The following is a 279,315-nucleotide window of genomic DNA, read 5'->3' on the forward strand; positions in this document are numbered from 1 at the left end:
TTTACTGTTACTCTAGTAAATGATCAAACTCACTCTGCTTGATTTTCTGGTGAACCTCACAAAAGATAATCTACCCGGTCCCTTGAATACAAACTGTACCTCTCCCCAGGGCATTGGATTAGGGCCTCTTTGACAGGTGTGAATGACATCACCAGTTCAAAATGTGCTGCTTTATTTTCCCTTCCTTTACACAACTAGTTATTGTTTTCACATAATTAGCTCAAATGTTGATGCATTTTCCTAATTATTTCAGAAAATTCCTTCTTTCTTAGGACACCGTGTTCACATCCCCACTTGCAGGTCAAGAAACTGAAGGTAAGGGAGAGTCTCAGCAGGGAAACCATACACCCTGGGTTTGCCCGAGACCAACCTGGTTTGTGGTTCTGGAGAGATGTGTGGAGCATCCCTTCACTCTTAGAAGTCCCCAAGTTTGGATAGTAAATGATATGGTCATTCTAAGCCTATGTGACCAGAACCCACCTGAGTGGTGGCAAGCAAGGGTAGCCCCAGTCCACTGCTTTTTTTTTTTTTTTTAATAAATTTTATTCATTTTTGTTTGCGTTGGGTCTTCATTGCTGCGTGCAGTCTATCTCTAGTTGCGGCGAGCGGGGGCTACTGTTCGTTGCGGTGCGTTGGCTTCTCATTGCGGTGGCTTCTCTTGTTGCGGAGCACGAGCTGTAGGCGCGTCGGCTTCAGTAGTTGTGGTGCACAGGCTTAGTTGCTCCGCGGCATGTGGGATCTTCTTGGACCAGGGATCGAACTCGTGTCCCCTGCATTGGGCAGGCGGATCCTTAACCACTGCGTCAGCAGGGAAGCCCAGTTCACTGCTATTTTTATTACACCCCGATGAAACAGAAACACAGAGGGACAGAGGGAGATAACACACACAAGAAAATGAACTCATGGGAATTCCTTGGTGGTCCAGTGGTTAGGGCTCCACGCTTCCACTGCAGGGGGCCCGGGTTTGATCCCTGGTCAGAGAACTAAGATCCCACAAGCCATGTGGCCAAAAAACAAACAAACAACTGCCCCCCCCCCGGCAAAAAAAAGAATTCCTTTGGGTCTCTGTTCACGGGAATCCTGCCTCAGTCCTTCTGTAAGTAGGAACCCTTCTGTGAAGCAAATAATACTTCCCCGTCTCTCATCAACGATTCCATTTTGTACTGCATAACTTTTACACTACGGTTTAGTTTTAAAACACGATACTCATTTAACTGAGAAAAGCAAGATGCAGAGGAGTGTACATTATGTTTCAAAAGAGGGGGGATTTATACACATCTATGAAAAAAATACTGCCAGAGGATATATAAGAAATTAGTGGTTGTCTCTGGCAAGGAAAATTGGGCAGGGGCAGGGCTGGAGAAAAACTTTTTTTTTTTTTTTTTAACTTTCGGTTTATTTATTTATTTGCTTATTTATTTATGGCTGTGTTGGGTCTTCGTTTCTGTGCGAGGGCTTTCTCCAGTTGCGGCAAGCGGGGGCCACTCTTCATCGCGGTGCGCGGGCCTCTCACTATCGCGGCCTCTCTTGTTGTGGAGCACAGGCTCCAGACGCGCAGGCTCAGCAATTGTGGCTCACGGGCCCAGTCGCTCCGCGGCATGTGGGATCCTCCCAGACCAGGGCTCGAACCCGTGTCCCCTGCACCGGCAGGCAGATTCTCAACCACTGCGCCACCAGGGGAGCCCGAGAAAAACTTTTTTAAAATATGTTTTTTAGGGACTTCCTTGGCAGTCCAGTGGTTAAGACTCCCTGCTTCCACTGCAGGGGGCGCAGGTTTGATCCCTGGTCGGGGAACTAAGATCCCGCATGCTGTGTGGTGTGGCCAAAAATTTTTTTTAATATAAAAATAAATAAAAATACATTTTTAAAAAATCTCTTGATGCCCTTCATACCCCCTCCGCAGCCTACTGATGCAACATCAATGCCTAAATTTTGCCCCAGAAACTCAAATTTTTCTTCCTTCTGGCCACCTGCCTGCAGGCCAGCTCTCCCACTCATCCTCCTCCTGGCTCCAGCTGAAGTCTCAGCCTCTGGACTTCTGTCCCTGCCAAGTAGGCTGCCTTGTGGCTTTCAGTCTTACCAGACAAGCTGTTTTAGCTTCTTTCACTTTGGGAGAAAACTAACTGGACACCGTCATTCTCTCCTTAGGGGCTCTTGACACAGGAGGAGAAAATGATTCCCCACCAGAGCTGTATCCACCCTGAACTTCCTAGAGGTATATCACATGCACATGTAAGCACATAACCTCATCCGGAGACCCAGGGTTCAACCATAAGTTTGATTTATAGGACCAGCACAAACATCAAAGCTGACATGCCCTGTGAGGGAAAACACAGAGGCTGTTTGGGAGGATTGGTCTATACTTTGAAATGGAATGGCACATGAAAAAATACTTGTTAAATGTGAAGCTAATCTTTTTAACTACCTTGGATGCTTATTGCCCTATGATACTATTACTAATTATATACCCATTGGCACCTAACTTCCCTGAACCTTCTCATCTATAAAATAAGGTAGTTACACTAAATCAATGGTTTCCAAATGGTGCCCTGTGGCTCCATGGGGGTACCTCAGGGCCCTCCTAAGCTCCTGCAAAACTCCAAGCCTCCACTCCTTTTTCCAACCAGATCAACACAGCTTTCATCCATTTCCAAATTGGGCTGTTATATGTAAGACTCATGAAGAAAAGCTTCCTTTAAATTGAAGACAAAAGTTTGAAAGCCACTGCACTAGGTAACCACTCAATTCCATCCAGCCAAATTCTATGAAGCCACACTCCCTGCCTGCCTGTTTCTCTAGCAGGAACGCAGCAGAAATTCCTCATGTGGGAATTTTACCTGAATAAAGTCCTTGTGTGAACAAGGAGACAGACAACTAATCTGAAGCTATTCACCGGTAGCTGCTGGGTTCAAAAGACGCCTCCCTTGGCCTCAATCATAGCTCCAAAATAACCTGGGAAAGCATAGGAGGTGCCTGCACTCACATCCATCCACAGGGGCACCGCCCAGGGATGCAGCTCACCTGGAGGTGGCGGAAGTGCAGCTGCTCCTGCTGTTACAACCAATCCTCGATTTGCAGGTAAGGAGGAACTGAACATTAGGTAATCAAAAATACCCATTCTAGGTCATCTCCGGGAATCCAGTGTTTTCTTGAGCACTTACAGTTGAATATGTTACTTCCCAACACCACAGAGATCGAGGCACCCCCATTACTGCCACGTCACCAGTGAGGAAAGTGAAGGTTGAAAAGGCAAGATAACTTTCCCGAGTAAACAACAGAACCAGATTTTTTTTAAGTTGTATTCTTAAATTGTGAAATATAACCTCATGGAATAAATCATAAATGTAGACAACAATGCATAATTATAAAGCAAAGCCCTATGTTTGTCACCCAAGTCAAGAAACAAAACACTGCCAGCACCCCAAAATCCACCCTCCCACCCCCACCTTGGGTCCCTTCTTCGTCCTGCTTCACTCCCTCCCCAGAAGTATCAATAAATGCTGTCCTGACTTTTAAAATCAACTCCTTGCTTTTTGTTATAGTTCTACCACCTATAGATGCATGAAGCCAGGACTACTCAGGTCTGTGAAACTCCAAAGTCTATGCTCTTAACCTTGAGATAATGCTTCCTCTTGTTCTATCAGCTGCTGAAAGATGACTTTAAATCTTCCACCAACTATGGATTTGCTTCTCCTTTTAGATCTGTCAATGTCTGCTTTATGTATTTTGAGGCTGTTATTAGATAACTATAAATTTAGAACTATTTTATCTTTTTTTTTTTGGCCACGCTGTGCAGCTGGCGGGATCTTACTTCCCCCACCAGGGATTGAACCCAGGCCACAGCAGTGAAAGCGCCGAGTCCTAACCACTGGACCGCCAGGGAATTCCTTTTTTTTTTTTTCTGGGGGGGCGGGGCCAATAATGATTCTTAAAGTGTTATAGCCTTAAAGTCTCATTTACCTCATATTAATAATGCCCCCAGCTTTCTCTGGGTTACTCTTGCCTGGTATCTTTTTCCATCCTTTTCCTGCCTCAATAGCAGACTTGGAACATCTTTCTACTACATATTTTTGTGCCCTCTTGACCTATTTACAAAGTCATTGATACCTTTTAATTCTGAAACACAAGACTAGGAAAAGAAATAAGGAAAAAATAAGAGAAAACAAGGAGATGTGAGTCTAAGCCCTAAGCCGAGCCTCTGGCCTGACTCACATCTTAGGCAGCTGCATTTCTACATGAAGAAAGACTGCAGCTGGGTTTAGATAAATTACTACAGTTCATCAACATAACACTCACGGATAGGGTGTGCCTAACAGGAGCTGAATTAGAAAGCTGTTTAAGACTCACAGACATAGAGAACAGACTTGTGGATGCCATAGTAGGGGTGGGGGGTGGGTAGGTAGGGATGGGTTGGGAGTTTGGGATGAGCAGATGCAAACTATTATATATAGAATGGATAAACAACAAGGTCCTACTGTACAGCACAGGGAACTATATTCAATATCTTGTGATAAACCATAATGGAAAAATTATGAAAAAGAATGTATATATATGTATAGCTCAATCACTCTACTGTACAGCAGAAATTAACACAACATTGTATATATCAACTAAACTTCAATAAAATAAATTAAAAAAAATAAAGCTGTTTATTCACAAAGACACTGATCACATAAGCACACTGGAATATACCGTATAAATTCATATCCATCATGTAAATATACATGGTACCACAATCATTTCAAGTCAAACTATTTTATTGTCCAAGAGACTCCTTCTGTGGTCACAGGAGGCCGGCTGTCAACGGACAACCAGGGAGGCACCCGAGCCCTCACTCCTCTGCACTCTGCGTGCTGACGTAGTCCTGGAGAAGCGCCTGCACCTCTGCCCGACGGCTCATCTTGGTGGCCTTGCCCTGAAAGCGGCCTTTCTTCCCCGCTCCCTTGCCTTCCAGCACCTCAGCCACCCTGGGGAGCAGAGAGACAGTCAGGGAGGGGGTCTTTGAGGGAAAAGTCACAGGAAAACCAAGGGCAGCCCTGAGGCTTTCCCCTTGGGCTGGGGGGAGAGAAAAAGTAAATGGCTTCTAGAAATACTTGTACATGTGCACAAAGATATGGGTACCATGTTTATTTAACAGCGAATAACTGGGGGCTTCCCTGGTGGCACACTGATTAAGAATCTGCCTGCCAATGCAGGGGACACAGGTTCGAGCCCTGGTACGGGAAGATCCCACATGCCGCAGAGCAACTAAGCCCGTGCGCCACAACTACTGAGCCTGTGCTCTAGAGCCCACAGGCCACAACTACTGAGCCTGCACGCCTAGAGCCCGTGCTCCACAACAAGAGAAGCCACCGCAATGAGAAGGCTGCGCACCGCAACAAAGAGTAGCCCCGGCTCGCCGCAACTAGAGAAAGCCCACGCGCAGCAACGTAGACCCAACACAGCTAAAAATAAATTAATTAATGATTATTAAAAAAAAAAAAAAGAGTGAATAACTGGAAACAATAGAAGTGTCTAGAAACGGGCTAAATTATGGCAACTTCCAAGGAGCAGGACGAGCGTAATTAGGAGTAAAGAGCTGTAGACACAAAGGCCTGTGGGAACAGCAGGGAAGCAACTGGGGCTGAGCGAGAAAGCTGGGCCTATGGCACTGGCCGGTCCTGTGCTGTCTGAAGAGGCAGCCCCCGCTCACGTCCTCGTAGATACTAACCTGCAGGAACGTGAGTCCAGTGTTGCAAGAGTGTGCCTTTTTTTCTTCCTTTTTTGAGAAAAGCTAGAACTCTCTATTTTTAAGTAAAAATCTCCTAATTTTAAAATGTAGCAACTAATTTTGAAAATTTAAAGTAGTACACAGGCCAAACCAGTCTATAGGCCACAGCTGGCTGCCTGTCAGGAACCTCTGCTCTAAATACTTCTGTTTTCCTTCAGTGTTTTACAATGAACACATATTCATCAGAGCCAATCAGGACTTCAAAAACCCTAAATACCAGAAAGAATATGGGGCACTCCACCTCCATATCTAATTTAAAATAAGAAAATATAAACAATATAAGAGTAAAAAAGTCCAACACAATTCTAATTTTTCTATAATAACTACATCAATACCTTTTTTGATTCAGTTTCAAAACCCTAATTTTTTTCCCCAAGTTTGTCTGTGCCTCTGCTTTGCTGATGGCTTAAGCAGGTGCTTCATCTGCCTAGTGAGAATCCAGCACCTGTGTTCATGTATCACTTATGAATCTCAATCTCTAAAAGAAAACACACAAAGCATGTGAGATTTGGAGCCGAAAGTCCTGGGCTCGAGTCTCAGTTCTGCCACTTTAACCATGAGATCTCAGGCACACAATGTGCTGTCCCTCATCTGTAAAACTGGGAATGATGGTGGTGATCATTATTTCTGCTCAGGCAACATCACATGGCTGTGATGTGAATGAAAATGAGATGCAGGGGCTTCCCTGGTGGCGCAGTAGTTAAGAATCTGCCTGCCAATGCAGGGGACGCGGGTTCGTGCCCCGGTCCAGGAAGATCTCACATGCCGCCGAGTGGCTAGGCCCGTGAGCCACAACTACTGAGCCTGCGCGTCTGGAGCCTGTGCTCCAAGGTCCGCGAACTGCAATGAAGAGTGGCCCCCGCTCGCCGCAACTGGAGAAAGCCCTCGCACAGAAACAAAGACCCAACACAGCCAAAAATAAATAAATAAATAAATAAATTTATTTTTAAAAAAAAGTGAGATGCAGATGTGGTGGCCCTTTGCATCCGACAAGGGTGCTATTAGTAGGTTAGGCTTACAGGTTCTTCCACCCGTGCAAAGCAGTCCACGGAAGATTACCTGGGCGCCAGGGTCTCCACAGCCTCAGCTGGCCCTGCCAGTAAGAAGAGTCCAGCACCTTTCTCTTCGCCCACAGTTAAGAACAGGAGGGTCTCCTAGGATGGAAGACAAGAAGATGAGCCCTGACACTTAAAAGACGTGCAGTCAATCCCCCCTAAACTGCACTCTCTTCAGTCTCAAGAACAGACTTTTATCATATTGCAATATATAAAGATACCAAATCAACAGTGTACACCTTATACAATATTACATACCAATTATATCTCAATTAAAAGAAAAACAGGTTTTCCCTCCTAAACCACAAGTGATGTTCCTGATGAATGTAAGGCAGCCCCTCCACCCTGGGGCCCACTAGGGACAAGAAACTTTGAGAGTGGCTACAGGAACTTAGGTTGAATATTAAGAAGGGGGCAGAAGGCTGCTGACCATGACCAAGCATAAGATGCCTTTCATGATCTGACTCCCGCCAAACTTTGCAGCCTGGTCACCCCACTCCCCCACCGCCCCTTGCACCCTGTGTCTGCTATCCCCGAAACCTCCGTGTTTCCCTCTGCCTGGCCATCTCGGCTCCCCTGTCTGCCGATGACCGATGACCGCTAAGCAGTCTTCTAGGCCCCTCCCCTGAAGCCTCCCCCGCCTTTCAGGGAATGCGCTCCTCTGCCTCTAGCACTGACCACCCTAAATTATAAATGTCGGCATACACGGTTGTCTCCCAGACTCAAGAGTGAGCTCCTTGAGAATCAGTACTCTCTACACAGAAATAAGAAGAGAGATACACACACGCTGCTTGGCCCAGAGCAAATATTCCCAAAAGTGTTTCCAGAGTGAATGCAAAAGAGAGACCTGGAAACCACTAAGCTCTGGTCAGGACCGGGACGGGTGGCTGAAGCCAGAAGCAAAGGAAAACTGAAGGGATGGCCTTTGAAGGAACTAGCCAACCCCCGTATTTCTGAAATCAGCCCTCAGCACATATAAACGTGGGTGGCATGGAAGAGTTCCAGTTCTGATAAAAGGAGCTCTGAAGCTGGTAAATGTCACAGCCCCAGAAACGTCAATACCATTGACCGGGCTTGGCACGTAAAACAGAGCCTGGCTCAGAGTCAGTGCTGAGAAAATAGCGTTGAATGAATTTCTGTTCCCTGTTCTTCATGTGTTCATGCGGAGGGACCTCGGCTAACCTGACGCCCCTCATTAGGTCTCCACCCGGGGCGGGCAGAGAACCTCATGCTCCTCTTACCTCTGACCCAATCTCATTGGCGATGATATTCATGAACTCAGAATCACCCTCCTTCCTAAAACAAAGGGCAAAGACATCAGATCCAAGTTGCAAGGGGAGCTAGGAAACTGCAGGAAGCCCAGCTCCTCCTCGTGAGGCTGGCCACACTGCTGCCTTTTGTGCAAAGTCCCAGAGAAAGAGAGTGCTGAGGGCCAGCCTGGCATCTTGCTAAGCCTCGGCACGTTATAACAAGTTCTGCGTTTGTTTCTGTCTCCCTTAAACAGGATTCACCCGGGTAAGTGGAGACCTGTTAGATGGCAAAGGAGATGAGGGAAGCCTCTAATGAAAGTTATAGTGAAGATGTTTATATCAAACCCAGGAAATCTGCAAGGCAACACACTTCTTCGGGTCTTCTCAGCCTTAAGAACGCCAGGGGCGACCCGCCTCCCACTCTGCACTGCGTACAGGGGAGAGGCTGAGCCCTAAGCCTAGCACCCCTGGCCTCACCTGTGTAATGTGACCACACCTCCCCAGTCTGGGCTGTTCCTGAGGCTGTGGGCAATGTGCACAGCCAGGTCTCTGAGCAGATTCAGGTTGTTCTGAAAAGGATGCCATAACTCAGTTGACAGGTGGGGAAAGGGTAACCAGAGAGAGCACCATCTCTCCACCCCTCCCCTCCCCACTCACTGCCCACTAACATGCTGCACATCCAGTTAGGTGGAGGGGCTGAGTCTGGGGAGCCTATTCCAGGCAGAGCCCACACCCTCGCCACCCTCTCTGGATAAATCACCTTCTGCAGGAGCTTGCTGGAGTTCTGTAGCTTTTTCACTGCTTCCACGTGATCCTCCGCTCCACACCTGCAAGAGAAAGGTTCGTGGATGTCTGCCCAGTTTTCCAACTGCTTTTGGTGTCAGGCATAAATCAATGGCGCCCTTCTTGATGGGACCCAGGGACATTCCAAGGAAGCCTCAGGCTGTTGGGGAAGAGGATGTAAAGGAAGAAACCATTCTGTGTGCATCGGATTGACTATCCAAAGCACTTTAGCATTTATGCCTGCATCCTACCCCTAAAGATAAAGTATTCTGTCTGCCGTACAGGTGGGAAGGCTAAGCTCCGGGCTGCCCAGGCGCTGAGAAAACGAGGCAGTGGAAGGGGGCGTACTTCAGCAGAGTTGTCAGTGCTTTCTCAGTGCTGTGACTCTTCTCCATCCACTTCAGCACCCGGTTCCCAGCCAGAAAGGTCACGTTGGTTTTGTTCTTTTTCCCCTTCTCAGAGCCCAGGATTTTAATGACCTACATGAGGCAAGGAAGTAACACACACACACACACACACACACACACACACGCACACGCACACGCACACGCACACACACACACACACCGCAGCAGGTGTTGGACCCAAGGGCAGGAGAGATCAAGACCTCCCCCCTGGCTCGGAAGCAACACGGAATGATTTCACTCAGGACCCCTCAGGTGTCCCCCTCTACCACTCCCAGCCCTGCTGTGATCCCCGACCTCCGACACCCTCTCTCCCACCCACTCAAGAGCCCTTCCTCACCTACCTGAAGGTCACTGAGATTGCTCACATGGGTCCCACAGCACATGTTGGAATCAACGCTCTTGATGGTAACAACTCGAATAGGCCCAGCATGATCATCCGGCAAACCCCGGCCCCTCACCTGGAACGCAAGGGAGGGAGGAGGGCTCTCTGAATTTTGATGAGGAGCCCTTGGAGGGCCACTCTACAGAAGCCACCCTGCTGGCTCTCCCCTCACCTGCTCCACACCGGGATCATCCAGGCTCAGTTCTCGCACATACACAGGCAGCCGATCTCTGATTTTTTCATTGACACTCTGCTCAATGGCAGCTACTTGCTCCGCAGTCACAGAGGGGCTGTCCAGCTCGATGACACTCCGGAGTCGCCCTAACTCCCTGCAAGAAGTAGTAGAGTGGTCACAGGATGCTGATGGGGACAATTAACAATAGAAAGAAGTTTATCGTTTACAAAGCATGTTCATGTAAATGCTGTTATTTAATCCTCACAAAAATGGCACAAAGTAGGGACTGTCATTTCCACTTTACAGGTGAGGGGTGATAAGGAACATGATCAAGGTCATGCAAGGGATTCACCCCCTAGGTCACTGAGCTCCAAAGTCCATGTTCTTTTTTAAGCAAAGGGAGATGTTTCTCAGGGAAAACACAAAGTCATCCACCACCCCATCTTCGAGGGGAACAGGTGAGCACAATGGATTTTTATCCTCCTACCCCTGACTCACTACTAGGAAAGGAGCCAGCAGTCAGGGACCCATGCCTGACAGTTAGGCTTATGCCTCTTGCTCACCATGATGTTGTCTTCAGCCCAAACAGATGATCAGCAACCGCAGTGATGAGATGCTGCCCTGAGCAGAAAGAGGAGGAGATGGGAGAAGTGAGAAGTGATCATGAGTGACACGATCCCAATGTCAATGTCATCACAGAAATTCTCCTGCTGAAGACTTGCCTGGCACTGGGTAATACTCTTGAGAGATACTTTATTGAAAATCCTCAGAATTCTGCAAGAGGTTTTATGATGCCATTTCTTGAATGAGGAAACCAAGGTCTAGAGAAATCAAATAACTTGCCAAGGCAACAGTAGCTCGTCAGAGGCAGGATTTGAACTCGAGTTCTAATTGTGCCAGATTCATTCACTCAACAAAAATTTATCAAGTGCCTACCACGTGCAAGGCACGGGGCTTGGCACTAGAGATATAGTGCTATCCCTGATCGATGACAGCGAGGAGGAGGAGGAGGAGAAGGAATCAACTGTGAAGGCAAAGGGAACAAGACAGCCAAAGGCCTTGAAGGAGGAAAGAAGCAGGATGTGTTCAAGGAATGGAGAGAAGGCCAGCATGGCCAGGATGCAGAGAGCGGGAGGCAGGAGCACCAGGTGAGGCTGGAGCGGTAGATGAGCGCCAGCCCAGGCAGGCCTTGTGCCCCATGGCGAGACGTTTGGCTTCATCATGAGCTACAGGTAGCCTTTGAAAAGCTTTCAAGCAGGGGAGTGGCCTGATCAGACTTTCATTTTTAAAAAATATTCTGGCTGCTTTGTGGAGAATGGGTTGCAAAGAGACAAGAATGAACATGGGGAGACGAGCCGGGATGCTATTACAGAGGGCTGGGGAGAGACAATGAGAGCTGACTGTGTTGACAGTGGAAGCAGATAGAGAAGTATTTAGAAAATAAACCGACATGACTCAGATTGACTGGCTACCCCTAAAGAAGTGTCTGAACTGACTTCCAGGATTTGAGCAACTGGGTGGATGCCGATGCCATGCACTGAACACAGTGAAGGCGAAGAGGAGACCAGATCTGGGGGAGGGGGTGGCTTTTTAATTCCATTCTGGACATTTTGAGTTTAAGAAGGCTATGAGACATATACAGATATAGATATCAAGTGGGAAGTTAGTAATACTTAAATCCAGCAGTTATTCTAATACTTTTACTTTAACTGCTCATTTTGCTTTTATAACATTTATCACATCTTGCCTGAACTGGAGCTGATTCTGAATATGTCTGTCTCTTCCAAAAGGTTAACTCCTAGAGGACCCAAAGCACGTCTCAAACATCTGTGACATTCCCACACGCAGCAACTGCCCCATCCCACCCCACCTACCTGAATGCTGCTGCATGTGGTCAAACCTCCGTTCCCAGTCCACCCGGACCTGTACCTCAGTCCCAGGGGTCAGAGGTGTCTGGGTGAAATGATCAGCCTGGGCGCCCCGGCGGGTCACTCTCAGCACAGAGATGTCATTGATTGTACCACGGTCGTCAGGCTGGGGAAAGAAGTAAAAATAATCGGTGGTAGCAGGCAGGGCTCACCCTAACTCCTGGATACAAAGACCCTCTAGCAAAAGTTTGGGAGAAACACACCCAGAATTTGAGATTCCCTAAGGGAGAAGAAGCAATGCCAAGTGAGGTGGTCCACTTTGTTCATGAGGGGACTCTATCCTCTTCACTTGGAACACCTTTTGTTCTTCAGAACAAAATAACAAACTGAATACAAAAATTGTAACTACAGCATAAAATAGATAACTAATGAGAACCTACAGTATAGCACATGGAACTCGAAAATAAAAAAATTTGAAAAAAAAAATGTAACTACAGCAACGAAAATTTTAGTAAAACCCAAAGAAACTTAATTCTCACTCTCATTGCCTTGGATTAGATTTTTATCTTTCAATAGTTTCCAAACTGACCTGAATTTTTCTCCCTTCTTCCACTCTAGCTTCTACACTGCTACTAGAATTAAATTCAAAATTATTCATTAAAAATATCAAATATTACAAAATATCAACTGCTTACAAGACACTGTGCCTACGCAAGAATACAATGTAAATAAGACACGGTCCCTCATGGAACTGAAAAGTCTGGAGAAGAACAGAGACATGCTAACATGCAACTGCAATATGATCTACAACATGCCATAGTTCAAAAAAGTACATTGTTTTAGAGGAGCTCAAAGAAAAGGAACCTAACAGTCGTGGGGAATCAGGGAAGACTTCCTGGAAGAGGTGATATATAAAATGAGACCTGCTATGGATACCTGAGGGCACAGGTTTTCCTCCAGCAGATCAGAAAAGCTCCATGCTGGGAAATATTGGAAGTTTCTCACAATCAAGTTTACTGAATATGTTCTCTCACATCATTTCTTTGCCTAAGTACTTCCATGGCTCACCACAGCTTCCTGAATGAAATCCACACACCTTAACACATCCTTCAAGGCCCTCTGAACTGGCCCCCACTTACCTTTCCAAAGCCATCTCCAGCCTGTCATCAACACACACCAGAGACTCCAACTATATGGGACTATTTTGCAGTTAACTAGACTTGTCAGATTCTTACAGGCTTCCCTGCCTTTGTGCTATTCTTTCGGCTGGGAAAGCCTCTCCCACAATGCCCACCTTTGGTGTTATTATTCTCCTTTCCCATGTTCTCATTGGACCTTGCCCCTACCCCATCACAGCACTGATAAATCTGCCCTCTGTTGTGCTCCTTCAGGGGAAACTTTTTCAGTCCATGCCAAACACCCTAATCGAATTCCTACCTCAGGTCCTTTGCACTTATTCTCCCTCCCCGGAATACTCCCCACCCCCCACCAGCACCACTAGATAATGGCAATGGCTTACCCCCTCACCTCACTTAGTTCTCGACTGAAATAACTTGCCCCCTACCTAGGAGGCCATCCCATCACTCTCTTTCCCTCGACCTTTAATTTTCTTTATAGCATTTATCATACCGGCATACTACTTATCTATTCACCATTTTGTCTATTTTCTCCAATAAATATTCTACGCATGCAGAGACACTTTCTTGTTCAGCTTTTATCCTTAGAGCTTGAATTAGTACCTAGCATTTGTTACGGACAGATAACTATTTGTTGATAAATACCTGCTGAATGAACAAATGAACTGAATTGAACTAATTTCCATCTGTATTCATTACAGCTGGGACTGAGGACCAGGAGAGCATTTCCGACCTGCTCAGAAAGAATTAGGGGCTTCCTGGGAAGGGGGAGGAGGAAAGGGGAAGGGACGGGCCTGGTACCTGTCCCCCGCCCTCGGGGAAAAGCAGCGTGTCTTCCAGCACCACGTGGAAACCGCTCAGCACTTCCTTCTTGCCGTTGCTTCCTTCGGTCTGCAGCTCCGCGGGACTGCAGGAGACCACGGTGGTGGTGAACTGGGTAGAGAGGGATGCGAGAGTAAGCCCCGACCCCAACCCTCAGCGCACCGGGACTGAATCCAGCTCGGTGCCCCCTCCACGCGGCGCCCTCTTCCCCGCACCGCCACACCCGCTCGGAGCATCAGGTTTCCCGCCCGCCGGCCGCACCTCCCTGGCGTAGCTGTCCCGCTGACACCGGAACGCCATCGCTGCTCGCCCAGGACGCTGTTAACCTTGCACACTGAAACGCCTGGCGCCGGACGGAGAACGAAGCGGGACAATCTTCATTCCGGGCGCGTCTCTGCGCAGAAGCAAAAGGGCAAAGAACGGGGTGTGGTTTGGGCAAATTTATTGAAAACGCGAAGTGCAGGCGCTCAGGGTTGTTGAGGGACTATTTTAAGACTTTGAAGAAAACCAGAAGACAAGACAGAACAAAACTGCGGCCTGAACTTGTCATAGCACTTTGTTTGGCCCCGTTGGACCCCAGGGATGTACGTAATTCGGCCCCGCGGAAGCCCGCCTGATCGAAGTGGGGATGGTACTGGCTTGGATAGACAGCAACGCCGCCCAATGGAAATGTAATGCAAGCCACATATGTTAATTTTTCTTTAAAGCTCTTTTTTTTTTTTTTAATTAATTATTTATTTGGTTGCACTCGGTCTTAGTTGCGGCAGGCGGCCTCCTTAGCTGTGGCATGCGAACTCTTAGTTGCAGCATGCGTGTGGGATCTAGTTCCCTGACAAGGGATCGAACCCGGCCCCCTGCATTGGGAGCACTAGGATCTTATCCACTGCGCCACCAGGGAAGTCCCTTAATAATGTTTTTATTTAAATCACCATATCCAAAATATTATTTCATCATGTAATGTGTATTTTAAAATAAGTATTTTTCCCCCCCGTACAAGATTTTCGAAACCTGGTATGTATTTTACACTTACAGCACATCTCAGTTCGGACTAGCAACATTTCAAGTACTCAATAATCACGTGTGACCATTGCTACGGGACTGGACAGTGCAAATAAAGAGGTTAACAGAAGTTAACAGAAGTTTAACTGCAATCGGTGCCTTAAAACGTTAAATGGATTAAAAGTTAAGATTAACTTTCTGCTCTTTTAAATCAAGTAATAAAAAGCTTGAAGTTCCCAGATGTTTCAGAATTTAGGGTTTTTCTGATTTTAGGCAGTAATGCAGACCATACCCATGTGTTACGTAATGTGTTCCATTTGGAACTCTGGAGCAACTCCATGTGATCAAACGTATTAATATTTATGCTGAGAAATAAATACGCTAAATGGAATAAACAAAGACTATAAATAGCCTCACATCATTTTAGGTCATGTTTTGCTGCCGGATGAGTTTTGGTGTTAATTTTTTTTTTTTAAGTCAGTTTTTAGAAATTTTCAGTTTTCCGAATTGTGGGCAAGAGGACATATGCTATACAAGTTCAAGTCCCAGCTTTGCCACTTATTGTAACCTGTTTGAGCACCTATTAAGAGAAGACAATTATTTTACAAGGTTGATATGAAGTTCAAAATTTTTAATGAGATGATATTAAAATACTTAGTAAATTGTAAAGCATGATACAAATACAGATTTTCATTATGTTATTTTTTAAGTTTAAGAACTAATGTCAATATCAAAATGGGCAAAAGACATGGACAGAGCACATTAAAGGAAATATTAATCACTAATAAACAATGAGCAATCTCATAATTTAAAGCAAATTAAACCAGGGAATTCCCTGGCGGTCCAGTGGTTAGGATTCTGTACTTTCACTGCTGAGGGCCCAGGTTCAATCCCTGGTCGGGGAACTAAGATCCCTCAAGTCCCTCGTCGTGGCCAGAAAGAAAAAAATGGAGCAAATTAAACCAAGTATAATTTTATCTTGGCAAATATCTAAAAGGTTTTGGAGAATGGAGCACTCTTGGTGGAAGTGAAAATTGGTATGATTTCATCTAAAAGCAACTTGGCAACAGCTTTCAAAATGTTTATCTGCTCTTTGACCTAGCAATTCTACTTCTAGAAATTTACCCTATAGGAATTCCCTGGTGGTCCAGCAGTTAGGACTTGGTGCTTCCACTGCCAGGGCCCAGGTTCAGTCCCTGGTTGGGGAACTAAGATCCTGCAAGCCATGTGGTGTGGCCGGGAGAAAAAAAAAAAGAAATTTACCCTACAGATATTCTTGCCAAATATGTAAGGATCTACTTTTTAAACTGTTCCTTGCAGCCTTGTTTGAAAACTGAAAAAGACTAACAACAACCTAAATATCCCTTGATAAGGAACCAGTTAAATTATGGAAAATATATTCAACTGAATACCATGTAGCCATAAAGAAGAGTCAGATCTATGTATACTGATTTAGAAAGAGCTCCAATACATATTAAGAGAAAAAAAGCAGGGTACAAAATGTATATTAATAGTATGATTCCCATTGTGTACACACGGACACATTGCATTTGCCTATATGTGTTAAATTTTAATATATTGATATATTGTACTGTATATAAACAATATATGATATTGTGTATATTTATGTTCCAGATATGTTGTATGTTTTATATATAACTATATAACATAAATTTTAGGTATTATAGAATTTATAACAGGTATAATATATAGATATAAAGATATAGATATAAATATATAAATTTATTGAAGAAACTGTTAACAGTGGTTACAGCTATTGAGGGAGTGCAAATTCTACTTTAAATTTTACACCCTTCTATACTATTTAATTTTTTAAACTATGTCCATATATTACTGAAATAAACTTTAGATTTTAATTTTTTTTAACAAATCTCAGTACTTTACCATGAATTCAAGGGCAAAGCCTGAGTATTGCATTTTGTTTAAGTCACAGTTTAAGTACACACTGAGCCCTCAGAAAATGTTTGTGGATGAATGGGGTAGCTGATGAATAGAGTAGTAAACAGACATAGGCATTAACTAATGTAACAATTAGCTTTAAAAGTGTAAAGATATTTAAAGGAATGCTCTCCTAGTGCCAATAAATGGCCTAACTGCTTTTTAAGTACAAAAAAAAAAAAAAACATGTAAAGATATTTCTGGAGTATGCAGGAAGCTAAGGTGGGTTTCTGGCTGGTTCTAGAGGTGGCAGTATTAGCTATACAATGAAAGGCTGGTTTCTGCTCTGAAGATCTGGGCATGAGAAAGTTCCCCAGCTTGGTTACAAGTCTGCTCCCAACATGTTTCTTCTTCCAATCTTGACAGTAAGGGCCAGGATCTCTGACACCCACCTCTCCACTGGAGAGGAGCTATAGACAGGAAGAGGCTTGCCTCTAGGAGGAAGAAGTACAAAAAGGAAAGAGACACGGAACAGTTCCTACAGATTTATTATAATCTATATGCTGCTTCTATGGCTTTTGCTCTTACACATACACACACACAGAGGCTCAAATACTCCAGAAAGCCCTGATGAGTGGCCCAAACACAAAGATTACAGCCAACTGGTAGGAAGTCAGAAGCCCCACCTGTCTACTCCTCTCCTATCCTGTCATCTGACGCAGCAACCATAGTCAAGTGCCTAGGAAATAGAAATAAAGCATGAAGGAGGACCCTTAATAAAGAGCTTCTAGGAAAGTTCGGAGATCCCAGAGGACCCTGGCGCACAGCCAAAGAGCTGAGAAAGACCCAGGCCCTAGCTTGTTAGAGTGACTGGAAGATAGCCACAGCTTCCTCCCCAGCTCTGCTGTCACAGAAAGTTAAGTACTTGTTGCGTCCGCACTGTCAGAATCATCCTGGGGGAAAAAAAAAAGACAAAAGCACCTGTAGAGTCTGCAAAGAGTGGACATTTATGTTCACAAATGCTGCTCACTCCCTCCAGCTCTCCAGGTTTTCTTTGGTAATTTTCTGAATCACACAACTTCTTGGGAGCCTAACACGGAAGGATTTAAATTTTGTATGAAAAAATAAGACACTTGTACTCAGTAAACAGCACTGTGCCATGCATCATTTAATGCCAGAATTTCAGCAAATGCTACTGGTCCTGACAGCTATAAAGATAGTCAACAGGGCCAGGTCTGCCCTAGATTGGAGAAGCAGAAGGGGAGATGGAAGGGACAAGGGTCTTACTGGGGTTTCCTAGAGCATGAAGAAGAACATTTGACCTCCTGTGTCAAATTCAGATTTGGCTAACATGCACTGAGAACTACTATGTGCTAGAGACTGGGACAGGAGCTTTCTAGTATCTTATTTTTAAGGGCTAAAAGGAAAGGGAAAGGTTAAGGAGCAGGCTTTACTTACATCCAGGTCGTCCATTGCAGGGGGAGGTCTCTTGGTGCTGACCTTCTCCAAAAGCTGGTGGGAAGAGAAAAGTAGTCACAAGAGAGAAGAGGGGCAAAGGAAGAGCAACCTGCATATCGACAGACCACAGGAAAATGGTCCCAGGCAAACAACTGCCCCAGCTTTAAAGCCCCTAATACATCACTGGAATGAACTGGAGAAAAGTAAATTGATACCCCCCTTTTTAAAAAATTTTATTTTATATTGTAGTACAGTTGATTAACAATGTTGTGTTAGTTTCAGGTGTACAGCAAAGTGATTCAGTTATACCTATGCATGCATCTATTCTTTTTCAAGTTCTTTTCCCATTTAGGTTATTACAGAATATTGAGCAGAGTTCCCTGTGCTATATGGTAGGTCCTTGTTGGTTATCTATTTTAATTATAGCAGTGTGTATATGAAATTGACCCCCTTTTTAAAAGGAAATTTAGACACACACACCTCCTTACTAATCCGGGTTACTATTAGTGTTTTTGCAACTTGAATAAATAGCTGAAATTCAGAAACCAAATATCGTATAGCACGGTGCAATTTACTGGGGACTGGTGATTTATTTTGTGATGTGAATTTTTATACTGCATAGTTTGAGCTTCCCATGAAGCTATCTGGCTCAGGAAAAACACACACACATACACAAAGAAAATAGAAGAGAGAACAAGAATTACAGAAAAGTAGGAAAAGCTTTTGCCAAACTTTTTCGGAACACAGGCTCTACTCTAAACAGTGAATGAATCTATGTATACAATTTCACTAACAGAATATTCACTTCTCTCATCCCTACTAAATAAACATTGCACAAAGCATAAAGACTATCACACCATTGAGCAACCTGCCTGGGGAGATCATATCCCTCTGCCTAGCCCTGACGACAATCCTCCAGAGCAATGTGTGCAGAGAGTCACAGAGAATGATTGAGATAGGCAGAAAACGGCATTACCTCTGCGTAATGGTCCACCTGAGCCAGCTCCACTTCTTCATCCCCTTCCCAGTCTCTCCAGTTATCAAAATCCACACACAACCACACTGGCTGCAGGAGGAAAGCACAGAGAGTCACAGGCCAGGAAGGCAGCAGCAGAAGCGCATAGATGAGTGTGGGTATGTGTATGGGAGCATGCTTGGGGAAAAGAGGGTCAATGGGGGTATCGTCTTCCCAACAGCACCCCTTTAGTTAACCCCCCTCCAGGCTGCCACGTCATCAGCAGCAGCAGCAGCAAAGATTTACCAAGAACTTACAAAGTGCCAAGCACAATGCCAGGCATTGTAGGGGATGGAAAAGCATAGAAACTCTGTCCTCCAGGAGCCAACTGACTAGAAAGATAATACATCTAGAAAGATAACTGTATCATAAAGCATCTTAGGAGTCAACCAAGCAGCATTCCCTGGAATCAGATACAACCCTTTGAGGCCCATATTACAAGTTCCCACATTTAGACAAGGAAAGAAGTTATTTACTCGTTCATTTAACAGGTATTTATTGAACACATACTGTGGTTGGCACTGGGATTTTTAAAATGTTCACTACACAGTCCCAGCCATCAAGAAGCAAGTAGGGGACTTCCCTGGTGGTGCAGTGGTTAAGAATCCGCCTGCCAGTGCAGGGGACACGGGTTCGAGCCCTGGTCCAGGAAGATCCCACATGCCACGGAGCAGCTAAGCCCGAGTGCCACAACTACTGAAGCCCGCGCACCTAGAGCCTGTGCCCTGCAACAAGAGAAGCCACTGCAATGAGAAGCCCGCGCACCACAACGAAGAGTGGCCACCGCTCGCCACAACTAGAGAAAGCCCACGCAGCAATGAAGACCCAATGCAGCCATAAATAAATAAATAAATAAATAAATTTATTTTAAAAAAAAAGAAGCAAGTAGGGAAGGGAAATGTAAATAAATCATTATAATACAGTGTGGAAAGTATGACGGTGGGTTCTGTAGGGGATATTATAGGAAGCCAGCCTTCTTGGAGTAGCAGGACCTTGAAGGATAAGCAGGGGTTAGGTGGGCAAAGGTAGTGGTGATGGAGACTTTCCAGGAAAAAGGCATAGCTTGAGCAAAGGTATTGAGGTGCATAATAGCCTGGTGTGTGGAAGACAGCTGCAAGCAGTTTGCTGTGGCTGGAATGTGACATTTGAGGCAGAGAGTAAAGGGGTGTGAGGCTGCAGAAGGAAAGAACAGCCAAGTCATCAGCTTATATGCCATGCTATACAGGTGCTTAGACTCTAACCCAAATGGCAGAAGCTACAAGTTCAAATGCCTGAGAGTGTCAGGGAGATAACGAAAAGGAGTGAAGTGAAGTGGAATGCATGCCCCATTTCAAGCTCCAACTCTAGGCATTTGGGAATTTAGACCAGTGTGGCCAGAGCCTCCAGTTTCCAAGAGAAGCTGAGAATCTGGATTTTTAGGTGAAATCTCTACGTTATTTTTTTAATTTTTATTTATGTATTTATGTATTTATTTTTACAATCTAGATCTTTTATTTTCTTTATAGCTATCATGCCATGAATTCATAGGGAATGGGTTCCAACAGTTCAGGCTCCTTTCCATTGGTTCTCACGAAGTGTGCTTCTCTGGGTGGAGCAGGCTGGTGCTTCAGCTGGACCCAAGTACCTTTCTCTTTGGCTTCCTTCTTTTTCTGATCATTTTCCTTCACACATTTCAGGAAACTATCTCTGCTCTCAGAGCGCTTAATATGCTCAATATGCACATTAATTCTCTTGGCCATAATCTTGCCCTTAACTTGTTTGTTTACAGCGATGCCAACAGCATGCTGGGTAATGTTGTAGACTTGCAATTTTGCCATGGTAACATTTGTGGGGCATTCCTTTTTGAACAGAGCCCATTTGCTTGATATCTACAATACCATCTTTCTTGTAGATTCGCATGGAAGGAACAACTCCAAGTTTTTTAAAAGGCCTAGAGAACATATAGTGGGTGGCCTCCTCTTTCCCTTTGTGTTGGTCATTTTGGTGAGTTACTGGAAAATGGCGGTTCCAGCTGAAAGGTGAAATCTCCACATTTTTTTAAAGTTAATTAATTAATTAATTAATTAATGGCTGCCTTGGGTCTTTGTTGCTGCGCACAGGCTTTCTCTAGTTGCGGCAAGCGGGGGCTACTCTTCATTGCGGTGCACGGGCTCTAGGCTCCAGTAGTTGTGGCACATGGGCTCCGTAGTTGTGGCTCGCGGTCTCTAGAGCACAGGCTCAGTAGTCATGGCGCACAGGCTTAGTTGCTCCACGGCATGTGGGATCTTCCAGGACCAGGGCTCCAACCTGTGTCCTCTGCATTGGCAGGTGGATTCTTAACCACTGAGCCATCAGGGATGTCTGAAATCTCCACATTTTTAAATGTCAGTAGCCCATCAAAATAATTTTTAACACTTTGAAGACTGCTAAAACAAATTTGAGAGGCAGGTCCAGCCAGCAGGCAGCCAATTTTCAACTTTTAGGGGGAAAAGAAGCCACTGGAGGGTCTTAAAAGGAAAAGTGACAGGGTCAAATGTGTGTTTTAAACAGACCATCCTGCGAGGAATGCAGAGGATGGATTGAGGGTGGTGCTGAAAATATGCAACAAACCTCACCCAGTAATGGATAAGGCCTGAATTAGGAAGAGATTAAATCATGGATTCTATTTAGGAGGTCAAATAGGCAGGACCTGGTGAGTAACTGAATGTTGGTGGGAGAGGAGCCAAGGGTGAGTCCCAGACCTAACTTGCCTACCTGGGTACACAGATAGAGAGCACAGGAGAAAAAGCGGCCACTTCCTGCACACCCACCTTGATATCCTCCTTAGTGAGTCGGGGCCAGGCCACCTTCTCCTTCCATTTCCTCACAAAGCAAGTAATGGAGCGGCCAAAGCGCTTATCCTGGGAGTCCTGCCACATAGAGAGCATCATTCTTAGGGTCTGAGGTTTAGAATGAATCTCCATTTCCCAAGCAGGCTTCCCATCCAGCCCTTACTGCCCCACCCCACCCTTACCTTGCAGTTCACCTTGGCATAGAACTCAATCTCATTATAAAACTCCACTCCATCGGCATTCTTGCAGCTGAGGAGACAATGCAGCTAAGGAGACGAGGAGGCTGAGTGTGGAGTGTGGGGGCATTAGGAGAAGGGAAAGGTTCCCAAGAAGCCAGGCCCTGGCGGTGGGGGAGGGGGAGGGGATTACCTGAACACAATGCGGTGGTCTTCGATGAGCACGTGGACATCGGTGCTGTCCTCAACACAAAACTCCATGAACACATACTTGGGCCTGTCGTACCACAGGGTCCGAGCATGCTGCCTGAAGAGGAGTTGAGGTGGGGCTTCATAGGGGTGCGAGAGGGAAGACTGAGGGCATTTGGGAAAGGTCGAGGAAAATACAGGGACGTTTTATGCTATAGCACGGTCAAAGCGGAGCTAAGTAAGACAGAAGTGGGTGGAAGGGGAAGGACGAGACTGGGGTGTGCGGTGAAGATGAACCTGAGGAGAACCGAAAGTGCGAGAGTAGAGAGGTAGGGAGTTATGGAGAACATTCAGGTCACACTTCCCCTCACCACCCCAAGGGTACAGAGACCTGGGGTCCGGGGTTCCCATGGGACCTCGCAGAACCTGGAGCGCCCAGAAAACGTGGGGAAAGGAATCTCTAGCGAAAGAGGCGGCCAGAAGCACTTACCGTGCCATGGCAGCTCCCGCTGCCCCGAGGCGTTTGGAATCCGAGGCTGGGGCCGCTATCTTTAGATCCTGGGAACGCCCCCAACAGCTGCCTCTCCTTACATGGTTGCGGAAAGGGTTTAGAGGAACGGGGAACGTGGCCTAAGCCAAGGGATCCGCACTCCGAAGAGACTCTGGGAGAGCATAGTCCCTGCAGCCCTTCACGTCTTGGGGTCTCCAGAAATACACACGTTAGGAATAGACGACCCGCCCGCCGGACCAGGGCAAGGATTAGAGGTCGATACACACGGAAGGACTTGTCCCGGCTTCGTTCACCTGTTTCTCCAATGCTTAGTACACTCAGTGCCCGACACACAGCAGGCGCTCAGTAAAAAGAAAAAAACCACTGGCCAGAATTAAATCCCGAGGGAAGGCCGGCCCTGGATGACGTCTGAACTAGGTGACGTCTGGGCCCCGCCCATCCGCTCCTCCGGGTTTCCCAGCCAGCGCGCCGTTGCCATGGCAGCAGGGGGCGTGGCTGACGTGCGGTGGTGCTTCCTGAAACATGGCGGCTCTCGAAGCGGCTGCGGAGCCGGTAACGGGGGTGGCGGCCGTTGGCTCAAAGGCGAAGGACGAAGAGGAGGAGGAAGAGGAGTCGCTTCCGCCGTGCGAGGCAGTGCGCTGGGCGCCGGTGGGGGCGGTGGCAGAGGCCGGGCCCGGGGCGGCGGCGTTCTCGGAAGAGGCGGCGGCCGAGGAGCCCGGAGCGGCCCCGGGCTCCCCGCCGGACTCGCCGGGCCGGACGCTGCGGCGGCTGCGGGCCGAGCGGCGGCGGCTGGACTCGGCGCTGCTCGCGCTGTCCTCGCATTTCGCGCAGGTGCAGTTCCGCCTGCGGCAGGTGGTGCGCGGGGCGCCGGCGGAGCAGCAGCGCCTCCTGAGCGAGCTCGAGGACTTCGCTTTCCGCGGCTGCCCTCACGTCCTGGGTTACGGGAGCCCAGAGGACCCCGCCAGCGATGATGGCGACGGGATGCCGGGGGACCGGCCACGGTTGCGGGGCGAGGACCAGGTGAACGGCTGGGGCCGGGCCCCGAGGGATATGGAAATAGAGGGGTGGGTGGGTGGCGATGCTAACGCGGACGGAGGTAGCACTGGTGAGAAGCCGGCTCGTCTAGGTGGCTATGCGTGTCCCAGAAGAGGAGACCAGACAGGTGTTCGGGGCCTGCTGAAAGACAAGAGGACAGAGAGGCCTGGGAAGCTGATGGTGAGAGGTGTTCACCAAAGGTGTGGGAAGAGATGCAGGTGTGATGGGGTGAGAGGCAGAAGAGGGATGAGCGAGGAGAGTATTCAGAGGGCAACAGAGCAACCGACTGAAACAGTGCTGCTCCCACTCACCTTGCCGTCGCCTCAAGAACCTAAGTCCTCAGCACATTTGCTGATAGAGTCCTTCCGACCCAGGAGATTGAGAAAATTGCTTAGAGAAGAGCAAGTGAATTGAAATCCGTGGAAATTTAGATCTACTCCCTGTCCGTGCTTTCCTAGAATCTAGAGAGTGTCTTTAATCTTCAGACTCTTGTCTGGGTGAGAGCTTTGGTGAACAGCAAGGTCTCTTAGTAATTGTAAGAAACACAAGTCCTAATCATGTGAATTTCCTAATGCTGGTATTTTAAAACTCCTTCCCCATCCTACTTAATAACTAGGTATTCTAAAGGAAGCCCCTTTGGTAACTGTGACAAGATTCATTCAGTTAGTCAACACTAAATGCCGAGAATTTGTATGACAGCCCCAGGGCACGTTTCCTTACAGTCTTTGAACCTCTGGAAGTGCACAGTTGTAGATAGCTTGTTGGAAGAGACTCGCTGTTTTTCCTCCACCTTCTTTTATTGTTCAGGTTACAACCCATATGTGGCTTTCTTCCCACTTAAATTGGTTTTAATCAAGGAGACTTATCAGTAGCAGATATTGACTTGCTTATATTAATCTGAAATGTTTCCAGTGCAGTCCTGTGTTTACTGTTCCACCCTTCTCTCCGTATACCCACAGCTCCTTGCACAAGTCCTCAGATTGTCAGACTTTTAAGGAACAGGTAGGATAGAAAGAATTTCTGTGGTCAGGCCCTGTTCAAGAGTGAGGAGCACCAAAGGTTTGGTGTGGATGTGGTGCTCTTTTGGTTGTCTGTTTTTACTTTTAGAAACAGTGTACAACTTAAAAAACAAAAAACTGTAGCGCTCAAAACACCTAATAAGCAGCTGTAATCTTGTGTGTATATATTGACACATGAACAGGTGGTGCCAAAGTGGAGACATGTTTGAACCAAACGATTTACTACTTATCAGTTCCAGTTTTTTGTTTTTTTAACCAGTATTTTCTCTCGCTTCATACTGGAAATTATTTCTGTTATTTCCTGCCTTGCACCAGAGCTCATTGTTCTCACCTAGTAAACATGTTTGCCCACACTCCCGTAAATCGCATACTCAGTAATTACCATGGCAGGTAACAGCGTTCAGCAGACACACTCATGAAAATGGAATCAGGATCTATGGCTGGTTTCTTTCTTCTTTGGCTTCATAATGTTGGGATGGGATACAATGAAAACAAAAACAAAGTTTCCCTAGTCCTTTCCCTTTGGGCTGGTTAGACAACTTCTTCCATAACAGTTCATTATTTGGAATGTGTCCTTCTGGACCTGATTGCGTTCAGTAACATACAGCAAATGTGTACTGAGAGCTTACCCTGTGCCAGACACAGTGCTAGGCCCTGGGGGTAGTCAGGGCCTTTGCCCTTAAGGAGTTCATAGACTTGGGGAAACAGAATCCTAAACAAATCATTATAATGTGACATGAACTAGAGTAGAAGAGTGTACAAAATACAGAGGAAGTAACTGGTTCTGCCTGGGGAAATCGAGGAAACCTCTTAAAGAATAGCTAGGCCTTCACTAAGTGGGGGAGAAGAACAGGGTTCTAAGAAAAAAACAGGACATTGGGAAAGCTTTGGAGAGGCAGTATCCCCTGAGAAAAGGCTTGTTTTCATATTGAGCAAAGCTAAAGCAAGAGGATTGCTTTTTAAATAGCTAAACAAAAAGTTAATTTGTTGTTTTTCATTTGTTCTTTCTCATACCTTACTTCTGCAGGCCTTGGTAAGTACCATTTTAAGATTAAATTTAATATCCTATAGACATCTAGTTTAAAATGCAGCCTTACACCTGTAAATGATCTCCTAGTTTTGCTTTGTTTTGTTTTTGATACTCAAAAAAGGCAAGGAAGAACCAGTTTTTGAGAATACATTGGCAAGACTTTACCTCTCCGAAGGGTTTTTCATCATTTAAATGCAGAAACTACCTGGTGGCCAACAGGGAGAAAAGGCGTCACTGGTCAGGGAACCTTACCGAACTTTTTTTTTTTTTTTTTTAAACCTAATTACCTTCTCACTCCTGTTACTTGGTTTTGAATTTTTTTCACTGCCCCAGGTACCTGTGTTTGTTTGATTTTACAATACATTGGAGGCGCTTTGGACCTTAAGAAAACTGGTTATGGGTTATAAAGCCTCTCTCTACACCCTTACCTCCAGATTCTCTCGCAAAATTTGGCTGTAGCAAGTATTCAGGACTTGTTCTGTGATAATTGGCTCTGGAGGATGGCATGTTTAATTCCAGGGAGGCTGTCTTGGCTGAGATAAATTGTGTCAATCTTAACTAGACCTGAGGGGGTGGGAAGCAGTCTTAACAAAAGGCCCCATTGTATTCATATCCTATTTCCAATGAAGGACAAATACTTTCTTTTTTTTTTTTTTTTATAAATTTATTTATTTATTTATTTTTGGTTGTGTTGGGTCTTCGTTTCTGTGCGAGGGCTTTCTCTAGTTGCGGCAAGTGGGAGCCACTCTTCATCGCGGTGCGCGGGCCTCTCACTATCGTGGCCTCTCTTGTTGCAGAGCACAGGCTCCAGACGCGCAGGCTCAGTAGTTGTGGCTCACGGGCCTAGTTGCTTCGCGGCATGTGGGATCTTCCCAGACCAGGGCTCGAACCCGTGTCCCCTGCATTGGCAGGCAGCTTCTCAACCACTGCGCCACCAGGGAAGCCCACAAATACTTTCTTAAAGAAAACACGCATTTGATAAATTGCCCCGATGAAATAATTATTCTCATTTTTGAACCTGTCCCATGAATTCTGTATTTCATTCGGGTTACTTGGAAACATTTTATGTTTTACTAGTCATTATTGGCTTAAGAGAATTCATAATGTGTCCTGACTTTTTCTTTTCCTGTGAAATCAACCCAAATCTTTTCCCATCTTAGAGTGAGCAGGAGAAACGGGAACATCTGGAAACCCAAAGGGAGAAGCAGAAGGAACTGATACTGCAGCTCAAAACCCAGCTCGATGACCTGGAGACGTTTGCCTATCAGGAAGGCAGTTACGACTCCCTGCCACAGTCGGTGGTCTTGGAAAGGCAGCGGGTGAGCAGATCCAGAGGCACCTCCTCCACTGCCTCGGGTTACCTTGTCCCTTCCAGCGTTCACAGGACAGCCTTGTCCAGCTTGCTCACCCTCGGCCTCACTGCTGGCCCATATCAAAGGGAAATTTTGCTGCTACCTGGGACCAGTCTTTATTCACACATGGAAACACACGTGCCAAAAGCTTTCTAATATGATGATTGAGCTCTTTTTTTTTTTGGTCGCTATTATTATTAATAATAGTAGTAATATATAATAATAACAGCAATAATTTCTTTCATTTGATGATTGAAACCGTTCTACTTGGGCACTTCATACGATGTAAACTAGTTTTCTCCCCCAGCACCAGTCAATAAATATTCCAGGAATCCTGACTTTAATGCTGTATTTATTAAAGCAACACCTGGGCAGACAGGTAAATCTGCTAGTCAAAACACAATCTCCTTTACACGTTTGTCTCTCCGGAGCTGTGATGTGGCTGTTTTTCTGGCAGGGCTGGAGTTATACATTATCTGGTTTTCAAATTGTTCTTCATATTGTCACTAGGATATTTTGGCTGTAACGTGCCTGGATGTTTCGTAGAGCTTTTCCTTTAGTTGCCTAGCGTAGTAAGGCAAGAAGGGATGAGAAGGGCTAGAAACTAAGGGAAATCAGTATCTATTCTCTTGGAGGCCATGGGGGAAGCTAACTATGGGGCTTTTGGGATCATCAGCCACTTTGGATCGTTCACACTGTTGTTCTCTTGAGTGAAATTTACCTGGCCTGGTAGAAAATTTGCAGTGAGAGGAGCCATTTCTGTCAGAGAGGAACCAGGGGTCCTTGTTTCTATAAGAGAAGTAAAAGGCCTGTGCCCTCACCTTGATCAGCAGTTGCACCATTTTTCTCACAAGTTTGATTTCCATTTAAGGGTAGGAGGGAGGCACACTAGTAAAGATTCTCCTTCTTCCTAACCCTCTCCCTGAAAATTCCAAAGGGTGTGCTCATGGCTTGTAGTCTTGATAGGTGATCATCGATGAGTTAATAAAGAAACTGGACATGAACCTGAATGAGGACCTCAGTTCACTGTCCACCGAGGAGCTTCGGCAGCGTGTGGATGTAGCTGTAGCTCAGATCGTCAACCCAGCCCGAGTGAAAGAACAGCTGGTTGAGCAGCTGAAAACTCAGATCCGAGACCTCGAGATGTTCATCAGCTTCATCCAAGGTCAGAGGAGGGATGGAAAGAGAAGGGTGGCTGGATGTCATCATAATTATATGTATTCTGAGTACTAACATCTAAAGGTGCCAGTCCTTGATGTATATGTAAGAGGTTTGATCACTCGGTAAGGGAGCCAGCATGGTGGAGTAGAAAGGACATGGATTGTAAAACCAGAGAGTTAAAATCTCAGCCCTGCCCCTTACTGGCTTCGTGTCCTTTGTAGACTAATGAGGTTAGGCAGGTTCCTAACCTCTTCAGTCCCGCTCTCCTCCTCCATAAAATGATGATTCATGCTTCCTTCACTCAGCAGATATTTATTGAGCCAGCTAGTATATGCCGGTCACTGTTCCACACGATGAAATACTATTTGTAAAAGTCTTGTCACGTGGTAGGCACTAGTAAATAGTATTTCTCCTTTAAAAATCTGCCAAAAAGAGGCTAAATAAATGTCTCCTCTTTGTAACTTCTGATTGCAGATGAAGTAGGAAGCCCGTTACAGACAGGTAGTGGACACTGTGAGTGCAAGGCCAGTGGGAAGACAGGAAACGGCTCCTGCAGAACTGGCAGCAGCAGACCACCTCCAGGAAACAGCAGAAGTAAGTACAGCTTCCAGAATGTGCAAATCTGTAGAGACGGAAAGTAGATTAGGGGTTGCCTAGGCTGAGGGATCGGGGAGAAGTAGGGAGTGGAAAATGCCAACGGTACACGGTTTCGTTGCGGGATGATGGTTGCCCAACTCTGTGAATATACGAAAAACCACTGAAGTATACACTTTTAATGGGTAAGTTGAGTGTTATGTGAATCATATCTCAAAATAGTTATTACTAACCAAAAAAAGTAAGCCCAGCGACATCCTAGGTGGCTCTTGGCTTCATGTGGGACCCATGCTGTGGCTCAGAAGCAAGACTGGATCTCAGCTTGTGACTTGTTGACTGTCCCTCTGACCACTGTGGCCTCTCACTGATGAGTCGTTGTGTTTTCTACGCAGCGAAGGCAGAAGACATGAAGAGAGTTCGGGAGACAGGGCTGCACCTGATGCGGCGAGTGCTGGCAGTGCTCCAGATCTTTGCTGTCAGCCAGTTCGGTTGCGCCACGGGCCAGATCCCGCAGACCCTGTGGCAGAGGGACCAGGCTGACAGGGACTACTCCCCCTTACTGAAGAGGCTGGAGGTGTCAGTAGACAGGGTGAAGCAGCTGGCCTTGAGGCACCAGGCGCACGACCACTTCATCAGCTCCGCCAGCCTCCAGGACCTCTCTCTGGGAGGCAAGGACGAGCTGACCGCGGCTGTGCGGAAGGAGCTGACTGTGGCCGTGAGGGACCTGCTGGCCCATGGACTGTACGCCTCCTCACCGGGGATGAGCCTCGTCATGGCCCCCATCGCCTGTCTGCTGCCGGCCTTCTCCTCGGCCCCCGAGGCCATGCACCCCTGGGAGCTCTTTGTAAAGTACTACCACGCTAAGAACGGCCGTGCTTACGTGGAATCCCCCGCCCGGAAGCTCTCACAGTCCTTCGCCCTGCCTGTCATGGGAGGCACTGTGGTGACGCCCAAGCAGAGCCTGCTGACAGCCATCCACGTGGTGCTGACGGAGCACGACCCTTTTAAGCGCAGTGCAGACTCGGAGCTGAAGGCCTTGGTGTGCATGGCGCTGAATGAGCAGCGTCTCGTGTCCTGGGTGAACCTCATCTGCAAGTCGGGGTCGCTCATCGAGCCCCACTACCAGCCCTGGAGCTACATGGCACACACAGGCTTTGAGAGCGCCCTCAACCTGCTTAGCCGCCTCAGCAGCCTCAAGTTCAGCCTCCCTGTAGACCTGGCTGTGCGCCAGCTCAAGAACATCAAAGATGCCTTTTGATGAGGATGCCCTGGCCCCAGACCAGCATCTTGCTCAGTAAGGATAGATGGTTAGTCTTCTAGGATAAGAGCAAGAATTAGGAGGAGGGGCTAAAGACATTTTCCCTAGCCAGATGATGCAAAGTCTCTCTCCCCCATCAACTTAGCATCTCAGAAAGATATGCTGAAGACCCTCTTGTTAAAAGGTTCTGCCCTGGCGTGTAACCACGGTGTACATGGGAGCACATATACTTGAGCCTGTTGGAAAGAAGTCAGTCATGGCACGCACTCATCATGTCATGTCTGATTTGTAGAAAATCCGGGTTGCTGTAACCATGCTCCTCACGGTGGTGAGGGACAGCATGAGTGAGTTGTTGGTCCTGGAAGACATTCAGCTTAGGGCTCCTGTCAGTCAAGTTGCGAGCCATCTTCCTTCACTTGAAGCAGGTTTGAGAGAGTCCTAGGTCAGAATTCACATTCCTTTTGTGAATACTGATGCCTCTTTCTTCCTGACCCCAAGGTCAGGGGAGGCCGTGTGTGTTCCATAGCTGCCTCTAAAACCGGGAGTGGGAATATCTGAGAACAGCATTTCTAAGGGTGTTTACCACAGTTGATTTTTTTTTTTTTTTTTTTTTTTGGCTACGCCGAGCAGCTTGCGGGATCTTAGTTCCCCGGCCAAGGATTGAACCCCGGGCCCACAGCAGTGAAAGCGCCGAGTCTTAGCCACTGGACTGCCAGGGAATTCCCCACAGTTGATTTTAATATGAGCCCTTTTTCGTGTAGAGGTAAGAACTGAAATCTGTCCCTGACAACGTGGTCCTTTCCTCACAGCCCAGATGATGGTCTTTCGGCTTTGGAGCTGGTTTATCAGGACAGCCACCATCTGGTACCGTGTCCTCTGGCGAGTAACCTTTCCTCTGCGCACCTCCCAGCTCCTCAGAAGGAAACGTGTCCAAGGTGTGTTCCACGTGTCCTGGAGGCTGGATGGTGGAGGAGGTCTGACCACGTGATCATACTACAGCGGGGGTAGGAACTGTGGCAGATCACTGGTGACAAAGAAGGGGCTCGGCATTTCCTTGTAAAACTGACTCTAGACTGGTCCGATTGGGTCTCTTTTAGCCTTTTTAGTTCATGTTTGCCATTCAGCTTGCATCCTGATCTGGGACTGACCAAAGATGAGCAAAGTGTATCACCTTCCGGAAAGCCAAATGGGTTCCCAACACTACTGATTCAGCATCGTTTCATGTATTAAATTGCCAGCTGCACTTTGTGTCTGCACTATTATGTAGTGCATTTTAACTTAATTTTTTCAGTAAGATATTATTTAAGATATATTCTTGATAATTCATTAGAATTAGTCCTCCTTCATGTGAAACAGGATAAGTGTAAAATGTTGTGAAAAATGGTATCTGTGGTTGCTAATAAAGTCAGTATTTTGTGTAGCTTCTCTGCAAAGACCTTAGAGACTGTTGGCTTTGGTTTATAAGTCTGGGCATTGTCAGCGTATCTGATCCAGATCAGTATTTCCTTGAGCAATGCCTGGCTCCTGGCCTTTCTGCCTCTTCTCTGCCCCCTGCGCTGGATCAACTCAGCTTTGGTGGTGTTTCCCCCCCACCCCCCTTGAACAAATTCATGAGAAAGTGTCGTTGGCATTATCATCCCATCTTTCCCAGGCCTACAGTCCTATCCCCACAACAGATCTCACCACACATGCCACTTTAGGAATTGGCGCTTTTAAATTCACTTGTCTGGATACCATTTAGGGTGGGTGATAAGTGCTATAGTCATATGGCATAGCCCTGGATCACCCCAGTATTATCTTTTTCCAGTCCTCACAAAAACTGGTATTAAGGCTTTTATGCTAACATCATGAGAAGCATTTTGTGTGTGTGCCATCCTAATTTAATTCTCACTACATGTAAGGCAGGACAATATTATCCGCATTTTATAGCTGAGGAAACTGAACTGCAGAGGTTAAATATTTTGTCCACGTTTACATGTTGGAAGAGCTGGGATTTGAACCCAAGTTGCCTGAATCCAAATCCTATGGTCTTTATACTGTTATGTTACCTCACTGTATCATGCTGCTTCTAGATATTTTGTTCCTCTCTCTCCTTTATCCACCCCCTCACTTCACCATCACTTTGTGGATGAACAGGTATTTTCCACATGCCTGCCAGAAATTTCAGCTGCCAAAGGACTAGGCTGCAGGGAGATGGGCAGACAGCCATTGCTCTGCCAAGTTCTTCATGAAACTTAAAGACATGTAGAGACAGAGACAAGCCTGCCAGCAGGCCAGCAATCACATACCTGCTAGTCACTGATAACATCTGCTGTATAACTGAGGACAGAGGTCTGTGCTTGGCTTGGGGTGAGGCAGACAGGATGAAGGAGGAGAGGAGGGACTGTCAGCCGAGGTCTAAGGCTATGCAAGGCTATGCAAGAACAGAATGAAAGAGAGCCGTGGATACGTGTCCAATGAAAGTGCAGGGTCCATTGTATGATCTGCAAGGCATCGTTAAAGATTCCCAAGGTGCTCTGCCTTCATTCATTCACTACTGAGCACCCACCAACTGCTTGGGCCAGGCTAGGTGCTCAGAACTTCTCTCTCCCTGCCTTCAAGGAACACAAGATTTAGCAAAGGAGGTAGCAAGCCAATTGGAGATTTCAGTAGCTTGTTAAAACACAGATTGCTGGGTTCCATCCCCAGAGTTTTTTATTCAGTAGCTCTGAGAATTTGCATTTCTAACACGTTCCCATGCCTGTTATGCTGGTGCTGCTGGTCTGGGGACCACACTTTGACAACCACTGATCCAAACCAACTGAAATATGTTCTATAGTAAAATTAAGTATGGATTGGATTGCTGAGGGAGCACAGAGAAGGAAGAGATGAATTCTGCCTGGGAGAATTCTAGAGTGGCCTTGAAGGATGGATAGGATTTTGCCCAGCTACAGTGGAGGAAAAGAATAACGAAACGTGGAACAGCTTGCATGAAGACCCTGGCGCTCAGAAGGGGTCGGATCTTTGAGTAGTTGAGCTGGCTGGAACCCAGGTGGTATGTGAAGGGTGTGGAGGAGACAGGAACTTATACTGCACGGAACACAGAGAGGAAGGGAGTGAGAGTTCAAACTTTGGTACAGAGAGCCAACGAAGGATTTCAGGTAAGTGACGGACTTAAGAGTTGTGTTTAGAGAACTTTCTAAAAATAAGATCTATAGCTCATGGCTCCACACCAGACCTGAACTGGAATCTCCTCAGTTGGCAATGCATACTTAATAAGCATCCCAAGCAATTTTTGACCCACCCTAAGTTTTGAGGAGGGACTGGAGAAAACAAAGTACTGAAGCTGGATCAGTTAGGGAGCAGGTGTAAAAGGATAGAAAAGATTTAAAAGACATGAGGCAAAATTCACAGGATTTAGTTACTAATTTGATTTGGAGAGTTTTAGTATGTGATAAGAGTTCAAGGCAATGATAAGATTTCAGGGTTTGGTTTCTGTTTTCCAAGAGAGAAACAACAAAAGAGACAGAAGCAGATAAGGAGGCTGAAAGAAGACCATGGAGGTGGAAATGGACAGGGTCGTGTGGTGCCGTGGCAAGAGCACAGGCTTGGGAACGGGGGAACCTTGATCTGCGCCACCAACTCCGTGACTTTGCTGCTCTAGAACTGTCCTCTCATCTTTGAGATGACAGAGTAGACGATCTCTGAGTTCCTTTCCAACTCTACAATGTCATATTACAAATTAAAACAAAACATTTTCATTAAATATAGAAATATAAGTACATAATTAGTGTGATAAACTATTGGAATGAAGTCCTGAGGGCTGCAGGGGAAATTGGTCCCTGGAGAGCCTGAAGAAGAGAAATGATGAAACCCTGATTGTTCCCACGTCTTGCCCAAGACCAACCCTATAGATTCGTCAGTGTTCAAATGAGCAAAAACTATAAGATGGTTTCTCTTTCTCTTGAACTCGGAAGACACCTAAGGAACCATCTAAAAACACTCTTCCAGTAAGTGATGGGAAATAATTCAGTCTGAGAGCCAACTAGACCTGGGTTCAAACCTAGATTTGATGATCAGAGCCTTAGGCTCTCTAAATCTCAATTTCCTCATGTCTAAATGGGAGGAAAATACCCAAGATGCAGATTCCTGAGAATTAAATAGCAGTTGACTTACCTAAAGTGCCTAGCATCTTGCCTGGCACAGAGTGGGTACTCAATTTGGTGACTGGGTAAACAGTATGGGCTCAGGAGGACTGCTTGAATCTGAGTTCCCAGCTTGATCACGTACTAGCTGTGGATTTGGGCCAAATTACTTAACCTCCCCAAACCACAGTATCTTCAACTGTGGAATGGAGATAACATTACTTATCTCTTAGTGTCATTATGAGGATCAAAAGAGATAATACATGTAAATAGATTAACTTGGCCTGACACAGGGTACGCGGCTGCTAGTATCGCCATAATCGTCCTTCATCTCCCTCCTTTATTCTGGTCGGAAATGTCTCTGACATCATTAGACTCTAAATGTTGAGGGCAAGTTCCCTTGTTTGATTGATCTTCGTCTCTTCCTTATGCGTAACTGTACATAGTTGGTACTAATAAATGTCCTATTTTGTTTCTTACTGTTCCAAAGCAAAAAAAGTAAATTTCAAACTGTGCCTCCCCAACTCGCTAGCGCCAGAGAAAGGAACTACAACCAAGGGGGCAGAAGAGCAGCTGCGTCCACGTAAAAGCCTTCCGGGGGAGGCAGAACTCCTTTGCCCTGACTACTGCTGGAGCTGCTCATAAAGTTTGACTTGAATAAAGAAGCTGCCAGGCCTTCCTTTCCCTTCAAGAGCTTCTTCCGCCCTCAACACAGATTCTGAGCGCCACGCAAGAGGCGGGGAGAAGCCCGAGGGGGCGGGACAGGAAGTGAGGTCACCCTCCCCGGGGTGAAAGGTAAGCGGAAATGCCCTTTCTTTCTCTGCTGTAGTCCGGAGAGGTTGCTGCCGGTGAGTAGAGGCTGGAGCAGGTTATTACAATCCGTAGCCATCCGCGGCCTGGGGGTCGAGTTGCGGGGTGGTGCCGGGTGCTTTTCATTCCTCGGTCTCTGACGGCTTCGTAGCGGATCCTGTCCTGCGAGCAGGACCTGCGGGCGGCCTGAGCCGAGACGGCAGTGAACGCCGCTGAAGTTTCGGGCCCACAGCCTGAGCTGGCGGGTTTCTGAGCGGCCCCTTCTCTTTCCTCTGCAGAAATGGGCAAGTTCATGAAACCCGGGAAGGTGGTGCTGGTCCTGGCCGGTCGCTACTCCGGACGCAAAGCGGTCATCGTGAAGGTACCAGCCTCGCGAACCTGTGCCCCTTTGTATCCCGTGAATGGGGCGGGCGGGCAACTTGGAATTCAAGACGTAGTTTGGGGGCATTACCCACTGAGCATTGCGAATGGTGGTGGGGGTGGTGAATGCATGAGAGCTTTTGAGAGAGAAAGACGCAAAATAACAAATGGGAGTTGAATTGGACAGCTAACACCCAACGCGTTCTCTATCAAAGAGGTTTTTTTTTTTTTTTTTTTTTTTTTTTTTTTTTTTTTATTTTTACTTATTTATTTTTGGCTGCGTTGGATCTTTCTTTAGTTGCCGCGAGCAGGGGCTACTCTTCGTTGCGGTGCACGGGCTTCTCATTGTGGTGGCTTCTCCTGTTGGGAGCACGGGCTCTAGGCGCCTGGGCTTCAGTAGTTGTGGCTCACGGGCTCTAGAGCGCAGGCTCAGTAGCTGTGGCGCACGGGCTTAGTCGCTCCGTGGCATGTGGGATCTTCCCGGACCAGGGATCGAACCCACGTCCCCTGCACTGGCAGGCGGATTCTTAACCACTGTGCCACCAGGGAAGCCCGAAAGAGGTTTTAAATAATACTGATGACTGACGTTTATTGAACGCTTGCTTGGTGCCTGGCACTGTCTTATAGGTGTCGTCATGTGCAATCCTTGCGGTAACCATAAGGTTACTTTCTACTGCGAAGGTTTAGAGATGTTAAGTTTCACCTGAGGTCAAACAGGTAGTAAGTGCTGCAGCTGGGACTCCTTAAAAAGAGGAGAAATTGTTTCTAGTTAAAATGGTCACTTAGCATAATCTAGCCGTTCACTGTTTGCCTTTTACCTACGTCTTTAGCCTTTTATGAGATTTTCCTAAGCTCTGGCCACATACACCACTGCTATTGACTGTTGGGGACACCGGGGCACCCTTGGTTCCCTTTCCTCCGTCTCCCTGAGGCTGGTTTTGGAGTTAGGCAGCCAGGTTTGGAATCCTGCCTCTAACCCTTCCTAGCAGTGCAATCCTGGAGGAAGTTAAGAGATGTAAAGTCCTGAGAACTAGTGCTTGGCATATGGCAATCACTTCATAATTGTTAACTGTTGTTACATTTTAAATCTCTTACCTCCCAGGAACCCTTCCGGATTTTTCCTGGTGGGAAGGATACCACCCTTTTCCCTGTTACTCTTTGGGCATCCAGCATAGCACTTAGAATGTCTGCTTTGTGTGGTTTTTATAATAGTGGGTCTCAGAGGCCTAGGGGTTGAGGGTGTTCTTTCTACACACGCCCTACATCTAGCAAAGGGCCTAAACAGCAATAACATGTAATTCTTGCTCATTCAGAACATTGATGATGGCACCTCAGACCGACCCTACAGCCATGCTCTGGTGGCTGGAATTGATCGCTATCCCCGCAAAGTGACAGCTGCCATGGGCAAGAAGAAAATTGCCAAGAGGTCAAAGATCAAGTCTTTCGTGAAAGTTTATAATTATAATCACCTCATGCCCACAAGGTGAGCCTTTCAAGAATGGGAATGAAAGTGACTTTTTCTAACTTTTCCCTCTCTCTGCCCTGCTGAATACGGAGACAACCTTGTAGCCACTCCAGTGGAAGAGACATCATTTTCAATTTGTCATTTGGCCGTGGTTTCCAGTGTTGCCTCTTTAATCCATCTTGGAAGTGTTCACTTTACTGTCATTTTCTGTTGATTTCCCTGACTTGGCAGAGCCGGATTGAAAAATCTCTTCCAAACTTGCTCTCGATCTGTCTCTCTCCTCACCTGAAAATTATTTGAAGTGTTGAGTAAAGGTTGTTCCATTTGTTTCCAGCCACAGTAAACACAGGCATAAAATCTGGCCTGCCTTCTTCCACTCTCAAGGATAATAGTTATTATAGGGTAGGGTAGTTGTGGGAAACTGAGAATGAATTGTGAAGTTTTTCAGTGGCTTGAATCTATGTAAATGAGTTTGTTAAAACTGGGCATTTCCAAAGAATATCATCAGGGCTTTAGCACAGTTTTGATGATAGCTCCTATGGAGTCAGACCTTAACATGCCAGTGTCCCAGGAGTGGGGCGGAGGGGTGAAGGCCCTGGCAGCATGTGGGCTGCTCCTACCTTCCTGCCATTGTCCCCAGGTACTCTGTGGATATCCCCTTGGACAAAACTGTTGTCAACAAGGATGTCTTCAGAGACCCTGCTCTCAAACGCAAGGCCCGACGAGAGGCCAAGGTCAAGTTTGAGGAGAGGTAAGTAGGCTTTGGTAGTCTGGAGTATGGTTTCACTGTTCTCCATGAAGACAGTTTTGTCTTCTGTGATTCCTCCCCTCATTAGTGTCCTTTTTCCCCCCCTCTAGGTATAAGACCGGCAAGAACAAATGGTTCTTTCAGAAGCTGCGGTTTTAGGTCTGTCTTGTTTCAGTCATTAAAAATACAAAAAAAAAAAGAAAAATCCATGTGTCTGCCTGCTTCTTGTTATTAGACTGGGAAAGAACATTCATACGGTGAGAGACACTGGGTGGTGGATGAGGTACTGTGGGAAAATATAAAATAAAAGGTAAATCTGCCTTTGCGAGACATGGTCTACTTCTGTCCATAGCCTCATAATCCTTCAATGGTCTAGCTCAATGGGTAAAATGTGATATTGAACTGTTTCCCCAAAAGAGCTACTCTGGACATTTTTAGGTGTGGAATTGTTTAAGCATCCCTGGCTTCAACCCATTACATACCTAGAGAACTGTTCCCCCACCCCCACCCCCACCCCCGCCCCACTGTGACAACCAAAGGCCCCTCTGAGTGGACACCATCTACTTTGGATTAAGAGTCACTAACTTGAGGTGGTTTGTTAAACCAGAGTGCCAGATTTGGTAGGTCAGAATTCAGCATCTTGTCAAGTGATGGTGCTGCTTGGACGAGGACCACACTGGAGAACTGCTCTAGATGGGGATGGACGCCAACAATGAAGGCCTGAGCCCCAAAGCAGCCGTTCCTAGTGGGACCAAGGAGAGGTCCCCAAATGGTCAGGCTAGCAGAGACAGGCAGGAAAGGGTGTGATTCAAGGGGTTTGGGCTCTGGATTGTCACCACTGTGTTACAGGAAAGGCATTCGGCCCTTCTGTAGCATTTCACCTCTCATTGGATACTTAACTGTGACTGGTGTTACTGATGAAATAGGTTCTCCAGCCAAGCTGGTACTAAGTCACTAAATGGAACTAGGATTCAAATGGCCCTATTTGCCAAGCTTCACACTTGGCACACTTTCAGCTGGGGTGAGGGGTGGGGGCTTGAGAAAGGGGCTCAGTAAGTTACTCTGAGTGGGAAGCCCTGGACTAGGTGAAAATAGAAAACTTATATCCAGCACTGTTCTATGTATATTCATTCGACTCATCTCACCCTTAAGTGTTTTTTGGGTTGTTTTTTTTTTGGCTGCATTGGGTCTTCGTTGCTACGCGCAGGCTTTTCTCTAGTTGCGGCGAGTGGGGGGCTACTCTTCGTTGCAGTGCGCGGACTTCTCCTTGCGGAGCACGGGCTCTAGAGCACAGGCTCAGTAGTTGTGGCACAGGGGCTTAGTTGCTCTGCGGTATGTGGGATCTTCTCGGACCAGGGCTCGGACCTGTGTACCCTGCGTTGGCAGGCGGATTCTTAACCACTGCGCCACCAGGGAAGCCCCTCACCCTTAAGTGTTCGATGTCTCCAATAAGTAGCTTGCCTACTCACAGTCACAAATGGAACTATATTTAAACCCTCCTTTAACTAAAAATTCAAGTTCAAATACTCTTCCAACCAGGTTTGTATACATGCATCACTTCCTAGCAATGTGACTTTGGGCAGGTTTCTACACTTCTGTGCCTCACAAGTTTAGAATCTCATCGGGAAAATGGAACCAACTTCAAGGGGTTGTTTTGAAGGTTGAGTTAATTCATGAAAAGCAGAATTGGTATTGGGCACATAACAGCTCTCAAGTGCTGGCTATTGCTACAGCTTCGTCAACTTGATGGGGCTTTATCTGTCCTGGTTGCATTTCTCATTCAGTTATCAACATCTGCATGTTCTGGGCAACATTCTAAGCTCTTGGGAAATAGCCATTAACAAAGCAGACAAAATACTACCAATAGGCCTGTGCTGGGATTGCTAGGTTGGGAATGAATAGCTGATTGGGGCCAGCATTCAGTTTGTAGTTGCTTGTGGGGTAACTTCCCCTGAGGCCTCACAGCTGGGGGAAGTTCGAAGACCAGGAAGCCACCCAGGGGTGGAGTACGGAAGGGCAGGGACTTCACTGAAATGAAAGTGAAAGCAAAGAGCCTGCATAAGAACCGCAAGAAGTGTCTTTCAAGCTCTGCTGGGGAGACTAAAACTCCTCAAAGTGCAAGCAAGACTTTAGTCGCGTTGGACCCTGCCACTTTGTGCCAGCTCTGAAGCCTCAGCCCTTGCTAACTGGACCTTAGACCATGATGGTGAGAGGAGGGTCTTGGGGGTGGGGAGAATCAGAGGAATGCTCCTCTTGGCCAGGAATCTACAGGTATCCCAGGGCCTGGCAGGCAACCCTCTCCCTGCCTATCTCTTAGACCTGCTACAGGTCTGGGGAGAGACGGCTGGGATGACCTCTCCGCTAGGGAGTTGGTCCCCTATCCATTGCCTGAAAGACAGTTCTATAACCTGCATCTCAGGGGATCATGAATTCCTTGTGTGGATGTGCATTTTTCTGGAGAAAGAATCCATCGTTTTCATTAGATACTCAAAGGGTTCTGTGACCCCAAAAAGTTTAAGAATTGCTCACACCTTTATCTCCTGAGATCTTCCTCAACAAGTTCCTCCCCTCCTTATATTTCCATCTAAATGTCACCTTGGCCTCTCTTCAGGGCGAGGGGAAGAAGTGTTCCTCTTCTGAGACCTAACCTTCCCCCTGTCTGCTGTGGTCCCCCCTTTCCCGACCCCTGATCGCCCCTGCTCGTGCTAGACTAAGCCCTCTGCGGGTTGGTCCTCTGTCTCAGCCTGTTCACCCTTGATCCCCGGTGCCCAGCACAGTGCCTGGCATGCAGTAGGCGCTCAATAAACAGCTGTTGAGTGAATGAATCTCATTTCCCTAGTTTCTTCAGTCTTTCTCCCTGATACTACCCCATCTGTTACAAATATGTAGGTCTCTTGCTTGGAAATTTTTCACTTGCCCCTCAAATGTTGAAGGAAGACAGGCTCTAGAGGCCAGCCTGCCTGGTTCCAAATCCTGGTTCCTCCAATTGTGTGGCCCTGGGTAAGTTATTAGCCTCTCTAAAGTTTACAGTCTAAGCCCCATTTCCTTATCTATTTGGTAGGAATGATAGTAACACTTCCACACAAGAATACCTACCTGCTAGAATTAAACTAAACAATCCCTAAAATACACAGTAAAAACTGAGCACGTTGCTTGGCACATACTAAGTGCTCAATACATGTTCATTATTGTTAATATTGCCAACCTTTTCATATCCCCAGTTACCCAGTTCAGCCACCCCTCACTCCTCCCACTCTGCTAAAACTGCTCTCTTAAAGGGCCTTTACATATTAGAAAGGAAAGAAGGAAGGTGGGTTCAGGAAACTGTATTTTTAAAAAATCACCCTAAATTCATTATTGAGAGACAGTGTCTATTAATGACATTGTGATGTCTATCTTCCCAGAATTTTTATGCATTTTTATGCATTAATAAATATCCTCATGAATTAAAACATTTTAAATCAACAGAATAGGGAATGTATTTATAGGCAGCTTTATATTTTGCTTTTTTTGCTTATTGTGAGCATTTTTTCATGTTAAATGTTCTTTATTACTGTCTTTTAATTGCTAAATATTTTATATTTAGCTGTTTCTTGTTGGACATGTAGATTTTTTTTTTTTCCATTGTTAGCAAGGCTACAATAATCATCCTTGTACATGAACTGACCATCTCCCATTAGGGCCAAAGTTTTTTTGTTTGGTTGGTTTTGTTTTTTGTGGGGTTTTTTTTGTTTTTGGCCACACCACATGTCTTCCAGGATCTCAGTTCCCCGACCACGGATTGAACCCGGGCCACGGCAGTGAAAGCCTGGAATCCTAACCACCAGGCCATCAGGGAACTCCCCCCATTAGTTAACCTTGATGAACCTCAGGTTCCTCAACTATCAAATGGGGATTATTAAAATACAAAACATTTAACATAGCACTCATCATATGCCGGGAACTACTTTTCCAAATAAAATTACAGGTAGAAATTGCTATTCCCACTTTACAGATGAAGAAACCAAGGCACAGAGAGTTAAATAACTTGCGCATTGTCTTGGCAGTAGTAAGAGGAGCTGAATGTAAGCCCCGGAGATTTGGCCCCAGAACTTGTGCTCTTAACTCCTATATTACACTGCCTCCCAGTACTGCTATGATGAACACAGATAGCATGAGATTTTATCTTAGGGGTGGTTAGGTTCTAAACTTGGCAAGTAAGGCAGAAGAATGCATGTAGTCAAATGAACCTCAAATCATTAACTCACCCCTAAGTATCCAGAATTTACAGTCTCTCAATGAGCTCAGTGTAAAACGGATCCTTTTTTTTTTTTTTTCAGTTGAGTACCAGATGGATACTGGCTTGCATTTAGAGACCAAGTTATCATGTTAAGTAAATAAATAGCCTGTATAGTTGAATTCAAGTAAGTGACTACAATCCGCCTGTGTTGTCCTTAAGAAGTCTGTGATAGAGAAGTTTCAGTTGGGAGTTGGAGACAGGAGGCAGTTTTGTGATACTTAAATGGGATGGAGTCCAACTGTGCCAAGCACTTAGCAGGTCCCCAGTAACTACTGGCTCTCTTCCCTTGCCTGCTGGGTCAATGACATTATACCAAATCCTTGGACACCCAAGTCTGCAACCTCGGTGTTGCATCGCCTCTCCAGTCTGTCCCCTCTGTCGCTTTAATACAACATCCGGAGTCTGGCAGCTTTTCCTCTTGAGATGTACTCATCTGTGTGTGCTCCTTGTGCCCGGTGCCAGAGGTTCAGGTCAGCTCCTGTCACGTCTGTGAGAATTAGAGCCACAGGTCTGGGCTTGTTTTCCTCACTCCCCAGTTCCTGCTGCTCCAGTTCATCCTGCCATCACTGCCAGCTCTTTTTTTTTTTTTTTAAGTATAGTTGATTTACAATGTTATGTTAGTTTCAGGTGTACAGCAAAGTGATCCAGTTATACATATATGTATTCTTATTCAGATTCTTTTCCATTATAGGTTATTGCAAGATATTGAATATAGTTCACTGTGCTATATACAGTAGGTCCTTGTTTATCTATTTTCTACATAATAGTGTGCATCTGCTAATCCCAGACTCCTAATTTATCCCTCCTTCACCCCTTTTCCCCTTTGGTAACCATAAGTTTGTTTCCTATGTCTGTGAGTCTGTTTTTGTTTTGTAAATAAATTAATTTGTATCATTTTTTTTAGATTTCACATATAAGTGATATCATATGGTATTTGTCTTTCTCATCTTGACTTACTTCATTTAGTATGGTAATCTCTAGGTCCATCCATGTTGCTGTAAATGGCATTATTTCATTCTTTTTTATGGCTGAGTGATATTCCAGTGTGTGTGTGTGTGTGTGTGTGTATGTGTGTGTGTGTATACACACGCACATATATATATAACATCTTCTTTATTCATCTGTTGATGAACAGTTAACTTGCTTCCATGTCTTGGCTATCGTAAATAGTGCTATGAACATTGGGGTGCATGTGTCTTTTCAAATTAGGGTTTTTGTCTTTTCCGGATATATGCCCAGGAGCAGGATTGCTGGATCATATGGGTAACTCTATTTTTAATTTTTTAAAGAGCCTTTGTACTGTTTTCCATAGTGGCTGCACCAATTTACATTCCCACCAACAGTGTAGGAGGGTTCCCTTTTCTCCACACCCTCTCCAGCCTTTACTATTTATAGACTTTTTGATGATGGCTATTCTGACCCGGTGAGCTGATACTTCATGGTAGTTTTCATTTGCATTTTTCTAATAATTAGCAATGTTGAGTATCTTTTCATGTGCCTGTTGGCCACCTTTATGTCTTCTTCGAAGAAATGTCTATTTAGGTCTTCTGTCCATTTTTTGATGACTGGATTGCGCTCTTTTCAACACTGTGTCCATCACCTCACTCCCTCTTTCAGAAATCTTCACTAGTTCCCCATTTTCCCACTGATAAACTCTCTGGCTTGAATTTGTTTGTTTGTTTGTTTGTTTTTCCTTGTATCCATTCACCGGTGGATGGACGTTTTTGAATGTTTTTTTTAAACTGTACTTATGAAGCTTTTAAAAATAAATTTACTTATTTAAAGCTATTTATTAAATAGCATTGCCAATTACTAGATTTTCAAACAATATGTATAATTAGATCAAGATTTAAAGCAGAAGTAAAAAGCGGATGGATTAAAGACTGAATCCAACTTTTATTTTTCATATTTATTTAAAATCAAGCCATCTTTTTCAAATAAAAATCCAGATTTCTGGTTTCCCTTAGAAATGTGAAGATATAGGATACTGAGACCACATTCCATGTGAAAAAACCTGGCTAGAGCCGAGAAGGGGTTGCCACTTTAGTTGGGACATGCTGTCTGCAGGATGTAAGAGCCCCCGCCTCTCCATATCACACTGCACCTGCTCCCCTGACTCACTGATGTCATGTAACTGACCCTGAAAGTCACTGATTATTTCTCACTACTCATTAACCGGCATTATTTGGTCAAGCCCTAGTTTTCCTCTGCTTAAAATAGAGTGAACTCACACTGAATTATTCAACACCCACTGTAATATGTTCCCATTCTGTCATTCGTTCACTTCATTCATTCACTCACTTCATTCATTCATTCAACACGGGTTTACTGCATGCCTGTTTTGTGCCAGTGACTCTGCTGAACACTTGGGACACAGAGATGGCCAGGACAGAGTCCCGTCCTCCCCAGTGAGCTCACACTTCCCCGAGCTGACCTTATTTATCAGGCTTCCAACCACAGGGTGAGCTCTCCATCCCACAAACAAAGGTGCATTTATTCCCATCCCTGGTGTCACTCCCCTGCCCATTTGTCAGCTCTCTCTGGATCTGTTCCAAATCACACCCAGCCTGAAAGGCTGCTTGGTACAGCAGAAAGGGTGGCAGTCATGGGACAAGCTGGGAGATGTGGGGTAAATTACTCCCCTACTCTGAGTTTGATTTCTTCACCGTAAAGCACAGATTAAGAGTTCGGAGTCAGACTGCCTAGGGCCAAATGACTTCGGGTAAGTCACTTGACCTCTCTGAGCTACTGTTGCCTCATCTGCAAAATAAGAAGAGGGTGTTTATTTCATAAGGTTGTTGCAAGACATGAGTGGTATAATCCATATAAAGGGCTTAGCACATGTTAGCTGATAGTCTTATGACATCTTGCAACTGTAAGCCCCTACTACTCCTTGAGGCCTCCCTAGTTTTGTTAACCCCTTTGGGACAGTCCCTCCTCCAAACTCCCGCTGTCCTCCACCATCAGCCTCTCCTCCACCATCAGTCGTGTGATTGTGCACTGGCTTGAGTACCGTTTGTTTGTCTGTTTGAAATATTTATTTATTTATTTTGGCTGTGCTGGGTCTTAGTTGCGGCACGTGGGATCTTCGTTGCGGCATACGGACTCTTAGTTGTGGCATGCATGCGGGATCTAGTTCCCCGACCAGGGATCGAACCCAGACAGGCTGCATTGGGAGTGCAGTCTTACCCACTGCACCACCAGGGAAGTCCCTTGAGTACCATTTTATACAGGCCTAAGCACTGGACCCTTTTCTTCCACTGCCTGTGTCGTGCCCAGTACCTCATAGCAGGAGCTCAATCAGTGTTTGTTAAACTCTAGGTCTCCAGGAATGACCCAGCCGCGGCTGCTGCAAAGGCTCCTGCCTTTCAGAGCAGCTGAGATGGGGGCAGCCAGGCTGGGCCAGGACGAGCCCAGGGCAGGGTAAAGGGGTTGGGTTGTTCTCAGGCTGAGCATCAACTCTGCTCCTGGAGTGTCCAGAATAGCGGCCCCCTTTCCCTGGCTCATTCGTTCTCTGGAAAGGCAGGTGGATGTCTGGTTGTTCCCCTATGCTCCAATAGGCCCTCCAAGCCCTTCAGGAGGAACAGGCCAAACTAAAGACCAGGCTACAGGAGCTGAAAAGGAAGCTCAGGGACAACCCCCAAGACAAGGTAAGCTGGGAGGGGTATGGCCTGGTAGAAAGAGCTGGGGAGGTCTTGGTTTCACTCCTGGCTCTGCCATTTCCTTGCTGTGTGACCTCGAGTGTGTTACTTGAACTCTCTGAACCTGTCTGCTTCTCTGTAAAGTGGAGCTACCTATCTCACAGGTTTGTGTGAAGACAAACTAAGATTTTGCATGTAAAGTGCCAGTACATGCTTGACCCACATTCATCCACTTAGTTACCCAGCTCTTCTTCTTTCAGTATTCATCCCTGGCACTCAGCATCAGTCGCATGTAATTGGGGGTGCTTTCCTCCTGGGAGTGGGGCACTCTCCCAACCCTGAAATCTGCATCAGCCTCTCCTCCCCCACCTCCAGGTCCCATTCCCAGTGCCTGAGACCCCCCTGGTGTTCCGAGGAAACATTCAGCAGGGCAAGGATACGGTCAAGTCTGTGGTTTCTAACCTGCGGATCTGTTACCCTCTGCCTGGAGGCTCTGCTCTGGTCACCTTTGAGGACCCCAATGGTGAGCTCCGGGAAACCTTGGGAGGGAGGCTGGGAGGCTTCCTAAGTACTGACCCTGCTCCCCGACCCAGTGGCCAAGCAGGTGCTGCAGCAAACGGAGCACACGATCGATGTGGAAGGGTTCCGACTGCGGGTGCAGGTCCAGCCCTTGGAGCTGCCCATGCTGACCACCATCCAGGTGACAGAATGGCAGGGCCCTGGGATCTGCACGGGGCCCCATGCCCCTGGGCACAAGGGGGTGGGGTTGTGCCTGGAATGACTCCCTCCTGCCTCCCCCTAGGTGTCCAGCCAGATGAATGAACAGAGAGTACTGGTCAGTGGGTTTCCTGCCGGGCTTAAGCTAAGTGAGGAGGAGCTGCTGGACAAGTTGGAGATCTTCTTTGGCAAGAGCAAGAACGGGGGTGGCGATGTGGAGACGCGGGAACTGCTGCAAGGCGGTGTCATGCTGGGCTTCGCTAAGGATACAGGTAAGGGCCCTGTCGGCGAGATGAGAGCTGAGGCACCAGGCCACGGGAGGGGAGAGCCCTTGATGCTGAAGGTACCCCGCTCCCTGTCCCTGCAGTGGCCCAGCACCTGTGCCAGATGGGCCAATTCACAGTGCCACTGGGTAAGCAGCAGTTCCCTCTGAGAGTCTCTCCCTACATGAGTGGAAAGATCCAGAAGGCTGAGGTAAGTGGGAAGGTGGAAGATGGAGACTGGACCCTGCCTTGCCCAGGGAAGGATCACAGCCCCGAAACCCCACCGACCTACGCGCTGCCAACCTCTCCAGGCCTCCTGCCCCCTCCCATACTCCCACGGTCACCACCTGCCCCGACCTCTGCCCCCCCGACCCCCCAGCCCAACCTGCACGAGCCCTTGCCCAGCTCCCGGCTCCTTTTCCAGGTCAGGTCCCAGCCAGTGCTCCACTCGGTGCTGGTGCTCAACATTCCTGATGTCCTGGATGGCCCGGAGCTACAAGACGTCCTGGAGATCCACTTCCAGAAGCCCACCCGTGGGGGCGGGGAAGTGGAAGCCGTGACAGTCATGCCCCTGGGACAGCAGGGCCTGGCGGTCTTCACTGCCAAATTGGGCTAGGAGCCTGCCCTGCTCATTACCACCGCCCCTCTGCCAAGGTTCTCAAACCAGGCTGGGCTTGGACGCATATACAGGAGAGAGAGATCATGCTGGTCAACGGCAGGAGGGACTGTGAGTTGTGAAACACTGCCCGAGAACAGTAAAAGCGCCTGCATTGCATGATCTTCTTCCTCATTTTGTTTCAAGAAAGGAAACTTGATTAGGCCATGGAAGAAGGCTGGGGGGAGGGAGAAACCCTAGCCTTCCACTAGCAGCACTGGCCTTCCACAAGCTCCCCTTCCCCTCCACTATCAGAGACAACATCCAGGACCCAGGGTTTGGCTTTTTATTGACACAAACACAAAGGCAGCTTCGGTAACGGGGTGGGTACACAAAAGTGAAAATCGCACTTCACACATTTAGGCCTCGTTCAGATGATGAAGAGGCTGAGCCCCTCCCCCCACCTCCCACTGGCACCGGCTTGGGCAATAACCCGCCCTAATTCCAGATCCAAGGGCAGAGGGACTTGCACCCCTAGCCCCGGGAAGTCCCCACTTTGGTTCCAGTGGCCCAGGTCCTAAACCCCCGCTTTGACCCCCTGTTCCATCTCCCCACCCATGTAAACAAAGTTTGGGGCTGAGTCTGAAAAGCTGCCTCCCTGCTCTGAGGAGACAGTGGGCCTCCGTGACTACATGGGGAACGTGCTTCGATTTTTACTTTGGTCCCAGAACAAGAGACAGATGGCATCGCCTCTCAGAGCTCTGGCTGGTAAGTGCCACACTTAGCTGCAAGGCTGAGAAAGCTTCCCCGCCTCTTTCGCCTCAACCACCATAGAGAGATGACAGCCCCAGAGACAGGACATGGCACGGGCCCCCGGAGGCTAGGGGCTGGCCCCCCACACACCGGCACACACACAGATTTTTGGCAGTGCTATGGGACTGGGGAGCAGTGAAACCCCAGCTCCAGCAGAACAAGGAAGGCACTGGGGAGGACGGGGGGAGGAGGTGTGAGGCAGGGACCCCTACACACACAAGCAAGGTTTCCATTGCTAAGGCACTGAGAACAAATCCAGAGAACTCAGTGAAGGGCGAGGGGGCTCCGTGTCCCTCCCACAGAGTGGTGACCTAGGGGAGCAGGTCTGACTCCCGCCCCTGCTGGAAGAGGCACCCCTGGTGGAGAGTGGCAGAACCCCTGGAGGTGGAGAAGCCCGATTGTGCTCGAGAAATTGGGGACAAGAGGACGAGGCCTTACAACAAGGTGGGCGCTGGCTGGCCCGGGTTGAGGGGACACTAGGGCGACACAGGGACATGCTGGATTCACACAGATTGGCCCCATATCCTGAGCTGGCATTTCGATTCTTTGGGGAGGTGTGGGGCGGGGGCAGGAGGGGAGACGAGGCGGAGGCGGAAGCACAGGGAACAGGACGGGAAGGGATTGGCTAACCTTGGCACAAAAGCAGCACAGCGAGGCCCGGGGAAAGGGTGGGGGCAGGAAGCGGCCGGCCTCCCTCTGACCCTCCCTGTCCCCTTGGCAGGGCCCAGACATCCAAGTGGTCACTTCCCAACCTCTTCAGAGGGCAGGAAGCGGGGAGGGGGAAGCCCTGACTAAAGAGAAAGAACAGGGCAGGGGAGAGGACATCACCGCAGAGACCTTGGGGGAAAAGAGGGCAGCGCATTGTGATAGAGGATGAACCGCGAGGGTCTGGTGGCCAACAGCACGTGGCTTCCCAGCTTGTCTCTTCCCCGGGCCCTGAGGGTCTCCCAGCCCCCTGCCTAGTTCTCCTTCTCCGGCCCAGGCACCAGGAGGACTTTGCCCACGTTCCTCTTCTCCTGCATCTGCCTCATGGCATCCGCCACCTGGAGAGGAAGATAAGACTCTGCTCTCAGCTCCATTCGGCCCGTCCAGGGAGCCAGCCTAAAGGAGTCAGCCCTCCTCCTCCCAGGACTCCTCCCCTAGGGACCCCAGCCTTCACGGGTCCTACCCAGGCCCTCCCTGCAGGGCCATCACACTCACCTTCTCGAAGGGCCACACGGAGTCGATGTGTGGTTTGATGTGGCTCTGGTTGTACAGAGCCACGAGGCGGGTCACCACACTGCTGACCAGCTCCACCTCGCCCTCCAGGTAGCCCAGGTGGAAGCCACACACGGCTCGGTTGGCCGGCAGCAGCTGCAGAGCTGTCACGCTGAACTGATTCCACCATGTGCGTGCCACGGCCATCAGGTTCCGCTTGGGGCCCGTTAGCAAGTTGGCCATTCCTGGGGGACGAGGAGACACAGCCTGTGAATCCAGGTGCCAGGCACATCCCTGTGTGTCTGGATCCAAGCTCATCTGCCCCCTGCGGGCCTCTTACAATTATCCATACCGGCGCCCGGGAGTGACAGGAGAACCTCCCACCTGCTGGCTACCTGGCCCAGATGGACTCTAGCCGACTCAAAGATTGCTCTAATCTTTATATATTTGCTTATTTTTGGTGTGAAGTAGTTTCTTTAAATGGAAACGCAACTTGCCCAAGAAGCCCAGGAGGTAGGACAGAGGAAAGCAGACTGGTTGATATTGCATCAGGAATAATCCCCAAACAAGAACACAGAAAGAACACAGAATTTGCTATGACTCATGAACGAGAAGGACAGTAGCTACACCCAGGAGGGAGCAATCTGAATGCAATATCCAGCACCATCCTAACCGTGATGCTTCCTAAAGAGCACCGGAGTCTCTGTCCCTTCTGCATTCAAAAGCTCCGGGCCCCTATATCCTACCCCTCAGACCCCACCCTGCTTCCCCTAACTCCCCCCTCCAGCCCCGGCCCACTAACTCACCGTAAGTGACTACTTTGCCCATGGGTTTGAGGAGGTTGTAGCCCTTGGCCGTATCTGACCCACCTAGAGGGTCCAGGACGATGTCCACTCCTGTCACAAAGTAGGGGGCCCAGGAACAGCATTAGGATCCACAGATCTGGAGACCCCCCCTCCCTGTCCCATGCCATCCTACCCCTTCCCACTCCCTGACCCCACCTTTGGGAGAGATCTTCTTGATCTCCTCTACGTAGTCAGTCGTGTGGTAGTCGATGGGGTGTGTGACTCCGTTCTCCTTCAGCACCTCATGCTTGCTGGCTGAGGCCGTTCCGAACACTGTCACATTCTCTACTGTACGGCACAGCTGCACGGCAGCCATACCCACACCCCCTAAAGCAAGACACTTTCATAAGGAGGGGATATAGAGTCGTCCAGCCACCACTCTCCATTCTCACCTCTCAAGGATCCAGCCCATCACCTTCATTTTGCCTGGGCTCATCTTGAGGCTTTCTCCCATCATCCCATGTCTAATTTCCAAGATTGAGTATTGGGGGGAGGATGGCTGGCAAGGAGGAGGTGCTGGGCAAGGGCATGTTGCTATGGATAGCACACCAGGCTGGACCTGGTGCCTGAATGTTACCACGGCAACAACACTGCAGAGGCCTCTGGGCACCATAGGCCGAGGCAGCTAGTGTTGCCATGACAACAGTCCAGACAAGCAGCAGGGAAGAGGCCTGGAAGGAGATCTGGGTGGGGTAAGGAAAGGGGATAAATGGAGGGTGCCTGTCACCTGCAGCCATGTGTACCAAGACGCTGTGGCCAGGCCGTAGGTTGCCAAAGTCAAAGAGGACCAGGTAGGCTGTGATATAATTGACCAGCAAGGCAGCAGCTTCTTCAAAGGTCATGGCCTCAGGCATTAGGAAGGTCTGGGCCGAAGGCACAGTCACCTCCTCCTGCCACATGCCTGACCGGATCAACACCATCACCCGGTCCCCTACCTTGAAAAATGGAAAAAGAAACTGAATCACTTTGCTGTACAGCAGAAACTAACACAACATTGTAGATCAACTATACTTTAATTACAAAAAAAAAAAAAGAATGGAAAAAGAGCATCATTCATTCACTCATTCATTCACCCACTGGTAATTTATGACCTTCTACTATGCACAAGGCCCTCTTCCTGGCAATGAACTAATAGTACAAGCAGCAGCAGTACTCGTGGTAATGGTTATTATAATAACAATAGTAATAATAATATCATCAATAACAATTTATCTTTATTGACTGCTTACCAACGGCCAGGCCCTATTGTAAGTGCTCTACATATAAACACTCAATCCTCACGTCAGCCCCCTGAGGAAGATACTATCCTTATCTCCATTTTACAGATCTTACACTTTATTATTGTGTAAGATCCCTGAATGCAAGAAGCTTACAGTTAGGGCAGCATGAAATATTGGTGAAGAGACCAAACTGCTTTGGTTTAAAAAAAAAATGGGCTCCACTGTTTACTGACACTATGACCTTGGGCAAATAAAAATTATCTAACCTTTTTGAGCCCCAGTTTTCCTATCTGTAAAATAGGGCAGTTAATGAGGATTAAGTAGCAAAAAATCATTCAGTGGTTTTTAGCCTAATGTCTGACACATAGTAAGAACTTTGTAGTGTTAGCTAATAATAAGGACAACAATGACGACAATATCAGAAGCAAGGATGGGAGGTCACCAATCCAATAACTGAAGGAAGAGGGCCGTATGCTGTAAGGGCCATACCAAAGTGCAGGTAAAGGTCTCTGAGCAGTTAGGGCTGTTACCTCAGGAGAAGTATCTGAGCCACCACTGGGGGCTCAGAAAGAAGCTTCACCCAGAGACTGGGGGGAGGAGTGATGGCCAAGGAGAGCCACACAATCCCACCTACCAGGAAAAGGCATTCCCCCCTCCCCTTCCCCACACCCTCAGCCACCTGCACAAGAGCCTCCTTGCAGGAGGGAAAGGGAGCAAAGGAAACAGAACCTTCCCCTCCAGTTTAACAACTGGGGTCAAGGGGAGGACAGGGGAAAGGGGGCAGTCTCCGGAGGAAGGCCTCTCATGGTCCTCTGAAGAGCATGGAGAGGGAGGCGTGGGTGCTGTTCCAGGACAATCCGAGTCTGTCTTGGTCCCTGCCAGGAATGATGGGAATTCTGTACATTAACGAGACTTGGGATCCATGCGGCAGGGGGATGGGACTCCCACACATACCCTTTTTCACGTCCACACTCCACTGAGGAGGAGTACTGAGGGCAGAGTAGGATCTTTCTCTGCAAGCACTGGCCTGAGATGAGGTCTGAGGAATGGAAGCATCCCACCCCAGGACTCAGGACTAGCGGACTCAGAAATAACCCAGGAGAGCTGGGGAAAGTGTAGTGGTCAGTCCAGGTGGTGGCCAGTTGCAGATTTGGCCCAGAACAAGGTCCACTTACCCAGGCTAATGCTCACCCCTCAGCCCATTACAGGGCAGGCCCATGACCCTTCCCCAGCCCAGATATCAGGAGGGAGGGAGGGCTCTCCCCTCTGAATCCAGGCTCTTACATCATATTCTTACCCTGGACAGGATATCCTGTATTTACGAAGCGGAAAGTGTGGGGAGAAGAGGTTAGGTGGTTGGCCTTCAGCAGTAACATGAACTATTACTCCCCCCACCAAAAAAAAAAAAAAATTCTTCTTAGCACCTTCTTAAAGTCGGATTATTTAGAAGTCAGTGGAAAGGGTGGGGCCAGAGCTGACTCCACGGAGAAGCCCTTTAAGGAGGAAGGAGACGTCTGCCTGTACAATAAATCCAAAAATTCCAGCTCTGAGATCTGGGACCCGCAGGTCTGGCAAGAAGAAAGTCTGCATTTGATGAGTCTCTCTTGCAGGGGCCAGATTTGAAAACAAACCCCTAAACAAATGACGTGCAAAGGCCTCACCCCAAGTCTCTCAAAAAGTTGGCCATTTGAAACTCTCCGGTGCCTGGGGCTGTCGCCAAGATTAATGATAAATAAAAAGGAGTCACAGACCGGCAGAGCTGGGCCAACCTGCTCACGGTGCCACACCCCCCTCCCCAGTCCAAATGGGCACCGGCCCAGTTTCTGAGTAGAGGGTCCTCTACGAGAAGACAGAGGTGGGTTCCGCCCAAAGTTCCCAAGGGCAGCCCGGGGTCGTGGTCTGCTGGCTGAGTCACCGGAGGAGATAGTGCAGTCACGGGAGACAGAGAGCCCAAGACAAAGATCCAGACACCCAATCTCGCCCCCCACCCCACCCCACCCCGTCCCCACTCCCACCCCCACCCCCCACCCCCATCAGACTGGCAGGATAAGGCCGGTGCGCGGGAGGAGGGGGTGGCAGACTCCCTCTCCTCCATGATGGGCGTGCCTGTCTCTAAGGCCCTGCTCTGGGAGGGGCCGCCTCACACCCCCACAGACCACGGGGCTGCATGTGACTAGGGCTCTGGCACGGCCCTGCGCCCCCGCCCAACCCCGACTACATAGCTCCCTCGCGGGAAAAAGGTACCGACAGTCACTCAGAGTCACAGACCACAATTACCCGCGGAGTGTTTAGTGGGCAAGGGTACAGGATAGGTTTCACGGGTGGTGGGAGGGGGCCGTAAAGGTCATTGTGCGCATGCGCATAGGCTCCTTATTGTTTCCCCACCCACCCAGCACCAGCACCAGCACCGTTTCGGGGCGGCGGCCACAATTAAAGTGTTTGGGGAGCGGGCAATTACTTCATCTCAACCTCCCACCCCCAAATATAAATCCAGTTCTCCAGGAGCCTCAGAATACAGGCTCCTTTCCTACGTCTTCCATGCCCGTCTACCCGGGTTCGTGCCAGTTTCCCCCCGCTCTGCCACACCTATGGCGCCCGCCCACTCGTGCCCCACTGCCCCTTGGCCTGCGCCGCCTCCCCCTGCCCTGCCCTGCCCTGGCCCGCTCACCTTGCGGTCGTTAACTCCCTCTCCCACAGCGATCACCACGCCCGCGCCCTCCATGCCGGGAGTGAGGGGCAGCGACGGCAGCCGGTCGTACAGCCCCTGCCGGGCCATAAGGTCGGCGAAGTTGAGCCCGCAGGCCTTGACGCGCAGCGTCAGCTGGCCGGTCCCGGGGGCCGGGGGAGCGGCCGGACGGGTCTGCAACTTCACCTTGTCGTAGCCACCGAAGCCGGTGAGCACCAGGCAGCGCAGCGGCGGCGGCGAAGGGGCGACAGGCCCCTCGGAGGCCGCGGGTGGCTGGGCGTCGCCGGCTGCCTCCGCCTTCGGGAGCTGCGAAGAGGCATCTTCTCCAGCCCCTGCCTCGGCCGCCGCCACCACGGTGGCCGCCTCGGCTACCTCTCTCTCGGCGGACATGGCTGGGACGCTCGACGTGCGCGCACAGCTGGACCAAGAGTGCACCGCTGGGGAAGGCGGGGCGCGAGTCAGGACTTGCTAAGGCTGCGGACTCGGAGCGGGCGGGGCGGGGCGCCGGGACGGGGGCGGGGCCTCAAGCGCGGACTTAAAGGGCCAGGGCCACCGTGCAGGTGCGGCGCGAGCGCTGTAAATGGAGAGGAGGTGCTTATTGGGTACGGGCCCACGCGAGGTCCTTCTTGGGATCATGAAGACTGCGAGTTAATTTACTTATTTATTCATAATAATTAAGCTAAAAATATATTAAGGGACAGTCTGAAGGACGATCCCAAAACCTGAGCTTACATCAGATGTGGGGAGCCAGCCACCTGTGGAGCGGAACCCAACCGAGTTGTTCCTCAGGCTCTGACACGACCCATATGAGACCCATTCTTTGCTTGCAGTGGCAAACTTGGAGCAGGGTGACCGAGCCATCTGACTTTGTTAAAGCTCTGTGCTTCAATTGTCCTTTCTGTAAAATGGTGATGGTGTTGCTTGCTCTAGTTAATCTTTACAGGGTAAAGATAAAATTAAATCGAGTATCCTCTATTTAAAGAAGCGCTTTTAAACGGTAAAAGATGCCATGCAAATGCAAAACAGAGGTTTGATTATTGTTAGACTCCGAATCAAGCCTGAAATGACTTTAGAGCTTGTCTCTGGCTCCAGCAGGGCTGTCACCCTGGGCAGTTCTATCTTCCTCTTCTTTGTCCCCGTCTCCGTCTCCCCGAAGCATCCACCAGAGGACGCAGCTTCCCCAAAACTTTCCACCCTGCGCTTGGCTGGAGAAACTCAGTCCTTGCTTCCCTGCTCGCCCGGGCCCGCGGTTAAATCACCGCAGCCCCAGGCCAGGCAGTCCGTTGCCATGGGAACGGAAAGCCAGGGAGTCACCATTGTCCGGGTGGGTGTGTTGGAGTCCTTGCCTATACATCCCCAAGACTCCCTGCCGGGACTTTAGAGTGGGGGAGGGAGACCGAACCAAAAAGACGCCCTTTTTCCCCCTACCTTCTCGCGCCCCCTTCTGTTCAGAAAGTGGATGGCTTCCCCCGCGCGTGTCCGCACTAGCACACCGGCGTTCACGTGTGGTACGCAGAAGGCCCAAGCCTCGCGCTTGTGCAGCTCCCACACTACCCCTCAGAACTTTCCCCGAACTCTGCCCCTCCCCCATCCCTAAGGAAGTCAACTCAGTCAAATAACCCGGTTCAGCACATCCCAAACCCGCAGAGGCCCATTAGACCACACCCGCGCGCTAGAACCCTTCTCCTGGGCCCCAGTTCCCCCGGGGCTCCGCCCCGCTCCCTGGGCCCCGCCCCCAGGCAGCGCGGGGCGGGAGGCGGGGCCGGGGGCGCGGCCGCCGGGCTGGGGGCGGGGCGCAGGGGGGGCCGCAGGGGGGGCCGCGGCCCTGGTCGGGGGCTCGGCGCGGGCCCGAGAGATGCCGGTGTCGGCGGCCCGAGCGGCTGCAGCTGCAGCGGCGGGGGAGGCGGCAGCGGAGCCCGGGAGGGGGGCTGCGCAGGGGGCCGGCGCGTAGCCGGGACTATGGAGGGGCAGAGCGGCCGCTGCAAGATCGTGGTGGTGGGGGACGCGGAGTGCGGCAAGACGGCGCTGCTGCAGGTGTTCGCCAAGGACGCCTACCCCGGGGTGAGGAACCGGCGTCCTGGGAGGGGGGCGCTGAGGCCGCGGGGGTGGGTGACTGGGGCCTGGGGGACGGACGGAAATGGGGTAACCAGGGATCAGAGAGAGGGGCTTGGAGGACTGGGGAAAGCGTTGGGGTTTCTGAAGGGACTGCAGAGGTTTGGGGTGGGAGGCATTGGGGAGCAGGGTGAGATGAATGGGGTTTGGGAGAACCGGAGGATCCCGGAGGGGGCGCTAGGGGAATGTCGGGGGTCCTGGGCATTGGAGAGGGGAAGAACTAGGGCCTGAAAGGACCGGGAGGGGGTCCGGGAGCCTAGCAGAGATTCCGTTGAGGCAGCCGCTCCCGGGATCTCCCCTTTGCCCAACACCGGACCAACTTGTGTCCTCGGGCTGGGCTGCACGGGGTGTGGGAATGAGGAGGGCATTTGTCTGGGGTGAGGACTGGAGGATCTCATCTTGAGCCATTCGTGTCTGCAGAGTTATGTCCCCACCGTGTTTGAGAACTACACCGCGAGCTTTGAGATCGACAAGCGCCGCATTGAGCTCAACATGTGGGACACTTCAGGTAGCCAAGTCCCTCGGGGTCACCCTGACTTCCAAGGCCCCCACCCTGCTCCCTCCCCGGGCTAGACCCTTAGGCTCCAGGTCAACCCAGCCCATCCATCCTATTCTAGGAGGAAGGAAAATTAATTTTCTGCTTAAAGCCAGGAAAACTAGGCAGAGCTTTCAGAGACACATAGAAACCTTGTCCTGAAGGAGAAAGCCCAGTATCCCATCCCCTCAGCTGGATTCTGCATACCTGGGAAAGTTGGGAAGGAATGGCTTTTATTTTGGAACATGTTTCTTAGGAGATAGGGCTGGGTTTAGGAAAGACATTTAGAATTTCTTTCGGGGGCAGGAAACTGCTTCTCTAGACTGAACTATAGAAATCTGAGATCAAGCCCCGGGAGGGTGGGAGGGCTCTGCCCCTGCCCCTTCCCCTACAAAAAGGGAGGGGTTTTTTGTTTTGTTTTAAATTTTTACTTGGCTCCCCTGGAGAGCTTTAGAAGATGTCTATCAAAGCCCAGAAAGCACATGCAAAATTTTGTGAGAATGTTGAGATTTCATGAGCTTCTCAAAGACTCAGAAAAGATTAAGAATGATTACTTTTAGAGAACCCCCTAGGGAAGTGGAGAGCTGTTTTCTGCCATCTAACCTCCCCTCTGTCTACTCCCTTCCTTGGAGAAACACAGACTCCTTGATGGGTATTAATACCTGCTCTTTTCCATTCTCTGCTCAGAATCCCTTGACCAGGATTGCTAAGGTCTCCCATTCCCTTCCAGGCCTTCTGCACACTCAGGACCCTCGTCTGTCCCCTCCCTCCCTGTCTTCTCTCAGGTTCCTCTTACTATGATAACGTCCGGCCTCTGGCCTATCCTGATTCGGATGCTGTGCTCATCTGCTTCGACATTAGCCGACCAGAAACACTGGACAGTGTCCTCAAGAAGGTGGGAGCCTAGGGAAGCAGGACAGCTAGACTGAGGGGGACCAGAAAACACATGGGCCAGGAGGAGGGAATTACAGCTGAGCATGGCCGTCAGGGAGAGTGTGTGTGAAGCTTTCACCCTTCCCAATCCCCCCCTGACTTCCTGGAAATCAGTCCTCAGAGCTGGATATGGCATCTGGGGGAGATGGGGGACAACAGGGAGAAGTACTCAAGGGACTTCTCATCCACCCTCCCCATCTCCTTGGGTGTGGGAGCCCCAGATGGAGGGGATAGGAATGCTGCTGCTGGAGATCAGGAAAGCCCTGTGGTCTCCTCTCCAGGCCCCTATCTCCATGAGAAAAGCCCACGGTGAATGGACAGAAGTCGGCTAAGGCAGCCCCAGTTCCCAGTGAGGGGAAGGGAGGGCGGAATTGGTCTGTTCCCAGGAGCAAATTTGGGAAAGGGGGTGGCAGACCCTTCATGGCCACTGAGGTAGAAGCAGGGCCCCACCCCTGCCCTCTCCGCCCTTCCCTTCTCCCACACCCTTCCTGCTTTCAGCCCAAGCCCACCACTCTCACCTCCTTGCTTACATGGGAGAGCCCAGAGAGGTGCGTGGTCTCTGCATGCTATGAGCAAGGATTCACCCTGTGCCGCCTTCTACCCCTGCATAACTCTGTTTTCTTCCTCCAAATAGTGGCAAGGGGAGACTCAGGAGTTTTGCCCCAATGCCAAGGTTGTGCTGGTTGGCTGTAAACTAGACATGCGGACCGACCTGGCCACACTGAGGGAGCTGTCCAAGCAGAGGCTTATCCCTGTTACACATGAACAGGTGGGACCCTTGATCTCTGACCTAGTCCCAGCCTAGACCTCTCACCTCTGCCCCTCTCAGCCTCTGATTTGAAAACACCCTATTTGGCTAATCCCTTGCCCTGGCCTCTGACCTGATCCCTTGACCCCCCCTGCCCTCAGCTTCCCTGCCCCTTGCTGAGCTGCAGGCTACTCCCTGTAACTCTCTCCACTCACTGCATCCTTCCAGGGCACCGTGCTGGCCAAGCAGGTGGGGGCCGTGTCCTACGTGGAGTGCTCCTCCCGGTCCTCTGAGCGCAGCGTCAGAGATGTCTTCCACGTGGCCACAGTGGCCTCCCTCGGCCGGGGCCATAGGCAGCTGCGCCGTACTGACTCACGCCGGGGACTTCAGCGATCTACTCAGCTGGCAGGACGGCCGGACCGGGGGAACGGGAATGGGACCGGAAACGAGGGCGAGATACACAAGGATAGAGCCAAGAGCTGCAACCTCATGTGAAGGGCCCCGTGGGCAGCCTGTGAGGAGGGGAGGTGTAGGCACAGTTGTCCCCCTGCTGGCCCCCAGCCTCCTGACCTCCTGACTCTGGCTGGGACTTTAGGGCGGGCGAGTGAGCAGTTCTCCTGGGCAGGGAAGCTGGAGGCAGAAAGGTGCCCCCATTCCCCACATCCTCATTCAGCTCCTCTCCAAGGCAAGTTGAGGGAACTAGCAGAGCAGGCATCTGGGCTGGGAGCTGGGATGGGGCCAGGGGGTTGGGGAAGCTGGCATCAAGCAGTGACCTTGGTTGAGTCTCAATATATGAAGGGTGCCTTCCCTCCCCACCTTCAGTTCCCATATCCTAGTCCTGGCTTCCTTCCCCAAGGAAAGTTTCCATTCTCTGACCTTCCCTCTTCCTCTCCTCTCACTTCTACAGCTGTTCTCGCTCATCCTAACCTCCAGGCAACATGCACTAAATTAAAAAGCAAGTTGAGAAGCCTCTCCCCCGATTTACCCACCAGCCTTAGCTCCCTCCCTCCCTTCCCCCAAGAGTCCCCAAATAAAGCCCATGTCCATGGAAAACGACTGTGGCTTTAGTTTTGTTGCTTTCTAAAAAACCAATCTGTCTACCAGTCTCTAGCAGCAGGAGGGAAAGTTAGACTTCAGTAAGAACTTCCCTGTCGATGCCCACAGATGGACCAGAGGAAGAAGCTATGGGTTGGATCAGCAGTGTCCTTTTAGGAGCCAGAGGTGGGAGAGAGAGATATCTTGGGAATATTCATGTCAGTTAATGAGCCAGACAATCCTAAAGCTGTTAGGGGGTTTTAAAGTGGACTGATGTGCAATTCATTACTCAGCCCAACTGGGGCCCCCTGCTAATGTGGGAAGGGTCCTGCTGAAGTGGTCCAGGCCCCTTGCTCACCATGTCCAGCCCCAACTTGGAATCTGCCGGTGCCCTGGGAGCTGTGGGTGTAGGGAGGGCATCAAAAGCCTCCACATCAGCGTGACCCTTTACAGAGTGGTTTCCCAAGGGAACAGTAGTTTGATTCTGGGGTCTCCTTGGAGGCTGGGGCAGGGGCTCTCTCCCTCTTTCCATCCTGAGCGCCTTGATGATTTTGGAGGGAGCACAAGATGTGAGTTGAGGGTCACACCTCCCCAACTCCCTACAGAAGGAAAGACGGTGGAGGGGCCAGCCAGAGCACTTGTTGTCAGGAAAGACAGTGCTGGTCTGTTTTCTCCGGAGTCTGGTTTCACATTGTCCTGTATTCCCTCCCTGGCTCTGATCCCACTGGCCTCTTTTCGGTGACATTCTCCCCCAGGAACCATCCATGGCTCTCCCCTCCCCCAGCCCCAGCCAGTTCTTCAGACACACTCTGGGAGAGAGCACAGACCTTACCCTCCCATCTGCTGGGATCCCCACCTAATTCACAGCCCATCTTTCCCTCATTCATTCAGCAAATGTATACTGAGCACCAACTGTGTGCCAGACACTGTCTTGGGATTCTGAAAGGACCAGTCTCTGTGCTCTGGAGGCCAGCCCGGTGGGGAAGAGAGGTACCCCAGGTGTGATGGTTCCTTGGTTGTGGAAGCTCCTTACAGCCTCAGAAGCCCATCCTCTGAACCAGGTCCTTGAGGGTTGAAGAGGAGTTTGCCAGGCAGGGCAGGGGTAGGAAAGGCACTCTGAGCAGAGGGTACAGCATGTGCAAACACGTGGAGATGAGGAAGAGCATGGCACGACTGGGGCTGCCACGGCAGGGAGAGCGGAAGACAAGGCTAGGAAGGTACAGGGGGGCCACTGCAGGGCCCACAAAGGAACCAGGGCTTCATTCTGAGGATGTGAGGCAGCATGAGGGATTTCAAGCAGAGAATGAAGGGACCAGATTTGGTTTTTGGATAGATGGTTATCTGGATGAGGTGATGGGGGGCTGGGGTGGGGGTGGGGTGGGGGGCGTAGGGAGGGCGTCTAGGGGGTTTGGCTCTGTGATGTCTCATTTAAAATAGCTTCTCCCTCGGGACTTCCCTGGCGGTTCAGTGGTTAAGACTCTGCGCTTCCACTGCAGGGGGCACGGGTTCAGTCCCTGGTCAGGTAACTAAGATCCTGCATGCCAGGCAGTGTGGCCAAAAAATAAATAAACAAATAAAATAGCTTCTCTCTTCCCTATGCCAGGGCCCAGTCTTGAGAGGAAAGGAAATCCCCACCTGCTCCTGGCTCATCAAACACTCCTTACCCTCCCTCTTCCTCCAAGACCCTGTCCTGGTCCATCTCAGCCAATCTCCTCAAGGATTCTGGGACAGCTTCAAGGGCACCGGGCACCCTATCCTTTTAAACTGAGACCTGGTTAGGGGCTGACTCCAAGATCCTCTGCAAGGATACTGAGTCCTGGATTGAGGGTGCTGGAGAGCGCTGGGGCTCAGCTAGGTGGATCTCAGTCTGGTCCCAGAGGCCTGACCCTTCCCCCACAGGGACCTGACATACCACTGTCTTGGGATTTTTGTTTGTGGCTTCTCATCTCCACTTTGGACTTTGGTATAAACCAGGCTCAAAGTACGGAGTGTTTGCACCCCTTCTCTTCTCCCAACCTCCCTCTCCTGCCATGCTCAGGGAATGCAAACACATTTAAATATTTGCCTAAAACAAACATAATTAGGAAGATAAATCAGCTGGAGGAACCCCCAAAGTTTAATACATTTCCAGTACCACTGGGAACAGATTTTGGTCCCCTCTGCAGGTCTGGGTTTGCCAGACATTTTATTTCCACAGAGCGGGCTGTGCCTCTGGGCTGAGGAGCCCAAAGGGTGAGAGGAGGGAATGGGGCTGTTCCTAGATCTTCAAAGGCCCCTGCAGGCTGGAAGGAGGGGACCTTCCGCCACCCCATCTCAGATGCAGGAGTCAGACCCAGCTTCCTCCTCTGCAGCTGTTTCCCCCACAAATTGGACACCCCTTTGGGAAACAATGTAGCCTCGTTAATCATTTAATGAAATAAACAACTAATCACATTGTGATGCTGCCAGTGTTTCTTAACCTCAGCAATCAGCCTGCCCTGGAGGGAGGAGGGGGAAGGAAGGAATGGGTTAGGGGTGGGGTCTTGGTCTAACAAACACCTGAAATGCTTCAGCTGACAGAGGGTCGTCCCCTTATGACTCCAGCCTTTCCAGGAGGGACAGTCATGAAAAGCGCTTGATATTTGGAGGCAGAGGTCCGAGGGCCTGGGTCCTAGCTCTGCTACTTCCTCCCTGGGGAGCCTTTAGTGAGGCCCTGCAGGCGTCTGAACCTCAGTTTTCACACTTGGAAAAGGGAGCTGATTGCCACATCTGCCTCACTGTGTTGCTGAGGAGGATTCAGAGAGGAGAAAGGATGTAGAAAAGTTGTTTGACCCTTTAAAGGGGGCTGAACTGATATTGACCTTTATTCTTTACAACGTGCACATCCAGGCTCGAGTGCCTCTGAACTAGGCCTGATGGAATAAGGAAAGGCTTCTTGGAGAGGGCCTCTTGTGCTGGGATTCAGACTGGAGGAAGGCCAGAAGACAGGAAGGGGCAGGTCAGGTGTCTCGTCCCCATACCTATCCTGAGGGCTAGAGAGAGAGGTCTAGCGACTCCTCCAAAGGATGTCCTTTGGTCCCCATTTTTCTGAACTCCCCGCATTACCTTTTCTGAAGACTGGGTGAGGGCACCAGGTTGCCATAGTGACCCCAGTCCAGATACACGAAGACTGGTCCTGCAGGCTGAGGGAGGTGGGGGGAAGGGGTCATGTCCCGCAGGTTCCCGGTGGACACCAGGACCCTGGCAGGCAGTCCTGGTACAGCCGTCCCCTACACTATCTCTTCCCCAGGAAAGGGGTTCAGCTCTTCTGAGTATCCCCCCCTCCCTCTCTGCCAACAAAGGAGTTTCTTCTACACAGTGCAGCCCCTCTCCCCCCTTTCCCCCTTTCAGCTGGGTTCCCAGGTCTCTCTCCATTTCTAGCCAATCCCCTACTCCCTCTCCTCAAGGCTGGGGGTGAGGGTCAGAGAGAGGGGAGGCTCCAGGTCCAGGCATGTGGGGTGATTCCCAAGCAGCTACCCCCGCCAGCAGCCAAAGAGACAAGAGGGACACGTACATAAGTGCCCCTCCCCCCAAGAAAATGCCTCTGCTGTTGACTCCTAAATAACAGATGTCTGTCTGCATATTAATGAGATTGGACGAATAATTGGTGAGTTTTTCATTCAGTGTCAGAATGAACCCAGAGGCCTTATGTTCATGCACACAGACACCCACTCACTGACTCTCCCCTTCCCCCAGAGCACAATGAGACAGAGGCAGTTGCTGGCAAGCTTGAACCACAAAGGGGAGGGGCAGACAGGGAAGTGGGAGGGGGCGTCAGCAGGAGGGAGACTGCCACCGTCTGGGTCTGTCAGGTTTCTCCCTCTTGACTGCTATCTCCCCAGTCCCCCACTCCCACCAGGGGCAAAAGCTTGCATTTGTGAGATTTCACCACCATGCAGAAGGGGCCCAGAGGAAGGTGGGAGCCTGAAGGTAGGGAGGGGGGAGGCAGGTGCTGCTCAGAGAGGAGCAACAAAGCAGTGGCCTCCTTCAGCAAGGTTGTTACCTCCCATGAGCCTGGAATCAGGGGGCCCTTACCCTGCTTAGCCCCTGTGCCTGGGTGTGAGGTGGAGATTTTTGAGTCAGATAGCTGCCATCTGCCAGCTGGGTGCTCTTGTGCAAATTACCCAACCTCTCTGAGCTTCTCATTTTCCCGTCTCCAAGACCACCACCTTGCAAGACTGAAAGGAAGAAATGAGATAAAATGTGTCATGTGTCTGTCTTAGTGCCTGGTTTACAATAGGCCCCCACACATATTTGTTTTCTCCCCACCTATCCCCAAAACACACCAAGACAGTTTCAAAATTTCTGCCTCTCCTGCCAGACACACGCTCGTTAGGGCAGGGGCGAATTAGAAGTTTAGTAATTATCCTGGCTGCCTAGAAACCTGGGGGTAGAAATACAGAGAGGAGCAGGAACAGAGAGAGATTAGATAGACACAGGAGAGAGAAGTGATGGAACCCAAGGCCTGGAACAGAAGGAGAGACCACAGAGATACAGAGCCGCAAGCTGGGAAAGGAGAAGGTACTGCAAGCCAGTGGAGTGAGCCCTGGAATGAGAGTCTAGAATCTACACTGTAGATTCCAGAAGCCCTGGCTCTGCCATGCTCGCTGTTTGACCTTAGCAAGTCTCATCCCCTCTTAGCATCTTAGTCTCATCTGTAAAATGAGGGGTTGATTTGCTCTCTGGGTCCCTTCTCACTGTGTGAGAACAGGAGTCCCAGTGGCAGCGGGCTGGTGGGGGGAGCAGGGGAGAGGAGGCAGGATCGCCCCCGCCACCCCCCCCCCAGCAACTTACTATGGCCCATCAGTCACTCTTGCTCTGTGTCCTCCCTCCCTTGGTAAATAGATCTGCTGCGCCAGCAAACAACTGTCCATTGTGTCCTAATGAGGGACGAGCAGGGAAAACCAATCACTTATGATGCAAATGAGCGGCGGCTGCTGCCTCCTCGCTTTCACTGAGTGCCTCTCTTCAGCGCTGCCCCAGTTGGGCCTTTCTCCTCAGCCCCAGTTCCCATCTGGTCCTGGAGGAGGAGGGGGCAGGCCCAGACTGCCCTTCCCATTGTCGTTCATTGCCACTCCCGGCAAGGGAGCTCTACCCTCACAGCTTCCTTGAGGCCCAGCTTCTCTCCCCAACCACAAAGAGCTCCCAGGGCAGCTCAGTTTTTGTTTTTTTTGTTTGTTTTGCTTTTTTTAAATAAATTTATTTATTTATTCATTTATTTAATTTTTGGCTGCATTGGGTCTTCGCTGCTGCACGCGGGCTTTCTCTAGTTGCAGTGAGTGGGGGCTACTCTTTGTTGCGGGGCGCAGGCTTCTCATTGTGGTGGCTTCTCTTGTTGCAGAGCACAGGCTCTAGGCGCGCGGGCTTCAGTAGCTGTGGCACATGGGCTTCAGTAGTTGTGGCGCATGGGCTTAGTTGCTTCGCAGCATGTCGGATCTTCCCGGACCAGGGCTCGAACCCGTGTCCCCTGCATTGGCAGGCGGATTCTTAACCACTGCACCACCAGGGAAGCCCCCTCAATTTTTGTTTTTAATTAAGGTGAAATTCACATAACATAAAATTAACCATTTTAAGGTGTACAATTCTGTGGCATTTAGTGCATCCACACTGTTGTGCAACCACCACCCCTTTGGGCGTGGGCATCATGCCCCTCTGCCCATCTCCACACCCTACAAGCTCCAGTGGCACAGGGAAGCTGCAGAGGCCTCAGCAAAGGGTCGAGGAGTAATGGAGGTTGGTGTTGGGCTAAAGGCTGAGAAAAGCCCAGAGCTGGCCTGTGAAGAGGGCAAGGCCTGCTCTTTAGGATGGAGCCCAGGGAGAAAGCTCGGGCTTTGGTGGGAAGGGAAAGATCATCACTGCTTTCCCCAGCACAGCCCTGGGGCCACATCTTTAGGAAATGGCCTCTTGAATTGCTGTGGAGATTTTTTTTCCTTAATTTTTCTGCCATTTGGTTGGAAACCAGAGGAGGTTCCAGCACAAATCTTGGCTTCCATGGCTTTCAGAGTCTCTGTGCACTTAGGGATGGCCCCACCAGCAGGCGTCTCACCTTGGCGGCTGTGGAGCGCCATGAGACAGCCCCCAAAGCCCTTTGCCTCCAGGAGAGACCTCTCCTCACCAAGCCCCAGGCTTCACCAAGGGAAGATTTTCTACCCACTTGGCACTAGTTTATTGCAGAAGTCCTATAGCCTAACAACTGGGAAGACCCACATAAGTTGTAATTTGAGTTTCTCTTGCCATTTGGCTTTAGATTGTTTTCAAAAGATGGCAAACATCTGCCTACCTGTGTGTCTGTGTTACCTTTGGATTCACCTCTTTTTCCCTCCTCCCTAATTTGGGACATGTAGTAATGCTTTAAACAAACAAACAAAAAAACCCACAAAAACTCTTCTGGAATTAACCAGTGCCAACTGCTGCAGCATAGCAGAGAAAAAACTTTACAGGGTCACAAACTTTCTTTTATCTTCTCTGACCCCTACCCCCACTCAACTGGAGTCCACACTCCCTCTCTCAGACAAGACACAGCCCAGACACCATAATGAGAGCATTTTCATCTGTGTTCTAATGAATAGGGAGTCCTGGGCTAGTCAGCTCCAGGTCTGCCATCAATTCACTGGGTGACCTTTGACCAGGTCCTGGACCTCAGTTTTGTTTTTGCTTTTGTTTTTTTTGCTGTGCGGCTCGGCTCACGGGATCTTAGTTCCCCAAACAGGAACTGGACCCAGGCCGTCGGCAGTGGAAAGCATGCCAAGTCCCAACAACTGGACCGCCAGGGAATTCCCGTGGACCTCAGTTTTATTACCTATAAAGTGGGGATAACAATCTCTACCCTAGTGACCTCCTAGGGAACAAGCAAGGAGAGAGAAATAATGGTTGTGCTAGGGCTTTGAACTTGCAAAGAGATTATCATGAGCATCCTAATTATTTCTCCAGTGATGGCAACATAGCAGTTTATCTATCTTGAGTATCTAGCCTGGAGGAGGCCCTGCTGGAGGACACATGGAGAGGGGAAACACCTTCTCTGTCTGCGTGGGTGTTGGTTTGATTCATCACAAAGCAGTAGGCTTCATGATAGGCAAAATAGAATCAAGGAGGAAATCTGTAGGTGTGGGCTTAGAAGAGGAAGAGTGATTCTTGGACGTTTAGATCTCTCGTACTGGTTTTGGAGTAAATTTGGGTACTAGAAAAACGGGTGGGAGGGATTGAAAGGAATTAGCACTCTCAGTGGCAGAACGTGGCTTGTTTTCCAGGACTAAAGTTCTTGAGGGTGGGGCTAGCAGCTGCATAAGGCCTTTACTCAACGAGTCCATTCATTCATTCTTTAACTCTTGAATTCAGCAAATATTCATTGAGTACCCAACAAGGTGTCTGCCAGGAACAGAGCTGGGTTATAACAAAGATAAAATGATACTAATCCTACCCATAAGGACCTTCTAGTCAAATAGAGACAATAGAGTATGTATGAAATAACTTACTGAGGGAAGAAAGTATCATAAATAAAGCAAAGCTTCTGGGATGCTCAGAGTGGGGAGATTCTGGCCTGGAAGTGGGGAGGGCTCTGTGGAGGAGGTGGGGTGGGCAGTATTGGGGCCTGCAGAGATGGCAGAGCAGGACTCACTGAGGACAAGACAGAGTGTGAGCAAAATCTGTGGGTCCCCATATTTGGTGGCCAGGGTGCCTGAAAGGAAACAGCAGGTGAGGCACTGGTGAGGATGGATTTTGGCTTAGAAGGGACAGCCTGAGGAGACTGGGTGGGTCAGAGAAATAGATCCTTAGAAGATTCTCCCAAATCTTCTTCTGGATCCTCCCCCTAATTCTGCTAGTTGGGGGCACTTAACTGGGACTTCTGGAATCTCCTGGCTTTTCACCTGGCCAAATCCTACCCAAGAGCCAGCTTGAGAGGCTTTGCCCCTTATACTAAGCCAGTGGTTCTCAAACTTGAGCTTGTTTCAGAATCACAGATTGCTGGCCCCATGTCCGGTTTCTGATTCAGTAGGTCTGAAGTGAGGCCCTGGAATTCGCTAACAAGTTCCTAGACTACATCGTTAGCCCCCACTCCCATTCCCCATCAGGGGACCATGCTTTGAGAATCACTGCATTAAGCTGCATGTCAAACTGCCTTAGCATTCTGGGTACCGACACTAAGTCTCAAAGCTCTTGTTTGTTGGCCCCCACGTGGAGGCGTGAGGTGCCTCCACAGCAGGCAGAGCCCACCACACAGCCCACAAGGGGCTTCTGAACCAGAAGACACAATTCTGCAAGGGTTATCGGTGGCCTCCTTGCTCCACCCATTGAATAGCAAGCACCTCCTCCCTCCCTTCCACAACCCTAGCATACACAGAGTCCACTACGAAACTGGGCACGTAGTCGCCCCCTCAGTCATTAACCTTGTTGTTATCACCTCCTAGGACTGGTTCCCAGCACAGTTGAGCCTCACACAAATCTTTGTTTGCATCAAAGTTTTGCCACCTCCTTTTGTGGTGTGATCGTGGGCAAGTTGCTTGACCTCTCAAAGTGCCATTTTCCTCATTGGTAAGTTGGGAATAGCGCCTGGCACTTAGGAGTGTGGCACATGACAGTCGCTTATTATTATTGTTGTTGCTCCTGAGAGCTGGCAAGATCGATGGTCCACAGACCCCATTTCTCTTCCTTTTTAATTGAGTCATCTCCCACATGCCTCCTGTTTTGCCCTCCTTGGGCCTTTCCTGTCATCACTCTGTGTCTCCCTGCTTTTCTCCCTCCAGGCCAGCTTTCTCTTCTCCCCTCACAGGGCCCGCCGGGTGGCCGACTCTCGCTGGGTAAGGATTGTCTGTACCTTGATCTCCATCAGTCAATAAAGGTAAATTACAAAATCATTTGTTTTACTTGTTCTCATTACCTGGAGGGCTGTCTGAAATTGCCTTTCTTTGGAAAGCCACATTTGCATATCTCTATGCTGGAGTCAAAAGCTGCAGCTGTGGTTTCACTGCAATTTAAATATTAATAAAACCTCCTAAACCTCTAGCTGTTGTTTTAAGCAGTCTGGCTCTTCTGCTCCTAGGTTGCTAATATAATTTAGTCTTTGTCCTTTGCTTTGTATTGTTTAAAGAGCCATTCTGGAGTCAACTGGAGCTAGCTGCTACAACTTTGTAGATAAGAACCACTCACCAGCATGGGAACCTTAGTTTTCCTTAACAGGCCCAAGATCTTCCTAGAGACAAAAGAATAGACCGTAGGTAACATTTTATACCAATTAGCAGCCCCTTACACTAAGCCAGTGGTTCTCAAACCTGAGCTTGCTTCAGAATCACAGACTGATGGGCTCTTCCTCTAGTTGTGATTCAGTATGTCTGGAGTGAGGCCCTGGAATCTGCATATCTAACAGGTTTTGCCTGCCCCCCCCACCCCCCACCCCATTCCCCATCAGGGGACCATGGTTTGAGAATCACTGTCCTAACCTGCACGTTAAACTGCCTTATTCTGGGTCCCTGAAACTAGGTCTCCAGAGCTCTTGTTTGCTGGCCCCCATAATGTGCAGGGAGTTTCTCCTGTTTTTCCATTTCTTCCAGCCCCTCAAACCATTACTTAGATTTTCCTGATCGTTGAGACTCATTTCAGGATCTGCTTCCTCCTGCACCTCCCCAGTCCCTGCTCTCCACAGTTCTCCTTAATTTTCTATTTGCCCAGATCCATTTCTTTAATTTTCTCCTTGGTATGGGCAGATTTAAAGCCTGTTGGAGGGAGCTAGGCATCCCTGAAATATGGTACAGTGGCCTCTGGCTCAGCCATTTTACAGCCCTTGATAAGCAAGCTCCCACAGTCCCTGGCCAGTGAGCCCCATTCTCTCTCAGGTTCTGCGGGTAGATCTGCAGTTCCCCCTCACCCTGCCCTGCTCTCCTCACTGCCTGCCTCTGGGGCTGCCCTTATCTGCTCCTCGCAGCCTTCACAGGATACACTCTGGGCAGCCTGGCTCCTTCCGCTCCAACCCCCCAACACTGATTCCTTTCTTCTTCCCCTGCATGTTTCTGAGCCGATACTTTGTGGATGATCCTGGTTGCATTTTTTGGGAGGGCGATAATCTATGAGCTCTTCTCTAGGCCCCCCTCCCTGCGCCTGCATGATAATCCCTCCTCTTCTCCTTCTTTCCAGCTTCTTTGCAGAAGTTCATTTTGTGAAATGAGATAAAGGCAGTACAGGAACTAGTTCCCAAAATGCAGCTGTGCCCAGAATGTGCTGAAGACTGTGGGATGGAAAAGTGGGAGGATATCTTAAAGCCAGAGGTCAAAAAAGCAGGTAGCTTTACTCCATCTTCAGATAAGGCTCTTAAGCTCTGCCAAGCATCCTGAGGCCAGGGTCAGAAGCTGACTTCCGGGAGAGGTTATGCAGAGCTGGAAAAACAGACTGGGTGGACATTTGTTGGGAGACCTTGAGAGACAATTACAGAAAACTTCTAAATGTGTCTTAGTTGTCTCTGCTTTCACCCAGGATTCCTAGGAAGGCAGGATGTACTACATAGATGTTGCTTTTTCTATTAACCCATCAGTGATGGGGGCAGCAGGATGAGGCCTAGCTTACCCCCAGGGTCCAGTGAGCCATGGCTTGTTACTGGAAATGAGACATTTTTGACCGAAGACTGGGAAGCACTTGCTTCTTGCCTGCCTTTATGGACTCCCTGCCAGGTGGACAGGAAGCTGGCATGGGCCCGAGAGAGGTCACCCCGAGAGAGGTCACCCCGTGGGCAAGGCTGAACTGGCACGTCCTGACAGCTGAAAGATAAGAAACCTTAAGCTGGGAAGCTGGATGGGAGTGGACAAAACAAGTAGCCGTGGTCCAAGCCTGTAAATCCCCTTGCCCAGGGCTGCTTTCCCAGGGAGAGCTGCCGCTTGGAGGCAGGAACTTTCCACCGCCTCCCACCACAGGCCACAAAGCCAGAGAGTGCTAGTTCCCCTCCCAGTCCGCTCCTCTCCCCAAATTCCCTTGAGGCTTGAACCAGTGCCTTCTGACCTGGGGTCAGTGACTGATGCAGGTGGAAAGCTGAATGATGGGATGGAAAGGGCATGGGTTTGGATCTTCGCGTTGTCATTTATTAGCTGTGCAAACTCTGAGCAAAATCCTATATTTCCAGTTCCTATTCTTCAAATGAGGTGACAAATACCCACTTCACAGAGCTGTGATGAAGACTAAATGAGATAAAAATGTAATAATGGCAGTTAGTTCCATTTTCTCTACTTCTCCCCTCACCTACCCACCACCCTCCTTACAAATAAGGCAGTATTGAATTGTGCAAGGATTTCATCCTCTTTGCCTCAAAGAGAATTCCAATCTCTGAACAGAGTAAAGACCAACAAAAGATGATACAGACTGTTATCAGTGGATTAAGCATGTTAAACAGGAGTGGTTGTCAGAATTCCAAAGATGTCCTCCCTAGATTTCTGGCCCCGGCGTTATTCAATCAAACACTAAGCTAGGTAATGCTGTGAAGGGACTTTGCAACTGTAATTATGGTCCTGGACCTTATGATAGGGAGATCACCCTGGATTACCTGGTGGGCACAATCTCACCACTTGAGCCCTTAAAAACAGAAATTTCTTTGGCAGGAGTTAGAGAGATGAGGCAGAAGGGGAAGTCAGAGAGATTCCAAAAGTGAGACGGATTTGATCAGCCATTGCTGGCCTTGAAGATGGAGGTATGGGGTCATGAGTCCAGAATGTGGGTGGCCTCTAGAAGCTAAGGATGACCTCTGGCCGACAGCCAGCAAGGAAACAGAGAGCTTAGTCCGAGGAGTGCAAGGAACAATTCGGACAATGTGAAATGAGCTTGGAAACAGATTCATCCCCAGGGCCTCCAAGAAGGAACACAGCCCTGCCCTGCTGGCACCTTGATTTTGGTCTTATGAGACCCGAAACAAAGAAACCAGTTGAGTCAACTTGGACTTCTGACCTACAGAACTGTGAGATAATAAATGGGTGTAGTTTTAAGCCACTAGATATGTGACAATTTGTTATGGCAGCAATAGAAAACAAATATAATAAGGTTTTGAAGTCCCCTTGATAACCCTAGGAGGTAGGTACTATTATTATCCCCGTTTTACAGATGAGGAGATGAAAGTACAGTGAGAAAAGGCTCTTAGAAAGTCTGCAGGTGTGAGCCTTCAGAACAGTCATACTTGGTGGAAGTGTTTGCTACCAAGTTTATTTGCAGGTGAAAAGCGCATTTACAAAACATATTTTGTACAATCAAGTCTTTACTGCCCGCACACACTGGGGGGCTAAGGAAGACCTAGTCCTTCCAACAGCTATAAACAGTCCTGGATAATGAGTTTATGAAAAACACTTTCTCTTCCTTCAGCAAACAAAATTATTTATGAATCTGTACAGTTCAGCAATAGGGAGCAAAGGGAAAAAAATTACCTCAAGGAAAGCAAACAGCTTCTTTCCTGGTGGGATCCATCATCTTACAGACATGAAATATTCATATCAGAGATCTTATATTTCAAGAGGAATGGGTTATATATCAGAGCTACAACAATAAACATTTTATTTGTCACTAATGGGGAATCAGAAGATTCCCTTTGGACACCAGAGTTCTTGAAAAGATTCTGCTGTTTCAGAGCACATCAGTGCTAAGAAATTCTTTAGAAACCCAGCAACTATAGCCCAGACTTTTGGAGATCAGGGTCAGCAAGACTCCCCTCTCATCTAATTAACCTTCAAATTTCATATTATATCCATTACCGCCTCTGGATTTCCTCCCCAATGCTCCACTCCAACACTTGAGAGCTGTCCAAGGACTGTTCTGATTTTAAGTCACGGCACAGATCCCCAAGTACTCACCTTCCATTGAAGGATCTGACTCCTGGACTTTAAGAACACAAGGGTTTTGAGAAACAAATTTAGGGAAACCAGCTATTCTCCTGAGACCAACTACTCTGTGCCTCCAGCTCGAAGCCGACAGCCCCAGGACGAGGAATAAGGCTGATAAATAATGAATCAGCATCTTGCTCAATTGGTGGGGATTAAATGGTTTTAAATTCTTTTCAGGTGAAAAATTACCACAATTTTGTGCTCATGGCAGATTTCAAAGGGAGACTTGAAGCAGAAAATCTTTAAGGGACCCTTGCAGAGCCAGAAGTTCTTTTCAGGCTGATGTACATAAAATATTTAGGAATCGGGGCTGTGGAAGGACTGAAGAGGCCTTTCCCTGGGCCTGGAAAAAGGTCATTTCTTAAGCTCATTCCTGAGGTCCTGCAGAGACAGGCCCTATCCCCTATATACATGGCTGGCTGGAATCAGCAGCAGCTCTGGGGGACCTGGGGTATCAGGTAGGTGTCCAGCTCCTGGCACTGGTAGAGGGCTACGCTGTCCAATACCCACTCTCGGGTCACCACAGGTGCTTCACACATCTGCCCGATGACTGGGGACAGAGAACACAGGCAGAGATTAGTGTCAATTCACATTTCCCCAGACCAGACTCTAGTCAATCTACTCGGGGCAACTGGTTGGATGAGTTCTTAAGAGTGACTTAGGCAGGAGCAATATCTCTGATCTTCAGCAGTGCTTCAGGACATAGAACCTTACTCAAAAGCCTGAGGACTGACTGCTGGTGAAAGCCTACAGCCTCTGGCAACTTTATTAACATGAGCTCCAATCTGTTAAAGGAAAAGTCACCAGAGAGAGCAAAACAGCATTGCAATTTAATGACGTGGAAACATGTTTGCCATATCTTAAGTGAAAAAGCAAAACAGTATGATGAGCATGATCACATTTGTATAAAATATATGTGTGTACATACGTACACAGCCAGGCCTGGAAGAATTTTCTGGTGATCATCTCCAAGTGGTGGGATTGCTGGGATTATTTTGTTGTGTTTGTGCTCATTTATATTTTATGTGATGAATTTTCATATTTAAGCACCCCCCCACCCCCGTGGAAACAGTTCATGCACTACTTTTATAATGCAAAATAAACAAACAACAAAAAAGTTTTAAAAGGACATTTTAGCCATTCATTCGTTCATTCAACAAGTATTTATTGAGCACCTAGAATGTGCTGAGAACTATGTTAATCAAGCACTGGGTGACCTGTGTTGAATCAAACTCTTCCCACCCCATATGATGCAGGTACATGCCTATGGCCTTCCGGAGCCCCACACAGGTGCACCATCCACTCCAGTTGATCTAAACAGGACATTTAGACCTAAAATCACCACAGTAATCTGCACACTTAACCTGGGCCCTCTACCCCATACTCCTCTGGATGAAGGCTTACAGCAAGACTCACCATGGAAGCCACCGCCCTCTGTCCAGGCATCCGGCTGCACGACCACAATTGGTTGAGTACCCTGCACCCCCAGAAAGGAAACAGCATTGAGGGTATCAGAGCAGGACTTTTGTGACAGTCACTTCACCATTTCTTGATAGTTTGCTGAAGCAGACTACTCTGGGGGCAACCACACAAAGGAGGGGGAAGGGCACATGTCAAAAAGGAAGGGTCAGAGGGAAAGAGCCTTCCCTGGGTCTGTTTAATACTTGTAGCTCTCAAGTCCTTACTTATCCCTTACAGATGGAGTCTTCTGGCACAGGTACGTGGTCAGAGAAGGGTCAGGGTGAAGTGAGGCTTCTAAGGCTACACTGGGGGTTTCATAGGGACTGAAAGGTGCTGCCTTGCTTAACCTCAGGACAGAATATTGTGTCCTCCCCCGACAGGGCACCAAACACTTACCTGGCTGAGGGTGAATGATGAGGGCTCCTTCACCACAGAAGCCCCACACAGATGTACCATCCACTCTAGTTGATCTAAATAAGACATTTAGACCTAAAATCACCACAGTGATCTACATATTTAACTGGGCTCCCTACCCCACACTCCTCTGGATGAAGGCTTACAGCAAGACTTCTCAGTGGGACAGTCCCTGTTTCTCTGCTCCAAAGGGACGGAAAGGCCTTAAACTACAAATTCTAAGTCAATTTGCTACGGATATGCTACCTACTTTGGTTATCAGTCCCCATAAGGCCACTTGGTAGATAAGGTCTGAAAGTCAAAGGAAACACTTGGAAAGAAAGAAAAAAAAAAATCAAGGATCTCATTTCCATTAATTTGCTGAACTGCTGGCTAAGACACTCTGAAAAAATACCTACCCGCCATCCCTCCTTCCTTGCCTAATTCTGTGTTGGTAATTGATAATCACAGCCACTGACAGCACCATACTTGGTGGTAATTACTGTAAATGTCAAGAGATGGGAAGATAATTGATTCAGTCAAGAAAAAATACAAGTCATCCTGGACAGAGACTCAGCCCATCAGTGGGGAAAGGCTATATGCTGAGCTGGAATCAAATCACTTGAAAAAATCAGAAGAGATCTTAGAGATGTTCCACTTGGACCTGGAAAAGCAGAACTGACCACTGGGTGGCTCTTGGTCACCTCTGGGTTCTCTTTACCATCAGCCCATTTCTGAGGATTGCTGAGGTGCTCCTGTTTGGCTGAGTGAACCGAGGTCAGTTAACTCACCTCCAAAATGATAGCTGCTAGAGACCCTCGTTTTCATTATACCAAAGTACAAAAACCCTGAGAAAGCTTTGAGTGGCACTTGGAAATTTCATGAACACCCAATCAATAACCAATAAAGAAGACAGAAGCAAAATTACTTTGCCAGGTTCTCTTGCTGCCACTCATCTGTCCCTGACCAGACTTCGGGGGAGTAAGAGGACCTGATCCTGGGGGCAGAAGTGGGTACAGAGGCAAAGGTGGGTAGCCTTTGTTTGGAAAAGAACGAACCAAATCTAGACACACCCCAGGGCCTCAGCGCCTCACAACTTCCGAGCTGAGCCACATAGCACTCCTCAACATAACATCACATTCAGTGTCAAATTTAATTAGAAAATGTTCATCAAGAGTCTTCCTCTGCTCTGGGCCTATGTGGGGCCCCAGGCCTACAGGGCTTATGCAGCTGTTGTGCTTTTCATCTCTGTATCAAATGAAGATGGTTTAGGAGAAGCAGAATTCTTTCTTGACATTTACAAACCCAAAAGGTATCTTCTAACTTATTATTTCCCCCCTTTCTTAGACCAAAGGGCAGTAAGAGCAGCTCTATCCCACTGAGCACAGAACATATTGTGTCCTAGATCCTAACTCTTCACTGCCTTCTAGCTCTTGAGAAGGGGCACAGGGCTAGTTTTTTTGCCATGGGCTAATATTTTGGTGCAGTTTTGTCTGATGAGTGGTAGAGAAATAGAATAACCTCTGGAATATCTCACCCATATGAGGGAACCCCCATTAAGATGATGACGTAGGGGAAAGGCTGGTGCTGGATTCGGCAGTTCTCCCAGTCTCTTACCTGTGGGCATATTGGTAAAGGGTCCATAGCAACAGATTTCTAAGCCCTTGAAGATCTGGGAGAAGAGAGGGACAGAGGGGTGGAGAAAAAGAAACATTAGTTATAAAAGATATGGGTTTTTATAAAAAGCAATATAGAGACTCAAAAATGAAGAACTTTCCTTTTTTTAAAAAAATTTTAAAATTTTTATTGGAGTAGAGTTGATTTACAGTGTTGTGTTAGTTTCAGGTGTACAGCAAAGCAAATCAGTTATACATTTACATATATCCACTCTTTTTTAAGATTCTTTTCCCATATAGGCCATTACAGAGTATTGAGTAGAGTTCCCTGGGCTATACAGCAGGTTCTTATCAGTTGTCTATTTTATATATAGTAGTGTGTATATGTCAGTCCCAATTTCCCAATTTATCCTTCCCCCGACTTACCCCCTGGTAACCATAAGTTTGTTTTCTACATCTGTGACTACTTCTGTTTTGTAAATAAGTTCATTTGTACTCCCCCCCCCCTTTTTTTACAATTCTACATATAAGCGATATCATAAGAACTTTCCTTTTCTTTACCACCTGATAATTTCTGCTGCTACTTCCCAGAGACAATCTGCCCAATGTCCAAAACACTGATGGATTTTAGACTTTTTTTCATGTGTGTATGTATCTGATCTACTCTGTAGTCATTCTTTGTCATTCAAGGGCTGGGCATCCCACCTTGCCACCAATCAGGTCCAGGCTCTTCCCTGATGACCTCTGCAGGTAATTTTACTTCTCGTTAGAGACAAGAAGAAAAAAATTGGTCCTCCTTTATGTTTAATAAAAGGCTTGGATGGCAAGAGATTCAAACTATCAGCTGAAGTTTGATGTTTATCCAGATTTGATATATACATCAATACTAACCCTGACCCTAACTGGCAGAGAGGTCTATGTTTATTTTATGTGTACCTGCTCCTTTTCTCCTGGTCCCAGAACATCTGTTCCTGCCTTCACACTGCTCTACGAATGGCCCTTGTTCCTTCAGCAACCTAAGTCGTTTTTAGTCTAGAAGGGAAGCCTGGTTCTGCCTCTCCTCACTGAGCTTACTGCCTAATTTCCAGGAGACACAGATCACACTGCACCTTGCAGGTACCTCTTCCACTTACAGTGCTCAACAGACTGTCCAAAAGAACTTTCTGTTTTGGTGGAAATATTCTATATTTGCTTTAATAAGGTGGCCATGAGTCACATGTGGCTAATGAGCACTTAAAATGTGGTTAGGGTGAGTGAGGAACTAAACTTCCTGTTTTATTTAATTTTAGTTAATTACAATGTAAACAGCTTTGTGGCTGGTGGCTACTCTGTTGGACAGGCAAATTCTTACACATGCTTTGGCACAAATTCTTAGGGAAGGACTTGGCTATCATTTCAAAGAACAAATCTAAATTTGTGTCAGTTGGCTGGATACATACCATTTAGGTAACCTTTGTTCTCTTGGCCCTCTTTCTTTCTCCCCATTCCACTAAAATGAAAATTGTCTAGGCCTAGAACTCACCTCCCTTCAAATAAGAGAGACTGGGATAGAGAAAAATCAGGAAGCTAAAAACACATGATGGCCTTTTAGGAAATGCCCACTCCCCCCCCACCACCCCATTTCAATCTCAGTCAGAGGAACAAGGACAGACAGCAGGACAAGTCTGTTTCTGTTGTAAGTGACAGCCTCCATCTGAGCCATTCTCACTATCTGTATGAATAAACTGCATCTCCAACCTGTTGGCAGGACCTAGATGCTCATAATGCTAAAAGTTCTCCCCAGGTGGCCAGCTGGAGCCAAATGTTGACACAAAAAGTACAAAACATTAGGAATTTTTAAAAAAATTTATTTATTTATTTGGCTGCGTTCAGTCTTCGTTGCTGCAGGCGGGCTTTCTCTGGTTGCAGAGAGCGGGGGCTACTCTTCGTTGTGGTGCGCGGGCTTCTCATTGCGGTGGCTTCTCTTGTTGCAGGGCATGGGCTCTAGGCATGCGGGCTACCGTAGTTGTGGCAGGTGGGCTCAGTAGTCGTGGCTTGTAGACTCTAGAGCTCAGGCTCAGTAGTTGTGGCGCACGGGCTTAGTTGCTCCACAGCATGTGGGATCTTCCCGGACCAGGGCTTGAACCCATGTCCCCTGCACTGGCAAGCAGATTCTTAACCACTGTGCCACCAGGGAAGCCCAAGATTAGGAATTTTTACATCCAGGCTGACACTCACTGATGAGGATGTCTAGTTATGAGATTAGAAATTTGAAGTTTCACCTCTACAAATACATTTCTCTTCCACAAGAAAACACTATAGTGACACGTGGTGTCTTCAGAATGACACTACTTTGACCAGGCACGTTCCACAGTTGCCACCCCAAATGCAGGGCAAAACTCCAAATGCTGGAATTTCCTTTTAAGGAGGGAAGAATCTGGTGCTGATTCTGCCTTATATCCAGTGGAATAAAACATATGACTGGCTCACACAGAGCTCCCCTAGATGCAGGCAGAAGGAGAAACAGGGCCAGCAGCTTTTCTTAGCATCTGGAAGTTACTTGATAGGCTCAGAGGGTGAGGGTGGGCTGACCCCAAGGGTTCAGAGCTCCAGGGCTTGATTTGTAATCATCTCCCAAAGCAGTTTTCCTTAGAAAATCACCTCTGTTGGTCCTCTCTCAAGTTCTATAAAGGAACAGGAGGTGCTCCGTATGTGGATGTTCTGACATGCCCTTACCACGACGTACACACTTGAAAAAGGAAGAAATGCAGACCAGGAGCGTAAGCACTCAGTCAGTGACCCAAGAGCAGCCAGCTCAGGCCTGACAGGCTGGTGTGAAATCTTGCCTGGATTTCTCCTTGAGAGAACGACATAATTTTGGCTACATCATCTGCTACAGTATGATCTGGGAAGAAAGTCACTGAATCTTCCTGGGCCTCTAGTCTTTCATTTGTAAAGTTGTTAGAATAATCAATTTTTCTCCTGTGTGAAAACTTCTATAATGTGCCAGGAAACTATGGTATTGTCATTAAGAGCGCAGATTCTGGAGGCAGACTAGTTCTAGTTGGGTTCAGCTTCTAGTTGGGTTCACAACTAGCTGTGTGAGCTCGGGCAATTTACTCAACCTCTTTGAGCCTTAATTTTCTCATCTATAAAATAGGCATAATTATAGTACACGCTTCCCAGGGTTGCTGTAAAATTGTTAATTAGTTAAGATAGGGTCGAGTGTTTGGAGCAGTCCCTGGATATAGTGAATATTACACAGATGTCAGCTATTGATTATCAATCACTTTCTCTTCTGTGCTTCCACAGACAGCCTGGGTACATCACCTCACAGCACTTACAACACTGCTGTAGAGAAAGACACCACCGTGAAGTAGAAAGAGCAAAGGTTTTAGATTCACATCTGTCTCAAATCCCAGCTCTGCCATTTATCAGCTAAGATTTGCACCCTAGAATGAAACCCAAATTATATAACTTCTCTAAACCTCTAAGCTCCCTCATTCATAAATCAGATAATAGAGTTGGCCCACTGGCCTATTGTATCCAACAAGTTCCGCATCCGCAGATTCAACTAAACTGCCAGTGGAAAATATTTGGAAAAAAAAAACTGCCAATGGAAAATATTTGAAAAAAAAAATTTTCTGCCAGAAAGTTCCAAAAAGCAAAACTTGAATCTGCTTTTTGGCAACTATTTACATAGCATTTATACTGTACTAGGTCTTAGAAGTAATCTAGAGTTGATTTAAAGTATATGGGAGGATGTTACATTCAAATGCTATACCATTTTATAAAAGGGACCTAAGCATCCTTGGAGTTTGGTATCTGCAGGGGGTCCTGGTACCAATCCCCCAAGGGTACTGAGGAATGACTGTACTTATTTACTTTGTTGGGCTGGAAAAACTAAAAAAACCTATATGAACGCACCTACTTGGTATTCTAGCAGTGTAAGAGGCCATCTTGTAAGGCCCCTTACAAGATGAGTGAGACCATCTCCACGAAGTGGGCAGGAATGCAGAGGGGTGGGTAGGTTTTTTGCCAACATGGGGGAGGAGGGCTTTACCTTCCTGTCCTGGGATTCTCTTGCTCGCTTTGGGCCTTGATGGTTTCTTCCATTGACAACATCGCCTCTGACTTCAAAATCATGCTGAAAGAAACCAAGCCCAAACCACAGGGGTCAGAGAAAGAGAAGCCTCCTTCAGTGGAAATCGAGGAGATATGTCATATTTAAGGAATCAAATATTGCCAGGCAATTTGAACCCTACCTCCCCCAAAATCATCTTTTCTGGTGGACTGCATGAAATGACCAGCATCTCAGCTGCTGAAATCAATTCACTGAAGCAAATCTTTGCGGGCAGAAACTAACAATTGGCTTTTCACCTCACTGGGACTTAATGTATTTTAATTTTCAACATCTATCTCCTCTCAGAACATTCACTTAGTATTTAAACTGCTAATACTGTGCTGTTATAAAGATAACTGGAGAATTCCTGATCTCTTAAATCAATGTGTATTACAATCTAAAGAAATAAGGGCTTCTCAGATTTCCATTGAGAGATTTACAGTTAATGAAACCAATATAATAAAATATACATTTAATACACTGAAGAAAGTAAGAGGCTTTTCATAATCACTATTTGGACTGGTCAAGGCTGGGAGAATAAAGAATAATAGGATTAGGGAGGTAAGAGGTTTGGGGAGAATTCTGGGGAAGAATGCTTAGAAACAATTCTTACTGAAACTCAGATTGCAGGGGAGACCACATCTGTTGCCAAGAGAATTATGAAGAATAATAAAGTCATGGGTATAACCACAGGTTGTTATTAGGTGAAAGAGCTCTTAATATTTCCTAGTCACGTAAGTGAGAAGAGTCTAGTGATAAACATGTCATCTATTTGAAGATGACCCTCAAATTTATAGTCCTGATTGTACCCCTGTGCCTACTAACCTCTCTACCCGGAGGTCTCATATAAATCCCTAAATCCATGCATCTAAAACAGAGCTCTTGATTCTACTCCTGCCTCCTGCTCCCCAGCCTCCCAGGATGCTCCTCCCCCATGTCTTCCTTATCTAATTAACATCACTAACATCCACTTCATTGTTCAGGCCAAAAATCTAAGCGTTACCCCAATTCCTGTCTTTAACTCATCTTCCAATTTAACCTATTAGTAAGTCCTATCTTCCAAACATCTCAAACCAAACTCTTCTTACCATCTCCAGGTCTCATTACCCTATGAATAAAATTCAAATTCCTTACCACGACTCACACCAAATCCTACCTGATCTGGCCCTTGTCTATGACCTTCTCCAACCCCTTGTCTAACCTCTGCTGCCTACATATGATTCACCAATTACAACTCTCCAGTTATACTGGCCTGTTTTTCTTTAATAAACCAAGCTCATTCCCATCTTAAGACCTTTATGCTTGCTATTCTGCCTATAACATTTGTTCCCTACATTTTCCAAGGCCGATTCTTTCTTGTCTTTTAGGTCCCAGCTCAAGCTTTTCAGAAAGCCTTCTTGGGTCTCCTTACCTAAATAGTCAACCTCTGTCCCCAGTCAACCGCCAGTCTGTTGTTCTGTATATTTCTTCATAGTGTTTACTGGTATTTTAAACACATCTTTATTTATTATGCATCTCCCCTCCACAGAACATGAATCCCACCACAGCAGGGACCTATCAGTCTTATTTACTGCCGTATCCCTGGTGCCCAGCACATAGTAGGCTCCCAATAATATAAGTCACTGAATGAAAGTTAAAACCAACAGAAACATCAATTAATTAATTATGAATATGCTGAATAGTGCATAATAGTTTAAAACTGCTTTCGCTAATTTTATTTTGCCTGATCCCTGATCTGTTGTCACCAGCAGCTCTAAGATGGCTGTTCTAAAATTATTCCTCCTCCTACGCTCTATCTTATTTACCTCTCACTGTTCTCAGTATCAAAGAGTAAAATCTCTTTGAAGGAATCGGATTTCTAAACAGATACATTTGCATATTAATATGAAGGATTCTTTTCAACTGTGAAAGAGTTTACTACAAAGGTGTATGCATGTAAGATTTAGGTGGGCCTGTTTCTCTCTAGTTGTGGCGCTCAGGCTCACTAGTTGCGGCACACAGGCTTAGTTGCCCCACCGCATGTGGGATCTTAGTTCCCCAATGAGGGATCAAACCTGCGTCCCCTGCACTGGAAGGCAGATTCTTAACCACTGGACCACCCGGGAAGTCCCTGCTCGCATAACTCTTGATGATCCACATCATCAAGGAAAATCTTCAGAAAGTAGTGCAAGGCAGGAAGCAGATAAATTTTCGTGACTCAGTATGACTCAATGGCACCAAGTCTTTCCGATTAGTTTGTAAAACAGAGTACCTACCTCATCCAGCATCCTTCTTTCTTTAATAGACTGGGTCACCCCTAAAGAGATCACAGAAAAGACAGGTCACACAAGAGCAGAAGACCTCCTTTCATGGAGGTAGATGGTGAAGTGATTCACATAAGAGTGTGGGAGAAGTCACACTGAATAGAGGTCCTCTCTCTATAAAGCCACAGCTCCTTAATAGATTTCCTTCTGGAGACACCGTTGATGCTTAATTTAAACATTATAGAAGTGCCTGCTGCACATGGATTTCTGCCTACAATTAAATAAATCCCTAGTTCATATGCTAACATTACCAGGAGCAGATTAGGTCCTATTAGTTATAAAAAGAAATACATTTTTCCCCACATCACCAGCTATCTGAACAAAGAGCTATGCATTAAAGATAAAGCTAATTTAGTGTTACCACAAAAGACCTTTTCGTAATTCAGATTCAGCATCAGCAAAAATCTTAGGTGTTAAAATGTTAGGTGTCAAAATGCAATTCTGAGGTGTTAAAGGGAGGAGGGGAGAAATTATATGGTACTTACAAAAATAGCTAACTACCCATCTTCCTCCTGCAATTCCCAGAAAATATTTCAGTGTCCGTTCACACACAAACTCAGTATCTGCAGAATGGAAAACATCCAAAGGATTAGAAGTTGAAAACAGAATCAGGAAGGGTTGCCATAAGAAGCTAAAGCGCCCCAGCTCCTTATGCTACTTGAGATCAATCTGGATTGATGATTCCAACACCCCTGGTGATAGACTCAGAGGCTGGAAGCACCCTTAATTCTAACCAGCAGGTGTGGATCTTAGGAAGTCTGGAGAAGGCTGATATGAAGTTAAGACCACAGGAAATGCCTGCCCTATCTTCTAGATGCCAAGGCCAGCTAAAGATGTCTGTCATTGTGCTCAAGGAATTACCCATGTTGGTAGTATTGATACACGTGGACGGGGAAGATCTACCTTACTGGATGACGATATGTGAAAGGAAAAGAAAACAGTATTGTTGAAATCCTAAATTTGCAATGTCAATGCAAGTGATGAATTTTCACCCCCAGAACTTCTACTTGGGGAATCCTAACCCCCAATTCTTAATTCCCCTGCAAGGCAGAAAAATATAGTATTTTCATAGTTTTTCTCTTTTCAACGTATTTCAGAAAGCAGTAGCTGAAGAATCACTTCTGCTTATTTTTTAGTGTTTTAAACTCAGGAAAGAAGACTTAGTTTTAAACAGGAGAAATGTGTTTAACTATATCCTAAACACAGTAGGCCATCTGCCAGTAGTAGCAACAGCCATTCTCCCTAACCGAATTCTTCACAAATTTAAAAAAATCTTTTCTCTTTCTTCACAATTTTTAAAGCTTTTTGTTTAACTGTCGTGAAGGTTGACTTAATAATATGCTTTAAACTCAGAAATCTTAGCTCATTTTTAGTTTAAAAGTAGCAAATGTATTGCCTTTGAGTTTAAACACTGAACTACTTTAGATTTAATTTGCATTTTAAAGTTTTCTTTTCACCTATCAGCAGCCTTGATCCAAACCCATAGCTTAAGATATATTCAAGTTTAATGACATTCATCTCTAAAACAGTTTAGTTCATGGTATCTCGTTTTGGCCTCGGATTCCTGTGAGCATTATCCTCTGACCCTGTAGTATGACCTTTACACAGTAGAAACCTAAGCTCTTAGAGGTTCTAAGGCAGCATGTCCCTGCCAAGGAGTCTGGACCCTATGCTCAAGAACCTTCAGCTGTATGAACAGAAACACCCTGGAGAGGACCAGAGAGTCCATTTTGTTAGGAAGGTTTTAAGAGTTGAGCTTCAATCTACATCTTCTGTGTGCCATAGGCACCAGTCTTTGCTTTCTGGAGCCCATGAGCGAGCCTAACTCCTCCAGATAACAACTCTTCAGATATTTCAAGACACTTGTCTTGTTCCCTTAAGTCTTCCCATTCCTTCATTTGTCCTTCAAATGACATTGCTTTGAATTCCTTTTCCCCATTTCCTTCATCTACCTCTAGATAAACATTCTCCAGTTGTCAGGGACCAGCATGAAAAGAAATCATGGTGCTCAAAACAGAGCACACACCTTCCAGGTGTTCGCTCCAGTGGGGGTGGGGTGGGGTGTCGGGATCGTCACCTCACTTGCTCTGGACATTAGGCTTGTATCAATAAGGCCCAATTTCAAATGAGCTTTGTTAGCAGTCCTGAAATGTTTACTCAGATTTAGCTTACAGTCAACTAAAAGCCTCCGAGGTCTCCCTTGTCATCACGTAAGTCATACTTAAGATTTAAAAAGGGGAAGGTGTAGGACAAATGAATTTTTCCCTTCACTTTTTTCTTTTTCATACGCTAGGCTATCTCAGAGCTGATAACTGGACTCGTTTCCTGTAAAACTCTCAACCACACTCAAACTAGGTGTTGGAGTGGAGTGAGGACATGGAGCTAGGGTTTCCAACCACCCAGATTTTGAGTGAAGACTCACTTCTTCTGCTCATTCCCCTCTTTGCCCCATTTGTTCCTCCAGGACTCGGGCTCTGCCTTCCCAGGAAGCCCTCACACAGTGTAGTCCAGACAGGGTGGACTAGGAGAAGTGATTCATCGTTCTGGCTCACCACTCTCCAATCTTAACCCAAAATAAAAGGGGGTCAGGAAATAGCAAAACTATTATTTTTCTTTCATCAAGCAGTAACTGATTGACTATTGGAAGACGGTCACCCACGCTACGCTTAACAAACACGCCCATTTCTTCATGTAGTTTTATGCAACAGATGCAGCATATTCTGTAAAGGCTCTTGGTGTACCTGTTTTCATAATGACATGAGTAGTCTCTTCAGTAATTAGATTAGTTAAAGTGATGTGATGTTTTCTGGCAAACTTGTGCACAAGCACCTGAAATCAAATCAAATATTACATTATAATAAATTACATCTAGAAAACAGCTTGAGTATTAGTTATCCCAGCTTTGAACCTCCATTTTTCTCACAAAAGGTACATTCTTTTTATTCTAATATGAAGTTTCAAAATAAATAGTAATTTAATAAAAATTATGTACAAATCAGAGGAAGAAACTCTAAAATAGTCTGTGCTAACAGACATGGAATTATAACCAAGGATTCAAAATAATATTAATTTTCCTTTTAATAACAGATATCATTTGATTTCCTAAGACAGTTTCTTTCCTACTATACTATAGTTTAGATTTATCAGCCTACACTTTATAAGCTGAGAGGTAACTTGCCTATACAGAAAGTTATGCTCAGATATGTGGCTTAAGAACTAGATTCAACCTGCTGACAGTTTCAAAACGTTCAAGTCAAGATGCTTCTAAAGGTCAGTACAAAAACTATCAATTCCTCTGAAGGAGAAAGATTGGAAGAGACTCATATTCTTCACAAAAGAAATCTAGAGCCTTCTAGCAATTATCTATCAACCAAATAAAAAATCAATAGGCAGTAAAAGAAATTAACCAGATCCATTATAGACACATTTGACATAATCAGCAGCTACTGCTTGGTAAATAACTTTGTTTACCAAGGGCCATCACTTACTAGCCATCACCACCCACGCCAGTGTTTATGTGCCGCACAAGACTGCAGTGGAGGGTGGGCTGTCTTTCTTTCATGCTGCCTCACTCCATACTGCCACAGGGCACTGAAAAAGGCAAGCTGGAGAAGCTAATGACATCCTCCCGCTTCTGCCACTGCCCTTTGCCAGGATCATTAGCAATTCTGAACTGATTAATTGCTGAAATCCCAGCCTTGAAACAGCGTTCAGTTAGAAGAGCAACTGCTGAAAAGATCATCTTAATATGGTCTTCGGAATTAATCATGTGTAATACAGTCAGCAGCTTTCATAATAAATTTACCACACTTCGGCAAGTCTGAATAGAGCTGAAAAGTTTTCTTCTTTGCTTGTTTAAAGACAATATGTACCCAAGCCACTTAGAGTCTCATTTGCAGTTCAGGATTGCCCATGGCAAGAAAGATTAGATCATTTTAGCCTTCTCAGAAAAGCTGATCTCACAAAACAAAGGAATAAGGAATGCTAATTTTCAGTGAATAAATGGGAATTTTAGATGTGTTGGCAAAAGATCAAGAGCAATATAAACAGACATAGGTATGAATTTTTAGAGCAAATAGCTGTTCTGGGCACATGGTTGTGAGATGAGAATTCTGGCATTATTGATGAGAAGTTATTTATTCATTGTATCTACTAGGGCAGACACAGCTTACTTTGCCTTTCTAGTAGTGGGACACATCTGGTCACAGAGGTCATGCTGAGCTGCTAACCTACAGAGAAGCCAGGACGAGAAATGGTTCCTATTCCAGGAAGGATATATTAAGAAAGATACTTAAGAATGACTGAATCATTTCTCAGTGTGCAATAAATAGCATCCACTATTGAATCTTTTTGATACTCTGGTGTGTTATCATGGTTTTAAAGAAATCTTCACTCAATTAATGATTAATTAATGGTGATTAATTAAGGGGAGATAAATTTCCTATGATGTCTGAAGTCTATGCTCAATCCAAGTAGAAACAAAGTTTCAGTGGTCTTAATATTTTAATGGGTATTTTCCCACAGTACAAAACAATTCCTGTTTCTAGCAGGAGATGTCAAAATCCTAACAGGGATGGGTTATTGTAGGGTAGAACTGACAGGGCAAGCTATTGGATAACAGTGTTACAAGCCAGGATAAAGATAAATAAACACTGGAGAAATGCCACTATTTGGCCATGTACTTGGAACCAGTTTAAATTTAATCATGCTGGTAAGCTCACTCAGATGTGAACAAAGGTGGGTAAAAGATGCCTTCTGGGGAGTAGAGTTATACCTCCTTGCTTTTTTAGATAGAAAGAAAATTAAAATAAAAAAGCTCTGTATTATACTCAAAACCATAACCTTTCTGCTAATATTTAATAATTATTTCCTTTACTAAATACACACAAAATAATCCATGCTATAGCTTTATCTAGGTATAAGTTTTCAGAAATTAGTAATGGAAATTAAATTACATAGTAATGAGCTTGTTTGCCAGGTTTCTTCCTATAGGTTATTCACAGCTAGTACCCATTTAAAGCCATTGCGGTATGTTAATGAAGGCTCAGTCATTAGGGAAATACATATGGATACACTCACAAATTCTTGTGGGGTCAAGCCTGATGCCACCATAGAAATTCTTTTGTTGCCTCTTTGTGTTGAAGATATCAACTCTGGCTTCTCTCTGCTCACACTTTCTTCCCTCACATTATACCCTGCAGTGTTAGTAGTATGAGCAGCAGCTGGACTCCTGGCAGATTCTTCTACTTGAAATTGGGGTAATTTCAGTGCAGAGGCTGAGGGTGGCATGCTGCAAACATGAGCTGGCTCTGGGGCTCTGTCTTCAGAGCGATCAGACTCAGGGTCATCAGAGAAGAGGCTGATTCCAGATTCTAGGTAAGGGGTTCCCTCTGAAAGGAATGAGGAAAGAAATTTAATCTATATGACAGTGAGTTTTGAATTATAACATCTAGTCTCTGCTAAGAACTAAAAAGACAGATTAAGTTAGGTTAAGAGAAAAATGGGTACATTAATAATAACACTGTTGGTAGATGTGCAAAGCAGCTTAACTTTTCTAAAGGAAATCTGGCATTATGTAGCAACAGCCTTGTGTGTTTATACTTGCAGTCAACAATTCTAGTTTTAGAAATGTATCCTAAGGACATAAAAGAGGTCTGTAAAAGTGTAGTCATAGGAATGTTCACTGCAACATTGTTTATAACAGTAAGGTTTTAGAAACAAACTAAATGTACAATGAGATTAAATAAATTATGCCACATCCATTCTAATGAACTACTCTTCACCTATTACATTTAATTACAATAAAATGGTGAAATGCACACACTCATGTTTGTTGTAGCATTATTCACAATAGCCAAGAGGTGGAAGCAACCCAAATGTCTATCATTGGATAAATGGATGAAGAAAATGTGAGATATGTATATATCTATATCTATCTACACACACAGTGGTTTTAAAAAAGCTACAAACATGGATGAACCTTGAGGACAGTATGCTATATGAAAAAAGTCAGTCACAAAAGGACAAATACTGCATGATTCCACTCACATGAGTTATCTAGAGTATCTAAACTCTTAGAAAGTAGAATGCTGACTCCCAGGGGATAGGGGGAGGGGGAAATGGGGAGTTGCTATTTAATGGGTACAGAATTTCAGTTTTACAGGATGAACAAATTTTAGAGATCTACTGCACAATAATGGGAGTATACTTAACATTACTGAGCTCTTAAAAATGGCTGAGGTAAATTTTATGTTTTTTTACCACAATTAAAAATAAAATTAAAAAAAGGTACCATTGATTTTTAAGATGCTACCCTATTTCAGTTTTAACATGAAATATGTTTGCATCTTAGATATTAAATGCAATATTATAAGAAAGCCTGCTTTCTATAATTTCTGTCATTTATCAGTTTAGTTCTTAGGGGATGGTTTTGACTCAAATGTATACTTCTTTAAAACATTTTTATTTTATATTGGAGTATAGTTGATTTACAATGTTGTGTTAGTTTCAGGTGAACAGCAAAGTGATTCAGTTATACTCAAATGTATACTTTAATCTTTGGGCTGCTTGTGAATATTTTGGCACTTCCTATATCACTGAAACTTTAAAAAAGAATACCAAATACAAATAGTTGACTAAATACAATCAAAATGATTTTTGTTTCTTCATCCATGATGATATCATTGACTTTTTCACTTAATAAATCATCAGATATCATTACCAAATTAAAAACAGACCATCCCTGAAACATTTCAGAAAATGTCACTCCATCAGCAAGTAAGCACATCTAAGTAGAATGTATGAGATTCCTAAAATGACCCTAGTGAACATGGCCAAAAACATTTAGATGTCTAAGAGCACCTTTTATGATAATGTGTTTTTCAGGATTAATTTAAAACTTTCTTTACTGATTAAAGCCTTGATTTACAAGCCATAAAACACACCATTCAGTTACAGTGATTTATAAGGTATAAAATATATAGCAATTTATATTCATTAATTCATAAAACAAGAGCTTACTTTAGAGATCTGACTCATTTTTCAATAAAGGACAAGCCTAAAACTTTACCCTAGGGCCCTAGAACTCTTATCTAACAGTTGAAGTAAAATATTTAGAGAGCACCAAGACTCTCCCATCCTCAAAACTGTTAGAGTTAAACCAATATAGACTGATTAACAGCGGCAATAATGTTCAACTTGGATTAACATTCAAGCTATTTTTCTAATGGGTTTAAGTATAACAGATGCATTCATGATAGACTACCACATTTGAAAGCTGATTCATCAGAATATCTTTAGGTTAAGACTCGGAGTAAAATAAAAGTGTTTTTTCCATCAGAGCAGATGAAATATTACCTAGATCTTGTCTTGGCAAATAAGACTGCTCCGTTAAATCTTGGGCCTCAGATTCAGTCAGCTGTTGCTCCTCCACATCAACAACCTCAAGCTCCTTTTGAGGTGGGCAGTTTCTGTTCTGAAGACTTCTTGAGTGGCTGTGCATATACGACCTATTATCTGACAACTGTGATTTAGAAGGGGAAGACCTAGAAAAAAGGATGAAAGGAGAAAACCATCACTGTAGCTTGTGAAAGGACTAATCATACTTCTCAGGCAGCCAAGGCATAAGTGAAAGCGCTCACTGTCAGAGATCGGGAATGACTAGCAAGAGGGAACACGAGAGATGGCTAGGAGTCTGGATTCACGATGTCTGCCACATGTCAGGGCTGACATATAACATCTCTCCTTAGGGTCTGGTCTGAGGCAGTATATCTCCTAGCTGTTTAAAAGCATGTCAGCAAATTTCACCAAATTATCCACTGCCACTCACTCAAATTCTATACACTATTTCAAATGAATGTATGAGAATCAGCTCTCTCATGAAAATAAGTTGATTAATTTTGACATTGCTACATTCTTTCTACCCAATTTTAGCAGAATTCATACAATCATCCCTACCTCCTACCTTTTCAATGTCCAAAGTCATTCTAAAAATAAAAGCCAGCTATAATATATTGTTAGAAAAGCATATGCACACAGTAATTCCTCTACTCTTTCAGGTGTTTAGAACTTTGCTGAATGAGATACTTATCAACAGATTTAAAGGACCTCAGAGATCAGATAACTGATTCAAACAATTATTGGGTATTTAGTATGAGTCAGGCACTAAAGCTAGGCTCCATGGATTAAAGATGAGCAAGACCTGAACTGTTCCTCAAGCAGTCTAGTAGAGGAAGTTCAATCAATGTGTAGGTTTTTTAATAGAAGTCTCTATAGGGTATAATGGGGTGGGGGAGGAGGAAGAGGAATATTTCATCTGAATATTAAACAGGTGGTTAGCTCAACTGGTTAAAGCACAGCAATGAGGTCATTACCTCTAATCATGGGTTTAGGACCTATGGAGGTCAAATCTTTCCATTCTCTATCACAGCCACCAGGCCATTATCGCAGCCTCAAAAATATATCCCCAGTCCAATCCAAGACGCTTGGAAAAGATGGTGTGATTAGATTATTGACAACTTGTCACTATTCCCAGAGAGATAAGTGAAAATATACATACACTTGGTAGAAACTCAATACATATGAATTCCTTTTCCTTTCTAGAGTCATGAGATGTGTGACTCTATCAGTTCTGAGACTCTATCCTGAACTATCAATTTGGAATAATAGTCCAGAACTTGTCCTTTTACTTTCACTGTGTTTTTATAAAGATCAAATGAAGAAGTAGATAAAGTATTTTTAAAACTATGAAGTGTTGCATAGTCTTATATCAATAGTGATGTGAACAACATCCCTGGAAGATATTCTGAATATTTACTGGGGTAAATCAATAGCTAAACTTTTTCTAGGAAGGCAAAAACTTCAATTAGGGCAAGGGCGGCCTTGGAGAAGTCTACCATCAGCCTCCAGGCCTGTTGAGGTTTTAGTTCTGTATTTTATTCTGACCTTGAAAAGGGACAGATCTACTGTGCATTTCTCATGTTGTAGCTCATGCCTTGTACAGGTCCAAAGAGCCTACATACAATTAAACAAAAGAAGTGTCCTAGGGCAATGAGAGGTTAGATATGTCTGTGTGCCAAAAACTAGGGAAAGTATGGTGAAAAAAAAATTAACACTAAAAGTTTAATGTAAGTACAGGTGTTACTTAGCTACCAAACTTGACATTTATTACTTCTTACCTTTCCATTCCTGGTTCTTTATTTTTACTGGTGGAACAATCCGGAGATACTTGAAACTTGTCAGCAGAAGGGCTTTCTGGATTCTGGCTTATAGGATATTCACTACTTTTCTCTGAAGTTAATACTGCTTTAAATGGAATGAGAAAACAAAGAAATCTACTTTACTGCTTTGTCCTGATGGTGATAATTTAGGTGAGAATATCAATTTTTTTCAAAAGCAGCAATCTTTTGACAATCAAATTGGTTTTTTTAAAAATTAATTAATTTATTTATTTTTGGCTGAGTTGGGTCTTTGTTGCTGTGCATGGGCTTTCTCTAGTTGCGGCACAGGCTGAGTAGCTGTGGCACCCGGGCTTAGTTGCTCCACGGAATGTGGGATCTTCCCAGACCAGGGCTTGAACCCGTGTCCCTTGCATTGGCAGGCGAATTCTTAACCACTGCACCACCAGGGAAGTCCCAATCAGATTGGTTTTTAAACAGGTATATCAGACAGAATTCTATAAACACAAGTGATACAGCACCAAATGGAACTCAATGACTAAAAAATAATAACAATAAAAGGAACACTTTAAAACTGGGTAAATAAAGATACCCAGCTGAGACAAGGCTGAAAAAATAATATATTTATACTTTTTGGCCCTGAATGATAAGGACATAAGAATAGGAAATGAATTTTTATCTCTGCAGCAAACTAAATTATACTCAAATCACCTCAGACAATAGGGAAGAGAAAGTACTGGAAAGCACAAAGCACACTCCCTTTTCCATCCATATTGCCTCCACATCAAAGACTGTATAAGGCTTTATAGCAAGATGAGCGGCCGCCTCCCAGCTGCTGCTGCAGCCAGCACCTCGGTGAAGCCCATTTTCAATCGGGACATGAACGAGGCTAAGCAAAGGCTGCGTGAGCTCCACCGCGCCTGGTATCGGGAGATGCCGAACACTGTGCATTTATTCCAGCTAGACATCTTTGTGAAACAGGGACAGGATAAAGTCCGAGAAATGTTTATGAAGAATGCCCACGTCATAGACCCCAGGGTGGCTGATCTTCTGGTCATTAAAGGAAAGATGGAACTGGAAGAAACAAAGTGTGGAAGCAGCAGACACAGGTCATGTGGTTTTTCCATGAAACAGAAGCACCAAGGCCAAAGGATTTCCTGTCCAAGTTCTATGTTGGGCACAACCCGTGAAATCACTCAATGGAAAGGTGCATGTTGATATTTAAATATTTTAGAGCACAAATAAACTCAATATATGATTAAAAAAAAGAAGACTGTATAGGATGGGGGTTTGAGTTTTTGCATGTGTGTGGAAACGAGGGAGGGGTCAGATGAGAAAGAAAAAAGAAGTGACATTTTGCTTCACATTTTCAATTACTAAGAAAATAATAAACCAAAAAAATAATACAAACAAAAAAACAAGGTGCCGACTGATAAGGAACCTGGAAGTAATACGTGGAACTAATGATGAACTGGCACAAGAAAGGAAAAAACACAGAACAGACCCAAGGCAGAGTTCTGGCACGTTAGTACATCCTTTTTATTTACTAATTCCTCCAAATGTATTAGTGTGCCACTGCTTTCTAGGAAGTGGCTTAAAGGCAGAAATATTTAAAAAGCAAAAGCAAATACTTAAAAATTACAAATGTCTTCTATCCATTACAAAGTCACTGATGACTATAATTTATTTTGAGCTTTTATTAGAAAAGCCAAAATCCATAAATAAAGGCAGAAAAATTTAAACAAAGGGCTGTGTTAATTAAACTATTTTTTTAAGACACTGGGTAGCCTGGGGGGAAATAATCATTGATTTCCTGAGTTAATCCTCAAATACATTATTTATAGTTTCCTTTATAGTCTTCTTTTCTGGACCTGTGAGTTTCTAGGAACACAAGAACCCTGCCTGGAGCTACTGTAAGGTGCTGAAACAAAGAAGGGTCTAACCATGAACCAGCAGGTTTTTCTTTCAACTGGAATGTAAAGTTTTTAGTATAGGCATCATTTCCCCCCTAAATACAAAGTGATCACTGATAAAAGGTAATGTGCAATGTCTAAGGAATCACACCAAACAGAATTAATTATTTTTTTTAATTAAAAAAAACCTATTGAAGTATAGTTGATTTACAATGTTGTGTTAGTTTCTGGTGTACAGCAAAGTGACAGAATGAACTACTGGAGAGGGCTGTTTTTTTTTTTGGAGAGGGCTTTTTTATTTTTTATTTTTTTAAGTGAAAGGGTGGGGAGGGAAAGGCCTCAGACACAAAAACAGACATTAAAAAGTCGTTCCATCACCTGGACATTTAACATACAAGTTCCTCTTTTCACTACAATGGGGCCCAAGCTACAAAGAAAATAAGCTAACCTGAGTTAGGATTCAATAACTCAACAGTACCTAAAAAATACAGGGAAAAACTTTTCTGCTCTTCTTTTTCCTTAATCCTTATTTCATAGATGCAGTGATCCAGAGCCCAAGTACTGGAACAGTACTGTAGTCCCCCCTGAAATCATTCCTTCATCTGTGGGTCTTAATATGTTATATTCCTCATGGGTAGGGAATATGGGCCAGACCAAACATTTAATAAATTTACTGACTGCCTATTAGGTGCTAATAAGCATTGTTGAAAAGTATTGGGAAGAATCAAAGAGAAAGACATTGAAAAGGTGGAAAGAGATATTGAGAAATGATAAACTATAAGCTTTCAGGAATGAACGTACTGTAGGGCAGAAAAGCTCAGATGTGTCTGAAAATCATTTCAGCTGTAATGGACTACGATGTTACAAATGCTAATGTTTGCTTTATGAATGACAGGTAATTCAGGAGGAAAAAAACAAAACAAAAATAAAAACAAAGTGCCTGATATGAAATAGCTTTACCTGCAGAGGGAGGTACACATCATTCATAATGGGTAAGAATACACGTTTGCACAAAAAGATTATGCAGGCTTGGGAATGACCCTTAGGTAAACAGTAGGGCAGATCTAGGCTGAGGGCAGGACATTTGATGTAAAGATCCTGGAAAAGGAGCTGTCATCATCATTAAGAATACGGATACTTAAAAAATAAAAACTGGTGAAATCTGATTAAGTCTAGAGTTTCGCTCATTACTAGTAATGTGCCAATGTTGGTTTCTTCGTTCTGACAAAAGTACCATGGTAATGTAAGATGACAACATTAGGGGAAACTGAAACTAGGTAAGGGGTAGAGTTCCTGTAGGAACTCTCTGTACTATCATTGCTGCTTTTCTGTAAATCTAAAGTTATTCAAAAATAAAACATTTATTTAAAGAATAAGTCACTTTAGTACAGCTGAAGGTAAACAAAACTCCTTTTCCCAGGATTAAGAAGTTTGCTTGAATTTCAGTTAGACACACCAATTTAAGAGGGAAAAAGGCACAAAACTTGAGCTGCTATTAAGTTGATGCTCAAAATGTTTCAGAAATAAAGCCACAAAATTCCAGAATCCATACCCAGAAATTTTCTTTCAGTAACTCTAGAGTGGGCTTCAGAGTTTTAATCATGTGAATTAAAATATTTATTGAGTGCCTACTGTGTTCCAGGCTCAGGTGTAAGGGTTCTCTGCCCACATGGAGCCTACATTCTAGTGGGAGGTAAGGAGGAACTCTAAACAACATGCAAAACAAATTAGATATTGTTAAAAGTTAAGGGCCTTCCCTGGTGGCGCAGTGGTTAAGAATCCGCCTGCCAATGCAGGGGACACAGGTTCAAGCCCTGGTCCGGGAAGATCCCACAAGCTGCGGAGCAACTAAGCCCATGTGCCACAACTACTGAGCCAGCGTTCTAGAGCCCTCGAGCCGCAACTGCTGAAGCCTGTGCGCCTACAGCCTGTGCTCTGCAACAAGAGAAGCCATCACAATGTGCAGCCTGCACCCCAATGAAGAGTAGCCCCCGCTCACCGCAATTAGAGAAGGCCGGAGCGCAGCAATGAAGACCCAATGCAGCCAAAAATAAATTAAAAAAAAAAAAAGGTTAATAAGGGCTATGAAAAAACATAACAGTATAACAGGGTAAAGTGGGGCCGGAAAAGTCAGAAACTTAAAAATTACAATAAAATATACCGTGGTTATAGGTGATCTCCTTGAGAAGTAGCATTTGAGCAATTTGAACAACATATTTAAGTTGTACAAATATAACTGGCCATGGCAGACACTCTCTGTGGAGTTGGGAGAGGGGACACTTTTTTTTAAATGGAGAAATTCTCATAAGCCTCTCCTCCCTCCTCTCAACATTTACCCACCTACCTCAAAACTCTGAGGATGTTACAATTTCATGAGAAAGTAGACCAATGAATAAGTTTACCACAAAGGATAGAGTAAAAGCTCTTTTGTAAAAAAAAACGTTTTATATAGAAATTCAGAAGAAATTTTCAGAGTTTTTCAAATCCATAGTAAATAGAATATATAAAAGTATAGCACTTAGGAAAAAAAAAAGCCACAAAGAAACATTTTGTAGTGTCCATCATCGGATGAATGGATAAAGAAGATATGGCACATATATACAATGGAATATTACTCAGCCATAAAAAGAAACGAAATGGAGTTATTTGTAGTGAGGTGGATGGAGTTAGAGTCTGTCATACGGAGTGAAGTAAGTCAGAAAGAGAAAAACAAATACAGTATGCTAACACATATATATGGAATCTAAGGGAAAAAAAAAAGGTCATGAAGAACTTAGTGGCAAGATGGGAATAAAGACACAGACCTACTAGAGAATGGACTTGAGGATATGGGGAGGGGGAAGGGTAAGATGTGACAAAGAGAGAGAGTCGCATGGACATATATACACTAACAAACGTAAAATAGATAGCTAGTGGGAAGCAACCGCATAGCACAGGGAGATCAGCTCTGTGCTTTGTGACCACCTAGAGGTGTAGGATAGGGAGGGCGGGAGGGAGGGAGATGCAAGAGGGAAGAGATATGGGAACATATGTATATGTATAACTGATTCACTTTGTTATAAAGCAGAAACTAACACACCATTGTAAAACAATTATACTCCAATAAAGATGTTAAAAAAAAAATAAAAAGAAACATTTTGTGTACAGATCTTCAGGAAAAAATAAACTCCCCCCCCAAAACAAAAACGAGATAGTAGATTCACACACATATTCAAAGCCAGACAATAACATTTTATATCTGATGCATTAAAATTGGAAGTCTAGTCTGTTTTTAGATTGAAGGTGGTGAAAGCACCAACGAGAACTGTGATGGTGAGGAGACTTGGGGCTACATTATCTGGGAGATGAACTAAATGAAGATAGTTACAAAGAATGCATTTAAGGAAATACATTTTGAACCACTGCCATAGCAACAGAGTTCCTAGCTTCTCATGCATGAGCTACTTACTGTTTCTCTCTGAACATAAAAACACTACAAGACACACTCTGGGACCAATGCCACTCTCCTGAGTGATTAAGAGTAGAGTTCCTAGAAAGACTCAAAGGAAGGCCCTTTGGCCCCCTGTAGGCCTGAGGAAGGGAGAACGAAGAAGGGACTTTTAACACTAAGTTAGCTGGGTAGCTAGCACTCTGGGAGTGCTAGTTCCTAAGCACCAGCTCCCTCCTGGAACCCAGGCCTATGCCTAGCCTCTCACTGCGTGTCTGTGTATTTGCCCCTGTTTAAAACCCTGCCTGATGTGTTGTTTTTCACAGGCTTTTTCCAGTTAAAACTCAAATTTTCATCTCACTTTCCTTCCTTTATGCCAGGTTATTTCTCAGCTCGGTGCTCACTTCTTATAGGGAGTCTAGCTCAGAGCAGCTCCATCTGCCCAGTTACTCCAAATGCCTCGTCTTGTTGATAACAATCATATTGTTATAAAGCACCTGTCTCTGCCACATAATTGGGCTTTCTGTGGATCAAGGTGCAGTTCCTGAAGTATATATAGACGTCTCTCTCTATAAACCAGAAAGTAGATTAAATAGGACTTTGTGATCTGACACCAGTGCTATAAGAAACATGTCTGAGTGGTTTTTTTATAAGCTTTCTAAAATGATGGGGTTACCTATTTCCAATCTGCCCCATGACACTCGGCTTCCTGTGGGCGCCCCATAGCCTTTCCTTACTGTGGGTACTCAGATGACGATGCTTACTGACTGTCCTGGGCCCTCTGAATGGTAAATTAGTTGTAAGCAGGGACTAGAAGCAAGGCTCTAAGATTTCCCACGGAGTGACTCAGCAAATATCTGCTGAGCAAAGATCATCAAATGTTGGAGCTGGGTCCATACTTTTCAGAAAGAGATAAAGGCTTAGGGAGGGAAGAATTTTGCTTAAGGTAACAGTTGGGCCAATATTACAAACCTCTTTCTGATGTGTTTCGTTCCAGATTTAGCAGGTCCTCAGGGGCACAAGAATCGGCTATGAGGGAAGGGGAGCTGTGAGAAGGCTGGCTCCCGTGCTGCTCTAACACAGCTTCCAGTTCGGCCATTTCCTGCTGGATCTTCAGCAGGTTATCTTGCATGGTATCCCTCTGCTGCAGACACGAGAAACGACACCAAGAAAGTTACACTCTTTTAGAAACTTGCCAGAAAACAAGAATATGTTACACCAATTAATTTCAGCATGGGACTTGAAATCACCTGGTATGGAATTACGAGTTCTGGCTGAGCACCTTTTTAAAAATTTATTTATTTATTTATCTATTTATCTATGGCTGCGTTGGGTCTTCACTGCTGCGCGTGGTCTTTCTTTAGTTGTGTTGAGCGGGGGTACTCTTCCTTGTGGAGAGCGGGCTTCTCATTGTGGCAGCTTCTCTTGTTGCAGAGCACGGGCTCTAAGCGCGCAGGCTTCAGTAGTTGTGGCACGCGGGCTCTGGAGAGCAGGCTCAGTCGTGGTGCATGCGCTTAGTTGCTCCGTGGCACGTGGGATCTTCCTAGACCAGGGCTTAAACCCGTGTCCCCTGCATTGGCAGGCGGATTCTTAACCACTGCGCCACCAGGGAAGCCCTGAGCACCTTTTAATCGGACCATATTCATGCAATTAATGCCCATGAAATTATTTCAGAAAGATGTTAGAGGGGGAGAAAATATTCCTCAAACTCTCCCAAATAGGCTTGTTTTATTGTGATGTCCTTTGAAGTTGGTTATTTTCTTTTAAAGCTAGGGAGTGAAAAAATACGGTACTTAAAACACTTTTGGTATTTAAAATTAGCCTGATTCTGTTAACATCTTCCACAGGCTGCATTTCAAAAATTTGGTATTGTGGCACTCATAAGAGATTTGGGTTAGTCCATATAAAAATGTCTAATCTCTGGCTTGTGAGGTCTCTTCCTTTTCTGGGATTCTTTGAACATTTAGTTTCTAACAGAACAAGCAAAGAGCTAATTCATTAATTTATCTATTTATTCATTCATCAACTATTTGTTGACCACCTATTATGTGTTAGGCACTGGGGATACAGCCCTAGAATAGTGCTGCCATTCTAGATGGGGACAGGGTACCTAGAGATCGCTGCAGAGAAGAACCGGCTACATGGAAGGACCCAGCAGAAAGAGCCCTCAGAAAGCCTGTAAGGCCAGTTTTTGTTTTCAATTCAAGATAATGGGCTCCTCTTGCTTATGAGGCTCCTGATGTTTATTTCTCCATATGAAGAAGAAATCTGCTAAGTCTAAGGTTTTTGATAAGCGAAGTATTTGGTAAGCAAGAAGCTCTCCAAAATATACATTTCTTCATTACTTTTAGAAGGAGCATGTATGGTTGCCAGCAAACCCTGGGGAAACAGATTGTTTCACCCTGTTTCTTCTGATCCTCACAAATGACTTTGCCCTCTACTAAAAACAAGCCATCTACTTTCTCCTGCTACACTGAGTTCACAGTTTTTAGGAGGTTTTTATGACTGGGAAATGCATTCCCTGCTCCACAAAGGCTTCCACTGCTACACTGAGACTGCTTTGCTGCCAATGTCCACAGCAGCACCATTGCCACCACGTGGTGTCTTGTGAGTAGTTCCATCACTGATCAAATCCTAGCCAAGGGCTCACCTCAGTAAATCTGGAATGAAACCAGGATACCTGATAAGCTTCAAGGAGCTCCATCAGGCACTACTGCCACAACCATCACATCTAACTTCTGTGGCCATTAAATAGGTTAGAAAATCAGAAAAGTAATGGGAGAATTATAGGTAGATAACTTTCCTTTGGGTTTTCCCAAAGCAGTTACTTTATAACTTGGACAAATTGCCCTGCAGGCAATTGGCCTGATACATCTGGGAGACTAAACCCAAATTGGTTACCCAGTTTTCTTGATTCTAATTCTTGTGTTTCTTGAATTAGTCCTACTTTTCTTTTCTATTCCCACTGTGCTACTCTGATATCTACTTTTAATACAGCTAAAGTTCCCTAAAAGCCATGTTTATCATGTCTCTTTTTTCCATTTGGAGCTTAGTTGTATACAACTGCTCATATAAAAAGTTAACACTTTCTGAATACTGTATAATTATTACTCGTTATTGCTCTCATGATAAATTCCAAATTCCTAAGCACAGCATTCAAAAAGGCCTTCACGGGCTTCCCTGGTGGCGCAGTGGTTAAGAATCCGCCTGCCAATGCAAGGGACACGGGTTCGAGCCCTGGTCCGGGAAGATCCCACATGCCGCGGAGCAACTAAGCCCGTGTGCCACAACTACTGAGCCTGCACTCTACAGCCCATGAGCCACAACTACTGAAGCCCGCGTGCCAGAACTACTGAAGCCTGTGCACCTAGAGCCTGTGCTCTGCAATAAAAGAAGCCACTGCAATGAGAAGCCCAGGCACCACAACGAAGAGTAGCCCCCACTCGCCTCAACTAGAGAAAGCCCGCGCGCAGCAATGAAGACCCAACTCAGCCCAAAATCAATCAATCAGTCGATCAAAAGGGCCTCCACACTCTGATCTTATCTCTTGTTTCTTCCCAAAAACACCACGTATGCCCTGTTTTCCAGTCACATGGGACAACTTTGTGTTTCCTGGTCATGATTTCATGCCTCTGTGCCTTTGCCTTGATTTCCACCTGGAAAAAATTCTTCTCATCTTTTAAGGTCCAGCTTGAATATCTCCTACAGAAGTCCCCACCAATAATACATCTCCTGTCAGGAACAGATGACCCCTCAGTGCTTCATTTATACTGCTAGTGCACATGTATACCGAAGTGGAATACCTGTTCCTCCTAGATGGATGGAATCCTTCCTTAATCATTTTTGTATCCCCAACACCCAGCAGGCAGTAAGCATTTAGTAAATGTTTAATGCAGAAATGAATAAATATTTAATGAATAAATATAGTTAATCAGTCTTTGATAAAGAACAGATACTAATGATACGAAATTAGGATTTATCTCCTATATATGTCTCCCCAGTTCTGTATAAACAGACCTTGGGAAAAGATCCCACTTCAATCATTTTGCTTGTTGGAGCTACTCTAGATTTAAGTTAGCCCTGAAATCTGACTTTGGCTCTGTTTTGGGTAGATGCTTGATAAAAACAGGTTATAAAATGAATCTTGAACAAATAGACATATATCTCTGGGAACAAGATCAGAAATATAGAAGACAAGGAGGTAGTTTATTGAATGTCCCATATTATACAATATGGCTAAGGCAGATGGAACCAGAAACCGAACACTACAACTCTAAAACACAAGGGATAAAAAGGTGAAAGTCATGTTGACAGAGCCCCAAATCCACACCGAGAAAGGATCATAGTAATTGCAAACAAAGAAAAGGCCTCCTAGGGAATTCCCTGGCGGTCTAGTGGTTAGAACTCTGCGCTTCCACCGCAGGAGGAACAGGTTCGATCCCTGGCTGGGGAACTAAGATCCTGCAAGCTGTGCAGCACAGCCAAAAAAGAAAAAAAAAGAAAAGGACTCCAAAATCTTTTCATTAATTTAGTCACCATGGCAATCCTGCAGAAGTGGAGAATACAGGTGACAATTCAGGCACAGAAAAGGCAGTGGTCTCAGAGGTTTCTTCCTGACTCCAGCAGGCTTCAGTCCTAGAGGGATTTGCTCTGTGTTGAAAACAGGCAGTAGAAGACAAACCCTCTATCTATAGGCCTCATAGCAATGCCAAGACTCAGAAGTTTAGAACTGGATACTACCCGGTGTTGGCAAAGGTATAGGAAAATGGGAGCTACCAAGTACCACAGGGGCTGGAAGAGCACAGCTTGGTTCAGTCTTTCTAAACGACAATTTAATAACATGTCTCAAACAGCAAAATTCCAGTCCTAGGAATTTATACTAAGGAAGTCATTGGGGATGTAGGCAAATATTTAGCTATCAAGATAATACTACAGGGACTTCCCTAGTGGCACAGTGAATAAGACTCTGCACTTCCAATGCAGGGGGCCTGGGTTCGATCCCTGGTCAGGGAACTAGATCCCACATGCATGCCGCAAATAAGAGTTTGCACGCCACAACTAAGGAGCCCGTGTGCTGCAACTAAGGAGCCAGTGAGCTGCAACTAAGGAGCCCGCCTGCTGCAACTAAGACCCAGTGCAACCAAATAAATAAATAATTTTTTTAAAAAAGATAATAATACAGTGCTGTACATGATAGCAAACTGTGTCTCTTGCCCTGAAACCCTCATATTCAGCAATAGGTTGAATAAATCATGGTGTACACAAGGAAAGAATACTATATAGTAGTTAAAAATAAATTCATTGGGGGCTTCCCTGGTGGCGCAGTGGTTGAGAATCTGCCTGCTAATGCAGGGGACACGGGTTCGAGCCCTGGTCTGGGAAGATCCCACATGCCGCGGAGCAACTAGGCCCGTGAGCCACAGCTACTGAGCCTGCGCGTCTGGAGCCTGTGCTCCGCAGCAAGAGAGGCCACGATAGTGAGAGGCCCGCGCACCGCGATGAAGAGTGGCCCCGCTTGCCGCAACTAGAGAAAGCCCTCGCACAGAAACGAAGACCCGACACAGCCAAAAATAAATAAATAAATAAATTTTTAAAAAATAAATAAATAAATTCATTGAAGAAAATTTAGTGACATAGTAAAAACAATGTAAGTATGTAGAGTATCATCTAAATGTTTTTTAAAGATAAGGTATACACACACACCCCCCCCGTGTACAATAGGAAGAAGAAAGAATATATACCAATAAGTTAATAGTAATGACTTTTAATGCATAGAATTTAATTTTAAAAATAATTAATACAAGTTCATGGTATAAAATTCAAGGCACAAAAGGATATTCAGAGAAAAGTAAGGCTTCCTCCTTCTCCTTCTCCCAATCATCTATTTCCCCACCTGAAGGCAACAACTATTACCTATCTTTTGTATATCATACCAGAGATAAATGTTAAAATTTACCGAACCAATCTTTTTTTTTCTTTTTTTTAAAAATTTTTGGCTGCGTCGGGTCTTAGTTGGGGCATGCAGGATCTTTCATTATGGCAAGTGGGCTCTCTAGCTGTGGTGCGCAAGCTCAGTAGTAGTGGCGCACAGGCTTAGTTGCCCTGCGGCATGTGGGATCTTAGTTCCTCGACAGGGATGGAACCCGTGCCCCTGCAGTGGAAGGACGGAGTCTTAACCACTGGACAGTCAGGGATGATTTTTATTTATCTGTATTTTCTAAGTTTTTTATGATGCACATATACAATATTATAAGACTATCGGCTTTTCTCAGTTTTATCTAATCTGGCATTTCAGGAAGTTCAGAAAAAAATGTCATTTTTTGCTAGCAGCTGAAGGTGTATTTAAGGTTTAGGTGAGAAAAAGAAGTCATGGCAGGATGATTCAAAGTGGTCCAGATATCACACAGCCTGGTACAGAACTCTCACCAATATTACCACCAGCAACCACTGTGTCCATATTCTAAAAAAATAAGTTGAGGGTCTTCTCTGGTGGTCCAGTGGTTAAGACTCTGTGCTCCCAATGCAGGGGGCCCGGGTTCGATCCCTGGTCAGGGAACTAGATCCCACATGCTGCAACGAAAAAATCCCACATGGCACAACTAAAGACCTGGCGCAGCGGAAGGAAGGAAGGGAGGAAGGGAAGAAGGAAGGAAGGAAGGAAGGTAGGAAGGAAGGAAGGAAGGAAGGAAGGAAGAAAAAAAAGCTGAATGAGCCTGAAGTTTTGAATATGAGAACTTAGAAAATTTTGGTGCCACTCCTACAACATAAAAATTAGGAGACAGAGCCAGGTTCTGTGAGGAATATGATGTTAATTTTTAGATGCTGTGGTAGAGAATGCTTTTTCTAGGAGACTATTCTGCCTGGAGTACTGAAATATTCATGTTACCAAATGTTGTAGATATGACAAAGCTGTTACCCCCCTCACAAGTCACCAAAATATTGGATATTGACCACTAGGAAAAGAAGTAAAATTGTGTACTTTTTTAAAGAAAAAAGATGACTTACAGGCACTGAAGAACAAATAACTATATGACTTAAAAAGAAAAAACAAAAAGAAGTATCCACCGAACAGTCAAAGGCTAGATAGTGTCGAACAGGAAGAGAACTCTGTAGGTGTCAATTTGGTACTGAGAAGAAACACACCCCTCTATTTGATACAGTAGTGCTTTCATATATGTTTCTGCTATAGGGCAAATGGGTTTTGAAGGTTTCACTTATTCATTAAATTCAGTATTTAGTGTTCTGCAGTGAGCATGTTGGTACGTACGTGCGTGTATGTGTGTGTATGAAATAGAAGGTAACGTGTTCCATCTCGGTGCTTACCATCCAGTTTGAGGAGACAAGGTCCCACACACAACTGTTGTACCATTAATTCTAAGAGGTGATATAAGCAAATGTAAGAATGCGGGGTGCACAGCACTGAGAACACCACACACACATCCCCATGTGCTTTTTACCTGAGTGGTTAAGATATCGCTCTGAGAGGACAGCCCCAAACAGTCTTCAGAGAGGCTCGTTTCACTCTCATACTCGGATGCTGCTTCACCTTACATGATAAGGAAAATAGAGATTCAGTTGTAAAAACAGACAGCCAATAAATACTCCAACTTGCAGTACCTGTTTCTTCTCATTGACAGGACAAACTTCACTTTCATGTCACACAAAATGATTATACTCTTTGTTTGGGGACACCGGATTTCCTCTTAGGGATCGTAAGGATGAAAACCAGAAGCAAGTCCACCAATAATTAGGGCATTAAATCTCATTCAAATAGAAAAGATGTTCTAGCTGAGTAAAGGACTTTTGAGGAAAAGCACCTTGGGAAGAACATGTTTAAAGTTTAAGAAGCAGTTACTTTCATTGTACTTGGAAACTCGTAAAATGTGCTCCCCCAAAGGCATAAACATTTAGTTCATTTCTATAAAATAGACGGGGGCAAACACAAAAACCTGGTTCCAATACCTATGTCTGAATCCACACTCTGCTCTTCTTGGCGATTATCCTCTTCCAAGCCAGTTTCCCTTTCGTCATCATCTGAAACCAATTCCTTGTCACTCAGAACTTCCTGGTTTTCAGACTGATGCCACACTTGTTTGGAAAGAGGATCAAACATCAAGAAAGGATCCTGGGTGTTTGTATTAGCGGTCAAGTCTTGCACTGCACTGCACCGTGAAGAAAATAAGCTATTAGAATATCTCGCTTCCTCATGAAGGTGATGTTCCTGGGATGCCTTTGCCGATGTCACCTGGTCACTGCAGTCATTTAAGCTATTCTTCAATGATATTAGGTTCTCCTCTGTTTCCTTAGATAGACCCTCTGTGGCAACAGCATTATGTCTTGTAGATGGAGACAGTGTATTGGTTACTTTACCAAGTAAGTGTTGGAAGCAGGGAAGCTCTTCATCCTCACTAGACACATTCTCTTCTGAGGACTCAGCCCCTCTTTCGTGACCCTGAGCCAAACATGTATGATGGGCTAAAGGGCCAGGGCTCCTTCTGAATTCTCCTTTTTGGACACTTTTGCTAAAAACAGCAGATCTTTCCTTAATGTCACTTTCAGCAAAGTTGCTATTTTCCTTTATTTTGTCATCATTTAACAAGTCATCAGGTGTCTCAGAACAAACCTGAGAAGCATGGCTTCTTCCCATAGGTTGTTCTAGGTTATCTGAAATTAGACGTGGGGAGAAATCTGCATTAACAGCCTGAAGTGTGCCTTCATTTTCTCCTTGCCTTTTTATTTCAGGAAGTTGACAGTTACTTACAGGAAGACTTTGCTTATAGACTTCGGGTTGCATAAGACCTAATCTGAGCAAAGCACTTAATTTAGGTCCTCTGTTTCTATCTAGTTTTGCTTGAATGTTTTCACCACTGGAACCTACTTCATTAATACTAGAGCCTACTTCATTAGTACTGGAACCTACTTCATTAATACTGCTTGAGCTGACTTCTTTAAAAGTGCTTTCTCGAATGTTATTTTGGCTAATTGTGTTCACTGTACTTTGAATGATGCTCTCGTTTTCCATTGCTCTTTCAGGTGACATTACAGGTTCCTCAAACATTTCCTCTGACAGGTTTTTCTTACATATAGTTTTAACAGATGACCTGATGGGAGAAAGTGATGGTATAAGATATGGGTTTTGTGAAATCCCATGTTTATTTGCAATAACGAGCTCAGTTTTGTTGCCTCTGAACTGTGATGACTGACAAAGCCTAGTTACTCTTTTTGGGCTACATTTGGCATGATCGCTCGGCTTCTTATCTTTTTGACCAGCCACAGGGAAGTCCACAGTTGTATTAATTGCCCGCACATGCTTGATTTTAGACTCACTCTTTCCCTGATTTTCTTCTTTTTGTCTGCATTCAAGAGGGACTCTTGGACTTTGTTCCCTTAAGGACCCAGAGTGGGCACAGACTGCTGCACATTCCGTTTCTGGATTTTCTGGATTTGAAAACAGAGCAAACGTCTGACGCTTTGAAACCTTGAACATATTCTGCAAATACTGTGTATCAAGTTCACTCTCTTCCATTTCTATGCTCCCCTCCTGAATGTGGTTAATGTCATGTCCCAGTGGATCCTGAAAGTCCTCTGTGTCGTTTCTAATATCTTTAGAACAACCATGGATAAGTTCCTTGGGGCTTTCAATTGCTGCACACAGACTCACATGTTGATTTGGTGCTGTCTTTGCCTTCCCTAGGGTGTCAGCTTCCAGTAATGAGATACTATCCTGAGTGCCATAATCAGTATCAGGTACCAAGGAAATACCGGTACTCTCTACAGATCTTTCAATTTGCAAACCTTTTCCTCCACTTAATGTCAGATCTTTGGGGTCTTTGGTACTATTCGACACTTGAATTTTTCCTAGGTTCTCCTCTCTTTGAAGGCTAGGATTAACAAACTCTTGAAGTTTATTAGAACTAGAACAGTGAGTTAAAAAACCAGGTATGTTTGTTAAATTTAGTTCTGGATAAGTGTCACTGGCAAGTCTTTTATTTATTTGTTCGTGTGGCTTGTTACTCTTCTGGGCTCCAGTTGTAGGTGCTTTATCTCCCATGAATTGAAGCTTTTTGCCGTGCCTGACTGGCATTTGGCTGGAATGTTTTTTCTTCATCTCTTCACTGCTAGAACAACTATCAATTTGTAGTTCAGTATGATTAGGTGGGCTTGGGTTTCTACTGACTACTAGTTCAAGTGCATGAATCTTCCTGGTAGAGGACTTCCTCCTCAGCCTATTTTTAGGTGCTTTTGAACTATGCATATTCAATTCTAGTTCCATATTGCCTATACTGCTGCTTATAGGTTCAGGCTTAGTTCTGAAAGCAGATTGTTTTTCCAATGACTCTGTTAGGTTAGCATTTTTCTCTTTCTGAACATAATCACCTTTCATTTCAGTCTCAGGACCATTACTAGTAACATGCATCCCATGACCATTCTGCTCTGTTTGGTCAGTTCCCTCAGTTATTTTTTCAGGAGTCTTTGGAATAACTGCCAAATCGACTTTCTTGATAAAATCCTCAGGATGAAGGCCTGATGTACTTCTCCTTTTACGCTTTAGTTTATTTGTGAGGGGGCGCTCTTGTGTTATCTGAGGTTCTACAGTAGATGCTCCTATAATTAGATGTTCAGCTATGTGGCTCAAGTTAGGGAGGCTTGCCTTCCTCCGATAGGTTTTCCCAAATATTTTATCTTCAATATTACTCTCTACTGGTTTGGAGTGGACTCTTTCACTTTCACGTATTAAAGCACCATGAGGATCACTGGCCATTAAGTCTATTTTCTCTGAAGAACCCAAATATCCATCAACTTCCTTTGGAACTTCCACTGCACAAGCTACTTCAGTGTTTGATTCAAATCCCCCATCACGTGAGTCGTTAGAAGTTAATGTTTCATCACTTCTGGAAAACCATTCATTAACTTTCTGTATGCTACTATTCACTGTTATCCAAGGAAACTCTTGGGAATCTCTAGGACTGTCAGAGCATGCAGGTTTCTGCTTATTCAGTTCTTTTCTCCCATATAGGGGATCAGCATTCAGAACTACCTTTTTCTCTGTACTGGGAGTCTGCCTATCATTACATGTGTCCTTACTTTCAGCCCATCTGCTCTGTTGGCTCTTTGCTAAGACAGGCTGTTTGCTTTTATTACAGAATTCAGCCTTTTCTACATTCATTCCGTCTTTAGTGAGTAATAAACTGCTGTTTTCATGTTGTAATGAGCTGGCATGAGTATCTGTGCCACATGGCTCCACATGCAAGTTTGAAACAGAAATACCCTGATACTTTTCTGGATGCTTCTCAGTTTCATGCTTCTCAGTGGTGGTCAAATCTTTATTACTGAATTGATGATGTTCAGCCTTTGTTATGTCCTTCTCAGAAAACTCACAAGCAGCTGGAAAAAACAAAAAACAAAAAAACCAAGGTGCTTAAAAACTGAATTATTATGAAAAAAATATGTACTTAATACAACTTAGTTGAGGGGGAATGAAGGAACTGGCTATTCTTAGAGACACCTCCACTATCAAGTATACTGAAGATGTAGCTCATACTCCTTTGCTTAATTCCTATTTATCTAGATTCTCATTATTTCCACTCAAAATAATTAGAATTTTAATTTCAGAATTCTCCCTACTCATAAACCATACCTCCTATTTTGCTAAACTCTAACAGTGAATTAAAAGCACAGTTTGAGACTCACAGACATGGAGAACAGACGTGGTTGCTAAGGGGGAGGGAAGGTGGAGGAGAGATGAAGGGGGAGTTTGGGGTTAGCAGATGCAAACTAGTATATATAGAATGGATAAATAATAAGATCTTACTGTATAGCACAGGGAACTATATTCAATATCCTGTGATAAACCATAATGGAAAATAATATTACAAAACATGTATATATATATGTAAAACTGAATCACTTTGCTGTACAGCAGAAATTAACACAATATTGTAAATCAACTCTACTTCAATCAAAAAAAAAAAAATGTACAGTTTGGGCATCAGACATATAGTGCTCTGTTCTATCTTCAGACTCATACTCCCTCTATCTAAATACCAGTATGCAAAGTATGAAATAAAAACACAGCAGTTAAAAGTAAAGGCAACAACCAATTACATAGGGTACTATTATAACCATATCAGTCTAGTGCCATTGTCAGGCTGTACCATGACATCTGAGAAAGAACGATATTCTAACTCTGCCAAGAAATGTTGTGAATTATAAACGTCCCAAATGGTTCTTCAGAATAATCTAATTACAGTACCACATCTACCTATTCTTTCTTTAGTGCCTGTTAAGTTGGAAGACTTGCCATTACCCTTTTTTGCAGGATTCAAACTGGCTTCAGCCTTGGCTCCTTGAGGGGTGATTTCTAACAATTCATGGTCTCCTACACTATAGGGAAAAGACAGAAGCCTTAGTGAGAAACAGTAGTTTATATGCGCACATAGTTGTCACATGATCAAGTATTTTAGCTCCTCTAGGTAGGGTTGCAATAAGGGTGATCAATTTGATTTACTTTTTGAAATCTGCACTCTCCTTTGGTAACTTCTATTCAAAATGAAATGGTCAAAGACTGAGAACATACGGTCACAAAAATCACAGCAGTAGTATAGAACATTGCTTTATGAACATACAAATGAGAACTAAAATTTAAATGATGGCCAAATAATAGCTAAAAGATAGTAAAGAGAAAACCAACAAAACTTAAAATATATCTTAATGAGAATACAAGCACAAAGTTATCTAAACAAAGTGAGCACTGGGATGGAACAGACATTCCAATAGAATGCAAAAGCACACCACTTTGCAGCACTGCCTTCTGTGCTTCTTTTCAGGCTAAAAACCATTTTCTCCCAATTGAGAGATCAGGAAAAAGTCATTTGCAAACAAAATCTGATTGGCAGTGACACCATCACAGATCTTAGGGTCAAGCACTAATTCCTAAGGAAAGCAATTTGACAACCCAGTTGGGGGCTGCTTGTAGATTATGGTTTAATTTAGGTAGACAAAGTTTGAGTTACAGACGGAATAAAGGAACAAAGGAAGGAAAGAATTGAAAACTGAGTACTCTAATGTTTTCAACAGCCACAATTATCACTGAGTCAACACTACCATACACGAGGAACTAAGCTAGGGCACAACCACCTGCTGGAAGTAAGTCTGTGCATAGTTCTACTGTTACTTTAAACTCTTTCAAACTCTTTACTAAGAAACCAACCAACGAAGTAAAAAGGGTATTTTCTGGACTTCCCTGGTGGCGCAGTGGTTAAGAATCCGCCTGCCAATGCAGGGGACACGGGTTCGAGTCCTGGTCCGGGAAGATCCCACATGCCGCGGAGCAGCTAAGCCCGTGTGCCACAACTGTTGAGCCTGTGCTCTAGAGCCCGCGAGCCACAACTACTGAAGCCCACGCACCTAGAGCCTGTGCTCTGCAACAAGAGAAGCCACCGCCACGAGAAGCCTGCGCACTGCACTGAAGAGTAGCCCCCGCTCGCCGCAACTAGAGAAAGTCCGCGCGCAGCAACGAAGAACCAACGCAGCCAAAAATAAATAAATAAATAAATAAATAATTTTAAAAAGGATATTTTCTCAGCTATAAAATGAGGAGATTAAAGTAGATGGTCTTTAAGGTCTATTCCTATGCCATGATTCTAACCTAAAGAAATACCAATCCTTAATATTAACTAGATACAAAAATGCCAGCTTCATAGAAGAAGGCTCTCTTTGACTCACCTGCAATAACTGGCCTTATTAACTGTATCTTCAGAAGAATCAGATCCTAAAAAAATTCCCCAAATACCCCCAAATAACAAATCAATAAAAGGATTTTTATTGAAAGGGTTAAACTCAAAAAACACACTTGTTGCAAAACATATCTTCAAGAAGTATTTACTGAGCACCCACTACCTGGCAGGCACAATGATGCATATGTCAGGCAATACAGAGAAGCGGTCGCGAGCACAGGTCTGAATCACAGCTCTGTCACTTACTAGCTTTACGACCTTGGCAAAATTTCTTAGCCTCTCTGCGCCTTAATTCCCTCATCTGTAATATAAGTATAATAGTAGTAATCACCTCAGGTTTGTCATGCATCTTAAATGAGTTACACAAGTAAAACACACCAGTGTGTACAGTACAGTAGGTGCTCCTAAATATTCTCTATTACAATTATTTTGATTATTTTTATGAGGCAATACCTGTTGTCTAGGAACTTATGATCTTAAAAGGGGAAAAGACACAAGAAATTTCGAAAGAATCTGATAAGTGCTATGGCAAACATTAGTGCTTGGGAGCTCAAAGGAGGGCCGTTCTTTCCAATTATAAATACACTCTAAACGATAAGACATAGAGAGACCTGTCTGAACTGAGCTCAGCTGTTCTTAAAAGTCTTTCTAGTCTAGTACAAGTTATCTTAGATCCCTCCAAATGCTGTAGCCCACTCATCACATTCTTTCTTAGCCCTACTCTCCACATTTCCAAAGTATATTTACACATACTTATAACCAGACATCCTTTCTTTTGCTGTCTTTACAAAGTAAGGTTCTTTAAGGTGAGACCTGCATCTTTTACATTATTTATAACACACCATAAGGCTAGTAAAATTATTTTATTTTCACTTCCCAGAGCTCCCTGCCACTGTATAAATTGTGACCAAGGTTTTTGGTAAAACTCTTAGACAAGGAATCCAGCAACTATTATTCTAAACTTACAAAATCTGAGACTCTTACCCAATTCAATGTAGACAGACTTCTTCTGAGGTTGTATCTGCTGCTTTGTCCTCAGAGATCTCACAATTCCAAGGTTAGAGAGCTGGACACTAAGACTGGTTTCCTGCTAAGCAGTAAAGAATGATCAACAAATTGTTGGCCAGTTCTGTGCTTTTTTTTTCTTAACTTAAACTCAAAGCCATGGACAAAACAAATAGACCATTATCAATTAGCTAACATTTATGACACCTCAAAAAAACACTTCGCAAACTACACACAAGAATGTATGAGTTTTGTGTGCTTTGAATACTTTTCCCCTCTCTCTGTTGTTCTAAATTTTTCTAAACTAAATATGTATTATCTGTGTAATATTTTTAAAGATAAGGAAAGCATTTTTTTTCTTTTTGGTTTTTTTTTTCATTGTCTTTCTTTTTTAATTAATTAATTAATTTATTTATTTATTTTTGGCTGCATTGGGTCTTTGCTGTGCGCGGGCTTTCTCTAGCTGTGCTGAGCGGGGGCCACTCTTCGCTGTGGTGCGCTGGCTCTTCATTGCAGTGGCTTCTCTTGTTGCGGAGCACGGGCTCTAGGCTCGCGGGCTCTAGAGCGCAGACTCAGTAGTTGTGGCTCACTGGCTTAGTTGCTCCGCGGCATGTGGGATCTTCCCGGACCAGGGCTCGGATTCATGTCCCCTGCATTAACAGGCAGACTCATACCCACTGCGCCACCAGGGAAACCAGAGAACTATTATTTTTAAGATCTTCATTATTCATTCACATATGAATAACAACAGCGCAAATCTCTGCATTTTCTTTGACAATTACACTTTTAACTTGAAGCAATTTTCAAATGTTAAAAACCGATTTTTTTTTTCCAGGCAACTTTTCAGAGGCAATAAAATAGAAGATAATTCCTTGTCCCTGGAGAACTGCCATAAGATGGTTATTTTAAAAACTAGCAAGCTGACCATCAGTGTCCTTGTGGCTATCTTAGACAGATATGAACCAAAATATGTTCATCAGAATGAACAAAGCACTAAAACCGGGGACCTTCTCTTGTCTCCTTTAACTCTTGTTTGGCCACTTAATTTACCATCTTCCCTTGTTTACTGACTTTTTATGTAAATCCATAAGCATCTAGCACACTCACCAATTCCAAGTGCTCAATAAAGAGATGTTATCAGAATACACAAAAATGGCCTTACCAAGGTAGGATTTTCAGGTGCACTCTGTTGAAGTCTTTTGGCCCGGTTTCGGTAGCCCATACTTTGAATGATAGAAACTTCCTCCTTCAGATGCTCAGGAGAGTTATTTTCCTTTTTTGAAAAGTTATAACTGTTTGCAACTGTGAATTACAAAGGAAAACATTATTTTTGCTGTTAGAAAAAAATGTATTAATTGTAAGCAAAGAACCAAGAGAAAGCCTGTGCATGCTCTTTGTTGTACAATATTAAAACAATGCATTAAAGGTTGCCTATACTTTTTTTAAAAATGAACTTCAGAAGTTCTACTCCTAGGAAATGAACACACAGACCAAAGTTATTTCTAGTCCTTTTTTTCCCACCTTAATACTAACAAATTTGCCTATTAATACCATATTTCACTGAAATTAAGATACCAGTGATATAAAATGCACCATTATTTTCTGTACCACTAAGAAAGAAAACACTAAATTAAACAATGACACACCATTGATGGTAAATTGCTCCCAATTTTGGAGATGTGCAAATAAAAAACGTGCATCTTAGGATGGATAAAATAAGGTGTGAGACCAGTGGGAATGATTTAAAAAATAGATTACAGATAAAGAGCTAAAGTTAACCTAGACCAAAAGGTCTTATCACCTATTCATATAAAATAATTCACTTGAGCATTGGCCCCTGGGGTTATGCAACACTTACTCTGCAATCCTGTGTCAAGCTCAAAAGCATGAATGACCTTCAATAGCTCTTCAACAAGCTGACTAAATCTTGTACTTTCTTGTAGGCTTCTGAAAGTAAATTGTTTGAAAGACACACTTAGCAAGTGATTACCAACTTTTTAAGGACACTAAAATAAGGAAAGACATGTAAACGTAAAAAAAGAAGTAGCAACAGTTAAAAAAAAAAACTATATGAGAAGAACAGAGCTATTAGTGACATTACACTAATCAAAACATCATTGACAGCAGAATAAAACCACATAGCAGTATTGATTGTTTTTATAATTTTTTTTGGCCATTCAAACTTACCAAAAGCCTATAACTATCTAAAATAATAGTACTTTGAATCCACAGTAGATATAAATCCACTGCATAGAGAACTTATTATTCTTAACATCTGAATCCCATCCACCCAAACTGCCACTTCTAGCTCTCAGGGATTTCTGCCAAATGATGATTACATTATTTCAAAATCACAGATAGATAACAATGTCCAAAGAGAGATTTTGGTTTAGGACAGTTGTAGGACAACATAATTTATTTATTCATTTACATATCTGAGTGACTACTATGTGTCAAACATTGGAAAAACAGTGTTGACTGAGACAGACAAAGCCAGTGCCCCAATAGAGCTTACATCCTGGCCAGAGGGACACACAATAAATAAATGCATTGCATATGTGTGTGTGTAAATAAGTAGAAATATACGCAAGGAAGAAAAATAAAAGCAGGATCAGGACAATGGGGGTAGGGAGGTACAGTCCTATATTAGATAAGACTGCAAGTTCTTGCATCATTTAGAAGGATTAGAAAAAGGCGATGAATTGCTAGTACCTGTATAAGGCAGATGTACTGTAAAATTTTCAGAAAAATGACTTTAGAAATAATTTACCCTGTCAGCTAAACACCCTTTTTTATATATTTTTCTACTGATGAGTGGTTTGATAGGAATACCAGCTATGTTATTAAGGAATTTCTACTTTTTCCTGTTGTTGTCACTTCCAATCCCCCAACTACCCAAATTATATACCTTCTGGTTATATCATTCTTACACAAAGGACACTGTGAAGGCCCTTTCTTCTGGTTGAGAAGTTTCAGCATACAAAATCTATAAATTTTAAAGAATGAAAAGAACAACTCAAGTTACATTTTTTTTTTTTGCAGAGAGAATATTCAAAAAGCAAATAGCCATGAAAAGAAAATCTCACAACTGCCCTTAAGAGCCATTTTAAAGGTAATGGCAGGTGAATTACAACCAATGGCCTTTAATTGTTTTTAGATGCTCCATAATCAGAAAACAAACTATATAAGCAAAGATCTATGAAAACTGAACTTACACGCATATGGCTTACTGTTATGATCAAATAAAACTTATTAAAAGTTAATATGGTGTATTTAATGATATACTCATAATTATTTCATGCTGCATAATCAGACAAAAATGGTAAGTAGTTCAAGTAAAATGATTATAATTAGTTTAAAAACTCAGCACCTCAATACAGAAGTTACAGTAATCAAGACAGCATGGTACTAGCATAAGGATAAACATATACATAGATGGAATAGAATGAGAGTACAAACATACATCTATGTTATTGTTGATTTTCAACAATAGCACCAAGACAATTAAATGGAAAAGGAACAATCTTATCAACAAATAGCACTGGGACAGCTAGATATCCACATGCAAAAAAATGAAGATAGACTCCTACCTCACACAATACAGAAAAATTAACTCAAAATGGATCACAGAACTAAATGTAAGAACTAAAACTATAAGTGTTTGTGACCATGGGTTAAGCAATGATTTCATAAATAAATAAATGGCAAAAACACAAGCAACCAAAGAAAAAATGGGTACACTAGACTACATCAAACTTAAAAACTTCGGTGCTACAAATAATACTATGAAGAAGGTGAAGGGACAATCCACAGAATGAGAGAAAATATCTGCTAATCATATATCTGATAAGGGACTTGTATCCAGAATATATGAAGAACTCTTAAAATTCAATAAAAAAAGAAATAACCCAATTAAAAAATGGGCAGAGGATATGAAGAACTATTTTTTCCAAAGGAGATATACAAATGGCCAATAAGCACATGAAAAGATGCTCGATATCATTAGTCATTAGGAAAAAGGAAATCAAAGCCACAATGAGATGCCACTTTATGCCCACTACGATGGCCCTAATTAAAAAGACAGATAATAATAAGTATTGGTGAAGATGTGGAGCAACTGAAATCCTCATTCATTGCTGGTAGAAATATAAAACAACGCAGTCACTTCAGAAAACTGTTTGGCAGTTCCTCAAGATGTTAAACAAAGAGTTACCATAAGACTCTGCAGTTCTACTCCTAGGTTTCTTTCCAGGGGAAATGAAAACATAAGCCCACATAAAACTTGTACACAGGACTTCCCTGGTGGCACAGTGGTTGAGAATCCGCCTGCCAATGCAGGGGACACGGGTTTGAGCCCTGGTCCAGGAAGATCCCGCATGCCACAGAGCAACTAAGCCTGTGCGCCACAACTACTGAGCCTGTGCTCTAGAGCCCGCGAGCCACAACTACTGAGCCTGCATGCCACAACTACTGAAGCCCGTGCACCTAGAGCCCGTGCTCCGCAACGAGAAGCCACTGCAATGAGAAGCCCGTGCACTGTAACGAAGAGTAGCCCCCCGCTCACCACAACTAGAGAAAGCCCGCGCACAGCAATGAAGACCCAACGCAGCCATAAATAAATAAAATAAAAAACAAAACAAAACAAAACAAAAAACCCCTCAAGGCTGGAAGAAATCATGCTCCTTTTTATATTCACAATGCCCAACAGAGTATCTGCCATAATCAAGCTGCTCACTAGACATCTAAGGAATGAAGGAGGCTCACTCAGGGTTTTAGAATGGCTTTGGATAAAGAACAATTTTGTTGTTTGTCTCAGACGCTGAATATGGCTAAGAAGACTTGAAGATCATATGCAACATGTTCAGAGTCAGCTTCCTTTTTCTTTTAATAAAGATTTTAACATTTATTTATTTAGGCTGCGCCGGGTCTTAGCTGCAGCGTGCAGGCTTCTTAGTCGCAGCATGCGGGCTTCTTAGCTGCAGCATGCTGACTCTTAGTTGTGGCATGCGGACTCTTAGTTCTGGAATGCATGAGGGATTCTAGTTCCCCAACCAGGGATCGAACCCCGGCCCCCTGCATTGGGAGCACGGAGTTTTACCCACTGAACCACCAGGGAAGTCCTGAGTCAGCTTCCTTAAGAAAGGAAAATACTGCTCCCATTGGCTGGTGGTGTCCATAAAGATCAACGTTCCCTTAGGAAGAAGACAAAAGAAGACTCAAAAGAGAGGTAGAACGGAAAAAAGTGAAGAGAGCAGAAGTAGCTGTGGTGATGATTATTAAAAGCAGTGATTCACTGATACAACCAATATTTACTACATGTCCAGTATTGTTCTAGATGCAAGAAATTCAGTGGAAAAGGAAAACAAAATCCCTGCTATTATAAAGGACATAATATTATGGCGAGGGAGGTGACTGGGGAAGGGAGTAGAGAGAAGATACCGACATTGAAGAGAGCCAGGAAAGAAGATTTAGGGAGCTGAAAAGGCAGTGGGAATGGTGAGCCAGCAGACACTTAGAGAGCACTTTTTACCCTCCAGGTCCTTTAGCATGCATTGCTCCCTCTCAGTCTACACAACCCTAAAGTATTATCTTCATTTTACAGTAGAGACTTGTCCCAGATCATACAGTAATCAAGTAAGTGGTAAAGGTGATACTGGATCTAGGATTGAACTGTAGCAAAGCCCATGGTTTTTCCACCAGAGAAAGTAAATGTAGGTAGGTTTGGTCAAGGAGACCCAGGGGTCCTTCTTCACTTATATAGTTGCTTGAACTACCACGTTGCACTTGACAACAATTCTATGGTTTAGGGGACAGGGGTATTAAAAAGCTACCTGCTTTGTATATAAAGCCCATTTAAACATTTATTTATTTATTTGGCGATGTTGGGTCTTAGTTGTGGCATGGGGGATCTTCGTTGCCGTGTGCGGGACCTCTGTTGTGGCATGTGGGATCTTTAGTTGCGGCATGCGGGAGGCATGCGGGATCTAGTTCCCTGACCAGGGATCGAACCTGGGCCCCCTGCATTGGGAGTGCAGAGTCCTAACCACTGGACTCAGGGAAGTCCCATAAAGCCCATTTAAAGAGCCACAAAATAGAGGCTACCACTCCTTGAGAAGATGCAAATACTACCTGCACTCTACCATAATGGCTCTAGGAGGCATCAATGCATCACACTGGCAAATGGTACAATTCAACAATTCAGAGTAGAGGTAGGGAGGTAATTCCCTAAACATAGTACTGCAGAATACAGCAGCTAAGATATTGCATGATAAGTCAAGCTATAGATGTTGCAGCCTGTACAATAATTACATAAGTAACACAGGAAAACCAGATACATAGAAATCAACCAAGATATTATGAGTTCCAATCTTTCTTTATGCTAGAAAAAGAACAGACTCATAAAGGTTATTAAACTCAAAAGAGAAAATGAACTTGTACGACTTGAAAAGACTGAGCTAAGGAAAATATTGACAGATCAACAGAACAGTGGCATGTCTTTCAGAGCTCAGAAGAATTTATTAAACTCTGTTTTAGAGCCCTGGGGAATCTATGTGATGCACTAATTAAATGAAAACACATATACAAGTTCTACATAAGGTTCTTAGTGAAAAGGTCTAAGACAAGTTCTGGGATTCTTGGGTTTCTAAAGCCCAATGGTTAAGGAAAGGCAATACATTTTTTTTTTTTTAAAGTATGACCCTATTTCTTTTTTTTTTTTAATTAATTAATTTATTTATTTATTTATGGCTGTGTTGTGTCTTCGTTTCTGTGCGAGGGCTTTCTCTAGTTATGGCAAGCGGGGGCCACTCTTCATCGCGGTGCGCGGGTCTCTCACTATCGCGGCCTCTCTTGTTGCAGAGCACAGGCTGCAGACGCGCAGGCTCAGTAATTGTGGCTCACGGGCCCAGTTGCTCCGTGGCATGTGGGATCTTCCCAGACCAGGGCTCGAACCCGTGTCCCCTGCATTGGCAGGCGGACTCCCACCCACTGCGCCACCAGGGAAGCCCGGTAATACATTTTTAAAGAAAATGCAGTATGTTTTCTAAAGGGCAGCTTCAGCTCTTTAAGAAAACGCTGATGGAGAATAGTAAAATCACACTGCCACAAACAAATCTGGGGGACTTTTCAGAGTACTCATTTTTGAGCACATCTACACCCTGAACAGTTTAACAAGTTATGGAAACTCATCTAATTTTGAGTTGCTTGTCCAAGTCTATCCTGGAAGGAAGCAATGAATTAATAGTTCTAAGTATAGGCAAAATAAAGGCAAGCTAACTTTTGGCTACCTTCAGTTATATTGGGTACCCTGGCTTACTATCAACAGAGCTAAGATAATGGACAAATACGGTCCCTTGTTAAAGGAAATAAAGACCCTGAGAGCTCCACAGCTTAGCGTCTCAGCATCCACTTATGTTGCTGGTCCCACCAAACCTTGTCAGTTTGTATAAATAAGGCTCTGTTTTCTTTTCTTTTTTTTTAAATTTTATTTATTTTTGGCTGTGTTGGGTCTTTGTTGCTGTGCACAGGCTTTCTCTAGTTGTGGCAAGCGGGGGCTACTCTTCGTTGCGGTGCACGGGCTTCTCACTGCGGTGGCTTCTCTTGTTGCGGAGCACGGGCTCTAGGCGCGCGGGCTTCAGTAATTGTGGCAGATGGGCTCAGTAGTTGTGGCGCATGGGCTTAGTTGCTCCATGGCATGTAGGATCTTCCCAGACCAGGGCTCAAACCCATGTCCCCTGCATTGGCAGGCGGATTCTTAACCACTGCGCCACCAGGGAAGTCCAAGGATCTGTTTTCTTTTTTTTTTGGCTGCGTTGGGTCTTTGTTGCTGTGCACGAGCTTTCTCTAGTTGTGGCGAGCGGGGGCTACTCTTTGTTGTGGTGCGTGGGCTTCTCATTGCGGTGGCTTCTCTTGTTGCAGAGCACAGGCTCTAGGCACACGGGCTTCAGTAGTTGTGGCATGCAGGCTCAGTAGTTGTGGCATGCAGGCTCAGTAGCTGTGGCTCACAGGCTCTAGAGCACAGGCTCAGTAGCTGTGGCGCACGGGCTTAGTTGCTCTGCGGCATGTGGGATCTTCCCAGACCAGGGCTCAAACCCGTGTCCCCTGCATTGGCAGGAGGATTCTTAACCACTGCGCCACCAGGGAAGTCCTAAGGCTCTGTTTTTTTGATCAAACCTCTGGTTTGTACTTTAGTTCCAACAATTAAGAAGCTATCTTTTTTTCTTTTTTTTAATTTTTATTGGAGTAGAGTTGACTTACAGTGTTGTGTTAGTTTCAGGTGTACAGTAAAGTGAATCAGTTATACATATACATATATCCACTCTTTTTTATTTTTTTTTTATTTTTTTATTTTTTTTAAAGGTTTTATTTATTTATTTATGGCTGTGTTGGGTCTTCATTTCTGTGTGAGGGCTTTCTCTCATTGCGGCAAGTGGGGGCCACTCTTCATCGCGGTGCGCGGGCCTCTCATTATCGCGGCCTCTCTTGTTGCGGAGCACAGGCTCCAGACGCGCAGGCTCAGCAATTGTGGCTCACGGGCCTAGTCGCTCCGCGGCACGTGGGATCTTCCCAGACCAGGGCTTGAACCCGTGTCCCCTGCATTGGCAGGCAGACTCTCAACCACTGCGCCACCAGGGAAGCCCCTATCCACTCTTTTTTAAAATGTATTTATTTATTTTATTTATGGCTGTGTTGGGTCTTTGTTTCTCTGCGAGGGCCTTCTCCAGTTGAGGGCCTTCTCCAGTTGCGGCAAGCGGGGGCCACTCTTCATCGCGGTGCGCGGGCCTCTCACTATCGCGGCCTCTCTTGCTGCGGAGCACAGGCTCCAGACGCGCGGGCTCAGCAATTGTGGCTCACGGGCCCAGCCGCTCCGTGGCACGTGGGATCTTCCCAGACCAGGGCTCGAACCTGTGTCCCCTGCATTGGCAGGCAGATTCTCAACCACTGCACCACCAGGGAAGCCCTCCACTCTTTTTTAGATTCTTTTCCCATACAGGCCATTACAGAGTATTGAGTAGAGTTCCCTGTGCTATACAGTAGGTCCTTATTAGTTATCTATTTTATATATAGTAGTGTGTATATGTCAAGCCCAATCTTCCAACTTATCCCTCCCCCACCAAGAAGCTATCTTGAGCTCTTCATCTGGGAGATTCTGCCTAGGTTCCTTGCCCAGTATCCCAGTCCCCTGAGTCAAGGCTCTTGTCTCCTAGCGATGAGAATCTACCACTAACCCTCAGCCTCCTATGGCTGGGTCCCTGCTACTTTTCTTCCCTTATAACTACCACCTTGAACTTCTCATTTCTGCTGCTAGACTCCTGAGAGACTATGTTCAATCTACTTGCTAGAGTATCCATCTCTTGCCTATTTCTGGACCTCTGACATACCGACCTATTACTAGATTACAGAATTCCCTGGTGTCATGATCTAATGTATCCAGCCATGAAATGTCCCCGACACTGACTCACCACTTATCTGGATCTCCTCAGTTAACTGACCCCAAGACTTGCCTTACTTGGTCTATCTGGTCTTTAAACCTCAGACTTCCTTGGTCTAGTCCCTTTTAGTATCCTCCATATAAGTGTATAGAAAGGTTATCATTCCAGAGCACTGCTTCTCAAACTTTAATGTGCATAAGAATCTCCTGGGGATCTTGTTAAAATGCAGATTCTGATTCAGCAGGTTTGGGGTAGGGCTGAGATTCTAGGAAGTCCCCATGTGATGTGGTTGCTACAGACCCACGAGTCCCACTTTGAGTAGTTAGTTTCTAGAGCTGTGTTGTCCAATACAGCTGCCACATGTGGCTATTGAGCACTTGAAATATGGCTAGTCCGAACTAAAATGTACTGTAAGTATGGAAAAACACAAGCTTTCAGAGACTTACTACAAAAAAAGAATGTCAAATATATCATTAATATTTTTATATTATATTTTGAAATGATAAAATTTTAGCCATAATTGGGCTAAAAATATATAACTATATTAATTTCACCTTTTAAAAAAACCTTTTGGTAATGTGGCTACTAGAATATTTAAGTTAGATTTATATGGCTCAGATTATATCTCTTTGGACAATGTGGTCTAGATCTTTCAAAAAGTATTACACATTTCATCTGTTGTTTGGAAACTGCAAGCTAATGCATGAATGGCCTAAGTAATATCTTCTAAACTGGTACCATTGTACTTTTTGTATATCTCATGAAAGATTTCAGAACTACAGTCTTACTCCGGTCAATAAAGCTGCGTTATTGTTAGCAATTAGAGTCCACCTTGAGAAAATACAATTAATGCTTGGGGGTATTTTTCTGAGCTTTCTTATCATATAGATCAAGGTGTTATTCAGACTATAAAGGTATTACAGAAGATATTTCATGAAAAAGTTGATCTATCACACAGGCATTATACTAAACCTTTAATTCTAACATATCACTTAAAATATGGCTGGCTATTCTGCTTTTCCTATCCTCCTATTAGAAATTGCAAGCCTTTTTCACTCTCCTCCAGTTGCCAACTTTAACCTTCTCAATCTCAACAGATGTCTTTACCTCCAACTTCACTGAATAACAACTATTTCTCTTTCTAGCATCCATTTTCTAGTTCCAATCCCTCTGCCTTCTCTTGGATCTTTCTCTCTTGCAAATATCATCTCCCCTCTGAGGGCTCCTTCCTTTTGTAATACAACTCCTCTATATATATGAAAAGTTAGTTTCTTTTTCCTGAACATATTCTTTCTTCTCTTCATACCTTTGCTCATATTATTTCCTCTGCCTGTAAAACTGCCTTCTTCCACAAGCTCTCAAAGTAATGAATGTTCATAATTTAATCTCTTCTTTACACACTATAATACCGTATATTCATTATTCAAGGTGACGGGAAAGCATACAGTACATTTCAGAAAGATTCTTGTCAAGAAACAGTGAAAGTCCCGGCATTTAAAAGGTTAGCCTTCAGCTATCTGTAACCTTTTAAATGGTGGGACTTCAAAATTTTGCTTTACAAAGGTATTGATCTACAAAGAAAATGGCCCTATACCACAGACAGTTTGAGAAGCTTCCCTCTAGAGGTCACAAAACTAAAAATTCTTGAAGGAGAGTTAAAGCTGTGCTGCCATGACACCTGACCAGGGAGAAGGGCCTGAAGAATGAGAAGGGAACTGTTGGGAACAGATCTAGGCCAGTGGGGTGACCTGGAAAAGGGGTGAGAGACAGTGGAAATGGGCTCTAGATCCTTGTTGGGACAGACAAATAGCAAGAAGGTAAAATTCAGAGGAAGGAAGGGGCTGGCCAGCTGGCAGACTTGTGTTCCAAAGGGAACAGGTTTCCTCCAGCTTCAGCCAGCCCTCACTATCCTTAATGCAGAAGCTTTTCACGTTTTTTAGGTTACAGAAACGTTCCAAGCTGATAAAAATTATGAACTGTCTTCCCAGAAAACTGCACAGGCCCATAGTTTTTAATACAATTGAACTTAAAATTCAATATAATTCTAGGAAATTCATGAAAACCATTCATGAATCCCAAGTTACAAACACTTGAATCTAAACATTCCTTAGAGGATACATAAGAAATTGATAATTGTGGTTTTTTTCTGGGGAGGGAAGGGAGAGGCAGGGGTTTGAGGTAGGAGGGAAAAATACTTTGCATCATATATGCTAGTAAACTCATTACCATTGACGTGGCTTGTCTTTTCAATTAAAAAAGAAAAAAATGCTTAAAAAGAAATAAGTTGGCATTCAGGGCAAGCTTCAATCATAGCTTAACATCAAGGAAAGGAGAAAACCCCCTGTTCCACAAAATTACCTACCAAACTTTTTCTGAAATTCTTCCATCAAGAAACATATCCATTTCAAAGGGCAAGATCCTTAAAAATGTAAATATAACTTGAATCATTGGTATGAATGAATTTCAGCCTAAATATAAACTGATATCAGGTCCTCTCCTATTTTCACAAGGATTATGAAGCAGGCAAACACTGAACCTTAGAGGGCAGAGAGCAGAAGGACATGCAGAAATGAACAGAAAGGAGAAACTGGGACAGCTGAAACGCAATTTGCTTATTTCGTAACTGCTTGCAATCTGCTTTCACCCATGGACACAAAAAACAAACAGCTGTTCAAAGTGATTTCATATCCCACTAGATAAATATGCCAATATTTTACCACAAACTATGGCTACAAAAACTTATGATTCTTTTTCACATAATTGAAGAAGCTAAAGCTTTAATAAAGCTAGGTGTTTCCTGTGTTATGAAGGATAAGCACAAAAGCTAATAATGGAGCCACATAAAACATTCAAACTTACTTGCAAAATATGTGATCACACTTTGTGGAAACAGGCTCTTTGATCAACTCCAGACTAGAAGGGTAGGGAAAAAAAAGAAAAAGAAAAGAAATGAGGCTCAATAATTCATTTAAAAATAAATGAATTCTTAATAAAGAAGTTCAACTTTAAGCTGCTATAACTGAGTCAAAGTAAGGCTTTAAGTTCATTCAATAAATATTTATTAAATGTCTGCTGTACTAGGAACCAAAAATACAGCAGAGAATATGATCCTTACCCTCACTGAGCTTTCAGACATCAAAACAGAATATATCATTCTTTTTTATATTCTATGTTATCTTTAGCATTCAAAAAATTAGCTGATATTATTTCATATTAGTTTTCACTGATACCTTTTTTGAGCTATCATTGTGGGTGCACATCCTATATGTTAACTAAACTTTAAGCTCCACAAAGACAAAAACTTCTTGTATTTCTTTTGAATTCCCTCATAGCACTTTTTTGGCATGTGATTGCCTTTTTATTTTTTATTTCTTAATATGGAAGGCTTCAAGCATTTACACAAATAAAACAGTAAAATGAACTCCATGTACCATAACCCAATTTCAGCAATTATCAGCTCACAGCCAATCTTATTTCATCCATACCAAAATCCACTCAAAGCCAAGATTATTTTAAAGTAAATCCCAGGGGATTTCCCTGGTGGTCCCGGGGGTAAGACTCCACAATCCCAATGCAGGAGGCCCACGTTCAATCCCTGGTGGGGGAACTAGATCCCACATGCATGCCGCAACTAAGAAGCCTGCATGCCGTGACTAAGAACCTGCATGCCGCAACTAAAAAGATCCCGCATGCCACAACGAAGATCCCACGTGCCGCAACTAAGCCCCGACGCAGCCAAAATAAATAAAATAAATAAATTTTTTTAAAATCCCAGTTGTCATAGCATTTCATCTATATTTCAGAATATATCTTTCAAAGATAAAGACTTTTTTAGTTTAACCATGAAACCATTATTACTCCTAAAAAATAATTTCCCTAGTATCATCTAATATACAACTGATGTTCCAATTTCCCTCACTGTCTCATAAAAACTTAATAATTAAATTCATTTAAATCAGGATCCAAATAAGATCCACACATTGCATTTGGTTGATATATCTCAAGTCTCTTTTACAGATTTCTCCTCTTTTTTTACCTCGTCATTTATTTAAAAAACTAGGTCATTTGACCTCTAGAATTTCCCACATTCTAGATTTTGCTGATTATAACCCTATGATGTGGTTTAACTTGTCCCTCTAACCTCTATTTCCTGTAAACTAGACCTACAGGCTCAATCAAAATTGGGTTCAATTTTTTGGCAAGAACACTTTACAGATGGGTCTGTGTACTTTTATTACATCACTTCAGGAGGTACATGATGTTTGGTTTGTGATTACTTTGTAAGAACAGTGTAATAAGTACTCACTGAAGAAAATTTAGAAAATAATAAACTTAGAAAAATATTAAAATCCCCAGAAAAGAAAATACATCACTCAAAGTCTCATGCCTACCCATCTAACCACAAAATCTCAAGGCCCTCCTGAGATTAATTCATTTACTAATATAACAAGTATTTATTGTGCATCTACTATGTGCAAGCACTGCTCTTGGAGATGCAAATACAGCAGCGAACAAAATAAAGCCTGCCCTCACAGAACTTACATTCTAGTTGTGGTAGACAGTTGATTGAGAAACAAACATATATGGGAATAAGTGCTAAAAAGAAAAATAAAGCAAGGTAAGGGGACAGGGAGTGCAGTGTGTGGGGGGAAGGGTATATACAGGGTGGTCAGGAAAGGCCTCACTGAGAAGGTGACACTGGCAGACAGCTGAGCAATGTGAGGAAACAAGCTGTGCAACAGTTGTGGGAAGAACATTCCAGCAGAGGGAGCAGAAAAGACAGACTGAGCAGGACCATGCCCAGGGTTTTTGAAGGACAGCGAGTAGGCCAGGGTCTAGGATGGATAATCAAGGGGGAGGTACTAGCAGAAGAGGTCAGAGAGGTAGGTGGGAGCCTGAGCATGTAGGAACCTACAGGCTATTTTAAGTCTTCAGTGTTTATTCTAAATGAGAGTTTCAGAAACTGATTCTTGGTAAAGTTCAGGCAAGACATCAAAAAACAGGTAACCTGTGTATGTGATAGGAATGTGGTTCATTAAATGTTTAACTTTTTAGAAAAGGATCACAAGAAAAGCTGGGGGACAATAGCCTCCTTATGAAGGGTTTGGTAACACAACTCTCGCAATCATGGGGTTTCTGACGCAGCACAGGGCAATGAAAAGAAAAATACCAGAGTAAGTCAGAAGACTGGGTTTCTACTACAGTTCTCTTTGTTAGCAGAGTGATCTCAGGCCAACCACTCTACCTGAACCTCAGTTTCCTTCTCGGTCACCCACTCTACCAGTCTCTTGAGGCTATTCTGAGAATAAAATTAAATGCTACTTGGGAAAATGTTTACAACCTGAGATGACTTGTACCAATGTTAGTATTATTATTGGGACTGAAAGTGATTTTAAAAAGAAAAACAAAGAAAACTCTGATTTGTTAGTAAATTACTATTCCTCAGATAGGCTAGATAGCAAAAGAAATTCTCAGTAAAAGAGAAATTGGATTTAGCTGTGATACCAGATGGCTTTCATTCTCACCACTGACTCAATTCTGAGATAATTATATTTCAGTATAGTAATTAAAAACCAAGCTATACAAACATACTGTAAACACAAACTTTGAACAGATGAAAACTCCAATACATAAAAAAGTAATTACTGTTGAAGGAAAAGCTTGAAGAGAGAATGGGAATGAAAAGAAAAAAATTAAAATGTTCTCTTCTAGGTCCTGATGAAAGTAAATGTTTACTATAAAAGTGATTCAGGGACTTCCCTGGTGGTGTAGTGGTTAAGAATCCACCTGCCAATGCAGGGGACATGGGTTCGAGCCCTGGTCCGGGAAGATCCCACACGCTACAGAGCAACTAAGCCTGTGCGCCACAACTACTGAGCTTGTGCTCTAGAGCCCGCGAGCCACAACTACTGAAGCCCGCATGCCTAGAGCCCGTGCTCCGCAACAAGAGAAGCCACCACAATGAGAAGCCGCACACTGCAACGAAGAGTAGTCCACATTCGCTGCAACTAGAGAGAGCCAGCACGCAGCAACGAAGACCCAATGCAACCAAAAATTAATTAATTAATTAATTAAAAAAATAAAAATAGGGCTTCCCTGGTGGCGCAGTGGTTAAGAATCAGCCTGCCAGTGCAGGGGACACAGGTTCGAGCCCTGGTCCGGGAAGATCCCACGTCGTGGAGCAGCTAAGCCCGTGCGCCACAACTACTGAGCCTGAGCTCTAGAGCCTGCGAACCACAACTACTGAAGCCCGCGTGCCACAACTACTGAAGCCTGCGCGCCTAGAGCCCGTGCTCCGCAACAAGAGAAGCCACCACAATGAGAAGCCTGCTCACTGCAACGAAGAGTATCCCACACTCGCCGCAACTAGAGAAAGCCCGTGCACAGCAACAAAGACCCAACTCAGCCAAAAATAAATAAATAAATTTATATTAAAAATAAAGAAAGAAAGAATAAAAATAAAATAAAAGTGACTCAAATATTTTAAACTTTTCAAACCAGGAAATATTTTAGGCCTACTGCATATTTATATTTAGAGCTTCTAACATGGTAAGTGATTGGAGAAAGAAGCTAGGTTAGGTTCAAAAAACAACCACCACCCACTGGGATACACATTTTAGCAAACTCTTCGTAAGTCAAAGAATTTATATATTCATGTGTAAAGTTAGAAAGAACTACCAGTTATCAGAAATAAATGCCAATAATGACTCAGGGGCCAGGAGAAGGAATTTTAGCTTGAGACCTCAAAGAAGCTGGAAACCTACCCTATAGTTACCATAAATAACATTGTTTCCAGTCACAGTCAGGAATCATTTATTAAGACATTAACTGCAAATTGTACTGTTCTAGGCAATGTTAAAAAAAAAAAAATGTGAACTAGGTATGAGTTTAAGGTTTAACAACAACCAGGAAGAACAGTCTTAGTTTAAAAACCCAGATCTATTTCGAATAGAAAACAGATTGAGGACTTCCTTGGTGGCACAGTGGTTGAGAATCCACCTGCCAGTGCAGGGGACATGGGTTTGATCCCTGGTCCGGGAGGATCCCACATGCTGCGGAGCATCTAAGCCCGTGCGTCACAACTACTAAGCCTGTGCTCTAGAGCCCATGAGTCACAACTACGGAGCCCACATGCTACAACTACTGAAGCCTGCACGCTCTAGGGCCTGTGTTCCGCAACAAGAGAAGCCACTGCAATGAGAAGCCCGTGCACCGCAAGGAAGAGCAGCCCCCGCTCACCACAACTAGAGAAAGCCCGCGCACAGCAACCAAGACCCAACGCAGCCAAAAGAAAAAAGAAAACAGATTAAAAAAATAAATAAATAAGGAGCTGGAAAATACACAGTAGTTGACTGAAAATAAAAATTTAACATTAACTTTCATTCTCACATCTTTAATTTTTATGTAGCTGAGTTTTTTATTTGATGGTTTACTTTGCCAGAATGAGAAAGAACGTTACATTATTATGACTGAGTCCCATGGAAATGTAAAATAAATGGACCCAAATGCCATACTATTAAGGACTTTTTGATCACTCTTTGTAATCATCATGAGTAAGTTTTATGCTTTTTCAAAAGCAATTTTTTTTCTAATTGTCATTTCCTGCTTGCCTGGCTCTGATGTTTCGTAAATTAGGCTGTAAAGCTCATTTAGCTCTGGTTCTTGTTTAGCTGAAATGTTGAGAGGCAGGGGAGCAGAAGGTAGGTTACTTATAAATCTTGTTTCTCTCTGAAAACACAACTTGCATTTTCTTTAATCTTATTTACTTGGCTCCAAATATGAAAAACAACTTTCATGAAGCACAAAGGAAAGGTACAACTTTTCAATTTATTTTTTGAATAATACCCACCACTATCACCATGTTAAAAACCACTAAATTATCAAAGAACCAATTTAGTTTATTACTTAATACCTTCAACAAATGTTTACTGAGTGGCTACTATGTCCCAGATACTGTTCTAACTACTGAAGATATGAAGTAAATAAAACAAATAAAAACCTCTGCCCTTGGGAGTTTATATTCTGTGGGGGTTGAGAAAAAGGATAAATAAATTATACAGAATGTCAGATAGTTGTAAGTTATGTAAAAAATAAGCATTATGGAAAAAAAGGGGGATAAGGGATTTGTTGAGGGTGGGAGTGTTACAATTTTAAATTGGGATTGTCTGCCTCTTTGAAAGACGGTATTTCAATCAAGATTTGTGAGCCATGCAATTACCAGGGGAAGAATGTTGCAGGCAGAGGGTGCAGCAAGCATAAAAGCTCAGAGGCAGGAGAATATGTCGCACGTCTGAAGAGCAGTGAAGAGGCCAGAATGACCAGAATTAAGAGAATAGAGGGAAGAGGGTAGTCAGTAATCCTCCTAAATTGCCTTTCTGGCTTTTTACCAAGAAATTCTGAGGTATGGTTTTTAATTTATTTTATAGATTTAAGAGATACCATTGAGGTCAGCGATACCATTGAGGTCAGCTAGTGACTACCTGCGGTTCATAACCTTTGTTGTACCATGGACCCCCTATGGCAGTTGGTAAAGCTCATGAACTCCTTTCTTAGAGCAATGCTTTTAAATATATAAAATACAAAATATAAAATTACATAAGAAACTAATTATATAAGAATACAGTTCTATCTATAGGCTTCCGAGGGTCGTGGAGGGTCAGCAAGTTAAGAGCTCCCGAATCCACACAAGATAACTTTCTGGGGTGATGGAAATGTTCTATATCATTCATTCATTCATTCATTTATGGCTGTGTTGGGTCTTCGTTGCTGTGCGCAGGCTTTCTCTAGTTGCAGCGAGCGGGGGTTACTCTTCGTTGCGGTGCGTGGGCTTCTCATTGCGGTGGCTTCTCTTGTTGCGGAGCACAGGCTCTAGGCACGTGGACTCAGTAGTTGTGGCATGTGGGCTCAGTAGTTGTGGCTTGCGGGCTCTAGAGCTCAGGCTCAGTAGTTATGGCACACGGGCTTAGTTGTCCGCAGCTTGTGGGATCTTCCCGGGCCAGGGCTCGAAGCTGTGTCCCTTGCATTGGTAGGCAGATTCTTAACCACTGTGCCACCAGGGAAGCCCGGAAATGTTCTATATCTGACTGGGTTACTCAGATATATACACACTTGCCCAAACTCACAGACTTGAACACTTAAGCTCTCTGCATTTCACTGTATGTAAATTACAGCTCAATCTAAAAAAACCTTTAATATTCTAGTCCCCTCCTTATTTTGTAGATGAAGGAAACAAAGGCTCATTCAAAAAGTCTAAGAGGGGGGAGGGGCAGTATAGGGGTGGGAGGTAAGAGGTACAAACTATTTATTAGGTGTAAGATAGGCTACAAGGATGCAACATGGGGAATATAGCCAATATTTTGTAATAACTGTGAATGGAGAGTAACCTTTAAAAATTGTATAAAAAATAAAAAATTTTAAATAAATGAATAAATCTGGGGGGTGGGGTCAAAGAAACTTGCTAAAGGCTTTGAGGACTCACAGTATTCTTATTTAAATATAGTACAGGGCTAGTTTCAGCCAAAGGTTCTCCCAAGACCTACCCACTCACTGACACCAAGCATTTGTGATTTTATTTTGCCATTATTAACTATGTCCATTCCAAGTGATCAAGCTGGTTGTAGAGATGGATGAAATGCCCAAATGCCACTTAAGCCAAACCAGATCCTTGCCCCAATGTAGAACCAATCAAGACAGTCTGTGAACATTCAAGACAGGGGGCTGTGTGTGTTGAGGTGACACAGAGGGAAGGTTAGAGTGGAGAAAAAGGAGTAACTCCTTATATTCCTAAAGCTCTTCAGTTAAGAAAAGCAGCAACTTTAATAGCTTAAACTTAATAAACATTATAATTTTTTCTCCTTTCTATCTAAGGTCAATTCTATTCATTTGCATCAGCTATAAGGAAGAATCTCAAATTAATAAACTCTTGACTTACCAGATTGGACACTCTAAGATTTTCTGCATAGCATTAAGGACATTTTGTACTTCTTCAACGTGATCCGCAGAAAAATCCATTTCTTCCTGTTCCCATGAACTTTAACACATGAACTTAAATATATATGTAAATAAATCACGTTAAAAGGTTTAAAAGCTTGCTTTCATTATTAAGTGCCATTTAAGATTGGAATGCTTTAGTATCAGATCAACCATAGAACTAATGACAAAAACCTTATTTTTAAAAAATTCTATACGTTTTTTGTAATTAAGACCATTTAAATTCTCTATTTTTTCACATCTAGCCTCCAATCACTTCCTTTTGGTCTTTTCCTTTCTCCAAAAACGGGAAAGCCACAGTGGGGTGACTGACTGGGTGAGTGGTGGTAGCCACCTATTTCTCCAATCATTCCGGCTGTTTTCTTTTTCTCGCTTCAAATCAAAATCAACACCAACCAATGCTCCCCACCCCTGTCCTTCCCCAGTGTTTCCCACTGGCCTGCACTCATCTCAGGATCCTCCCCAGGCACATCCATGCCAGCAGCGTATGTGCCTAGGGAGGCTCGCCCCTCTACTTCCTTCTTGTCGCTTCTCAGAAACGCATATGAATCCAGTTCTTAACGGCTCTCCCTCCCACAAAATCCTGTTTCCTCCTCTTCCCAGACACATTCCTGCACCCCGTTTTCCCTTTGGGTCTCCATCTCACATATACCAGCCCGTCTTTGTATACCATGATGTCCTCCTCAAGACCCATTCCAGTTTCCACCATCAGGATTCCCCCTCGGACACACCTTGCCCCCTCCCTTATCCTCAGCGCCTCCCCCCAACCCCGTGACCCACAAGTTATCCCCTTCCCCACGATTTCCCCAGACTCAACGTCTTAGGCTTCCCAGGTTCCATCTTCCGCCCGCCCCTTGCCAGATAACACCCATCTTGCTCGCCTTCAGGAGTCACCTCTCCCCTACTGTCTCCACACCTGTTTACTGCCTGTCCCCCGGAGCACCCTGTGGGCCCCTCTCCCTTCCCCAGGGTTCTCTCACCTTTACCCAGAGCAAAGCGCCTGTGGTTCCCGGGCCCACAGGCCAAGTTCTCTGAAAAACCCCCCGGACCGCCCTTGGTCAGGAAAGCTCACACCGCGCAGTCGCAGTTTCAATTAATCTGTAATTCCCGCGCTTTCCTGTTGCCACGGAAACCGGCCGCTGCGCCTAGCGAGAGCCTCTCAGAACGCGAGAACGAAACACGTTACGGAAGGGCGGAACAGAAAGAGCTGAGTTTCTCGGGGTGGTCACCCATTCTTTCCCTGCGTTACGTAATTAGAAAGAGACGGAAGACAACGAATTCTGCTCGAGTTTTCTAACAGGCGCCTGACCCCTTACCTCTACGCTTCCAGTTGCGGCTTATTATGTCAATTATGTCACAGTGATTGCTGTACTAGGGTCGGAATCGCTACCTGAGGCCCGAAGATGAGCGCAAGATAGTGCCTAAAAGAGTCGCAGGAAGAGGCCCCGTTCCCTCACCCTTTCCGTCGCAACGGAAGTCTCCAGTTTTGGTAAATAAAAGGGTTGTGGGGGGAAAACTACGATTTCCAGCATGCATTGCGGATCGAAAGGCCTTGGCCACAGTGTCCCTTGGAAACTGTAGTCTTATGGAGAGGAGCTTCCGACACGGGAAGCGGGCATGAGTCTCACGACAGCCCAGTTGACAAATTGAAGAGCTCCGCCCGCTTATGCACGTCAACAGATATGGATTGGAGTGTTACGTTTTAGTATCTTGAGAGCGGATAATAGGCTAAAGAACCTACAAATCCTAGGACGACTACAATTCCCATCCATCCCCGCGAGTCTCCGGCAAGTCGTCCTCTAAGGTCGGTGACCTAAGGTCGGGCGCAGCTTTTAACCTGGGAAGGGGCAATCGGCCCACGGCTGCGCACGCGTAGTCCCGCCCCTTTGCCCCTGTGTTTGTTGTTGTTGTGAGGTTCGGGCTGCTCCTGCCCCGCCTCCGCCAACTCATCTTCGACCAATCAGTGGGGTGGTAGTTTTGAGGGACAAGTGGTAAGAACCAATCATCTTGTCAGAAACTCAGAGACCCAGGGGACTAGGCCCTGTCTCTCTCCGCCATGTTAGATTCACCCCGCAGGGATAGCCCCAGAGCTGGCTGCGGACGGTTCTTGCACTGGCCTCGGGCAGGCGCCCCCCGGGGGCGGGAAGCTGGTAAGGAAGCAGTTGCGGTTACCTAGGGGTGGTGTCACGTCGCACTGAGAGGGCTTGGGGAAGTTCAAGGGAGGAAGCCTGCAAAGAAGAGGGGCGACTTTTTCCGTGTCTGGGGGCAGCCGATCTTTTCAGTGACCGGATGGGAGAGCCATTCGTGTTCCGAGGGGCCAAGGGGGCCGATACCACCGGAGGGATGGCGGGTCCGTGGCTTAGAACGCCTGGCTTCTGCTGAAGGACGCCGAGACTCCCCAGCACAAAGAGGGCCTAGGCAAAGAAAACGAGAGAGTCTTCAGGGGTTGGTGATACTGTCTTGGGGACATGGAGTGCCAGGAAAAGATAAGTGGAAGACTAGGATGAAGTTTTCAAGGAAAAAAAAAAAAATGACACTACCCACACAGCCTCCTACTCCCCCTCATCCCACTTTTGGGGAACCTCATAAGGAAGTCTCCTTGGTCAGGGACCTCTGGTATTGCAAAGGCACCGTTTTTCCTTTTTATCGAACACGCAGCTTTCAGGTCACACATTTTAACTCCAGGATAGCTTGTACAGGCCTTGGGTGGAGATAGTAATCAAAGCTCAGGTTCCCAGGTCAGATTCATTAAAGGGATTTTTGATATCCTGGAAAAATCGACATAGAGGAAAAGCTGATTTATGCCAAGCAAAGATGAGCCAGTGGCATGAACTTAATATAATGCCAGTTAATGAAAGCTGAAGGCCGAGGCCCCAGCTACCTGACTTTACTAACTACAGGGACAGAGGGTACTAACCATAGCTTTGGTATTTCCACAAGTTCAAGACTAATGCTCTTGCTGAAAGAATTTTCACATATAAGGCAAACAGAAATAGGCAGCTCTTTATGAAGACCTGGATATGGTCCAGCTAAACTAGAATCTCCCACTTCCTGTTTTCTCCTCACCAGCCAACCAATTGGATGAGCTCCAAAGTATCTAAACTAATTTCCAACTGTGTAATTTGAGAAAAGGCAAAGAAGATTAGTTTCCTTTTGGACTTTAAAAAGTGTGGAAGTGTGTTTCTCAGAAACTGAAAAGTGAGAATGTGTTTTAGAATATCCACTTTTGGCTGAGTGAATCAGTCACTTAACCTCCCTGATTTTTTGCCCAAGATTCTGGGGAGTTGCCAAGAGTTCTGTCCAAATTTTAAGGACCCCAAGAACTGCATTCCATATGAATGAAATACTAGATGTCAGCAGGATTGGTGCTAGAAGCTATTTTGGTGGTGAACTTGGCTCTAGGTAGAGACAAAGAATGGAGGATGATTGTCTTTGGATTAAAAAAAAAATCCCTGATCCTCAGAGAGTTCAAGATCCTTTTTAATGACAGTTGTATTGTTTCACAGGGCAGTTCGTTACACTGTGGAAAACAGGACTATTTCAGGCCCTGATTTATTATGATAATAACTTTTATATTTGAGTACCGTTTTCAAAGAAATAGCATACACATTTTTACTTGATCCTTATGATAACATTGTGAGGTTAGCAAAGCAGAGGTCTTAGACCTATTTTACAGATTAAGGAACTGAAGCTCAGAGGTTAAAAGACTTGCTCACACTTATATGGCTAGTAATGTGCCAGAGCTGTGTCTGGAACCCAGCTCTTCTAAACCCCTGTGATCCCTCCCCTCATTACACTGTAAACTCCTGAGACTTAATCTTGTTTCTCTCCAATGTCCTGTGTCTGGAGCAGAACCTGGCTCTTTGTAGATGCTTAGTCAAGATTTATTGATGAATATGTTTTTAAAAAAACATATAAACATATAAAAAAGCTGGCCTTTTTCATTACAACTTACGTTTAGATTTAAACAAACTATTTTTTCATAAAGTCATAAAAAAAACCAATCTAACAACTCACAAGTAATCAATCCTTAAAATTCTTACCTTTTAGAGGTAAATGTTCAATTATTTTATGGATGAAATGAGTTTGGTTAAAACATTAGTTGACTACAGTCAATCCATATTGGGGGGATGGAAGGGTACAGATGAAATGAGGGTAGCTTTGAGTTGATCATTGTAGTTAGGTATTCACTACTGTCCACTTTTATGTATGTTTGAAATTCTCCATAAAAGAAAAAAAGTAGCCTACAAAAAAAAACAAAACAAAACACATGAACTTCGATGAAGGTTGTTGAATGCTACCCTGTATAGTTTCTTGGCGAGTGGTTCAGCCTCTAACTTGTTAAATGGATCTAATAGAGAACCTTGGTTGCTCAATTTAGGAAAGGGCTGCTTTTCCAAGAAAAATATAGACCATCACTTTCAGGCTTTAGGAATGTAAATTCCCCAAGGGTAGAGACCTACACTTACTCATCTTGGTAACCTACTAGTAAATATGTAACAGTAGGTATCTGTTTAATTAAGCAATCATTATAAAGTTCATAAAATCCTAAAGGATTTTACAAATGTTAGATGATTTCTGTGAATGTGGCCAAAATTTACATTCTCTCTGCAAACATATGACAGTGAGATTTGTTTTAAACCACCCACTAGACTGTAAATAGCAGAAGAGCAGGGACATTATCTTCACACCCACTGCTGTGTCCTCCTAGCCTAGCCTGTATTAGGTCCTCACAAGTATTTGTTGAATGAATGTTTATGCAGTTTATAGAACTCTTTCTAATGTGTTTTCTCTCTCTCACCCATCCTGTCTTCTCTAGCCCCACAGCATGGAACCACAGGTTACTCTAAATGTGACTTTTAAAAATGAAACTCAAAGCTTTCTAGTTTCTGATCCAGAAAATACAACATGGGCTGATGTGGAAGCTATGGTGAGTGTTATTTTGTTTTGTTTCTCCATCCTTTAAGCATAAATATTTTTTCCAGAGGTAGCTATCTTTAGCTGTGCTTCCTAGCTGTAAAATCTGTCCTATTTACCATTTCTGGGCCTTTTGGAAAATTATTTTTGACAGGGGCTTGGGATTCGTATAGGAGATGTGCCCTGGTAGAGGAAACAAACAAATTCGTTCTGAGGAGTTTAGAAAGGAAAGGTAAATTTATTTTTTTAAGTGAGATAGGACTTAGAAATCCTGTTTATTTTAGAAGCAGCCTGAGGAATGAATTGGTGTGGACTCCACCCTAACGAGCGAGGCCTGAGGTGAATGTTCTCTTGCTTGAGAGCAGATAGGTTACTGTGGTTTTTGAACCACCAAGGATATAATTTGTGTTTTGCAAGAGCTGATCGATTGCTTTTATTGCTAGGTCAGAGGATGCATATCTCAAAGTTGAGCAGGAAAAACTCGCACGGGTGTTCAGACAGCAGCTCATCTATCACTTTCGTTGTTGTTAGTGCTTTTCCTCTTCTTGGTTTGCCCTTTGTACTCTTCTGTTTTTGTTTGATTTGCAGTAGTGAATGTTTTACTTCCTGTGTAACTGTGTTTGTCTAATGAAACTCTTTGGTAAAAACCTAGTTTTACCTGGTTGGTAAAAACCTACTTTTCTCTGGTTATGTGTTATGGTAACCAAAAAGGAAAAGAAATGGTGGAGAGACCTCAAAAGATGATCTGATCTCATCCTCTGTCTTCCAGGAAATATTTCTTTATACTACCCTGGACAGATGGTTATCCAGAAAGTTGGATCTTGTTTGTCAAATGATCTGAAAATCAAACACAGCTATCTTTTTTTTCCTAGTAGTTAAATGAGCTGACAGCTTGCCTTTTTTCTTTGTTGTAAATTTTAAATTATAAAAGTATGATACATGCCCATTATAAGAAGTGAAACAATCCAAACATATATAAAGAAAACGTTAATATCCCTCCACTCCCCACACCCTCCACCCGCTATTCCAGCCTCTTTGGGGGTAACCAGTGTTAACAGCCCTGTAAGTACTTCCCACATTTTCCATGTTCATACAGTTATCATACCATACTATGAACATTATTCTACAACTTGCTTTTTAAAAAACAAAACAAAACAAAAGAACAGGAGAAAAACAAGTAGTGGTTTACTAACATGCATACCTCCTGTATACATGAGTGATACCCAGGAAAACTGAGTAACTCCACAGCTTGCTTTTTTTTACCCAGCCTGTATTATAGACACAGTTCTCAATGAATAGACAAGGATCCAAGCGCCTGGTGGTGTTATACAACAACTTAACCATCCCTTATTGAAAGATTGTTTCTAGGGTTTTTTGTGTTTTTTTTTTCAATTGCAATATAGTTGACATATAACATTATATTAGTTTCAGGTATACAACGTAATGATTCTATATTTGTGTATATTGCAAAATGATCACCACAGTAAGTCTAGTTAACATTCATTACCACACACAGTTACAATTGTTTTTTTTCTTGGGATGACATCTTTTAAGATCTATTCTCTTAGCAACTTTCAAATATACAATATAGTACATATTATTAACTGTAGTCACTGTGCTGTACATTACATCCCCAGGACTTTATTTTATAACTGGAAGTGTGTACCTTTGACCACCTTTACCCATTTTATCCACCTCCCATTCCCTGCCTCTGGCAACCACCAATGTGTTCTCTGTATCTATGAGTTTATGAGTTGTTTATTTGTCTTTAAGATTCCACATATTAAGTGAGATTATACGGTAGTTCTCTGTCTGATTTATTTCAGTTAGCATAATGCCTCAATTTCCAAAAGATTGGTTTTTTTTTTTCCTTTTACCACTATAAAATAAACTACAGGAGATCCCTCTTGGTATATATAACATATACACTGTTCTATAGGATAAAGTTTCCCAAAGTGAAATTAACGGGTCACCAAGCGTGTGACTTTAAATTTTCATACATACTGCTACATACTTTGCAGAACAGTGGTAGGACCCCACAGAAGCACATGACAGTGCCCTGGATCTTTATCCGCATTGGATGTCTTTGTTTTTGTTTTTGGCCGCAATGCGGGGCTTGCGGGATCTTAGTTCCCCAACCAGGGATTGAACCTGGGCCCTTGGCAGTGAAAGCCCGGAGTCCTAACCACTGGACTGCCAGGGAATTCCCCAACATTGCATGTTACAGCTTTAAAAATTGTCTTGCCATTCTGTTGAGATGACATCTCATTGCTTTAATTTCGGTTGTTCTGACTACCGTTAAGGTTAAACATCTTTTCATGTATTTGTTAGGCATATCTGATTTCTTCTGTGAAATTTCTGTAGATTTTGGCCCACTTTTACCAGTTAAGATCTTATGATTAGCAGTTGCTTTTTGTGTATTGCAGATATTAACCCTTTGTCTCTCGTGATTTGCAAATATTTTTCCCAGTCTATTGTTTGTCTTTTGACTTTGTTTTTTTTTTTAACCATGTAAAATGTTTAATTTTTATGTAGTGAAATATGTCCATCCTTTATTTTATGACTTCTAGGGTTCTATTACAACCTGCCTTTTTGATAACTTGATCATATAGTGTGTACATTTCATTTGCAGGTAAAAGTTTCATTTGATTTGAACACTATTCAAATAAAATACCTGGATGAGGAAAATGAAGAGGTAAAGTATATTATGGTACCCGTGACCAGGTATCCAGAATAGGGATCTTATTTCTCAAGAGGGATGTGGAGCTCAAAAAGTTCAGAATAGTGTTTATCTCATTTGTGTAGGAGTTTAAACATATTTGTTAATTGCATGTTCTAAGCTGATTTGTGCCATCTGAGATGGAGTTGAGAAATAGGGAAGCGACACTGAAGAAGAAAATCTGAGAGATAACTTTTAAAACTATATAGTGATCTTATGTTCAACTATATCACAAGCTGCTACTTAGTTTCTAGTAATAAAAATAATAATGACAAACCCTTATTGAGTGGTTACAATATGTCAGACTAACAACAGTACTGTTATCATCATCTCTGTTTTACCCATGAGAAAACTGAGGCACAGAGAGTTTAAGTAACTTGCCGAAAAGGCACAAAAGCTTACAAGTAGCAGAGTAGGGTACTACTCATACCCTCTGATATACATACTTTATACCCTCTGGCTCCAGAGCCCAGGCTCCTAGCCGCTATATTATGCTGCTTCTTAACTACCTGAAATAAAGGAAGATATAATAGTTAAGCAGTAAAATTACTTAATTATTCACATTTAGTTCAGATACTGGAAAAGCTGAACGCCTGACCTGAGGTTTTGTATCTATCCTGTGAGACTGGATATGCTGAATTGCTCAGTTGATGAGAGGTTTATAATTCACTGTTGCTTTTTTTCCTTTTACAGGTATCCATCAACAGTCAAGGTGAGTCCCTAAGAGAACCTATTCAGCTTTATTTAAAAGCCTTAATCTGGTCATAGGCATTGGCATTTCCATTTCCATTCAAATCTTGTTGCAGTATTTATTTTAGAGTAGAATTTGGTATGCAATAAATGCACTCACTTACCCATAGGCATTAGTTACACAGGAGATCTTTGTTTTATAACAGTTTTTTGTGTATAGGTTGGTGCCTTGATTGGACCCAAAGGACAGCTTTAATGAGAGGTTCTCTTATATTTAAGATGCTAATGTTTTGAAAACATGTTTCCCAATTCAACACATTTAACTTGTTTTCCTGGTATTGCTTCTGTCCTTGACTTGGTATATATATTAAAGTCAAGTTATAAATAAGATGGTTAGTTTTTGAGAGCATGGGGTGCATTTTCCCACAGGAGCAATGTTATATTTGAAGATTAGGTTCCCAGGCTAGCCCCAGAAGCTTATTTTAACCAGCTGAAATGACAGTATTAACACCATCCTTGAACTTCCTTGAGTCCTGAGCTTCACTAAGCCTAGTGTGAGGGAGCTGGATTGAGTTTTTGTAACTGGAAGACTCTAGTAGCAGAGAGAGGGATTTAAGGAGGAGAACTAATCTGCAGGTAGCTTCTATTTATGATGGGATGAGAAAGGAATTTGTCAGCAAAAAGGTAGTAGCTGTTCATGTGTAAGGACTGTAAGCTAAGAATTCTTAAAAGTAAGTATTGTCCGTGCTTAATAGAATCTTTTGGGCTGGTAAAAAAATCACAGTATGTATATTTTTGTCCTTTTAGGAGAATATGAAGAAGCACTTAAGGTAATGATAATTTCATCATATTTTCAAATAATTTTAAAAATGTTTATGGACTAAAACTTGAGCCTGAATTCCATTAGCCATGTGGAGAAACTAATGACTATAAACACAGCAAAACCCATTTTTAGGGAGACTATGATGAGTTCAGCATACCACGCAGCAAAAGGTACCTCCTAATATAAAGATTCTTTCCAGTATCATTGCATCTCATTGCTGGTCTTGATGCCACTGTACTGGCATTTCAAAATTGAAAGAACTCTCTGAAATGATGCTTTCTGGATCACATTTTTTATGTCCTTCCTTCATCTGTTCCCTATCGAATGTTACACTATAATGTGGAAGAATTTAAGGTATAAACCATCCAGTTACAATCTCTTGTATGTCAGTGATGAATTAGAGTATTCCTCAAGGCCACTTATTTAAGGTGTGCTAAGCTGACCTTTCACTGACTATCCTTTTTGAACTTATAATCCAGGCTAAACCATTTTCCATAATCACTTTTTGTCTAGGGAGGGAAAGGCAAGATTTTTTTAAAAATCAGGAGCTGGATTTACCCTTCCTGGTTTTTGGTCAGAATTGCTATTCTGAGTGCCACTTGTTTCAAAAGTTTAGCCAATGTCTTCTTGGTTTTTACTCAGAAATCCTCATTTACCAGCCAGTCTCTTGGTTTTAGGCATTCAGGCCCTTTCCTGGTTTCTCTTAGTTGAAATACCTGTCTGTGTTAGTAATTTTTCATGCTTCGTAATTTCCCTCCGCAGGACTTGGGATGTGTGTGTATATATAAATATATATAATACTGACTTAAAAATCAAATTCCATAACGTACATATTTTTTTAATCTGTGCCAAAAATGTGTTTTCAGAGAAAATCTTATTTTCATACTCAGACTTTGTATTGTCACTCATTTGTATAAGTGTGCTTCGTTACAGCACGGGCCCTGCCCCCACGATTTGGAAGTGTCACACACACATAAAAAGCCTGTACAAAAGACTGGCTTCCCTTCTTCCTGTGACCTTGACCTCTCCCCCAACTTCCTAACACTTATTAATTTATGAAACTTTTTCTCAGTGCAGTTTTGTTTTGTGTGTCCATTGGATTACAAACTTTATTAAAAAATACAGAACAACAACAACAAAAAATTTCCCTCTGCCCCAGTTTTCACGTGGTCTTCCTAGTTCCTCTTTCCTTTTTTTTTTTTTTAATTTATCTATTTTATTTACTTATTTTTGGCTGTGTTGGGTCTTTGTTGCTGCACATGGGGTTTCTCTAGTTGCGGTGAGCGGGGACTACTGTTCGTTGCGGTGCGTGGGCTTCTCATTGCAGTGGCTTCTGAATTCTGAATTCCATTAGCCATGTTGTGGAGCACAGGCTCTAGGCGCTCGGGCTTCAGTAGTTGTTGCTCGCGGGCTCTAGAGTACAGGCTCAGTAGTTGTGGCGCACGGGCTTAGTTGCTCCGCGGCATGTGGGATCTTCCTGAACCAGGGCTTGAACCCGTGTCCCCTGCATTGGCAGGTGGATTCTTAACAACTGCGCCACCAGGGAAGCCCTTCCTCTTTGCTTTTAAGCTATTCTAACATGATGTCTCCCAACACCCCTTTACTCTTCCCCAACTCTTCTGTCATTTCTTTTTACATATTCAGAAGCTACAGTAGTTTCATTAAAAAAGTCTTTTAAAAACTTCAGAATTCTTTTACCTTTCTCACAGCCACTATTAGTTTACCTATTCTGTCAGAAATCTTGGATCTCAGCAGTCTAGAGTTTATATAAGCCTGTCTTGCCCTAGGAAGCAAAACTTTTTCTACATACATTTTTTTCTGTAGTAGCATATAATGCTTAAAATTCCATGTTTATATTTTGACACAGTTCATTGTAGTTGTTTCTTGAGCAATTTTTTCCACAGACTCTACCAAATATTTTAGAAAAAGCTTCTTGGTTTGTGGTCTAGAATAGGAGTTGGCAAACTATAGCTGGCAAGCTGGCCATATATGTATGTGTGTATATATATATATTTAAAATTTTTTGTAAACATTGTATTTCATCTGAATTTAATACGATACAAAAGTATTAAATGCTTGAACCTGTCACTCAAATAGAAGGTTCTTTCAGTTCTCCAGGCCAACCTTCCTTTAGAGGCAAATAAATAAGAAACAAATCACCTCACACCTATCAGAATGGCTATCATCAGAAAGACCACAAATAACAAATGTTGGTGAGGATGTGGAGAAAAAGGAACACTTTTACACTGTTGGTGGGAATGTAAATTGGGGTGGCCACTGTGGAAAACAGTACGGAGGTTCCTCAAGAAACTACAAATAGAACTACCGTATGACCCAGCAATTCCACTCCAGAGTATATATCCAAAGAAAACAAAAACATTAATTTGAGAAGATACTTGTACCCCAATGTTCATAGCAGCATTATTTACAATAACCAAGATATGGAAGCAACCTAAGTGTCCATCAACAGATGAATGGGTAAAGAAGATGTGTACGTACACACACACACACACACACACACACACACACACACACACACACACACACACACACACACACACACGAATACTACTCAGCCATAAAAAATGAAATTTTTCCATTTGCAACAACATGGATGTAACGTAGAGAAATAGGTCAGGGAGAGAGAGACAAGTATTGTATGTTATCACTTATATGTGGAATCTAAAAAGTAAAACAGGGACTTCCCTGGTGGTCCAGTGGCTAAGACTCTGCACTCCCAATGCAGGGGGCCCAGGTTCGATCCCTGGTTAGGGAACAGATCCCACATGGTGCAACTAAGACCCGGCTCAGCCAAATAAATAAACAAATAAACTAGTGAATATAACAAAAAGAAGCAGACTCACAGATACAGAAAAAAAACTAGTGGTTACCAGTGGGGAGGGACAAGAAGGGTAGGGAATTAAGAGGTGCAAACTACTATATATAAAATAAATAAGCTATAAGGATATATTTTACAGCATGGGGAATTTAGCCAATATTTTATAATTAAGAAAGGAAGAGAAATCACATTATGTAGAGTATATATAGATAATTTGCTTTTACAAAAACAAAATATTTGGACATTTTATATTCAGTATAGCTTAGCAATCCAGTTTCTGTTGACAAATTTAGTTAACTGTTAGGAGGTATAGTACATATTCAAGAGAACTTAATAGCCAGCAGATATTTTAACCCTTAAGGATGACATGTCTGATTTAATTTTGTTTTTGTTTTTAAAGAAGATACTGGTGGGAATTCCCTGGTCCAGTGGTTAGGACTCCAAGCTTTCACTGCCGAGGTCATGGGTTCTGTATCTGGTTGGGGAACTAAGATCTCTCAAGCCACGTGGTGCGGCCAAAAAACAAAAAGAAGATAATACTGGCCCTTTTTAGTAGAGCCTTTGAGCTGCTTCTCTCTCTTTTTTCCTCCTAATTCTTGTTCTTTAATAGCATGCTTAGCTTGTACCTGTTCACATTCTTCCTGTGCTGTTTGATTTGATGTTTTCTTTTTATTTTTCTTTGGAATAGCAAGAGAATTTACTCTTATGCTACATTGTTCTTCTGGCTGAGGCTGCTCAAAGCTACAGTATTCTTCAGACAAAGTCTGGTCAATACTATATTGCTCTTCTGGCAAAGGTTGATCTACTTATTCTTCTTACAAAGGCTGGTCAACTTGTTCTTCTGATAAGGACTGGTCAACGTTTCTAGGTGGCTTCCTGAGTCTTTCCTCTACATCTAAGTAGAGGTGTTTCAGATGATCAGGATATAAATCTGTGAATTTCCATTCCTCTGAGGTTTGAGCCTTCACTTCCTGCCGTAACAGTTTCTTATAATTTTTCTGACTTTTTAGTTTTCTTCAAAATGTAAAGCCTTCCCTCACGAACTTTCCCCACGAAGGCCTACAGATGGTTGATGGTTAGGTTGCCACATGCTCTGTTTCACATTCTTATTTCTGAATCCTGCCAATAAAACTCCTTTGTTGCGTGTGCCAAAAATCCCTGTCTGCCACCTTGCTGCCAGCATCACCCTGGCCACATATTTTTATAAATAAAGTTTTATTAGAACACAGTCATGAGCATTCATCATGTATTGTCTGTGGCTACTTTTGTGCCACAATGGCAGAGTTGAGTAGTTGTGACAGAAACTGAATGGCCTGCAAGCCTAAAATATTTATTATGTGGCCCTTTAAGAAAGTTTCCTGGGTACTTTCTTGGTGGTTTGGTGGTTAAGACTTTGCCTTCCAATGGAGGTGGTGTGGGTTTGATCCCTGGTCAGGGAGCTAAGATCCCACATGCCTCACAGCCAAAACACCAAAACATTAAAAAAATAGAAGCAATATTGTAACAAATTCAATAAAGACTTTAAAAAAAAAAAACTAAAAGTTTGCTGAACAGCAAGGAAGTACTGTATAGCACAGGGAACTATATTCAGTGTCTTGTAATAACCTATAATGGACGAGAATCTGAAAAAGAATATGTATATATATAAATAACTAAATCACTTTGCTGTGTACCTGAATCATTGTAAATCAACTATACTTCAATTAAAAAAAGAAAAAAGAAAGTTTGCTGATCCCTGACCTAAGATAATAGCTTTCAGACTTTTTGGACATGGAATGCTGTTTTTAAGTGGAATCTTAAGAAGTCTAATGTGTGAAAATAGATAAAGGAAGAACAAATCTTGTCACTGGGTAACAAGTGGGAGGAACTAGAACCCCACGGACTTGACCCCCTAATCTCTTCTTGGATGCTGGAGTACCTTCATGGAATCTCAAATGCTCCTTGAAGTAGAGTTTTCAAAATAGGATATTTAAGAAGATGCTCTTCAAAAACAGGTGACCACTTAAGCATGCTTTCCAAAATACTATTCTTAGTGGGAAGGTAGACACTTAACTTTGGACATAGCTTTAAGTTTCCTGGGTCTAGAATTGACTTTTGAAAAGTTGAAATTAGAATCCGTAAGTGGAGTCCTACATAAAAACCAGTTAATAGATGGTAACTAGACAGACTGTGGTGATTATTTCACAATGTATACAAATGTCAAATCATTATGTTGTAACCTGAAACTAATATATGTCAATTATACTTAAATTTTAAAAATTAAACAGAAAAGAAGTAACCCAATTAATGAAAACATCTCACCTAATGAAGAGCTACACTAAAACCCTTTTGTTTTTAACAGAACCATTCCTAGTTAACATTCTTGGCAAAGAAACAGCAGACTGTTAACATATTTGTCATTTGATTTAATAAAAGAAGCATGAATCCTGATATTTTCCAGCATATTTTACCACACCTTTTCTGTTTAGATGTCTTTGAAATTTTATTTAGGAAAGGAGAATCACACAATATTGTTTTTAATTTCATAACGTATGCTCTCAGATGGCAGTTAAGCAGGGAAACCAACTGCAGATGCAAGTCCATGAAGGCTATCGTGTTGTCTATGAAGCCCCACCCCCAGTTGGAGCAGAAAAACGACCAGTTGCAAGGACAGGGAAGAAGCCACTTGCACATTATTCTTCACTGGTGAGAGTCTTGGGATCAGACATGAAGACCCCAGAGGAGCCTGCAGCACAGGTACGAAGGGAATGGACCTGTCTCTGTGATTTTTCTAACCTATGTTTCATTGTCTCTAGTCTAAGATTTGAGCTGTTCATCAGAGGTTTGGGAGTTGTTGTGACTGTCTCCGTCTGACTTTTTGAAACTAGTAACAGTGGTTACTTCTGGAGAGGAACATGAATAGGGTGACATAAAGACTTCGGTTTTTCCTATACTCTTTCATGCTCATTTTTTTTGACCATATATTATTTGGCAACAGAAACCTCAAAGTAATACATTTCAGGAGATTTACTTTAAACAGAAAAAGAAAAAAACTATCTCCGATTGTGTTTACTTGCAGCAGTTTCCACCTGCTCCATGTGACGCAGACCAGCCTCAAGACAAGCCCCCAGACTGGTTCACAAGCTACCTAGAGACAGTGAGTGTTCTTTCTGGCTTGGGTTTTAGCGGCAGTGTTGGAACAGGTGGAATGTGGAAGAAACAAAGCGAAATCCAGATGGCTGCTGCCTCTGGTACAGGTGAATGAAGAGTAGTAGCTAATAATATCCCAACTAGAGCAGTTCCAGTCAAGAAAGTTCCTAGCTTTCGCAAAAACGTACTAGAAAAAGGGGGGAGTTTAATTCTGAGGATGTAAGGGAAAGGGACAAATTTCTATGCTTGAGAAGGAAGAGTTAGAAATTTACGCATCAGTGGATTTTTTGGTATTTTATTTGAACCAGTTTAGCTATGGAAGGAATAGACCTTTTCTGTTTTTGCTTTGTTTCTGTCCCTTCATTCAGTAGCTATTATCTGTTTATTATGCTCTTATGTTATACCAGAGATGGTGAGGTTTCAGGTCTATTTGATATTTTCATGCCTTTTTCCAGTCTTGGAACTGAGGGGTTTTTTTCCCCCATCTTCTCTGTATTCTAGTTCAGAGAGCAAGTGGTTAAAGAAACGGTTGAGAAGCTTGAACAGAAATTACGTGAGAAGCTTATCCTCCAGAATCCATCCTTGGGTTCCCGTCCCTCGGAAGTCTCAATGCCCATTTCAGAGGAAACACTGTTTTTGCCAGAAAACCAGTTCAACTGGCATATTGCTTGCGGCAGCTGCCAAAGGAGGATCGTTGGTGTGCGCTACCAGTGCAGGTAAAGCAGTAACTTGGCAATGAATAGCTCTCAGTAGAACTTAGAGCAGGCGGGCCTTCTGGCATCCTGGGAGGTAAAGGCTGTGCTCACCTCTGAGCATCATCCACAGCAGCTCTGGACTGGAAACAAGCTACTCTTCACCCACAAGAGAAAATAACTATTTGAAGGGTATTCAGATTGTGGTGTTCATATACACTTTTGAATTAAAAGAGCCAAAATTAAGTTCCCCAAAACAAAATTGGATCCCCAAGGATTATCTCCGTATTCCAAATGCTTTCATATCTCGTTTTCTCCCATAGATTGTCCTTTGAAATAGATACAGGTGAAGTGTTATTATCCTCATTTTATTCATGAGGATTGAGACATGGCATGGATGGGTGATGTGCTTAGGTTCCCACCTAGCTGGTAATAGAGCAAATACGGAAGTCTGGGTCCCTATCTCCCAACCTCAGGTACTTCCCACTGTGCCTTTCTTTTCCTCACAGCCTCTGCCCATCCTACAATATCTGTGAAGATTGTGAATCGGGGCCATATGCCCATGACTCCAACCATGTCCTGCTGAAGTTGCGGAGACCTGTTGTGGGTTCCTCTGAACCCTTCTCTCACTCGAGGTTCTCTACTCCTCGTCTTCCTGCTGCTCTGGAACAGGCCAGGTAAAACCATATGTGCATGGGATGCTTGTTCTCTGTTTGGTTTCTTGGTTTTGGTGACAGGGTGTGAATCACAAAACTACAAATAGTCTCCTGGGAATTCCCTGGCAGTCCAGTGGTTAGAACTCCATGCTTCCACAGCAGGGGGCACGGGTTCGATCCCTGGTCGAGCAACTAAGGCCCCTCATGCCGCATGGCGCAGCCAAAAACAAAACAAAAAAACAAATAGTCTCCTTAGTTCCCACTCCTTTCCAGTTGATGTGCAATGACGGGGATAATTATCCTCCAAAGCTAATGAGATGGAAATGAGAACTACAGAAAGAAATTAAGAAACTAACCTGGAAGCTGACGCTGATGGAGACCACAAGTGGCTCAAAACAGCTTCAAGATTTTTTTAATATTTATTCATTTATTTATTTAGGCTGCACCGGCTCTTAGTTGTGGCACTCAGGGTCTTCATTGTGGCGTGTGGGATTTTTTTTTTTTAGTTGCGGCATGCGTGCGGGATCTAGTTCCCCAACCAGGGATTGAACCCGGGCCCCCTGCATAGGGAGCGCAGAGTCTTACCCACTGGACCACCAGGGAAGTTCCTAAATAGCTTCAAGATTTGTTCGTGAGATTTGTTTTTTAAGACTGTGTTTTTTATCTCACAGGCTCCAGAAACAGGTTGACAAGAACTTTCTTAAAGCAGAAAAGCAAAGGTTGCGAGCTGAGAAGAAACAGCGTAAAGCAGAGGTCAAGGAACTTAAAAAGCAGCTTAAACTCCACAGGAAGATTCATCTGTGGAATTCGATCCATGGGCTCCAGAGCCCCAAGTCTCCTTTGGGCCGACCTGAGAGTCTGCTGCAGTCTAACACCCCAATGTAAGCCCAGGGCCAGGGCGGGAGCCAGGACTTTAGGTCCAGCCCTCTAAAACTGGAACTTAAGCCAACTTCTGTCTTATTTATTGGTAACCCTTAACACCCAAGCCCTTAAAACTTCCCATTTTCCGATCCTAGTGTTCTTAAAGGGTGGTTTGGTAGTTATCTTTGACACTTGCTTTGTTGCCTTCTTCAGAAAAACAGAAACCAGTAAGGTTCAGAAACTGGCTGGTGTGACCTCTCTTCACTGGAGGCAGTCTGGATTTGAAGCAAAAGAAGCAAATATTTTAGAGCCCAACCGACTCTTAAGTTAATTTATGGACCCTTTTAGTTATCCTCACCATAGTTTTTTAGCTTAGGAGTCAGGTCCCCTTGGGTTTTTTTTGTTTTTTGAGGTTGTTTTTTGGGGGGGTTTTTGGCGTGCGGGATCTTAGTTCCCCAACCAGGGATTGAACCCGCGCCCCCTGCAGTGCAAGCACGGAGTCCTAACCACTGGACCGCCAGGGGATTCCCATTGTTAGTATTATTTTTAAGGCAAATGCATTGGTACATCCTCCAGGGTCACTGTCTGCGTCTCAAACCACAGTATTGGGTATTCAGAAGACATCACACCCAGCAGCAAGTGACTAAATATTTGAATTTCTGTTCAGGCTCCCTTTGCAGCCCTGTGCCTCAGTTATGCCAACCCTCAGTGCAGCATTTGTGGATGAGAATTTGCCTGATGGGACTCACCTCCAGCCAGGAACCAAGTTTATCAAACACTGGAGGATGAAAAATACAGGAAATGTAAAGTGGAGTACGGACACAAAGGTATTTTTCCCCACAAAACGTGAAGATGAAGTGATTTGAGGTGGCGGTGTGTTTAACTGACAGGCTTTCTTTCTCGTCACTATTCTTTTCAGCTCAAGTTCATGTGGGGAAACCTGACTTTGGCTTCTACAGAAAAGAAGGATGTTTTGGTTCCCTGCCTAAAGGCTGGCCATGTGGGAGTTGTGTCTGTGGAGTTCATTGCCCCAACCCTGGAGGGAACATACACTTCCCATTGGCGTCTTTCTCACAAAGGCCAGCAGTTTGGGCCTCGGGTCTGGTGCAGTATCATAGTGGATCCTTTCCCCTCCACAGAGAGCCCTGATAACGTTGAAAAGAGCATGATCAGCTCAAGCAAAGGTGATGATCTCACCTGCCAGCAAGAGGTGAGCACTGGAAGGGTGACTAAAACCAAAAGAGCCCACTCACAGCCGGTGGTTCTTCCAGAAGTCTGGAGAGGCCAGCTTCTCCCCTCCTTCGAACACATCAGTATGCTTACATTGGGCCTAGTCCTCAGGGGCTTTGTTTGCATGTCCTTCGGATCTTGGTGCAGGCGTCCCTCAGTGCTTTCGTATCTCTCTGTCGTGACGTGTGGCCAGCCCCTGTGCTGCACGAGGGAAAGCAGGGCTGCCTGGCCTGTGGACCTGCTGAGCTGATGTCTTTGCTGCTTAACAGTCATCCCTCCTGTATATCCCTTGTGTATGTTTCCTAAATACTAATGAAATCTTACCCTGGTTGTTACTTGGTGCACAGTTTTTTAAGGCAGCTTCCCTGTTTACTGCTTAAATTTAGTTACCCAGTGTTAATGTCCTGGTTTTGACTGTTGTTTTTATGGTTAATCTAAGCTATTGTTATTATGGGAAGCTAGGTGAAGGGGGTAATTAGTAAACTCTGTACTGTTCTTGCAACTTTTCTATAAGTCTAAAATTATAACAAAACAAAAAGTTTTAATACATGCAGTGCTTTTGTTTTTAGGGAGGCATCCGTCAGTTTGCCTTTTGAGTTCTGTTGAGGGCCTAAAATGTGTCCCAATGGTTTCTCTCCATAGGAAGCTCTTCTTCCGGCTAAAGAAGAAATTCCACCTGGTGAAACAACTGAGCAGACAGAAGGGACAGGAACCTGCATCCCACAGAAGGCCAAAAATGCTGCCAGCGAGAGGGAGCTCTACATCCCATCTGTGGATCTTCTGACTGCCCAGGTGGAAGACTGAGCACTTTGAGGGGCGAGGGACAGAAAGCCCTGGGGAAAGAGTTCTTAACTTGTTGAAGAAAAGGTGGTAGAGCCATAGGTGGTGCCCAGGAAGTTAGAGATACGCCCACTCTGATCTACTCAGATGCACTGAATGGCAAAATCATCACCAGTGGAAGCAGGCTTCTAAACTAAATGTTTCGTCTTTGAATTGGGAACTTATCTTGTGCTTCCCACAACTTCCCTCTAGTTGCCTCTTCTTTTCTGCCTAACTGGTTCACCTTCACCCCCACTGCATTTGCTCTCTTTCCTGCCATTTGGTTATTTGAATGCCTAGTTCCCATTTAACTCTTCTTGTTTTCACTTGACTGAGGTGAGGCATGAATTTGAACAGAGTTGACTCTCGGATGATACAGAACTCAATGGCCTGCAGGACCCATCAAGACAAAACACGGCTCTAGCATGTGCTGCGAGTAGCCTAACCTTGTGCCTTTTTTTTTCAGGACCTGCTGTCCTTTGAGCTGTTGGATATAAATATTGTCCAAGAGTTGGAGAGAGTGCCCCACAACACCCCTGTGGGTAAGAATGTCACTCGGTCCACCTTGTTTATTTTATTAACAGGCCCCAAAATACTGCAGCCCTGACTCTGGTAGTTAGTATTTTATTCTGAGGAAATAGTTGGCAAGGATTTCTCCCACAATGTGATATTAAAACTGCACCCATTGGTTCATTTTCCTTCCTCTCCCTGTTGTCAGAGGCAACAGTACCAGTTTGTTTCCCCACCATAAAGGGACCCTCTCTCCATTTTTCTCTGGATATTTGTGTCCCTTTGTTCCTTTGCATTCATGGCTCTGGGTCTTGGCCATGGTCTTCCAAAGCCAAACAACCGTTTATGATCCTTCCTGCATTGATGGGTCTGTCTGAGATACTTGTGTGCCTAATGGTCTGGAGAAATTCTTTAGAACGCCTTGAAGTGTACCTGGGTTTATTTTAGCCATGCAGGAGGCAAGAAGCCTATGAGCTGCTGCTTCTGGACACTGACTGTTGATGATGTGATGCTTTTTCATGGTTGATGGTTCTCCTGTCTTCATTCTCCAGATATGACTCCCTGCATGTCTCCTCTGCCACATGACAGTCCTTTAATAGAGAAGCCAGGCTTGGGGCAGATACAGGAAGAGAGTGAAGGGGCGGGATTTAAAGAACTTCCTGGTAAGGGGTTAAATATTTGTAAAGTATTTGCATTCTCCCCTTCCATACCACACCCTGTTGTTACACATACCCCCTACTAATCTTACCTTGGTGTGTGAGTGGGTGTTCTGTAGGATCTCATTTTTTGAAGTCTCCTCACCTTCACATGGCACCGATAGCAGCTATTCCTTGGCATCGCATCAGCATGGGTACATGACTGGAGAAAGATCTTCAGCACTTTAAACACCAATTGCAGACAAAGTTCATGTCTTTTTCAGATTCCACAGTGTCAGTAAAGAAGAGGGCTGAGAACATTTCTTCAGTGGAGGAAGCAGAAGATGACCTGAGTGGGACCCAGTTCGTGTGTGAGACTGTAATCCGATCCCTTACCTTGGATGCTGCCCCGGATCACAGACCACCTTGCAGACAGAAGTCCACGCACAGTGAGTGTCCCTGAATTCGCGCCCCGCCCCCCGCCCCAAATTGAGGTGACACCTGACTTGTGATTGCCAGACCTGAGCAGATAGAAGTGCTCTTCTTTACTGAGAGTGGAGATAGCGGGATCTTTGTTAGAATTCGGATCATGGTTGTTTCTTTGGGCTCTACATATGCTACCTGATGATTTTATTTATAGCATCAGGAGCAAAGCGGCTACCATAACTCATTTCTGTACTCCTCCAGGGGCAGAATTTCAGTTGTATGCCACAGAGGAACAGCAGCCAGTTGTGCTGCCTGGATTCCGCAGTAAGAAGTCTTCTTGTAAGTTGACAGAGCCCCTCAGCAGAGACCCCCACTGGCAGCTGAGTTGTCTCCTTTCTCCAAGGGCAGCAGTCAGGAAATAGTGGGCAGAAACAGGAGCACCAGACTAAGTTTCTCAAGGTTAAATTCTGCTGTAATAAATTTCTTTGTGGCAGAAATTTCTAGATGTCAGATAGGTAGAACCACTGTCATGTATTTCAAGTACTATCCAAAACCTCAAATTCTACTACATCAAAATAATGTGAAAAAATGTCTTGTGTTTATTATAGTGAAATTTGACCTTTTAAGCATGATTTATCTCACTTTTTCATTTATATATATATATATATATATATTTAAACTGTATATTTTTTAAAATATATGTATTTCCTCACACATACTTGTGTACAAATGCATAACAAAAAAGTCTGGAAGGACCTACACCAAAATGTTCACAGTAGTTTTCTCTGATAAGATTATAGGTACTTTTTTATTTCCTTTTTTTTTCCTCATCCATGTTTGCCAATTTTCTATCATGACTACTCATTACTTCGCAAAGAAGAGGAGGAAAGTAGTCATACAGTCCTGCAGTATTTACCACCAAACATTTTCTCTTCTTATAGCACTGTTAGCTAGTATATCAGTTTTGATTTGAACCCATCTCAGTATGTTAACCATCACGTGAAGAGGAAAAGGGATGAGGCCTCCTTGTTTTAAGATTCACAGTGTTCTCAGAAGCCTCGATATTTCTGCCGATGTTGTTTTTGTGAACTTTGGTTCTATGTGGCTTTGCGCAGGTTTAGAATATGGCCATGACTATGGTTTCAGCAGCCCTTCCCTCTGGTTTGTCCCTGTCCTCTGGGTTTCATAATTATAGCTCATGACCTACAAGGCTTGGTGGGGTAAGGGTAGCACAGGGGCTGCTTTTAGCTTATACCTTAAAATTGGTTGCTTTCATCCTTTAGTGAAATTTGCCTCACCCGAAGAGGGACCACTTGGAGACGAGAGGGAAGAGATTGTCCGTATTGTTGAAGAAGAAGCTGTCGTGGAGGAGGAGGAGGAGGATGAGCTCAAAGATGAAGTTCAGAGTCAGTCCTCTGCTTCTTCGGAGGATTACATCATCATCCTGCCCGAGTGCTTTGACACCAGCCGCCCCCTGGGGGACTCCATGTACAGCTCTGCCCTCTCACAGCCAGGCCTGGAGCGAGGGGCTGAAGGCGAGCCTGGGGTTGAGGCTGGGCAGGAACCAGTCGAGGCTGGGGAGAGACCCCCTGGAGGGGAGAACCAGCCACAGGGGCACAGCATCAATGACATCCTTATGACCTCACAGACTCTGGACACAGTGCCCCTGACCCCAGAGGTGGTAGGGCCTCCGCCACGGCTGCCCAGGTACCATCCACACCCCGCTCTGCTGGGCTGTTCTCCAGAGGTGGAATAAAGAGAGAGGACTCAACCTGATCTCAAAACCTGTTTCTTTGTCAGCAGGGGAAGAGACTATTTCCCATAGTAAAGTCTGATGAATAAAAGTTGTACTTCCCAGTATTTGTGTATTCTGGATTTAAAGAAATACTTGCTTTAGTTAACCTTAATTATCTGAGTATAATCTATCTACTTATGTTTCGATCATTGAGAGCCAGTTTTTAAACACAAACATCCCTGGACCTTCCTCCCTGTTCTGTTGACTCATGGGCAAAGGCAGCAAAAACTCATTCTCATACTAATCCAAACAAAGTAGAATAAGAAGTTTAATCTGTTATGGAAACAAGTATACTACAAAACCAGATAGAAGTTACTATTTTTCTCTACTGGTTCTGTCTGTATCACTGCTCTCTCACAGTATGGAAAATGGTGGAGCCTTGACTATAATTTAAAACATTCTCCCAGAGAGCTAGATATTTTCTTTTATCAGCACCACTTGATACAGGGGGAAGTGACCAGACTGAAGCCAGTCTTTCTAGCTTGACTGTGGCTGAAGAGGAAAACCAGAAGAAGAATGAGCCTTTCTCACCTGATCCCTAAATTCAGACATGTGATCTGGATCAGAAATGTGAAGCCTCTGTAGAGAATTTGGCACTGCTGTGCTCTGTTTACTGTTTCTCCACCGTTACCGTAGGCGCCTTTTCAACTTACTTTCAATATTGTGTCTTTCTGAAAGGAGTCCTCCGTATGCACAGTACCATGGTTCCCCAGGAGTGGATTTACCAGTTACCGTACCAGAAGTTTCTTCAGTCCCTGATCAGAGCAGAGGAGGTAATGACCAGCCTGAGCTTTCTGTTTTTCTGTGCTCCTTTCTAATGGAACCAGGTATAAATAGGCACTCTATCTTTGTGATTCTTGGCAGTTTTTAGAAACTTGCCCTTTGACTTTTTCTGTGCTCCTCCCTCATACTCTTTTGTTCTATCTTCTAGCTTAATATTTATTAAACGAGATCCCATAGAGGTTGGCATTGTGCTATAGTGGAAAGAACACAGGCTTTGGGGCCAGACTAGTCTAGGCTCCAGCCTCAGCTCCACCTTTCTTCACTGTGTGACCTTGCAGTGGTTCAGCAAGGTTCTAAGACCTGAAGGTCTTTTTCCTTATCTACAAAATAAAGAGAATAGCACTTTGAAGTTGTGAGTAGACCCTCAAAGTCGCTTTCCTCTCGTCCTCAAAAAACAAAACCTGAAAGTACTTAAGAACTAATAAACTATTGGGATAGGATTATAGAATTAATTTTTCTGATTCACTAAACAGTCACCTTGCATTGCATTCTGGACAGTTTTCTTTAACATTTACTTAAACCACCTGCAAAATTTCTCAAATATTTAAAAAGGAAAAAAAAAAAAAAGACTTTAAATGTTGTAATCGGATTGCCACCTGCCTCAAAAATAGCCTTGCTGTGAGTTAGGAAACACCAGGTGTTTATGGATGCTGCATCTAACCAACAGCTCTTTTGCTTTTAGAGCTCAGAGGCTCATCAGGACTTGTAAACAGCAGACAGAAGAGCTATGACCACTCAAGGTAACTGGGTCTTACTTGTGCAGCCTCTTCTTCAGAAGCAGATGGATACCCTAGTATTGCCTCCGCTTAAACGAGCCTCTCAGAGCATGTGCCACCTGCTGAGAGCAGAGAAGGAGAGCCATCATTCCTTCTTGTTCTTATTTCTCCTAAAGCTTGTGAGCAACACTGAGCAGAGGGCTAATGTTGATGTTTAAGAGTGTTCACATTCCAGACCAGGAGGAAGTTCCCTCAGATTCAACTCCTGCTTAGCACCAGAGAAGAAGGCAGGAAGGCCCAGCCCACTGTGCATCTTTATAACTTTTTCTTAGACATACCTGCCTCTCTGCTCCCAGTCATCTCAGAGCAGTGTCAAGGTGGGCTCCTCCCTATGTACAGTGTTCAGAAAATCACATTTCCTTTGGAAGGTGTTTCCTCTGAGATGATAATTGAGCATGCAGACTGCCAGTACCTCAGTGTGCTGCTGACCACATTAATTTTCAGCTGGGGCTGAAAGCTGGCATGCTAACCAGAGTGATGTGTTTTCTGCAGTGCCCATATGTTGCAGCAGTAAGAGCTGGGCCGTACATCAAGCCCAGATTTGTAGCTATAAAACTCAAAGGAAAATAGTCACACTCTCATTTTACATCTGATTTTTTTCTCAGGGAAATCTCATTTTCTTCCCAGGATTAGAGCCCAGATTATCCGTAGGAAGATAACGATTCACGTTTCTTTAGGGAGACAATTTGGCTTTCCCCGCAGGCACCACCACGGGAGCAGCATTGCTGGAGGGCTGGTGAAGGGGGCTTTGTCTGTTGCCGCCTCTGCATACAAGGCCTTGTTTGCTGGACCACCAGTCACTGCACAGGTCAGTGTATGTTTTATTTTCCTGAACCAAATCCAAGTCACCAGTGAAAACAGTGGCGTCTGCCTGGGTTGGAGAGAGTAGCATGGCATCATAGAAAGCATGAGCTTTAAGTTTAGTCTTTAATTAACACACAACTCTGCCACTTTCCAGCTGTATGACTTTGGCTAAGTTAAGGAAGGAGAGAAAAAAGAAGTAACGTTGGTTGCAGACCTACTGTGTGGGGGGCACTCTCCTAGGTGCCAGCCCTACAAGGTGAATCAGACACCAGTTCCTGCCCAGAGACAGTGGGAAATAAGCAAACAGACATTTATCTGTGAAACTTTTGAAAATTGCAAAGCACTATAGAATTTAAAGAATCTTTCATTCAATTAAGAAAAAAAGACCATTTACTGTGCAGTGTAAGATACTGTGCCAGTGTTCTTAGACCGGTGGAACACCTCAGCCTGGTGTCGGCCCCATGGTGGGGCCAGGGAAGGCGTCCTGGTAGATGACGCCTGAACTCAGTCCTAAAGGACAAAATGAGTGTGTGCCAGGAGAGAGGGTTAGAGAGGGCATTGTAGACAGAGTAGCCAGTACAGAGACTTGGAAATGTGAGCCTGGAAGTTGAATTTGTGCCAAGAAGAGAAAAGACCAATGATGTAGGTGGGATGCTGTTAAGTGATTTGGGTTTTATTTTAAGACCCGTGGGAGGGACTTCCCTGGTGGTCCAGTGGTTAAGACTTGCGCTGGTCATACTTTCTTCCAATTTCCCATACTTTCTTCCAATTACCATCTCTTCTCTTGCTTCTTCTTGCCCCATCATCATGATTACCTTTAACTTCACAGGGTTTCCAGAGTTCATTAGCATCTTTTCCTTCATCTAGTTCTAAAGACAGTTCATTAGTCACCTGGTTTAGGGTGCAAACGTACCTAATGCAAAGCAGGGTCTTCCCAACCCTTCTCATCCCCTCAGAAGACCATTAGTATTGGCTGGACAGGAGTGCCATGGCCTTGCACCTAATTACCTAGTATTTTGAATAAATCTGGAAGATTAGTATGACTTAACAAGATAAACACAAATTATACAAAAAATGTTGTTCTGCTTTTCTTGACTCTACACAGCCAATAGTTTCCGAAGATCAGACAGCAGCCCTGATGTCCCATCTCTTTGAAATGGGATTCTGTGACAGGCAGCTAAACCTAAGGCTGCTGAAGAAACACAATTACAACATCTTGCAGGTTGTGACAGAACTCCTTCAGATCAACAACAACGACTGGTATAGCCACCGCTACTGAGGAGTGACCTCGTATTAAATAACTTTGCCTGCTGCTCAGAGACGATCTTTATTCTGTTTGGGGGGTGTGGGGTGGAGGCCCTTGCTTATTTTTTAATCTGATGAATCTACATAGAGCCCATCATTGAACTATCAAGACAATACCTGCCTTGCAGTATTTTTTGGAGCAAATCAAAGGCCAGAACTTAAATTTTCACTTTAGACATTAGATGAATTGTAGGAAGAGCATTTTTCAATTGATCTGGATAAAACTCTTCTCCGTTTTAGTGCATTGAAAAGTGCAACTTAAACTTCCTATAGAACCATTTTTCTTTCTGCTTGTATTGAAGTTGAGTATTTTTCTTTGCTTAATGTGGATGTTTTTATGAGGATATCTGTTAATTGTCAGTTTATAAAAGAAGTTAACCTTGGAAGTTGTTTTCAAGAATTATTCTCATAATTTTTCTAACCTATCCCAAGCTTCATAGCTGTGTGGTATTAAAATAACACCCAGGGCGCGATAGGAATTTTGTTCCTCTTGCCTTCTCAAGGAGAAAGTCGTTCCCCTGCAAGTCTTAGTAACCGGCACTGTTGTTTTTCTAAAGACCCCCAGTGATGCATTTAAGAATATCCACCTTCTGGTCTCTGCACTTCTGAAAAAGGAGCAGGGAGTTAACCCACCAGCACCTGTTGAGCAGTGTCTATTGTAGCAATTTTGCATACATTTTATTTTATTTAAGGGAAAAAATTTAGGTAGTGTGAAATATTTTGCTAATCCTATAAAGAAGGAAAGAAACTCTTCTATTAAAGGGAAAAGTAAGTTTAAAGTTACCTTTTTTCTTTATGTCAGGGGGCAGGTCTTATTTACAGTAGAGTGGGCGGGGGTGTATAGGAACATGAGAAAAGTGAAAGGCAGGCTGCTGTGTGAATCTCAGTAAAGTTCAGGGGTGGGCAAATGAGTGGGTGTGAGGCTTAGGAAATCCTGATGGCCTCCTGAATGTTTGAAATCTGTCCAAGAGAACCTAGAACAAGAAAAAGAGGCTGGTGTTCTACAAGACTTGGATGGGAGCAAACGCACTGAAAAAGTTTTGGTTTAACCCCAGGGTAAGTGAGTGGGAAGGAGCTTGCTAACAGGGGTCCTGGGCCTCACTGTTTACAGAAGGGAGTCTCGGGTACAGCTGGTAAAGAGGTAACAAAAAACACTAGAGATTTTAGTCATAAAAATTACTTGCAGAAAAAGAAGAATCTGACCCCCAGCCTGATGGGGGAAGGATAGTAAAATAGTATTACTTAACCTGGTTTGGTATTATAATGAATGGTGATTTAAATTAATCATTGGCCATAATGATGTTTATTTACAGTATAACTCTTGAATGCTGTTAAATAAGCCAGGATTCAGACTGCAAGCCAACCAGCCTGTTTATTATTTAAAACGTTTTTATGGGGGCGTCTGGGTAGAGGCTGAGCGGCAGGGTGTGTGTAATTAATTCGGTTGATTTGGGACGGGATCTGTCTTGACCATCTGAGTTGAATTGTAGGGGTCCAGTCGTCTGTACCATTGTACTTGTACCTAACCGCTTAAGGAATGGTGAAATAAACTTTGAAACTCCTACCTGGACTGTCTGGTCCTTTCGTCCGGAACCTCGCGTGGCCTTTGAAGAACGGAGAAATTTTCTGGCCGCTGTGTCGAGAGAGGCTGGCCCTGGGACGGAGGGGCGGGTCCGGAGGAGCCGGGGCGGAGCTTCCCAAGGCTTTGAGCCGAAGCCTGGGGCGAAACCCCGGCTCCCGCACTTTCGATTCTGCTTTGCAGGCGTTTCTGTTGCTGCGGTCACCCGGGGGTAAGGCGATTCGGGACCCTCCTTCCCTTCTTTCCCTTTGGCAGGCAAGGGCCCAGGCCCCTTCTGTGCCTCCTCCTAGCCCAACACGCAGCTTCCAAGCTCTACTAACGGCCTCTCGGGGTGTCTGGTGGGACTTAAAATCCTCCTTCAATGAAATCCTAGCCTCTCAGTCCGCTCCGACCCCGCAGCCCATGGCCGAGCCCCAGAGTAGGGCGTGAAGCCTCTGGGGAGGCCAGGGTCGCTGCTCCCCACCTCCTCCAACGCGGTGCAATCGGTCCCCAGGACTCTACGGGAAGGGGACTGGTGGCCCCTGGAGCCACCCTGCCTTACAGGCCCTCCTCCCCAAAGACGTACTCCAGAAATCTCCAGCCCTCTTGCAGCTGAGAGGAGCCCAGGATCTCAGACCTAAACCAGGTGAGGCTTCCTTTATTTTAAGCCCAGAAGATCTGAGTTCGGCTCACCTTGCCCACTCATTTGCCACCAGTCTTTTGGGAAGAATCTGGAGTTAGCTGTGACTCGTCCTAGTGAAGGACTGACCCTGAAATTGCTACCACCCTCCCCCAGACATTCTTTCCCACCCCAACTCAGAAAGCAAGCGGAAGAGGTTTATGCTCCCTTCCACAATCATTTTAGGGTTTTTAGCCACACCTGTGGCCAGCCTAGCCTCCTTTTTCTTTCTTGTTCCAAAGAATCCCTCCCTTCCTATTACTCCAGCACCTGCCCAGGCTCAGGAATGGACACTTTCCTTCCACACCCAGGCTGGAGGCCTCGGGCATTTTTGCCCAGGTGCTCTGGAGACATGTGCAGAGTCATCTTGTCGCAGAGGATGAAGGGGCTCTCCTGGCTGCTGCCCCCAAGGCCTATCTAACTTCCTTCCCTTGCAGTGAATGACAGCTCAGCAACTTTTCCAGAACAAAATTAAGCGCTCTGCCTTTCACTTATGAAATTCCCTTAAAGTAAAATAACTTCTGCTTTGCTTTTCCCTCTTGCAGGCCGATTGAGCTCTCCTACAATAAAAAAAAGAGTTGAAATGCATTGAGATTCCTGATCCAAGATTCGTGTGTAACTGCTCGAATTTCCACACCCTCACTTCCTTAGGCTTGAGCTTGCTGAAATTGTGGTGGGGCTCCTTGCCAATCTCAAGAACCTAAAACCAGAGTGACACCCGGCATCAGTGCTAACTGAACTTTGTTCTTTTCTCATCAGTGAAAAATACCCCTGAACAATGGGTGAGACATTCTCCCAGCTGGGCTCTCGGGAGAATGAGAACAAGTCGATCCTGTCCCCCGACCCAGCCTTTGGCAGCAAGGCTGCCAGCTACTCCAGCACCACCAGCAGCAAGCCTTTTTGTTCCTGTGTGCCTTGTGAAAGGGCTGCTGGTGTCAGCTTTGTGACTTGTCCCACCTGCCAGGGCAGTGGGGAGATCCCTCGAGGTGAGTGGCCCCAGGCTCTGGAAGTAGCCTGGAATCCAGGAAAAGCTCTTAGCAGCCAGCTGGCCAGCACCAGGCCCCTCTGAGTCTCCTTGGATGGGGTTGGGTCTCCCAGCTCCTAGTCCCTGAGTTTCAGGCTAGCCAGGGAGACGCTAACCCTCCCTGGGCTCGCTGCAGAGACCCCCCTCCTGCACTGGTTGTACCGCCCAAACCCAGGGAATTTCCAGCCTCTCTGCTCTCTTAGCAACACTGCCTTAGGATTCAGGAAGTTATAATGACCTCTCCAAAGAAATTGGGCTTCTCTGATTTGTGGTGACGTGCAGAAATTCTTCACACCTGTTAATGAAAATCTCACCTCCATTCTAGAGATGGCAAAGCTGAGCTGCCAACAGCCCAGTATTCCCAGTCCTGCTCTGAGGCAGAGGTGGCATGCTTCTGACACTGCTCTGTGGGATGGAGGGGTGCTTCTGGCAGGCTGGCACAGGAAACATTTGTCATGGACACTTCTTGGCCCTCCCTCTCACCCTCTTTCTACAGAACTAGAGAAGCAGCTGGTGGCCCTCATCCCCTATGGGGACCAGAGGCTGAAGCCCAGGCACACGTAAGCCCCTCTTCCTATCCCAGCTCTGTAGGCATTGCCCCTGGGGGCTCTTCCTCTTTGTCTCCCCCAATCCCCCTTCCCCCCCAGTTTTTCTCCATTGGTTCTCCCCCAGAAAGCCTGAGCCTCACTGGCCTCAGACGTATTAGCTCCCTGTTTCCAAGGATTTTCCTAGTTTAAGAAGCTCGGGGCATAGCAGATGCCACCTGAGGCCTCTTGGTGTCCTAAGCATCACTGCTTCCAAGAAGCATGGCTCCCTTTTGAAGACAGAGAGGACCTCTTGACTCTGCAAGTCCTTCCAGGAGGGAGGGAGTGGCTCTGGTTGCAATTGGTTTGGGGAAGTGATTTTTCCTAAGAACTTCCTTTGCTATGGCAGCTCAGACCTGCTTGTTCTTTTCCCCGTAGAGATGGGAAACCAGTTGCACTCTGTTCTGGGACACTTCAGAACCTCAGAGGCAGCCCTGAGTTTCACTGGGGGGCCCATGACCCTGTTTGTCATCTGGGTCCTTTGACATAGATCCCTGCAACCTCCTCCCAGGGTCCTCAGCTTCCGTGGGGGGGGCCACCACCCAGCCTACCCCCACCAGTGCACCAGAAGCCGAATCTGGCAGTGCCCCTTAGAAAATGCTAACAAGGTGCTCTCTCTTTAATGCATATCTCAATTTTGAATTAGATAGACCGATGATGTCTTGTTCTGAATATGAATATTAAAATTCAGAACTGTCAAAATTCACATGGGCTTACTTCTTCCAGTGAGAATAGCTAGCATTGGTTGAGCCTTTGGCTATGTGCCAGGACCAGGGATTGGTGCCTTTTCATGCCTTAGCCCATAACAGATTGTATGAGGTAGGTACAATTATCTCCATTTTATAGACAAGGAAACTGAGGCTTAGGGCGGTTAAGCGGGTAGTTCAGAGTTGCTGGGCCAGTGGGTACACAGAGCTGGGAATGGAAGCCAGGCTGCCAGCCTCTCAATCCGGTGCTCCTACCCACTCTGGGCCACATCTGAGCCTAGGTTGGTCCTCCACATCTGGGGAGCTAAGTGTACAGTTGTGAGGGGGAACTCGGAGGAGAGCCTTATATAGAGAGAAGAATGTCTGAACGCCCCCGGCCCAGGCTGCCTTGGTGTCCAGACTTCTCCACTCCTCTACCCCGGGTCCTGTTTTCCCACAGGAAGCTCTTCGTGTTCCTGGCAGTGTTCATCTGCCTGGTGACCTCCTCCCTCATCGTCTTTTTCCTGTTTCCCCGGACTATCGCCGTGCAGCCTGTAGGCCTCAACTCCTCCACGGTGACTGTTGACGAGGCCGATATCCACCTCAATATAACGGTGGGTGGGTGCCTGTGCCCCTGGGCTCCGACCCCACCTTCCTGGCAACACTCCTCTGTAGCCCTTGTCCAGTGTTCTCACCCTGGGCATCGGTAGCCAGGGATCTTATGGCACCCAGAGGATGTCAGAAGCCTGGGGAGAAGCAGGAGCAACCATGAGCCCCCTAACAGATTGTGCAGGATTGGAACTGTGAGGGGTTAGAACTGAGGCCAGAGCCATAAATCACTGGGCGCAGTCGGGGTGGTGTGCCTGAGACTCCCTGGGTGGGCAGGACTGAAGAGAGAGAGCCTTGCAGGGCGAGACTGGATTTTGATGTCTTAATGTCTTAAGCTGAACGTCTTAGCTTACTGTCTCAATGTCTTAACGTCTTAAGCTTACTGTCTCAGTTAAAGGTGACCCCTCGCCATTAGGAGCCCCTCGGAGGGGCTCCTGGCCCTGGGGCCCGAGCGGCTGAGGCCCATGTTGGGGGTGGGGCTCAATCAGGCTGCGGGGTTTTGAAACCGTTTGACTCCTTCTTGCCAAGGACGGTGCTACCCTAGCCCCTTCCTTTCCCTGTCTCCCTCCCCAGAATATCTTGAGCGTCTCCAATAACAACTACTACCCCGTCGCTGTGACCCAGCTGACCATTGAGGTTCTGCACCTGTCCCTCGTGGTGGGGCAGGTCTCCAACCGCCTTCTCCTCCGCATCGGCCCTTTGGCCAGTGAGCAGGTGACTCCCTCTTGCCGGCCAGCCCTGCCCACGGCTGCGTGTGGACGCGGGTGGCGGGAGGAATGGGGTGGCTGGAGTCGGGGCTAACCCTACACCCGTTTGGTTGACAGATGTTGTATACGGTGGCCAACAGGATATGGGACGAGAACACATAGTGAGTGGCCCTTGATCCCTTCTCCCTTAGCCTCTTTCCCGGCTGGGAACCCGGTTTGAATTCCCACCAGATGTTCTGATTGCTTAGCCAGCCCTGCAGTCAGCAGGTGGCCTGCACTCTTGTGGCCAAGACTGCAACGTACCGGCATTCAGGGTCCCCGGCCTCTGCCTGTTTGGACCTGGACTGGAATGAAAGCCAGGCTAGAATCTGGTTAATGCTTACGATATATGACCTCGGGCTCTTCAGCCCGACTCACCGTTTCCTACTAAGGGAGAGGCCAGCCCGTGCCTGGGCCAAACCAGTGGGGGTTGGAGGAGTGCTATTGCAGCAGGGGCGACACGCTCACCTTGGGCAGAGGGAGAGGGAAGGGGTGGGGGTGGCCTGTGGGGCCCCTGCTGGAGAGGAGGCAAGGGGGGCTGAGACTGCAGGTCTCCTCCGAGCTGTCTGACAGGCTGCTCAGTGTGTGAAACGTGGGCCCGGGTTCTCTCTCTCTCTCTGTCTCTGTCTCTCTCAGCAAGATCTGTACCTGGCTGAAAATCAAAGTCCACCACGTGCTTCTGCACATCCAGTAAGTAGGGCTTGGAGCCCTGGTACCCCTCTCCCACTTCTGCCCCCCCGTGGGAGGAGAGTCATCGCAGCGAATCCCGTGAGTCTGTGTCGGCTCTTGGACGTAGCAGGTCCAGCCCCTCCCCTAAGGCCCACCTTGCTTGTGAGCTACTGACGTGACAGCCACAGATCTGCCCGGAACCCTGGTGGGGCGGGGCGGGGGGGGGGGCAGCTGTCCCAGGTGCTTCGGCGGCGGAGTGGGGAGCAGCAGGAAGGGCCGGGTTTGGTCTGAGGAAGCCAGCCCTCCCCAGAGAGCAGAGCAGGGCCGGGGCTTTCCTCTTCCTCCCAGACCCTTGTGGTGTGGAGGAGTAAAGACGGTGAAGCCCAGACCTCGGGTGGCGTGAGCACTTCAGCCGCCATCTTACTGCCGCCGCCGCCAGGTCTCTCCCCTCCCCTCCCTACTTCCTTGTCTCACTCCTACCCCAACTGCAGATCCTTAGATCGGTGGAAGTGGAAGCTGGGTGGGGTCAAGGCTCAAGTTCTGTAATCTTCAAAATAAAACGGGTTTGTTTTTTTTTTTTGGAAAGAAAAAAAAAAAAAAAAAGCCCTGTTTCCTCTCCAGGGGCACCCTGACCTGTTCCTACCTGAGCCATTCAGAGCAGCTGGTCTTCCAGAGCTACGAATATGTGGACTGCCGGGGAAACACATCCAAGCCCCACTTGCTGGTCCCTCGCCCGCCGTGACCTGTCTGCTGTCGTCGAGCTCCGGGCACCTGCCGGCCTGGTCTGTATCTCCCACCACTCCGTGGCACCCAACAGGACGAGAGTGACTTTGCCAGAGGAAAAGCCCTGCTTTATCATACCCTCCCCCTGTTCACCCCCAGCAGAGGAAGCTTTCTGTGGACGTTAACTTCATACACACACACACACAGCCTCACACCCTCTCTGATTTCCACAGGAACGGAAGCCTGGTTCTTCTCGAGGCCAGCACCAGATATTCCCCTTGGTCCTGAGGAAAGTCTGACCTGACATTTCCTCAGAGCTGCCTCAGAGGCATGGAGGGGCCCCCACACTTTCTGTGCTGAGCACCTTGGTTGCCCAGCTCGTCCAGGGAAGACCTTCCTCCTGCCTGAATGTGGAGAAAGCTTTCATTTTGTCTGGCTTTTAATACATGGATCCTTTCCAAGTTCTCCACCTGGTAATGAGAAAGTGACGTGGGGGACAGCCAGTGTTGTCCCCAGGGCCTTTTAGGGAACCGTAGGTGCTCTCCTCGGCCGCCCTGCTTTGGTCGTGTGACAGAGTGATGGTGATGGCCTGCTTCTCGCCTGGTAACTTGTCCCCCACCCCCACCCACCCACCCATCTGACAGCAAGATTGGCCAAGGCCCTTTGGCTCTGCAGCCTTCTTGGTTCAAGACTGTCTGGGTCCCCAGGAAGTCAGAGCTGTTCTGCAGCTAAAGCTTCTCCTCTCCAGAAAGCAGTTTTATCATTCTCTTCATAGCAGGAAGCAAAGTAGGAGGGGAGGGGAAGGAAGGGAGGCACCGGGCACCCCCTGGGCCTGCACAGGAAAAACAGAGACAAAGCCAGAGTCGTTTTAAAAGGTTTTTATCGAAGGAGGCCACAAGCCTGAGCCCATGTGAGTGGACACAGGCAGGTCAAACGGTGGGTGCAGCTGCTCTCCCGCTGGAAACCTGCAGAGGTGAAGCCAAACTGCTGGGTTCCGCTGCACCCCCAGCCTAGCCCCAGGGCACCCTCTGCTCCCAGAGGCCTGTGCTCTCCTTCGGGCACTGACAGTCCGGAGCTGCGTATCCGTCGGGACTGGTCTAGGCCGTCCCCTCTTTGCTGTCACTCAGACGACGCGAAGCCCCAGGCAACCCCCCCGGGTTCTTTAGGCGAGCAGGAATTGTGTCTGCTCACTAAAGGCGGTTACGGTTTCCATCACTCAGACAGGCAGAGAGGTGAGCTTGAGTAGCAGGGAAAGCTGAGTTTGCAGTAGGAAGGACCGGAGAAGGGGACGTGGGGCCAGAACCGGGTGAGGAGCCGGCCGGGGGGATGAGGGGAAGGAAGGAGTTGGTGCTGTCTGCGCGCTTCCACGCCTGGGTAACTGGCGTCGAGGTGGCGCTGGTAAGAGCACGGAAGTCCGCGAGGGCCAGGCTGGAGCTCACGCCGGGTGGAGTTCGCCAAATGTAATGGACTTATATTGGAGTCAATAAACGGTGCTTCACGATGTTTAAGAAAGGAAAATAAAAGGCTCCTGTGAGTGGGAAGGGAGCTGGTGGACGCTCCCCATCTCACAGCCTGTTTCTTAATATCCGAGTGGGCCTCAGGGTCTCTTCCCCGGTCCCTGAGCCCCTCGGGAACACGCCCTGCCTCCGTGCCTTCTGGGAGACTGCTCCCGGGGAGCTCGCCCTCTCCCTTTCCCTCGTTGTGTATCTCTGAGTCCCTCCCAACGTTCACGCTCCCCGTTCTGTGCGCCCCCGCTCCTTCGCCTCCCCCAACTGCTCCTCTCAGGAAACGCTGCGCTGAGAGGCGCCTTCAGTCTCACCCAAAGGCGATGCTGCAGCAGTGAAAGGACCCAGGCTCCCCCCTGACCAGTCAAGAGTGGAAGAGGGAGCGGGGCTGGGGGACCCCAGGTGTCAGTTTCAGGAAGTGGTGAGGGGGATGCCTGGGGCCTCCAGAGCCTCTCGGTTGTCTCTGCTACAAGGAAAGGCTGAGACCCAGGGAGGAAGAGGCCTGTGGATTTGCGGGGGCGAGTCCCCCTCTTCCCAAGGTCCGGTGTCCTGTGCCTGAGGCTGCAGTCCTCCTTTCCTCTGAGTTCTTTCTCTCCATCCCTTCCAACCATCGTCCGTTCAACAGCGGAGTGCCCACAGTGGACCAGGCGTGACACCGGACTTGGGGGAGGCCCCTGCCTGCCACTTCTTCCTGATGCTGCCCCAGGTCCCAGGGCCGCTCTGGTGTGACCCAACCCCCGCTTCCCCAGATGCATCTCAATAAGCGTCGGCCAGGAGGACGGGCTGGTGGCTCCAGTGAGAGTCATAAACCTGAGCCCCCAGCAGGCCTATCGCTGCTAAATAAGGGCCAGTGGTGGAGCTGTAGACCTGGGGGGGGGGGGGGCCCAAGGCCAAGTTCTCCCATTGGCTTTGCCTGGAGAAGCATGGAATCGCCCTCCACTTTCTTCTCGCACTGTCTCCATCCTCTTCGTGGGTCTTCCTGCCCCCTCCCCCTCATCTCGGTCTCAGGGAGCCCAGCCAGGGTCTTGATTCTTTCCGGGAAGAGATCACGTGTTATTCCCAGCTAGCCTCCCCCGACAGAGTGGATCAGGAGGGGTTGGCTTCTGAAGTGGAGATGTTGCTGGGAGGTAAGAAGGTGGGGCTGCTCATCTGATGTTTGCTGATGGCCAGTGGGGTCTTGGGGGGGGGGGGGGTCTGTCTCTGAATCACCACTGCTGGATGTAATTCGTTGACTGAGAAGAGGGAGAGACAGGAGGCAAGACGGGTTAGTTAGCAGCTCCGGGGCCTGCTGGTTTCAGACCATTGTCTTAGGCCCTCTGAAGCCAGAGTAATGGAAGTGAAATGTAGCAGCCCCGGCCTCCTCTTAAAGGGCCAGGATCAGGTTCTCCCATCCTGTGCACCCGAGTCAGGAAAGAAAAGCTTCTTTCCAAAGCTTACCCTGTTTTCTGTAATTCTCAAGACTCTCAAAAAAGAGTCTTCCTGGGTTTGACGGTCCCCAGTGAGCCAGGCTGTAAGCTAAGTGCTTCGGATGCTTTCCCTTTTAATTCAGTCCTCGTGCCACCTCTGTTGAGGAGGCGGTATTATCAGTCTCATTTTACGGGTGGGGCAGCTGAGGCTCAGAGATGTGAGTCGTGCTCCCAGAGAGTGGTGGTCGGAGACCCCCTGACGGAGACCACCACCTCTGACTTCACGTCTTACCGTCCTCCCGCTCCAGCTGGCTCTACCCCCGATCAGCATTTCAAACGGCCCCTTGATTTTGCTTCTCTGGCACCTGTCCTGTCTTTCCAACTAGATCGTCAGCTCCTTCACTTATACTGAGTGCTGAGCAACAGGGCCTACAGAGACATTTTTATGGGGGCGTGGAAGGGAGGAACGGGCCGTCCAGAAGTGACTGAATAACTTCAGTCCCCTCTCCCGATTCCTGCCAAGGAAGCCTTTCTAGACTCCACCCGCACTTACACGCAAGCACGCTCAGACACGCAGCCAGACTCTAGCTGCCTTTCACACTCTGAGGCCGTCTCACCGTGAGTCGTGGGTACTTGGTGTGTGTATCTGGGCTAGATTTCCTGAAACCTGATGATGAAACGAAGCACACGTTACTCATCTGGCAGTTCCTGAGGATGGCACGTGCCACAGCTGGACTCTTTACCACGTGTCTGGGGGCAGGCCAAGGCCCCTAGCTGGGGCAAGGCAAAGTCCCAGCCCCCACTGAGAATTCTGCACTAGGAAGCCGACCGGTGCTTCCCTGTTCCAGAGCGCCCCCCCCCCCCCCGGCTTCCCCAGGGCTCAGGATATCCGTTGCTAAGCCCACACCTCCTATCCCACCCTCTGGCCGCCCCGACCCCGTCTGTCACCCTCACCCTGGAGAAGGGACTGACAACTTCTGAGCCACCCTCTGCGGAAGTCAGCGGGTTTCTCTGCAGCTCTCGCTTGGTGCAAATCCGCTCAGAGAGTGACCCCCCCCCCCAAGTAAAGGTGAAGGGTGCCGGGGAGGGTCAAAGGGTGGGGTGACAGATGTGGATTGTGGGCTATAGCCAGGGGCTCTCTCCTCACTGTCTCCCGCTCGGTCCCGGGCATCTCACTTACCTGGACCTTGAGGGTTCATCACCCCTCCTTGGAATCGGTCCTTGTGGGGGCCTGGCCTTTGGCAATCCTGGAGAATGTACCGGGAGGTGCGCTGAGTAAGAGGGTCTTGGGCATTTTGTGGCTTTGGCTGAGGCGGCGGCGGCGGCGGCCGCTCGGGTACCTGCTGCGGCTGCGGCTGCGGCTGAGCGGGTGGCGACTGTGCTGGCGCCGGCGGTGGCTGAGACTCCTGCGGCGACTCCCGAGATGGCTGGGGTTTTTTTTCAGATTGCCGTTCCTCTTCTTGGAGTTTCTTCAGTTCCTGTCAAGAAGCGCCCCGCAAGTGGCATCCTCCTCCCTCCCTACCCAGTCACCCCACGCCCCCTGCCAGAGACACTGAGGGGAGCAAGGCAAGGGAATCCAGAGGTGGAGGTGGCTGGAGGGTCTCTCTGTTCCCTGGAGTTGGAGGCTGAGGCTGGAGCCTGAGCTCTCTCCCCTCACCCACCCACACCCAAGGACCGTTTCTATAGCAACAGTGTCCCCCGGCACAGCCCCTGCCCGGGAAACAGCGGCCTCTGGCCACCTACCTCCTAGCTTGGGAGCTGCGCGCCCGCACTGAAAACCGTTTGCAGTGCCAGAGGGTAAAGAATAATCTCTTGCCCATGCTTTGAAACAGCACTGTCCAATGGAAATATAACGAGGGCCATATATAATTTAAAATGCGCTGTTAGCCACGTGCCAAAGTAAGAAGAAATAGGTGCAACTAAGTGTAATAATATATTTTATTCAACCCAATACAGCCAAAACGTAAAACCGATATGAAAATATTAATGAGATCGTTTATAGTCTTTGTTTTTGTATTACGTCTTCAAAACCCAGAGGGCATTTTATACTCAACGGCACATCTTGATTTAGACACTACATTTTGGTTTAAAATATTTGATCTATCTTTAGAGTTCAGATAATTTACAGTCGAAAAAGTAGATTCACATATCCACGTTGTTCCGAACGTACTTAAAAATGTTCCAGTACGTAAAATGAAAATTTGCTTTAAAGAGTATATTTAAATAAATTAAGTGTATGTAACATTTAAAATTCAGTTCGTCGGTCTCACTAGCCACGTCTCAAGGGCTATATAGCACACAGGCTGGTGGCCACCCTATTGGACAGCGCAGCTTTAAAACGTCCCGAGCCTGACCCCTCAATCCCACATGAGGCCTCAGCCTAGTACAACAGCAAAGCTGAGTCACCCCAATACACACACACACACACACACACACACACACACACACACACACACGGTTCATCCAAGACATCGAAGGACCTTGCTTTCCTCCAGCCCAAGCAAAACAACATTCACCAGATAATAGACGGCTTCCTTGGGGTCCGTCTTCCCTCCCCGTCCCCTCCGTGTCCCCGGAAGGACCCTGGTGAACGGGGCCCCTCTCATGCACCTGCTCTTGCTGCTGCTGCTGCCGGGCCATCAGCCACCTCCTCCGGTCCAAAGCCATCTGCCGGCGACGGGCCTCCCAGTGGTACGCACTGCCCATGGTGGTGGCGGTGACAGAAGGCCCCAGGCAGGGGCTGGGGGCAGGCAGAGCCCAGGAGGCTGCCACTGCCCCCACCACTTCCGTCTCCTCCCACCTCAACCCCCTGGCCTGTGACCAGAACCACCTCACAATGAGGCCACTACCGGGGCAACTGGGCAGCCCCACCCCCGCCTGCCTTGGGAAGGAGGGCGGTGTTCTTCCCAAGCCTCCTAGAGAGCATCTGTAAAGTACCTTTCCCTCCAGGGCCCTGGGCAGGTAGAAGACACCTTTCCACCTCAGCCTTGAGTTTCAGTGGACCCCCGGGGACAATTCCCAAGTGGTCTGGCTTTTCTCTCTGGTTTCTTTCTCCTGCCCTTCCCAGGATTCCAGCCTCCTCATCCGGCCCTCTGCTGACCCCTCCCTTCCCTCCTCCCTCAGTCCTCCGTCTCCCCCGCTGTGCTGACTCAAGAACGTACAGGGACTTCCCTGGTGGTCCAGTGGTTAGGACTCCGCGCTTCCGCTGCAGGGGGCACAGGTTCGATCCCCCCGGTTGGGGAACTAAGAGCCCGCGTGCCGCGTGGTGCGGCCACGAAAGAAAAAAAAGAAAGAGAAAATACGAGATCCAGCCAGCTCTCACGGGGGTCTGAGCTCTGTGAAGGCAAAGTGGCTTATTAGAAAGTACCCTGGTTCTGGGGATTTAATATGCTGGGCTCAAGCCTACCCTCTCTCTCTTCCTCTGACTCTGGACTCAGCTTACCTCTCTGGGCCTCAGTTTCCTTGCCTGGAAAACCAGAAGGGTAGCCCCTGTTACCTTCCTCACGGGGTGGGGGGTTCACACAGGACCACATGGGTCAATGGATGAGAAGTATGTGAAATGAAATGTAAAATTGCTCAGCTACAGGTTGGTATTATTTATTATCCTACCTGATTTGCATCCTGTTGGGGAGGAAAAATTCGTCCTCTAGCCTTCTAGGTTCTTTGGCTGGTCTAATGACCAAATTGACATCAGACAGACTAATAGGAGAAGAACAAGTATAATTACGTATGTTCAGGGATCCCATAAGGATAGGAGACCCAAGGGCAGCGGAGGCTTATGTGCCGTCCCGAGCTGAGGAATGCGATAAGGGCCTAGGGCTTCAAAGCAGAGAAGGGTGAGTCACCGGACAGAAAGAAGGGCAGACGTTTGGTAACGGGATGTTTGCCCTGCTATGCAGCCGGGTCTCTCAGATAAAAGTTGTCTCTGATAATAACTCTCTGTGAGCCAGGCCCCCTATCTAAATTCTTTTAGGCAGTTGAGGGGGGAGGTAAAAAGCTCTTCCTGTGTCTTTGGGGGCCTCCATTGCCTTCAACTCAAATAACCCCAGGCCAAAGTGGCACGTTCTGGGGGGACTCATTTTGAACTCCTTGGGTGTCCAGGAGGTGGAGTGGCCAGGGGAGGGGGTCGTTTCCTGAAGCCCAGGAGGGCTTCTGGGGGCAGGGACTGGGTAGACTGTTGGTCTTTCCCGCAAGATATAAATTTTTCTAGAAACAGCAGAGGCTGAGTCCAACTGGAAGCGAGGGAAGGGTATAGGTGAAGAAGGGGCTTCAACCCAGCCTCAGCCTCAAACGCTGTTGATGGTGGAGGGAGGGTGCAGGGTGCAGCCCTTGAACCTGAAAACAGGTTCAAACAGAGAGTTTGAACCTCAAGCAGAGAGTCTGTCGATTCAGGCAGCCGGTCTAGTGGAGTCATCTAAGGGCCCTGGAGTCAAACAGACTCAGGTTCAATCCTGCCTGTGTCACCGACTACCTGGGGGAACTTGGGCAGGTCACTCAGCGTCTCTGAGCCTCTCCTCTGAAGGTTGTTGGAAGACACTATAGGATGCTTGGGAAGCGCCCGCCGTCACAGTGGGCATCTGGCTGTGGCCAGCTGCTAGGGGTGCCCCAGCTCTGCTGAGGGGCCAGTGGGACCTGAGCCTTGCTAGATCTCTTTCTTCCTTTTTCAAAGAGGTGCTACTCCCTTCTCGTCGTCCTGGCACCCAGGGATGTCATTTGCAACAACAGATACGCAAGGGTCTCCAGATACAAAAAATGAAATGGAGGCTGGTCACTGGACATTTATTTTCACAGCACATTTATCTTCCTCTAAACGAATTCTGCAGATAGTTAGGTGGAGAGTTCCCATTTTAAGAGAGAGAGAAAGGGAAAGGCACTTGACTGTCTCAGTCATTAAATGGGCAAAAGGGGAAGCGGGTTCCTGTTGGTGTCTCTCCCTCCCTCGATTCCCCTCTTACTGTCCTCCTACCTTAGAAAGAACAGGGCTCAGCTGTGGAGACCCTCAGGGTGGGGGAGGCGGGCTGGGCTGAATCTGGGGAACTGTTTCCAACCCTCCGAGCCAGTCCTCCTGCGCGAGAGGAGGGATTTTTCAGGGCAAATCTGCCAAGACTGCGCCCTCCCCATTCTCATCTCCCTTTCTGAGCCCCTCTCATGCCTTCCCTGTGCACGCTGCCTCTCCCAACCCCACCTCTGACCTGAGAACTCCTTCCAGCTCTAGATTCTACTCCGTAGCCCACTCCACCCCCTGTCAATTTGGATTTTAACTCATATCAGCCCTCAGGGAACTTGCCGTGCTGTTAACTGATTGTAGCCACTTGCACATTGCATTTTTAATAGAGCTTGTTATTATGCAAGACCCAGAATCTTTTGTTGCGGAAAGAACAGCGAGTAGAGTTAGAAGCAGCGTGGGCCGGGTAGACCTTACGAAATACCGGCTGCATTATTGATCAGGCGTGCGAATATGATCTAGCGGCTCTACCACTCTGATCAGTTTCCTCCCCTGCAGGGTAGGGGTAATAATACCTCCATCCTAGAGGTGTTGTGATGATGGGAGGAAATAATCCATGTCACACGTCGGGTTCAATAAACAGAGGCTTTTATTATTGTAGTAGTTCACGAATTTAAGATGCCATCTTTTGTGAGAGGTACCGTTATTTTGCCTAGCCCTAAGAAAGACAGGACGAAAAGAAACCAAGAAAGGCGTGCTGCGATGTAAACAGCGACAGTGCGTTCTCCTCCGGGCCTCGAATGTAAGACGCATCCTGGTTTCTGAGATGTAAAGGTGCGGAAAAGATGGGCATCTTGGAATGGACAAAATCAGGCATCACTATGGAGTGTGACGCCTTCTGTTGGGGGCTGTTGAAAGACCAAAAAGAAAATGTGGGGATTTGCTGGCCTCCGTAATGGCAGGCAAGTTTTGAAAAGCCCAGTTCTTGGTTGAGTCTAACTGAGTTTGATGGATCCAGTCTAGCTGGACAGGAAACTTGCTCTCCAGCACACAGACTCTTCTGTTGTAGCGCCAGGACCCCGGGCACGTTCGGGGTGGGGGCAGGGCAGGGCGGGGCGAGGAACCGACGGTCTGCTGGTCCACGCACACCCCTGATCACGTTGCTGGGGAAAACGATCTCCCTTTCCGACTGCAAAGTCAGACAGACTGATCCAGTTCTGTTGCTAGTCATAAAAGCGAAAGCTTTTGCTTTGTGGCTGGGAAAAAGGAGAAGGCGGGAGAAGGGAGAATTGAGGGCGAGAGGGCGGGGTCAGAGAGAAGGGAGAGGAGGTCAGAGAAAACAAAATGGTGTCTCCCTCCCTGTCTCTTCAACTAGGGAAAGCTGACAAGTGAGGAAAAGAACCTGAGGGAGCTGTCCAAGAGGTCAGGGTAAAACTTGAGGTGAGGGCAGGGCTGCTGCAGGGCCAGGAAAAACAGATACAGTGAGGCCTGGACTTGAAGAGGCTGTCCTCCCCAGCCGGCAGGGCACCCAGCAGACCTCTGATGCCCAGGGATGGAACACGTAGAAGCACTTGGAGTTGGCAGCCTTGGCGTGGGCAGACCTTATCTGAGTGTGCAAGGCTTCCCCGGCAGCAAAGAGCAGTGGATGTGGTTGAGTGGCAGCCAGAGGAGAGGAATGGAAGAACACGGCAGATGCCCCTTGCTGACCACGGGGACAAGGTCATGTTCACCTGTGTGATCCCAGGACCCACACAGTGACAGGCACAGAGTTAAGGTGTGATACCAGAGAATCAGTTGAATCAAGACTCTTAAAAACAGGATATCAGAAGACTTTTTTAAAAAAAGAGAAGTCCAATATATATATATATATATATATATATATATATATACATATATATACACATACATATATATATATATGTATGTGTATATATATGTGTGTGTGTGTGTGTCTGTGTGTATACACACACTTTTTAATATGATAAAGTTGGCATCTGAAACTGATGAGAAGATGGACTATTTCATATATGATATTGGGACAACTGGGTAGCCATCCAGACAAAATAAAGTCAGATGTATACCTGAACTCAAATACTAGGACAAATGTGAAGTAGGTTAGAGAAGGAAACACAAAAAGATCAACAGTTCAAAAGACGGTGGGCAGGGGATAGGAACGTGCAGTTCACAGAAAATAATAATGGATCTCAAGCACATGAAAAGCTGTACAACCTTGCTCATAGTAAGAGATAACATTGGATATTATGCAAAAGTTAGATAACATGATGGTTGGGCAAGGCTGTGGGAAACAGGCACTGGTTGAGAAGGCTATCTGTGCTCTTCCAGTCTCTGTCTCTGGCTTATCCTTTCCAACTCCCTGGCAGCAATGATAACTGGGTCCATAGTGAGATTGTAGGACACTTGGACAAAGGCTCACCAGCCAGCCACGTCCTGGTGTTGCCTGAACTTTTGTGGGCACTTTGGTCTGTACACATGGATGTGAGCTGGCTGAGGGGCACTGACTCACGTTAACCAAACTCACAGGAAGCTGGTGCGTGAATTAGACTGCTAAGTCGTTAATTTACAAAGGGAGATACTCCTTTGCAATGACAGAACAGGCGTGTCTGCAATCCCAGGTACCTCATTCTAAAGATCAAAATACCTAGGAAGCTAAATTGGTGAGCACAGGATGACCTGATGAACATGGAAGCAAGCAGAAATGTAGTGAAACACAGTGAGGGTCGTAATAATTACCACAAGCCAGGAGGTCTGCTAATCTCTTTCTGTATGGACAAATTGCATTATTTAATATTTACACATTCACGTGTTCAACCAAATTCATGTGTTGGGCTTCCCTGGTGGCGCAGTGGTTGAGAGTCTGCCTGCCAATGCAGGGGACACGGGTTCGAGCCCTGGTCTGGGAAGATCCCACGTGCCGCGGAGCAACTGGGCCCGTGAGCCACAACTACCGAGCCTGCGCGTCTGGAGCCTGTGCTCTGCTCCGCAACAAGAGAGGCCGCGATAGTGAGAGGCCCGCGCACCGCGATGAAGAGTGGCCCCCGCTCGCCGCAACTGGAGAGAGCCCTCGCACAGAAACGAAGACCCAACACGGCCAAAAATAAATAAATAAATAAAATATGGTATGAAGTTTAAAAAAAAAAAAAGAAAGGAAATATCAAATTCATGTGTTCACGTGTCTAGTATATGTCAGGCCCTATTCTAAACACTGAGGAGATAAATGTGGACAAAACGGACCAAGTTCCCTGCTCTGGAGCTTACATGCTATTAGGCTAGAAGGCAATAAACAAATACATGTATAAGATGTCAGGTGATATGTGCTATGGAGTAAAATAAAACCAGGTGAATGAGGAAAGAGTAAGCACAGGACTATATGTTAATGTTCTCATTTTCTAGATGAAGAGGGTAAGCTACAGAGAAGTGACTTGCCTGCGATATTTTCCCTTATGTTTGGTACTTACAGGAATACCATATTCCAGGCATGTCTCGTAATTCTTAAGATTATGTCTAATAATTTCTCATCTCCTTATCTCCAATTTACAGGTAATGTGGCTACATCGAAGACACACGGTTAGGCGGGGAGGCCAAGTCACGCGCCAGGTCACGTGATCATTAACAGGTAGAGAGGGGTTAGAGACGAGGTGTTCCCAGTGTCTGCTCTTAACCGCTGCACCAGACGGCTCGTTCCTGTCTCTCTTCAGACAGACCTGTGTGTCAGGCTCAGCAACACTTACTCTCATAGTGGGCGGGACACACAAGAACAACTTCTCTTTCTTTTGGTGCCCTCTTCTAGGTCCCGTGCTCTTCATGGATGGATCCGACCTCTTCCGCTAACTAGCTGTGTAGTCTGGGGCAAAGTTGCTCACCCTCTCTGTGTCAACCGCTCCATCTGTAGGTAATCTTTGAAAGTCTGATACAAGGAAAGCACTTAGCGCAAAGCCCGGCCCAAACAATAAATGTTTCCTATTGTGTTGTTACAGGCAATACAGTTGCTCAGTTGTTTCAGTGTCACGGCCATGACGCCTTCACTGGAACCTCGTTGGACCCTAGGGCCCACATTCTAGACTACCAAACCAAGGTCGCCTCATTAGCTCCCTTTATACTCCCTCAGCCCCACACGGTAGGCACTAAGGTTTCCGCTTCTCAGCTGGGGAATTAAGGCTCTGGAGGTGAAGGAGCTTGCCCTAGTGGCCTGCAGCGGGGGCAGGGCGGGGGTCCTGACAACCAGGGCAGCAGTGCTCGCAGGGCGCGATCTCGGGTCCCAAGTTCTCTCTGCAGCCCCTGCCAGGCGACACCGGACAGGCACCCCTGGACTCCCAGCCTTCGACTGGGTCTTCGGCCTGGACAGAGCCAGCCCGTGGGACCCTATTGTCTTCACAGTGAAGACCAGATGACGTTTTTCGTACTCGGACCAGTCTGCTGCACATCAATTCCACAGACGCCCTCCTCTATTCTCCCAACCCCAATTCCCCTGAATTCCGTCTTTACGCGAGCGCTGGTGCCAAAGAAGAGGTCTGCCCCAGCCCAGCCTCCGCTCATGCGCGCAGAGGCGGTGCCGAGGACTGGGCCGATCAACCCGCGCGGCTCCACCTACCCGCGCGGAAAGGGCGGGGCATGCAAATTGAAAATGGCGCTTCAGCCCGAGGACGACGAAGCTGCCGCAGGTACAGAATTCCTCTTCCACGATGTAGAGAATAAAAACTCTTCACGAGAGTGTGGTGTGGTGCCACCCACAGTACTGTCACTGAAGCAAAGGAAGTGAGACCTCGAGTGAGCAGTGACAGGGGTCACACTGAGTCCAATATGGATGAGAGGAGAACGGTGACAGTGAAGCCAGGTAGCTGGGTATCGCTTCTCGGCCTTTTGGCTAAGATCAAGTGTAGTATCTGTTCTTATCAGTTTAATATCTGATACGTTCTCTATCCGAGAACAACATATTAAACGGATTTTTGAAGCCAGGAGTTGGAGTAGGAGCTTGCTCCGTCCGCTCCACGCATCGACCTGGTATTGCAGTGTTTCCAGGAGTGGTGCACCCCTCCGGGGGAAATACCTCGAGTTCAGAAAGAAAGAACCGTGTTTCTGCTTTTTGCGTGTTGCTTGGTTGGATAGTAAATTTTCCACGTTTGGAGAGTTTCAGTGTTTTTGTTTTTTTTTTTTTGTTTCTCAGTAGTGTTCTCAAAGTTCCTTGGGTTGGTTTTGTTCTTGTAGGTCAAAGTGTATAGGTTTACGGGTGTTCGCGTTTTCTTCAGAAAAAAGTACGACTAGTTGGGGAAGAGGAAGAGAAAACACTCTTACTGGGAACTTTTCCACGAGTTCCCCACTGGGCAGCGTCGGGCGCGGCTGCTTTCTTGTTTGGAGAGGAAGCCCAACGAGCCGCAGCTGACTGTGTCCCCTGTGCCCCCTGCTTTTGTCTCTGTGTGGTTTGGCTCTTTTTTCGTTCACCACGGTGAAAGAGAAAGAGTGGTCTGCGCCCGGAAAAAACCGACGCACAGCCGTGCAGACACAACGCCAACCGTAAATGAGACCGAGTGCTGAGATCTCTTTCTGGAGTTTGTGATTCAGTGGGTCTCGGGCTCTGAGGCCCACGAATGTGTCTTTCTAACACGTTCTCAGGGGCTGAGAATGTTGCTGGTCGGGGGGACCACCTTACCGCCATCACTGACGTGGGAGAGCAGTTGCAGGCCTGGCCTTAGCGTAGACCCCCGTAAGGCCGTGGGCACACTGCTCTCATCTCTTGTCAGCTTCAACGTCTTTTTCTGTAAAAGGGGATGGAGATACTTATCTCCTGGTGTTATCATGAGAATTAAGCAAGATGAAATGTGTGAAGTACTCAGCCAAGGGACTGGCACACACACAGTCGTCTATGTCTCATAGCTGTTAGTGTGGCCCAGGAAGCCAGTGTAGTCTTCCCCAGAAAACATACAGAGTAATATGTACACATTGACCACCCAGTGCCATTTCTTTTCCAGTGTGTGTGACTTACAAAGTCAGTGCTTCTCCATCTTTAATGTGCACAGGGCTCCCCTGTGGCCCTTACTGGAATGCAGATTCTTGTTCAGTAGGGGTCACGGACTGAATTGTGCCCCCAAAGTTCGTATCTTGAAGCCCTAGTGGGAGGGGAGGCCTCTGGGGCCAATGAGGTTAAGAAGAGGTCAGGAGGGGTGGGGCCCTCTTGTTGGGATTAGCTCCCCAATGAGTGGGGGCACCAGCGCGCTTGTTCTTTCTCTCTCTCTAACACGTGAGGAGAGGGAGGGAAGTCCGCCATCTGCAAGCCAAGAGAGGGATCTCCCCAGAACCCTGCCACGCTGGCACCCTGATCGGGGACTTCCAGTCTCTCCAGCACGGTGAGAAAATACATGTCAGTTCTTTAAGCCACGAGCCTGTGGCATTTTGTTTTGGCAGCCCTGGCAGCCCCATCAAACTAAGACCGGAGGTCTGACTTGGTGCCTGCATCCTGCGTTTCTCACCAGCTCCTGGGCGATGCGGATGCTGCTGGTCACAGACCGCACTTTGAGCAGCAAGGGCCTAGGACCGATTACTAGAAAGTGACCCTAAAGGCTGTATATTCTCCCTGACGATGAGTACTTTCAATGTTCTCCTGTAAATCTACAACAGAGATCTGTTATTATAACCCCAAACTCTTAACAGCTCTGGCTTGTCAGAGGCACTCAGCAAATCACTGCCAGAGAGAAGAATGGATGAGCCAAGGGTTGTGCCGGACCGTTGGCTGCCTGGCCTCGGGGGAAGACCTCTGCCCTTGGAAGACCTTTGGAAGCATCGTGGGTGAGTCAGGCAGCCTCTCTCCCCTCTGAGACTTGGGGGTGATAACACTTCCTCAGGGTACTGTAAAGGTAAAATGAGATTGTGACCAGGAATGTGCCATAAGCAGTGCCTGGCTCACACACAGAGGCACTAACAAACCGTCGGTGAGCAGATCTGAGCCCCACGAACGGTTTCTTGGCCTCTGGACTGGAACTTCTTGATGCAACGCTCATGTTGGCCTCCTGACCTGGAAGCTGACCAGACTGTCCCGGTCAGGGCAGCCAGCGGGCCCGGGCGGGAGGATAAGAATGGGGCGGGGCGGGGCGGGGGGGGGGGGGAGATGAGGGAATTTATTTAGAGCCACTTTTTATTTTCTGTGACATGGAAAATACTTCTGTGCCTGGCCTTCACCCATTTTTTCCCTACTGAATGGTTGTTCTTTTATAATAACTTCTAGGAGCTCGTTATGTGTTAGAAAGATAAGTACTTTTTCTGTGATTGGGGTTGCAAATATTTATTCTTACTTGTTTTGTCATAAATCACCTGTAAGTGATGTGACACCCCGGGGCAGGTGCTGGGAGTAAACAGAGGCAGGCCAGAAGCCATTCCTGCCCTCAGGGCGCCTCCAACCCAGGATGGGGACTTAAGACACCGGCCCAGATGGCCAGAACACCAAGCAGGACAAGGAGGAGGCCAGTGAGAGATGAACAGATGGTTGGGGTGTTTGGACCACAGCCACCCCTTCTCAGGGAAGCCAAATGAGTTGAGCAGAAGGTGGTCCGATGCACACAGATCTGAACAGGGCTCATGGGATGGTGGGGGGGGGGGGGCCCTGAAGAGCCTTGTCAAGCTCATTGTCTCATTTGACCTTCATCCATTCGTGCAACAAATATTCACCGAGTGCCAAGTACATACGGAGCACTACCACAGGTGCTGAGGAAAGAGCAGCAAACAAAGCCTTTACCATCAAGGTGAAAAGCAGTACAGCACTCATATCTGTATATGCGTGAGTAGACCTACATACCTATGTGTCTGTGTGTCCGTATCTATGTGTATAACTATGCCACGTGACAATCATAGGTGTCAATAACGACTTGGCAGCCGGCAGAGAAATAAGACCAGGTGAAGTGGGATGTGAAACAGGAATAGCTCCGGGTGGGTAGGTGGAGATAGTTGACAGCACTGTAAAATGGAATTATTTCTGTTTTACAGGCAAGAAGTGACTTTCCCTAGAGTGTACTTATCAAGACATTCCCATGGGCTTGCATTTCCACGCGTAGCTTCACAAGTCCCCTAATCAGAGAAGCATTATCATTATCCCCAGTTAAAAAATCATGATCCCCGATTAAAAAAAAACCGAGGCCCCAGTGTTTAGTGAGATGCTTGAATGCAAATCCTGACTTTGTTTCACATTAGCTGTGTGACCTTAGGCAAGTTGCTTGGCCTCTCAGCAGCACTTCGGTCTGTAACAGCGCCGCGTGGCTTGCGGGATCCCAGTTCCCCGACCAGGGATGGAACCCGGGCCCCGCCCCGCCGCCCGCCCCGCCCCGCCGCCTCCCCCCCCCCCCCCCCGCAGTGAAAGCTCCGAGTCCTAACCACTGGGCCGCCAGGGAATTCCCTCACACACTTTAAATATTCTTAACTTTAAATATTCTTAGGCACGTTAAAAAATAAAGAGAAACGAGTGAAATTCAGTTTAATGTTTTCTTTAACTCAAGATACTTTGGCAGTTCCCTGGCGGTCCAGTGGTTAGGAGTCGGGGTCGGGGGTGGGGTGGGAGGGTGGCGGGGGGTGGGGGGGGCCGGGTTTGATTCCTGGTCGGGGTTACCGGGAGCTGCGGCGCGGCCACAAAAATAGAACAAAAACCAAAAACAGATATCTGAAATATCACTTCAACACGTAATTAATACGGAAATTACGGAGATATTTGACAGTTTTTAATACTAAGCCTTTGCAATCCCATGTGTATTTTACACTTAACAGCACATATGGATTAGGAGGAACCACCTTCCTAGCGCTCCCCAGCTGCGAGTGGCTAGTGGCTGTGACAGCTCAGGTCAACAGAATGGGGATGAGAGTGGAGGGAAACGAGTGAGGCGCTTGTCTTGGCCAAAAAATTTCAGGGAGCACCAAAAACCCAGTAATCAAGATAAATCTCTCGATTATCTTAGAATCCAGGTAAGATGAATTGTATCAAAATAGTACTTATCTTGATTGCTGAAGAGCGTTTCGGGGCGGCACTCCCTTAAATGTCCCCCCACCTCCCCGCCCCGAAGGCTAGTTTCTCACTGGCCTCACCTAGTCTTGGCCCCGGATAATAATACTAATACCCACCCCGTGGAGTTATGGGGAGAATCAAATGAGTTAATACACACGGAGCGCTCGGCAGAGGGGCGGGCTCTGGGAAGGGCTCAGGCAGCCCCCGCCATCAGGCTTTCCCTGCGGCAGGGTGAAACGACCCACTGGGTTTCAGTCCTACATCAGTGATACCTTCTAGCTCTTCTGAGATCCAGCGAAAGAAATAGAAACTCCCCAACTAAAGTGAAGCTCTGTTAGGAAGGGGGATGGAAAAGGTTTACGCTGCCTGGGCAGCCTGCAGCCTTTGCCACAGAGAAGCGTTGCCGCTGCGAAACTTTATCCCCGCTTTGCCAGAGGCCTTAATTTATTTACGGTCCTTGATGCCCAGAGCGTCCCTGGCAGTCACTCTCCTCTCTGGTGTCCTGCCACCCCAGGCCAGATCTTCCCCTCTTCACCCCTGGATCGGGCCAGGACCCTCCTAAGTGCTTCCCCGATTCAGTCTGTTTTGCACACCTTTTGTTCACTCAACAAACGTTTCCTGTGCACCTCCTACAGGCCGGGCACTGGGCTAGTGCTGGGATACAGAGGTTAAGTGCTGACGAGGGTCGCCGCCCTCAAGGATCTCAGATTTCAGTGGCGGAGATAAAGGACTGCCCCCAACGAGTGGTGAATGGTGGACTTGAAGTCCGGGGTGGGATGAAATACAAAGGAGGGCCGCAATCATCCTGGGGTGGGGTGGGGTGCGGAAGAGCCCACGAGGAAGGCTTGCTGGGGCAGCTGAAGCCCAAGCGGAGCCCAGAGGCTCTGCGTTAAGAATTAGACAGGTGAGGAGGAGGTGTAGGGAAAGGAGGTCTCAGGCAGAGGAAGCTTTCTGTAGGAAGCCCGGCATCTGGGTTCATTCGTAGAAGCACCGACGGACGCAGGCGCTTGACTTGGAGAGAATCCCTCCAGCTGCTCAGCCCGGCCCTCCATCATCCACACACCTCCTCCCTTCCCCACTGTGGGCCATCCGCCTTCCGCCTGGCAGGGAGATGAACCCACCGGCCCTGGGAAGCCCCTCTCTAGATCTTCCGCTCCCCGGACTCAGAATGAGTCCCCCACCCGACCCTACGAAGCGGAGGCCCATTTAACACATATGCAGTCTGGGCGTTTCTAGCGAATGTGTCTTGCGACCTCGTCTTCAGGAAAACTCTCAGCCGACGGCTCCTCCCACAGCCCCCTCTAGCCGCCCACCCGGAATCCCCTACGGTTCGGTCTTTTGTGTCCGCTTGCATTGATGCCAAAGAAGAGCTCCCCCGCAGCAGCCCAGAGGATGAGGTCAGCCCGCCGGAGCCACGCCCCCCTTGGGCGGGCGGGGGCGGGGCATGCAAATCAGAAATGGCGCTTCAGCCCGAGGACGACGAAGCTGCAACAGATCCAGAATTCCTCTTCTACAATGTAGAGAATAAAAAATCTGCACGAGAGTGTGGTGTAGTGCCACCCACAGTATTGTCACCGAAGCAAAGGAAGTGAGACCTCGAGTGAGCAGTGACAGGGGTCACACTGAGTCCAATATGGATGAGAGGAGGACGGTGACAGCGATGGCAGGGGGTTGGGTATCGCTTCTCGGCCTTTTGGCTAAGATCAAGTGTAGTATCTGTTCTTATCAGTTTAATATCTGATACGTTCTCTACCCGAGAACAACATATTAAACGGGTTTTTGGAGTTGGGAGTTGGAGTAGGAGCTTGCTCCGTCCACTCCGCGCATCGCCTTGGTATTGCAGTGTTTCCAGGCCTGGTGCATGCCCCCCCGGGGGTAGTAACTGATGTTCAAAAAGTAAGAGCTCTGTGTTGTCTCTCGCTATAGGCTGCTTTAGCTGAAGCTTTCTCTGTCTGAGTGGCCCAGTACCTTTCCATTCTCAACAGTGTTTTTAAAATACTTCCTGCGTCTGTTTCTCTTGTAGGCTTGTTCCTATGAGATAGGTGGTATCTGCAGCAGAAGGAGTAGTTGGTCGGCTTGAGAGACGAACCGCTCGGACAGAGAGAACTCTCTCACGATTTCCCATTTTTCAGCGTTGGGAGGGTTCATCGTGCTGTTTGGCAGAAAGACCAACGACCAGAAGAAACTGACTGTCCTACCATGTCTCTGTGTGCTGTGGCTGTTTTCGCATTTACCTTGCCGTTTCTCTCCGTTTCTTTTCCTTTTAGTAACTGAACGTCCCTTTCTCCATTTTTCTCTCATTTCCGCCATGTTTTTAAACCCTGTTCTTGGGCTAAGAATTTCTTCTCTTTTCTGCCTTCTTTCTAAGCGGAGTTTTGTGCTTTTGCTCAAACTTGGCGTGCTCCGGAGGGCATAGTTTCTGCCCCACAGCCTTCTCACGGGGCCTCTCTCCCCCATTGCTCCGTCTGTAGAAACTAGGAAAGGAGCGGAGGGGGTATCCAAGCTTCCTCTTGCTGTTCCCAGACCGTTTCCACGCCACCCTCAAGGCACAAGGAAAACAGTAACTTGAGTCTTCTGTCTTCCGTCTCTACTTTCCCCGGCTTCTTTTGGTGTCTCCAGCATTACTCCTGTCCTCATGGTTCCTGATGTCAATATCCACAGGCAGAAAAGGATCGAGCGGGAGGGCAGCTCCCGCTGAGAGCCACGAAGATCCACCCGGAATGTAGGTTTAAATGATGGGCTTTCCGGGCTTCCCTGGTGGCTCAGTGGTTAACAATCCGCCTGCCAGTGCAGGGGACACGGGTTCGAGCCCTGGTCCAGGAAGATCCCACAGGCCCCGGAGCCACTAAGCCCGTGTGCCACAACTACTGAACCTGCGTGCTGCAGCTACTGCAGCCCGCACGCCTCGAGCCCGCAACAAGAGAAGCCACCGCAATGAGAAGCCCGCGCACCGCAACGACCAGTAACCCCCGCTCGCTGCGACGAGAGCAAGCCCCCGAGCAGCAACGAAGATCCAACGCAGCCAAAAATAAATAAATAAATACATTTATATTAAAAAAAAAAAAAAAAAAAAAAGTGATGGGCTTTTCACTTAGGTGTGTGGGTTGGTTGTACTGTATACAGCTGACTGACTGACAAGGAGAGGTCAGTGCCACTGAAGGAGTTTTATTACTTACAGTTCCCAAGAGAAGAGGGCACGCCACACCCTGCAGCGAGCCACATGGGGGACTCGGCCTGGCCTGCTTGGTTGGCAGGCAGGAGAGGAGAGTATATGGCCTTTATCGTCCTGGGGAGGGGAGGGGAGGGGAGGGGAGGGGAGGGTGGGAAGAATGGGCAGAGGCAGCAGGGTAGGCAAGTTTGAGCAAGGTTCGGATTGGACCATTAGAATAGCATTCGGTGAGCTTTGGGCTACAGGGCTGTTCTCTAGTTGTGAGGTACCGGGCCCTGGGGTGAGAGAGGGCAGGGGAAATACTAGCTGGAGTGTGAGAGTAACTAGAGGAGGCAGTTGCAGATACGGGTGTTGGAAGATTGCTTTGCACGTGAACGGCAGGCTCCCAAAGCAAGCAGGTTGCATTTCTAGGAATTAGTTAGTCCTGGGAGGGGCAGTCTCTTCCAGGCCAGCAGGCCCTCAAGATGTCAAAGCATCGTAAATTATAGAAAAATTTAAAACATGATTAATCCAGTGGATGATCATTTTATTTGAACTTTCCAGTCTTGGGATTACCTAGGGGTAGAGTGTGGAAAGGCAAAGAGGGCGCTAGTAGAAGCATTCGACATACACCTCTCCTACCAAGGCATCCCCCCCGCAGCACGAGATCAGATTCCAATGAACAGTATACATTGGGGTTTATTCATTCAAGAAATATGGATTGAGGGACTTACTTCCCCGGTGGCGCCGTGGTTAAGAATCCGCCTGCCAATGCAGGGGACACGGGTTCGAGTCCTGGTCCGGGAAGATCCCACATGCCGCGGAGCAACTAAGCCCGTGTGCCACAACTACTGAGCCTGCGCTCTACAGCCCGCGAGCCACAACTACTGAGCCCACGTGCCACAACTACTGAAGCCCGCACGCCTAGGGCCTGTGCTCCACAACAAGAGAAGCCACTGCAATGAGAAGCCTGCGTGCGCACCGCAACAAAGAGTAGCCCCCGCTCAGTGCAACTAGAGAAAGCCCGCGCACAGCAACGAAGACGCAATGCAGCCAAAAAGTAAATAAATAAATAAATTTATTTAAAAAAAGAAGAAGAAGAAGAAAACCTAGAGGAAGATTTAGGAAATTATAAGTCCTTTCGACTCAAAATCTGAAAGATATGTTTTTAATTGATACATATGATGATATAAAAACAACTTTCCATGAAACCTTGATGCAATGGAATCATCACCTTAAGTAAAGCCAAAGCCAGATATCCAACAGGAGAAAATGGTCACCTCTTCCATTACAGACAAAGGGCCAGTCCCCTGAATGTGTAAATTGCAGATCCACGCCCTTAGGATAAAGCCCATCCGAGAATCCAGGAGGAAAAGGGCCGAAGACCCCCAACAAGGAGTTAGCTCACAGAGAGAAAATAAAGGCGTCTCTGAAACAGGAGAGGACGCTCAACCTTATTTACCCAAGATTAGAAAACTGCAAATCCAAACTACGCCGAGGTACCATTTTCACCTATGAGATCGACCCCTCCCCCTTTCCCCACCCCGCACCAAAAAAGCATTCGCAGGTTTGATGCCACGTGGGGTTGTTGGCGAGGCTGGGGAAAGAGGCGCTGCCGGGGAACGCCTGCCCTGCTCTTCCGGTCACCGTTCGTGATCTCCCGAGCTTCCAGGCTCCGTTGCAGTGAGGATGGCTGGGACCGCGACGGCCCTGCACCACCGTGAGGGCACAAGGGCACGCGACCGGCCTCCGCAGAGCGCCGTGCACGGGGGCCGGGCGCGATTCGCAGGCCCTTCAGTCCGTGCACGTCGATTTGAGCAAACTCCGCGGGAGTGAATCACGCTGCGAAAACGGAGATGCTAAGTTATTGATTTGCGACGGGCAGTGTTGCATTCCAACGACTGTCACCCAGGACATCCCTTCTCAGGACGCCCCCCCCCCCGCCCCCCCCCCCCCAGGGGACCCGAACCGTCGGGCAGAAGACGGGCGGGAGAACACCGACGCGGGCAGAGCAGCCCCGAGCAAGGAGGGGCGAGGTGGGTGTGGTGGTGGTGGCGGTGGCGGTGGTGGCGGTGGCGGCGGCGGCTGACGAGCCGCCGTAATCGTGGCGTGTGTCGGGCACTGGCTAAGCGTGGAGGAGGCGCTCTTACTCATTGAACGGTTGTTGAATGTGCAGTGTGTGCGTGGGGGAAGAGCGGTGAGCAAAAGCAAGTTCTTGATTTCTGGGGCTCGAACCGTGACAGCTGCTACCGTGTCAGCGCTCCCCTCGCATTCTCCGGCTGCCGCCCCTGTCTCGGGTCTGCGGCAGGACGTGCACCGGCCAGGAGGCCAGGAGGCGGGCTCCGGGTCCGGCCTGGGTTCCGGGCGCGAGGAGCCGGTCCGGAGGGGGAGGGTGGAGTCCGCCCGCGGTAGCCGCGCGTCCTCGGGCGACAGAAGGCGGAGCATGCAGATTAGAAATGGCTGTTCGGCGCGGGAATGACGGGACAATCAAGTACACAGAATTTCTCCTCACAAAGGTAGAGAACAGAAAGTCTGCACAGGTCTCTAGTGATAGCACTGTGGACGACGCAAAAGGAGTCAGACGAGGCGTGAGGATGAGGGCGCTCACCGTGGCTTGAATAGGGATGAAGGGAGGACGGCAACGGCCAGAGGCAGAAAGGTGGTATCGCTTCTCGGCCTTTTGGCTAAGATCAAGTGTAGTATCTGTTCTTATCAGTTTAATATCTGATACGTCCTCTATCCGAGGACAATATATTAAATGGATTTTTGGAGCAGGGAGTTGGAATAGGAGCTTGCTCCGTCCACTCCACGCATCGACCTGGTATTGCAGTACTTTCAGGAACGGTGCACCCCCTTGGGGGGACCAGAAAGTAGTACAAAGGAAGAGAAGTCCATTTTTTCAGTACGCGCGTTGCGCGATTACAAAATTACGGTTTTCACCTCGTTTGATGGCCCCGCCCGGCGATGCACTGGGCACTACTTTTGTGTTTGTGGGAATGCTCTCACCGCTGAGGAAAGTGCTATTGAGTTTTCTATGTGTCTCGCCTGCAGGGAAGTGGGTTGAGCCTTCGGCTGTGCCTTGCACGCGCGGCAACTGCCCGCCCCTTTGTGTACCGCGTCATGGTGGCAGCTGCTGCTTCGTGGTCACTTGTTCGGCTCCGGCAGCTAGGAGACAAACGCTTCCGTCCTTGACAAGGAGGCTCTAGCCGTATGCGGGTGGGGGGCCCCGTAAGGTGGGCTCGGCCCCCGTCGGGACTCTTGCCCATCGGCATGCGTTCCTGCCCCGTCCGCAAGGCAAGCAGGCGCCCTGAAACCACTGTGTGAAAAGCAGATACCGGCTTCCACGTTGTGATTTTTAAGTTTTAGCATGGGTGCAGAGGCTGTTTTTTCAATTGGTTTCCCGCTTGTGGGAGCCTGATGCCCGGGGAAGTTCTCTGATCTACTTTTCCGTGCTTCAAACGTTTGAGGGGAAAACGCGGGTTGGCTCCTGGAGCCTGCAATCTTGACCAGAGGTGGCACGCCAGGCAGTGCATACTGGTTTTCTCCACTGAAGCCCAAGAGCCCTGGAGAGCTTGCCGAGGCAGCGGGGTGGGGAAGAGGCAGAAGGAGGCTGTAGGAGCACCTTCTCCTCTTCCCGTTGCCAACGTGCGGTAGGCTCTGTCGACCTACGCCCGACGTAGACTGAGAGACGCGTTCCTCTTTCCTGGCAGCAGTCTATTTCTTCCTCGACGCAGGCAGTGTGGGGTCAGTACTGTTGTTTTCTTTTGTTTTCTTCGTTGTGGAGAAGACTCAGCTCCTCCGCAGGGACCTCCGTCCACTTCCTCAGCGGGGGCAGACGTACCTTCTCATCAGAGTGCTACAGGAAGAATGGAGAAAAAAAAAAAAAAGGAAGTGGACCTAATAAGGCGCGAGAAATACAGGCCCCCCACCCCCCCGCCCCCCGGCCTCTCTTCTCTTGTCTTTCTCCCCTGCCGCTGTGAAGCCCGATCTCAATTGAAACCTACACCCCAGCGCTGCCACTGCGGTGGAGCGAGCGCGCCCGCTGAGGCCGCCCGGCGCCGCGCTAGCGCTAAGCGGCAGTGAGTTCCAACTCGACCTACACGCGGGCGCAGCGTGACGCTGGGCAGGTTAATTGCCCCCTCCCACAGAGGGTGGCAGCGGGCGCTGGCGTCACTTCCTTCCTGAGTTCCCTCCCGCCGCCGCCGCCGCCGCCGCCGCCGCCGCCACCGCCACAGCTGCAGTCTCACCGCCCCTTGCTGCCCAGCACGTGCGTGAGCTGATGCTTCCACCGCAGCGGTAGAGACTCTGCTGTGTCACTTACCCTCCGCTCTGCCGTCGGCAACGTAGCTTACTGGCCCCTCTCCTACCTCAGGCATCCGAGGGCTCCCCTGCGTAGCTGTGCCACGTCGTTTCACAAGCCCACTGCCTCCGCGCGTCCCTGGCACTGCGGGCGCGTGGGGGAACAGGAAGACACGACTAAAGCCGCAGCCTGAGGAGCGATCGCTCTCACCCGTGGCTGCTGGGAAGTGCAGCGGTCTCCACGACTCCTCCCTCACCCGTCTGCGACCTCGGTCCTGTCCGCCGCTTGGGTCCACACCTCTGCGCTGCGCCGCCGCCGCACGGGATTGTCGGCAGCGCGCGTGCGTGCAGTAGCCTGGAGCGGTTAACGGACGAAGCCGTAGGAGCAGCCGCTGCTTCGAGGAAGGTGGGCTCAGTTTCGGTGGGAGCGGCTGTAACCTCGACCGAGTGGCGTGCGTGGGGCTTACCAGCGGCTAATCGCTACCTGTCAAGAAAAAAAGTGGCGCTCCAGGGCGCCTGCTTGCCTTGCGGACGGGACAGGAACACATGCCGATGGGCAGGAGTTACGGGGGCCGAGCTCACCTTACGGGGCCCCCCACCCGCATACGGCTAGAGCCTCCTCAAGCACGGAAGCGTTTGTCTCCTAGCTGCCGCAGCCGAACAAGTGACCACGAAGCAGCAGCTGCCACCAGGACGCGGTACACGAAAGGGCGGGGAGTTCCCGCGCGTGCAGGCATGGCCAAATATTCAACCCACTCCCTGTCAGCGCGACCCATAAGAAAATCAATAGCACTTCCTCCACCGGAAGAGCGCTAGTCCAAAACGCGGCAGCAGTTAATTACTGCCTCAGTGCTCAGCACCGTCTGAAGAAGTAAGATAGATATAATTTTCGTAATTCCGGCGAAGTAAGATATATATGTAATTTCGTAATTCTGAAGAAGTAAGAGAAATATAAGCTTGTAATTCCCAGGAGATAAACTTCTCTTCCTTTGTACTCCTTTCTGGTCCCCCAAGGGGGTGCACCGTTCCTGGAAGTACTGCAATACCAGGTCGATGCGTGGAGTGGACGGAGCAAGCTCCTATTCCAACTCCCTGCTCCAAAAATCCATTTAATATATTGTCCTCGGATAGAGGACGTATCAGATATTAAACTGATAAGAACAGATACTACACTTGATCTTAGCCAAAAGGCCGAGAAGCGATACCGTTGGCAGCCCCTTCGCCAGCACACCCCTCTTCTCCCACGCCTTTCAGCTCACGGTGAGGAAACTCATCCTCAAACGAATGCCCGCCCTCTTCCCTAGACTTCACAGTGCCCTATTGCCACAACTTGTAACACATACCTAGTTTGTCAGATCCTTTAACTTATTGGGGGCTTTTAGGCTTTCTATTCTCCCATGCCTCCCCCAGACAAACAGTCAAGCAATTTGCATGCCCCGCCCACAAGCGCGCCCGTTTCCTGCTCCCCGTGTGCGCCCTCTCGCGGTGGAACCGAAACAAGCGCGTACCCGGAAAGCTCCTTCCGCCTGCTTTCCCGGGAAACGCCCAGAGCGAGAGAGACGCACAGAGTTCTACCAGGTTTTGCTTTCCAGCGTTTCTTTTTCTTCTCAACTTTTTCCCCAAACATACAGGTACGTTGAAAGATTTTTACGAGTGGACACCCACCCACCACCTAACGTCATCTTACTGTTGTACGGACGCATACGCACATGAGTTGGCTATGTTTAAGTTCTAGGGTCAAATTTTAATAACGTCGTTTCCCACAGTCCTCTATTTTCCCTTCTATCAGTTATTCACAAAAAGACTTAAATATAAGGAAAAACAAGACGAAACAAAGCAGGTCCTTCTTGTGTCAGGGCCTACTGGGTCCCGGAGAGCAAATGTGCATGTCTATTTTTCCCTGGATACTGAGAGATAAGGGGAGCCCCATCAGCCTGGCTGTGTTTTTCGCCCCCTACGGTCAGTTCAGTGGCACAGGTGCAGCCCAGAGTGGTTAGGAGGTGGAGGTTGGCCACGTGAGCCTGACAGCGCGGGCACTGGGCGAGGCAGCCGCGGGGAGGGGGGAGGAATCTACGTGCGGGGGAAATTGTCTGGATGAGGGGTGGGGGTGAAGGGACGCTGAAAGGTGTGCCGACAAAACAATGAATCAATAGTCAATCTAAGAAGGAAACGGGAAATTTTCTTCGAGCCCACCTGAGGGTTATAACCGGGGAGACGGTCTTTCCGAAACCTCTGAGGACTGTTGCGAAGAGGTAATGTACTTTCCTCCCCCGCCCCACCCCTGGGCCGCGTGGCTTGCGGGATTGTGGGATTTGGGATCTTAGTTCCCCCACCAGGGATTGAACCCGGGCCCTCCGCAGTGAGAGCGCCGACTCTTACCCACTGGACCGCCAGGGAAGTCCCATGTGATACTTTTTGTTTTTAATTGAAGTATAGTTGATTTACAATGTTTCAGGTGTACAGCAAAGTGATTCAGATATATTTATTTGCTTTTTATTATGTTCTTCAGATATATAATATGTATTCCTTTTCAGATATATATACACGCTGTATATATTATACAGTGTCATATAGTCTTTTCAGGTTCTTTTCCATTATAGGTTATTACAAGATATTGAATATAGTTCCCTGTGTTATACAGTAGGTCCTTGTTGTTTCACTCTTTTATGTATGGTAGTGTGTATCTCTTAATACCAAATTCCAAATTTCTCCCTCTCCTCCTCACTTTCCCCTTTGGTAGCCATAAGTAAGTATATGTGATTGTAGAGAAGGGGTAAGTGCAATCAAGCACACATCTTGGTAAAAGGTTACAGCTACTCAGAAGGAACAGATATCTTAGTTAAGGGTGTTAGTGCTTTTCTAAGTATGGGAAGCATACAAGAAACTGGGTGCATAAAATTTTCTCTTGCAAATATCTAACTCTCTGAGGTCGGGTTCTGTCAGTTTCCTCCTCATCCTGATCTCCACCCTGAATCCCTTTCAGGGTGGGTGGTAGGTCAGCAACTATAGAGACTAATGACTTGATCCTTGTAGAACTGGATGGTGGGTAATTCTTTATTTTACAGTCCCTTCCCTTTCAGTCTTAATTTCCACCAAGGCTAAGGGGGCATGTCGTAACCAAACTGTGCCACTTGCTAAGAATGCTCACTCCCAGGTCAGGTGAGGATTTCGTTGATAGGCCACTCAATGTGCTATTACTGGACTAGGCCCTGTTAACAATAGCCAAAAGCCTCTGGACTGCCTGTCTTACTAGTCTGTTATGGTCCAGGAAACAGTTCCCGCTTGTTGCTCCTTCCCTCCTCTAGAGCTACACTATTGCAATCATTGCTCTTATAGAACTGGATATTTGATCTATCATCGCAAGTCCCCAAGTCATCGTTATTTCTGATCTCAGATGGCCGCCAGGGAAGTCCCAAAACAAGAAAACTTTAAACAAAACTTTTTTCCTCTGCCCATTTGTGCCTCCTCCCTCCCCTCTAGTGTGCATTGTGCATCTATGTTATGCATAAACAGACCTCCCCAAGGGCAGAAATACCTGCTGGACCATAAAGATCCATTTTTTTGTCCTTCTGCCGCCAGCCAGATAACTCCTTAGAAGATAACATTCCTTTCTCTATCATGTCAGGGGTCAGGATAACCCACCACTCACCTTGTATATGCACACATCCTTGGTGAACTTTATGTAAAATGCCAATTAATCATTTCCCTTAAAGATAACAATTGCTGCAAGGACTTCCCTTGTGGGTCAGTGGTTAAGGCTCCTGCTCCCAATGCAGGGGGCCTGGGTTCAATCCCTGGTCAGGGAATTAGATCTCACGTGCATGCCACAACTAAGAAGTCCACATGCTGCAACAAAGATCCTGAGTGCTGCAACTAAGGTCCAGTGCAGCCAAAATAAATAAATATTCAACATTTTTTTCTTGCCTTAAAATATGAATTTTATTTCATCAGGTGGCAGGTACCAAAGGGTAGCTAAGGGCGGGACGGAGGGTGGGAGGGAGGGGGAGGGAAGGAGGAAGGTGATTGGAGAGTGTGATGCTAGGAGCAGAGGGGTTAAAGCACTTGGTAAAGACTAGATCTAGGGGGCTTCCCTGGTGGCGCTAGTGGTTAAGAATCTGCCTGTCAATTCAGGGGACATGGGTACTAAGCCCTTGCGCCGCAACTACTCAGCCTTCGCTCTGGAGCCTGTGAGCCACAACTACTGAAGCCCGTGAGCCTAGAGCCCGTGCTCCGCAACAACTCACTGCAACTAGAGAAAGCCCGCACACAGCAACAAAGACCCAACGCAGCCTAAAATAAAATAAAATAATTTACAAAATTTTTAAAAGACTAGATTTAGGGTTAGACCAGGGGAGTGAGTGACTGGGGTTGGGGCTAAGTCAAGAAACTGAGAGGCCATCTGTGGGGCTGTTGACATCACCAGGAATGATGACAGGAGTGTGCTGGAGAGAGACAGGGAGCCAGGAGCTAAAACCTGCCAGGAAGTGACCTGCAGCTGGATGGTCGACAGTAGCAAGGAGACTTGGTCGTGGGTGGTATAGCCTGGTGGTGTGAGATTCAAGGTTGGCTGTGGCAGACAGGGAAGGGGGAGGGTGCTGTGTAAGTGACAACGTGGAGCAAGGACCAGCGAAATGAGGCGTGAAGAGAGATGGCCACCACCTGAGTAGGCTGCAGGAATGCGTGTCCTCAGGGGAAGGTTAGAGCGGACAGAGAAGGAAGGTTGAGAATGGGGGGTGGGGAGAGTCAGAAAACAAGGTTTCAGAAATCCGAGGGGGATTGGAGGAGGGGTCCAAGAGAATACAGAGAGTCTTACGGGGTAAGAGACTGCAAACATGGAAGAGACAGGTCCGGGCTTCTCGTGACCACAGGCCTAGGGGCAGGGCAGGATTGCAGTGCAGTGGCGACCCTGTTGAAGGCGTCAACACCTGCTGGTCAGGCAGGCTTGAAGTGGTGAAGAGCATGGAGCCTGGCAGCCGCCTTGGATGGAGCCTCGGGCCTGCCATCTACTTAACAACGTTACCTGGAGATGCCGCCTCCGCAAGGCTGGATAAAACTAGTTCCAGGATTTGGAGTCGCAACACGGAGAGCGCTACTTAAAAAGCCCTCCTGCCGGTAACAACTGTTGTCCTCCGGAGATGGCAATTGGTGTGGAACAGGTCGGATGACCTGGGGAGATACTGAACTGCATCTAATGGAATTCTTGGCTTAAATACTTACTTATGACCTTATTGATGTTACTAGCTATATTACTTGTATTCTGCCTATTTTACAAGATTACTGTTTCCTGCATTACTGAACGTGTGACTGAGCCGCTGATAGAAATGAGGCAGGAGCTAGATGGGCCCCAGGCCAAACAGCTGAAGTTAGTCCCCTGTGGACAGAAACTCCATAATAGCAGAAACTCCAAAACCCAGGATGATGGAGGAGGCTGGACCCTGCTCAGATAAGAGATAAAAGACCACATATTCTTCATTCTCGAAGTCAAGGAGACCTCCCCAACTACACATGTGCAGAAAGGCTCCTTGGAGGTCAAAAAGGAAGGGGGGGGTCACCTCGTAGTAAGTGATGTCAACTACCCATCAGCCTCTTCGCTAGAATCCATCTTGGCCAAGAGATGCACAGGCACACAGGGGGGGACCCTGACGTATACCAAATACGGACTCAGAACCAGGCAAAGCAAGATGATTGGTCAAAGGAAACCTGGAAGAAATGCCCCATAAATGTGATTCAAACTACCACGAGGGCACGACTCTCTCTCTGAGCCACCCGTGTGTCTATCCACACATACTGTACCCTTTTCCTCCTAATAAACACTTTACTTGTTTCACTACTTTCCATCTTTGTGGGAATTCTTTTCTGCAAAGCCAAAGGACCAGGTCCTTGTCACTGACCGCTAATCTAGTGGCTAGGATTTGGTGCTCTCACTGCCTCGACCTGACCTCAATCTCTGGCCAGGAACCAAAATCTTGCTTCGAGCTGCCACAGGCCGAGGCCATCTGAGATCAGAAATAACGATGACTTGGGGACTTGCGATGATAGATCAAATATCCAGTTCTATAAGAGCAATGATTGCAATAGTGTAGCTCTAGAGGAGGGAAGGAGCAACAAGCGGGAACTGTTTCCTGGACCATAACAGACTAGTAAGACAGGCAGTCCAGAGGCTTTTGGCTATTGTTAACAGGGCCTAGTCCAGTAATAGCACATTGAGTGGCCTATCAACGAAATCCTCACCTGACCTGGGAGTGAGCATTCTTAGCAAGTGGCACAGTTTGGTTACGACATGCCCCCTTAGCCTTGGTGGAAATTAAGACTGAAAGGGAAGGGACTGTAAAATAAAGAATTACCCACCATCCAGTTCTACAAGGATCAAGTCATTAGTCTCTATAGTTGCTGACCTACCACCCACCCTGAAAGGGATTCAGGGTGGAGATCAGGATGAGGAGGAAACTGACAGAACCCGACCTCAGAGAGTTAGATATTTGCAAGAGAAAATTTTATGCACCCAGTTTCTTGTATGCTTCCCATACTTAGAAAAGCACTAACACCCTTAACTAAGATATCTGTTCCTTCTGAGTAGCTGTAACCTTTTACCAAGATGTGTGCTTGATTGCACTTACCCCTTCTCTACAATCACATATACTTACTTATGGCTACCAAAGGGGAAAGTGAGGAGGAGAGGGAGAAATTTGGAATTTGGTATTAAGAGATACACACTACCATACATAAAAGAGTGAAACAACAAGGACCTACTGTATAACACAGGGAACTATATTCAATATCTTGTAATAACCTATAATGGAAAAGAACCTGAAAAGACTATATGACACTGTATAATATATACAGCGTGTATATATATCTGAAAAGGAATACATATTATATATCTGAAGAACATAATAAAAAGCAAATAAATATATCTGAATCACTTTGCTGTACACCTGAAACATTGTAAATCAACTATACTTCAATTAAAAACAAAAAGTATCACATGGGACTTCCCTGGCGGTCCAGTGGGTAAGAGTCGGCGCTCTCACTGCGGAGGGCCCGGGTTCAATCCCTGGTGGGGGAACTAAGATCCCAAATCCCACAATCCCGCAAGCCACGCGGCCCAGGGGTGGGGCGGGGGAGGAAAGTACATTACCTCTTCGCAACAGTCCTCAGAGGTTTCGGAAAGACCGTCTCCCCGGTTATAACCCTCAGGTGGGCTCGAAGAAAATTTCCCGTTTCCTTCTTAGATTGACTATTGATTCATTGTTTTGTCGGCACACCTTTCAGCGTCCCTTCACCCCCACCCCTCATCCAGACAATTTCCCCCGCACGTAGATTCCTCCCCCCTCCCCGCGGCTGCCTCGCCCAGTGCCCGCGCTGTCAGGCTCACGTGGCCAACCTCCACCTCCTAACCACTCTGGGCTGCACCTGTGCCACTGAACTGACCGTAGGGGGCGAAAAACACAGCCAGGCTGATGGGGCTCCCCTTATCTCTCAGTATCCAGGGAAAAATAGACATGCACATTTGCTCTCCGGGACCCAGTAGGCCCTGACACAAGAAGGACCTGCTTTGTTTCGTCTTGTTTTTCCTTATATTTAAGTCTTTTTGTGAATAACTGATAGAAGGGAAAATAGAGGACTGTGGGAAACGACGTTATTAAAATTTGACCCTAGAACTTAAACATAGCCAACTCATGTGCGTATGCGTCCGTACAACAGTAAGATGACGTTAGGTGGTGGGTGGGTGTCCACTCGTAAAAATCTTTCAACGTACCTGTATGTTTGGGGAAAAAGTTGAGAAGAAAAAGAAACGCTGGAAAGCAAAACCTGGTAGAACTCTGTGCGTCTCTCTCGCTCTGGGCGTTTCCCGGGAAAGCAGGCGGAAGGAGCTTTCCGGGTACGCGCTTGTTTCGGTTCCACCGCGAGAGGGCGCACACGGGGAGCAGGAAACGGGCGCGCTTGTGGGCGGGGCATGCAAATTGCTTGACTGTTTGTCTGGGGGAGGCATGGGAGAATAGAAAGCCTAAAAGCCCCCAATAAGTTAAAGGATCTGACAAACTAGGTATGTGTTACAAGTTGTGGCAATAGGGCACTGTGAAGTCTAGGGAAGAGGGCGGGCATTCGTTTGAGGATGAGTTTCCTCACCGTGAGCTGAAAGGCGTGGGAGAAGAGGGGTGTGCTGGCGAAGGGGCTGCCAACGGTATCGCTTCTCGGCCTTTTGGCTAAGATCAAGTGTAGTATCTGTTCTTATCAGTTTAATATCTGATACGTCCTCTATCCGAGGACAATATATTAAATGGATTTTTGGAGCAGGGAGTTGGAATAGGAGCTTGCTCCGTCCACTCCACGCATCGACCTGGTATTGCAGTACTTCCAGGAACGGTGCACCCCCTTGGGGGACCAGAAAGGAGTACAAAGGAAGAGAAGTTTATCTCCTGGGAATTACAAGCTTATATTTCTCTTACTTCTTCAGAATTACGAAATTACATATATATCTTACTTCGCCGGAATTACGAAAATTATATCTATCTTACTTCTTCAGACGGTGCTGAGCACTGAGGCAGTAATTAACTGCTGCCGCGTTTTGGACTAGCGCTCTTCCGGTGGAGGAAGTGCTATTGATTTTCTTATGGGTCGCGCTGACAGGGAGTGGGTTGAATATTTGGCCATGCCTGCACGCGCGGGAACTCCCCGCCCTTTCGTGTACCGCGTCCTGGTGGCAGCTGCTGCTTCGTGGTCACTTGTTCGGCTGCGGCAGCTAGGAGACAAACGCTTCCGTGCTTGAGGAGGCTCTAGCCGTATGCGGGTGGGGGGCCCCGTAAGGTGAGCTCGGCCCCCGTAACTCCTGCCCATCGGCATGTGTTCCTGTCCCGTCCGCAAGGCAAGCAGGCGCCCTGGAGCGCCACTTTTTTTCTTGACAGGTAGCGATTAGCCGCTGGTAAGCCCCACGCACGCCACTCGGTCGAGGTTACAGCCGCTCCCACCGAAACTGAGCCCACCTTCCTCGAAGCAGCGGCTGCTCCTACGGCTTCGTCCGTTAACCGCTCCAGGCTACTGCACGCACGCGCGCTGCCGACAATCCCGTGCGGCGGCGGCGCAGCGCAGAGGTGTGGACCCAAGCGGCGGACAGGACCGAGGTCGCAGACGGGTGAGGGAGGAGTCGTGGAGACCGCTGCACTTCCCAGCAGCCACGGGTGAGAGCGATCGCTCCTCAGGCTGCGGCTTTAGTCGTGTCTTCCTGTTCCCCCACGCGCCCGCAGTGCCAGGGACGCGCGGAGGCAGTGGGCTTGTGAAACGACGTGGCACAGCTACGCAGGGGAGCCCTCGGATGCCTGAGGTAGGAGAGGGGCCAGTAAGCTACGTTGCCGACGGCAGAGCGGAGGGTAAGTGACACAGCAGAGTCTCTACCGCTGCGGTGGAAGCATCAGCTCACGCACGTGCTGGGCAGCAAGGGGCGGTGAGACTGCAGCTGTGGCGGTGGCGGCGGCGGCGGCGGCGGCGGCGGCGGCGGGAGGGAACTCAGGAAGGAAGTGACGCCAGCGCCCGCTGCCACCCTCTGTGGGAGGGGGCAATTAACCTGCCCAGCGTCACGCTGCGCCCGCGTGTAGGTCGAGTTGGAACTCACTGCCGCTTAGCGCTAGCGCGGCGCCGGGCGGCCTCAGCGGGCGCGCTCGCTCCACCGCAGTGGCAGCGCTGGGGTGTAGGTTTCAATTGAGATCGGGCTTCACAGCGGCAGGGGAGAAAGACAAGAGAAGAGAGGCCGGGGGGCGGGGGGGTGGGGGGCCTGTATTTCTCGCGCCTTATTAGGTCCACTTCCTTTTTTTTTTTTTTCTCCATTCTTCCTGTAGCACTCTGATGAGAAGGTACGTCTGCCCCCGCTGAGGAAGTGGACGGAGGTCCCTGCGGAGGAGCTGAGTCTTCTCCACAACGAAGAAAACAAAAGAAAACAACAGTACTGACCCCACACTGCCTGCGTCGAGGAAGAAATAGACTGCTGCCAGGAAAGAGGAACGCGTCTCTCAGTCTACGTCGGGCGTAGGTCGACAGAGCCTACCGCACGTTGGCAACGGGAAGAGGAGAAGGTGCTCCTACAGCCTCCTTCTGCCTCTTCCCCACCCCGCTGCCTCGGCAAGCTCTCCAGGGCTCTTGGGCTTCAGTGGAGAAAACCAGTATGCACTGCCTGGCGTGCCACCTCTGGTCAAGATTGCAGGCTCCAGGAGCCAACCCGCGTTTTCCCCTCAAACGTTTGAAGCACGGAAAAGTAGATCAGAGAACTTCCCCGGGCATCAGGCTCCCACAAGCGGGAAACCAATTGAAAAAACAGCCTCTGCACCCATGCTAAAACTTAAAAATCACAACGTGGAAGCCGGTATCTGCTTTTCACACAGTGGTTTCAGGGCGCCTGCTTGCCTTGCGGACGGGGCAGGAACGCATGCCGATGGGCAAGAGTCCCGACGGGGGCCGAGCCCACCTTACGGGGCCCCCCACCCGCATACGGCTAGAGCCTCCTTGTCAAGGACGGAAGCGTTTGTCTCCTAGCTGCCGGAGCCGAACAAGTGACCACGAAGCAGCAGCTGCCACCATGACGCGGTACACAAAGGGGCGGGCAGTTGCCGCGCGTGCAAGGCACAGCCGAAGGCTCAACCCACTTCCCTGCAGGCGAGACACATAGAAAACTCAATAGCACTTTCCTCAGCGGTGAGAGCATTCCCACAAACACAAAAGTAGTGCCCAGTGCATCGCCGGGCGGGGCCATCAAACGAGGTGAAAACCGTAATTTTGTAATCGCGCAACGCGCGTACTGAAAAAATGGACTTCTCTTCCTTTGTATTACTTTCTGGTCCCCCCAAGGGGGTGCACCGTTCCTGAAAGTACTGCAATACCAGGTCGATGCGTGGAGTGGACGGAGCAAGCTCCTATTCCAACTCCCTGCTCCAAAAATCCATTTAATATATTGTCCTCGGATAGAGGACGTATCAGATATTAAACTGATAAGAACAGATACTACACTTGATCTTAGCCAAAAGGCCGAGAAGCGATACCACCTTTCTGCCTCTGGCCGTTGCCGTCCTCCCTTCATCCCTATTCAAGCCACGGTGAGCGCCCTCATCCTCACGCCTCGTCTGACTCCTTTTGCGTCGTCCACAGTGCTATCACTAGAGACCTGTGCAGACTTTCTGTTCTCTACCTTTGTGAGGAGAAATTCTGTGTACTTGATTGTCCCGTCATTCCCGCGCCGAACAGCCATTTCTAATCTGCATGCTCCGCCTTCTGTCGCCCGAGGACGCGCGGCTACCGCGGGCGGACTCCACCCTCCCCCTCCGGACCGGCTCCTCGCGCCCGGAACCCAGGCCGGACCCGGAGCCCGCCTCCTGGCCTCCTGGCCGGTGCACGTCCTGCCGCAGACCCGAGACAGGGGCGGCAGCCGGAGAATGCGAGGGGAGCGCTGACACGGTAGCAGCTGTCACGGTTCGAGCCCCAGAAATCAAGAACTTGCTTTTGCTCACCGCTCTTCCCCCACGCACACACTGCACATTCAACAACCGTTCAATGAGTAAGAGCGCCTCCTCCACGCTTAGCCAGTGCCCGACACACGCCACGATTACGGCGGCTCGTCAGCCGCCGCCGCCACCGCCACCACCGCCACCGCCACCACCACCACACCCACCTCGCCCCTCCTTGCTCGGGGCTGCTCTGCCCGCGTCGGTGTTCTCCCGCCCGTCTTCTGCCCGACGGTTCGGGTCCCCTGGGGGGGGGGGGGCGGGGGGGGGGGGCGTCCTGAGAAGGGATGTCCTGGGTGACAGTCGTTGGAATGCAACACTGCCCGTCGCAAATCAATAACTTAGCATCTCCGTTTTCGCAGCGTGATTCACTCCCGCGGAGTTTGCTCAAATCGACGTGCACGGACTGAAGGGCCTGCGAATCGCGCCCGGCCCCCGTGCACGGCGCTCTGCGGAGGCCGGTCGCGTGCCCTTGTGCCCTCACGGTGGTGCAGGGCCGTCGCGGTCCCAGCCATCCTCACTGCAACGGAGCCTGGAAGCTCGGGAGATCACGAACGGTGACCGGAAGAGCAGGGCAGGCGTTCCCCGGCAGCGCCTCTTTCCCCAGCCTCGCCAACAACCCCACGTGGCATCAAACCTGCGAATGCTTTTTTGGTGCGGGGTGGGGAAAGGGGGAGGGGTCGATCTCATAGGTGAAAATGGTACCTCGGCGTAGTTTGGATTTGCAGTTTTCTAATCTTGGGTAAATAAGGTTGAGCGTCCTCTCCTGTTTCAGAGACGCCTTTATTTTCTCTCTGTGAGCTAACTCCTTGTTGGGGGTCTTCGGCCCTTTTCCTCCTGGATTCTCGGATGGGCTTTATCCTAAGGGCGTGGATCTGCAATTTACACATTCAGGGGACTGGCCCTTTGTCTGTAATGGAAGAGGTGACCATTTTCTCCTGTTGGATATCTGGCTTTGGCTTTACTTAAGGTGATGATTCCATTGCATCAAGGTTTCATGGAAAGTTGTTTTTATATCATCATATGTATCAATTAAAAACATATCTTTCAGATTTTGAGTCGAAAGGACTTATAATTTCCTAAATCTTCCTCTAGGTTTTCTTCTTCTTCTTCTTTTTTTAAATAAATTTATTTATTTATTTACTTTTTGGCTGCATTGCGTCTTCGTTGCTGTGCGCGGGCTTTCTCTAGTTGCACTGAGCGGGGGCTACTCTTTGTTGCGGTGCGCACGCAGGCTTCTCATTGCAGTGGCTTCTCTTGTTGTGGAGCACAGGCCCTAGGCGTGCGGGCTTCAGTAGTTGTGGCACGTGGGCTCAGTAGTTGTGGCTCGCGGGCTGTAGAGCGCAGGCTCAGTAGTTGTGGCACACGGGCTTAGTTGCTCCGCGGCATGTGGGATCTTCCCGGACCAGGACTCGAACCCGTGTCCCCTGCATTGGCAGGCGGATTCTTAACCACGGCGCCACCGGGGAAGTAAGTCCCTCAATCCATATTTCTTGAATGAATAAACCCCAATGTATACTGTTCATTGGAATCTGATCTCGTGCTGCGGGGGGGATGCCTTGGTAGGAGAGGTGTATGTCGAATGCTTCTACTAGCGCCCTCTTTGCCTTTCCACACTCTACCCCTAGGTAATCCCAAGACTGGAAAGTTCAAATAAAATGATCATCCACTGGATTAATCATGTTTTAAATTTTTCTATAATTTACGATGCTTTGACATCTTGAGGGCCTGCTGGCCTGGAAGAGACTGCCCCTCCCAGGACTAACTAATTCCTAGAAATGCAACCTGCTTGCTTTGGGAGCCTGCCGTTCACGTGCAAAGCAATCTTCCAACACCCGTATCTGCAACTGCCTCCTCTAGTTACTCTCACACTCCAGCTAGTATTTCCCCTGCCCTCTCTCACCCCAGGGCCCGGTACCTCACAACTAGAGAACAGCCCTGTAGCCCAAAGCTCACCGAATGCTATTCTAATGGTCCAATCCGAACCTTGCTCAAACTTGCCTACCCTGCTGCCTCTGCCCATTCTTCCCACCCTCCCCTCCCCTCCCCTCCCCTCCCCTCCCCAGGACGATAAAGGCCATATACTCTCCTCTCCTGCCTGCCAACCAAGCAGGCCAGGCCGAGTCCCCCATGTGGCTCGCTGCAGGGTGTGGCGTGCCCTCTTCTCTTGGGAACTGTAAGTAATAAAACTCCTTCAGTGGCACTGACCTCTCCTTGTCAGTCAGTCAGCTGTATACAGTACAACCAACCCACACACCTAAGTGAAAAGCCCATCACTTTTTTTTTTTTTTTTTTTTTTAATATAAATGTATTTATTTATTTATTTTTGGCTGCGTTGGATCTTCGTTGCTGCTCGGGGGCTTGCTCTCGTCGCAGCGAGCGGGGGTTACTGGTCGTTGCGGTGCGCGGGCTTCTCATTGCGGTGGCTTCTCTTGTTGCGGGCTCGAGGCGTGCGGGCTGCAGTAGCTGCAGCACGCAGGTTCAGTAGTTGTGGCACACGGGCTTAGTGGCTCCGGGGCCTGTGGGATCTTCCTGGACCAGGGCTCGAACCCGTGTCCCCTGCACTGGCAGGCGGATTGTTAACCACTGAGCCACCAGGGAAGCCCGGAAAGCCCATCATTTAAACCTACATTCCGGGTGGATCTTCGTGGCTCTCAGCGGGAGCTGCCCTCCCGCTCGATCCTTTTCTGCCTGTGGATATTGACATCAGGAACCATGAGGACAGGAGTAATGCTGGAGACACCAAAAGAAGCCGGGGAAAGTAGAGACGGAAGACAGAAGACTCAAGTTACTGTTTTCCTTGTGCCTTGAGGGTGGCGTGGAAACGGTCTGGGAACAGCAAGAGGAAGCTTGGATACCCCCTCCGCTCCTTTCCTAGTTTCTACAGACGGAGCAATGGGGGAGAGAGGCCCCGTGAGAAGGCTGTGGGGCAGAAACTATGCCCTCCGGAGCACGCCAAGTTTGAGCAAAAGCACAAAACTCCGCTTAGAAAGAAGGCAGAAAAGAGAAGAAATTCTTAGCCCAAGAACAGGGTTTAAAAACATGGCGGAAATGAGAGAAAAATGGAGAAAGGGACGTTCAGTTACTAAAAGGAAAAGAAACGGAGAGAAACGGCAAGGTAAATGCGAAAACAGCCACAGCACACAGAGACATGGTAGGACAGTCAGTTTCTTCTGGTCGTTGGTCTTTCTGCCAAACAGCACGATGAACCCTCCCAACGCTGAAAAATGGGAAATCGTGAGAGAGTTCTCTCTGTCCGAGCGGTTCGTCTCTCAAGCCGACCAACTACTCCTTCTGCTGCAGATACCACCTATCTCATAGGAACAAGCCTACAAGAGAAACAGACGCAGGAAGTATTTTAAAAACACTGTTGAGAATGGAAAGGTACTGGGCCACTCAGACAGAGAAAGCTTCAGCTAAAGCAGCCTATAGCGAGAGACAACACAGAGCTCTTACTTTTTGAACATCAGTTACTACCCCCGGGGGGGCATGCACCAGGCCTGGAAACACTGCAATACCAAGGCGATGCGCGGAGTGGACGGAGCAAGCTCCTACTCCAACTCCCAACTCCAAAAACCCGTTTAATATGTTGTTCTCGGGTAGAGAACGTATCAGATATTAAACTGATAAGAACAGATACTACACTTGATCTTAGCCAAAAGGCCGAGAAGCGATACCCAACCCCCTGCCATCGCTGTCACCGTCCTCCTCTCATCCATATTGGACTCAGTGTGACCCCTGTCACTGCTCACTCGAGGTCTCACTTCCTTTGCTTCGGTGACAATACTGTGGGTGGCACTACACCACACTCTCGTGCAGATTTTTTATTCTCTACATTGTAGAAGAGGAATTCTGGATCTGTTGCAGCTTCGTCGTCCTCGGGCTGAAGCGCCATTTCTGATTTGCATGCCCCGCCCCCGCCCGCCCAAGGGGGGCGTGGCTCCGGCGGGCTGACCTCATCCTCTGGGCTGCTGCGGGGGAGCTCTTCTTTGGCATCAATGCAAGCGGACACAAAAGACCGAACCGTAGGGGATTCCGGGTGGGCGGCTAGAGGGGGCTGTGGGAGGAGCCGTCGGCTGAGAGTTTTCCTGAAGACGAGGTCGCAAGACACATTCGCTAGAAACGCCCAGACTGCATATGTGTTAAATGGGCCTCCGCTTCGTAGGGTCGGGTGGGGGACTCATTCTGAGTCCGGGGAGCGGAAGATCTAGAGAGGGGCTTCCCAGGGCCGGTGGGTTCATCTCCCTGCCAGGCGGAAGGCGGATGGCCCACAGTGGGGAAGGGAGGAGGTGTGTGGATGATGGAGGGCCGGGCTGAGCAGCTGGAGGGATTCTCTCCAAGTCAAGCGCCTGCGTCCGTCGGTGCTTCTACGAATGAACCCAGATGCCGGGCTTCCTACAGAAAGCTTCCTCTGCCTGAGACCTCCTTTCCCTACACCTCCTCCTCACCTGTCTAATTCTTAACGCAGAGCCTCTGGGCTCCGCTTGGGCTTCAGCTGCCCCAGCAAGCCTTCCTCGTGGGCTCTTCCGCACCCCACCCCACCCCAGGATGATTGCGGCCCTCCTTTGTATTTCATCCCACCCCGGACTTCAAGTCCACCATTCACCACTCGTTGGGGGCAGTCCTTTATCTCCGCCACTGAAATCTGAGATCCTTGAGGGCGGCGACCCTCGTCAGCACTTAACCTCTGTATCCCAGCACTAGCCCAGTGCCCGGCCTGTAGGAGGTGCACAGGAAACGTTTGTTGAGTGAACAAAAGGTGTGCAAAACAGACTGAATCGGGGAAGCACTTAGGAGGGTCCTGGCCCGATCCAGGGGTGAAGAGGGGAAGATCTGGCCTGGGGTGGCAGGACACCAGAGAGGAGAGTGACTGCCAGGGACGCTCTGGGCATCAAGGACCGTAAATAAATTAAGGCCTCTGGCAAAGCGGGGATAAAGTTTCGCAGCGGCAACGCTTCTCTGTGGCAAAGGCTGCAGGCTGCCCAGGCAGCGTAAACCTTTTCCATCCCCCTTCCTAACAGAGCTTCACTTTAGTTGGGGAGTTTCTATTTCTTTCGCTGGATCTCAGAAGAGCTAGAAGGTATCACTGATGTAGGACTGAAACCCAGTGGGTCGTTTCACCCTGCCGCAGGGAAAGCCTGATGGCGGGGGCTGCCTGAGCCCTTCCCAGAGCCCGCCCCTCTGCCGAGCGCTCCGTGTGTATTAACTCATTTGATTCTCCCCATAACTCCACGGGGTGGGTATTAGTATTATTATCCGGGGCCAAGACTAGGTGAGGCCAGTGAGAAACTAGCCTTCGGGGCGGGGAGGTGGGGGGACATTTAAGGGAGTGCCGCCCCGAAACGCTCTTCAGCAATCAAGATAAGTACTATTTTGATACAATTCATCTTACCTGGATTCTAAGATAATCGAGAGATTTATCTTGATTACTGGGTTTTTGGTGCTCCCTGAAATTTTTTGGCCAAGACAAGCGCCTCACTCGTTTCCCTCCACTCTCATCCCCATTCTGTTGACCTGAGCTGTCACAGCCACTAGCCACTCGCAGCTGGGGAGCGCTAGGAAGGTGGTTCCTCCTAATCCATATGTGCTGTTAAGTGTAAAATACACATGGGATTGCAAAGGCTTAGTATTAAAAACTGTCAAATATCTCCGTAATTTCCGTATTAATTACGTGTTGAAGTGATATTTCAGATATCTGTTTTTGGTTTTTGTTCTATTTTTGTGGCCGCGCCGCAGCTCCCGGTAACCCCGACCAGGAATCAAACCCGGCCCCCCCCACCCCCCGCCACCCTCCCACCCCACCCCCGACCCCGACTCCTAACCACTGGACCGCCAGGGAACTGCCAAAGTATCTTGAGTTAAAGAAAACATTAAACTGAATTTCACTCGTTTCTCTTTATTTTTTAACGTGCCTAAGAATATTTAAAGTTAAGAATATTTAAAGTGTGTGAGGGAATTCCCTGGCGGCCCAGTGGTTAGGACTCGGAGCTTTCACTGCGGGGGGGGGGGGGGGGAGGCGGCGGGGCGGGGCGGGCGGCGGGGCGGGGCCCGGGTTCCATCCCTGGTCGGGGAACTGGGATCCCGCAAGCCACGCGGCGCTGTTACAGACCGAAGTGCTGCTGAGAGGCCAAGCAACTTGCCTAAGGTCACACAGCTAATGTGAAACAAAGTCAGGATTTGCATTCAAGCATCTCACTAAACACTGGGGCCTCGGTTTTTTTTTAATCGGGGATCATGATTTTTTAACTGGGGATAATGATAATGCTTCTCTGATTAGGGGACTTGTGAAGCTACGCGTGGAAATGCAAGCCCATGGGAATGTCTTGATAAGTACACTCTAGGGAAAGTCACTTCTTGCCTGTAAAACAGAAATAATTCCATTTTACAGTGCTGTCAACTATCTCCACCTACCCACCCGGAGCTATTCCTGTTTCACATCCCACTTCACCTGGTCTTATTTCTCTGCCGGCTGCCAAGTCGTTATTGACACCTATGATTGTCACGTGGCATAGTTATACACATAGATACGGACACACAGACACATAGGTATGTAGGTCTACTCACGCATATACAGATATGAGTGCTGTACTGCTTTTCACCTTGATGGTAAAGGCTTTGTTTGCTGCTCTTTCCTCAGCACCTGTGGTAGTGCTCCGTATGTACTTGGCACTCGGTGAATATTTGTTGCACGAATGGATGAAGGTCAAATGAGACAATGAGCTTGACAAGGCTCTTCAGGGCCCCCCCCCCCCCACCATCCCATGAGCCCTGTTCAGATCTGTGTGCATCGGACCACCTTCTGCTCAACTCATTTGGCTTCCCTGAGAAGGGGTGGCTGTGGTCCAAACACCCCAACCATCTGTTCATCTCTCACTGGCCTCCTCCTTGTCCTGCTTGGTGTTCTGGCCATCTGGGCCGGTGTCTTAAGTCCCCATCCTGGGTTGGAGGCGCCCTGAGGGCAGGAATGGCTTCTGGCCTGCCTCTGTTTACTCCCAGCACCTGCCCCGGGGTGTCACATCACTTACAGGTGATTTATGACAAAACAAGTAAGAATAAATATTTGCAACCCCAATCACAGAAAAAGTACTTATCTTTCTAACACATAACGAGCTCCTAGAAGTTATTATAAAAGAACAACCATTCAGTAGGGAAAAAATGGGTGAAGGCCAGGCACAGAAGTATTTTCCATGTCACAGAAAATAAAAAGTGGCTCTAAATAAATTCCCTCATCTCCCCCCCCCCCCCGCCCCGCCCCGCCCCATTCTTATCCTCCCGCCCGGGCCCGCTGGCTGCCCTGACCGGGACAGTCTGGTCAGCTTCCAGGTCAGGAGGCCAACATGAGCGTTGCATCAAGAAGTTCCAGTCCAGAGGCCAAGAAACCGTTCGTGGGGCTCAGATCTGCTCACCGACGGTTTGTTAGTGCCTCTGTGTGTGAGCCAGGCACTGCTTATGGCACATTCCTGGTCACAATCTCATTTTACCTTTACAGTACCCTGAGGAAGTGTTATCACCCCCAAGTCTCAGAGGGGAGAGAGGCTGCCTGACTCACCCACGATGCTTCCAAAGGTCTTCCAAGGGCAGAGGTCTTCCCCCGAGGCCAGGCAGCCAACGGTCCGGCACAACCCTTGGCTCATCCATTCTTCTCTCTGGCAGTGATTTGCTGAGTGCCTCTGACAAGCCAGAGCTGTTAAGAGTTTGGGGTTATAATAACAGATCTCTGTTGTAGATTTACAGGAGAACATTGAAAGTACTCATCGTCAGGGAGAATATACAGCCTTTAGGGTCACTTTCTAGTAATCGGTCCTAGGCCCTTGCTGCTCAAAGTGCGGTCTGTGACCAGCAGCATCCGCATCGCCCAGGAGCTGGTGAGAAACGCAGGATGCAGGCACCAAGTCAGACCTCCGGTCTTAGTTTGATGGGGCTGCCAGGGCTGCCAAAACAAAATGCCACAGGCTCGTGGCTTAAAGAACTGACATGTATTTTCTCACCGTGCTGGAGAGACTGGAAGTCCCCGATCAGGGTGCCAGCGTGGCAGGGTTCTGGGGAGATCCCTCTCTTGGCTTGCAGATGGCGGACTTCCCTCCCTCTCCTCACGTGTTAGAGAGAGAGAAAGAACAAGCGCGCTGGTGCCCCCACTCATTGGGGAGCTAATCCCAACAAGAGGGCCCCACCCCTCCTGACCTCTTCTTAACCTCATTGGCCCCAGAGGCCTCCCCTCCCACTAGGGCTTCAAGATACGAACTTTGGGGGCACAATTCAGTCCGTGACCCCTACTGAACAAGAATCTGCATTCCAGTAAGGGCCACAGGGGAGCCCTGTGCACATTAAAGATGGAGAAGCACTGACTTTGTAAGTCACACACACTGGAAAAGAAATGGCACTGGGTGGTCAATGTGTACATATTACTCTGTATGTTTTCTGGGGAAGACTACACTGGCTTCCTGGGCCACACTAACAGCTATGAGACATAGACGACTGTGTGTGTGCCAGTCCCTTGGCTGAGTACTTCACACATTTCATCTTGCTTAATTCTCATGATAACACCAGGAGATAAGTATCTCCATCCCCTTTTACAGAAAAAGACGTTGAAGCTGACAAGAGATGAGAGCAGTGTGCCCACGGCCTTACGGGGGTCTACGCTAAGGCCAGGCCTGCAACTGCTCTCCCACGTCAGTGATGGCGGTAAGGTGGTCCCCCCGACCAGCAACATTCTCAGCCCCTGAGAACGTGTTAGAAAGACACATTCGTGGGCCTCAGAGCCCGAGACCCACTGAATCACAAACTCCAGAAAGAGATCTCAGCACTCGGTCTCATTTACGGTTGGCGTTGTGTCTGCACGGCTGTGCGTCGGTTTTTTCCGGGCGCAGACCACTCTTTCTCTTTCACCGTGGTGAACGAAAAAAGAGCCAAACCACACAGAGACAAAAGCAGGGGGCACAGGGGACACAGTCAGCTGCGGCTCGTTGGGCTTCCTCTCCAAACAAGAAAGCAGCCGCGCCCGACGCTGCCCAGTGGGGAACTCGTGGAAAAGTTCCCAGTAAGAGTGTTTTCTCTTCCTCTTCCCCAACTAGTCGTACTTTTTTCTGAAGAAAACGCGAACACCCGTAAACCTATACACTTTGACCTACAAGAACAAAACCAACCCAAGGAACTTTGAGAACACTACTGAGAAACAAAAAAAAAAAAACAAAAACACTGAAACTCTCCAAACGTGGAAAATTTACTATCCAACCAAGCAACACGCAAAAAGCAGAAACACGGTTCTTTCTTTCTGAACTCGAGGTATTTCCCCCGGAGGGGTGCACCACTCCTGGAAACACTGCAATACCAGGTCGATGCGTGGAGCGGACGGAGCAAGCTCCTACTCCAACTCCTGGCTTCAAAAATCCGTTTAATATGTTGTTCTCGGATAGAGAACGTATCAGATATTAAACTGATAAGAACAGATACTACACTTGATCTTAGCCAAAAGGCCGAGAAGCGATACCCAGCTACCTGGCTTCACTGTCACCGTTCTCCTCTCATCCATATTGGACTCAGTGTGACCCCTGTCACTGCTCACTCGAGGTCTCACTTCCTTTGCTTCAGTGACAGTACTGTGGGTGGCACCACACCACACTCTCGTGAAGAGTTTTTATTCTCTACATCGTGGAAGAGGAATTCTGTACCTGCGGCAGCTTCGTCGTCCTCGGGCTGAAGCGCCATTTTCAATTTGCATGCCCCGCCCTTTCCGCGCGGGTAGGTGGAGCCGCGCGGGTTGATCGGCCCAGTCCTCGGCACCGCCTCTGCGCGCATGAGCGGAGGCTGGGCTGGGGCAGACCTCTTCTTTGGCACCAGCGCTCGCGTAAAGACGGAATTCAGGGGAATTGGGGTTGGGAGAATAGAGGAGGGCGTCTGTGGAATTGATGTGCAGCAGACTGGTCCGAGTACGAAAAACGTCATCTGGTCTTCACTGTGAAGACAATAGGGTCCCACGGGCTGGCTCTGTCCAGGCCGAAGACCCAGTCGAAGGCTGGGAGTCCAGGGGTGCCTGTCCGGTGTCGCCTGGCAGGGGCTGCAGAGAGAACTTGGGACCCGAGATCGCGCCCTGCGAGCACTGCTGCCCTGGTTGTCAGGACCCCCGCCCTGCCCCCGCTGCAGGCCACTAGGGCAAGCTCCTTCACCTCCAGAGCCTTAATTCCCCAGCTGAGAAGCGGAAACCTTAGTGCCTACCGTGTGGGGCTGAGGGAGTATAAAGGGAGCTAATGAGGCGACCTTGGTTTGGTAGTCTAGAATGTGGGCCCTAGGGTCCAACGAGGTTCCAGTGAAGGCGTCATGGCCGTGACACTGAAACAACTGAGCAACTGTATTGCCTGTAACAACACAATAGGAAACATTTATTGTTTGGGCCGGGCTTTGCGCTAAGTGCTTTCCTTGTATCAGACTTTCAAAGATTACCTACAGATGGAGCGGTTGACACAGAGAGGGTGAGCAACTTTGCCCCAGACTACACAGCTAGTTAGCGGAAGAGGTCGGATCCATCCATGAAGAGCACGGGACCTAGAAGAGGGCACCAAAAGAAAGAGAAGTTGTTCTTGTGTGTCCCGCCCACTATGAGAGTAAGTGTTGCTGAGCCTGACACACAGGTCTGTCTGAAGAGAGACAGGAACGAGCCGTCTGGTGCAGCGGTTAAGAGCAGACACTGGGAACACCTCGTCTCTAACCCCTCTCTACCTGTTAATGATCACGTGACCTGGCGCGTGACTTGGCCTCCCCGCCTAACCGTGTGTCTTCGATGTAGCCACATTACCTGTAAATTGGAGATAAGGAGATGAGAAATTATTAGACATAATCTTAAGAATTACGAGACATGCCTGGAATATGGTATTCCTGTAAGTACCAAACATAAGGGAAAATATCGCAGGCAAGTCACTTCTCTGTAGCTTACCCTCTTCATCTAGAAAATGAGAACATTAACATATAGTCCTGTGCTTACTCTTTCCTCATTCACCTGGTTTTATTTTACTCCATAGCACATATCACCTGACATCTTATACATGTATTTGTTTATTGCCTTCTAGCCTAATAGCATGTAAGCTCCAGAGCAGGGAACTTGGTCCGTTTTGTCCACATTTATCTCCTCAGTGTTTAGAATAGGGCCTGACATATACTAGACACGTGAACACATGAATTTGATATTTCCTTTCTTTTTTTTTTTTTAAACTTCATACCATATTTTATTTATTTATTTATTTTTGGCCGTGTTGGGTCTTCGTTTCTGTGCGAGGGCTCTCTCCAGTTGCGGCGAGCGGGGGCCACTCTTCATCGCGGTGCGCGGGCCTCTCACTATCGCGGCCTCTCTTGTTGCGGAGCAGAGCACAGGCTCCAGACGCGCAGGCTCGGTAGTTGTGGCTCACGGGCCCAGTTGCTCCGCGGCACGTGGGATCTTCCCAGACCAGGGCTCGAACCCGTGTCCCCTGCATTGGCAGGCAGACTCTCAACCACTGCGCCACCAGGGAAGCCCAACACATGAATTTGGTTGAACACGTGAATGTGTAAATATTAAATAATGCAATTTGTCCATACAGAAAGAGATTAGCAGACCTCCTGGCTTGTGGTAATTATTACGACCCTCACTGTGTTTCACTACATTTCTGCTTGCTTCCATGTTCATCAGGTCATCCTGTGCTCACCAATTTAGCTTCCTAGGTATTTTGATCTTTAGAATGAGGTACCTGGGATTGCAGACACGCCTGTTCTGTCATTGCAAAGGAGTATCTCCCTTTGTAAATTAACGACTTAGCAGTCTAATTCACGCACCAGCTTCCTGTGAGTTTGGTTAACGTGAGTCAGTGCCCCTCAGCCAGCTCACATCCATGTGTACAGACCAAAGTGCCCACAAAAGTTCAGGCAACACCAGGACGTGGCTGGCTGGTGAGCCTTTGTCCAAGTGTCCTACAATCTCACTATGGACCCAGTTATCATTGCTGCCAGGGAGTTGGAAAGGATAAGCCAGAGACAGAGACTGGAAGAGCACAGATAGCCTTCTCAACCAGTGCCTGTTTCCCACAGCCTTGCCCAACCATCATGTTATCTAACTTTTGCATAATATCCAATGTTATCTCTTACTATGAGCAAGGTTGTACAGCTTTTCATGTGCTTGAGATCCATTATTATTTTCTGTGAACTGCACGTTCCTATCCCCTGCCCACCGTCTTTTGAACTGTTGATCTTTTTGTGTTTCCTTCTCTAACCTACTTCACATTTGTCCTAGTATTTGAGTTCAGGTATACATCTGACTTTATTTTGTCTGGATGGCTACCCAGTTGTCCCAATATCATATATGAAATAGTCCATCTTCTCATCAGTTTCAGATGCCAACTTTATCATATTAAAAAGTGTGTGTATACACACAGACACACACACACACACATATATATACACATACATATATATATATATGTATGTGTATATATATGTATATATATATATATATATATATATATATATATATTGGACTTCTCTTTTTTTAAAAAAGTCTTCTGATATCCTGTTTTTAAGAGTCTTGATTCAACTGATTCTCTGGTATCACACCTTAACTCTGTGCCTGTCACTGTGTGGGTCCTGGGATCACACAGGTGAACATGACCTTGTCCCCGTGGTCAGCAAGGGGCATCTGCCGTGTTCTTCCATTCCTCTCCTCTGGCTGCCACTCAACCACATCCACTGCTCTTTGCTGCCGGGGAAGCCTTGCACACTCAGATAAGGTCTGCCCACGCCAAGGCTGCCAACTCCAAGTGCTTCTACGTGTTCCATCCCTGGGCATCAGAGGTCTGCTGGGTGCCCTGCCGGCTGGGGAGGACAGCCTCTTCAAGTCCAGGCCTCACTGTATCTGTTTTTCCTGGCCCTGCAGCAGCCCTGCCCTCACCTCAAGTTTTACCCTGACCTCTTGGACAGCTCCCTCAGGTTCTTTTCCTCACTTGTCAGCTTTCCCTAGTTGAAGAGACAGGGAGGGAGACACCATTTTGTTTTCTCTGACCTCCTCTCCCTTCTCTCTGACCCCGCCCTCTCGCCCTCAATTCTCCCTTCTCCCGCCTTCTCCTTTTTCCCAGCCACAAAGCAAAAGCTTTCGCTTTTATGACTAGCAACAGAACTGGATCAGTCTGTCTGACTTTGCAGTCGGAAAGGGAGATCGTTTTCCCCAGCAACGTGATCAGGGGTGTGCGTGGACCAGCAGACCGTCGGTTCCTCGCCCCGCCCTGCCCTGCCCCCACCCCGAACGTGCCCGGGGTCCTGGCGCTACAACAGAAGAGTCTGTGTGCTGGAGAGCAAGTTTCCTGTCCAGCTAGACTGGATCCATCAAACTCAGTTAGACTCAACCAAGAACTGGGCTTTTCAAAACTTGCCTGCCATTACGGAGGCCAGCAAATCCCCACATTTTCTTTTTGGTCTTTCAACAGCCCCCAACAGAAGGCGTCACACTCCATAGTGATGCCTGATTTTGTCCATTCCAAGATGCCCATCTTTTCCGCACCTTTACATCTCAGAAACCAGGATGCGTCTTACATTCGAGGCCCGGAGGAGAACGCACTGTCGCTGTTTACATCGCAGCACGCCTTTCTTGGTTTCTTTTCGTCCTGTCTTTCTTAGGGCTAGGCAAAATAACGGTACCTCTCACAAAAGATGGCATCTTAAATTCGTGAACTACTACAATAATAAAAGCCTCTGTTTATTGAACCCGACGTGTGACATGGATTATTTCCTCCCATCATCACAACACCTCTAGGATGGAGGTATTATTACCCCTACCCTGCAGGGGAGGAAACTGATCAGAGTGGTAGAGCCGCTAGATCATATTCGCACGCCTGATCAATAATGCAGCCGGTATTTCGTAAGGTCTACCCGGCCCACGCTGCTTCTAACTCTACTCGCTGTTCTTTCCGCAACAAAAGATTCTGGGTCTTGCATAATAACAAGCTCTATTAAAAATGCAATGTGCAAGTGGCTACAATCAGTTAACAGCACGGCAAGTTCCCTGAGGGCTGATATGAGTTAAAATCCAAATTGACAGGGGGTGGAGTGGGCTACGGAGTAGAATCTAGAGCTGGAAGGAGTTCTCAGGTCAGAGGTGGGGTTGGGAGAGGCAGCGTGCACAGGGAAGGCATGAGAGGGGCTCAGAAAGGGAGATGAGAATGGGGAGGGCGCAGTCTTGGCAGATTTGCCCTGAAAAATCCCTCCTCTCGCGCAGGAGGACTGGCTCGGAGGGTTGGAAACAGTTCCCCAGATTCAGCCCAGCCCGCCTCCCCCACCCTGAGGGTCTCCACAGCTGAGCCCTGTTCTTTCTAAGGTAGGAGGACAGTAAGAGGGGAATCGAGGGAGGGAGAGACACCAACAGGAACCCGCTTCCCCTTTTGCCCATTTAATGACTGAGACAGTCAAGTGCCTTTCCCTTTCTCTCTCTCTTAAAATGGGAACTCTCCACCTAACTATCTGCAGAATTCGTTTAGAGGAAGATAAATGTGCTGTGAAAATAAATGTCCAGTGACCAGCCTCCATTTCATTTTTTGTATCTGGAGACCCTTGCGTATCTGTTGTTGCAAATGACATCCCTGGGTGCCAGGACGACGAGAAGGGAGTAGCACCTCTTTGAAAAAGGAAGAAAGAGATCTAGCAAGGCTCAGGTCCCACTGGCCCCTCAGCAGAGCTGGGGCACCCCTAGCAGCTGGCCACAGCCAGATGCCCACTGTGACGGCGGGCGCTTCCCAAGCATCCTATAGTGTCTTCCAACAACCTTCAGAGGAGAGGCTCAGAGACGCTGAGTGACCTGCCCAAGTTCCCCCAGGTAGTCGGTGACACAGGCAGGATTGAACCTGAGTCTGTTTGACTCCAGGGCCCTTAGATGACTCCACTAGACCGGCTGCCTGAATCGACAGACTCTCTGCTTGAGGTTCAAACTCTCTGTTTGAACCTGTTTTCAGGTTCAAGGGCTGCACCCTGCACCCTCCCTCCACCATCAACAGCGTTTGAGGCTGAGGCTGGGTTGAAGCCCCTTCTTCACCTATACCCTTCCCTCGCTTCCAGTTGGACTCAGCCTCTGCTGTTTCTAGAAAAATTTATATCTTGCGGGAAAGACCAACAGTCTACCCAGTCCCTGCCCCCAGAAGCCCTCCTGGGCTTCAGGAAACGACCCCCTCCCCTGGCCACTCCACCTCCTGGACACCCAAGGAGTTCAAAATGAGTCCCCCCAGAACGTGCCACTTTGGCCTGGGGTTATTTGAGTTGAAGGCAATGGAGGCCCCCAAAGACACAGGAAGAGCTTTTTACCTCCCCCCTCAACTGCCTAAAAGAATTTAGATAGGGGGCCTGGCTCACAGAGAGTTATTATCAGAGACAACTTTTATCTGAGAGACCCGGCTGCATAGCAGGGCAAACATCCCGTTACCAAACGTCTGCCCTTCTTTCTGTCCGGTGACTCACCCTTCTCTGCTTTGAAGCCCTAGGCCCTTATCGCATTCCTCAGCTCGGGACGGCACATAAGCCTCCGCTGCCCTTGGGTCTCCTATCCTTATGGGATCCCTGAACATACGTAATTATACTTGTTCTTCTCCTATTAGTCTGTCTGATGTCAATTTGGTCATTAGACCAGCCAAAGAACCTAGAAGGCTAGAGGACGAATTTTTCCTCCCCAACAGGATGCAAATCAGGTAGGATAATAAATAATACCAACCTGTAGCTGAGCAATTTTACATTTCATTTCACATACTTCTCATCCATTGACCCATGTGGTCCTGTGTGAACCCCCCACCCCGTGAGGAAGGTAACAGGGGCTACCCTTCTGGTTTTCCAGGCAAGGAAACTGAGGCCCAGAGAGGTAAGCTGAGTCCAGAGTCAGAGGAAGAGAGAGAGGGTAGGCTTGAGCCCAGCATATTAAATCCCCAGAACCAGGGTACTTTCTAATAAGCCACTTTGCCTTCACAGAGCTCAGACCCCCGTGAGAGCTGGCTGGATCTCGTATTTTCTCTTTCTTTTTTTTCTTTCGTGGCCGCACCACGCGGCACGCGGGCTCTTAGTTCCCCAACCGGGGGGATCGAACCTGTGCCCCCTGCAGCGGAAGCGCGGAGTCCTAACCACTGGACCACCAGGGAAGTCCCTGTACGTTCTTGAGTCAGCACAGCGGGGGAGACGGAGGACTGAGGGAGGAGGGAAGGGAGGGGTCAGCAGAGGGCCGGATGAGGAGGCTGGAATCCTGGGAAGGGCAGGAGAAAGAAACCAGAGAGAAAAGCCAGACCACTTGGGAATTGTCCCCGGGGGTCCACTGAAACTCAAGGCTGAGGTGGAAAGGTGTCTTCTACCTGCCCAGGGCCCTGGAGGGAAAGGTACTTTACAGATGCTCTCTAGGAGGCTTGGGAAGAACACCGCCCTCCTTCCCAAGGCAGGCGGGGGTGGGGCTGCCCAGTTGCCCCGGTAGTGGCCTCATTGTGAGGTGGTTCTGGTCACAGGCCAGGGGGTTGAGGTGGGAGGAGACGGAAGTGGTGGGGGCAGTGGCAGCCTCCTGGGCTCTGCCTGCCCCCAGCCCCTGCCTGGGGCCTTCTGTCACCGCCACCACCATGGGCAGTGCGTACCACTGGGAGGCCCGTCGCCGGCAGATGGCTTTGGACCGGAGGAGGTGGCTGATGGCCCGGCAGCAGCAGCAGCAAGAGCAGGTGCATGAGAGGGGCCCCGTTCACCAGGGTCCTTCCGGGGACACGGAGGGGACGGGGAGGGAAGACGGACCCCAAGGAAGCCGTCTATTATCTGGTGAATGTTGTTTTGCTTGGGCTGGAGGAAAGCAAGGTCCTTCGATGTCTTGGATGAACCGTGTGTGTGTGTGTGTGTGTGTGTGTGTGTGTGTGTGTGTGTGTATTGGGGTGACTCAGCTTTGCTGTTGTACTAGGCTGAGGCCTCATGTGGGATTGAGGGGTCAGGCTCGGGACGTTTTAAAGCTGCGCTGTCCAATAGGGTGGCCACCAGCCTGTGTGCTATATAGCCCTTGAGACGTGGCTAGTGAGACCGACGAACTGAATTTTAAATGTTACATACACTTAATTTATTTAAATATACTCTTTAAAGCAAATTTTCATTTTACGTACTGGAACATTTTTAAGTACGTTCGGAACAACGTGGATATGTGAATCTACTTTTTCGACTGTAAATTATCTGAACTCTAAAGATAGATCAAATATTTTAAACCAAAATGTAGTGTCTAAATCAAGATGTGCCGTTGAGTATAAAATGCCCTCTGGGTTTTGAAGACGTAATACAAAAACAAAGACTATAAACGATCTCATTAATATTTTCATATCGGTTTTACGTTTTGGCTGTATTGGGTTGAATAAAATATATTATTACACTTAGTTGCACCTATTTCTTCTTACTTTGGCACGTGGCTAACAGCGCATTTTAAATTATATATGGCCCTCGTTATATTTCCATTGGACAGTGCTGTTTCAAAGCATGGGCAAGAGATTATTCTTTACCCTCTGGCACTGCAAACGGTTTTCAGTGCGGGCGCGCAGCTCCCAAGCTAGGAGGTAGGTGGCCAGAGGCCGCTGTTTCCCGGGCAGGGGCTGTGCCGGGGGACACTGTTGCTATAGAAACGGTCCTTGGGTGTGGGTGGGTGAGGGGAGAGAGCTCAGGCTCCAGCCTCAGCCTCCAACTCCAGGGAACAGAGAGACCCTCCAGCCACCTCCACCTCTGGATTCCCTTGCCTTGCTCCCCTCAGTGTCTCTGGCAGGGGGCGTGGGGTGACTGGGTAGGGAGGGAGGAGGATGCCACTTGCGGGGCGCTTCTTGACAGGAACTGAAGAAACTCCAAGAAGAGGAACGGCAATCTGAAAAAAAACCCCAGCCATCTCGGGAGTCGCCGCAGGAGTCTCAGCCACCGCCGGCGCCAGCACAGTCGCCACCCGCTCAGCCGCAGCCGCAGCCGCAGCAGGTACCCGAGCGGCCGCCGCCGCCGCCGCCTCAGCCAAAGCCACAAAATGCCCAAGACCCTCTTACTCAGCGCACCTCCCGGTACATTCTCCAGGATTGCCAAAGGCCAGGCCCCCACAAGGACCGATTCCAAGGAGGGGTGATGAACCCTCAAGGTCCAGGTAAGTGAGATGCCCGGGACCGAGCGGGAGACAGTGAGGAGAGAGCCCCTGGCTATAGCCCACAATCCACATCTGTCACCCCACCCTTTGACCCTCCCCGGCACCCTTCACCTTTACTTGGGGGGGGGGGTCACTCTCTGAGCGGATTTGCACCAAGCGAGAGCTGCAGAGAAACCCGCTGACTTCCGCAGAGGGTGGCTCAGAAGTTGTCAGTCCCTTCTCCAGGGTGAGGGTGACAGACGGGGTCGGGGCGGCCAGAGGGTGGGATAGGAGGTGTGGGCTTAGCAACGGATATCCTGAGCCCTGGGGAAGCCGGGGGGGGGGGGGGCGCTCTGGAACAGGGAAGCACCGGTCGGCTTCCTAGTGCAGAATTCTCAGTGGGGGCTGGGACTTTGCCTTGCCCCAGCTAGGGGCCTTGGCCTGCCCCCAGACACGTGGTAAAGAGTCCAGCTGTGGCACGTGCCATCCTCAGGAACTGCCAGATGAGTAACGTGTGCTTCGTTTCATCATCAGGTTTCAGGAAATCTAGCCCAGATACACACACCAAGTACCCACGACTCACGGTGAGACGGCCTCAGAGTGTGAAAGGCAGCTAGAGTCTGGCTGCGTGTCTGAGCGTGCTTGCGTGTAAGTGCGGGTGGAGTCTAGAAAGGCTTCCTTGGCAGGAATCGGGAGAGGGGACTGAAGTTATTCAGTCACTTCTGGACGGCCCGTTCCTCCCTTCCACGCCCCCATAAAAATGTCTCTGTAGGCCCTGTTGCTCAGCACTCAGTATAAGTGAAGGAGCTGACGATCTAGTTGGAAAGACAGGACAGGTGCCAGAGAAGCAAAATCAAGGGGCCGTTTGAAATGCTGATCGGGGGTAGAGCCAGCTGGAGCGGGAGGACGGTAAGACGTGAAGTCAGAGGTGGTGGTCTCCGTCAGGGGGTCTCCGACCACCACTCTCTGGGAGCACGACTCACATCTCTGAGCCTCAGCTGCCCCACCCGTAAAATGAGACTGATAATACCGCCTCCTCAACAGAGGTGGCACGAGGACTGAATTAAAAGGGAAAGCATCCGAAGCACTTAGCTTACAGCCTGGCTCACTGGGGACCGTCAAACCCAGGAAGACTCTTTTTTGAGAGTCTTGAGAATTACAGAAAACAGGGTAAGCTTTGGAAAGAAGCTTTTCTTTCCTGACTCGGGTGCACAGGATGGGAGAACCTGATCCTGGCCCTTTAAGAGGAGGCCGGGGCTGCTACATTTCACTTCCATTACTCTGGCTTCAGAGGGCCTAAGACAATGGTCTGAAACCAGCAGGCCCCGGAGCTGCTAACTAACCCGTCTTGCCTCCTGTCTCTCCCTCTTCTCAGTCAACGAATTACATCCAGCAGTGGTGATTCAGAGACAGACCCCCCCCCCCCCCCAAGACCCCACTGGCCATCAGCAAACATCAGATGAGCAGCCCCACCTTCTTACCTCCCAGCAACATCTCCACTTCAGAAGCCAACCCCTCCTGATCCACTCTGTCGGGGGAGGCTAGCTGGGAATAACACGTGATCTCTTCCCGGAAAGAATCAAGACCCTGGCTGGGCTCCCTGAGACCGAGATGAGGGGGAGGGGGCAGGAAGACCCACGAAGAGGATGGAGACAGTGCGAGAAGAAAGTGGAGGGCGATTCCATGCTTCTCCAGGCAAAGCCAATGGGAGAACTTGGCCTTGGGCCCCCCCCCCCCCCAGGTCTACAGCTCCACCACTGGCCCTTATTTAGCAGCGATAGGCCTGCTGGGGGCTCAGGTTTATGACTCTCACTGGAGCCACCAGCCCGTCCTCCTGGCCGACGCTTATTGAGATGCATCTGGGGAAGCGGGGGTTGGGTCACACCAGAGCGGCCCTGGGACCTGGGGCAGCATCAGGAAGAAGTGGCAGGCAGGGGCCTCCCCCAAGTCCGGTGTCACGCCTGGTCCACTGTGGGCACTCCGCTGTTGAACGGACGATGGTTGGAAGGGATGGAGAGAAAGAACTCAGAGGAAAGGAGGACTGCAGCCTCAGGCACAGGACACCGGACCTTGGGAAGAGGGGGACTCGCCCCCGCAAATCCACAGGCCTCTTCCTCCCTGGGTCTCAGCCTTTCCTTGTAGCAGAGACAACCGAGAGGCTCTGGAGGCCCCAGGCATCCCCCTCACCACTTCCTGAAACTGACACCTGGGGTCCCCCAGCCCCGCTCCCTCTTCCACTCTTGACTGGTCAGGGGGGAGCCTGGGTCCTTTCACTGCTGCAGCATCGCCTTTGGGTGAGACTGAAGGCGCCTCTCAGCGCAGCGTTTCCTGAGAGGAGCAGTTGGGGGAGGCGAAGGAGCGGGGGCGCACAGAACGGGGAGCGTGAACGTTGGGAGGGACTCAGAGATACACAACGAGGGAAAGGGAGAGGGCGAGCTCCCCGGGAGCAGTCTCCCAGAAGGCACGGAGGCAGGGCGTGTTCCCGAGGGGCTCAGGGACCGGGGAAGAGACCCTGAGGCCCACTCGGATATTAAGAAACAGGCTGTGAGATGGGGAGCGTCCACCAGCTCCCTTCCCACTCACAGGAGCCTTTTATTTTCCTTTCTTAAACATCGTGAAGCACCGTTTATTGACTCCAATATAAGTCCATTACATTTGGCGAACTCCACCCGGCGTGAGCTCCAGCCTGGCCCTCGCGGACTTCCGTGCTCTTACCAGCGCCACCTCGACGCCAGTTACCCAGGCGTGGAAGCGCGCAGACAGCACCAACTCCTTCCTTCCCCTCATCCCCCCGGCCGGCTCCTCACCCGGTTCTGGCCCCACGTCCCCTTCTCCGGTCCTTCCTACTGCAAACTCAGCTTTCCCTGCTACTCAAGCTCACCTCTCTGCCTGTCTGAGTGATGGAAACCGTAACCGCCTTTAGTGAGCAGACACAATTCCTGCTCGCCTAAAGAACCCGGGGGGGTTGCCTGGGGCTTCGCGTCGTCTGAGTGACAGCAAAGAGGGGACGGCCTAGACCAGTCCCGACGGATACGCAGCTCCGGACTGTCAGTGCCCGAAGGAGAGCACAGGCCTCTGGGAGCAGAGGGTGCCCTGGGGCTAGGCTGGGGGTGCAGCGGAACCCAGCAGTTTGGCTTCACCTCTGCAGGTTTCCAGCGGGAGAGCAGCTGCACCCACCGTTTGACCTGCCTGTGTCCACTCACATGGGCTCAGGCTTGTGGCCTCCTTCGATAAAAACCTTTTAAAACGACTCTGGCTTTGTCTCTGTTTTTCCTGTGCAGGCCCAGGGGGTGCCCGGTGCCTCCCTTCCTTCCCCTCCCCTCCTACTTTGCTTCCTGCTATGAAGAGAATGATAAAACTGCTTTCTGGAGAGGAGAAGCTTTAGCTGCAGAACAGCTCTGACTTCCTGGGGACCCAGACAGTCTTGAACCAAGAAGGCTGCAGAGCCAAAGGGCCTTGGCCAATCTTGCTGTCAGATGGGTGGGTGGGTGGGGGTGGGGGACAAGTTACCAGGCGAGAAGCAGGCCATCACCATCACTCTGTCACACGACCAAAGCAGGGCGGCCGAGGAGAGCACCTACGGTTCCCTAAAAGGCCCTGGGGACAACACTGGCTGTCCCCCACGTCACTTTCTCATTACCAGGTGGAGAACTTGGAAAGGATCCATGTATTAAAAGCCAGACAAAATGAAAGCTTTCTCCACATTCAGGCAGGAGGAAGGTCTTCCCTGGACGAGCTGGGCAACCAAGGTGCTCAGCACAGAAAGTGTGGGGGCCCCTCCATGCCTCTGAGGCAGCTCTGAGGAAATGTCAGGTCAGACTTTCCTCAGGACCAAGGGGAATATCTGGTGCTGGCCTCGAGAAGAACCAGGCTTCCGTTCCTGTGGAAATCAGAGAGGGTGTGAGGCTGTGTGTGTGTGTGTATGAAGTTAACGTCCACAGAAAGCTTCCTCTGCTGGGGGTGAACAGGGGGAGGGTATGATAAAGCAGGGCTTTTCCTCTGGCAAAGTCACTCTCGTCCTGTTGGGTGCCACGGAGTGGTGGGAGATACAGACCAGGCCGGCAGGTGCCCGGAGCTCGACGACAGCAGACAGGTCACGGCGGGCGAGGGACCAGCAAGTGGGGCTTGGATGTGTTTCCCCGGCAGTCCACATATTCGTAGCTCTGGAAGACCAGCTGCTCTGAATGGCTCAGGTAGGAACAGGTCAGGGTGCCCCTGGAGAGGAAACAGGGCTTTTTTTTTTTTTTTTTCTTTCCAAAAAAAAAAAACAAACCCGTTTTATTTTGAAGATTACAGAACTTGAGCCTTGACCCCACCCAGCTTCCACTTCCACCGATCTAAGGATCTGCAGTTGGGGTAGGAGTGAGACAAGGAAGTAGGGAGGGGAGGGGAGAGACCTGGCGGCGGCGGCAGTAAGATGGCGGCTGAAGTGCTCACGCCACCCGAGGTCTGGGCTTCACCGTCTTTACTCCTCCACACCACAAGGGTCTGGGAGGAAGAGGAAAGCCCCGGCCCTGCTCTGCTCTCTGGGGAGGGCTGGCTTCCTCAGACCAAACCCGGCCCTTCCTGCTGCTCCCCACTCCGCCGCCGAAGCACCTGGGACAGCTGCCCCCCCCCCCCGCCCCGCCCCACCAGGGTTCCGGGCAGATCTGTGGCTGTCACGTCAGTAGCTCACAAGCAAGGTGGGCCTTAGGGGAGGGGCTGGACCTGCTACGTCCAAGAGCCGACACAGACTCACGGGATTCGCTGCGATGACTCTCCTCCCACGGGGGGGCAGAAGTGGGAGAGGGGTACCAGGGCTCCAAGCCCTACTTACTGGATGTGCAGAAGCACGTGGTGGACTTTGATTTTCAGCCAGGTACAGATCTTGCTGAGAGAGACAGAGACAGAGAGAGAGAGAGAACCCGGGCCCACGTTTCACACACTGAGCAGCCTGTCAGACAGCTCGGAGGAGACCTGCAGTCTCAGCCCCCCTTGCCTCCTCTCCAGCAGGGGCCCCACAGGCCACCCCCACCCCTTCCCTCTCCCTCTGCCCAAGGTGAGCGTGTCGCCCCTGCTGCAATAGCACTCCTCCAACCCCCACTGGTTTGGCCCAGGCACGGGCTGGCCTCTCCCTTAGTAGGAAACGGTGAGTCGGGCTGAAGAGCCCGAGGTCATATATCGTAAGCATTAACCAGATTCTAGCCTGGCTTTCATTCCAGTCCAGGTCCAAACAGGCAGAGGCCGGGGACCCTGAATGCCGGTACGTTGCAGTCTTGGCCACAAGAGTGCAGGCCACCTGCTGACTGCAGGGCTGGCTAAGCAATCAGAACATCTGGTGGGAATTCAAACCGGGTTCCCAGCCGGGAAAGAGGCTAAGGGAGAAGGGATCAAGGGCCACTCACTATGTGTTCTCGTCCCATATCCTGTTGGCCACCGTATACAACATCTGTCAACCAAACGGGTGTAGGGTTAGCCCCGACTCCAGCCACCCCATTCCTCCCGCCACCCGCGTCCACACGCAGCCGTGGGCAGGGCTGGCCGGCAAGAGGGAGTCACCTGCTCACTGGCCAAAGGGCCAACGCGGAGGAGAAGGCGGTTGGAGACCTGCCCCACCACGAGGGACAGGTGCAGAACCTCAATGGTCAGCTGGGTCACAGCGACGGGGTAGTAGTTGTTATTGGAGACGCTCAAGATATTCTGGGGAGGGAGACAGGGAAAGGAAGGGGCTAGGGTAGCACCGTCCTTGGCAAGAAGGAGTCAAACGGTTTCAAAACCCCGCAGCCTGATTGAGCCCCACCCCCAACATGGGCCTCAGCCGCTCGGGCCCCAGGGCCAGGAGCCCCTCCGAGGGGCTCCTAATGGCGAGGGGTCACCTTTAACTGAGACAGTAAGCTTAAGACGTTAAGACATTGAGACAGTAAGCTAAGACGTTCAGCTTAAGACATTAAGACATCAAAATCCAGTCTCGCCCTGCAAGGCTCTCTCTCTTCAGTCCTGCCCACCCAGGGAGTCTCAGGCACACCACCCCGACTGCGCCCAGGGACACCTGTCCCTGTGTGGATCTGTCCCCTAAGACACCAAAACATGGCTGTGACTGCCTCTTCATGAATTTCTCTGCCCTGCCGCCTCCTCCTGCCTCAGCAATCCTGGCATCAGCTTTTAGGCCCTCAGTAAAGGCATGGGAAATATGACTGAAATTAGATTTTCTGCTCAAATAATGTTCATTTACGCCTGATCTCACCTCCACACACACACACACACACACACACACACACACAACTTGAAAAGAGGACTTCCCTGGCGGCGCAGTGGTTAAGAATCTGCCAATGCAGGGGACACAGGTTCGAGCCCTGGTCCGGGAAGATCCCATATGCCGCGGAGCAACTAAGCCTGTGTGCCACAACTACTGAGGCCGCGTGCCACAACTACTGAAGCCTTTGCACCTAGAGCCCATGCGCTGCAACATGAGAAGCCACCACAATGAGAAGTCCGCGCATTGCAACAAAGAGTAGCTCCCGCTCGCTCGCTGCAACTAGAGAAAGCCCACGTGCAGCAACGAAGACCCAACACAGCCAAAAATAAATAATAAATACATTTACAAAACTCGAGGAGAGTGGATCTTCCATTCCCAACCTCAAACTGTAGGAAAGGTCCTGTCTGAAAGGAAGACTGCAGGGGAATTCCCTGGTGGTCAGTGGTTCGGACTCAGCGCTTTCACTGCCGATGGTGAGGGTTCAATCCCTGGTGGGGGAACTAAGATCCCACAAGCCGTGAATCGTGGCCAGAAAAAAAAAAAACCTCCAGAAGGAGGCAAAGGAGTGAAGTGTACAACTTCATTCCTCCACTTTTCTTCAGGACGCAGGCAGTGACAGACACATCCACCAGAGGGCAGCATCTGCCACTTTCCAGCCCTTGCCTTGGCCCTGGGTGGTTTTGGGTGAGTTGACTCTGAAAGGGCCCCTGGCATGGGAAAAGGGTACCTAAAGGCCCCTTTCCCACATTTTTTCTTTTCACACTCATTCTAAGTAGTAGGCTGTGTTTCCTCCATTTGATTCTTGAGGAAGCAAAGCTAGGATTTGAAATACAGGTCTTTGTGATTCCCAGGCCGAAGCCGTTCCTGGGCATCCACTCCCCCAGCCCATCCCTACTCCTGCAGACTCCTCTCCTCCCTTCATTTGTGCACTCAGACAGGTACTTGGTTGGGATGCTGTGGAGACAAGGATGTCCTCAGCTGCTTTCTAGGTGAGCTCCATCCATCCTGTACCCTCCCCTACTCTAGAGCATGGGCTGTCCTGGGGAAAGGGACTTGGAATCATCTAAGTCCCTAGTTACATGCTGAGGAAACTGAGGCTCCCGGGGGAAAGTGGCTTTTCCAAGCCAGTCTACTTGGGAGGACAGGACTCATGATGACTCTCAGCCCAGGGTTTCAGCCCACCAGGCCTTGAGGGGGGCTCTCTCTCCAGTGTCATCTGTCCCATGGCCTCTGTTTTTCTCCTCCAAGAAATTCCTCTTCCCCAATAAAGGCTGAGGGTTGAGTACTGCCCAGACCTTGCCTAGAAGTGCAGGGTTTTACAGGCATCTCTGCCAACCCCCAAGGACCCCAGACAAGGAAACTCCCAGCTAAGGCTGGATGCTTGGTTCCCATACTCAGGGAACCCCCTTGAGTACATTTAATCATTCCATCATGCAGTCATGAATCATGCAAGATTTCCTGATTGCCTACTGTGTGGCAGGCACGGTGCTGGGCACTGCAGAGCTGTGGATGAGAAGAACCAGCTCCTGGGCTCAGCATTTAGTCTGGTGGGGAGATAGCTCTGAGGAAAAATAATCATTCAGCAGCTGCAATCTGACCCAGGTCAGGGAGCCAATGGGAGGAAGCAGGTAGGTCCCAGCTAGTTTATCCTTCTGTCTGGAATGCTTACTTGACTCTTTGCCACTTAAACCTTGGCTTTAATGTCACAATGGAAAGGCCTTCATGAGCAATCTCCCTCCCCCAGGTAAAGCAGCTCTCTCCCCAGTCACTCTCTAGCACATTTCCGTGTTTTATTTTCCTTGATGGCATGTATCACCATCTGACATTAACCTCTTTAGCCATTCCCTGTCTCTCCCCACTCCTCATTATAATGTCCACTCCACAAGGGCAGGTCCTAAGCCATTTCACTCAGGCCTTCAACCTAGCAGGCACTCCATAAATGAATGCTCAAAGCAAGAATGTTCCAGTGTTCTCCGTAGGGAATCCTCCAATGCACTAGGTCCTGGGCTGTGATCTTGTGGAGAGAAAGGGCTGCCAGGAAACAAAATGGTCATTAATGGAGGAAGGCTCCCTGGGCCCCAGGCTGGGTGTGGAGGTGGGGTTCCCATTTAAAGGAGACTGGATTGGGGTAGGCCCACAGCCTGGTGCTGCCCTGACAAACTGGGCCCCTTCCTTCACCCTCACCTTGTCCCACCTCCTCCTTCCCATCTGTTCATCAACACCTTTCCTGGCAAAGGCAAAAAATGAAGGGTGGGGAGATTGCCAGTTTCATCTCCCTTATCAGGTGATCAAGTGACAATTTCCCTCTTGGGTGTGAGGCCCAGGAGATGTAGGAGAAATGTTAAAGAAATTTCAAAGACTGTGGAAGAAACACAAAACAATGTGCGTCTGTTTTCAGTTTCCATGTGTTCTCCGTTTCTCTGTGTTTTCGGTTTCACAGCCATTGTAGCATGTGATCAAAGCCAAGTTTGGCCAATTTCTAGCTGGGTGACCTTGGACAAGTTACTTACCCTTTCTGGCTTTGGTGTCTTCTTTTTGGAATAACTATACTTACTACATGGTTTGAGTTGTGTATTAAAAAAAGGAAAAGTGTTGGGAATTCCCTGGCAGTCCAGTGGTTAGGACTCTGTGCTTTTACTGCAAGCGCGTGGGTTCTGTCCCTGGTCATAGAACTAATATCTCGCAAGCCGCGAGGCACAGCCAAAAATAAAAATTAAAAAAAAAAAAAAAAAAAAGAAGGAAAAGTATGCAAAGTCCCTTGACCACAGCTTAGCATGCATTGGCCACTCAATGAGCTAGTGGTTCCCAACCTCTCGGCTTGCTCTGACATCCCCTCTCCTAACTCAGTTCCACCCTTGTGCCTTAGCTCCTGCTGCATTCTGCCACCCCCCAACACGGGGTGTAACGAACTAATTACCTAAGGTTTTGATCTCTTCAGGGATTTGGGGAAGCTCCCTGCATTGCTGGGGAAAACCAGGTGGCTGGTTTTGTTGCGGGGAGGGGACGAGGAGGGTGCAAGGCAGGCTGGTGCTAAACAGATGGGAAGCTAGTGGGCAGGAAGGGCTAGACCCTCCTGTCTGGCAATGGCTTCCTCCCCTAACCCCCATCCCCTTTACAATTCCCCTCATAGACAGCCTTTTAAAAAGGTAACACTGAATTATATAATAAATGCAAGCATCCAGCTTCCTTGTAAAAATGGAAAGAGTAGAGTTAACGTTTCATTCTCCTTTGAACCCCTTCCCCACCTTCAGTTTTACCTTCCTCCCTGCAGGTAATCACTGTTACCCTTTGGTCACACTGCCCGTTTGTGACATCTCCTCCTCTTCAGTGCTGCCCAGACTGTATCAGGCTGTAATGACTGGGGAGATGCCACTCAGTCCTGTCCACCTCCCAACCAATCCTACGCAGGACTGATTAACTTCTGGAAACCTTTCCAGAAGCTTCTAGTTGACATGTTCTCTCCCTCCTCTGAAGTCCTATAAGTGCTTATCTCACGATTTACAAAGTCCCACTGTTCCCTGTCAGTGGCTAGTCTTGTCTCTCTCACTAGAGTAGAAGCTGTTGGAGGCCAGGCCCCGTGGTCTGCTCATCCTCTATGTCTCCACAGTCTCTTTGGCTCATGCAGAGCAGACAGTATTAATGAGGTCAGTAAACACCCTGTGAAGTGAAGGATTCTGTCTTTATCGATTTGAACAAGGGAGGCCCTCGGGGGTCTGCTGCTGGCGGGTGCTCTGACCAACAATGGGGTGGGGGGGACTTCTGCTGAGAATCGCCCTGACGGGAGAGATTGGATAGGTAAGTGGTGAGAGGCCAAGGCGCTGGATTCAGACACATCCTTGCTCAGCCACTTACTAGTTATATGTGACCCTAGACAAGTCATTGAGCCCTTCAGAGCTTTCTTCACCTATATAATGCAGACGACACCAGTCCCTACCTCACGGGCTGTTACGAAGATCAATAGGGGTAATGGCTTTAGGCTGTTTTACGGGGTTCCATGTTCACACAGGTTAAAACATTGAATTAGGAAGGATAAAGGAGGAAGACTTGTCAGCATCTCTCGAGTGGACCCGGCGAAGGGAGCGTATACGTGGGGTGGATATCTCTGCCTGGGTGAGGGGGATGTGGTGGTATTGAGAGTATTACGCTCTTCACCTCTCCTCCCTGGTCAAACGCTGCCACGCGTGTTCCTTTTGCCCCTCCCACCTTCCATCCCGGATTTATCCCGAGTTTAATTCCAAATATTAGATTATGGTAGAAAAGATCAAATAAAACGGTCACCAATTGATCAGACGTCTATCACAGTGTGGCCCGGGTTCCAGTCCGCTGATCTCCACGCCCCGCCCCGCCCCGCCTCGCTGCCGCAGGGCCGCTGATTGGCCCGCGCCACGTGACGTCACACGCGGGTTTTAAGGCAGAGTGCCCCGGGCCGCCCCGCAGTGCCAGCGGGCTGGAGGCCGGCGAGGAGCCTCGCGGGGCTGGCCCGGAGGGGAGCGGGGAGAGCGCGGCTGTCGGAAGGTAAAGGGGCTGTTCAGGCCAAGCCGAGGCGATCCGGGTGCGGGGCCTGGGGAGCTGGAGTCGGCGATCGCAGGAAGGCGGGCAGTGGAGTGTCGCGGGGCAGTGGGGAGGGGGTCTCTGTGTAAGGAGGGGTGTGTCAACCGCCTAGGGATGTGGAAGGCGGGTGGGAGTGGGCCGCACTCTCTGGTCTCAGCGCCCGTACCCTGATTCTTAATTTGGGCCCTCTGCCCCCCCCAGGTGCACGTTTCCCCGAGGATTCTCTCCTGGGGAACGGGTCGCGGTGCCTGCTACCTCGCCACAAGCGCGGAAGCTGACTGTCCGGCGATCGAGGTCTCTCCCCGCAACCTCAGTGTCCCAGGACCTGGGGGTTTCTCTAGGTCTCATCGCCCTTGTCAGGGCCCGCAGGGAGGGGGGAGAGCCTCTGTTATACCTGCAGCTGCTTTAAAAAAAAAAAAAAAAAAAAAAAAGGAATTAAAAAAATGAGCAGCTGATTTAGGAAATGATCAAGAAGTTGCAAATTTCATGTTTATTATTAAACATCTCCTCCTCTTTTCTCCCATGACCTTTCCCTGTTCAGATAACCCAGCTGTGGTCTCCAGAGCCTGCAGTTTCAAGGCCTCCTCCCTGCCTCTCCTGTGAGCCCCAGGACCTGCACCTTAGCCAGAGTTCATCATGGGGAACCACTTGACAGAGATGGCGCCCACCGCCTCCTTCTTGCCTCACTTCCAGGCCCTGCACGTTGTGGTCATTGGGCTGGACTCGGCTGGAAAGACCTCCCTTCTTTACCGCCTCAAGTTCAAAGAGTTTGTCCAGAGCGTCCCCACCAAAGGCTTCAACACCGAGAAGATCCGGGTGCCCCTGGGGGGGTCCCGTGGCATCACCTTCCAAGTGTGGGACGTGGGGGGGCAGGAGAAGCTTCGACCACTGTGGCGCTCCTACACACGCCGGACAGACGGGCTGGTGTTTGTGGTGGATGCTGCTGAGGCTGAGCGGCTGGAGGAGGCCAAGGTGGAGCTACACCGGATCAGCCGGGCCTCGGACAACCAGGGCGTGCCTGTCCTGGTGCTGGCCAACAAGCAGGATCAGCCTGGGGCACTGAGCGCAGCCGAGGTGGAGAAGAGGCTGGCAGTCCGCGAGCTGGCTGCGGCCCCACTCACCCACGTGCAGGGCTGCAGTGCTGTGGACGGGCTGGGCCTGCAGCCAGGCCTGGAGCGCCTGTATGAGATGATCCTCAAGAGAAAGAAGGCTGCCCGGACAGGCAAGAAGAGACGGTGACCTGAGGCTGCCCCCTCCTCACCAGTAGGGGTCTGCACACTTGGACAGCCAAGTGGAGCCTGTGGCCCCTCACTTAGCCCCAGGGTGCAAGGACCTGTTCACCTCAATGAAGGACCAAGGAGGACACCGGGGGTCCTGTTTTGGGGCAGCACTGGGGTGGGCGATGGGAGATGGGATGTCTTCTCACATCTCTCCCTCATCCTCACTTCTGGAGAAGTGGAGGCTGCAGGACTGTGGAGGCTTAAATGTAAACTGACTCTACCTCGACCCTGTTTCCTGTTTTTCTTCTCTGGCTTTTTGATTAGATGTGTTTGGGGGTGAAGGAGAGTGTCTTGGAGGATGCATTTGGAATAAAGGAGAACTAGCTCTTGCCCCTCCCCCCAACTGAGGGGTCTCCCCCCGGTTGCTTTTCTAGGGGTGCCAGTCGTAATAGTCAATATTTTTCTCTTTGTATGAAAGTGCCAAGAATTCCTCCCCACCTTTGTAGACTCACAACCATTTTTATAAGCCACGTGTGTCCTCTGTATTATTGTTAACTATTTTTTAGCATTTGCCTATAAATTATTAAAGACTGATGACGTTGTAGCTCTAACCTTGGTCTGGCATTTTCCTGTCCTTACCTAGCCTCAGGGTTAGTCCAAGATTTCTATATGGGCAGGCAGGGGTGGGGAGGAGGGACTTATCTTGAAGCTGAATTTGCAAAGCAAGCACTTTTCTAAAAAATTAGATTGTGTGTTTATGGGCTGGTGGGGATTATAGAGAGTTGAAATAACCCCATGCTACTGCCTGATCTCTGCCAGGGTTTTTTGGGTCCCTTCTTTCTTCCACTTTCCTCCCCTCCCCTCCTCCTCTGGCTCTGACTTGCCCCCGATCCCAGCTGGTCCTTGCAGATTTAACTTCAAGTTTTGCTGGTGTGAGCTGCTCCTAGGTCCTTGCCCTTGGGGACACCTCTTAGGTCTATGTAGGTAGGTCTGCCCCGTCCGCAACACTCAGGTGGTTAGTCTGATTTCCTCTCCCAACCCCAATACACAACTTGGGGGATGTGGAGAGAATGGAAAGTAATTTCCTCCTGGCCTTAAGCCACCTCTGTGTGCTCAGTCCTGCTGACTGCAGCTCACTGGCAGCAGTGGCAGTGATGGGTGCTGGGGAGGCCTGAGCTGGATTGAACCAGCCAGGCACCTGTGACTAAGCCATGAGTCGTCCAGCTGTGAGAATGGTAGCTATTCCCAAGAGAGGGGAAGTCTAGTAGCTGTTTGAGCCTGGTGCGAGTGAGGACGGCTGGATATCCACGTAGACCACCAATGTTAGCATTGATCGTAAGAATAAAATGCTAGTGTCGTGAGAGCCTGAATACCCCTGCCCAGACTTTCAGGGCCACGCCTACCTCACCAGCATGAGGGCCAGCTGTGTCTGAGGACAATTAGATCTTCCTAATCTGAATGGGAGATGGGAGTCGTAAGTAAAAACCAAGCACAATTCTTTCCAGCCCCCCAGTCCCATGCCCACCCTTTGTGCAAACATGGGATCCCCAGAGCATTTTCAGAGTCCCTGCTCCAGAATCAGATGAAAGGACCTGGGGAGGGAGGGGAGGTGCTGGCAACCGCATCCTGGGGGAGCCTTCCTAAGGAACTCGTTTCTTCCTAGCCAGCTGGCAGAAGCTGAGTTTGCTGAGTCTGGGCCAGGTCAGATTGGCTAACACCCATGCACGCCCCTTCTCCCGGCCCTCAAGGTGGCTGGCAGGACGGGGGTGGATGTGCATCCTTCCGGAAGGGTGCCCAAGTCTGCGTCAGTGCTGGGGCGTGCTCGACAGAGCTGCTGGGCTGGTTCTGCTGGGGACACGTGCTACCTGGCCGCCCTCTACCCACACCTGTGACTCATCTCTCCCAGTCCTCAGGGTAGAGTCCTCTTCTGCAGCCCAGGAACAGGCTGGGGAGGACCTGGCTGGAAGGACCCTAGGTCTTGCTGGGAGATCTTTCTTCCCCATTCCACCCCAGTTTTGCTCTTTTGTCTCAAAATCTCCAAGGACACGTTCTCTCCATTTTTGGTCACCTGGGGGGACTGAGGTCTCTGGATTTGGGGGACTATGTATGCAGAGGTGCTCCCCCATCCCTAGCAGAGAGGCATTCATGGTGCCAGCTCTATGGTTCTGCAATCAGCCTCCCTCCCTATCTTATTAGAACTGTTTTCTGCTCCCCTCTTCTTCCCCAACCCCTCTCCAGCCCTGGGTGGGGGCCATGGTCCACAGGAGACCTGTGAATGTCCTGGCTCTTCCCCACACCCCTGTGCCCTGACCCCCTGGGGGTTGGAGGAAGGGGCGTGCTGGCGGCAAGTGAGATGGAGAAGCCAGTTGCTCTGAAGGGTTGTGGGGAGAGGGGAGCACGGGGGCATTCTGATTAGAAAGCTACATTCTGGCTGGGTAAGGGTCCGGAGCTTTGTAATAATCCTCCTGCCTTAGTCCATCAAAGGGATGGAGGGCTGGGAGGGAGGGGACCACCTCAGGGGTTCTGCGTGTTGAACTCTGGGCCAGTTGCTTGGGACGGGGGTGGGATCAGGATTGCAGGTAGGTTGTAGTTTCTTTGTCTCAGCTTCTTTATTTAGGAGAATTTCTTTGAGACCCTGAGGTGGGTGCTGAGGAAGAAGAGGCTCCTTAAGGGCCGAGGGTGTCTAGGGGCTAAGAGCGGGGGCAGGGGCTGGTTGCCTGTGAGGTGAAGTTGAAGGAAACCAGTGGTCCCGGAGTTGGGGCTCCCTTGTGAGCTGCACCCCCCAGTCACCCCCACCCAGCCACCGCCCCCCACACCCCCCTCCCCACCCCAGCCACCTCTTCTTCTTGCACAGGTTGGATGGTAAAATCCAGATGGAGTGCACTTTTCCTGGGTGCCCTGTGCTTCCCCAAAGCGCTCATGAGGGCAAAGATGGCAGTGGTCCCTCACCTTCCCACGCCCCCTCCAGTCCTCCCATGCTGCATGTGCTCAAGGAGGAGAAAAAGTAGCAAAAAGGGAGGAAAGAAGTCCCTAAGGGGGCAGCGACTTGCCTGAGGACACGGCTACTTAGTGGTGCGTCCAGATTCTTCCTCCCAGGCCAGCTCTTTGGACTCTCTTGGGCAGACAACAGGAGGTTGGAGACAGGGAGCAAGTCCAGGACCTCAGAGCTCTGACCTCCCCCTCCTTCCCTCCCTCCCTGCCTTGATTAGATTAGGGACCAGCTTTCCACCCCCCCACTCCCCTTCCTGAGGCGCGCGGGGGCTTTATCTTCAAAGCCCAGCAGAGCTCTGGCCTCAAATCTGGCCAGAAGTCCCCACCCTCCTTTCACACTGACCATGTGTCATACCAAGTCTTTCTGGAGATGGACACCTCCACCAGGGCCTGGGAAGCACTGAGTTCCGCTGAAGCGCTAGGAGCACACAGGACAGCCTGTTCTCCAACATGGGCATTTTCTGAACGGAGGCCAGTGGGAGGGGAGGGAGCAAAGGCAGTAAGGAAAGCCCAGGCCAGCACAGGGCTGTAAGGAATGGGCAGTCTGTAGCCACACATCATTTCCAAGACCATCTGCAGGACCACGGCTGGGGAGTTTGTGGGTGGGTGTCATGGAACCTCTTCCTCTGGCTAAGACAGAGGAGGGTGTTTGTTCTTCCCTCCTTCCTTTAAAAATTGTTTTTAAAAACAGTTCCCCCCTTCCTCACTTGATTATAAAAGTAATAAGTCTTTGTTGTAAAAGAAACTTAGAAACTTAGAAAATGGAGAGCCCCATAGTCTAAACTTCGAGCTAGCTAAACATTGTGAACAGGTTTTTACATATAATCTTTCAGATATTTTTTCTCTGCATATATTAAAAAAAGTATATATATATGTATATATATATATGAATGACACATGGGGTTATCTCAGGCATGTCGTGTACAGTTTTGCTTTTCTCATTTATATCTTGGGCATAATTCAATGTCAGGACATATGGATTTTCTCATTCTTTTTGATGACTACATGAGATTCCATTGTATGAATGGACCCTCATTTATTAATTAAATCCACAGCATGTCCCCAGCAATGAACTTCCTTGTACATATTTCTTTGTACACTGGGGGGAGATTTCCTGTAATATGATTCCTAGAAGTGTAATTGTTGTGTCAAAGGGTACACTTATTTTTAATTTTTCTAGATAGTGCCAAAGTGTGTGTGTGTGTAGAGAGAGAGTGGGTTTGGGTGTGTGTGTTGGGGGGAATTTAATTCAGCCTCCTCATCCTCCATCCTCAAGTTCCAAGGCCTCTTCAAGCCGAAGGGTGTGTGTGTGGGTCGGGTGCGGGAGTAGACATCACAGTGCTCCTGCTTTATGGCAGGTAAGAAACAAAATCACCAGCGATACGGTAGAGGATTTTCAGGCCTGGGGATTGAGCCCCACCCGGGGCTGCCTGGTTGATGGCGGAGGTGGGCAGCTGGTAAGGACTCCCGAAGCACCCAGCTTCTCACAGATGGCAGGCGGAGCGGGCGAAACAGCTCCTGAAATAAATCCCCGGGACTTGGCTCAGGGAGGGAGTGCGGCTGAGATTAGGAGCGTAGGCTGTGAAGGGAACGTGCAGAACAGATCTGAGCCTGAAGGAGGGCGGCTGGGGACCTGGACCTCCCCCACTCCCCTAGTGGGGACCCCCACCAGCCACTAGAGCTCATGGGCTCCTGGAACAGGAAGCAGAGGCGTGAAGTATCATATCCCTCGGCCACTCTGGGTTGTTTGGGGCACCATCTCCGTTGAGTTCATTCAGGCCTCTGGGCTAATCCTGGGTCTATGCCCCTCCTGGGTGGATCGGGATGGTGGGGAGTGAGGCAGGCAGGAGAGTGTATCTCTTTAGTACCTCCCATCCCCGCCTATTAAATCTGGTGGAGATTGGTGGAGGAGGGTGGGGCTGACAGCTGGCTTTTAAAGATTGCTGAAAGTGAGGTTTTGCGATTTTGATTGTGTTTGTTTTTGTAAGATCACTCACTGCTTTCCATTCCAGATGCTGACCCTTCTCCTTCGGGAGAGAGAAGGCAGAAGTGCTTGCTCATTCCCTGGAACGCTCCCAGTCTATAATGGGGGAGGAACAGAGCCACCACTCTGGCCAGGCAGCACCGCAGAAAGTAACCTCAGAGTAAGACGTGGCCCTGCCACCAACTTCTGTGACCTTGACCAAGCCCTTCCTTGTCCCCTGGCCTCAGTTTACCCATCTGTAAAGTGAGGGGGTTGAGTACACAATATCAGATCTTTTCTGGTTCACTTTCCATGGTCCTCAGTACAAGGTGGGTGTGGGGAACTCCTTAATGATCTTTCTCCCTTCATCTTACCACTCTCTGAAATTACCTTGTTTTGTTTTCAAGTTTGTTTACTGTCTGCATTCATTTCTACGTTGTACAGGACAGGCTCCATCCATTTTGCACACCACTCTATCCCCAGGGCAGTGGCGGGCACACAGTAGGTGATCGTCTCATATCTATGGAAGGTAGGGTGTCCACTCAAGGATTGGAGGGTTGGGGTGTCACCGCAGTGAAGAAGTGGTTTTAGTCTATAAATGCTGACAGCACTCAGGAAAGAAACTACCAAATAAGGTTGGAGAGTTTACCTGGGAAGGCTTCCTGGAGGAGGTGGGGAAAAGAAGCAGATTAAGGAACTGGAATTAAGTATTCTGATTAACTAGGGACTTGGAGGACCATGGGCTTGGAAGTATTTTCTTGGCCCTACCTACTGCTCAGGAGGAAAGATCTGAGGCTGAGGTTTAATAGACACAGCTTCCTTCCTCCCTTCCCAGTAATTAGTTGCCTGGCCTGGGTTGCTCCCTGGAGTCTGTTCACCCCTCCCCTCTCCCAGCTCCTCCCAAGGTCGCCCCAGGATGGTCAAACTGTATCTAGATTCCCATTCTCTGCCTCCCACCCCAGAGGAGCTGAGTGTATGGCAGGTGTTGGGGAAGGGACTCCCAAGGTCTGGACTTGTGCTATCCCATCTGGCAGCCACCAGCCACACGTGGCCACTGAACCAGAGAAATGTAACCGAACTGAACTGGGACATGCCGTAAGTGTGAAATACACAACAGATTTTGAAGTCTTAGTATGAAAAAAGAATGTAAACATCTCATGAATACTTTTTAATATAGATGTGTTGAATTTTTGGATATATTGAGTTAAATAAAATGCTTCATTAAAATTAGTTTCATCTGCTTCACTTTACCTTTAAAAAATGTGGTTACCAGAAATTCTAAAATTACATTTGCTGTTCGCATTCTATTTCTATTGACAATGCAGGTCCAGATATTCGGGGGAAGGAGCATCAGGGGTAAAAGAACGGGAGAGCCATTGTTCTTCCTTTCTGCCGAAATCAGAAGAGAAACAGACCAAACTGCGGCAATCTGGAAGAAAGAGGGGAGATTACAGAAGGGTCTTCTCGACAGGGAGGACTGAACAGTGTGAAAGACCTGCTCACCTCCTTCCTGGAAAGCTTTCAGGATAGGTCAAGACTTTGCATATCTCAAGGTATTATTTATTTATTTACTTTTTTGGCCTCGTGACATGTGGGGATCTTAGCTCCCCGACCAGGGATTGAACCCAGGCCCCCTGCAGTGGAAGCGAGGAGTCCTAACCACGGGACCACCATGGAAGTCTCTCAGATTATCTTAAAACACCTTATCAAACTATGATTCTCACTGATCCAAACCTGATTACTTTGCAGGTGATTTTGTAGCTTCACTTAGGGTGTTTTCACTCTATAAACATCTCTTTAACTGTCTATTTCACGATAAGCCCAGTTACCTGGAGTCCACAGAAAATTCCTATCCTGATTTTACTCAATAGTTTGTGACCTTTCATCATACTGCTGAGATAGTAGCAACAGTGTTGACAGACTGAAGTTTCATCATCTTGCCCTCCCCTGCTGCCTTCCTCTGCCTAACCCTCTCCCAACCCCCAAAAGATGTTGGAGCAGAAAGAGAGCTCAGGCAGGAGACACTGAAGGGGAAGATGCCAGCTGGGGGTCTGGATAATCCACCAGCTAGATTATCTGCTCCTGAGTTTGCACAAACATAAGCAGGTGGTCTATACGCAGACGGCATGTACTGGGATGAGCCATGGGGATCAGGTTAACACTGCGTGTGTGTGTGTGTGTGTGTGTGTGTGTGTGTGTGTGTGTACACGGGGGAGGGCGGTTCTACAATAAAAACCCCCACCCACTTATCTCCCACCCAGAGCATTAATTCAATCAGTCATGTATTTTTTCAATTAATCCCCTATAATATCATAAGATTTAGCCTTATTGGGCACTGACACACCATCCTAGGTGCTGGAGCTAAAGGTGTAACCTGTGCACAAAAGTGTTCTAGATGCGGTTTCCTCGATGCAGAGCCTGAGACAGGGATTCAGGGGCACGTGGTTTATTGAGGGCAAAGTCTCAGGAGAAGGGGAGGGAGGGAAGCAGGATGGAGTAGGGGAGGGGCTAAGCAAGGACCCCCTCTCACAGCTGGAGTCTAATTTGGGCTTCATCCTGTAGGAAAGCTCTGGATGGAGACTGGGACCACAGAAAGGAGCCCCCTGAGGTAGGTACCCCCACCCCCATACCCCATCAGTCAGCTGATTGGCTGCTGGTTGCTCAAGTCTCCAGAGAAGGGGCCACTGGGAGCCTTTGGAGTTATTGGAGCCAACACTCACAGCCAGCAGAGGGGCCTGGGCGGGGCATCAAGGGCACCACTCAGGGTGTAGACCGAGAGATGAAAAAGTCACTGACCTGGGCAGGCCAGTGCCCTGACTGCTGTCCTTGTTTGGCAATCCAGTTCTCTTTCTACTCTCACTCTGGTTCTCAACCTCAGCCCTCAACTGCCCTTGTCCCACCTTGTTTCCCCCTCCATCTGTTTCTTGCTCCCTTCCTACCCCCACTGTCCTTGGTTCCTGCCTTTGATCTGCCCTCTCTCTTCTGAAACTCAGGATGAAATGCTGAGTTTCTTTGAGAGTCTCCAGGAAGCTGGGGTACTGGGTCACCCCTGTTGACCTCTTCCCTTGCCAATGGGTCACTTGAGCCCCCGTTCCCCTGGACAGAAAGCTTTGGGGTCCCAGGGGACATTTGACTCAAATCACTTCTGTTGTGTGCCTTCTTTACTGGGTGTATCCATCCCTGCCTCCTCTTGTGGAGCAAGGACAGTTCAGGAGAAATTCATTCTCAAGGCTTGACCCTTACTTAAACATCACAGGATACATTCTCTGGAAGGGAAGTGGGGGATCTGGGCTGGCTTCCTTAGAAACTTCAGCACTGGAAAGAAACCTCCTTTCCTTGACCCCTCCCAAATTCAAACAGGGACTGGGAGAAAGGAAGAGATGATTGTTTCTGGCCAGAGGCTGGGGGATGGATGGACTGACTTCTGAAATTTCCTTTTCTCTGGCACAGCCCTGTTTGTAGAGATGCCAGAATTCTGGTTCAAAAAGCAGAGGAGAGAGGGAACTTCCCTGATGGCTCAGTGGTTAAGACTCTGTACTCCCAATGCAGGGGGCTCCAGTTCAACCCCTGGTTAGGGAACTAGATCCCACATGCATGCCACAACTAAGAGTTCACATGCCACAACTAAGGAGCCGGTGAGCCGCAACTAAGGAGCCCACCTGCTGCAACTAAGACCCGGTGCAGCCAAACAAACAAATAAATAAATAAATATTTAAAAAAAAAAAAAAAAAGCCAGGGAAAGAGTACTCTCTGAGGGCATTTAGTTGTTCTTTCATACCCCAGATCACACAGAGGGATCCAGTGTCATGCCCTCCACATCCTCCTGTCCCTAGCATGTGGATTTCCTGTGGTATGTGTCTCTCTCTGACACACACACACACACCTTGTTGAAACCAGGATTGCTGGTTCTAGGGAGGGGAGTGAGGAAGCAGCTGTGGACAGGCGTGCGTGGTCACATGTTTCTCCCTCTGGGAGGTGACACTTCCACTACACCTCCACCGGTTTCATCTGAACCTCACCCTAACCTGGGCCCTGTGTCGTCAAGGAGGGGAGGAGGGATGGAGGAGTTGAGCTGGCCCTCTGGCAACAAGGAAAGCATTCTTAACAGGCCCTTGAACTGTCAGCAAATCAATTCTCCCCAGGACCACATCTGGAGGAAACTCAGCTTAAAGAACAGCAGCAAGTGGGACTTCCCTGGTGGCTCAGTGGTTAAGACTCCACGCTCCCAAAGCAGGGGGCCCAGGTTCGATCCCTGGTTGGGGAACTAGATCCCACATGCATGCCGCAACTAAGAGTTCGCATGCCACAACTAAGGAGCCTGCCTGCCACAACTAAGACCCGACGCAACCAAATAAATAAATAAAATAATATTAAAAAAAGAAAAAGAGTCTACCTGCCAATGCAGGGGACACGGGTTCGATCCCTGGTCCGGGAAGATCCCACATGCCACAGAGCATCTAAGCCTGCGAGCCACAACTACTGAGCCCACGTGCTGCAACTACTGAAGCCCACGCGCCTAGAGCCTGTGCTCCACAACAAGAGAAGCCACTGCAATGAGAAGCCCACTCACCGCAACAAAGAGTAGCCCCCGCTCGCCGCAACTAGAGAAAAGGCCCCCGCGCAGCAATGAAGACCCAACGCTGCCATTAAAAAAAAAAAAAAAAAAAAAAAAGAACAGCAGCGGGAATCGGGCCTAGATTGCTGGGTGAACTTCAGTGATGGTTGATAGAAGCACCCCGGAGAAGTTTGGGGGAACATCCATCCTTCCTGATGTATTGGTTGAAGGCAGGGTGTAGGGCCAGGATAAAGTGTGCGGTCTGGATCAGGGAAAGTGACCCTGGCATTCCAAAGCATCTGGCTCCTCTGAATCAGAGGAAGGGACTGTCGGACCGGACGAGTCGCCCCCATTAGGCTGGGGCTGAGGCTGTAATTGCGGTAATTCGTTGATGAATGCAATTTGCAGCTGGCTTCTCTCCCTGTGACAGGCCTCAATTAGAGCTGCTAGAGGGAGCCGAGGTGGGAGGAGGAGCTGGGATGTTGTTTCCGACTGCTTCTCCTGGTCCCCTTTCAGCTCGCGGCCCCACCCCGAAGAAACAAGAAGGGATTCTTTAGGCTGATTCATTGTCCCCCAACTCCTGAACTTACCCCCTGAGATGTAATTTCAGAACAAGTGGTACTGGGTGGAGAGGGAGAAAGGTATAAAATGAAGGATGCCTTCCTGCAGGCTGGTTTGGAATGCTATGGATTTTAAAACTCAATGTTAATTTAGTTTAGTATTTTCTCATTTATTTTAGAGCCTCTAAAAGTCCTATAGGAAGGAAGATTTTTGAGCCAAAATACTTATACCTGTCTTATAGTCCCCTGTGCATCTTATCAGACAAAGGGAAAAAAATACGAGGCAGAATGACGGAAAGAAGTGAGAGAGAAAATCAACTCCCCCCCCCCACAAAAAAATATATATATTTTGGCCATGCTGTGACGCTTACAGGATCTCAGTTCCCCGACCAGGGATTGAACCCGGGCCATGGCAGTGAAAGTCCAGAATCCTAACCACTAGGCCACCAGGGAACTCCCATATAGATACATAATTTTAATTTCCAAAGACTGTAGGGACACTAGAGACCATTTAGTCCAATGGTTTTCAAACCATTTTAAAAAGTAGTTGCAATGTTTCTTCCAACAAAATCTAACAGAGAAACTCAATGTGCAAAAAAGTCGTGACTGATCCAGTGAGAGTGAAAGTGGAGGCTCTGAGCCCCCTGGACTGTCCTCTGCCCTGAGTCCTGCTTTCCCTACTTCCTGCCTCTGTGACCTCCCTATGGTATCTGTAAGGGTCACCCTTCAATTAGGGTGAGCAACTCATCCTGGATCTGTCCTGTTTTAGCATCAAAAGTCCCAAATCCCAAGAAATCTCTCAAACTGGCGCAAACTGAGACAGCTTGTTACTCTACATTCAGTGGAGCATAGTTAGAAAACCACATTACAACCCTTTTGATATAATGATAAATATACTGAGGCCAAGAGAAGTGACATGGTTTGAAGTCCCGTGGTTAGATTCCCCATGCCCAGGTGTAGCCTATATATTGGGGTGTAAGTCTTGCCCCTCTGCCCTGTATCCCTGTGAGAGGTAAAACTGTGCACCTCCAAATTTTTCTCCTCCTTCAAGATCCTTTCTTATGAAGCCTCCCCTGATTCCTCTAGAAAGAGTTATGTCTTCTAATTCTTCTTTTAGAACATTTCTAAGATTGAGTCATTTTTAATCTTGGGTCTTTTCCCGCATTTGGATTGGAAGATTCTTGGTTCCAGATCTCATTTATTTTCATATCCCTCAGCACCTAGTGCAGTGTCTGGAATACAGCAGACATTCAAAAGATGTTTTTAGAGAGATAGATGGATGGGTGGACAGACAGATTTGGATGACAGATGGATGGGAAGATGGATAGATGGAATGGATGGGTGTATAGAAAGGTGGATAGATAGAAGGCTGGGTGCCATGTTGAAGGCCTTGGGATGGAACAATTGGTCAGTTTCTAGGCAAGTTCCTCTTGTATCAATTTCCCTAATATGGCCATTTTGCTTGAATTTGACTTTTGGATTATCTAACAAACCCATATTCGGATGCAAGGACTGAAGCAGCTTCCCAACCCAATTAGAAGTCATTTAAAATTGATCATTTTTGGATTATTTGTGTCATTGCTTTCCTCTATGGAAAGTTATGATTTAACTACACAAATACAATATTTGATGAAAATACCTCCAATAGGCAGCCGATGGCTGTGACGAATACTGTCTGAAAATAAAACAGTTTAAAAATATCAGCAAAGGGAGAGTGTAGGAGGCAGGGAAAGAGGGTGAGCAGCTGGTGAATATAGCGAGCAAGATGATCAAGACTCAAGGACTGGAATCTGAAGGGAGGAATGTGTGTGAGGTGCACATTAGAAGAACTTCCCAACTCTCAGGATCCCGAGACAATAGGATTAAAAAAAGAGAGAGACAATAGGACAGAAAGTTTTGAAAGAAAGAGGGGAATGATGTTGATCGTGTTTGGAAGCAAAACATTAGGCTAAATGATTATTCTTGATTATTGACCTACTATTCATTCAGCTGCAATTTACTGAGCATCCGTTCTGACCCAGTGTCAGGCCAAGCAGTTTCACTTACCTTATCTCAGCCCGTTTTGCCTGGGGGCAGGAAGACAGAGTCTACACATTCTCAGATGTGCAAATTCTTCTCAGCGATCACATCCACACACATGGTTTTAACCACAGCAGCTACGCTGCCTCCCAAGTGTTCATCTCTAGCCCCACACCTTACCTCCACCCCGATGCTGAATATCTCCCCCAGATGTCTGCAAGAGACATCGTGTTAAACTCAAGAGACTCCGTGTTGAACTCGTCTGTTTCCAGTCCAAACTTTCTCCTCCGCCCAGATTCCCCATCTCTATTCAAGGCCTCCTCATCTGATTCACTCAACACCCAAGTCAGGACCTGGGCCTCATCCTCTTCTCCCTTCCCCCACCCTCAACTCCCCATGCTGGTCACCGCGTCCAATAAGTCTACTTCCTAAATACCTCTCAGATCTGTGTCTTCCTCTTCCTCCCCTCAGAACTGCCCTAAATTCAGGTCCTCACCTTTTTTTTTTTTTTCAATTCCATGACTTACTTACTTTACTAAATGAGTAGGAAATAGAAAAATTAAGACATAGATATTTGGGTGTTTTTTTTACATTTTATTTTGATTATTTTTTATTGGAGTGTAGTTGCCTTACAATGTGTTAGTTTCTTTTTTTTTAAAGGTCGCTTTTTTAAAAAAATTAATTAATTAATTAATTTTTGGCTGCGTTGGGTCTCCGTTGCTGCGCGCGGGTTTTCTCTAGTTGCGGCGAGCCGGGGCTACTCTTCATTGCGGTGCGTAGGCTTCTCATTGCGGTGCTTCTCTTGTTGCTGAGCACGGGCTCTAGACGTGGGGGCTTCAGTAGTTGTGGCACACGGGCTTAGCTGCTCCGCGGCATGTGGGATCTTCCTGGACGAGGGATCTAACCTGTGTCCCCTGCATTGGCAGGCGGATTCTTAATCACTGCGCCTCCAGAGAAGTCCCTGTTGTGTTAGTTTCTACTGCACAGGTCCTCACCATTTCTCACTGGATTATGACTGTAGCTTCCTTAGTGGTCTCTCACTTTCCCATCTTGCGCCCTGGGAACCTCTTCCCCACTTGGTTACTAGACTCATTTTTCTAAAATGCAAATCTGATCAGTCACCTCCTCCTCTTAAACCTTCTGATGAAAGCCCAGCTGTCTTTAAAACAACATCCAAACTCCTTAGCATCTGTGACAAAGGCTTTCCTACTCTGACCACTCCTCTGCTTCGCTCCTCACTCAGCTGCACCAGATCATGGCCCGTGCCAGCAGGGTTCTCTCTATGCCACCCCCAGACCTTTGAACAGGCTGTTCCTGCTGCCTAGGAATGCCTCTCCTTCCACGTTCACTGATCTAATTCCTCCTCATTCTTCTCGACTCAGTGTGTTGGGTGTGACCTCCTCCAGGCCGACTCTCTGACTACCTCTTCACTCCTGAGTCCGGGTGAGGTGCCTCTCCTCTGACCTCTTATTGTGTCCTGTGCTTGTCTCTTCCTTTCCTCTGATTGCACTGTAGCACTGTTGCCTGTTTACTTGTCTGTCTCTCCCACTCCAGTGTGACATTTCCCAGGACAGGTATGCTGTCTTTCACAACTGCATTCCTGTGCAGAGTGTGCTGCTTGGCACGTAGTGTGCCCAGTAAATGTTTGTCGAATGAATGTATGACCTCTTGTCCTTCATCATGGGTGAGACTTTGATCTCATCCTCCCTCTTGGGGAGGCCAGTTCCGGACAGTTTAAGATAGGGCTCCGGATGCGCTGTAGGAATCAGTACATTTCTCTCTCTCCCCTCCCCCGTCTCACTCAGATTTTGCCAGTGGCCACACCCTTGGCACAGATGCAGGCAGCTCGGTCTGCAGAACGTCAGCTGGCAGCGAACGGCCCTTCCCTTCCTCCCTGGCTCTGTCTTCGCTCAGCACAAATCATTTTTCCTTTTTGGGTGTTCAGAGCTCTGATAGCAGAGGGCTGGGTGGGAGAGTGGCAGCAGCGGGCCGTCTGCAGGGAGGTGGAAAAGTGGGGGGGGGGTGTGGGAGAGCCAAGGCATGGGTGGAAGTGTGCTATGTGCGCCCTTTTGAGGGAGAAAGAAAATTTAGCTCTTTGGGGCTGTCTGGGGTAGAGCAGCTGGGATGTACTTGTCCTCTTTTGTTCTCTGAAAGTTGAGATTGCCCTGTTGATATTTAGCCTCCTAAATATTGGTGGACTCAGGACTTCCCAGGTGGTCCAGTGGTTAAGACACCGCGCTTCCACTGCAGGGGGCGTGAGAACTAAAATCCTGCATGCTGCGCGGTGCGGCCAAACAAACAAACAGATCTAAAAAAGAAAAGAGGATCTGCCACATACCTCATTCATTCACTCATTACCTGGGTGATGCCAGGTGCTTGGGGACACAGAGATGAACAAGGCTCGGTGCTCACAGTCCAAAGGGGGTGAGTCTGTAAGTAGATATAACACAGAAGCCAGTGTGGTCTGGGGTGGCTGCCAGAGCAAGAGCTTAGTGAACTTGGAGGGCAGATCACTCTCTCCGTGATTGCCCTCCAAGGCATCGGCTAAGAAGGTGACATTCCTGCACTGACTTGTTCTTACTACTGCTTCCAACTTCCCTTCCTCAGAGGAGACTCTGTTTAATTCTTCATGAGGAGAGTAGCATCATATATGGTAGAGAGAGTAACTGAGTTCCGAGACAACAACATGGTTTCAGATCCTGGCTCCCCAACTCATTCATTCACTCATTCATTTATTCAGTAAATGCCCTTAATCAGTTGTGAGACCTTGAAAAGTTGACATTAACTCTTTGAGAGTCAGTTTTCTTATTTATATAATTGGGATTCTGGTGACACCCACCTCATCATTCTTTTGGGAGGATTACATGAACTGGTGTACGTGACAAGGGTTTGTAAGCTGTAAAGTGTTTTGCAAATATGATCGGTTATTTGTCCTTCCACTTATGCACTCATTCAGCTAGCCAATAGCTATTGAGGGCCCTCTTCTAAGGAAGGTCTGACAAGCACCTGAGACAGAAGCCTATTTCGTGTGTGTGTGTGTGTGTGTGTGTGTGTGTCTGTGAGTGACTATAGCGAGCCTTCATCAAGCAGCAACCATCTGCCCCGTCTGAAGGGAAGTCCTAGCTTCCCTAGCCCCCAGCCCTCACTCCCGGGTGCAGGCGGTCACACGCTCTCCCGTCTTTCCCTTGGCTGATGGATGCTGGTATGTGGAGGAGGCTGGCAGGGTGCATGACTCACCAGCCTTAATCACCCTGCCTACGGGACTTCTCTTCCTACAGCATGATGACCCCAAATAAAAACATGGGTGAAGAGCAAGGTAGTTTCCAGGCTGTGTCCCTGTGGGTCATCTGAGCCACCAGGAAGGGAGCCGAATTCACTATTTTGCACGTCCCCCAGCCCCTCACCACTCACATCGGGAGCATCCCGGAGAGTTCCAGAGCTTGAAGGGGACTCGTGGTGAGCAGGAGACTGGAGGTTACTTTCCCAGCACGGTCATTGCCTTAGCAGATCCTGGCCAACCACACCATCAGCTCCAGCGTGTGTACAGTGCTTTACAGTTTACAAAGAGCTTTAATGCATTTCTCGGCTTAGATTCTCACAAGAACCTTGTGAGGCCATTACTGGAGAGGCAGAACAGTGTAGAGGTGGAGGGTGTGGCCTCTGGAGTCAAACAAACTGCATTTGAATTAGTCTCTGTTGCTTCCCAGCTGTGGGACTGAGCAAATCCCTTCAGCTCGCTATGCCTCAGTTTCCTCATTTAAAAAAAGAGGCTAATAATAGTACCTACTCTGTAAGGACTAATGGTTTACTGGTTTATCGTCTGTCTCTCCGAATTAAACCACAAACTATAGAAAGGAGGGAATCTTCGTTTTGTTCGCTGAGTGTCTGGAGCATTTAGAACAGTGCGTGACACAGAGAAGTTTGCCAAAAAATATTTGTGCAATGAATGAAGAAGCTTGGAACAAGCCGGGCACACAGTATGCACTGTATGTGTTAGCTATTGTAGTCAGTCTGGGCTACTATAAAAATAATACCATAGACTGGGTGGCTTAGACACAGAAATGTATTCTTCACAGATCTGAAGTCTGGCAAGTCCAAGATCAAGGTGCTGGCTGATTTGGTTCCTCCTGACACTCCTCTTCCTGGTTTGCAAAGAGATGCCTTCTTGCTGCGTCCTCACAGGGCCAAGAGCGAGATCTTGCGTCTCTTCCTTTTCATAAGGGCATTAATCCCATCATGGGGCCCCATGCTCATGACCTAATTAGCCCTAATTACCTCCCAAAGGCCCCACCTCCAAATACCATCACACTAGGGATTAGAGTTTCAACATATGAGTTTTGGGTGGGGTGGGGGAGACGCATTCAGTCCAGAGCAGCTATTATGATAGAATTTCCCCTATTTGGTTGTAGAAACTGAAGTTTAGAGCACTTAAGTGAATTGCCTGAAGTCACAAAACCAAAACATGGTAGAGCTGGAGCTTAAAATGGGGTTGTTTACTCCAAATCAAGGGCCATTTCTCTTACACCATGACGACCTCAGTTCCTCCTCCTGTTTCCTCTCTTTAATCTCTCCTCTCACCCTCTCCAGGTAAGTACTCATTAAAGTTGGATTGATTGAGTTAATCCAGTTCCTTTTCTGCAGCATAGAGAGCTGTAGGACTTTCACCAATTCATAGCTTTTGTGCGAATAGTTTCTCCATCTCTTAAATGAACATCGTAATAGAACCTACCTCATAGGTTCAGTTTTTTTTTTAAAGTATTTTATTTACTTATTTATTTGGCTGTGCCAGGTCTTAGTTGTGGCACACGGGATCTTTAGTTGCAGCATGAAGGATCTTTTAGTTGCTGCATGTGGGCTCTTAGTTGCAGCAGGCATGCGGGATCTAGTCCCCCAACCAGGGATCGAACCCGGGCCCCCTGCTTTGGGAGCACGGAGTCTTAACCACTGGACTACCAGGGAAGTCCCCATAGGTTCAGTTTTGGGAGGATTAAATGATGGATAATGTATGGAGAGTGATAGGCACATAGTAATAATAGCTCATACATATAAAATATTAATCATCATCTTCATCATCTTTTAGGGGCCACTAGGCAGAATTTAAAATATATCTTAGATCTAGACTCATAGAATGTTAGAGTTGGAAGAGATCTTAAAGAATATGGTCCAACCTTTTAATTTTATATATGAGGAAATAAACACCCAGAATCATTTTACTTGCCCAAGGTTTCGATACTTGCTAAAAAAAATGTATATCCTAGAGGAAACTGGGTGAAGCTCTACAGGGACTCTTTTTTTTTTCTAATAAATTTATTTATTTTATTTATTTATATTTGGCTGTGTTGGGTCTTTGTTGCTGCTAGCGGGGCTTTCTCTATTTGTGGTGAGCGGGGGCCACTCCTCGTTGCGGTGTGAGGGCCTCTCATCGCGGTGACTTCTCCTGCTGCGGAGCATGGGCTCTAAGTGCGCAGGCTTCCGTGGTTGTGGTTTGCGGCCTCAGTAGTTGTGGCTTGCGGGCTCTAGAGAGTCGACTCAGCAGCCGTGGCGCTTGGGCTTAGTTGTTCTGCGGCATGTGGGATCTTCCCAGACCAGGGCTTGAACACGTGTCCCCTGCATTGGCAGGAGGATTCTTAACCACTGCACCACCAGGGAAGCCCTGGGACTCTTTCTACTATCTTTACAACTCTTGTAAATCTAAAATTATTTCAAAACAAAAATAACAACAGCAGACTTCCCTGGTGGCGCAGTGGATAAGACTCCAAGCTCCCAATGCAGAGGGCTCCGGTTCGATCCCTGGTCGGGGAACTAGATCCCACATGCATGCTGCAAGTAAAAGTTCACATGCTGCAACTAAGAGTTCACATGCCACAACTAAGGAGCCCTGGAGCAGCAATTAAGGAGCCCACCTGCCGCAACTGACCTGGTGCAACCAAATAAATAAATAAATAAATACATAAATATTTAAAAAATAACAACAGCAACAACAATAGCCATTGCAGCTACTTCTAGAAAAATAATCACCTAAATTATAAGGCAGGGAGGAGAATGAGGGTTTGGGGCTTGGGAGGAGAGGTAGGGAGATATTTAGGGATATTCTTCAATTACCTTGTTCCTCCCAAAAGAGATATTGACTCATATTTCAGTGCATTTACCCTGTCTCTGTTATAACTAGTAAACCCATCCATCGATTTCTTATTTTCAGTGCCCATTTGATTTTTTTTTTTTTGGTTAACAGATAACTACTTGATTTTTAAAATTTCTTTTCCCTGTTGAGATTCTCCATTTTTCATCTATCTTGTACATCTTCTATTTTCTGAACATGTTAAAAATAATTATTTAAAAGTCCTTGTCTTCTAACTCCAATGTCTGTATCACCTGTGGATCTACTATCGTGTATTTTTGTCATTTGATTATTAGTCATATATTCCTATCTCTTCACATACATAGTAATTTTTGATTGCATGTTAGAAGTTTTGTATATAAGCACTGTAGAGGCTCCACAAAATGGTTTTTTCCACCAGAGACAGTTCATTCTAGCCTCTGCAAGACACAAAATGTGGCCGATCCCATTAATCCAATGGGGATCTCAGCTGGGGCAAGGCAGCATTACAGATTTGGTGAGATTCAGCCTTCCTCGGGTTTGCACAGTTCTTGGGATGTGGACCCTCCTCAGCTTCCAGCTGAGGGCCTGGCAGATCGTGTCCTCAACACCAAGAGAAATGTAAGAATTTCTGCTCTCTTCTTCAGAAGTTTGTCAGTGTCTCTCTTTAGCTTTCCTCCCTGCATAGTTTTGGAATTCAGCATGTGTTTAGAGGGGAAACTGGCTGCATATTAGAGGTCCCTCAAGTTTTGCATTTTGGTTTTCTAGTTCCCATGTGACTGTTGGAGGCTCTAATGGCTTTTCTCCTCAGCAGCAAAATCCTCTGTTTAGGAATAGTCCAGATTATCAGTCTCTCGTCCTGCCCAGAATTCGAAAATGCTCCCAGGGGAAAAGGAGCTACAGATCTCCAGTCATTTCTAAAGGGTCCCCCCTAGCCCTCAGATCATTAGTCTCTAGAGGACTTCTGCAGTTCTCTAATGCTTTTTTTTTTGGTCTTTTTGTTGTTGTTGTTGTTTTGAAGTATAGTTGATTTACAAAGTTGTGTTAATTTCTGCTGTACAGCAAAGTGATTCAATTTCATACACACACACACATACACACATATATACATTCTTTTTTATATTCTTTTCTGTTATGGTTTATCTCAGGATATTGAATATAGTTCCCTGTGCTACACAGTAGGACCTTGTTGTTTATCTATTCTATATGTAATACTTTGCATCTACTAACCCCAAATTCCCAGTCCATCCCTCCCCCACCCCCCTTCCCTTTGGCAACCACAAGTCTGTTCTCTGTGTCTGTGAGTCTGTTTCTGTTTTGTAGATAGGTTGGTTTGTGTCATATTTTAGATTCCACACGCAAGTGATATCATAAGGTATTTGTCTTTCTCTTTCTGACTTACTTCACTTAGTATGGTAATCTCTAGGTCCATCTATGTTGCTGCAAACGGCATTATTTCGTTCTTTGTTAAGGCTGAGTAGTATTCCATTGTGTATATGTACCACATATTCTTTATCCATTCATCAATCGATGGACATTTAGGTTGTTTCCATGTCTTGGCTATTGTGAATAGTGCTGCTATGAACATAGGGGTGCATGTATCTTTTTGAATTATAGTTTTGTCTGGATCTAAAGCTTTTATAAATATTAGTTCTACAATTTATCTGGCTGAAAAGGAAGTATTGGCTTGCTGTGAACTATTCTATCCTACCCAGAAGCACTCCCAAAAGAGATATTATAAAGGATTGAAAAATTGGGACAATATCCATTGTGAAATAATTTTTTCCTCCCTCTTGTCCTCCCTCTTTTGTTTTCCAATAGCCCTCTAGGATGTGGGTGTAGAAAAGAGAGTATGGCCTTGGGGTCAATTCCAGATCTGCTACTTACCTACTGCGTGACATTAGAGAATTTATTTTACCTCTCCACCTCTCAGTTTTATCTGTAAAATGGAGATATCGTAGAAATTGAAGTAATACCGCATGGGTGGCACCCAGCACAAAGCCTGACATATAGATTTTAGTACCTTTCTCCTCTTTCTTCTCTCCCCTCTTTCCACAGCTGGTTTAAAGCTTTCTCCTACTTGGTGGCTAGGGGAGTGGGGGAGTTTTCCCACAAAGGGATCAGGGTTAGTGGTTTTTTTTTTTTTTGGCTGCACCACGTGGTTTGTGGGATCTTAGTTCCCTGACCACCAGGGATTGAACTGGGGCCACAGCAGCTAAAGCGCTGAGTCCTAACCTCTGGACCACCAAGGAGTTCCCCAGGGTTAGTGGCTTAAAGGGGGCTTCTTCACTGACTGGTAGAATGGTGGTCAAAAAGCTTGGCCTCAGGTCCATTTGATGTGAAAGGAGATAAAACAGGGTCTCCACTCACAGCTTGTGGCCCTTGGAAATGACAGCTTTAGGGTATGACGAGGATAACACTAGTAATTTAGAGAGGTGATGGGGCTTCCCAGGGGCCCGGCATTCATAGCAGGCTGAGTCTTTGCTCAAAGTCAGGTGGGGTTACACGACATCCATGGAACAGAGCTGCTCAAATCTGTCACTCTTCAATTGCCTCTCCCCGCTCTCCCCCCATGCTAGGCACTTACATTCTTGCTCTCATTTAAACCTTACAGCTTCCCTGAGCAGAAGTTGTGACGTGCTGGAGCCAGCTCATACCGGCTTGGCTGGTGAGAGCCAGTCTTCAAGAATTTTGTGAGCTGGTTGACATCATGTTGATAACTTGGAATCTGTCACTGTGGGACTGTTTACATCATGGAAATTAGCAAACACCACAAGGCAGGGCTCTTCTTTTCTTCCGGAGAGCTGGTTGTTAAACATTTCCTGGCATACCATTGGACATAAGTGTTGTTAGCATTTTACGATTGGGTAGGCTGAGGCTTTGTGACCCAAGTTCTCAGAGCAAAAAGGAGCACAGCCAGGATTCAAACTCAGATCTGTTTGGGTCCAAAGTCCTTGAGTGCTTTTCCCTGGGGACATCAGCTGATTTTCATTGTTGTTGTTGTCCCCGTGATGATCTAATATAACCCCAGTTTAGGAAGAAATAAAAGTGCTGTATTCCCCACTCTCTTTCATCTCTCCACCTCCACCCCCAGCGTGAGTATGCAAAGAACTTCAGAATCTCACTTTTTCTCATTATGATCCTCATCATGACCCCCTGACACAGGCAGCCATCCCCATTCTACAGACGTGAGGATACAATGACTCCCAGCCCCGTGCTCACACACCAGTGCTAGGACACAATAGAGGCCTCCTCACCTGAACTCAGAAACCTTTCGTCATCTCTGGTTGCGTCCTCTTCAAGGAGCAGAATTCTCACTTCAGATTCAGGGCCAGCCACCATGCACGTTTCTTTTCCTTTTCCCTTCAGGTGACAGGAAGCCACTACTAGTCCTCTACGGGCTCTGATGACTGCTGCCACAGCCTTGGCTGTCGCTAGGGTGGATCTGGGCACAGCTGGGAAGCAGACTCTTTGCAGAAACCTGCCTAGAGGCTAGGAATGTAGATTAAGGTACCAGTAGGACCTGGTCTTGGCGTCTGACTCCACCACTTACCTTTGCTGGGGAACTTGGACTAATTGTTGTGAGCCATGGATTCCTCACTTATAAATTGACAATAGGAACCTTACCTCACACGCTAGTGAGGATTAACTGAGTTAACACCCAGCCCAGGGGCTGGCATGCAATCTGTGCCCAATAATTGGTGAATTGGAGGCACACTGAATGGACATTTTTTTTTAAATTAATTAATTAATTAATTAATTTATGGCTGTGTTGGGTCTTCGTTTCTGTGCGAGGGCTTTCTCCAGTTGTGGCAAGTGGGGGCCACTCTTCATCGCAGTGCGCGGGCCTCTCACTATCACGGCCTCTCTTGTCGCGGAGCACAGGCTCCAGACACGCAGGCTCAGTAATTGTGGCTCACGGGCCCAGCTGCTCCGCGGCATGTGGAATCTTCCGGGACCAGGGCTCGAACCCGTGTCCCCTGCATTGGCAGGCGGATTCTTAACCACTGCGCCACCAGGGAAGCCCTGAATGGACATTTTTAAAAAATTTATTTTATTGAAGTATAGTTGATGTACAATGTTGTGTTAATTTCTGCTATGTAGCCAAGTGATTCAGTTATACATGTATATACATTCTTTTTCTTAGTCTTTTCCATTATGGTTTATCACAGGATATTGAATATAGTTCCCTTTGCCATACAGTAAGACCTTGTTGTTTATCCATTCTATATACAATAGTTTGCATCTGCTCATCCCATCGAATGGACATTTTGGACAAATGTCAAATCAATGTTTGGCTGAGGGTGAAGATACATATTACCATAGAATGAAATTCTTGGGAACAAGAATAAATCTTAAATTTTTTTAAAGATTTAGTTACTGTTGCAATTTTGTTCTTTTAAAAATGTAGTAGCAGGGCTTCCCTGGTGGCGCAGTGGTTGAGAATCCGCCTGCCAATGCAGGGGACACGGGTTCGAGCCCTGGTCCGGGAAGATCCCACATGTCGTGGAGCAGCTAAGCCCGTGCGCCACAACTACTGAGCTTGTGCTCTAGAGCCCACGAGCCACAACTACTGAGCCTGCGTGCTGAACTACTGAAGCCCGTGTGTCTAGAACCCATGCCCCACAACAAGAGACGCCACCACAGTAAAAAGCCATGCACCACAACGAAGAGTAGCCCCCAATCGCTGCAACTAGAGAAAGCCCACGTGCAGCAATGAAGACCCAACACAGCCAAAAATAAATAAATAAAATAAATAAATTTTAAAAAAAGAGTTGTTATTCTGACTGAATGGTACTTTGAACTGCCATCTTTGATTTAAAAAAAAATGTAGTAGCCAAATTTCTAAAGTTTGTCATACTGCAGAAATAATACTTTCTCAGCATGTTCAGTAGCTGAATTGTTCCTGCAGTCATTACATGGCACATCTGGGAATATTAAGTAACAGCTTACTTTCATCTGGGATAGGTGGAGGGGCAAAACATTTTTTGGATACGTCACTTTTCTCTAACATTTTCTTCTTATCTGTATTTTCATTATTATGACTGGATTGAACGTGACATGTCATGGATGTTGTATGTTTTCTCCTTCTAAAATTTTGAGGCAGCAAAGTTGACATTCAGCTTTTTTTTACATTCAAATATATATTTAATGGTAGAAGATAGTTCATTTACATATTGACATTCTGCTTTTAATGCATCCTCACAAGATAAGAAAGTTCTTAGAGTCTTTTCTTGAAAGACTCATAGACTAAATGGCATTAAATAAGAATTACAGTTCTAAAATTTATTTGGATTAAGGTTATAAACATTAGTTCACCAAATAATCAACAAAGACTAGATTTATGATATAATAACTATCATTTTGCTTTATATTATCATTTATATTTTCATAATTGTTTCACAGTTCAAAAAGACTGTAATGTTTTCTGCAAAGTTTTCTCACTCAGTGCTACTTAGTGTAGGTCCTAAGACCAGCAGCGTCATTATTACCTTGGAGCTTGCTCTAAAGGCAAATTCTTGGGCTGGTCCAGAGACCTATCTAATCAGAATATCTGGGGGATGAGCTCCCCTTCTCCTCAGCTCTCCAGATTCTGATAGTCCCTAAGTTTGAGAAGCACTGATTTAGCCAACACACTCGCCTGTTATTTACATAGTTGTCCCTCTATTTCTTTATATCACCATTTGAAAGTTGAACACTGTTTTTGTACATAGAACCGCCAGTTTTCACATTCATTATTAGAAAAATTTGACCTTGAGACAATAATTTCAACACATAGAGCATACAAGGAGATTTTCACTCCAAGGTACATTGGGAATGCTTACCTCTATGGAAATAGCATATCAATTAATTGAGGGACTTCCCTGGTGGTCCAGTGGTTAAGACCCCGTGCTTCCACTGCAGGGGGCAGTGGGTTTGCTCCCTGGTCAGGGAACTAAGACCCTGCATGCTGTGCAGTATAGCCAAAAAAACCCCCCCAAAAACAAAAAACAAAAAACAAAACAAAACAAAACCTGAATGACATGCCCTGTTTGTGTAACTGATGTTATGATGTTATACTGGCAAGAAATAAGATATGATGGCAAAATATGTGGCCACATGATCACCCCTCATGTACAAGTTCAGAAATGCCATTGAAGGACACATTTCACAACTCAGTCTTCCAAAGGATGAAGTCAAAGCAGAAATTTTGGTCATATATTGAGATCAAAGCTGAACTTTGAGGCATCCCTAGTAGCTATTATTAACTATCAAGGTGACATTGTGTGGGAGTTCCCTGGTGGCACAGTAGTTAAGACCCTGCGCTCCCAATGCAGGGGGCCTGGCTTTGATCCCTGGTCAGGGAACTAGATCCCGCATGCAAGCTGAAACTGAGAGTTCGCGTGCCACAACTAGGGAGCCCGCCTGCCACAAGTAAGACCCAGTGCAGCCAAATAAATTAAATAAATAAATAAATATTAAAAAGAAAAAGGGTGACATTGTACTCTTCCGGGGCCTGGAGGGGCTTCAGTCTTCTTAATACACCCCCTACCATCTACTGTGCCAATTCCAGCTCCCAGGGAACTGAGGGTTCCCCATCTCTAAGTGACACGTTCATCTGTGTAGGTGCCCAAGCCAAAAACCTCTATTTTGACACCAAATCCTATTAATCTCATGTCAACTTTCTTTCTGCCGTATCCACCTCTCTCCCTGATCCAAGTCGCAGTTCTTTCTTACAGCTTTCACTCTTACAACCTATAATCCACTTTTCACACAGCAGCCAAAGCGATTAAGTATATATATAAACCAGAGCCTGTTATTCCCCTGCTTAAAACTCTCCCTTGGCTTCCCATCACTTTGCCCACTGGGCATTTCTAGCTCCTGTCTACCTTGTCAGCCTCATTTAGGACCACCCTCCCTCTGAATGGCGGGCATCTAACCAAACAGGATTCACTTTTGTTCCCTGGACACTTCTGGTGCTTTCTTGCTCTGAGACTTTGCACATGAGCTCTCTCTCTCTGCCTGAATGCTTCCCACTGCTGCTTGTCTCCTGTTGGCTCTTTTCCATCCTTCAACTCTTTATTAAACGTTACTCCCTTAGAGAGTCCTTTTCTGATCACCCAATTTAATGTAGATCCCTCCTCTTCTCCCTTGCTTCTACCATATAGCCCTTAACAAATGCGTATTTATATATTGGAGGGTTTGTTTACTGTCTGTCTCTCCACTGGGAATTAGGTGCCATGCGGAAAGGAACCACATCTGCTTTGTCCTTCACTGTATCTCCAGCGCCCAGCCCATAGCCGAAGCTCAAGAAATACGTGCTGAATGTTAAATGAGTCCCTGTCTTGAGCCTGAGCCCTGGTACATTGTGGGTGGTACCAGGCTCTCTGTGGAAACAGCATCCAACAGATCTTCGTTGGCTATTGGAAAAACATCCCAGTTTGTTCCAGCTCAAATGTCACCTACTTCAAGAGGTCTTCCCATCCCCCTACCTACTTGCCCCCTTCCTTCGTTATTCTCTGCCATATTATTATTACATATTGTTATCCTTGAAAGCCCTTACCACAATCTGAAATTATCTTGTTTACTTATTTGCTTACCTATTTGTTGTGTTTCTCCCTCGATTGGAAGGAAAGATTTGGCTTGACTTTGTACCCCAAGCGTCTAAAATACAGTAGGCGAACGTAAATATCTGATAGTTTTTGCATTGTCTGACATTCCTAAGTTTATCTAGGTATATGTAGGCCTAGGATGAGCAGCTTTTATTGTAATAAAAATCAACAAAGCTGTTCCATTTCAGCAAAAGAAGAAGGATACAAAACTGTACATAGAACACATTGTCAACCAGGTAACAAATGCATAGGAAAAAGGCTGGAAGGAAATATATTAAAATGTTAATAGTGCTTTTCTCTGTGGGCTAGTTTATGGGAATTGCTGCTTTTTAAAATTAAAAATAAAAAATTTATGCTACCTGTATTTTTCCGAATGTTCCACAATGGTTAAGACTTATTTTTTTCTTTTTCTCCTTTTTTTTTTTTTTTTTAAAATTATTTATTTATTTGTTTATTTATTTATGGCTGTGTTGGGTCTTCATTTCTGTGCTAGGGCTTTCTCTAGTTGCGGCAAGTGGGGGCCACTCTTCATCGCGGTGAGCAGGCCTCTCACCATCGCGGCCTCTCTTGTTGCGGAGCACAGGCTCCAGACGCGCAGGCTCAGTAATTGTGGCTCACGGGCCTAGTTGCTCCGCGGCATGTGGGATCTTCCCAGACCAGGGCTCGAACCCGTGTCCCCTGCATTGGCAGGCAGATTCCCAACCACTGCGCCACCAGGGAAGCCCAAGACTTATTTTTATAAGAAAAAAAAATCTGGAAAAAAAAATTAAACTGGATAGATGAAATTAAAAAGGAAAATAGAGCACAGAAGCAACTTCCAAGGCCTCTCCAGGCGCTCTGCCCCTCCTGTAGCTCTCTCTGCCCTAAGAGGCTTGGCTCCTAAGAGTCCATTGCTCTTGCTGTTCAGTGAGGCTTGAATTGATTCCACTGCCGCAAGACAGAGTGTCTCCTGGGAGGATGGGCCAACAGGACGTCTGGAAGCCTAAGGCTATATACAGGCTCTATTCTGAATGCGTGGCAGGTTGGGGCTGGGGATATTCCAGGCTGGGAGTAAAGAAACCCAGGCAAAGCAAACACTCTGGAGATGTGTTCAAACTCTCTACCCAGAAGCTTTGCTTCTCCTGGGGATGTACAGTCCTTTCAGAGGAGAAGATACCCTTGCTAATTGGAAATACAGTGGTGGAAGGAGGCAAGGGGTGCAGAGGGCCAAGGTGGTAGAGCGGAAAGAGGGTTGCGATTGGCTTAGGTTCCAGTCCTGGCTGTTCTATTTACCTGCCAAGTGAACACAAGTAGGTACTTTGTTTCTTTGAGCTGTTTTGTTTTTGTTTGTTTGTTTGTTTTAATCTGTAAAATGGGAAATATAATCCCTGCTGTAGAATTAATTAATCACAAATGGGAAGGGGATTCTCTGCCCTAATTGCACCCCTGACAGAGGCAACAAGATCCCTACTGAATTTGTTTTGGAATTTCATTTGACTATTTCCTCTTCTTTCCCAACCTATCAAGGTGATTGAGAATATCATGATATACCAGATGGGAAGGTGCTTCATAATCGAAAGGGGACCAGAAGAGGCGCCCCTGTGAACATGTGGTAATTCCTGAAGAAAGGCCCTTTGAGGAGTGTTTTGTGGTCAGAATATATTCTCTGCAGCCTCTCATTCTTTCATTTATTCGTTTGTTTGCTCACATGGCCAAACCTTCTTGAGTACTGCTCTATGCCAATCCCTATTCTGGGCACTGGGCGTAGAGTGGTGTGAACAGGCAGATCTGGTCCTTGCCCTCAAGCAGCCGTCTATGGGACAGAGGGAATCCTGGAGGATTGTTTTTTTTTTTGGCTGCATTGGGTCTTCGTTGCTGCGCATGGGCTTTCCCTAGTTGTGGGTGAGTGCGGGCTACTCTTCGTTGCGGTGCGCAGGCTTCTCATTGCGGTGGCTTCTCTTGTTGCAGAGCATGGGCTCTAGGCCCATGGGCTTCAGTAGTTGTGGCACACAGGCTCAGTAGTTGTGGAACACAGGCTCAGTAGTTGTGGCACATAGGCTTAGTTGCTCTGCAGCATGTGGGGTCTTCTCGGACCAGGGCTTGAACCCATGTCTGCTGCATTGGCAGGCGGATTCTCAACCACTGTGCCACCAGGGAAGTCCCTCCCGGAGGATTCTGATGCTGTGTGATTGGTGCCAGGATAGAGGGGCACACAGGGACCCTAGGATCACAGAATTCTCATATCGGTCCTTCCTAAGATGTGGAGCTGGAGGTGTCTGCCCAGCATGGGGTTCCCCTAGCCCAACCTGAGACATCCCTTTGCTCTAGCTCATGGGTCCAGGGTGGGCAGCAGATGGGGAAGGTCTGGGAAGGCTCCACACAGGAGGAATCTAGGCTGGGCATATTCCTACTGTAACCCTATTGCCCAGACCCTGTGTCCCTCTATAAGGTGTTTGCAGAGCCAGTCATGCCACTTCAGCCTTCTCCAATTAAGCATCACCAAGGTGGGGAGACTTGGAGTGCAGACTGGCCAAGGGGTTATTTATTCCATCACTTGAATCACAATACATCTCCAAACTTCCCTTGATTTGGCTAATTCAAGAGATGAAGGCCCAGATGTGATGGGGGCAGGGTTGCCATTAAGTGTCACAAACCCCTCATTTTGTACCAGCTGATGGGAGACCGTAATTGCCCAGATGGTGGGAGAGCATGATTAGTCCCTCTTTTATGCCAAGCCCCATGAGAGATGAAATTAACCATGGAGCCAGAGTGGGAGGGGCTCTTCTGTCTCATCCTCTCTCTCAAGCTGGCCAAGAAGGTCCCTGATGAATATGCAGTAGAGGAAGCTGGTCAGTCTTCCTGCTTTTCCAATCCAGTCTAGCTGTAGTTTAGGATTCTGGCAGACTCTATGTTCAATACCGCTTTTCCTCCAAGTCCTCTCCTTCTGGCTGCATATTTTGTTCCTCCCCTTTTCCTGTACACTTCACTTCTTCACTTCCCACTCACCCCTTTCAATATGCTTTATGTTCTTGGCAACACTCTTACCAAGGTCAAGAGTGATCTCCTATTAACCAAGACTAATGGCCTCCAGGATTGTTTTCATCTATTTGACCTCCCTATAATGTTTGAAGCTGTTGGCCACTTCTTCCTTCTGGAAACCCTTTTTTCTTCCGGGACTTCCTCCTCCTGCTTTTCTTTTCTTTTCTTTTTTTTTTTGGCTGTGATGCGCGATGCGCTTGTGGGATCTTAGTTCCCCCACCAGGGATGGAACCCTTGCCCTTGGCAGTGAAAGCACAGAGTCCTAACCACTGGATCACCAGGGAATTCCCCTTCTCCTGCTTTTCTGATCATTTCTTCTCCATCTCCTTTCTTTTCTGTCCTGAAAATGTTGACAAGTTCCCAGTTCTCTGTCTTAGGCCTTTGTCTAATCTCTTGGCTTCCTCAGCAAGTGGCAGATACTGCTGGCCGCCCATTCAACAGTCATTCTTTTTTCTTCTTGTTCAGGGAAGGTGACCCTTCCTCTGTGCCAGGGGATGGATCGTGATTGGTCCAAGAAATCACAGTAAATAATTTATCTTTGCCTGTGATTTGTTTAAGGGTGGACACGTCGACATAGCCCTGGCCAGTGGGGCACGAGCAGAAGTTTAGGTGGGAGGGATTTCAGGGGACCATTTTGGGAGGACAAGCAGCCTTTCATGCCGTTAAACAAGATGTGAGGTTATGGTGCCTGAAGCTGCAGCATCTATCTTGTGAGCCTGAGGAGAAGACCAATAGAATCAATCACAGAGATGCTGCCCAGGAGCTTTGATATAATTAAGCCAATGAATGCATCAGTCCTGGCCTGACCCTGCTATTCTCATTTTTTAAGCTGTTGAAAGCATCTCTGACCGATGTATTGGAGATGTATTCTAACATCTCTTATGACTTCAACTACTACCCTCCGCTGATGCCTCCCAAATTTACATGTTTAATTCAGACCTCTTGCCTGCAGCATCATAGACATCTTCACCTGGATATCCCTCAAACCTAATGTCTGAAACAGAACTCCATCTGGGACTTCCCTGGTGGTGCAGTGGTTAAGAATCTGCCTGCTAATGCAGGGGACACCGGTTTGATCCCTGGTCCGGGACGATCCCACATACTGCGGAGCAACTAAGCCCGTGCATCACAACTACTGAGCCTGCGTTCTAGAGCCTTCCAGCCACAACTACTGAAGCCTGCACGCCTAGAGCCTGTGCTCACAACAAGAGAAGCCACTGCAATGAGAAGCCCGCGCACTGCAACGAAGAGTAGCCCCCGCTCGCTGCAACTAGAGATAGACTGCGTGCAGCAATGAAGACCCAACGCGGCTAAAAATAAAAATTTAAAAATACATTTTAAAAAACTGGAAAAAATCAAGAATTCAAAATATAACCATATTAAAAAATAAATAAATAAAACAAAACTCCATCTATATATCCTCTTATTCTCAGAGCAAGTCAGTTTGTCTTCTGTCATCCTGTAGTACTTTATTCATACCTCTGCTAGAGCACTTGTCACATGGGTTTATTTGTTTTAGCTATCTGTCTTCTCCTCTAGAATTTAAACTCCCAGAGGGCTGGAAACTTATCTGTCTTTAAATCCTTAGTATCAAATAGGAGCTCATTAGATTTTTGTTGAACAAATTAATTGGTGAATATTCAGAATGTTCAGATGTGTTCAGCTGCAAGTAATACAATACCTAGAGAACTGTAACTTAATTGTAAAGGCATTTAATTATCTCACAAAACATGGAGTCTGGAGGTAAGTGGTCTGAGAATTAGTTAAGCAGCTCAGCAAGGTCAGGGCACTGAGTCAGAATCTCTGAGATTCTCTTGGCTCAGGATCTCTGAGAATCTCTGACATTCTTCATGGTTGCAAGATAGCTGCCACAGCTCCAACATCACATCCTCACACAGTAGGCTTCCAAACAGGAAACAAGGATGGGAAGTCTTGGTGGCAGCCTAAGGCTTCCACTTTACATACTAATCTCTTTGGCGGGGAGGAAGATCCTCTTATCATTGGTAGCTAGAGCTGTTAGATGCTCCCTTGGACCAATTGCTGGCAAAGGCAATAGCAATGACCAGGAATGGCTTAGACTAATCCTGAGTCATCTTTGGTGCTGGGCACATTGCTGTGTTCTTTTTTTTTTTTTTAATAAGGGATTTTATTTTCCTTTGGCTGCATTGGGTCTTTTTTTTTTTTTTTTCCTTTTGGCTTCAAGTTTTACCAGGTTGAGCTAATTAGGCTCAGTCTCAGGTCATTGTGGGCTGTATTTACATTTCTAATTTGCAGAGATTTGCAACACAAGGCAGTTGCTTTTTTTTTTTTTTAGAAATACTGTCCTAATTCCTTTTTTTAAAAATTTTTAATAAACTTATTTATTTTTGGCTGTGTTGGGTCTTCGTTTCTGTGCGAGGGCCCCCCCCCCCAGTTGTGGCGAGTGGGGGCCACCCTTCATCGCGGCGCGCGGGCCTCTCACCGTCGTGGCCTCTCCCGTCGCGGCCTCTCCCGTCGCGGAGCACAGGCTCCAGACGAGAAGGCTCAGCAGTCGTGGCTCATGGGCCTAGCTGCTGCTCCGCGGCACGTGGGATCCTCCCAGACCAGGGCTCGAACCCGCGTACCCTGCATTGGCAGGCAGACTCTCAACCACTGCGCCACCAGGGAAGCCCTGCATTGGGTGTTCCTTGCTGCGTGTGAGCTTTCTTTACTGCAGCGAGCGGGGGCTGGGGGGGGGGGGGGCGCTGCTCTTCGTCGCGGTGTGCGGGCTTCTCATTGTGGTGGCTTCTCTTGTTGTGGAGCACGGGCTCTAGGCTCACAGGCTCAGTAATGGTGGGGCACAGGCTTAGTTGCTCCGCAGCATGTGGGATCTTCCCGGACCAGGGCTTCAACCCACATCCCCTGCGTTGGCAGGCGGATTCTTAACCACTGCGCCACCAGGGAAGACCCAAAAGCAGGATTCTGAATCAAGGCAGAAGAGGGGTATCTACTGGATAGCTGATCAGCGATGCTTGCCACTGATGTGCTCTGCCCCGGTCCAAGTTCTGCCAGAACCCTCACTGCTTTCTTGGGCACTTCTAACATACATGTGGCTCTATGGTCAACTTGGTGCCCTGATGCAGGAACAATCCCTAAATGCTCCACAGTTAGTGATCCATAGCTGAGGTTGATTACGTGCAGTCTTACAACTTTGTGAACCTGTCCTCTGGCAGAACTGCTGCAGAGAATTGTGAGGGTTGTTTGTTGCACATGGGGGTCAGCATCAAGGGAAACAAGCCAGGGCTGAAAATCCAGCTTCAGCTCTGCTTGCCCAGCCATACACTGTGGCACAGGCTTGTGTCTCCTTGGAGGCTGGAGTATCTTGTTCCAGTCCAAACAAAGGCACCCTAAAGGCTGGGGCTGCCCTGCCTTCCAGAAGGCTGTAACAATTTATCCACCTACCAGCAGCATGAGAGAATGTGTGTGTCTCTGTACCTTCTCCCTTGCTAGGTATTATGGTTTCAGAAAATCTTTCATAGTCTCTTATCTGGGCCCCCTGACCCCAGCTGATCTCTGTGTACTTACTCTCAGTTTTATCTTCCCCCAAATCTTAAATGTCACTTCCTTGCTCAAGATCTTCTATGACTCTCTCTTAGGTATAAGTTAAACCCCTTACTTGGCATTCTTGGACCCTCAATATTAGTCCCCACCCTATGCTTCTGGCCTTATTTCTCATCATGAATCTTTTACCTAAGCCAAATATTTGCTTATACTGTCCTCCACCCTCAAATTGCTTTCTTCTTTTCTGCTCATTCTTGAAGCCATGGCTCGGTTCCCATCTCCTGCAGAAAGATTCCTTGGCCACTCTAGCCTGCTCTCTTATCACCTCTGAATTCCTTCAGTTCAGTGGTTCTCAAACTTGGCTGCACCTTGGGGTCCCCCAGGAAGCTTTAGAAAATACTAATGCCTGAGTCCACCCACGGGCATTCTGATTTAATCAGTCTGGGTGCCAGACTGGGCACTGGGATTTTTAGATGCTCCAGGGGATTTGAGTGTGCAGCCAAATTCCAGAACCACCTATTGAAATCATTTGGCTTTATTGCCTTGCATATGGGAGAGCTCCCTGGGGGAACTTTAAAAGTCAGATTCCCAGACTGCACCCCTGGAGGTTATGACATCTGTATTTTTTTTAAAAGCTCCCCAGGTGATTCTGATATGCAACGTGATTGAGGACCACTGTACTACGCTCACGTTTTTTCACACTTCCCACAGGGCCACGCACAGAGGCGGTGCTTAATAACATCTGATTGTTTATACATGGACTAAGGAGAAATAAAACGACCTAAGTATGTAAAAGAGATTTGACAACTGTAATGTTCTGTGCAAGTGTAAGGGTTTATTATTAAGAGGTTATTGGGAATTCCTTGGAGGTCCAATGGTTAGGACTCGGTGCTTTCACTGCAGTGGACCAGGCTTTGATCCCTAGTTGGGGAACTAAGATCCTGCAAATTGGGCAGCGTGGCGGGGAAAAAAAAAAAAAATATACAGTTATTATGACTATTTTAAAGTTCCAAGCTTGTCTTTGCAGTTTTTGAGGTAGGGCTATGTTTGGTACCAGTGAGTGCTTGGGAAGTTTGTTGAATGGGTACATGAAAGTCCCTTTATGATATTGCAATGCTGCATAGTACTCAGGCTTTCATCCCCAGCACAGACCCTTACCAGTGTCCTAGACTGTGGCAATGCTGAGGAATTCTTGGTTTGGAGAATAGGCTAAGGCCTTGAATACCTATGTTACCAAGACTTGTATTTTGAGTTCAGAGACAAAACCAGTATAAAAACAAACCAAAACGAAACTCTGCTTCTTCTCCCTCCTGTCTCTCCATGTCCCCAGTGCAACTGGTGATGTGGCCCCTGCCTGGAATAAAAGGAATACTCTCTTTTTTCATTTGACTGGGGATTTTGCAAAGCAAGGCAAGATTGGGATGGAGATGGGGGCAAGGAGGTACTCCGGAGGGGGACTGGGATGGGGTTGGGGGTTGGGATGGAGATTGGGAGGGGAGAGTGGAAAATGGCACTGAAGCGAGTCCCAGGTATGATACAACTCCCACTTACTCTTATTTTTTCCTCTTCCCTCTTGCTAATTATAGAAACAATACATATTCAGTATGGACAACCTGAAAAACATGAAAATAGCCTATTAGAAATCTATAGACACATCTGACCACCCATAATCCCACTACCTAGAGAGAACCATTGTTATTTGAATTTATTTCAGTCTTATACCTATGCATAACAAAAATGGTATCATGCGGTAGCTTGATTTTCTATTTTCATTTAGCAATACGCCATAAACATTTGTAAATATTCTCCTATAGCAGAGGTTGGCAAACTTTTTCTATAAAGGCCCAGATGGTAAATATTTCAGCCTTTGCAGGTCATAAGGTCTGTTGGAATTACTACTGTCATATAGCATGAAAGCAATTGTTGAGGACACAGAGACAATTAGCATGGCTGTGTTCCAATAAAACTTTATTTACGAAAGCAAGAGGCAGGTCGATTTGGCATGTGGGTGTGGTTTTCCGACTCCCGTTCTATAGCATTATTATAATTATTTTTTAATAAATTTGTAAGGCATTTAAAAAATTATATTTATTTATTTATTTAGGCTGCGCCGGGTCTTAGTTGCTGCACGCGAGATCTTTTAGTTGCAGCATGTGGGATCTAGTCCCATGGATGGGACGCGGGCCCCCTGCACTGGGAGCTCGGAGTCTTAACCACTGGACAACCAGGGAAATCCCTATAGCACTATTTTTTAAGAGCTTACTAGGATCCCACTGTATGTCTACAATTTTTATTCTCTTACCCTTGAACATTAAATCATTTCCATTTTAAAATATTACAGATATCACTGCAAGTAATATCCGTGAACCCTGGATTTTTCTTTTTTTTAATTAATTTATTTTTTGGCTGCATCAGATCTTCGTTGCAGCGCGCGGGCTTTCTCTAGTTGCGATGAGCAGGGGCTACTCTTCATTGCGGTGCCTGGGCTTTTCATTGTGATGGCTTCTCTTTAGGCGCGTGGGCTTCAGTAGTTGTGGCATGCGGGCTCAGTAGTTGTGGCTCACGGGCTCTAGAGCGCAGGCTCAGTAGCTGTGGTGCACAGGCTTAGTTGCTCCGCGGCATGTGGGATCTTCCCGGACCAGGGCTTGAACCCGTGTCCCCTGCATTGGCAGGCAGATTCTTAACCACTGCGCCACCAGGGAAGTCCAGGGAGAACTATTTTGGAACTTAATGTGAAAACATCTTTGTGATTTTGCCTAAGTAAACAAACCCGACTCCTTGTTTTGAGTCCCGGGGCTGGTGGTCCACCCCTGGGGTGATGTCCTGTTCTGTGACACGGGACGTGGTGCCTTTGTGTGGCTTCCAGGCTTTGCTGACTCTTTAGGAGTTTGATTTGGAAAAGGGAAAAAGAAGGCGACTGCCATCAATTCCCAAGACGAATGGCTAAGTGATGTTGCTGGTGAACAATTTGCATCTAAGAGGCGGTTTGGGAGTTTGGTGAATAGCCTATGATTGCAGATAAACACCACCTGCCACGCTGTCCACCACGGCCCCCCTTCTGCTTGGAACGGAGGGTTTTCTCTTGGGCAGAAGAGCTGTTCTTTTCCTTCACTCTCCAGCGCTTTTATGCTAATGCTTTGGAGCTAGCCAAGCAAACTGGATTTACAGGAAGTCTAGCTGGTTCCTCTGGGAAGAAGGAAGAGCTGCTTCCTATTGAGATTCGTCTACATTTTGACTAAATTGGGAAAGTGATGGCTGCAGAGGCCCTTTCCCAGTCCTCAAAGGGCCCCTTTGTATGGTCTGTGGACAGCATGCTTGTTGGAATGCAGATTCCATGGCCCCACACCAGGCCCAAGGTCAGCCAGGAGTCTGAGTTTTCAACAAGCACCCTTGGGATCTTATGGACCCCAAGGCAGTGTGTTCTAAACCTAGGTGAGCCTCATAGTTATCTGGAGGGGCTTAAAAACTATAGATCGTCGGGCCCCAAACCCTGAAGATTCTGATTCCACAGACCAGGGACCTGGGCATGGGAAGTAGGAAGGGTTCTCCTAAGCGATGTTGGGAAGCAGCCAGGTGTGGGAATTTTTTTTTTTTTTTTTTGATCATGCTGTGTAGGCAGTGGGATCTTAGTTCCCCCGCCAGCGATTGAACCTAGGCCCTTGGCAATGAAAGTGCAGAGTCCTAACCACTGGACTGTCAGGGAATTCCCCACCATGCTAAGGAATTTATCAGAGGTGAAATACTACAGGACCTGGAGCCGAAGAGGCAGGGAAGGAGACCGGGGTGCCGGGATCCTTTGTGGGGGCTGCCTCTGAGTACCTCTTTAGACCTGGGTTGGAAACTTGGAGCCAAATGGGCATTAGCTACAGAGCTCAGAGAGAGGCCTTTTGAGCGAGCCCCTCCTTTGCTCCTGATTTCAGCACTGAGCCTGTCTGAGCTGAAGCAGGCTGAGCTATGGGGTGGGGTGGAAAGAGCACTGGACTAGGCAGGTCAAAAATTTTCCTTCTAATTTGAGCAGCTCCGTGAACTTGGGCAACTTTTTGTAACTTCTCTGAGTGGGGTTTTAATGTGTAAAATGAAGATAATAATTTCCATTCTAGACACTACATATAGTTTATTAATGTAAGGAAGAATACAAATAATAAACAGCACTAGGAAAATGCATAAAATCACAGAAATGCAAATTTAAGCCAACTCGAAAAACCACCACTTTACATATGTGGATGGATTATTTTTAAAAATGAGAGTCCTTAATGCTGGTGAAGTTGTAGTGAAATTCGGGGCAGGCATAGACTACCAGGAAACACTGTAAATTGGTACATATCTCTGGGAAAGTGATACAGAACTTTGTGCCAAGAGCCATGAAGATGTCCACACCCACTGACTCAGTAATCCCACTTCTGGGAATTATCTGAATAATTAAAACAGAAGCAGAGCTATGTGTATAAAAATACACATTGCAGCATTACTGATAAAGCAAGAACCCAAAAATCAATAAACATGGAAATGAGCTAAACATTTAACACTTGGGAGAGTGTTTAAAATTAAAGTAGATCTGTGCAATGGAACACTATGCAGACTTTAAAAAGATCATTCATTATGAAGACCATGTAACAACACGGAAAACATTTCTAAGTGTTAAGCGAAAATAGCAGAACCCCAGAAGGTACACTCTTTGCCTATAACTGTGTTCACTGTGAGAACAGGTGTAGACAGGGAATGGAAGTAACATACAAAACTGAGAGTAGTTATGCAGGGGGTAGGATTATAGGTACTTTTCTCTTTTGCAAAATTAAAAAAAATGTAACTGTGACACCTTTTTTTCATAATAGAAATTTCTAATTCCGAAACTGTGAAAATCGTTGTACATTCGTGAAATCTTGATGGAAATGAATTTACCATGTATGACTCATATTTTCATCCCTGTCATCCCAGGTCAATAAAACTGGATGCCCAGGCAAATCCTGGGGAGGGAGCACCGGGGTGAGGATTCTGGGTATCTTTAGGCCAAATGCTGGAGGAGGAGGAAGAGAAGACACATGGGTATTAGCTTCAAGGGGCTCATAAAATAGAGAAGTAGACAGACACCTTTGGGGGTGTCTGTTTGTCCCAGTGGTTCTCAACTGAGGCTGGTACTTTCCCAGGGGGCGTTTTGATTTTCCCAATGACTGAAGGGTTTATTACTTCTAGCATTTAGTAAATGGGGTTGAGACGGTCCCGCACAACAAATTATCTGGCGCACAATGCTCTGGCCCACTCATACATGGCGGCCCCTGTTGAGAAACACTGATCTAGTCCGTACTTTGTGGTCAGGGACACCACGTATGAGTGTACAGGTTGCCCACTGCACAGCCCCTTGGGGCACCATTCACATGGTGGTTAAATATGTGGGTTCTGAAACCAGACTACCTGAGTTCAAATGCCAGCTGGAAGACCTTGGAACTGTTGCTTATCTTCTGTGTACCTCAGTTTCCTCATTTGTAAAATGGGAGTAGTAATAGTCATATATTCATAATAATAATAATGTACGAGTAACCTCATAGGGTTATTCTTAGGATTGAATGAATTAATATATTGAGAATTTAGGGACTTCCCTGGTGGTGCAGTGGTTAAGAATCCGCCTGCCTATGCAGGGGACACGGGTTCAGGCCCTGGTCTGGGAAGATCCCACATGCCGCGGAGCAACTAAGCCCGTGTACCACAGCTACTAAGCCTGCTCTCTAGAGCGTGTGAGCCACAACTATTGAGTGCACGTGCCACAACTACTGAAGCCCACGTGCCTAGAGCCCATGCTCCACAACAAGAAATGCCACCGCAGTGAAAATCCCATGCACCACAACGAGGAGTGGCCCCCGCTCACCACAACTAGAGAAAGCCTGCACGCAGCAACGAAGACCCAATGCAGCCAAAAGAAAAAAAAAAATTTAGAACAGTTCCTGGTACCTGGTAAATGTTCAATTAATTTTGGGTGATTATTATTCTTTGAGATCTAACTTCCCTATCCACTAGGATGGAGGTTCTACTCTAAGATCAGGTTCTACTCCCTGATCTTGACCAGAGATGTCGGGATGCCTGTTCTCCCTCAGGCTTACCTTTTCCTGGTCCCACCTGTAATCCTATTGTAAACTCCCCTGTTGCTTGAGCTTGCCTGAGTTGGTTTTTGTAATCTGCAACCAAGTCTTAATAACTAAGACTGTGAGAAAAGACTCACCTGCATGAAACAACAGGATAATAATACAAAACATGGATAATACAAAAGGGATTTCAATGAAGTGTGAGATTGCTTGGCTTAGAAAATCCATAAATGCCACAGACAATGCCTAATCACAACTGAATGAAATTGCAATTCAAACCACCATCATGAAGTAAATGGAATGCTGCTAGCTAGGATCTCATTCTCTAAGAAAACAGGCAGGCCAAACAATCAGGACCAGTCTAGACACATGCCCGAAAAGTCAAGGGAAGAGACCCTCTCGGGGCTTCCCTGGTGGCGCAGTGGTTGAGAATCCGCCTGCCAATGCTGGGGACACGGGTTCGAGCCCTGGTCCGGGAAGATCCCACATGCCGTGGAGCAACTAAGCCCGTGCTCCACAACTACTGAGCCTGCGCTCCAGAGCCCATGCTCCATAACAAGGGAAGTCACCGCAATGAGAAGCCTGTGCACCACAACGAAGAGTAGCCCCCGCTTGCCACAACTAGAGAAAGCCCGCGCACAGCAACGAAGACCCAACACAGCCAAAATAAATAAACTTTAAAATTTACAATGATTTTCAAAATGTGTTAAAAAAAAAAAAAAGAGACCCTCTCCCTGAAAATCACCCCCTTCTAGCATCTGAAATTCCATCCTTAGAGATCCAGGCCTTTGTTTTGCAGGGAGTCTTCTTTGAAAATATGAATGTCCCTGGGAAGGGTCACTCAGAAAACTTGCTACACCCTACTGAGCATGTGTTTATTAAGTGGCTTCCTCCTTCATTTCCCTACCCGCAGCTGCACATGGTGGCAGCCACAGAGAGCCGGAAGAGGATGGCGGGGCAGGGTGTTGCAGAACAGACCCTCCCTCCAAAGAATTGCTGATGGTCTCATCAACCACATGTCTGCCGAGAGAGCACTGGCCCTTAAGGAACTGGAAAGAATGTTCTGATTTGTTTCTGTCCTGCATGGTGAACAGCGGGAATGATTGTAACTGTTCTCTTTGCCAAGGACAAATCTGATCGGACTGCTCTGAGGTGGAGGTGGGGAGGAGGGCTGGCTTTTGGCTCCCGGGAATGGTTGTTCATCAACCATTTCCTAAGTCAGTGGTTCTCAAATTTTGCTGCATATTAGAATCACTTGGGAAGCTTTAAAAACTCTCAATATCCAGATCACACCCCAGACCAATTAAATCAGAATGTCTGGGGATAGTTGCCAGGCATCACAAATTTTTAAAGACCCCTCCCCCAGGGGGTTCCAAGGTGTAGCCAAGTTTGGGAACCCCTGTCCAAAGTATTTAGTGTGTGAGGCACCTTACATAGCAGGTGAGAACTTGGTTCCTGCCCTTCAGGCATAATACTTTATTGTATTAAATCTGATTTTTTTAATTTATTTTTTTCTGTGGGTGTAGAGTTCTAGAATTTTTTGTCAATATAATTCACATAACATAAAATTCACCCTTTTAAAGCACATAATTAAGTGGCTTTTAGTATATTTGCAAAGCTGTGCAACCATCACCACTAATTCCAGAACATTTTCATCATTCCCCAAAGAAACCCCATACCCATTAGTAGTTATTCCTCATTTATTCCTTTCCCGAACCCCTGGCAAACATGAATCTACTCTCTGTCTCTGTGTATTTGTCTATTCTTGACATTTCATATAAATGGAATTACACAATATGTGGCCTTTTGTGTCAGGTTTATTTCTTTTTATTTTTTTAATTTTTATTTTATTTTTTTGGTTGTGTTGGGTCTTTGTTGCTGCATGCAAGCTTTCTCTGGTTGCGGTGAGCAGGGGCTACTCTTCATTTCGGCGTGCTGGCTTCTCATTGTGGTGGCTTCTCTTGTGGTGGAGCACGGGCTACAGGCACGTGGGTTTCAGTAGTTGCAGCATGTGGGCTCAGCAGTTGTGGCATAAGGGCTTAGTTACTCCACAGCATGTGGGATCTTCCCAGACCAGGGATTGAACCTGGGTCCCCTGCATTGGCAGGCAGATTCTTAACCACCGCGCCACCAGGGAAATACCTTGGTTTATTTCACTTGCTTAATGTTTTTGGGACTCATCCCTGTTGTAGCATGTATCAGTACTTTCTTCCTTTTTAAAGGCTGAATAATATTGCATTTTGTGGATGTACCACATTTCATTTATCTGGACATATACTTTCGTTCTCTTGGGCATATACCTAAGAGTGGAATTACTGAGTCATATGGTAACTCTATTTTTAATGTTTATGTTTAACTTTCTAAGGAACTGCCAGACTGTTCTCCAAAGTGGCTGTACCCTTTTACATTCCCATCAGCAATGTATGAGGGTTCCAATTTCTCCACCTCATCACCAACAATTTTATTATTTGTCTTTTTGATCATAGCCATCCTAGTGAGTGGTTATATGAATTTTAACACATATATAGATTTATATAACCACCACCACAATCAGGATACAGGATTGTTCCATCACTCCAAAAAGTTCCCTGTACTATCCCTTTATTCCACCCCTCTCCATACTTAACCCTTGGCAACCACTGATCGGTTCTCTATCCCTATAGTTTTATCATTTGAGAATGTTATATAAATGGCATCATACAGCATGGAACTTTTTGAGATTGGCTTCTTTTTTTTTTTTTTTTTTAGAAAGTTTGTGACCAAATTAAAGGTTGTTGACCAAATTCTTTTTTAATTAATTAATTAATTAATTAATTTTTGGCTGTGTTGGGTCCTCGCCTCTGCGAGAGGGCTCTCTCTAGTTGTGGCAAACGGGGGCCACCCCCCATCGCGGTGCGCGGGCCTCTCACTATCGCGGCCTCTCTTGTTGCGGAGCACAGGCTCCAGACGCGCAGGCTCAGCAGCTGTGGCCCACGGGCCTAGTTGCTCCGCGGCATGCGGGATCCTCCCAGACCAGGGCTCGAACCCGCGTCCCCTGCACCGGCAGGCAGACTCTCAACCACTGCGCCACCAGGGAAGCCCGAGATTGGCTTCTTTCACTCAGCATAAACCCCTTTGAGATTCATCCAGGTGTGTATGCCAAAATTTGTTCCTTTTTATTGTTGAGTAATATTCCATTGTCTGGATGGACTTGGTTTATTTATCCATTCAACCATTAAAAGACATTTGGGCTATTTCCAGTTTTTGGCAATTATGAACAGAGATGTTATAAATATACATATGCAGGTTTTTGTGTGGACATAAATATTCATTTCTCCAGGGTACGTGCCCAGGAGTGGGACTACTGGGTCATTGGGTAAATGTATATATGTTTAACTTAATAAGAAACTGCCAAGCTATTTTTCCAGAGTGGATGTTCCATTTTGCATCCTCACCAGCAATGTATGAGGGTTCCAGTTCTACATCATTGCCAGAATTTGGTATTGTCAGTAGTTTTAATTTTAGTCATTCTAATACGTGTGTAGTGATATCTCATTATAATTTAAATTTGCATTTCCCTAATGACTGATGATACTGAACAGCTTTTCATGTGCTTATTTGGCATCCTTATATCCTCTTTGGTGAAGAATTGTTCATATCGTTTGCTCATTTTTTAATTGAGTTGCCTATTTTCCTTTTTTCAGTTATAAGAGTTTATATTATATCCTGAATACAAATCCTGTGTTGGGTATGTGATACGTAAATATTTTCTCCCAGTCTGTAGCTGAGACAGTACTTTTTTTTTCTTTTTAGATGATGTTTTTATTTATTTTTTTAATATTTATTTATTTGTTCATTTATTTATTTTGGCTGTGCTGGGTCTTAGTTGTGGCATGCGGAGTTTTTAGTTGCAGCATGTGGACTTTTAGTTGCAGCATGCATGCAGGATCTAGTTCCCCCACCAGGGATCGAACCCAGGACCCCTGCATTGAGAGTGTGGAATCTTACCCACTGGACCACTAGGGAAGTCCCAGTACTTTTTTTTAGATAGTATAACATTTTATTTTATTTTATTTTATTTGGCCACACTGCATGGCGTGTGGGATGTGGTATCTTAGTTCCCTAACCAGGGATTGAACCCGTGCCCCCTTCAGTGAGCGTGGATTCTTACCCACTGAACCGCCAGGGAAGTCCTGAAACACAGTACTTTTTGTACATGTGTCTGACGAGAGAAAGGAATGGAACTGATATTTATTGAGTACCTACTGTGTGCTAGACATCATACTGGGTTCCTGGAGGAATAGGGGTATGAGTGAGACAGAGTCCCAGAGGTGGGTGTGGAGAGGTGAAGTTTGAACCACAAGCAAAGTCTGAGCCACTTGAGGGCACAGAGTGAGGCAGAAGAAGGAAATGGTAGCCCTGAATGTTTAAAAGTGAGGGCTCTGAATTCAGACTCTCTGGTTCTAGCTGCACCATTTGTCACCTGTGTAACCTTGGGCAGGTTACTAAACTTCTTCGTACCTCGGTTTCTTTATTTGAAAAATTGAGGCAGCAATAGTGTCTACTTCAAAGGGTTGGGGGGAACTAAATGATATGTTGCAGGTGGCACATGGTACACTCTCCATCAAGGTTCTTGTTATTTCTTTTTGTAGCAGCATTGTTCTGCGGCAATCAGTGAAAGCTCCCTTGAGGAAGTGTCCTTTGAGCTGAGCCTCAAGGATGGGAAGGATTTCCAGAAGCTGAGATCGGGGCGGTGAGGAGGTAGAGGCCACTCTGGAACCACAGACTTTGTCTCAAAGCTTGTATTTCTTCCCTCTTCCTCGTTCCATCCCTCCCTCTTCAGCCTGTAATCTCTTCTCCTGCAGGGCCTCTTTCTTTCCTTTTGTGACCTCCTCCTTTTTCCTTCTCACCCACTGGAGGCCTCCCTCTGGTGTCCTTGGCCTCCCAAGCTCGCTGACTGCTGGGTTATGAGGTGCTGCTCTGGGGCCGCAAGGCCACCTGTGGCCCCTCGATGGGGACTCGGCGCCTGGTTCCAAAAGGAGGCCGGATGCAGTATGGAGGATTCTTCCCCTGCAGCCAGTGTCTCTGCTCAGGGAGAGATGGATTTAGTGCTGGGTCACTTTCCGTACAAATTATTGAGCAGTTTTCTGTGTGGACATCAGGCCTGTGTTGGGACAACAGCTGTACCAGCTCGAGCTTGTTCAGTTAATAATTTACTGCCGGGGAATGGGAGTTAAATGAGCCAGGAGGCATATTTTGTGTGAACTTTGGGACACCTCTGACAGCCATTTGTGTAATTTGCCCGGGAAGATCCTAAGGCTGTCTGAATTTTAATGTTTTGTCTGCCACACTGACCCTTGGATCCCTTTTATTAACATGGTTGGCTTTGATTTACATTTATTTTATTGTTTTGGTTTCTCTTCTGAGCTCATGACTGGAGTAGTGGTGAGTGTGGAAAATGGCTGTGTGTGAGGAATTATGTTCCTGGGTGTCCCTATTCAAAGAAACCACCCAGCAGTCGTGTAGGTTTTCTCTGCTTTGTGTTTAGAAGGAACCCATACTTGACTTATACCTCTGCTGTTACCATTTTTGGAATTCCTAATAATTTATGAACAAGGAGTCATCATTTTGTACTGGGCCCTGAAAATTATGTATCTGGTCCTGTGTGTGTGCCATGGTTCTTGATGTTGAACTTGAGTGACCCTCCAAGGTCATTCTGTCCCTTCTCCTGCCTCCTGGACCATCCTGAAATCCTGACTGTCGAAGACCTTCAGGGAGGCTATGGCAACTCTTTCTAAGAATCTTACAGCCCTACCAGCAAAGATATCTTAAAACACACACAGAGATAAAGAAGTTGTTTTAAAATAAGTAATATATGGATTTATATCAAAATTCAAAAGGTATAGAAGGGGTACTGTTGTTTTCCCCTAGTTTTCTTGTTCTCCTTCTGCAGAAGCATGACTTACCCATCTCTGGCCACCTTCCCAAGAGAGTCTATGAACATATATGCACATATCTCCATATTTCTTTTTCTTTACCAGATGGTGGGATAACTTGTACACTGTTTTGAACCTTCCTCTTTTCACCTAACTCTGCATCTTGGAAATAATTCCAAATCACCATATAGATTTGTCTTATTATTTTTTGGATAATGATTTCCCATTGTTTGGATTTTCTATAATTTACTTAACAAGTCCCCTGTTGATGGACACTTAGGTTGTTTCTGAACTTTTGCTCCTATAAACAGTGTTCTCAGAATAGGTTTGCCAGAGTTAGCATATTGAAATACAGGCTTTCCAGTTAAATTGCTTTAAAAAAAAAATTTTTTTTAAAAAATATTTTTTGGCCATGCCGCGCGGCATGTGGGATCTTAGTTCCCTGACCAGGGATTGAACCCGTGCCTCCTGCAGTGGAAGCTCGGAGTCTTAACCACTGGACAACCAGGGAAGTCCCTCCGGTTAAATTTCAATTTCAGATGAACAGTGAATAATTTTTTAGTGTAAGGATATCCCATACTTCTATCCCAAGAGGGCAGGACATTTGGGACATAGTTTTTTTGGGTTTTTTTAGTTTATCTTTTTATCGAAGTATAGTTGATTTACAATGTTGTATTAATTTCTTTTTTTTTTAATTTTAATTTTATTTTTTGGTTGCATTATGTCTTTGTTGCTTCGCGGGCTTTTTCTAGTTGCGGCGAGCGGGGGCTACTCTTTGTTTCGGTGCGCGGGCTTCTCATTGAGGTGGCTTCTCTTGTGGTGGAGCACGGGCTCTAGGCACACAGCCTTCAGTAGGTGCAGCACGCTGGCTCAGTAGTTGGGGCACAAGGGCTTAGTTGCTCCCCGGCATGTGGGATCTTCCCAGACCAGGGATTGAACCTGTGTCCTCTGCATTGGCAGACGATTCTTAACCACTGCGCCACCAGGGAAGTCCTACAATGTTGTATTAATTTCTGCTGTACAGCAAAGTGACTCAGTTATACAAATATATACATTCTTTTTTATATTCTTTTCCATTATAGTTTATCCCAAGATATGGATATAGTTCCCTGTGTTATCTACTAACCCAAATCTCCCAGTCCGTTCCTCCCCAGGAGCATAGTTATACTAAAAAATATTGTGTTTATCTGAAATTCAAATTTATCTGGGTAGCCTATATTTTATTTGGCAACCCTATCCTAGAACAATGCCTAGCATATAGTAGGGGCTCAGTAAAGATTTGTTGGGTGAATGGATAAATGTTTCCTCTCTGGAACGAAAGCTCATGAGGGCAGCTATTTTGGCATGTTTCCTGCTATATCTGCAATGTTTAATATTTATTTGCTCAACACATGGACACGTGCTACAGTGAATGTCCTTGTGAATGCTTCATTTGGCCCATGAGAAGATATATTTGTAGGGTAAATTCATTCGTTTAAAAGTCTGATTCTGCCAAATTGCCCTCCACAGGCCTCTGATACCTCTTGCCTGACTTGTCTAATTGTATTCCTGCTCATCACCTAAAGTCATTTAACCTTTGGGGAACTTCCCCCTTGAGGCTGCCTTAAATGGGGGTCAGAAAGGAATTAAAAGTGCTACCCCATTATATCACCCCTTTAGGCCTCCTCCATCAATTCATGCTAAGAAATGAGGAATTTTAGATGCAAATGGCAGGAGATAACATCTGGCTCTTCAGGGCCGCCCTGGCTGTCTTGTCCCCGGAGGCACTGGGGGAGCTCATGGGCCCTGCCAGCTCCTGGTGACGGATGGGTCATGTTGGTTGGGCTGTCCCAGAGGTGCTTTCAGGTTCATGGTCCACCTGCCTCCCAATCTTCCCATCTGTCACCGACACAGGACAATTTAATCATTGTAACGAGGCTGTCACAGTGCACACGCTGCCACCCCTGGCGGGAACGCCTGTTAAACTTCCTCCCCCACCAGCCTGAGCACATGTGGTCTCTGTTTGCTAACCACCAAGATCTGGGCGGATCTGAGGTTCCATGCAGCAGAGGGACAGAGTGAACTAGGAATGGCCTTTTTTTAAAAAAATACATTTATTTATTTACTTACTTATTTCTTTCTTTATTTATTGGCTGCGTTGGGTCTTCGTTGCTGCGCGCGGGCTTTCTCTAGTTGCGGTGAGCGGGGGCTACTCTTTGTTGTGGTGCGCGGGCTTCTCATTGCAGTGGCTTCTCTTATTGTGGCACACGGGCTCTAGGTACGTGGGCTTCAGTAGTTGTGGCACACGGGCTCTAGAGTGCAGGCTCAGTAGTTGTGGTGCACGGGCTTAGTTGCTCTGCGGCATGTGGGATCTTCCCGGGACACGGCTCGAACCCATGTCCCCTGCGTTGGTAGGAGGATTCTTAACCACTGCACCACCAGGGAAGTCCCAGGATTGGCCTTTTTTTTTTTTTTTTTTTTTTTAAGGAATGGCCTTTTGAACTGGGAATCTGGGTGCTTGGATCTGGGTCTCTATTTCACCACTTCCTGTATACCGGCAGGGTGACCTTGGACAAGTTCCTTAACCTCTCTGAGCATCAGTTTCCTCTGCAGTAAAAAAGGGGCTAGCTAATAACTGCTACCTACTACCTCAAGGGTTTGTCATGAAATTCAAATCAATAATTTATGGGGGAAGGGGTGTGGAAATTGTGAAGTGTTCTATAAATATGAACTATTTTGAGGTTGAGAGTGTGGACAGCAGATGGTCTTGAGTGGTTTCTGAGATATTATTATTATTATCTTTTTATCAGCGTGGCTTCAAAAAATCTATCCAGGAGGGCTTAAAGGACAACCATGTGGAAGGTGGGAGTGGGGGCTTGCCCTTTAGAAAAAATTGTAAATAGTCAATATCAATCAACAGTTCTCATCAAAGCCAGGGATCAGGGCTGGCTGGTTACAGAAACGGGTGAAGCCTCTCGAAGCTGCCCCTTGGTGACCCCACTGTCTCCTCCCAGGGCTGGGAACTGGGGTGTCTGCTCCCTTGGCTTCCTGGGTTTTTCTACCTAGAAGACTCTTTCCAAGATTGTTCATCAGGCAGACAATATCGACTCCACCAGCTTCTAGAAAACTGCCATTTTGGGCTTCTTCCAAGTTCTCACCTTGGCACCTCTTGATCCATGGTTGATGGGAGTTCTTCCAATTTCAGAAACAAAGCCAATTTCTCAGCTCTCCGGGTAGGTGCAGGAGAGCCTTCCCAGAAGTGGCTGGGGAGCAGAGGAAGTGCTGAGCCCTGGGGCGAGGGAGGCTGGATCATTCTTACACCACAGCGAGTGTCAGGACTATTGAAGTGAAGGTCCTGACCCACCCGTCGCTGCTGCCAGCTCTTGGTTTGTGGCTCTGAACTCCTCTTTTCCCTCTGAAGTAAAAAGAAAGGTGGCAAATCACAGTGTGTGTGTGTGTGTGTGTGTGAGAGAGAGAGAGAGAGAGAGGGGATGGTGGAGAGAGATGCAAAAGACATTACTGACCTGGCCCCTTACCTCGAGGACCAGTGAGCTTTGTTCTGGTGTGAAATGCCAGTGAGCTGCAAATGAAGAATAACTTCCAGCATCTACTTCCAGTGTAAATTACCTCCAAAAGAATCGGGTTACACCTTTGCAGAGAAGCTGCCCTTGTAGAGATGGCTTTCTTTGCCAGTTGTTGGGTCTGACAGCTTCACACCCAGAGGTGGGAAATACACAAGAATGAAAGTGGGTTTGTCTAGGCTGCTTGGGGGGGTGGGGGGAATTCCCTAGGTGGAGAAAACAAATAGAACCAAGCAAAGCAGATCAAAGCACAGCTTATCTCACATTGTTCTGCACCTGGGGGCAGATAAATTCTAAGTTCCAACAACACAGAGAAGTGCGAGATGGCTGGCTCTTGGATTTGGGGGTGGTAGGGGGTAGGGTGGGGTGGTGGTGCGAATCTAGTTATAACCAGTAGGGCACATTGCCCTGGGTGCCTCCACTCCCACCAGTAAAAGAGTGGAAATGCATGTAGCAGAGGAAGTCTCCAAAGTTTAGAGAGGACTGATGGGCTCCTGGCCTGGAGGGTGGTGGCACACGAGTGTTTCCTCACCTGTATTCTCACTTCCCTGGGTGTCTCAGATTAGAAAGCTGGACATGTCCCTTTCAGGGTTCTGTCCCAGGCACAGGAAAAATGGGCCAGTGGAAGAAGGAAGTGAAAACCTTCCCGTCTCCTATCTCCATTCCCAGACCCAGTGTCCCAGGACTCCCGTGCCCAATTAGTGTGGAAGTTTGGGAACCTGTGGATTTTTCCACAGAGTTTCAGTTCCCTCCTGCTTTGCTTTTAGCTCCACTGGCCTCCTTTCTGTTCCTGGAAGCCACCTTTCTGTCTCAGGGCCTATGCATCTGCTTTTCTCCCTGCCATGTTCTTGGAGAGACTTCCCCTTCAGCTCAAAAGTCTCATCCTCAAGGAGGCTTCTCCAACACCTTTGGGAGCTGGAACATAAGGTCCAGTGGGCAGGGATCCCTCAGTCAGGTTGTGCTCATTGATTTATCTCCAGCACCCAGCACAGTGCCTGGCCTGTCGTAGATACTCATATATTTTGTTTAAAGGAACATTGAATTATTCACCCTGCTTTATATTTCTCATAGCCCTATTGCTATCAAACATCATCCTGTTTACTCATTTGTCTGTTTGCTTGTTTGTTGTCTGTCTCTCTGGCTAGATTAGAACCTCTGGGAGGGCAGGGACATTTCTGTCTTGTTTTCCAACGT

General features: G+C 47.0%; 14 protein-coding genes, 4 long non-coding RNA genes and 3 pseudogenes across 49 annotated transcripts; 12 read left to right on the plus strand and 9 right to left on the minus strand.

The window, feature by feature from the left end:
- Nucleotides 1-4,626: 4,626 nt before the first annotated feature.
- On the minus strand, nt 4,627-14,530 carry AARSD1 (alanyl-tRNA synthetase domain containing 1). Its single transcript, XM_082440818.1, has 12 exons — nt 13,910-14,530; nt 13,628-13,759; nt 11,697-11,856; nt 10,386-10,443; nt 9,820-9,976; nt 9,607-9,723; nt 9,207-9,337; nt 8,836-8,902; nt 8,553-8,644; nt 8,067-8,121; nt 6,830-6,924; nt 4,627-4,967 (listed from the first exon to the last, which is right to left on the minus strand). Exons 1-12 carry the CDS (start codon nt 13,946-13,948, stop codon nt 4,832-4,834), a joined length of 1,239 nt encoding a protein of 412 aa, XP_082296944.1. The 5' UTR covers nt 13,949-14,530; the 3' UTR covers nt 4,627-4,831.
- A 2,547-nt stretch (nt 14,531-17,077) lies between these two features.
- PTGES3L (prostaglandin E synthase 3 like) lies at nt 17,078-22,818 on the minus strand. 3 transcript variants are annotated; one of them, XM_082440831.1, is made up of 8 exons: nt 22,685-22,818; nt 22,199-22,312; nt 22,012-22,078; nt 21,809-21,907; nt 18,981-19,070; nt 18,005-18,058; nt 17,472-17,499; nt 17,078-17,285 (listed from the first exon to the last, which is right to left on the minus strand). In XM_082440831.1, exons 1-8 carry the CDS (start codon nt 22,690-22,692, stop codon nt 17,278-17,280), a joined length of 468 nt encoding a protein of 155 aa, XP_082296957.1. In that variant the 5' UTR covers nt 22,693-22,818; the 3' UTR covers nt 17,078-17,277. The 3 variants fall into 3 exon arrangements, with proteins under 3 accessions (XP_082296957.1, XP_082296958.1, XP_082296959.1); XM_082440832.1 differs by lacking the exon at nt 17,472-17,499; XM_082440833.1 differs by having other exon boundaries at nt 17,078-17,499; nt 22,199-22,359; nt 22,685-22,782.
- On the minus strand, nt 19,895-21,800 carry LOC309650035 (large ribosomal subunit protein eL21 pseudogene; annotated as a pseudogene). The gene has a single exon. The product of its transcript is annotated as a large ribosomal subunit protein eL21 pseudogene (transcript).
- A 103-nt stretch (nt 22,819-22,921) lies between the features above and the next one.
- On the plus strand, nt 22,922-34,929 carry RUNDC1 (RUN domain containing 1). Its single transcript, XM_082440792.1, has 5 exons — nt 22,922-23,725; nt 26,950-27,108; nt 28,108-28,306; nt 28,777-28,896; nt 29,289-34,929. Exons 1-5 carry the CDS (start codon nt 23,228-23,230, stop codon nt 30,152-30,154), a joined length of 1,842 nt encoding a protein of 613 aa, XP_082296918.1. The 5' UTR covers nt 22,922-23,227; the 3' UTR covers nt 30,155-34,929.
- A 139-nt stretch (nt 34,930-35,068) lies between these two features.
- On the plus strand, nt 35,069-37,866 carry RPL27 (ribosomal protein L27). Its single transcript, XM_082440834.1, has 5 exons — nt 35,069-35,126; nt 35,367-35,449; nt 36,762-36,931; nt 37,554-37,664; nt 37,772-37,866. Exons 2-5 carry the CDS (start codon nt 35,369-35,371, stop codon nt 37,818-37,820), a joined length of 411 nt encoding a protein of 136 aa, XP_082296960.1. The 5' UTR covers nt 35,069-35,126; nt 35,367-35,368; the 3' UTR covers nt 37,821-37,866.
- A 1,790-nt stretch (nt 37,867-39,656) lies between these two features.
- IFI35 (interferon induced protein 35) lies at nt 39,657-47,336 on the plus strand. The gene is made up of 7 exons (XM_082440822.1): nt 39,657-39,867; nt 45,501-45,590; nt 45,957-46,104; nt 46,175-46,281; nt 46,384-46,570; nt 46,666-46,772; nt 46,986-47,336. Exons 1-7 carry the CDS (start codon nt 39,862-39,864, stop codon nt 47,175-47,177), a joined length of 837 nt encoding a protein of 278 aa, XP_082296948.1. The 5' UTR covers nt 39,657-39,861; the 3' UTR covers nt 47,178-47,336.
- A 152-nt stretch (nt 47,337-47,488) lies between these two features.
- Nucleotides 47,489-54,386, minus strand: VAT1 (vesicle amine transport 1). 2 transcript variants are annotated; one of them, XM_082440819.1, is made up of 7 exons: nt 53,900-54,386; nt 52,529-52,543; nt 50,739-50,946; nt 50,168-50,338; nt 49,973-50,062; nt 49,170-49,411; nt 47,489-49,012 (listed from the first exon to the last, which is right to left on the minus strand). In XM_082440819.1, the coding sequence occupies exons 1-7, from the start codon at nt 54,305-54,307 to the stop codon at nt 48,929-48,931; spliced, it is 1,218 nt and encodes a 405-aa protein (XP_082296945.1). In that variant the 5' UTR covers nt 54,308-54,386; the 3' UTR covers nt 47,489-48,928. The 2 variants fall into 2 exon arrangements, with proteins under 2 accessions (XP_082296945.1, XP_082296946.1); XM_082440820.1 differs by lacking the exon at nt 52,529-52,543 and having other exon boundaries at nt 53,900-54,383.
- Nucleotides 54,387-55,822: 1,436 nt separating this feature from the next.
- On the plus strand, nt 55,823-59,301 carry RND2 (Rho family GTPase 2). The gene is made up of 5 exons (XM_082440824.1): nt 55,823-55,978; nt 56,450-56,537; nt 57,350-57,459; nt 58,132-58,266; nt 58,474-59,301. Exons 1-5 carry the CDS (start codon nt 55,877-55,879, stop codon nt 58,738-58,740), a joined length of 702 nt encoding a protein of 233 aa, XP_082296950.1. The 5' UTR covers nt 55,823-55,876; the 3' UTR covers nt 58,741-59,301.
- Nucleotides 59,302-71,450: 12,149 nt separating this feature from the next.
- Nucleotides 71,451-132,606, minus strand: BRCA1 (BRCA1 DNA repair associated). 8 transcript variants are annotated; one of them, XM_082440767.1, is made up of 24 exons: nt 131,671-132,606; nt 130,632-130,744; nt 123,560-123,613; nt 114,178-114,255; nt 113,128-113,216; nt 112,432-112,571; nt 111,249-111,354; nt 110,254-110,299; nt 108,836-108,912; nt 107,797-107,913; nt 104,491-105,192; nt 103,986-104,074; nt 97,501-97,672; nt 91,189-91,315; nt 89,369-89,556; nt 87,092-87,402; nt 84,754-84,841; nt 82,498-82,575; nt 81,965-82,005; nt 79,650-79,733; nt 75,609-75,663; nt 73,995-74,068; nt 73,554-73,614; nt 71,451-72,687 (listed from the first exon to the last, which is right to left on the minus strand). In XM_082440767.1, the coding sequence occupies exons 2-24, from the start codon at nt 130,709-130,711 to the stop codon at nt 72,563-72,565; spliced, it is 2,982 nt and encodes a 993-aa protein (XP_082296893.1). In that variant the 5' UTR covers nt 130,712-130,744; nt 131,671-132,606; the 3' UTR covers nt 71,451-72,562. The 8 variants fall into 8 exon arrangements, with proteins under 8 accessions (XP_082296893.1, XP_082296897.1, XP_082296895.1 ...); XM_082440771.1 differs by lacking the exon at nt 104,491-105,192 and having other exon boundaries at nt 91,189-91,312; nt 111,249-111,351; XM_082440769.1 differs by lacking the exon at nt 104,491-105,192 and having other exon boundaries at nt 111,249-111,351.
- Nucleotides 91,327-92,459, plus strand: LOC309650038 (NADH dehydrogenase [ubiquinone] 1 alpha subcomplex subunit 6 pseudogene; annotated as a pseudogene). The gene has a single exon. The product of its transcript is annotated as an NADH dehydrogenase [ubiquinone] 1 alpha subcomplex subunit 6 pseudogene (transcript).
- Nucleotides 132,607-132,708: 102 nt separating the features above from the next.
- On the plus strand, nt 132,709-158,663 carry NBR1 (NBR1 autophagy cargo receptor). 6 transcript variants are annotated; one of them, XM_082440775.1, is made up of 22 exons: nt 132,710-132,840; nt 135,510-135,620; nt 138,240-138,302; nt 139,020-139,038; nt 139,824-139,846; nt 145,220-145,414; nt 145,737-145,814; nt 146,309-146,523; nt 147,009-147,176; nt 147,827-148,036; nt 148,684-148,843; nt 148,936-149,226; nt 149,889-150,038; nt 150,532-150,607; nt 151,127-151,237; nt 151,495-151,659; nt 151,898-151,975; nt 152,920-153,343; nt 154,110-154,204; nt 154,897-154,954; nt 155,693-155,798; nt 156,900-158,663. In XM_082440775.1, the coding sequence occupies exons 2-22, from the start codon at nt 135,519-135,521 to the stop codon at nt 157,071-157,073; spliced, it is 2,961 nt and encodes a 986-aa protein (XP_082296901.1). In that variant the 5' UTR covers nt 132,710-132,840; nt 135,510-135,518; the 3' UTR covers nt 157,074-158,663. The 6 variants fall into 6 exon arrangements, with proteins under 6 accessions (XP_082296903.1, XP_082296905.1, XP_082296902.1 ...); XM_082440777.1 differs by lacking the exon at nt 151,127-151,237 and having other exon boundaries at nt 132,709-132,840; XM_082440779.1 differs by lacking the exon at nt 148,936-149,226 and having other exon boundaries at nt 132,709-132,840.
- On the minus strand, nt 142,376-144,602 carry LOC309651191 (thyroid transcription factor 1-associated protein 26 pseudogene; annotated as a pseudogene). The gene is made up of 2 exons: nt 144,597-144,602; nt 142,376-143,737 (listed from the first exon to the last, which is right to left on the minus strand). The product of its transcript is annotated as a thyroid transcription factor 1-associated protein 26 pseudogene (transcript).
- A 131-nt stretch (nt 158,664-158,794) lies between the features above and the next one.
- Nucleotides 158,795-164,842, plus strand: TMEM106A (transmembrane protein 106A). Its single transcript, XM_082440823.1, has 8 exons — nt 158,795-158,889; nt 160,096-160,322; nt 160,857-160,920; nt 162,091-162,244; nt 162,813-162,953; nt 163,064-163,107; nt 163,622-163,675; nt 164,276-164,842. The coding sequence occupies exons 2-8, from the start codon at nt 160,115-160,117 to the stop codon at nt 164,394-164,396; spliced, it is 786 nt and encodes a 261-aa protein (XP_082296949.1). The 5' UTR covers nt 158,795-158,889; nt 160,096-160,114; the 3' UTR covers nt 164,397-164,842.
- A 398-nt stretch (nt 164,843-165,240) lies between these two features.
- Nucleotides 165,241-170,785, minus strand: LOC309650034 (coiled-coil domain-containing protein 200-like). Of its 4 annotated transcripts, none has more exons than XM_082440828.1 (4): nt 170,226-170,785; nt 169,899-169,986; nt 168,469-168,766; nt 165,241-167,114 (listed from the first exon to the last, which is right to left on the minus strand). In XM_082440828.1, exons 2-4 carry the CDS (start codon nt 169,953-169,955, stop codon nt 166,969-166,971), a joined length of 501 nt encoding a protein of 166 aa, XP_082296954.1. In that variant the 5' UTR covers nt 169,956-169,986; nt 170,226-170,785; the 3' UTR covers nt 165,241-166,968. The 4 variants fall into 4 exon arrangements, with proteins under 4 accessions (XP_082296954.1, XP_082296953.1, XP_082296955.1 ...); XM_082440829.1 differs by lacking the exon at nt 170,226-170,785 and adding an exon at nt 167,842-167,955 and having other exon boundaries at nt 166,973-167,114; nt 169,899-170,118; XM_082440830.1 differs by lacking the exon at nt 170,226-170,785 and adding an exon at nt 167,906-167,955 and having other exon boundaries at nt 166,983-167,114; nt 169,899-170,124.
- A 6,029-nt stretch (nt 170,786-176,814) lies between these two features.
- On the plus strand, nt 176,815-187,194 carry LOC309650039. 4 transcript variants are annotated; one of them, XR_014257380.1, is made up of 4 exons: nt 176,815-176,912; nt 178,897-179,031; nt 179,561-180,016; nt 183,252-187,194. It is a non-coding gene; the product is annotated as an uncharacterized lncRNA (long non-coding RNA). The 4 variants fall into 4 exon arrangements; XR_014257383.1 differs by lacking the exon at nt 179,561-180,016 and adding an exon at nt 178,492-178,592 and having other exon boundaries at nt 176,867-176,912; XR_014257381.1 differs by lacking the exon at nt 179,561-180,016 and having other exon boundaries at nt 176,821-176,912.
- Nucleotides 187,195-199,508: 12,314 nt separating this feature from the next.
- LOC309650418 lies at nt 199,509-201,211 on the plus strand. The gene is made up of 2 exons (XR_014257573.1): nt 199,509-200,129; nt 200,524-201,211. It is a non-coding gene; the product is annotated as an uncharacterized lncRNA (long non-coding RNA).
- A 1,038-nt stretch (nt 201,212-202,249) lies between these two features.
- On the minus strand, nt 202,250-209,927 carry LOC309650417. Of its 4 annotated transcripts, none has more exons than XR_014257569.1 (4): nt 209,830-209,927; nt 207,711-207,845; nt 206,726-207,181; nt 202,250-203,490 (listed from the first exon to the last, which is right to left on the minus strand). It is a non-coding gene; the product is annotated as an uncharacterized lncRNA (long non-coding RNA). The 4 variants fall into 4 exon arrangements; XR_014257570.1 differs by lacking the exon at nt 206,726-207,181 and adding an exon at nt 208,150-208,250 and having other exon boundaries at nt 202,262-203,490; nt 209,830-209,890; XR_014257571.1 differs by lacking the exon at nt 206,726-207,181 and having other exon boundaries at nt 202,266-203,490; nt 209,830-209,921.
- Nucleotides 209,928-215,961: 6,034 nt separating this feature from the next.
- Nucleotides 215,962-221,502, plus strand: LOC309650414 (coiled-coil domain-containing protein 200-like). Of its 4 annotated transcripts, none has more exons than XM_082441720.1 (4): nt 215,962-216,516; nt 216,756-216,843; nt 217,976-218,273; nt 219,628-221,502. In XM_082441720.1, the coding sequence occupies exons 2-4, from the start codon at nt 216,787-216,789 to the stop codon at nt 219,795-219,797; spliced, it is 525 nt and encodes a 174-aa protein (XP_082297846.1). In that variant the 5' UTR covers nt 215,962-216,516; nt 216,756-216,786; the 3' UTR covers nt 219,798-221,502. The 4 variants fall into 4 exon arrangements, with proteins under 4 accessions (XP_082297846.1, XP_082297848.1, XP_082297845.1 ...); XM_082441722.1 differs by lacking the exon at nt 215,962-216,516 and adding an exon at nt 218,787-218,836 and having other exon boundaries at nt 216,620-216,843; XM_082441721.1 differs by lacking the exon at nt 215,962-216,516 and adding an exon at nt 218,787-218,900 and having other exon boundaries at nt 216,627-216,843.
- A 398-nt stretch (nt 221,503-221,900) lies between these two features.
- On the minus strand, nt 221,901-223,991 carry LOC309650416 (transmembrane protein 106A-like; the record flags this gene model as incomplete). Its single annotated transcript, XM_082441723.1, has 4 exons — nt 221,901-222,467; nt 223,069-223,122; nt 223,637-223,680; nt 223,791-223,991. Coding segments are annotated over 4 exons (420 nt in total), but the record flags the coding sequence as incomplete, so codon positions are not given.
- Nucleotides 223,992-228,878: 4,887 nt separating this feature from the next.
- ARL4D (ARF like GTPase 4D) lies at nt 228,879-230,869 on the plus strand. 2 transcript variants are annotated; one of them, XM_082441718.1, is made up of 3 exons: nt 228,888-229,002; nt 229,240-229,332; nt 229,580-230,869. In XM_082441718.1, the coding sequence occupies exon 3, from the start codon at nt 229,675-229,677 to the stop codon at nt 230,275-230,277; it is 603 nt and encodes a 200-aa protein (XP_082297844.1). In that variant the 5' UTR covers nt 228,888-229,002; nt 229,240-229,332; nt 229,580-229,674; the 3' UTR covers nt 230,278-230,869. The 2 variants fall into 2 exon arrangements, with proteins under 2 accessions (XP_082297843.1, XP_082297844.1); XM_082441717.1 differs by lacking the exon at nt 229,240-229,332 and having other exon boundaries at nt 228,879-229,002.
- Nucleotides 230,870-233,113: 2,244 nt separating this feature from the next.
- Nucleotides 233,114-242,025, plus strand: LOC309650722. Its single transcript, XR_014257692.1, has 2 exons — nt 233,114-236,765; nt 237,775-242,025. It is a non-coding gene; the product is annotated as an uncharacterized lncRNA (long non-coding RNA).
- The last annotated feature ends 37,290 nt before the right edge of the window (nt 242,026-279,315 follow it).

The sequence above is a fragment of the Balaenoptera physalus genome, assembly GCF_965194825.1.
Source record: "Balaenoptera physalus genome assembly, chromosome: 20".
NCBI classification, from domain to species: domain Eukaryota; kingdom Metazoa; phylum Chordata; class Mammalia; order Artiodactyla; family Balaenopteridae; genus Balaenoptera; species Balaenoptera physalus.

Bases quoted from the DNA above. Each gene is read 5' to 3' on its own strand.
- RND2 (XM_082440824.1), top strand. From the start codon at position 55,877: ATGGAGGGGCAGAGCGGCCGCTGCAAGATCGTGGTGGTGGGGGACGCG. The intron at 57,460-58,131 runs GTGGGAGCCTAG...TCCTCCAAATAG, and splicing joins TGGACAGTGTCCTCAAGAAG to TGGCAAGGGGAGACTCAGGA. The intron at 58,267-58,473 runs GTGGGACCCTTG...GCATCCTTCCAG, and splicing joins TCCCTGTTACACATGAACAG to GGCACCGTGCTGGCCAAGCA.
- NBR1 (XM_082440775.1), top strand. From the start codon at position 135,519: ATGGAACCACAGGTTACTCTAAATGTGACTTTTAAAAATGAAACTCAA. The intron at 151,238-151,494 runs GTAAGGGGTTAA...TGTCTTTTTCAG, and splicing joins GGGATTTAAAGAACTTCCTG to ATTCCACAGTGTCAGTAAAG. The intron at 154,205-154,896 runs GTAATGACCAGC...TTTTGCTTTTAG, and splicing joins CCCTGATCAGAGCAGAGGAG to AGCTCAGAGGCTCATCAGGA.
- PTGES3L (XM_082440831.1), bottom strand. The intron at 21,908-22,011 runs GTAAGGGTGGGG...TCTATGTGGCAG, and splicing joins ATGCCAAGGTGAACTGCAAG to GACTCCCAGGATAAGCGCTT. The intron at 17,500-18,004 runs GTAAGTAAAGCC...TTTTTCCCCCAG, and splicing joins CTGCAATGGACGACCTGGAT to GATGATTCTGACAGTGCGGA.
- RPL27 (XM_082440834.1), top strand. From the start codon at position 35,369: ATGGGCAAGTTCATGAAACCCGGGAAGGTGGTGCTGGTCCTGGCCGGT. The intron at 35,450-36,761 runs GTACCAGCCTCG...TTGCTCATTCAG, and splicing joins GCAAAGCGGTCATCGTGAAG to AACATTGATGATGGCACCTC. The intron at 36,932-37,553 runs GTGAGCCTTTCA...CATTGTCCCCAG, and splicing joins AATCACCTCATGCCCACAAG to GTACTCTGTGGATATCCCCT.
- IFI35 (XM_082440822.1), top strand. The intron at 45,591-45,956 runs GTAAGCTGGGAG...CCCCACCTCCAG, and splicing joins GGGACAACCCCCAAGACAAG to GTCCCATTCCCAGTGCCTGA. The intron at 46,105-46,174 runs GTGAGCTCCGGG...TCCCCGACCCAG, and splicing joins CACCTTTGAGGACCCCAATG to TGGCCAAGCAGGTGCTGCAG.
- ARL4D (XM_082441717.1), top strand. From the start codon at position 229,675: ATGGGGAACCACTTGACAGAGATGGCGCCCACCGCCTCCTTCTTGCCT.
- TMEM106A (XM_082440823.1), top strand. From the start codon at position 160,115: ATGGGTGAGACATTCTCCCAGCTGGGCTCTCGGGAGAATGAGAACAAG. The intron at 160,921-162,090 runs GTAAGCCCCTCT...GTTTTCCCACAG, and splicing joins AGGCTGAAGCCCAGGCACAC to GAAGCTCTTCGTGTTCCTGG. The intron at 163,108-163,621 runs GTGAGTGGCCCT...TGTCTCTCTCAG, and splicing joins ATATGGGACGAGAACACATA to CAAGATCTGTACCTGGCTGA.
- AARSD1 (XM_082440818.1), bottom strand. From the start codon at position 13,948: ATGGCGTTCCGGTGTCAGCGGGACAGCTACGCCAGGGAG. The intron at 13,760-13,909 runs GTGCGGCCGGCG...CTCTCTACCCAG, and splicing joins GGGACAGCTACGCCAGGGAG to TTCACCACCACCGTGGTCTC. The intron at 9,977-10,385 runs GTGAGCAAGAGG...TACTTCTTGCAG, and splicing joins GGGCTGAAGACAACATCATG to GGAGTTAGGGCGACTCCGGA.
- LOC309650034 (XM_082440827.1), bottom strand. From the start codon at position 169,994: ATGGGCAGTGCGTACCACTGGGAGGCCCGTCGCCGGCAGATGGCTTTG. The intron at 168,767-169,898 runs GTGCATGAGAGG...GCTTCTTGACAG, and splicing joins AGCAGCAGCAGCAAGAGCAG to GAACTGAAGAAACTCCAAGA. The intron at 167,115-168,468 runs GTAAGTGAGATG...CCCTCTTCTCAG, and splicing joins GATGAACCCTCAAGGTCCAG to TCAACGAATTACATCCAGCA.
- BRCA1 (XM_082440764.1), bottom strand. From the start codon at position 130,711: ATGGATTTTTCTGCGGATCACGTTGAAGAAGTACAAAATGTCCTTAAT. The intron at 104,075-104,490 runs GTATTGGAACCA...TTATCATGTAAG, and splicing joins GAGTGTGGATTCAGACATAG to GTGAAGCAGCATCCGAGTAT. The intron at 82,006-82,497 runs GTAAGTACCATA...TGATCTCTTTAG, and splicing joins ATGGGTAGTTAGCTATTTTT to GGGTGACCCAGTCTATTAAA.
- RUNDC1 (XM_082440792.1), top strand. From the start codon at position 23,228: ATGGCGGCTCTCGAAGCGGCTGCGGAGCCGGTAACGGGGGTGGCGGCC. The intron at 27,109-28,107 runs GTGAGCAGATCC...TAGTCTTGATAG, and splicing joins TGGTCTTGGAAAGGCAGCGG to GTGATCATCGATGAGTTAAT. The intron at 28,897-29,288 runs GTAAGTACAGCT...TTTTCTACGCAG, and splicing joins ACCTCCAGGAAACAGCAGAA to CGAAGGCAGAAGACATGAAG.
- VAT1 (XM_082440819.1), bottom strand. From the start codon at position 54,307: ATGTCCGCCGAGAGAGAGGTAGCCGAGGCGGCCACCGTGGTGGCGGCG. The intron at 50,063-50,167 runs GTGGGGTCAGGG...ACTTTGTGACAG, and splicing joins CAAGAAGATCTCTCCCAAAG to GAGTGGACATCGTCCTGGAC. The intron at 49,412-49,972 runs GTGAGTTAGTGG...CTCGTCCCCCAG, and splicing joins GGGCAAAGTAGTCACTTACG to GAATGGCCAACTTGCTAACG.
- LOC309650414 (XM_082441719.1), top strand. From the start codon at position 216,748: ATGGGCAGTGCGTACCACTGGGAGGCCCGTCGCCGGCAGATGGCTTTG. The intron at 216,844-217,975 runs GTGCATGAGAGG...GCTTCTTGACAG, and splicing joins AGCAGCAGCAGCAAGAGCAG to GAACTGAAGAAACTCCAAGA. The intron at 218,274-219,627 runs GTAAGTGAGATG...CCCTCTTCTCAG, and splicing joins GATGAACCCTCAAGGTCCAG to TCAACGAATTACATCCAGCA.